This window comes from Mytilus californianus, unplaced genomic scaffold (assembly GCF_021869535.1).
Source record: "Mytilus californianus isolate M0D057914Y unplaced genomic scaffold, xbMytCali1.0.p SCAF_4, whole genome shotgun sequence".
Lineage (NCBI taxonomy): Eukaryota > Metazoa > Mollusca > Bivalvia > Mytilida > Mytilidae > Mytilus > Mytilus californianus.
Window position 1 is genome coordinate 7,573,681 of NW_026262690.1, and position 265,243 is coordinate 7,838,923.

The following is a 265,243-nucleotide window of genomic DNA, read 5'->3' on the forward strand; positions in this document are numbered from 1 at the left end:
TGTTTTGTTATTTTTTATGCACTTGTCTCGAGTAAAAGTTGACTGCGTTTTTATTTTAAATACATAAATATATATAAAAATTAAAAATACACATTTAATACTTCATTTATTAGTTCGAAGCTCATCTTAATATACTAATTTTCCATCACAGTTACTACAGACAGTATACATTTGCCAGCCCAGTACCATGACTTCAGTTACTACAAACTATATTTACCGTTACGATAACACAGGTTAAACTTGACGGTCTAATTAATGCAAGCAAAATTAACCGATATAATAACTGTAACTTCAGACTATAATTACCATTATAGTAACTGCGGACTCTATTTACGTTACAGTTACTGCAGACTATATTTACCGTTACAGTAACTACAAACTTTATTTAACGTTACAGTGACTGCAGACATATACCGTTACAGTAACTGCAGACTATATTTACCGTTACAGTAACTGCAGACTTTATTTACCGTTACAGTAACTGCAGACTATATTTACCGTTACAGTAACTGCAAACTTTGTTTACCGTTACAGTAACTTCAGACTATATTTACCGTAGCAGTTACTGCAGACTATATTTACCGTTATTATATACTTACTGTTAAATGCAGGTATATTGTATGTGTAATACAATCAATGCCAATCGTGCTGTATCAACCATCCGTGATGATATCGATATCAGTCACGGTTACAAAAGCTTTATCAAACCCCTAATCTGTATGACGTCACGTCATCAATATCAGTTACGGTTGTAAAGGCTTTATCAAACCCCTAATCTGTATTGCTTGAGAAAAAAAAACATGTACTAGAGGTATATAATAAAGTGTATATGATATGGTTTTTTTCAATATCTCTTCCCGTATCAACCCTCAACCAATATAATCCCTCGAGCAGAGCTCTTGGGATTATAGTGGTGTCTTGGGTTGATACGGGTGTGATATTGAAAAAAACCATATCATTTCCGCTTTAATTGTCACTGACATAAGATCACGTATAAACACAAGTATCCCTTATCTATCATATGATCGATTTGAGTTATCGTTCATGGTTTTGATTATAACAATTATTTTTCAGTATACTTTGCAGATGAACGCTCCAATATTCTATATTTTACACGCTTATTTTTTTTCTTTCGTGATCCGATGTACTTTCTTTATCTATCTATTTATTTATATTTTTTGGGTGGAAATATTTATTAGATAGATGATTTTCTGACAATTTCAGGAATGTCAAAATCAGCGTTTGTCAGAATATCGCATCCATATAATTTCTAAAAAAAGTATTTTCTATTTATCATAAAACGTATAGAAAAAACTCCCTATATAGGCTGTATTTTAAAAGGTGTGCTCGATTAAGGATTGTTCTGTGTAGTTTTGTTTATCAGGAATGCTATACGAGTCCTCATACAAAAGACATTTCCAGGCAAACTATTTTATATCCCTTGAAGTACATTCACTTATAGTATTTAATCTTTTCTATTGATAAACAATTTATATGGGGTCACCGAATTCGTTTTACTGCATAAATCATTGAAGTGAATGTGTTAGGTAAGAAACATAGATTATAAGATTTCGATAAGAAAAAGTGTTTTGATCAGGACCCGTCTGTAACTGAATACTAAGAAATAAACTATTCACCAGCAGTTTCATTAAAATGTATGGATTACTTGCGCAAACATATTATTATTTCATGATAAAATTCCACAAATCTGAATTTTTTAACAGACAAGACCTTTGTGCCAGTGTGTGACCAAGAGTATGGTCGCCTAAACTATCCCCCTTTGTGGAATGAGTGGTTCGTTTAGCGTTGCTGGATGTAACAGTATGTAGTCTATACAAGACCCTATTCAACAGTATAACCCATGCTTAAAAAAGGTGGTCCGTTTGTTTGTCTTAGATGTATAAATACGCAGCCACGCTCAGTCTGAATAGAGACGTTAAATCATATATAGGGAAAGAGCAATCATTAGCTGTACACGTTACAGAACAAATAAAACAGGGATCCATAGGGGGACTGTTACAAGACTAAATGTCTACCCCTTTTTAACATGCTCTCATTTACTAGTTGCGTTGAAATTCATAATGTTATCCTAGTCTATATATTATTGAACTGTTTTTTTTTTATTTGTCCTGAATATGCATGCATTTGTAATCACTTGATGTCATACAAGCAATCAATCAATCAATCAAACCTGTTTGAAATTCTTTTTGTTTTTTTGCACTTTTAAACTCTGAAAACTATATTGCGATTCTGATTTGCTATTAACCGTCAACTCCCTATTGACATTTCGGTTTTTTAACCAAGTTGAGGCTTTAACTGCCAAGATTCAAATTGTTTGCCTCATTAGAAATAAAATTCAAGTTAGCTACTGTCGATGCGAGCACGCTAATACAAGATCGTATATATCGTATTAGGTCACTAGCACACTATGTAACGAATTTATCTTACCGACTATCTGTATTTGTTGAATTTAGACTAGAGTTGTCTCATTTGCAATCATACCACGTCTTCTTATGTTTATATGAAAGTGTTCAAGTGTTCAATTTTAAGAACCTACTTCCATTGGTCTGCACAAAAAAAAAATCATGTCAACAATAACAATTTAATATCAACAACCTTGATATAACAATATTAAACATCACTTTCAATACATTCAAATAAGCAAATAGTGCCAAAGTCATAACTCAACTACTAACCGTGTATTGAAATAAGCCCCGCCTCCCTACTAACCTAATATGGAATATACACGGTCTCCACGCGGACGCTTTTAACCAATCATATTCGTAGAAATGTATAGGAGGTAAGATAAATATGTATATTCAAAACATTTGAAACGAGAATACGTAGCCTTAACACATCGTGTTCCCTCATATTATCACATTTCCATGTTCAGTGAACAACTAAATCCGGGTCAAACTCTAATTTGGTATTTAATTTTAAAGGTTTTATATTTGGAATAGGACGGACGCACAGACCAGAAAATATAATATTTCCTTGGTATCATAAGTTGGTCACAAAGCGAAAAGGATCATCCTTCTTAACAATACCGCAATCAAATATTCCATGCATGTCCGTTTTTCCTACGTATTTGCATAAGTTAAACTCATGAACATTTTACAAAAGTAATTTGTGAGTAATAACGTTAAACGCATACATTTGTACAGACTCTTCCAAGAACACATGTATCATTATAATAAGGACAAGAATTAAAAAAATAACTGATTAAATTTAGGAAAGTGTATTCTTGTTTTTTCTTGAAGATGCAATCCTAATTAAATCCATTTGAAAATATGTACTAGGTGCATGAGTAACCTCAATTTCTACCTCTGAAAAAAGTATCTTTAGTATAATTAGAGAAGTAAGCTTAAAAAAGTAAGTCGTGTACACCTTTTACATTCCGGTGTGTTTGAAACTCCTGATTAAACCGTATAACTTATAAATCAAAATAAGAATATCATCTCGCTTCAGATTTCATTATTTTTATTTTTTCAAGCTCAATTTTGATTTAGTCGTTTTAAAATTCACCCTTTGAGAAATAAATATATAGGTCAAGTGAAATGACGAAGGAATGATCGGTGCATTTGATTACCGGTAACTGGATTAATTATTCCCTCAAAAGTTGTTGTCAATAAAATTATCCCGAATTAAATAACAAAATATATAAAGAATTAAAATTGCAGATTGGAGTAATTTTTTAATTGCATCTTTTCCAACAAAGTATGTGTTTTCAACGAGCCGAATATCCATGCAGTCTATGCTCCCTTCCGTCATGCTTCAATGCAATAGGCAGAGATACGTTCAGATAGGTTGGTTATGTCGAGTAATGTCATTTTATTGGAAATCTCTAATAAGACGCACGCCACCTATTTTGCCCCCATTGTTTGCTATTTTAAATTTACCAATTATAAACATTTGTGTGTGTGTGTGTTTGGGGGGAAGGAGTGTCAATATACCGTTTCTTATATAACAGAGCGCACTGGTTACTGGAAATGTAGATATACAAAAACATGTACTTCATATCTGAGAAACAGGCAATAAATGACCTCCTTTTTAGATTTCTTTCATATAAGTTCACCAGTCCTTCACCTTTTATTTGATACCTAAGTTATAGTATTACCAATATATATTCTACATAGTTTGATATTTATACCTATGCGTAGCTACTATTTTGTTTTAAATATATACTACTTTCCGTGATTAATCTTACAAAGTTTACCCGAATATTATGTGCCCTATACATACGTTATTTCCTACCAAGTTATCTATTATATATTTCGATGGCCCTTTGTTTGTCCAAATATTTGTATTGTTTTGCAAGCTTCATTGTGATAGCCGGGCTAAATTATGACAGTAAATGTTTGATTTCATTCCCAGATTTGTTTTATTGATATTAATTCGTGGCCTTGTTCTTCAATTCTCAGTTTTGGCTTGATCGTCAGTTTGCAAAGAATTACAAACCGGTGCTAGAGTTCTTAAACTTGCAGTGAGGTGAGATTTTTTGCCCCGTGTTCAAGGCCTCACTGTGACTTTGAGATGAAGAACAGCAATAAAAGCGTTTTTCCATTTCTTTTTGTGTTTTTTGCTGTTCATGTACTGTTTTTAGTCATGGATGGACACCGATATCCTTTCTTTTCTATTATATATAACAGAACAAGGTAACCATACATATATTGACTCGCTGGTAAAGTTTGTTAAGGCGGCACTTGTGCTTACTAACTTGTAAATACGGTAAAGTTCCTCTCGACTTCACTGCTCAGATTGAAATGCATTTACATTTAAAATACATGAAAATTCCAACAACAATGTCAGACCAGTGTCAGATACAGATCATTGTGTTGTCTGGTTAAGGATCTGTTGTCTGTGTTTCCTTGTTCCCAATGATTAAGCTGTATTAATTCATCTAGTCTCCATCAACAAACACACAATTTGAAAGAAAGGGACGGAAAATAATAAAAAAACAACAGTGTAAGGAAACATAAACAACATATTCATAACCAAACAACTCAATGACAACAAACACACAATTAAAAGAGGGTGGAGGAAAAATACCCGAACCAACAATATTGTATGTAAACACAGACAACAAATCCATAGCCAAACAACTCAATGACAACACACGCACAATTAAAAGAGGATGGGGGGAAAATACCCAAACCAACAATATTGTATGGAAACACAGACAACAAATCCATAGCCAAACAACTCAATGACAACAAACACGCAATTAAAAGAGGGTGGAGGAAAAATACCCAAACCAATAATATTGTATGGAAACACAGACAACAAATCCATAGCCAAACAACTCAATGACAACAAACACGCAATTAAAAGAGGGTGGAGGAAAAATACCCAAACCAACAATATTGTATGGAAACACAGACAACAAATCCATAGCCAAACAACTCAATGACAAGAAACACGCAATTAAATGTTGTTCATGCATGATCAGCAGGTAAAACAGTACACCCATAAAAAGACAACCCAATGACAACAAACACACAATCGAAAGTAGGATGGACCAAAATTAAACTGTTAAGTAATGCATTACATCGCATATAAGTGAATGTGTGGCGCAATAAAAACTACTTGTATCAAAATATTAAGAATTCAAATCTTCTATCAACTGATATGATACATGTCTTGTTTTTTTCCCCAATGAACTTGGTATCTAGTAGATACAAAAAATGTAATGTCATAAGTTAGAAAAATAACACTTGGTATCAAAATACAAATTATCCTCTACATCATTCCGGCAGGGAAATTGCAGTATTTTTCATTTTGGTGGAATAAGAAACTGTGACAACCTCGTCGTTTTAATTGCTATCATATTCCATCGCAAACATATTAGAAAAAAAAACGAAAAGAAACAAAAACAAAAACCAAACGCCACAACCCAAAGCTATTTGAAATTTGATAAAAAAAGACAACGAATTTGATGACGTCTGTATATAGCTAACATAAGTATCAGCTCAACTGCATATTTAATGTGCACATCTATCTCCGTAAGAAAATTAGCATATACACATATAAAATGAGGTAGTTTTAGGCAACGATACAAGATACTAGGTCACATGTAATGATATCAAATCTCATGACCATGATGAATCTCCAAGGCGACAGACTTAAACCACAACAGTAAGTTTAAGTTAGAGTTAAGAAAGAGTTTTTCTTTTATATTTCCACTTGTTAAAGTTCTTATGATTAGACGGAATACATTTTAAGAGACTTTAGAGCTAATACACCTGTACTGATATACATATTTGATCATAGTTCGATACAATCTATAAGATTTCCGTCTCTGTCTTGCAAAATGTGTATAAATTTGGTAAGTTTAAGTTAGAGTTAAGAAAGAATTTTTCTTTTATATTTCCACTTGTTAAAGTTCTTATGATTAGACGGAATACATCTTAAGAGACTTTAGAGCGGATACACCTGTATTGAAATACATATTTGATCATAGTTCGATACAATGTCTCTGTTTTGCAAAATGTGTATAAATTTGGTACTCGGTGCAATTTTGGTACTGGCAAGTTATCTATAATTTGTCCGTATTTCGAGTAGCTTTAAACAAAATGTGCATCGGTCAACGCTTTAACACTCCATTTAAATTACAGAAAAAAGCATTCAATTCTCAAATATTACTTTTTTATTTCGGGGAATTTTGGCAATTCTGGCATTTTTTTAATTTCTTTTTAATTTTGGCAATTTTTTTGGTAGTTTTTTTAGCCAAATTTTAACCCGGGTGTTAGTATATAATCTAGGGTGGGTGTTAATCACACCCCGTTGATTAACCGATCAGATTACAACATTCTTGCTTCTCATGAAATAAATACTTATATACCTGAATATAATACACAGGTATAAAGGCATAATTTTACAAAAGTTGTTCAAAGGAGCTCATTCGATCAAATCAAGTAAATCGACTGTATATTAGTTTCTGAAAATGTACCAAGTTTATAATAGATGGAATAAACTATGTAAAAATACTCTTTTATGTGCTAAAATCTGATTAAAAATAACCAAATAAACGTTACACAGTACATAATCCGTTGGGTTTCTCGTTTATTGTTTTACGTTATTTCATGTTTAGGCCTTTTATAGCTTGTATGGGTTTGGCCATTGTTAAAGGCCGCATAGTGACCGATAGTTGCTAATATCTACGTCATTTTGTCTCTGGTGGATAATTGGCATAATTGTTTCATTGTCGATCAGACAGCACCTCCTTAATCTTTTTAATACGTTTTTATTTTTACACATTTCACCCCTATAAACATGACAATAGAAAAGCAAAGACAATCAATAGTCCAAATACAGCTAAAAAGAGAAAAAAAATCAATTGTAAAAAATCAAAAAACCAATAAAAACCAAAACATAAAAAAACAATTGATGACTGATGACTCTCTAGTTTTTCAGTTAACACCAAAAATGTATTCATAAATAAAAATAGTTCAATAGTTTGCGAATTCATTTTTTAATCCAAGGAGTATGCAACAGTGCTGTTAGACAAATTGAAGACTTTCTGTCATCAATCTTTTGTAATGAAAGGTAGCGAAGATGTTATTGAAAATATGCCACTTTTACAAGACCAGAGCTGTAAACAAAAGTACAATGATCAGTTGGAGAAAACTAGATATCCAAGATGGCTGACGTTGTGCCTTGGAATATGTGTTGTTTTCCTGCATTATTTTTCCTATCTTCTGAGTTTATATGTGATGAATCAGTATTCATATAAGGCATATTATGAAAACAAACATCCAAACTCTTCACTCAAATCATCAGGAAATACATCCGCGTGTGAACAAAACACCAATACCACAGAATATAAGCAACAGATTGTTATACAGAAACTAACTTCCGAATGGGGTATTTATTGTACACTTGCCAGTAACATTCCTGGTATTATCTTTACAATCAATATTGGATCATTAAGTGATACTTACGGAAGAAAACTATTTTTTGTGGCACCTCTTATTGGGACCATTCTTAAAAATGGTCTTTGTTGTGTAGGGATTTACTACAGTTTGAATATAGAGTTTTTTTTATTATATTTTACGGTATAGAAGGGTGTACTGGAAACTGGATATCCAGCATGTTAATGGTATATTGTTATATTGCCGACCTAACAGAGCCTGGCAAACCCAGGTCGCTTCTTTATGGTATTCTAGAAGGAACTATTGGCATAGCAGCATTTCTTTCATCGACATTTTCAGGCTATCTTATTAAATGGACAGATGGATTCTTTTACCCGGAAGTAACATCAGTTGGTTTTGTTTCACTTGGGCTTGTCATCGTTGTTCTTGTACTTCCTGAGTCACTTCCGGAGCCAAAAAGGAGAGATAAGGTTTCCTGTTTGGAGAATATGGGAAGAGTAACAGATTGTTACAGACCAAATTTCTCCCCTCACGGAAAACAGTGGATGTTCATAAATCTATTATTCATTTTTATTTTGGCGTCGTTTGCGAATTTAGGGCGAATTCAAGTAGAAACGCTGTTTCAACTGAATTCTCCTTTCTGTTGGGATTCAGTCAGAATCGGTTGGTATGGCGCTTTAAAGATAGGAACGTTATCTATCGGGGGATTGATAATGATCAAGACTTTCCATTTTTGTGTGACCGATGAATATATTGCACTAGCTGGTTTTGCCACTTCAGTGATATCTGCCATTGTGTTCGGACTTTCAACTACAGATACCATGATTTACATAGGTATGTTTCTATAAACTACATGAGGATCTAAATCGGGGATCCCTATTTCTGTATTCTTTAAATGTTTAGAGCATTTTTCTTTATCATTAAAAAGAAATTTTCATGAAAATGATTTTACTACTAAAATTTTTTGTAATATGATGATTTCTTTATTTTGTACATAGTTAATTTCTGTAATCAATATTGTATTGCCTAATTCTTTTATTTTCCACAGTTATTCCTAATACTTTTGAACCGCATTATTCTCTATTCTTGATATTTTTGCTCATGTTTCTCTATTCATTATATTTTTACCATTATTTTCTATCTATCCAAACCCTCCTACATATACCATGCTTTACTTAGGTATGCTTCTATACACGTTTTACAGGACCGAAAACATTTTTTTTAAATGTTTAAATAATCTTGTTTATCTAAAGATAAACATTTATACATATAAAGTAAAGAGTTTGTTTTAGCTTTAAAAGGATATTGACAAAGTCCTTTTAATTTCTCGTATTTTGTCTATTGCCTTTCAAATCTTGAATTATTATTTTTATTATCATCATTTCATGGAACAAATATATATATAAAGCATGAGAAAACATGTTTGTTTATTTTCAGCTGCAGTGCTTAACTTTGGGAATACAGTGACTTTGCCCATTGTTAGATCAATAATGTCACGTATGACTCCAGCTCATAAGATAGGTGAGAAAATATAGTTAAGCATACCATTTTAGATCAATAATTTCGCGTATGACTCCAGCTCATGAAATAGGTGAGTAAATATAGTTAACCATAACAATTATTAGACCAATAATGTCACGTTTGACTCCAACTCATAAAATAGGTGAGTAAATATAGTTAACCATACCAATTGTTAGATTAATAATGTCACGTATGACTCCAACTCATAAAATACGTGAGCATATATAGTTAACAATATCAATGATTAGCAGCTCATGAAATAGGTGAGTAAATACAGTTAACCATACCAATTATTAGATAATAATGTCGCGTATGACTCCAGCTCATAAAACAGGTGAGTATATATAGTTAACCATACCAATGCAAAAACTTGATCTGTTTCTTGTTTTCTACGAATAATTGAATGAAAAGAAAAAGTGGACAGTAGTGTAAAAAAAGAAGAAATAGACTTAATGTTAACTTCTAAACAAAATCGAAGAGACTTGGTCTTATTGTACTTTCCTTTTTAAACTTTAAAATTACTGACATATATCTGCACTTTCGAAAACTAAAGTGACAATGACACTTGCAATGGAACACAGGAAAACTCATATATGTATTATTATAACACAAGCTTTCTTTAAATATTTGTTGTGAAATATGTGATATAGCTGTATTCTTGCTGATTTTTCGAAACTTGATAAAATGCATTTTGAGGCCAAAATATTTGTAGCAAGCTTAAATATAACTTCTTGGTTATAAATGAACCATGAATCTTGATGAGAAAAGATTTATGCGGCGTGAACAACAAAATATATCACTGTTTTGCAACAATGTTGACAGTGTTGATCCTGAGTGTTCTCGAGACATTTTGCCACAGAAGGTCTGCAACGACAATGCTTACAACTTTACCGCTCCACACTGCAGATTTAATCCGTACTAGAACTATTTTATCACACCTTCAGTCCAACATTACAATTATCTTTCCTCTGCTAAATAAATATATCCCACTTACAGTGTTTTCATTTTAAACAGGTACTTAAAGAGAGGCGAAAGATACCAATTCAAACTCAACGCCATGGCAAAAAAAGAAAACAGACCAAAAGACAAACAACAATAATTATATACAAAACACAACAAAGAAAACTAAAGACTGAGCAACATGAACCCCGCCAAAAACCAGGGGTGATCTCAGGTGCTCAGGAAGGATAAACAGATCCTGCTCTACACGTGGCATCCCGAGTATTGATTATGTAAGTACAAACTCGGGGATAAGTCTAATCCGGTAGGTCACATTCGGAGAAAAGGAGGAGGGGATTGTGGTTATGAAGATTGGAACATATCCGTCGTCATCTGTGAAACAGATATTCCATAACGGTCAACCAACTTGTGACGGCGTTTGTAAAAATTTCGAAGGGATGATTTCAACTTCACCACTTGGAACTCTTGGTTTACCAAGAATTTATTTTACTTTTAAATGATATTTCTATTGTATATTTGTATATTATCTAATGTATTTGTGGTCTATTTTAGGTTCAGTTTTAGCTGGAATTGCCGCCATTGAGTTTATATGTAACATGGTAAGCTCTCTTTTGGCTAATGCTGTGTATGATGCCACTGTGGAAATATATAGAGGATTCACATTCTTTGTGATGGCTGGTTATGCTGTTGTTGGTATTGTTTTGTGTTGGTACGTATTGATCTATAATGGCTAGGGATACTTTGTTTTTGGTAATTTTTTTTATGTTGGTTCGTATTGATTTGGTGTGCAGTTGTTGGTATTATTTTATGTTGGCTAGATATGCTGTTATTGGTATAATTTATGTTGGCTTGATATGCTGTTATTGGTATTGTTTTATGTTGACTGGATATGCTGTTATTGGTATAATTTATGTTGGCTGGATATGCTGTTGTTGGTATTGTTTTATGTTGGCTGGATATATTGTTATTGGTATAATTTATGTTGGCTGAATATGCTGTTGTTGGTATTATTTTATGTTGGCTGGATATGCTGTTATTGGTATAATTTATGTTGGCTGGATATGCTGTTGTTGGTATTGTTTTATGTTGACTGGATATGCTGTTGTTGGTATTGTTCTATGTTGACTGGATATGCTGTTATTGGTATTGTTTAATGTTGCCTGGATATGCTGTTATTGGTATTGTTTTGTGTTGGTTAGTATTGATTTGGAGTTATTGGATATGCTGTTCTTAGAACAATGTATTTGTGGAATTGTTTTTCAACGGTAGATATTGTTCTGTCATGCGTTTCTATGCTGTTCGTGGAATTTTTTTTAAGTCAAATATTGTATTGTTATGGATGGGTATGCTGTTTTAAGATTTGGGTTGTGCATGTAGTATAGGTTTTAAAGGTAGGTGTTGCATCGTCATGGTTCAGCATGCATTTTTGTATAGTCAGTTATGACATGGTTGTAAATGTTAATGTAAAATATTAGTGAGTAAGAGGTAAAAGTAGTTTTTGATGTGTAAAATTCGTTAATCAATTCTAACTAAGCAAACGAGAGAAATTCCTGAGGTATTCGAACGATAACCAACAAAGCGAGTTTTGAGGTCGACAAGGAAAAGTCCACAACTTATGCAAATGGACCTGCGTAAGGCACAATTAAGATATGTAAACGTAAAATGATGGATCAGAAAGAATGTCACTACTGAGAAGTAAGAAGTTGATAATGTGAAAACTGAAATCGCCAAATCTGCCATATTAATATGTAGACCCTGGTTGAAAGTCGCCAATCCGCGTCAATTTTAAGAGAGAAAAAAATACACATGAAGCCGTCCGTCTAGTTTCGGTAGTTTTCGTAATGTCAAGCTCACTTGCATATATGAGATTCAAGCATTCGCACCATATCTAAACGTGCAATTCAGGAACTTGGCAAGATGCTTTTTCATTTTGCCTTCATATGAGTAAAGACATGTAGGGTGCACAGTTTGAACCAAATTGAATACTAACTGTTTGTTGAAATAAAAAAGAATATCACCAATCTCACTAAAAATAATAACATATAGGTTCAATCCAACAACTCATATTTTCTCTTTTTTTCTCGATATGCTAAATGTTGAAATGTAATGTGATTTTTAAATTACGATAGGTATTATAAAACACTTCATTGTACCTATAAAGTAGCATAGAACACAAATAATGATAATGGGTGCGTTGTCATATCATTAGATAAAACAAAACAAAAACAAAAACGGAAACCCCACAATCCCCAACCCACGAAAATCCAATAAAGCAATTGTGCTGACTAATTTTTATATTTCTATTACAGTGTTCTTATAGTAGGACAGAAGAGGCACGCAGAAAAATCTAATTTGATTTCAACGACATCTATAAAATAAACTCCAAGACAATATTCATATAGTTGTTTTAAGCAATTAAAGTTGATACTGTTGTGAGGATAAATAACAAGAATTTTAATAAAGATTAGTTTTAACCTGATTTTTTTGGCGGCTGTTGTTGATGGTCAAAATATTCAACACCGTACAATTTTTCTATGATTTTAATCGATTTCTACGGTTGTTTTGCGTATACGAAGAGTCGGTGGCTAAACTCACTAGCGGTCTTAGATCTTTTGATACAATTATAGTCGTCTGATCGTGATAGTTACCAATTGTGTCCTAACTCCGATTCTAATGCAATTATTTTGTATCAATGGTTCTGATTGGATGACAGTAAGCGTACAATTCTCTATCTCCTTGTCCGTAACTAAGGAAGCCGACATTTTGAATTGCGGAATGTATTGACATGTAATTTCTACAATAATTAGCAAAACACTCACATGTTGCACCTAGAAATCTTCTTTTTATCAAATTTTATTACATTCTGAAGCGGTCAAGAAGCCAGAAAACGCCCGGTGTTTACGTTTGACGCCGGAAGCATACCTATGACGTCACCTAGTTTAGGGGCCAAAGAAGATAACATCTTTTCGCGGAATTTTCTTTAATGAAAATTTTACACTGAAATAATGATTGAAATTGAATTATGTACTTGTTTTGCATTAGAATAGAGATAACTGTATTGCATTTGAAGCTTTGCGGACGTCCATCGGTAGTTTTATTGTCGCAAATACCCGTTTACCTGTCTTCGCTACGCGTCGCCAGGTAAACTAAATTTGCGACAGTAAAACTACCGATGGACGTCCGCAAAGCTTCAAATACAATACAGTTATCTCTTATTGTGACATTTTGACTGAGTGTAATGGCGGGGATGCATATATAGCAGGTGACGCTTGGCCTGTCGCCGCATCCGATCTCGCCCCTTTTGGAATCTATTTTTTTGTTGCCTTGGTTTGTGTTTCTTTAATCGATTTACGGGATTCGAACATCGGTAAACCTATGCCGCCTTAATGTGTACCAGTTGGTTAAAGACTTGTTCAATCATTTCCTGAAACAAACTGTTGAATATGTGGCATTCATGCTGACAACATACATTGGTCTAGGAACACTCTATCTAAATAAAAGAGTTCTAGACTTTAGAAGTTTAACAACTCTTTGGTGTTTATATGCTGAAAAAACCATCGAAATATTTAATTATTGTAAAAACTGGAAAAGCTGTTTCGCTTTTTTATGATTATTTTTTTTCTAATTTTTGTATAGTGTTTTTAATAACATTAACGGTATCAATTTTCTGCACCAGATGCATTTCGGCAATAAATGTCTCTTCAGTGATGCTCGTGGCCAAAATATTTGAAAATCCAAAGCTTATTAAAACGATGAAGAGCTATAAACCAAAAATGACAAAAAAGTTTAGCCAAAGCCGGACAAGGAATCAGAGCTTTGCATAAGTTAGATATATTCCTTAATTCAAAATAAATTCCAAAGTTTTGTAACAGCAAGACTTGATTAAGACCCTCAAACATGCTAAGAAAACTGCCAAAAATAATACTAACATTGCTTCAATTCTAGCTACATATACTAGTATGAGCAACAGTCTACTAGCACATGTAGATATTTTGCGATACGGTGACGTGTAGAAAGAGGATAGCAATAGTAATTATTACCAAAATGATAAAAACAATGGTAACTTTTAAGTCCAATTGTTCATGTTTATGACGTCACAGTGAAATCATAACTCATATTTCTACACAAAAGTTACTTACAGAATAAGTAACCATCGTTTATTTTTTTCTATTAACTGTTTACTTCAAATTGGGGGGTTGGGGTAATACTTTTACTTATCTTATTATACCCTGCATGCACACGGGCAACACGAGCCCTACAGAACCCAAAACTAAAAACGATTAATCAATCGGACCAAAATTTCCAAACTGTAAATAGCCTAAAACAACTAAAAATGAGAAAGTCAGAACAACGATACCAAAATAATCTACACAAAAAAAAAAAAGAATGAAAAAGCACCATCACTTTGAATCAAAAGACATGCCCATGAGACAATAAGAACGGACTTTTGAACATTACGAATTTTGTTATAAATATATCAGGTTCACTTGAATAAAAGATTTGAGCCTCGTTTGACGACACCAAACTCCAAGGACATAATCGTACAATGTAAGAACATGGAATATATTTTAAGTCATCATAGATATATTGGCTGGTTGTCAACAACTAGTGCTGCAAGTGTAAAACTTCTTCAAGGCGCCCGATCTCAATCGGTTTAGTAGTTTCCAAGACAGCGATTTTTTCTCCGGGAATATATTACCTTTTTTAACATGAGCTGTTATTTATGAGAGTAATCACCAAACGAGGTTACATCGAAGGGAAAGAAAATCCCTATTTACAATTGAAATCACGAATTAAGAAGATCTAGGTAGGCATCTATCCAGCTTTCCAAACGCTAACCTTAAATACTTGCTCGCCATGTTATATAACACTATCAAAACTAGAGGTGGACAGTTATTTAGCTGTTATATCATGCGTAGTAAAAGTCGTATTCACAACATTACACCAACCTCTTTTCCGTTTGAGCAAGAGCTGTGAACTTTTCATCTCATTCTTAAAAATAAGGAAGGGAGTTGCACACATTCTAATTCAAGATTCAGTTATAATCTGATAATATCATGCTCGAAAAATGATTAAAGGGCTGCATTAGACGTAGAATGATAACAATTAAGGCAATTAAGATTTCATTTTTGACCTCATGTGTAATGCTTCTCGAATTTCATTTGCATTTTTTAATCTGAAATAGTTAATAGAAAGAACACTTCATGAGCAAAACGGTAGATGACATGTGAAGCAGGATTTACTTAACCTCTCGGAGCACCTGATGTCACCCCGGTTATTAGAAGGGTTCGTGTTGCTTAGTCTTTAGTTCTTTTATGACGTGTTTTGTGGACTGTGATTTGTCGGTTTTTATACCAAGATGTTGTCAGTCTTTATACGACTGACGAGTTTTTATTCTCCCTTTGATATCATTCGTCTCTTTAATGAAGACGTTACTGAGATCACCCACAGTTTTTATGTAGAATAGTTTATCTTTTATCTTTTAGCCGTTTTCCTTTTTTTTGCCATGGCATTGTCAGTTTATCTCGACTTATTCAAATTTTGAATGTCCCTTTGATATATGCCGCCTCAACTTTACAAGAGAGGAAAAATAAAAAAACCGTAACAGATGATGGAGATTTATTTGTTGCCTGAAATACAAGATAGAAAGTGTTGCATTTTTGTCTCACATATTGCATATTTGATATCAACCTGATTTTATTTGGAAGATTGTTAACTTGCTGTGAAGCATTGGCGTTTTTCTTGAACGAGGACATTTCAAGGGTAAAGTTATTGACTACCACATTAATTTCTAACTTTTATCTATGTATTTCATTTAAATAATGATTTCATGAATATGTTTTTGAAATGGAACAAACAGTTATTTCGCACTGAAACGACGCGTTCACATACTGACAAAAATACCACGTTATTATACTATATGGTTACATTGATATGTATGTACTCGTATCACATGATCAGATTAAAAATAGGATTGTTAGTAGAGTATAGTATGTACTGATATGGTGTCATTGTAAAGTGATAGGATTCTGTGTCACGAGAGTAAATATTGATGTCCACATCGGTATGCTACATCAAACCTGATAAATCATTGGAAGTTATGCAGAGAAAGTAGGAAACAATTCAAGAAAAGATTATTTGGATGCACTAGACAGTAACTAAGGTTTTACTTTGTTAGAACAACTATTCTTATGATCCAATTAAGTTCATCATTCTTTTGTAAGGTAAAAGTTATATGTTATACTTAATCTTATATTAAGAAGAGAAAATATATTTTGATACTTTTACAGGAAGTTGAAATGAAAGACATTTTTAGAATTATTATAAAACAGCAAAAAAAAAAAACAAACAATTCCCCTCCCAACATAAATATATAAACTTTTTTCATTTTATAATATACAGAAAATATTAGATCGACTCTTAACATGAATGAATCTGAGGTATCTTTTATTCAAAATATGGGACGTGTTACAGACGTATATAGAAAAGGGTTTTGCCCTGATGGAAAACAGTGGATGTTCATAGTTTTACTATTAATTTTTATGATGTCCGTTTTAGCAAATATTGCAAGACCTCAGATTGAAACATTGCATCAACTGAATTCTCCGTTTTGTTGGAGTTCTGTTAAAATTGGCTGGTATGGTTCCATGAGATTAGGATTATCAAATGTTGGAAATCTTGCTATGATCTATCTGTTTCATCTTTGTACGACGGACGAATATATCGTTTTAGCCAATATGCTGACTTCCTTGGTATCATTAACTATAGAAGGACTAGCCACAAACGACTTCATGTTATACTTAGGTAATTGTTATTTCATCAATTTCACTTCAAACAAAAGAAACAATACACGAACATTTGTTTTGCTGTCACTAATTTTTGCGTCTACAACTTAAATTTGAGTTTATTGAGTTATTTATAAGATATATATAGACAAAAACATAAATTAGATTTCAATTCAAGAACATAAGTTTACTAATATACTGACAAAAATACCACGTTATTATACTATATGGTTACATTGATATGTATTTACTCGTATCACATGATCAGATTAAAAATATGATTGTTATTAGAGTATAGTATGTACTGATATGGTGTCATTGTAAAGTGATAGGATTCTGTGTCACGAGAGTAAATATTGATGTCCACATCGGTATGCTACATCACACCTGATAAATCATTGGAAGTTATGCAGAGAAAGTAGGAAACAATTCAAGAAAAGATGATTTGGATGCACTAGACAGTAACTAAGGTTTTACTTTGTTAGAACAAATATTCTTATGATCCAATTAAGTTCATCATTCTTTTGTAAGGTAAAAGTTATATGTTATACTTTATCTTATTTTAAGGAGAGGAAATATATTTTGATACTTTTACAGGAAGTTGAAATAAAAGACATTTTAAGAATTATTATAAAACAGCGAAAAACAATTCCCCTCCCAACACAAATATAAACTTTTTATTCTTCATTTTATAATATACAGAAAATATTAGATCGACTCTTAACATGAATGAATCTGAAGAAAAACCTCTTCTACAAACAAAGGAAAGACAAAAGAATGCAGCGATTAATCTTGGGATGCCAAGGTGGCTAGCTTTAAGTTTATCTATGCTGGTAACAGCACTTCACATGAGTTCAGTGGTTTTAACTATGTATGTGATGAACCAGTATTCATATCAAGCTTATATAAAGGAAAAATATCCCACTTCATCACATAAATCCACCGGAGGTCAATCAGCATGTGAGCTGAACACAAGCACGATAAAATATAAAGAACAAGTCGTTATACAAAAACTTGCATCAGAATTAAATATTTATTGTAGTCTTGCTACCTACAACGTGATCGGTGTGATTTTTACTCTAAATTTAGCAACGTACAGCGATGTTCACGGAAGAAAACTGTTCTTCATTGCGCCTTTTATAGGAACATTATTGAAAACGCTTCTTTGCACAATCACCATCAATTTCAATCTCAAGTTAGAATGGATCTTTTATTTTTTTGTATAGAAGGATGTACCGGGACCTGTGTTTCAACTTTGAGTATGGCATATAGCTTCATGGCAGATCTAACGGAACCCGGAAAACTTCGGACGTTTGTTATTGGTGTTTTTGAAACGTGCTTGGGACTTTCTGCTTTCATTACTACAATGGTGTCCGGATATCTTATAAAATGGACAGATGGTTTCTTCTATCCTGCCCTTATATCAACTGCTATGGTTCTTACATGACTTGTAGTAGTCATTTTTATACTTCCAGATACACTCCATGATTCCAAAAAGCGCTCTGAGGTATCTTTTATTCAAAATATGGGACGTGTTACAGACGTATATAGAAAAGGGTTTTCCCCTGATGGAAAACAGTGGATGTTCATAATTTTACTATTAATTTTTTATGATGTCCGTTTTAGCAAATATTGCAAGACCTCAGATTGAAACATTGTATCAACTGAATTCTCCGTTTTGTTGGAGTTCTGTTAAGACTGGCTGGTATGGTTCCATGAGATTAGGATTATCAAATGTTGGAAATATTGCTATGATCTATCTGTTTCATCTTTGTACGACGGACGAATATATCGTTTTAGCCAGTATGCTGACTTCCTTGGTATCATTAACTATAGAAGGACTAGCCACAAACGACTTCATGTTATACTTAGGTAATTGTTATTTCATCAATTTCACTTCAAACAAAAGAAACAATACACGAACATTTGTTTTGCTGTCACTAATTTTTGCGTCTACAACTTAAATTTGAGTTTATTGAGTTATTTATAAGATATATATAGACAAAAAACATCAATTAGATTTCAATTTAAGAACATAAGTTGACTAATATAAACATATAAAAGTCGTCATACGGCTCCCTACAATGGACACGTCCTACATTTTATGACAGGGTTTAAATTGCGTTAGTCTACGAATGGCGTAAATAAATTAAAAGAAGGTTTTATCCACCATTTTTCATCGGAAAATGCCTGTATCAATAACTCATCAAAGAGAGCAGGCTGATAATTTGACATGCGAGGTTCGCGATTTGCCTACCTAAGACTCATTACTGTGTCTCGAATCAAAACAGACGGAAGGCCAGATCAAATACGACATTTGTTTTTTTAGTCGTTCTGTTGGCTGATATTATCGATTGTTTGGTCTTGTAATGTTTATTGGTCGTTATGGTTACAAACAAGAAGAACCTTGTTGTATCAATACATGTTTCACGCAGAAGGAAGCGTTGTGTCGATTTAGACGTTTGGCGGGAAAGTCAGTGGTTGGGTCCAAGGGTATGGGGGTGTTTGAGAGGGAATCTTGTGTTCGGTATCGGGAACATTTAGAGAACACCCCTATCCAGTAAATATTGTACTCGCCCTGGGGTATATAAGCGGGTGAGGAATAGAATTCGGGTTCTGTCGATATTCTCATTAAGAAGACCAGTGTACAAGAGTAAGGCACGTTACATAGCTGTAATTAAGTGATATTGTCGAGGACAACTTGTACTGGGGACAACTTGTACTGGGGTACAAGTTGGTCTAACATAGGAAGTTGGCAGAGCAGACTGTCCCATACGGAGGACGGACTGCAATAACCCGCACTGTCTGGTAGTGACAGACTGTCCCACTCGGAGGACAGCTGTACCAGCAGCATTATCTGGTATTGACAGACTGAACCAGCCACACTGTCTTGTAGTGACAGACCGTCCCATCTGGAGGACAGGCTGTAAGATTGTATTATATTTGTATATATATAATTGTTAGTCGTTATTTTATATCGGCAAAGAGCCCGTGTGTATATTTTAGTTCATTGTGTATAACATAGATAGTTAATAGTATTGCCGTATTGTTTGTGTACAACTTGGATCCAAGAAATTACTGAAACGGACGTTTGGGATATAAACGCCTGGTTACACGTTACATATTTGGTGGCTAGCGGTTGGGATTCAAGTTGTCTATTGAACACTTTTTGATTGATTGATCGTCATTTAATTTATTGTCAGTTGACATCAGTATTTATTTAAAGGATTAAAGTAATTCAACCGTGAGACATAGTTGTAGTTCACGGCTGAGTTGTAACACGAGTGTATTATTTAATAAAAGATTATAACACTATAATTGTTTTATTTGAATTGCACTATACTGCAATGGATATGTCAAATATTGACGATCAAATTGCTGAAATAAGTAGACAAATACAGTCTCTTAGTGAAAGCACAATACAACATGGACAAGGTTTTATATCTTCTACACCTAGAGATCAGGGTATACGTCCAAAGGTTGTTGAAAATAAAGAACATGATTCTGGCGTAGTGACGACAGGGCCGTCTCTATCAACACCTGTAGGATTGGCCGTGGGAGATACACTACCTTTGCCAGATGAGGATATTATATCAAATCCTCACATGAGTACTAGAAAATCCATGGGGCAAGATAAACAGTATTTAACAAAAAATCAAAGTACTGCTCATACTGTTTGCTCTGGTTCGAATGATGTTAAAATCAAACCATCAAAATATGATGGCAGTACTTCTTGGATGGATTACTTAGCACACTTTGAGATGTGTACCCTAGTTAATATGTGGTCTGAACACCAGAAAGGTTTGTACTTGGCCGTGTCACTGATTGGACAGGCTCAATCAGTCCTTGGTGATTTACCAAAGGAAAAGAGACACATATTTTCAGACCTAGTAAACGCACTAGAGGAACGCTTTGATCCATCTGGTCAAACGGAACTCTATCGTGTTCAATTCAAGGAATGTCGACAAAAAGCAAGCGAGACTTTGCCGGGGTTAGGTCAGTCAGTACGAAGATTTTCTAATCTGGCCTACCCGACTGCTCCGTTAGAATTAAGGGACACGCTCGCCAAAGAACAATTTATAGATGCGTTAGTAGACTTCGAAATGAGACTGAGAATTAAACATTCTCGTCCAAAAGTTCTCAATGATGCTATACGGTTGGCAGTTGAGCTTGAAGCTTATAACACGGCTGAGAGCAAAACACTGAAAAGTATGGGTCATTTACGACAGACTACTAGTGACGAACGGACAGACGCACCTAATAGTCTTGATACGGCTGTATCTATGGAACAAATGACGACGTGGATGCAGACGATTGAAAATAATTTACTGTCCTTAACAAAAGAGATTAAAGATTTACCAAGGGAGAAGATAAATAGCGCACAAAGTAAAGGAAACAGTTGTGGTCCCTGTTTTAGTTGTGGAGAAATAGGACACTTTGCAAGAAATTGTCCCAATAGAATTAAGATACAAAGTACTCGGGGAACAGATAACAACAGAACATATACGGACGGATCGGTTAATACACTGAAGTCTGAAGTTAAGTCTTCAAACAATGACAAAGGCGCTGTTGTTGTTTCAGCATCAGAGGATGCAAGAATGTTTGTTGAGTTGAGCATTCAAGATGTACCAGTCAAGTTTGTGGTTGATACGGGAGCTACGATAACTTTAGTCTCTTCGAGAGTGTATGATTTAATTCCTGACTTGTGTAGGCCACATCTGAGTAAAACTAGGTCACAGATTAATTCCGTCTGTGACAAATATCTAAGCCTTCGAGGTAAAAGTAGTTTTAAAATGGATTTTGGTAAAGAGAAGTTTACTTCAGAGGCCGTTGTAACTGACCTACAAGTAGATGGTATTCTAGGTTTAGACTTTATGAAGAAAAATAAGTGTTTGATTGACGTGTCTGCTAACTTATTACACATCGATAACTTTAGGGTTCCTCTAAATTTTCAAGGTACCCAACGTAGAAATGCTGACGCATTAAGTAGTGCTCCAGGCAAACCACGTCGGTTAACATCAGACAGTCAGTCAAACATGAGCAGTGCTTGTTCTAAGAAGGAACATAGCCATGCCAAAATCGTAACCAGTCAGATGCCTGACAATGGCAAAGAATTGACTCTAATGGAACTACAATCAAATGACTCGGACCTTAAACTTGTTAATCGGTGGCTGACAGAGGGTCATAGGCCACAATACAACGAGGTATCCGGTAAGGGATTCTTTATAAGGTCATTATGGAGTCAGTTTGATAGTTTAGAGCTCCAAGAGGATATAGTAGTTAGAAGCTTCAATGACCTAGAACTGAACGTTGCAAAATTACAAGCGGCAATTCCAATGTCGGAGCGCAAACAAGTATTAGAATACTGTCATGACACAAAGTATGCTGGTCACTTAGGTATTCATAAAACTCGAGAGAAAATGCGCCAGTCTTACTATTGGCCTGGTTTGCAATCTGACGTTAGGGCATATGTTGCTAGTTGCAATAAGTGTACTAGGAGAAACCACCCAATGAAAAAGAATCGTGCCTCAATGAGATTAGAGGAGGAAAATGGTCGTCATAAGAGTAAGAGACCAGCCTGGATGGCTGATCGTGAAATTGAATAAAGTCAAGATTGTGTACATATATTTATGGATGAATTTTGTTTTGTAATTGTAATGTTTATATCATGCGGGACGCATGTAGATTAAGGCGTGGGTTATGTAATGTTTATTGGTCGTTATGGTTACAAACAAGAAGAACCTTGTTGTATCAATACATGTTTCACGCAGAAGGAAGCGTTGTGTCGATTTAGACGTTTGGCGGGAAAGTCAGTGGTTGGGTCCAAGGGTATGGGGGTGTTTGAGAGGGAATCTTGTGTTCGGTATCGGGAACATTTAGAGAACACCCCTATCCAGTAAATATTGTACTCGCCCTGGGGTATATAAGCGGGTGAAGAATAGAATTCGGGTTCTGTCGATATTCTCATTAAGAAGACCAGTGTACAAGAGTAAGGCACGTTACATAGCTGTAATTAAGTGATATTGTCGAGGACAACTTGTACTGGGGACAACTTGTACTGGGGTACAAGTTGGTCTAACATAGGAAGTTGGCAGAGCAGACTGTCCCATACGGAGGACGGACTGCAATAACCCGCACTGTCTGGTAGTGACAGACTGTCCCACTCGGAGGACAGCTGTACCAGCAGCATTATCTGGTATTGACAGACTGAACCAGCCACACTGTCTTGTAGTGACAGACCGTCCCATCTGGAGGACAGGCTGTAAGATTGTATTATATTTGTATATATATAATTGTTAGTCGTTATTTTATATCGGCAAAGAGCCCGTGTGTATATTTTAGTTCATTGTGTATAACATAGATAGTTAATAGTATTGCCGTATTGTTTGTGTACAACTTGGATCCAAGAAATTACTGGAACGGACGTTTGGGATATAAACGCCTGGTTACACGTTACAGTCTTGTCAGTTTTGAAGGACTTTCCCCTTCTTACTTTGGAGATTTTACTTTTTTTTAAACATGGAAGACCAAGTTTCTGATACAAAAGTCAAAAACTAAAAGACGAAACAGACATACACATTAGTAGTGGAATTGAATTAGATTTGGAAAAACCACATTTTCTCCCATTTTTCTTAATTAATCTAGAAGCATAAAAATGCAGGTGCATGCACACCTTTTTCTTAAGGTTTAAGACTAAAGTGTAGTTAGTTTCTTACGTGTCTAAATATATTTAAAACAGAGGCCGAAGACACTGAAGGGGCAATAATAAATCCTGCGTTTAAGAAAAACCGAAGGAAGGGTAATCAGATGTCACCCATCGTGTTACTTATGACAAGTAGAAATTCCTTGAACAGTTTTCTTTGCAAATATTAAAATGATGAACTTTAACAATTTGAAAGAATTATAAAGGTCCTCATGTATTGATTCATTCCAGGTTTAACAATTTTGGTTTTGAACGTTCTTGATGAAAATAAACCCAGAAAAGCGCTTTAAACAGATCAAATTGATAAAGTGATATCTTCATTTTGATAGTGATGGATCCTTTCATCTGTTTATTGTTTATACATTCTTGTTTCAATATTGATGTTGGCTGTTAAATTTGAAACAAAACATTATATCATTTTGTTGAAAGCCTTAGGTACCGGTGTTGGTAGTTCTCTTGGTATGGCAATGAGTAGAGCAATCATGTCTAGGATAACTCCAGATAATAAACAAGGTAAGTTATATGATACATAAGTATAAGATTTCAAATCCAGGCCTTCTTTTACTAGGGGAGTCCCTGTAATTTAGGGTAAAGATTCATTTATGATAATGGCTATTTAAGGGTTTGTTCTAGGTTAGGGTTACATTTTAAGGTTATAGTAAGTGTTCTGGTTAGTTTTGGGTTATGTTATTTTAAGTAAAGGATAGTTTAGTGTAGCTGTATATAGGCTTGCACTACTAAAGTAAAAGAAGGCCTAAATTATGTCCAAAGGCAGTTAGTTATCTGTTAAACTGGTTTACAGCTATTGTACTGTGTATGAATATTGTTAAAAAAAAGCAACCAAGAACTTTAAATTTCATTTAAACTGATGTGACAACATTGACTTAAGTGCAAATGTCCTCAACTGTCTTGAAACGAACTTTAACAGAATGTCATTATTTTCAACTTAAGCTGAGAAAATATTCATTCCATCAGTGAGGTATTGTTGTTTGTTTTGGTTAATTACCTAATTTCGTCTTTCTTGTATAGTTAAGCCTTATCAACATCACCATATATGTTATGCTTTCATAATATTGCAAAATGAATTCATCCTTGTCAAAAGTATTAAATGCTGTAATTAAGACTAATTTTCGCTTTGAAAAAATAATCTGTTGCCAGATAAACAAATTTCTGTGTTTATTTTATGTTTGCCTTCTTTCTAAAAAAAATGGTAATTCTTTATCAAAAGATACTATGGAATCAAAAGATTTGTTACAATATATGTTTCAGGATTACTTACAAATACTAACAAGGTTTGGTATACTACTAATGTTTAACGAGGTTGTGATGAGGTAATGGTATTTTCTGTATCCAACTAACAAATATTAGAATTTTCAATAAAGCCCGATGATATTAAAAAAACATATACAGTGTCGTAATATAAGTATTTTACTTCCATCATTTAGGTTCAGTTTTTGCCGGAGTAGCTGTACCTAAAATTGTATTTAGTTTAGCCAGTAGTTTTGGAGCAAATGCAATTTATGATGTTACCGTTTCAATATATAGAGGACTCACATTTTCATCATGGCAGGATATGGCTTCATAGGAATTATTCCATGTCTGTAAGTTATATTTGTTAGGCCGAGACATTGTAGAATGAAAAATTAACAATTCAAACTTCAAGGAATATTCTTTTATGAACTTTGCCTGTTTATGTACAAAAACTTAATGAAATAAATCTTCGAAACATGACTTGTCATATCCAGAAACACAAAAACCATCTTTTAACATGATTGTTTTTAATTATGATTCTATCTGGTGACTGATGTAGATTGACCTGAGAAAAAAGAAAGTATTTTATAAATAAGCCAGAAAATAACAAAGGGATAATATTACACTTTTTAATTCTCTATAACGTGGAACCTTTGCCAAATTCCAAAATCATAAAACTGCAAAACTCGAATCTCTCAAGTAGAAATTGTGAAATAGTTTTTAAAATAACGACTACTCAGTGAAAAATTAATCCCGGCTATAGCAGTAATTTAATGTAAAACTTGTTAATTTTGAAGAATGCATGATGATATTCAATTTTTGGTATTTATCTAACATTCTTATTTGATTTTATATAGTATTCAGGATTTAAGACCTCTTCGGTATCAATTCAGAAACACAGAACCTAAAATTTTACTGCGTTTAGTTAAGCATCAAAGTGATAAATATGTTTTCATTCTTTCCTTTCTATCCAGTCTATGCTTTCTTTTCTACGACGAACTTCTGGAATCATTTTACCATAGTGAATACATAATACCCTTTATATATGTATTCCTTATTCTTAACGTAAGGTACCAGCCTTGTATTACAAATCCAGTTTCCAGTGCACGTCAAACATGGAGTGAAATGAAAGTCCATTTTTTTTGAATTTTTTTCTGGAGTCAATTTTTTCCGTTTGATTAAAAGTTTATTTAGCTGAATTAAAACATCTATTGAGGTGTAAAAAAATGTTGCATCTTTTGCGGAATATCACGTTTACTGGAAGTGGTGCGGCCTAGTAAAAACAGCAAACAGAAAGTGGAAAAAAGTAGTTTTGACTTCAGGGTTTCATAACTTTTTTATTCTTTCGTGACATGTTGCACTTTTTTCCCATTAAATTACAATTTCACATTTCTACATACATGATATGTGGTATTTTATTTTTTTAAAAATTTTAAAGATCAGCTGATTTGCACGTAAGCCTATGGGGCAGTCAATTACAACTGCAACCTTCATCACGATGCTTGATCTTTTGAAATTTACAAAATATTTGTTACATTTGGAGGACACGTATTTAACAAACAATCGGCATTCCTCTTTTTCGATTTTTTCTTTTACTCATTTCATGCAAAGCTCATACTGATGCTCCTGAATAAGAATGAAAAGAAACTAGCATTATCAACTTAACGTTCCGCTTTATAAATGATGTTCTTATACTACATAATTCAAGTTGGTTATCTAATAGAACTTGAAATAAAGGAGACCACAGATAAATGTATATCTGCCTCATATCTGGATTTACATCTAGAAATTAACAATGAGGGTTTGTTGAGAACAAAACTTTACGACAAAACGTACAATTTTAGCTCCCGCATTTTGAACTTTCCGTTTGTATGTAGCACAATTCCAGCATTGCCTGTATTTGGAGTCAATAGCTTCCTGTTGATATTCCAGAGTTGTAGGTTTGGGTACCTATCATGATTTCCTTAGAATAGGGATGTTATCTACAAGGAGGCTATTGAGCTAAGGCTTTCAAGTGACAAAGTTAAAGTAATCCCTTTGAAAGTTTTACGAACGCCATCACTAGTTGATTGACCGTTATGGAATATAGGTGATATAAATGAAAACGGATATATTCCAATTGTACCCACAATCCTGTACTTTTTTCTTCGATTGTGAAATCATCAAATAAGACTTATTACCGAATTTGTACTTACCATGAGAAATATGACGGGTAAAAATAGGGCAGCAGGATCTGCTTACCCTTTCAGACCACCTGATCAACCCCAGGTTTTGGTGGTAAATGAAAAACTCCTTCTTATAAAAACGCTACGTTTATCCATGAATCGAGAAATTCAGCCTTCACACGGACTAAAAATTTATTAACAATAACTAATAATTACTGAAACGATCTACTTATTCAGTTTTTAAACCCAGAAAATGAAGTCAAGAGCAACGGATATTTATCAGACGGAAACTGTGTCCCATAATACATATACAAGAAAAGAAAGATTTTTAAAGCTCTATTTCCAAATGAAATGTTTCATACAAAAACTTTTTAGCCATTCTGGTGTCCTGGTGTCTCGTATTGGGGATATTCATCGCAGAGGAGACGAAAATCATTCTTGGAATGGATTACCTATCAATGAGTGACAATATTATTGAAAAAATGAACAGATAAACCGAGTTTGTCTTGAATCAACAGAAGTCCAATTTCCTAATCATTTCAAATACTACTATTTTGTAGAATTCTAATCATTGGACAGAAAGGAAATAAAATGTCAAAGGATACAACAGCAATAACAATACATGTGAAAGAAGATGATAAACGATTGGTTAATGGTTATCAGATTCAGGATCAGAATTATGAAAACAGTCACCATTTCTGAACATAAAAGTTACTATTTAATCTTCATACATAAAAAAATAATTATAAAAAAATCTTTTATATTATAGTTTCGGAATTGAAGTAAATCAAAGCTGGGGCAAAAGCTAACTGCGATATATCAACAAATATACATTAAGTGGATACAAGTCATCTTCATAAGTTTTAAATCAAATTACCCCGGTATTGGTAAATAAAAAAACAGAGGCATATGATTATGTTGATCGTCATCAAAGCACTGGGTCAATACCACTGCTAGTGGAACTCCATACGATGGAGAGTATCATTTAGCTTATTGGTCAGTTCGGTCATGATTCTTAACATATTTTGTTGTCCTGATTAAACACAGGAAAGATCTCCGGACGCACTAAGTTTATAAAGTGATGTTTTCAATTACCAAAGTTTTTGTTCGTTAATTCATTGCATTGTGTATTAGATATTACATGTGAAACATTTGGAAAAGATTCGGTTTTAAATTTTTATCATTTGTTAAATTTTGATAAGGATTTTTCCAAGCATTCGTTTATTATCAATAATTGCCTAGTTACAATCAAGTGCAGTATATATGCGTAATATTTCACAATTGGTCCTTCATGTTCCTGTGAAAATTGTAAAAATGAATACAAAGGGTGGGTTTTCTTTTCTCATATCTTTACATACGGTGTTTGTGTTTAATGACAGTCCAGCTAGTGATGTCATTAGACGCATATGCGAAAATAAGATGTTTGCTTAATATCGGAAATAGTATCCGCGGAATGTACATACTGAACAATTATTCTTTAGGAATGAAACCATGCTAAACTCCATTAATCTCGTGAAAACGATGGCAATAAATAGTGCCTCCATAGAGACATATTATATCTGCCTGAGAAAATAGCAACGTTTATTTTGTCTATATCCCACTTAAATTGCTTATTAATCATTGTATGGTGTCAAGAGAATATGTTCAAGTCAAGCCATTATCTAAACACTATTAATCAAAATAAATCCTCGGGATAGGATGTATAAATTACCAGGAAACTATGAAACCAATTAATTGCAATACTCATAGAAGAAGACTCTATATTAATACTGAACGAATAACAACGAGATAAAGAACAACGATCAAGAGTTGTTGACGTACTTTCTAAACTATGTTGAAGACCTTCCTATAGGTTACAATACACCATTAGATTTTATGGGCGCAGCCATTTTATGAGCATAACATGGTATTCAGAATTAAGAGTATAGCTAATCCTGATTGGTTGATATGTGCGCCCGTTATTTTTTGTTACTAGAGACTTCGTGCATTCTGCATTATACCAAAGGCCAAATAAATTATTTTCCTTAGCCCTAACGGAACTGAGATGTCTTTTAAACGCTAGGATGAGACACGTATTTTTAAGTGCAAAATTGGTAGGCATGGGAGATGAGTACAAATCACGCTAAGAAAAGCAACGCGAACCTATATTTTTTGGACCAAAACATTCTGTCCTAATAACTTTTCTTTAATTCTAGCAAGATTTCGTTAAAAAAATCAACTTTCTAAAGTCTGTATCTCAAAAAAGGCTATCATGGGGAAATTAATTGTTTATTTCAATCTTTAATCACAAAGTGATTAAAATTGTTCTAGAGTTGTCTCTCTTTGTCTGTTGTTAATTGTAATTCACAAATACCAAAATTAAAATACTACAGACTTTCTGTATATTATACTCATTTGTGTAGAGGTTCCATCCTCTGTTTTTCATTTATAACTTTTACAACTTATACAAAAACAATCATTCTAATTACACATACATTTTATTACACCAACTTGTATTTACATTTTCATGACTAGAATATACATTTTTACTTTGTGGCATTACTTTGGCTACAGAGTATTCTATAATATTTTGTTGAGGCGCCAGGGTGACTACCGATTACCTATACACAATGGCTATCAGCTGACCTATGTTGACATAGTGTCATAAAACCCCTGGTAGTTAAACACGGTTACACCACCACCTACCATGGGGAGTGACCGGGGAAAACACTTGTATTACCAATGATCCAGTTATTAGTGCTCCACCTGTTGGCAGGTGTAGGCCTCCCTTCTATAAGACGAAGTGGAGGAGGTCCCAGAGTTACCCATCTGTAGACCCCACCGTTACCACTAACCACATTTTCCAAACCTGCAAATTGTAGAACTTGTCAGGCCCAGAGCAAGGGCCGAGTGAAATAATCCCCCAATCACTACCAGTCTCCCTGGACCGCCACATGAGAGCCCAAGTCAGCTACCAAATCTGACTTGGGTTCTCACCTCCACAAAATTTTCATTATTGAAGCATTGGAAAAGTTGAAATTGTTGTGCGTAGGAAAGACTCAACCCCCCTTGTATATTATTTAAGAAAACCTGATTTCCAGATTGTGATAAATGAGTTCCATCTGTTCTGTATAAAGACACTTCACTTGCCCTAATATTCTCATGTAAAATAGCTTTACCCCCATTTTCTATTACAAAGTTTTTGACCACTGAGTTCACTCTTTTTCTCTTCTGTTCGATTATTGCGCCCGCATTCAAGGGTGCAAAATGCCAGTATCTGCGCTGTAACATTGAAGACCATGTTATAATAACATTTTTAAATAAAGCCTGGTAACGTAGGATAGAACATTTTTCAATTAAACCCTTACCTGTCAATTCTAAATCTGTCAAATCATTAGCTCCACAGTGAATAATAATAAAATTGGGAGAAGGTAAAAATTTTCTTTTTGCATCCAGCAGGGAGTCCAAATTTTTAATCTGTAAACCAGGTTGCCCAATCCAGTATGTTGTAACACCTTTGGACTCCAGTCCCAGGTTGGTCCTCCCATATTTCTTCGCCTCTATATTGGCCCAATGAACAAGGGAACTCCCAACAATCCATAAAATCTTGGGACCTGTGAAAACTTGTAGCTTGTTAGCCTTTTGAAACTAGAAAAATTGCAACCTAATATAGCGAGAATAAGCATGCGATTTCCATCTACCTAATTTTATAATTACCTCCTCTGAGACCCCCTGCCTGGCTAGTTCCATGGCTCCCCCAATTCTAAAACTATGTGACCTAAAATGACCTTTACTAATATGAAGAAAATGTAAAGCCTTTTCCAGTATACTGCTGAATTGGTATCTAGTTAAAGGCATACCATTATAATGAATAAACAAATCTTTATTGTTACAGGTAGGTCGTGCCTTTAAGTATTCGTTAATGAGTCGTATCGGACAGTAGTTTTTTCTGTTCTCAGGTATCAATAAAGTAACGGACTTTCCCTTTTGGTCAGTTTTTGACCACCTTACTCTTAGCTCCAGGACTTTTTTCTTAACTAAAATATCAGAAATTGTTAAGTTGGAGCCATTTATAACAGACTTAGTTTTTGAAGTAGTGATTTCCCCTACCCTTAGCAAACCAAAGAAGGCAACTGAAAAAACTGCTGAAAATAAAGCAGCTTCATATTTATTCTTACATACTTTATCTTAACAACCTATCATATCTGCTAACAATTGCACTGTAATTGGTGCTCTAATGTCATTACGTTTCCCTCCTTGAATTCTTTTTATTCCTTCTAATGCCTTGCCAATTATAAAGAATTTTGTAGTTTCCTGTATGCCTTGTATTTTATGATGGTATGAAACTCCTGATATATAAGATGATAAAGTACCCCCAGAAAGACCTTGTACTGACAAAAAAGCTATAAAATTTAGCAAATCGTTGACTGGCACTGGCCAATGCTGTTTCAATGTGTAAGATGATCTAAAATTACAAAGTTTTGACAGAGCCAAATTGTATGATTTTTGTGTATTTTTGGACACACCTTGATTGACAATATAATCCGCCACCTGACTTAAATGTTCCAGATCTGTGTTGGAATTTTGGTTGGCCACTGGTCTGCTTCTGGAGCTAGGCTTCTGAACTTCCCCCACTGAGAACGAGAAAGACAATCAGCAATTTGGTTTTGTTTTGAAGGGATATAAATTGCCTTAACTGACGTATTGTTTTTTAAGTTCATTAAAACCATTTGTCCTACTCAGTGTTCTCCATTTTTCACTAAGGTAAGGTGGGTCTTTTGAAAAAATCACTTGCAACCGGTCGATTTATTTTTTTTATACTTTTCCAACCGGTTTTTTTACTGTGGGTGTTGTCACAATAAGAATGGTTAGTATTGTATTCACATTTAATGGAATTGAATAGCAGATGGCTTTTGCAGGACACCCTCCTCCTGCCAAGATTCTGACCTATTCCTTGCTTTAGTGCTGTATTTTTAGTACACAGAACAGTAACATCCTTCTTCTGTGACGATTAGCCATTTAAAGTCTTGTTCATATTTCTCAGCTTGGGAACAACCTCTCAATGCAATGACTATCCCTTTTATGAAGGATACTTTTCAAGAGATACAAATGAGCACATATTTATTTCATTTACAGAAACTTTTTCCAAAGAACTATACATCTATTTGGTATTATATGGTCAATACATGTCTAAGAATTTTGTAATAATCTTGGACTTATATCTACTTTATCATTAAAAAAAAACGTACCCTCTTTTAGAAAAGTTGTTCCAAATATTACATAACTGTACAATGTCTCATGTTTGTTGCTTATAGTTATACTATCATAAACTATTTGATTCGATTTTATAACGAGTTTTCCCCCTTTTCAGTTAAAAAATTTTAGTTTTTGTTTTTTCTTTTCTTCAACAATAAGACGACCTCTTGTCACTCATTTAAGGAATATCCCTCATTAGGGGATTGTTCCCAAACTGTTTACCTTCGCGATCGCTCGCGTACCTTTTCCGTTGTTTTGATACTTTTTTTTTTCAATTTTAACAATTTCAATACAACTATCCGTTTTAGTTGACTTATTTTGCCTAAAGTTTTCCTTATCACCATCGTCATCTGCCTTTTTCTTCCCCCGAATAATAATAGAAAACATTGAAATTTGACGATCCGCCATTTTTGTCAATTAAAACAAATCAGCGAGGCGCGATTAGTATTCAAATTATGGTGCGGAACCGAAAAAAATCTGGATTTTGAAAAAAAAAGCTGACCACCTCCTAAAATGGAAAGGTGGTCGGCTTTCAAAAGAAGGTGGTCGGCACTCCCGGCTTAAATGCCGAATGGAAAACACTGTAATACTAAAGTCATAACTCTACTTGATTTGCTAGTTTTCATATTAATGATTTGAACAACCGCCTGATTATCAACGTGAAAAATAACTTATTTGTTATCAAAATATGATTCCCAGGACATAAGTGCTGCTAGAACTGTAAACAACTCTAACGATGTCATATCTCTGATGATTCCAGTTTCAACCCAATGTTTTGTCCATATGCCTTGGGCCCACTTATTGAGGCCCCCATTGACATCATTTTATTAAGATAATATTCACCCTGAAATTTTATCCCTAACAAGTCAAAATCCTGCCGCTTTTACATCACACTGACTTAAACGGGCAAATGTTTTGTGTCTATTAATCAAACATGCTGCTTCGTCCACTGAACTGTACTGCACTGAACAATGATCTTTATCAATAAAATCATTTATTGAATTATTCTCAGGATAGGATAAATGTTGAATAAGTCTAAAATCCCCATCCTTTTTTGGCACTAGTCCCATTGGTGATACCTGAAATATGGGAAAAGGCGGGTATCTGAAAGGACCAGCAATGCGACCAAGTTTAACTTCCTTCATTAATTTTTCTTTAATAATGTTTGGTAGCTGTAATGCACTTTTTAAATTGGAACTCTCCCTTGGTTCCCTAGAGCCAAAATATTTTAATGAAAAACCATATTTGAAACCAGATATAATTTCATGTGCTACATTGTTATGTGGGTAAAATTCTAAATAATTTTCCAAGACCGATACTTTAACAGGAGTATTTCATAATGAATAAAAATTAATACTTTTTGTTACTTCTTCCTTGGGCCCGGTTATTACATTGGGCCTTTCTGTGTTTACCACTGCATATTTCACATACATGTTTAAACCTACAACGAGGGAAGTAGGGACAGTCATTACCATTATTGTAGTATTTACATGACATATTTACACTTCCACTAGTTACCTGTGATTGTTGATGTGTTCTCGTGTTAGTGTTTGAAAGTGTAGCTGCATTTGAGTTATAATGACCAAGATTTTGTGTATTTGTTCTATAACCCTGTGATTGCACTGACACATTGTTTTGTACTGTGGGAGATGTGATGTGTAATAGCCAATATTCACCGTGTATGTTTCCCCAAGTTAAAGTTGGATTCTTTTCTATTTTTAGCCTAAATTGCTCGTCATAGGTGGCCCAGTTTTCTGACCTCGTTGCCGCTAATCTTATATCGCGCATATATTTTAACAATTCCTGTGCCCGTGTCCTGTATTTCTCAATGAAGACACTCATAAAAACCATGAATGCTGAAGTCCATTCATTTATGGACAAATAAACACCCGAAGATCTTTTTTCAATGCAAATGTTCCCCCTTTTTAATTTCAAATCGCCCTCGTCAACCTCCTACATTTCTTTTTGCGTTCTCGAAAGATAATGAAACTCTATACACTTTCCCTCCAAAATCTTTTCCTTAATTTTAAAAGGCACGTGTTCCCCTACTGTGTCATGAATGCTAGACTTGTGTGACGGGTCGTGCCTAAAAGAGGGGAATGCCCGTGCATCCTCCTCCGACTCATTACCTGATGATATTTCAGCATTTTCTTCTGGTCCTTGTGTCTCCACGTGTCTCACCTCCTGTGTTTTCCTGACCATTCTTTTCCGTCCAACTCCGTCCTTCTTTTGAGTGATTTCTTCGTTCCGCACTCCCTATCCTTCTTTCCTGCTGGTCGTCCTCCTCTTCTTTCCAATGGCCCTTGATTGCGATCCCCTGGCATTTATTTTGTTTGGCATCTTTTCGTTTAAATAATTCAACTAATTTCTGCAGCACCTGCTTTGTTGTCGACAGCAAATTAACAAGTGCCCGATACAGGAATTCCAAAATTCAGATTCCACCTGAGAGCGCCATCTATGGCCATGCCAAATATGGCAATGAGCTAAAGGCTGCAACACCCACACACCCACACAAATATTTGATTGAATTAAACCAGATTATTGAAAATATAAAATTTTGATAATATCTATTATTAATACACTTCTTAATTCAATGTCATATGTTCCGATAAATATATAGAATAAAAAAAACAGTTACACAATGAGCCTACATAAAAACCGTTTACAACCATTTGATAATCCCTTTATTTTTTTTTTGAAAAGTGAAGGAATTTTTTTATGGGGGGTATCTATGATGAGTTATTTTAAATCTGTGCGAATTCTAGACAAAAACACATCATATGCCATGTTCAATAACTCTTGAATATATATTAATAATATTTGGAACTTTGCTAAGAAACTCCAACTCCAACTCTCTCCGGCAAATTTAATCTATAAGTTATATGAATTTTGCGATTCTTTATAGGTCTTTTGGTCATATAGCTCCAAACATTTCTACGTATTTTATACATCCCTACCTTTTAAATGGTCGGGCATTGCGTTTCTGATGAAGGTAAATCCCGAAAAGTGCTTCGGACGCACGAAATGTATAAAGTTTTATTTTCATTTGAGAAAATTGTCACATTTACTATCTTTTGTCAAATTTTACAAGAAATCCCTTGATATTCAGTAATGGCGGACATATAGTATTTTTAATGAAAAAAGCGAATATGACTAACAGGTTCTGGAGACTTGTTGTAATCTACCTTGAAATTATCATATTTTTTAAGAACAAAGCGCAATTAAATTATTATTCGAAAAAAATAAACTTAACATTAACAACGGTATCAATATACCTACAAGATATTGGGGTGCGGATAACGTTCAATCTGAAAAAGCTTTTTTTCATTTCAGCCAAAAAAAAACCTTACTATTTTGAATTTATTTTGACCAATTCATAAAAAATGCAATCATTATATGAATACAAATCTAGCTTATATATTTCTGATTGAAGATACACATATAACAATTTAAAGTATTCGTCTTAAAACTCTGTTTCAAATCTACCAGATTTTGTCCTGAAAGACCGAGGAAATTCAGGTAAAGCATCCCCAGAAGTCAATGATACACTTCCGTCATCGTCCTTTACTTCTTCTGTACAATACGGAAATGGTTCGGATATCATTACACCTTTTGTGTTTGGTCGTGTATCACCGCCATAATGTGAAAAGGATGTTATGGCACCAAATCCAGTAGTGGTCGGTCTGGACATTAACCCAAAACTTAGACCTGTTATTGCTGTCATTCGCGTTATCACTCCATAGTTTCTTTGAAATTCAAAAGGAGGGGGAAGTCTCCCTGGAATGAATATTATAACACCTACAGCAATCGGCTGCTTCATGTCACGGATTATAATTCCTCCAAGTGAAGGGTAATCAAAAAAGCATTCAACGCATATTGGACGAATAGGTTTTAAATCAACAACACCCAGTTCACCTGGACGAAGGAATAAAGGATTTTCTTCAGCGCATTGGCCTGTTCGTCTGTCACATCTTTCCTTTATTTCTAGGAATTTGAAGGCAACCATTGACGTATGACGATGCACAATAGGGGTGTTACCCTTCTTTATTGTACCCGGATGATTTAAAATCATGATCTGAAAATATAAATATGGCTTGTCAAAAGTTAACATAACTTATGTATAATTCATCTTGATTTATCACAGTTAACTGTCTTTTACAAAAATCTATGGATAAATGATAATCAAGTTGTCCTTCAAGTCTCCCGAGAAAAGGACAACAATTTACTTGGTAGATAATTTCCTTAGCTCATTTCCTGAAATATTTAAATTTGGAGGACTAGAAGAAATTTAATTTTTTTATATTACCTGTTATGTTAATTTGTGTGAGTAAGTATGCTTGCTTGTTACTTTGATAAAGAAGAAGGGCAAATGAATAATTTACATGTTAACCAAACGTTGACGACATGTAGATGATTACCTCAGTCATATATTCCCATATAAGTAACTTATTTGAGGGAGGTAATCTATAGAAGGGCATGAGCACAAAACTATTTGGCGGACGGCATGTAAAGAATCATATTGGAGATTACCAAATAAATAACGGAGTCCAACTAAAGAGTAATATTTCTATGACCTATGCAGTGACGTTCGTAAAAATCTGTAATGATTGTCTTTCAACATAAAGCATATGGTTTTAGCTGATGTCTGTTGTTTGTTTTTAATTATATGTACAGTTAGCTGTTAATATTCTAACACATAACCTTATAAAGGGTGTTTAAGGGTTTTTATGACTTGTCAAGTATTATGGCGTGAGGAAGTTCCAACATAACCGATAAAGTTAAGGGAATGTACCTGAGCAGTAAACTGTGTGACAGACTGTGGAGGATCGGCACAGGTATCCCCACATACATCACCTTTTCTGATATCTTTAAGTGTATAATTCTCTATCTGTATCCCAACATTGTCACCTGGCATTGCTTCATCCATACTTCTCTAAATACTTGCACTGCCCGTACCTATATAAACGAAAGGATTATCCGCAAGTTAATTTGTTTCTGTTTGGTATTAAATTAATAATTAAGATCCATTTTGTTACATCTGGTGATCCGTTTATTTGGCAATCGCCATGACAGTCAGCAGTGTTTAAGAACATCCGTTGTTTGACCTGCTTGGTAAATGCGTTTTGTTAAAATATACTTTTTCACTTTTTTGGTCTTTTGGAAAATGTTGTTTGTGCTGTATTTAGACCCCTCTACCAAGAAATTTGTTTTGCATGCACACGTATAAAAATTGCGGTTTTTATCCAACGCAATCATAGGTTTGAACGTTGTTTTCAATTTAGACTTATATATATATATATATATATATATATATATATATATATATATATATAAATTGCGGTTTTTATCCAACGCAATCATAGGTTTGAACGTTGTTTAGACTTGTTTATATTTTTTCGTTTGGGCTTGTATTATATTTGCCTTCGGGTTTATATGATACGTTCATCCTATTTTGACTCTTTCAAAATTTAAGAGTCTATCCTAAATTGAGGTAATTTATATGGCCTTCCAAATACCGTTTCGATTCCTAACATCACTGAAGAGACATTAATTGTCGAAATCCGGATATGGTGTAAAAAATTTTGCACCTCATTTTTGCGGTATACCATCTTTTCCGCAAGTTTATTGTTTTCTGTTTGGTAATAAATTAATAATAAGATCTATTTTGTTACATCTTGTGATCCGTTTATTTGGCAATCGCCAATGGCAGTCAGCAGGGTTTAAGAACATCAGTTGTTCAACCTGCTAGTCAAATGCGTTTTGTTAAAATATACTTTTTCACTCATTTTGGTCTTTTGGAAAATGTTGTTTGTGCTGTATTTAGACCCCTCTACCTAGAAATTTGTTTTGCATGCACACGTATAATAATTGCCGTTTTTATCCAACGCAATCATAGGTTTGAACGTTGTTTTCAATTTAGACTTGTATATATGTATATATATATATATATATATAATTCGTCTAAATAACAGCCAAACAATGTTAGATCTGTAAATTTGCGGAAGCAAATTTTTTGTTCTTCCCTGGCCGGGATTCGATCTCATGCTACTGAGATATCGTGGCACCAAATCGCCTTGCACTATGCTCGACGCGCTAGACCACTCGACCACCCAGGCTCGACAAAATCAAGCTTTCGGTGGCCGGGTGTTACCTTTCGTCGTCAGTTTTTATCTAGCGTCGTAACACAGTACATGATATGTAAGGCATGAAGATGGAATATTACAGATCAGCTGAATTATCTATCGTAGAGGATCTTTCAAATTAATGTAGGATGCAGTCACAAAAATAATTATATTATAAGTACGTCTGAACTAGTGACAACTCTACGACAGATTGTATCCATCGGATCACCAGTAATGGTGATACAAGGCTGAAAACACATTCTGTATACATAACTGCATTATGTATACAGAATGTGTTTTCAGCCTTGCATTATGTATACAGAATGTGTTTTCAGCCTTGCATTATGTATACAGAATGTGTTTTCAGCCTTGTATCACCATCACTGGTGATCCGATGGATAAAATCTATATATATATATATATATATATATATATACCGTTTCGATTCCTAATATCACTGAAGAGACATTAATTGTCGAAATCCGGATATGGTGTACTAATTTTAGCACCTTTTGTTTGCGGTATACCATCTTTTCCGCAAGTTTATTGTTTTCTGTTTGGTATTAAATTAATAGTTAAGATCCATTTTGTTACATCTGGTGATCCGTTTATTTGGCAATCACCAATGGCAGTCAGCAGGGTTTAAGAACATCCGTTGTTCGACCTGCTAGTCAAATGCTAGTATACACCTGGTTTACAGTTTTAAGTAAACGCGATTCCGACTGTGTTCGGCTGTTTGACTAATGATAATACCTCTGTATATATTTTGCCCGGAAAAATTAGTTTAAGAGTGATTTGTTTACATTGCTTCAGCTACGCAGTTCATGTCATAAGCAATTCGCTCTAATTTTTTTTTTACCTATATACTCTAATGTTATATAGGTAATTTTTTTTAGAGACAAGTGCCTGTGGTTCATGTACATGTATATTAGTCCTGCATACTGGCAAATATGTTTTAATGATTGCATAATTCTTCAGTCAATATAAAGGCAAGAGTAGATTACCGCTGTTCAAAAGTCATAAATCAATTAAGAGAAAACAAATCCGGGTTAGAAACTAAAACCGAGGGAATCAACAATCAGAGGAAAACAACGGAACAACAGAAACACTGAACTGCAATAAAAACAAACGCCAACATACATAGAAACAGACTATTTGATAACAACTGCCAGATTCCTGACTTGGTATAAGACATTTTAAGAAAAAATGGTGGATTGAACCTGGTTTTATGGCAAGCCAAACCTCCCGCTTATATGGCAATATATTTTACAATATTGAATAATTTTCCAAGATTTATTCTAGAATGACCCTGTTTCAAATGTTTGTTCTTCCTTTACATCGACGAAGTATATGACAGCATTTGATGCTCTAGTTTTTATGTTTGCTATTGAAACTTTTTGTTTCAAGTGTACCTAACGGTTTATTCTACATGTCTAGAAATAGGTGAGCAAAATAAAAGTTCAACTTATTTTTAGGTCATGTTTCTGTCTAGATTGGAGTAACTGTAACCAAAGAAAGTCATGACTCTTAATCAGGTCAAAACTGACATACCAGGGGTGTTTTGTATAAAACAAACTTATCAACGTGTGGTTGTCGATAATCTCAGAAGATGTTTTGGATGAGTTGATGAGTCATAACCTGACCCGAGACCACAATTAATGACCCCGCTTTTGTCCACGAATATAGCTTCTTGTTATTTATATAATGTCTTTTTTCTTTATTTTTGTTCTCTGCCTTCCTGATTCATTTCTTAGTTTTTATAGGGTGGAATGAAAGAAGACAGTTGAAATAAATTTTTGGATGCATTATTTTAACTATTCGGTAGTTGGAATGAGTGATTAGACCAGTTGCAAAAGGTAACACTTATAGTTTTCGGAACGTCTCTTGACTTGTCCATACCAGTATGGATATGTTTTGGCTAAATAATGACCTGCATAGAAGAAATTTTCCTAAAAGTTAGATATAATGTGAGACTTGTACTGTACATTACATATACCAATAATTTTGCAAATTTGCAGGTTAATTTTTTTTTAATGTGAAAAAACGTTATAAAGAAATAATAGGGAAATTAATTGTGGTCTGTGGCCACCTTCATCTGCTCACTGGACGAATCAAAATGTGTTAAAAGGATTGGTGTTAATGAAATTGACATCTTTGTGGAATGTGAAAGGCACTCTAAGCGGATGTTCGTTTATCAAAAATGAAAATTCGTTTGATAATAATTAGAGAAACAGATTCTTACATAAATTACTCGTGGATTATCGGATTTATCCAATCTCGATAGTTAAATTATCAATTTTAAAGTCCTCGGCGAGGCTAGGACTTTAAAATTCGATAATTTAACTATCTCGATTGGATAAATCCGACCCACTGATATATATATATATCCCGCATAACAAATGCTTGATCATTAGTCAGCAATACCTCACAATTCATCTTTTTTAATAATGTAAACGAAAAGTTTTATTCATATTTTGATGTAAAGTTAGCTTTTTTCCCCATGTAAAACAGAGTTTAAGACAGACTTATGGGCAACGTTACTGTTTTTCTAATAAATGCCGCAAGGCCGAGAGATACGAAATCTGCCAACCCTTACTTTACATTTCGAGGCAAAAGTAACTTCAAAACCAAAATGTTTTGACTGGGAAGCATACTATAATATTAATTTATTTCTATAAAATATACGGAATCGTATGGCAGGCCGTTCTCGTCAAAACTATTTTTTCGAAAAATATACGCACTGAGATCTCAAAAAAAAATACACACCGAGATTAAAAAAAAATGAAAAGCGCACAATGAGAATTGAAATTACACACTGAAATTTCTAAAATACACACTAAGATTTAAAAATTGCACACTGAGATGTATATGAACATTACTAGTGAATATTTATAATTCAATAGATTTATATTTCAGTCACCTGAACTCATGCCACATACAATTATCAATTGGAACACCTCGTGTGACTTTTGTGCCTCACCTCGCATGTAAGCATAAAATTGTCCAAACACTTTTTCGACTCCCTCCGCTCGGCGCTTATTTTACATTTTCGGCAATTGCACCCCTTTTGAAAACCCTGAAACCAGAATAAGTGACCATAAAACTGAGAAGTGTTTGAGCAAACAGAGCACTAGGGCCATATACATTCGATTGACGGAGATTGATAATTGGTCGGTACTTTCTGTGAAATATGGGATTCGTCACAAACAATTCTTTAAAAAGAAACTTCTACACTTGTATATATAACGAGCTTCGACGACACATCGTGTCGTACATAGCCAACACGAATCATTTGACGTTCTACACAATGATAATACAGAATCTAGCCAACATGAATCATTTGACGTTCTACACGATGATATAATTAAGAAATAATTCATGGCAACCGTGGATTTGTTTTCATTTAACCAAGGGTTGGGCATTTATATTCGATTATTTTATCCCGAGCGAGGGATAAAATACGAATATAAATGCCCAACCAATGGTTAATTGGAAACAAACCTACGGCTGACATGAATTATTTCGATTCAATTAGGACAAATACAGTAATTTTGTATAAAATGATCGAATATATATGCCCAACCCATGGTTAAATGAAAACAAATTTACGGCTGCCATGAGTGATTTCTTAAATCTAGCCAACACGAATCATTTGACGTTCTACACGATGATAATACATAATCTAATTATATGACAATAAAGTTATTAGGTCAGATATAGGTATTAACTGATATTTAATTTATCAAGTGCAAGTATTTGGGGTAAACGGGGTCAAACGTTTGAACTACCAGTTCCAATTCCCACCACTCTTTGGGTAACTCGTGTAAGATCATGTTTCATTGTTGATTTATGTGCCGACTCTTGATAAAATCTACCTACTTACTTACTTACTTACTTACTTACTTATTTCTTTGAACGAGATTAAGAGGAACAAGGTTGGAATTTAAACAAAGCGTGTTAGTGAAGCCCGTCACATGTTTATGTCTTCTCAAGCATAAGGAACCTCGTCAGTGCTTAATCTTTATCAAGTGAGATTGAGACCATACGATCAGAAAGCCCATAACGACTGTCGACATCAAACAATAAAGGACATGGACATTACAACCATAACCATCAAGAATCACAGGCCCGTATCCAGGCTGTTTCTGAGGGAACAACAACCTCAGAGAAAAAGTGTGAAACAGTTCAAACGAGAAAATTTACGGCCTAATTTATAACAATACAATTTACGAAAAACAATCATGAACCAACGACAACAAATGAATTACAGGCTCCTGAGTAGGGCAGGCATATAAAGAATTTTGCGGGGTTAAACATGTTTGTGAACACTCAATGGTGAGACAGTGATGTAACATAAAACATAAGAACAAAGTTTAAAAATCAGTTGCAAAAGTCTTAAAAATTGTCACGAAGCACAACAACTAACATAAAAACAATAACGCACCGATATAAAAATTCTCGCAGTTACTGAAAGCCAGTTCAAAAACCAATTACAACAAATAAAATATCATGTCCTCACAGACTTAAGTATCAGTCATTACACATCAAACGGATTCAGTGTAAAGGCGTCATAAAAACGAATGAATTTGTGCAGGACAATCTAGAGCTCGTTATATGATTTTGACGGTTGTTCAAAGTGAGTGCCATTTAATAATTTCTGGGTATATCTATTTTGGTGATTGTTTATTGTTGTGTTGCTGTCTCATGTCGGTTTATCTAGCATTTTATTTGATTTATAAGTAAATATAAGAATACGGATATTTTGTATGATCGGCAATAGAAAAGAGCCTATTTTACTAAATTACAAATGATCTAGTTTAAAAAAAATAACATGAAAAGCGTATAACACGAAAGGGCTGCAATAATTTGGAGGTGGTTTTATACTTACAATGACAGAATGATGCCAACACCGCCAATTCCAGCCCATATTAAGAATGTAAGTCCTCTATAGATAGTTACTGTGGAATCGTATATTATACCAATAACCACTGTACCAAATAAACTGGAAAACGATTCTACAGCAGCCACTCCAGCAAAAATAGATCCTGAAATTTATTGCAATAATTATTAATCAATGAATACATATCTAAGTAAGTTTTTAAATTTGAAAATGACTAAATATATTGTATTTATGATTCTGATCCATGTTGATATCATTAGGCTACGTTTTATTTATTAGGCTTTATTTTGACATAGTATTTTCTAGACATAACTTTCCTAATATGTATTGTATATGATTAAATCTCCACGACTGTCTTTGTAACCAAAAACCAATGTTCTCAAGTTAGGAGATATAGGGTATACACCAATGAAACAGCATCAGGTCATTGTGGACTTTGAACTAGTTATATTTTGGTATTCATCCGCTGTAGACTTTATTTTCCTTTTTCGTGACTCTCAGACTTTATATTATTATATACTAGTAAAGAAACTGTTATATAGACTGTTTTTTACCATAACAACCAAAGACATTATATTTGAGGACATTTTTTCTATACAAAATTAGGGTATTTTTTCTATGACCTTGGATTATGGGTCCGTGTTACACTTATCAATTCAAAATTTCAAAAAGTTTTCAAATTTTAGTTTTTTGGATTTATGATCAAAGTTTTAAAATATAAAAATTCCAAATATTTTTATTTTTTTTTAAATTTTAAAAATTTACCAAATAATTAAAATTTTAAAATTATAAACTTCGTTTTAAAATTTAATAGTTAAGATATTTAAGCAAAGCAAACTTTAAGAATACTAAACTGAACGTACAGTTTTGATCATTTCGCGTTTTGAAAGTTTGAATTTTTTGATTTTTGATTTAAATATAGGAAAGGGGGAAAGGACTAAAAAGTGGATACCTGTTACAAGTGCGAAACGGAATAAGAATAGAAGGAACGAAATGAAATTTCACATTTTCTTTAAAAAAAACCCGGCCCATTTGTTAAAAAACTAAGACGTTTTAAAATTTGCATTCGAAAAACCAGGACAATGTAAAACGCTGAATTTTAAGTGGAATTCAAGGACATAGTTTTTGTCTTAAATATGAATAGTATTCAGAATATCATGGACAGTCATGAATTAAACCATTATACTTGCGAAATAGTAAGGGGGACAAAACAAAACAAAACAAACGCAAACGAAACGAAACGAACGAAATGATTAATTACCAATCAAGGTAAAAAATAAAACAAGAGGCAGAAAGGCATCAAAGCGGAGAAAATTGAATAAAACAAATAAATATATCTAAAGAGCGGAGAAAAAAAAGAAAGAACCACTTTGATTATGGTCATTCTTAAGTCGGAATAAAAAGAACAAAAAGAGATGAATCATTTTCAATTACAAAAACAATATTTAAGGAAGAGGCTTTATTTCTTTAAACAAATCGGACATCATATGATATATCAGTATCCTGAAATTTTCAAGGTAGCTATTTAAAAAAAAAAACACAATTCCCGAACCTATTTCAAACTCAATCAAACAGGTAAACTTTACCTACAATAAAAAATTTCTAACAGAAGCTAAGCATTTCAGATAATTTATTTGGAACTATTTGGTTATCACAATCAATCAAAAGATAACAGAGAATTTCGAATTTATTGGTCGTAATAGACAAATGGTATTCTAGATTGGATAGTCTACTCCCATTTAACAATTGTGTTTGTCCTACACTTTTGCCCAAACGTCACTTGCTTGATAAAGCGCCCATCAATTTAGGAGAACAGTGAAAACTGACCAACTCGCAGTAAGTCGAATAATATGGTAAGATTGAGTATGTAAATATATATGTTAAGCAATACTTATTCAACCAAAATGGTTAAATAAACGTGAATTCCCTCAAATTTGAAGTCAGATTTTTTATCTTGCTTTTCGGCTTCTTACTATCTGCATCCATATCGGCTGATAAAATCATTGAACGTACATTTTGAACGATCATCTTCTTTTATCGATTTCATGACGATCATATATTGCCTATTATTATTGTTTTCAAGTCCAAGTATTGTTACGGTGGCTGAAATACCGAATCAGTGGTGTCGTAAGGAACGTCGCCTCAAATGTGGAATGTTGTGGATTGGATTTTTTTAAGTATCTGCTTTACACTGCTTACCCGCTATACATGCTGTCTATAAGATTTAGACCAATTATTAGAAGTTTGGAGCCAGGATAATGCTAAGAGGTAGACCATTTATATCAAACTCAGCGTGATAGTCTTCTGAAAGTTTGAATTCATACCACATAAACATATCACATAAACAATTCAATCTGCATATCCATGTAATAGTTGCCGCTGTACATAACATTATATCCATATGAGCTGTGGGCATTTTGATAAATGCGTGATCTCAGTTTTAATTACGTGAGCAACACCATGCAATAGTAATGATAATGAAATATTTGTTTGTGTATGTGATGTTTTCTCTCTCTTGGAAAGGCTTGCATATACCTAGCCTGTTGCCCAGTTCAATTTAATATATTTTGAAAAAGAAAACACATTGTTAAACAAAACCGCAATTTAAATGATATAATGTTTTATAAGGTCACATCACCGATTAACATTTTAGTAAGTTGAAGTGACCATTTTTAATGGTAAATTAATTTGGTTGATTTTTGTCATATATACTTTTCCTTTATTGATTTAGCATAAGTTTGGTCGTTGGTTGTCTTATTTTATTATGTCATGTAAAGCGATAGGTAAAGTGACGGGCTGAGATATTGTATTTTCGAGTGATATTGAATGCGATCAGATCGATTAACTGCTATTTCGCAAGTATAAATTAATGATTTATTCATGACTGTTCATCTTATTCTGACTGCTATACATATTTAAGGCAAAAACTCTTTCCTTGAAATTAACTTAAAATTCAGAGTTTAACATTGTCCTGGTTTTTCAAGAGCAACATTGAAAACGTCCTGGTTTTTTTTTTAACAAAGTAGGCCGGTTTTTTTTTGTTTTTTTTTTTTAAGAAAACGTGAGTACGAAAGAAGGCATTTTTCGATTTAATGTTAATTTTCTGTACTTATACTGAAAATATTTTACAATCACCTTGCAGTATTAAGATATATAAGAATTCTGTGGGTGCTTTTTAAAACAGTCTTTAGAACCGAGTACAGGGGACTCATAATCTTTTCAATTCTATCTCATACTACCTTTGTTTTTTTACAGTCAATGATATTTTATGATTGATAAATATTACAGTGGTGAACTCCTGAGTTTAAAAAAAAAACAGAAAGAAAACTAGGGAATAGCAGTGAAAAATCAGAAAAATTTAATATAAACATAAAATATTCTACTAAAAGAGAACTCTCCGCAAAACATAAAATTACAATAACAGAAACCTTAATCTGCCCATGTACTATTTCCCATTGACAATAACATTTGAATTGAATGGAATATCCAATAAAAAATTAAAACAACACTTGACTGCATGCGTCCGAAGCGCTTTTCTGTATTTACCTACATCCGGAACACTCAAAGCTGAATATTTGAAAGCCAAGAATATATTAGAACCGACACAATTGAAGAGGTGTATGGCCTAAAGAAACATTAAAAATAGCAAAAAATCCATCTAAGTTCAACTTAGCCTGAGGGAGTTGAAACCTAGGATTCTTTATAATTTATATATAAATGGCCTATTTTAAATGATTGATTATTGGTTGCTAAACGTCCAGTTGCAAATATTTCATGCATGTTCAGGATGATTACAAATTAACAATAAATACAATAGGTAGGTCCTGTAATAGAGTCCGTTCAGGATGAAAGTCGGCAAAATTTAGATCGCCACTGGAAAATTAGGGTATTGTGGATAGGGACAGAAATTTTGACTGGCAAAATGTAAAATAACAAAAATACCGAACTCAGAGGAAAATTCTAAACGGAAAGTCCCAAAGCAAATGGCAAAATCAAAAGCTCAATCACATCAAACGAATGGATAACAACTGTCATATTTCTGACTTAGTACAGGCAATCAAAGAGTTGTTACAGGGGTCCTTAATGTGCAGAGAGCGTTGCACTCTCTTTACACCCCCATTCTGACTGGACGTAGCTGCGTACTTGTACTTTGCTCAAAGTTGGTTGTCGTACGATAACTTAAAAATGCGTAAATAACAAATACGGAACTATCCCTTAATAAAAAAATCAAATACCCCGTTTCGTTTTATTCGCTATTTAAAAACAGATGCGGATTTAGGGGGTAGGGGGCCGCCCACCCCTAATGGAGCTACATATATGATAAATGCATATACTTTTATCAAGCATCAGTCCAAACGTTGGGTAACTATGGGCCCCACCTTTTCAAAATTCCTGGATCTGCACCTGAAAAATGTACCATTATTGAAGCCCCTCGTGGCGGTATCCAAGTCAAATATACAGATATATACTATTTATAACAACATTTAGAGCAGTAATCACAAAGTTGACAAGTAATTTCTGCATATGGTTCATTTATTAAGACGATCATCGTGTGTCAAAATCAGGTCTTACTTATTAATTTTTCCGACTGAAAGAAACATATTTCTCATTTTCACGCTGTAGTTCAAACAAGTTAGCCTCTTGTTTTATATTATATTTAGTTTTAGAAAATATTGTTTTCGTTTTAATTTGTTTTGGTAAATTTCATTTCGTTTCCTTACATTCTTATTCCGTTTCGCACTTGTAACAGGTATCCACGTTTTAGTCCTTTCTCCCTTATCTATATTCTAATCAAAAATTAAAAAAAAAGCAAACTTTCAAAAAGCAAAATGATCAAAACTGTACGTTCCGTTTAGTATTTTTAAAGTTTGCTTAAATATTTAAACTATTAAATTTTAAAGCGAAGTTTATAATTTTAAAATTTTAATTATTTGGTGAAATTTTCAAAATTAAAAAAAAAATAAAAAAATTGGAATTTTGATATTTTAAGGATGTTCGCTCCTCTAGTTTTTGTATTTTTGCCAGATATTCGGAATCCTCTGGTTTTATCCATGTAGTGCCATTAAACATTTTGCCCACTAACCCCTACTTTTCTTACCATCATTTTATTACATATAGTTAAAAATGTCAGCTTTGAAAATCTTATAAAATCCTTGTTATTTTTTCATTGTTTTTGAAAGAAAAAAGGTGCCAATGTTAAATGTATGAAAAATCTAGAGAGAATTATTTCCCGCCAAATTTTCAATGGCTAATATCTCGAAAAATAGCACTGGACCCTTCATTTTTTTCTGCTTTTTTGTTTCTTTATTTATATACTATCAATTTAAAACAGTCTTTTAAAAAGCTTGTTATTTTGAAACAGAGTAGCGAACATCCTTAAAACTTTGATCAAAAATCAAAAAATCTAAAATTTGAAAACTTTTTGAAATTTTGAATTGATAAGTGTTACACGGACCGTTATGACCCATAACCAAACTTTCTGTTTCCTCGACATTTTGACGTTAGAATCTTGATAAAGTTGTGATTCATAAATGTGATCCGCGAAAAAGATATAATTTCAGGCTGTTTCACTGAGGTGAAAATCGGTTGAAATTTAGAATAAGCTCATAAATCAGTTTGTAGATATAAGAAGATGTGGTATGAGTGTCAAGTACTCGGTGTAGTGACTTATGGGAATCGTACCAGAGTTTACCGCTGGATATTGGAATATGCACCGTTTCTTATATATCTATCTTAAATTTATTAATTTAGCCTCTGTCATCCACTAGCAATGTGTGGGACGTGTTGTTGTCTTTGCACAGTCCTTATGTGTCCAGCAACAACCAGTGCTAACCTGTGCACTATTACAACTTGTATTCTACCTATGTACTGCTATCCAATGCACTGCTATCCCGTGCACTTTCTGGTCTGTTCCGCCTGTGCACTGCTTTACCAGTGCACTCTCTGGTTTATGCTTTACTTGTGCACTATAACCGCACAGTCGCATATGCACCTATTACCCGGTGCGTATGTTTCACTTATAATATCCTCCTGCAACCTTATTCAGGTACGCAGATAGATTCTTATTCAGAATCTATTTAATCTTTTATAAATGAAATAATTACTTTCTTGCTTCTTCTAGACGTCTTGACTATTAATTAAGCAACCCTTATTCTGACAGCGCATCAGATTTTATACTAGGTTTTGGACCATATCATTTACATTGGACGATACCAAATATCTTATTCCTATGAGTGTTTATAGAATACCCAACCCTTATTGCTTAAACGTTTGAATGACAGCCCTTATTTTACAACTACCGATCGGAATATTTCCGGGTTTTCTAATCACAACTTGTCCGTTTCTGATTCTAACTATTATAAATTTCCATAGCAATGCATAAACAAAACAAAACCGAAAGTAGACAAACGTTCAATTTTCAAACTAAACGAGTTCGTGTAACAATGTTTTAACTTGATCAAAGTAATAATCAGTTGAACCCTTGTAAAATAAAACAGGTTAACTATTTTCATCACATTACCCACGCCTCCAGGAAATGCGTCCTCGCATTAATCGACATCAATTGAGCACATCTACATCAAGTGGACATTTTTCAGTCCCAAACTCTATCCGGGTATTGCCTCAAGCCATGTCATTCAAAAACCTCAAATATGAATATCATGAAACAACTGCTACTTCTTCAGTAACTAACCACTAGAACAACTCGTAGATGTATGATCTACCCGACATGACAAGATTCCCACTCAATTATATACTATTGTCTTAACATTGGAGGAAACGTTTTATATGTGCATCAACTTAAATATATCAACTTTATCCTAAGTACCCTTAAGTCGTTTTACGTCTTGATTTCAAATATGCATGCCGACAGATTTTTAAGCAATACATTTTTAACCATGAAAACCAACAAACTAAATGATACTTTTGAAAACCACTGAAAACATCACAAAGCCAAAACCGGAATGAAATAATTTTGCCTAACAACCGGCCACTTATGGACCACTCAAAGAGCTTGTTGAGAGGGATCTTTAACGTGCACAAAGCGTGGTACTCCCTGAACACGGGACCTCGGATTTGACGTCCCCATCCGACGGACATACATTTTAAAATATACAACAAAATAACATTTTTAGTAGTGATTCCCTCACTTTTGATTACAAATTAAACTGTCTTTCCATCAAGACCTCTAAACACTTCTATAAGCGTCCCTATAACTTTCTTTTTATATACTAGTATTTATATACATGATAAGAATATATATACAACAATGAGATCCACATTATCTAACAAAATCATGCAGCCATGCCGGCTGCTTGGTAACCCTGCGTGGACGCCCAGTGTAGTCTGACTCATCCCTTGAATCACTTTGAACAACAATGTTGTCCGCATTATCAGGCTCATCATTGGAAATTTCGGGCACCACACTTTCCAGCACAAAAGTATCATCTTGATTTTCGTTTTCATACATTTCTGTTTCTCCTCTCAGAAGTTGGCCCTTGCACAACCTCATTCTATCTACGTGTATAACCTGTGATCGACCACGCCTACCACAATTAATGAGATAATTAACATCCGAGTATTCTTTCAGTACCCGAAAAGGACCACGCCAGTAGGATGTAAATTTAGGAGAATGACCAGCTTTTCGAATTGGAAAGAATACATATACCTGGTCGCCTTTCTTAAATTTGCTCCAGTTTAACTGTTTGTCATAATACTTTTTCTGACGCAACATTTCCTGTCATACATGTTTTCTAACAAAGTGGTGAGCTTCTTCCATTCGTTCTTGAAGTTCCAACGCCCATTTGTTTTGTGGAATTTTCTTTAAATAATCAGGTACCTCGTACATAAGGTCCACAGGTGTAGCAACTTCGCGACCTAACATCATGCGATTAGGCGTACATCCTGTGGTCTCATGTTGAGCTGATCTATATGCCATCATAACGTAGGGCAGTAAGCAGTCCCAATTGGAATGGTGTTCATCAACATAAGCAGTCAACATTTTTGCCAATGTGCCATTAAATCTCTCTACCATTCCGTCACACTGCGGATGATAGGGCGTGGTTCTAGTCTTGTCTATCTGTAGTAGCTGACACATTTCTTGAAATAATTCGCTCTCAAATTGCGCGCCTTGGTCAGAGTGAACTACAGTAGGCACGCCGAAACGCGTGATAACCTCTGTTACTAATATATTGGCTACAGTAGACGCAAGCATGTTAGGCATTGGGAAGCTTTCAGTTCATTTGCTGTAATAATCGCTTATGACTAGAATATACTTTTGTCCTCTCTCGGTGTCGGGTAGTTCTCCCAATATATCCATGTTGCAATCCTTTCCATTGGGTAACCCGATTTCTGCAGCTGCATAGGAGCCCTTTGTCGTTTATTCGGACCTATTCTTTTAGCACAGACTTCACAACCAGCTATATACGCTACTACGTCCTGTCGTAAACCAGGCCAATAGAACCTATCTTTGATTCTAGATAGTGTTTTCCTGATGCAAAGGTGGCCTGACGTCTTGTTATCATGACACTGCGTAAGTATTCGACGTCTTTCTGTGAGGGGTACTATGACTCTACTCTTGTTGCTGTCTTTGTGTAATTTGCAAAGTACTCCATTCTGAATTTTCAGATCATCAAACTGCGACCATAAGCTTTTAAGAACATAATTGTACTCTCCTAGATTTTTCAGGTTAGGCTTGTGTCCATCTTGTACCCACTGTCTTACAATTTATATATTTTTGTCATTGTCTTGAAGATGTTTGAGTGATATTTCTGTGTCGTCTTTCATGTATCTTTCAAATTCATCGGACTTTGATGACACTGTATGTACAAGTTGTTGTGCCTTCCAATATGAGCTATATCCACACTGCCTACAAGGTATCCTACTTAACGCATCTGCGTTTCGGTGCTGACTTCCTGGTCTGTGTTTTATTTTCATGTCATACGTACTCAACACCTCAAGCCATCTTGCTAATTGTCCTTCTGCGTTTTTGAAGTTTAACAACCATTGCAGATGAGCTGTGGTCGGTTCGAACGATGAATGTTCGGCCATACAGAAAATGACGAAAACTTTTGACAAAGTGTACCACTGATAAAAGTTCTTTTCTGGTGACACAATACTTCCGTTCTGTGTTTGATAGGGTTCTGCTTCCAACAGCAATGACTCTCTCTTTCCATCAACTTCCTGTGATAGCACAGCTCCACTTCAGTATATAGAATAAAGGGTCTAGAAAGGTCTGGATGAGCGAGAATGGGTGCTTTAGTTAGCTTTCCTTTCAAGGCTTCGAAAGCTTCCTGACATTCTTCTGTCCATAAGAACTTCCGTCCTTTTTCGGTTAGTTGATGGAGACATTTAGCGATTTTTGCAAAATTTTCTATGTACCTCCGGTAATATCCACAAAGACCCAAGAATGAACTTAGTTCGCTCGCATACATTGGAATGGGCCAATCTTTGATGCTCTTTAACTTTTCTTGATCCGTGGCTACCCCTTCTGCGGTAACGATATGCCCAAGAAAGTTAACTTTCTTTGCAAATAGTGTGCACTTTTTGGGCTTAAGCTTTAGGCCAGCCCCCTTCAGCCGATCAAAAACCGATCGAAGATTCTTCAGCATCTCCTCAAAAGACTTTCCAACTACAATTATATCGTCCAGATAGACTAGACATATACTCCACTGTAGTCCCGCCAATACCCTTTCCATCAATCTTTCGAAGGTTGCTGGTGCGCAGGCCAGACCGAATGGCATCTGTCGAAATTGAAACAGTCCCCGTCGGGTGGCAGTTTTTGGGCGATCTTTCTCTTCCATTTCCACCTGCCAGTATCCCGAACACAGTTCTAAAGTAGAGAACCATTTATTTCCGGACAATTGCTCCAATGAGTCGTCAATGCAGGGTAATGGATATGCGTCTTTTACTGTTAAATCGTTAACCTTGCGAAAATCAACGCAAAAGCGCGTAGTACCATCCTTTTTCTTTACCAGACGACCAGGGACCGTCAGCTGGTTCAATTACCCCGTGTTCCAGCATGTCATCGATATGCCTATCGACTTCCTCTCGCATTTAAATAGGTGTGTGGCGAGGCGGTTGTTTTACTTGTGCATTATTTCCTGTATTTATGTTGTGTCGCACCAAGCTAGTTCTACCTAAGTCCCTGTCGGATGCTGCAAAAAGATCTTTGTATTCATTTAGGAGATTTTCGACTCCTCGTTTTTGCTCCTGGCTAAGATTTCCGTTGCAAACACTCAGTAATTTTTGTAACTCAATACTCAGGTCCTGATCATTTTGTTTCACAGTAATATTTTTGTTGTCGCTTATTACGTCCATGACAGGGCTTATATTTCCTACAATTGTCCCAGCTCTAATTATCTTCACTACATTCGATACATTCATAAAACGCAGCGGAACGGTTTCTGAAGCTTTCACTAAAGTTCTTGCCATTAAGGCGCTGTCCTTTGCTATGAATTTGTCACAGGGTTCAATGATTCCTAAGCCTACTTCATTCTTTGTTGACGGATATTCGTTAATGTGACCTCGGACCAAAGCTTCTGTACCTGGCTGTATGCATGTATCTTCAACTACTAACACTCTATAACAACCAAGCTGTCCAGTGAAGTTCAGTGGTATCTTCTGGTTATGGCAAACCATATGTTCTTCTTGTAAATTAATCAGCCATCCATTTTCTCTTAGAAAATCTAAACCAATTATACCCTCTATAGCAAGATCCGCTACTACTGCCTCTGATAGGTATTCCTTTTGTTCAATCCAAATGTGAAATTCTCCTTTTCCAACAACGTTTAGTTCAGTTCCGTTTGTTGACATAATAGTTTGAACCACTTGATTGAGCTTTGGCATCTCTTCCTTTCTCAAACTATTGAATAGTTAATTTGATATAAGAGTGACAGTGGCTCCTGTGTCTACTAGAAAACTTGACTTTATATTTCCTATAACTACGTCTATATATGCCCCTGCTTCTTTCGTAGAGTTATTTTCGACATTCAATTTGATTTGTTCTCTCCGCTGTTTTCTTGTTTGAGAATGTACTCGCCTTGCGGAGCCATTCTCATGGTTCCTGTATTGACCGTTTTCATTGCCGCCTTGCTTTCGTAGCCTACATTCTCGCTTAAAATGTCCATATTTACCGCAGTTGTAACATTACTGATTTCTTTTTTCGGATCGGCAGAGTTCCTTTGTCCACTCTTTTTGAATTTATTTAACTCCATTCGAAGTGATTCTAATTGCTTAGTAAACAAGTCCATCATTTCTGTAAATTTATCGTCCTTAGATACCTCTTGTGTACTAGTATCAACATGCGTAGCCCGCATTTGAGGTTTTACAAAATCTTGTCTTTTCTCTGCTTTGTAGAACGCCTTAAGCTCTACAGCTAAAGAGATTGCTTGGTTTAAGTTTTGCGGTCTGGATTGTTTAATTTTTATCCTCATCTCACTATCGTGCAATGCATCTAAGAAATAATCCTTTGATAATGTTTCTTTGACTTCAATGGGTGCTAGTTGGTATGCACTGTTTACTAATCGCCGTATAGTTTGTCCTAGTTCTGGCAAGGTTTCACATGCGCGCTGGCGTCTCTCCTTCAACTGAACTCTGTATAGTTCGTTCTGATTTGGAGGAGCAAAACGCTCTTCTAATGATTTCACTCAGGTCTCATAATTCATTCTCTTATCAGTTAGTAAATCGCTGAAGACGCTCTGTGCGTGCCCGCGAAGGGCAGCGGCAAGGTAAAGCCCCTTTTCATATTCGTCCCAATTATTGATGATAGCACATGCATCAAAGTGCGATTTAAAATCAACCCATTCGCCAGACCCATCATAATTGGCAAGTTTGATTTCACTCCTTGTATTTTTTCCTGGCGTGTGTACTTTTTCCTGGTTATTGACAACATGTCTTGAATTTCTTTTGTTACATCTTAAGATAGGAGAAATCTCCACTGAACCTCCGCTACTTGTACAGGGTGCGGCTCTAGTTGTGTTGTATTGCACTTGCTTAGAACGGATTCCTGGGTCTTGCTCACTTATGTAAGTTCCAAACAATGTTGGAGCATCATCAGCTCGTTGAAGCTGTGTTTGGACTGTGCGCTCTGTGACATCGCCAAAATCCGAGCGCCTCGTCTAAACAATACCAGAATCCGTCAGGTTTCTAGGTTTCTAGGTTGCTCTTTTGGGGTAGAGTGATATGGTGTCAAAAGCCAAGGGTTTTGAGTTTGTCTCAACTTCTCCCTACTTTGCTTAACCTCTTCCTCTAGCGTACTTATATGCTGTTGTTAATCATCCATATTTATTCAATTATCGGTACACTTACCAATATCCCACCACTGCCACCAAAATTATGTCACGTACTCGGTGTAGTGACTTATGGGTATTGGATATTGGAATATGCACCGTTTCTTATATATCTATCTTAGACTTGTTAATTTGGCCTCTGTCATCCACTAGCCATGTGTGGGACGTGTTGTTGTCTTTGCACAGTCCTTATGTGTCCAGCAACAACCAGTGCTAACCTGTGCACTATTACAACTTGTATTCTACCTATGTACTACTATCCAATGCACTGCTATCCTGTGCACTTTCTGGTCTGTTCCGCCTGTGCACTGCTTAACCAGTGCACTCTCTAGTTTATGCTTTACTTGTGCACTTGTTTACCTGTGCACTACAACCGCACAGTCGCCTATGCACCTATTACCCGGTGCGTATGTTTTACTTATATTATCCTCCTGCAACCTTATTCAGGTACGCAGATAAGATTCTTATTCAGAATCTATTTAATCTTTTATAAATGAAATAATTACCTTCTTGCTTCTTCTAGACGTCTTGACTATTAGTTAAGCAATCCTTATTCTGACAGCGCATCAGGTTTTATACTAGGTTTTAGACCATACCATTTACATTGGACGATACCAAATATCTTATTCCTATGAGTGTTTATAGAATACCTAACCATTATTGCTAAAACGTTTGAATGACGGCCCTTATTTTTACAATTACCGATCGGAATATTTCCGGGTTTGCTAACCACAACCTGTCCGTTTCTGATTCTAACTATTATAAATTTCCATAGCAATGCATAAACAAAACAAAACCGAAAGTAGACAAACGTTCAATTTTCAAACTAAACGAGTTCGTGTAACAATGTTTTAACTTGATAAAAGTAATAATCAGTTGAACCCTTGTAAAATAAAACAGGTGAACTATTTTCATCACATGAGTGCCAATGAGACAACCTTCCATCCAAGTCAAAATTTATACACCATTATAGGTCAAAGTACTGTCTTCAACACGAAGCCTTGGCTCACACCGAACAGCAAGCTATAAAGGGCCCCAAAAATTACTAGTGTAAAACCATTCAAACGAGAAAACCAACGGTCTAATCTATATAAAAAACGAGAAACGAGAAACACTTATGAACCACATTAACAAACGACAACTACTGAACATCAGATTCCTGACTTAGGACAGGTGCAAACAATTGCAGCGGGTTTAAACGTTTTAATAGTACTAAACCTTCACCCTTATCTGAAACAATAGTGTAACATTACAACATAGAAAAACACACTATAAAATATCAATTGAAATAGCTTAACTCAATCAAAAGACATATTAACACCAGTGAATATACACTGAACAAATAATTTGATCTATGATACAATGCAAATACAAAATAAATAAACTAAGGGAAGAATAATTAAAGTAACATGTTATACCGCTGTAAAATGTTAAACAATTTAAGAAAAACAATATACTTGAACAAAAATATCAGCCATCTGCAATTACTTTAAACACAGGTTAATTAAAATAATTTTGTTGTGTATACATCAGGCCGTTGGTTTTCTCGTTTGAATTGTTTACAATTTGTTATTTCAAAACCTCTGTTTTCATAGCTGTCCGGTATAGGTTTAGAACATTTTTGAAGGTTATAAGGTGACATGTATTTGCTACGACATTTGGTATCTGCCTAGTTGGCAATCATACCACATCCTTTTTTGTTTGTTATAAAGCAGTTTACAATAAAAATATAACTACTTCAATCTAAAACCAACAGGATTTCTTTTGATATAACAATGACAAAAAAGAAAGAGAGAAAAAAATTAGTACTGAAGTATCCACTCTATTTTTTTGTACATGTTTAGTATAACATCCACTTCATTTGGAACTCTGAGTTGTCTTATTGGCAATCGTACCACATTTCCTTATTTTTATATTTATTATATGTATATAATCTTTTATCAGATTCATATATCATTAATATATATTATTATCATTATCATGATTAGGGAGGGAATACCTTATGAATCCAGGAAGTATTTCACAACGGGCTTCATTCGAGGTCATTGATTTATGATCCCCAAACTTTTTGGGGATGAGTCGGATGTTGTTGGCTGGTACTGTCCAATATTTGTGGTAAGTCTCTTTATTCTTTTTTATGTATTATTTATAGATTCCTAATTAGAAACCAATCCCACTTGATTTCTTACTAAATATCTTGCTTCTAGGCGGTGTCATCCGAGACACTATCCCTCTGATCATTGGCATTGTCACAATACATCCTGTACTGGATATAGCAGCTGAAATGAAATTATTTCATTCAGTACAAGCTAATAGAGAGATACAGAAAATGAAATAAAACTATGTATAAAAAAAAAATATATCGACAGATACATCAAATGACCATGTTTTTATTTTTATTTTAGAAAGATATTAACACAATAGATAGTCACAATTATATAATCTAAATTATGATTCTGAGCCATTTTCTTCCTTATTTAATCATATATAACAGAGAGAACGTTTTAAAGTGCTGATTTGAAAGTTAAGCACGCGTTTGATTTACATTTTTAGTTTGCCCTAAAACAAATCCTGATCTGAATAATCTGAAACCAATTATTTATGTACTTAGTAGTATTTCAACGTACCTATATACATCATTAGATTTGTCTTAGCCAGTCCTTGTATTATTAATGCTGCTGTGGTGGTTATACATCCAACAAGAGATATAACCTCATCTATAGTACAGGCCTGTAATATTATTATCAAAATTACTCCTCCAATGTTCCAGAAAATAATTCTTATCCCATCTTAATCTCATGGTGTATTGTCCAACTGTAATAGAGTTCCAACAGAACGTGAAAAGGGAAGGGTATTGTAGTTACGACATAAGGAACATATCCGATATCATCTGTGAAACGGTTATTCCATAACGGTCAACCAACTCGTGATGGCGTCCGTAAAATTTACGAAGGGATGATTTCAACTTCACCATTTGGAACTCTTGGCTTACTAGCTTCCTTGTGAGCAGCAATCCTCTATCAAGGAAATCATGATAGGAAACACAAGCCCGGGAATATCGTATCAATTGGGAGATATATACTCCGTATGCAGGCGCTGCTGGAATGTTGCTACATAGAAATGGAAAGTTCACAATTGGGAAGCTGAAATCATCTCTTTTGTCGTAAAGTTTTGTTTTCAACCGACCCTCATTTTCAATTTTTAGATGTAAGTCAAGATATGAGGCAGACTTAACTGTATCTGTAGTATCCTTTATCTCTAGTTCGATGGGATAGATTCGTTCAACATAGTCACCAAATTTTGCATTATTTAGTGAGAAAACATCATCTATATAGCGGAACGTAGAGTTAAAGGATATTGCTTACTTCTTATCTTTCTTCCTAAGAAGTTCCTGTATGAAGTCAGCCTCATAATAATAAAGAAACAAGTCGGCAAGAAGAGGGGCACAATTGGTTCCCATTGGAATTCCGACAGTCTGTTGAAAAACACGTCCTCCAAACGTAACAAATATGTTGTCAATCAAGAAATCAAGCATCTTGATAATGTCAGTTTCAGAGAATTTTTTGTTTGAATCAGAGTGATTCTTTACAAAGTAGGATTTATCCCTCCCCAAGACAAGATACTTGTATCTACGTTCCACAATTTTTTTTAATGAAACAAAGTAATACCAACTCTTTCAATTTGTCTTTTAGTTTGGAATGGGGAATACTTGTGTAAAGGTGTAATACCACCTTTGATTTTCCCCTATTAGTCTTTGTTAAATTTGCACCTTCAAAAAATTGTGCAGAATTTATCTTTGTTTCAAATAAAGAAATACTTGGCATGAGTAAAGTTTTATCCAGTCCAGTACTATAGAAAAAATTTCACATAACATTTCATTGCATATAAGAAAATAACCATCACTGGAAGTAAACCAATCAAATTTTCCCCCTTTTTTAACCTGTGTACAAGCTTTAGTAACCATGTAACCTCAAGTTTCCAAAATATTCTATAGAAACCCCAAATAAAAAAATAATGGTGCTTTGAAATACCCAAGATATATGTTTATGACCCAGAAATGTTTTACTGCAATTAAGTGTAGGATCAATTACCTACAACTGTCAAATTCAAGGGAATATTTTTTTTCGACCTATTTTCGTATGCAACCGGATGTGACGTACTATGATTTGGTGGTATTACACCTAAAGTGTTGAAAAGTCAAATGTTTTAATACTATTGCAAGATGAGAGAGTCTTAGATTGTATGTACTCTAAAAGATCTTTGGAATTTTTTAGTATCCACATCTGATTCACGCCACCTCTAGAATAGGCAGTTTCACAATAACTTTGGAGCCCGGCTTTGATTGCTGTTAAAATTGATGTTAATAATTTAGAAAGAGGTTTCGTGGAGCACTTGGAAGACTCAGCAATATACCGTTGTTTGTAAGGACACTTATGTAGTTTAGGTATCCAATACAGTGATGGAAGATCCAGTTCTTCATCTTTGGTTGAAATTCCAAATGAACATAGAACAGACCTATGATTATCCAGGATTTCCTCTTTGGTAAGTGTCGTGAGGGTATATGTTGAGTTTCCAAGTGAATTGTCAATACCTAATTCATTTATCAAGCAGTTTATGTAATGATATTTACACACAAAAACGATGTTGTTTGGGGCTTTATCTGCGGGGACAACAACATATTTGTCATGGAGGTAGGACAAATGTTTTGCAACATTTGGGTCTTTAAAAATTGATGTAGCGTGGGTATTGATATGCCCATTTAGTTTCTTAATTCGGATTTGTATCAACGACCTCACAGCCTTAATCCATTCGGAAAGAGTATCTACGTCTTCTTTCTCGCGTTTAGCCCATTGCCTGGCATAATCCTCGAATGAATCCATCAGTATTTTGAAGTTGTATTTCCAATTGATTGATTTAGACTCACGATATTTCGGACCTTTGGTTAACAAATTTCGCAGGGAAGTGTTATTGACAATGTTGAGGTCTCCGGTAATAACGCGGCCAGCCGGATTATATGTGAATTGGGAACTAGCACAGGTGCAATCAGGAAGTTTAGACTTGAAGTCGTCAATGTTGAGATCCTGCAAAACGTGTTTGTAATTGAAAATTTTAGTTGCAATTGGTTTGATATAGGTATAAGAAATTATTGGTACAGACTGATCTTTAAAATAAGGAGGTATTTTCGACTGAACTAATTTATGATGAAGGATATTGCCTAAGTTGACGCCATCGAGACCTTTGATGGCAAAGGAAAGTTTAAGAAAAGATCTTTTCTCTTTTTCATCTTTTCCAATGCGAACTGGTTTGAAAAGTCTGTGACTTGCAATATCCGAAATGATAGCTGTAAGTTTGTATTGGTTTGAATGAGGGTTTGTAACAGTGGTTTCCAAACATAAATTGAACAGAGAATGAAGTTTTGAAAGGGGTAATGAATACAGTTTCGTGCGAATGTGATGAATACCTAACGGCTTTTGTATAAATGGCAGCAAGTCATTTATAGAGACATCATGCAAAGTAGGTGATGTAAAATGACGATGACCATGACTGCGTCTACGTCGAGGAGTAGAGTTGAAAATATTCATCACATTCACCGAGCTACAGGAAGGACTAGATAGAATACCTATACCGTCAATTTTGTCATTGCAACCATATGGTGTCGCAGTTCCCAATTGTTGAATCCAGTAGTCTTGTTTTTGTCTACGGAGAGGCGTTGCAAGTTGAAGATTGCTAGTCTTGTGGTATATTTTTTCAATTATACGAACTGTCATAGAAACGATGGAATGATCAAAGTGTAGCAACCCATGTACCAGTGCACGCTTCAATCATATAAAAGATTAACATCTGTCTCACATTCATTTCATAATACATTCATACCGCACACAAAATATTCTTTATTATCGTCCCAGCTAAAGGTACACTAAAGAATAGTTTTCTACCATGAACATCACTATATGCAGCAAGATTTATATTTATTAACACACTAGGAATAATGAACGCAAGATATGTATATATGGACCATTGGCTGAAATTTTTTGTTTACTGGATTCTATGAAGTATGCAATTGAGGATTTATTTACATTACACGATGAAAGACTTCCACTCAGTGAATGTGGGACGCCGGGATACTTCTCTTCCAAGAAATAAACATAAGTATATTGTCCAACCACATATAAACTTAAAATGTACGACAGCATATGTAGGAATGGTATGCTAATTATAATGGAAATGGTCAGCCATCTTGGATATCTAAGTTTATAATAATATCTTCACAGTTTTCTTTATTTTCCAATAATGGTGCCTCCTCGGATCGATCATAGGCTACCGTGGGTGTCATACGAGTCCTGATAAAAAAAAATCAATAAATAAATAAACAAATAGTTCATTAAAAAAATTATCTTTATTTGAATGAAATTGAAATTCATCGATTAGTCTCTGAAGTGCATAATGGTCCAGCTATTTGTGAAAAGGCTGTCAGACTTCAGAGCAATCAACGGACCCAGCAAGTCATAAAAAGGCCATCACATGTCAGAGCAAACTCACGACTATTTATCATTTTGAGTAAAAAAGATAGACAAGTTAGTTGAAATGTAACCAAATCTAAAATCTTTTTGTTTTCAATATGAGTAAAAGGAGAGTATGCTTCATATACGTAAATGAGACGGCAACAAATCATCCCTCATCATCTAAATACGAATTAAATAGTAATTATCAGAGATCTGCCATTAATAGTATTAAAGTTCTCCAAATAAAAAGACTCCAACAAACCCATTACGCAATGACATGATAAAAGCCAACCCGACGAAGTTTCTGACTTGGAACACAGTGACAGTGCGGGACAGACACATGTGGTGGATTAAACTAGGATTTTTGCGTATCTTTAGGTATAGAACCACTAATTCGGACCCGGTCTGAAGAACTTACTAGAAAGTAGAATTAAAGTATTAAATATAAAATTTAAACAAATTTTAGATACTTCCTACGAATTGCTGTAACTTTGTCAACAAGTAAGATATTTGGGTAATTTTAGTATGAAATGAATTCAAAGTTTAAGGACTTGAAATCACTGTAGAACCATTGTTGAAAGTGTTTTTTTATTAATAAACATTAAAATAGGAGGGCATATTTGCCCTGTTGTTCAGATTAGAGGTACCTGTTTTTGTGCCACCAAACTTCTGGGAACCAGTGCGCTCTAATATATAATTGAAATAACAGACTTTAACATAGCAATGGGGCTTTGAATTAGTGGTATTATTCCTATTATCCTCAATAAGTGGCCATACTCCAGAACAAACATGAACAAATAATATTGAAACCGGTATCGCTAATTTCATAAGGTTATGTCTACCATTCAAACGAGAAAGGTTTTTAAACTCAAATATACTAGTACGATTTATAACAATATAATTTAAAAAGATTAAATATGCAATAACCGACTCCTCCGTAAAACCCACCAAAAAACAACAACAACACACAAACACACACTCACATTCACAGTCTGTACGATAAACTTTTGAATCCACAGCCACATTTAATATAAATATGATAATTGCATAATTTATAAGCCTTTTTTCATTTGTTTGTTTATGTTTGTTTTTAAGCCATTGGCCCATATGGGCGTAACGTGCTTTTCATTAAAGTATTAAATATAATAAAGTGTAATAGATCTAAAATATCATTATCTTAAACAAAGAGATGACTGAAAAGTAATTTGAATTGGTGTCAGCTTTAATACTGAAAACTGAAAATTTAATTCAGATTATCGCAGATTAGAAACGTTCATGGTATATAAAGGTTTAGACTCTTTCTGGCCTTTTATTATTTAGAAATGAGTGATATGTTTTGTTATTTTTTATGCACTTGTCTCGAGTAAAAGTTGACTGCGTTTTTATTTTAAATACATAAATATATATAAAAATTAAAAATACACATTTAATACTTCATTTATTAGTTCGAAGCTCATCTTAATATACTAATTTTCCGTCACAGTTACTACAGACAGTATACATTTGCCAGCCCACTACCATGACTTCAGTTACTACAAACTATATTTACCGTTACGATAACACAGGTTAAACTTGACGGTCTAATTAATGCAAGCAAAATTAACCGATATAATAACTGTAACTTCAGACTATAATTACCATTATAGTAACTGCGGACTCTATTTACGTTACAGTTACTGCAGACTATATTTACCGTTACAGTAACTACAAACTTTATTTAACGTTACAGTGACTGCAGACATATACCGTTACAGTAACTGCAGACTATATTTACCGTTACAGTAACTGCAGACTTTATTTACCGTTACAGTAACTGCAGACTATATTTACCGTTACAGTAACTGCAAACTTTGTTTACCGTTACAGTAACTTCAGACTATATTTACCGTAGCAGTTACTGCAGACTATATTTACCGTTATTATATACTTACTGTTAAATGCAGGTATATTGTATGTGTAATACAATCAATGCCAATCGTGCTGTATCAACCATCCGTGATGATATCGATATCAGTCACGGTTACAAAAGCTTTATCAAACCCCTAATCTGTATGACGTCACGTCATCAATATCAGTCACGGTTGTAAAGGCTTTATCAAACCCCTAATCTGTATTGCTTGAGAAAAAAAAACATGTACTAGAGGTATATAATAAAGTGTATATGATATGGTTTTTTTCAATATCTCTTCCCGTATCAACCCTCAACCAATATAATCCCTCGAGCAGAGCTCTTGGGATTATATTGGTGTCTTGGGTTGATACGGGCGTGATATTGAAAAAAACCATATCATTTCCGCTTTAATTGTCACTGACATAAGATCACGTATAAACACAAGTATCCCTTATCTATCATATGATCGATTTGAGTTATCGTTCATGGTTTTGATTATAACAATTATTTTTCAGTATACTTTGCAGATGAACGCTCCAATATTCTATATTTTACACGCTTATTTTTTTTCTTTCGTGATCCGATGTACTTTCTTTATCTATCTATTTATTTATATTTTTTGGGTGAAAAATATTTATTAGATAGATGATTTTCTGACAATTTCAGGAATGTCAAAATCAGCGTTTGTCAGAATATCGCTTCCATATAATTTCAAAAAAAAGTATTTTCTATTTATCATAAAACGTATAGAAAAAACTCCCTATATAGGCTGTATTTTAAAAGGTGTGCTCGATTAAGGATTGTTCTGTGTAGTTTTGTTTATCGGGAATGCTATACGAGTCCTCATACAAAAGACATTTCTAGGCAAACTATTTTATATCCCTTGAAGTACATTCACTTATAGTATTTAATCTTTTCTATTGATAAACAATTTATATGGGGTCACCGAATTCGTTTTACTGCATAAATCATTTAAGTGAATGTGTTAGGTAAGAAACATAGATTATAAGATTTCGATAAGAAAAAGTGTTTTGATCAGGACCCGTCTGTAACTGAATACTAAGAAATAAACTATTCACCAGCAGTTTCATTAAAATGTATGGATTACTTGCGCAAACATATTATTATTTCATGATAAAATTCCACAAATCTGAATTTTTTAACAGACAAGACCTTTGTGCCAGTGTGTGACCAAGAGTATGGTCGCCTAAACTATCCCCCTTTGTGGAATGAGTGGTTCGTTTAGCGTTGCTGGATGTAACAGTATGTAGTCTATACAAGACCCCATTCAACAGTATAACCCATGCTAAAAAAGGTGGTCCGTTTGTTTGTCTTAGATGTATAAATACGCAGCCACGCTCAGTCTGAATAGAGACGTTCAATCATATATAGGGAAAGAGCAATCATTAGCTCTACACGTTACAGAACAAATAAAACAGGGATCCATAGGGGGACTGTTACAAGACTAAATGTCTACCCCTTTTTAACATGCTCTCATTTACTAGTTGCGTTGAAATTCATAATGTTATCCTAGTCTATATATTATTGAACTGTTTGTTTTTTATTTGTCCTGAATATGCATGCATTTGTAATCACTTGATGTCATACAAGCAATCAATCAATCAATCAAACCTGTTTGATTTTCTTTTTGTTTTTTTGCACTTTTAAACTCTGAAAACTATATTGCGATTCTGATTTACTATTAACCGTCAACTCCCTATTGACATTTCGGTTTTTAACCAAGTTGAGGCTTTAACTGCCAAGATTCAAATTGTTTGCCTCATTAGAAATAAAATTCAAGTTAGCTACTGTCGATGCGAGCACGCTAATACAAGATCGTATATATTGTATTAGGTCACTAGCACACTATGTAACGAATTTATCTTACCGACTATCTTTATTTGTTGAATTTAGACTAGAGTTGTCTCATTTGCAATCATACCACGTCTTCTTATGTTTATATGAAAGTGTTCAAGTGTTCAATTTTAAGAACCTACTTCCATTGGTCTGCACAAAAAAAAATCATGTCAACAATAACAATTTAATATCAACAACCTTGATATAACAATATTAAACATCACTTTCAATACATTCAAATAAGCAAATAGTGCCAAAGTCATAACTCAACTACTAACCGTGTATTGAAATAAGCCCCGCCGCCCTACTAACCTAATATGGAATATACACGGTCTCCACGCGGACGCTTTTAACCAATCATATTCGTAGAAATGTATAGGAGGTAAGATAAATATGTATATTCAAAACATTCGAAACGAGAATACGTAGCCTTAACACATCGTGTTCCCTCATATTATCACATTTCCATATTCAGTGAACAACTAAATCCGGGTCAAACTCTAATTTGGTATTTAATTTTAAAGGTTTTATATTTGGAATAGGACGGACGCACAGACCAGAAAATATAATATTTCCTTGGTATCATAAGTTGGTCACAAAGCGAAAAGGATCATCCTTCTTAACAATACCGCAATCAAATATTCCATGCATGTCCGTTTTTCCTACGTATTTGCATAAGTTAAACTCATGAACATTTTACAAAAATAATATGTGAGTAATAACGTTAAACGCATACATTTGTACAGACTCTTCCAAGAACACATGTATCATTATAATAAGGACAAGAATTAAAAAAATAACTGATTAAATTAAGGAAAGTGTATTCTTGTTTTTTCTTGAAGATGCAATCCTAATTAAATCCATTTGAAAATATGTACTAGGTGCATGAGTAACCTAAATTTCTACCTCTGAAAAAAGTATCTTTAGTATAATTAGAGAAGTAAGCTTAAAAAAGTAAGTCGTGTACACCTTTTACATTCCGGTGTGTTTGAAACTCCTGATTAAACCGTATAACTTATAAATCAAAATAAGAATATCATCTCGCTTCAGATTTCATTATTTTTATTTTTTCAAGCTCAATTTTGATTTAGTCGTTTTAAAAATTCACCCTTTGAGAAATAAATATATAGGTCAAGTGAAATGACGAAGGAATGATCGGTGCATTTGATTACCGGTAACTGGATTAATTATTCCCTCAAAAGTTGTTGTCAATAAAATTATCCCGAATTAAATAACAAAATATATAAAGAATTAAAATTGCAGATTGGAGTAATTTTTTAATTGCATCTTTTCCAACAAAGTATGTGTTTTCAACGAGCCGAATATCCATGCAGTCTATGCTCCCCTCCGTCATGCTTCAATGCAATAGGCAGAGATACGTTCAGATAGGTTGGTTATGTCGAGTAATGTCATTTTATTGGAACTCTCTAATAAGCCGCACGCCACCTATTTTGCCCCCATTGTTTGCTATTTTAAATTTACCAATTATAAACATTTGTGTGTGTGTGTTTGGGGGGAAGGAGTGTCAATATACCGTTTCTTATATAACAGAGCGCACTGGTTACTGGAAATGTAGATATACAAAAACATGTACTTCATATCTGAGAAACAGGCAATAAATGACCTCCTTTTTAGATTTCTTTCATATAAGTTCACCAGTCCTTCACCTTTTATTTGATACCTAAGTTATAGTATTTCCAATATATATTCTACATAGTTTGATATTTATACCTATGCGTAGCTACTATTTTGTTTTAAATATATACTACTTTCCGTGATTAATCTTACAAAGTTTATCCGAATATTATGTGCCCTATACATACGTTATTTCCTACCAAGTTATCTATTATATATTTCGATGGCCCTTTGTTTGTCCAAATATTTGTATTGTTTTCCAAGCTTCATTGTGATAGCCGGGCTAAATTATGACAGTAAATGTTTGATTTCATTCCCAGATTTGTTTTATTGATATTAATTCGTGGCCTTGTTCTTCAATTCTCAGTTTTGGCTTGATCGTCAGTTTGCAAAGAATTACAAACCGGTGCTAGAGTTCTTAAACTTGCAGTGAGGTGAGATTTTTTGCCCCGTGTTCAAGGCCTCACTGTGACTTTGAGATGAAGAACAGCAATAAAAGCGTTTTTCCATTTCTTTTTGTGTTTTTTGCTGTTCATGTACTGTTTTTAGTCATGGATGGACACCCCATATCCTTTCTTTTCTATTATATATAACAGAACAAGGTAACCATACATATATTGACTCGCTGGTAAAGTTTGTTAAGGCGGCACTTTTGATTACTAACTTGTAAATACGGTAAAGTTCCTCTCGACTTCACTGCTCAGATTGAAATGCATTTACATTTAAAATACATGAAAATTCCAACAACAATGTCAGACCAGTGTCAGATACAGATCATTGTGTTGTCTGGTTATGGACCTGTTGTCTGTGTTTCCTTGTTCCCAATGATTAAGCTGTATTAATTCATCTAGTCTCCATCAACAAACACACAATTTGAAAGAAAGGGACGGAAAATAATAAAAAAAACAACAGTGTAAGGAAACATAAACAACATATTCATAACCAAACAACTCAATGACAACAAACACACAATTAAAAGAGGGTGGAGGAAAAATACCCGAACCAATAATATTGTATGTAAACACAGACAACAAATCCATAGCCAAATAACTCAATGACAACACACGCACAATTAAAAGAAGGTGGGGGGAAAATACCCAAACCAACAATATTGTATGGAAACACAGACAACAAATCCATAGCCAAACAACTCAATGACAACAAACACGCAATTAAAAGAGGGTGGAGGAAAAATACCCAAACCAATAATATTGTATGGAAACACAGACAACAAATCCATAGCCAAACACCTCAATGACAAGAAACACGCAATTAAATGTTGTTCATGCATGATCAGCAGGTAAAACAGTACACCCATAAAAAGACAACCCAATGACAACAAACACACAATCGAAAGTAGGATGGACCAAAATTAAACTGTTAAGTAATGCATTACATCGCATATAAGTGAATGTGTGGCGCAATAAAAACTACTTGTATCAAAATATTAAGAATTCAAATCTTCTATCAACTGATATGATACATGTCTTGTTTTTTTCCCCAATGAACTTGGTATCTAGTAGAGACAAAAAATGTAATGTCATAAGTTAGAAAAATAACACTTGGTATCAAAATACAAATTATCCTCTACATCATTCCGGCAGGGAAATTGCAGTATTTTTCATTTTGGTGGAATAAGAAATTGTGACAACCTCGTCGTTTTAATTGCTATCATATTCCATCGCAAACATATTAGAAAAAAAACCGAAAAGAAACAAAAACAAAAAACCAAACGCCACAACCCAAAGCTATTTGAAATTTGATAAAAAAAAGACAACGAATTTGATGACGTCTGTATATAGCTAAAATAAATATCAGCTCAACTGCATATTTAATGTGCACATCTATCTCCGTAAGAAAATTAGCATATACACATATAAAATGAGGTAGTTTTAGGCAAAGATACAAGATACTAGGTCACATGTAATGATATCAAATCTCATGACCATGATGAATCTCCAAGGCGACAGACTTAAACCACAACAGTAAGTTTAAGTTAGAGTTAAGAAAGAGTTTTTCTTTTATATTTCCACTTGTTAAAGTTCTTATGATTAGACGGAATACATTTTAAGAGACTTTAGAGCTAATACACCTGTACTGATATACATATTTGATCATAGTTCGATACAATCTATAAGATTTCCGTCTCTGTCTTGCAAAATGTGTATAAATTTGGTACTCGGTGCAATTTTGGTACTGGCAAGTTATCTATATTTTGTCCGTATTTCGAGTAGCTTTAAACAAAATGTGCATCGGTCAACGCTTTAACACTCCATTTAAATTACAGAAAAAAGCATTCAATTCTCAAATATTACTTTTTTATTTCGGGGAATTTTGGTAATTCTGGCATTTTTTTTAATTTCTTTTTAATTTTGGCAATTTTTTTGGTAGTTTTTTTAGCCAAATTTTAACCCGGGTGTTAGTATATAATCTAGGGTGGGTGTTAATCACACCCCGTTGATTAACCAATCAGATTACAACATTCTTGCTTCTCATGAAATAAATACTTATATACCTGAATATAATACACAGGTATAAAGGCATAATTTTACAAAAGTTGTTCAAAGGAGCTCATTCGATCAAATCAAGTAAATCGACTGTATATTAGTTTCTGAAAATGTACCAAGTTTATTGTAGATGGAATAAACTATGTAAAAATACTCTTTTATGTGCTAAAATCTGATTAAAAATAACCAAATAAACGTTACACAGTACATAATCCGTTGGGTTTCTCGTTTATTGTTTTACGTTATTCCATGTTTAGGCCTTTTATAGCTTGTATGGGTTTGGCCATTGTTAAAGGCCGCATAGTGACCGATAGTTGCTAATATCTACGTCATTTTGTCTCTGGTGGATAATTGGCATAATTGTTTCATTGTCGATCAGACAGCACCTCCTTAATCTTTTAATACGTTTTTATTTTTACACATTTCACCCCTATAAACATGACAATAGAAAAGCAAAGACAATCAATAGTCCAAATACAGTTAAAAAGAGAAAAAAAATCAATTGTAAAAAATCAAAAAAGCAATAAAAACCAAAACATAAAAAACCAATTGATGACTGGTGACTCTTTAGTTTTTCAGTTAACACCAAAAATGTATTCATAAATAAAAATAGTTCAATAGTTTGCGAATTCATTTTTTAATCCAAGGAGTATGCAACAGTGCTGTTAGACAAATTGAAGACTTTCCGTCATCAATTTTTTGTAATGAAAGGTAGTGAAGATGTTATTGAAAATATGCCACTTTTACAAGACCAGAGCTGTAAACAAAAGTACAATGATCAGTTGGAGAAAACTAGATATCCAAGATGGCTGACGTTGTGCCTTGGAATATGTGTTGTTTTCCTGCATTATTTTTCCTATCTTCTGAGTTTATATGTGATGAATCAGTATTCATATAAGGCATATTATGAAAACAAATATCCAAACTCTTCACTCAAATCATCAGGAAATACATCCGCGTGTGAACAAAACACCAATACCACAGAATATAAGCAACAGATTGTTATACAGAAACTAACTTCCGAATGGGGTATTTATTGTACACTTGCCAGTAACATTCCTGGTATTATCTTTACAATCAATATTGGATCATTAAGTGATACTTACGGAAGAAAACTATTTTTTGTGGCACCTCTTATTGGGACCATTCTTAAAAATGGTCTTTGTTGTGTAGGGATTTACTACAGTTTGAATATAGAGTTTTTTATTATATTTTACGGTATAGAAGGGTGTACTGGAAACTGGATATCCACCATGTTAATGGTATATTGTTATATTGCCGACCTAACAGAGCCTGGCAAACCCAGGTCGCTTCTTTATGGTATTCTAGAAGGAACTATTGGCATAGCAGCATTTCTTTCATCGACATTTTCAGGCTATCTTATTAAATGGACAGATGGATTCTTTTACCCGGAAGTAACATCAGTTGGTTTTGTTTCACTTGGGCTTGTCATCGTTGTTCTTGTACTTCCGGAGTCACTTCCGGAGTCAAAAAGGAGAGATAAGGTTTCCTGTTTGGAGAACATGGGAAGAGTAACAGATTGTTACAGACCAAATTTCTCCCCTCACGGAAAACAGTTTATGTTCATAAATCTATTATTCATTTTTATTTTGGCTGGGTTTGCAAATTTAGGGCGAATTCAAGTAGAAACGCTGTTTCAACTGAATTCTCCTTTCTGTTGGGATTCAGTCAGAATCGGTTGGTATGGCGCTTTAAAGATAGGAACGTTATCTATCGGGGGATTGATAATGATCAAGACTTTCCATTTTTGTGTGACCGATGAATATATTGCACTAGCTGGTTTTGCCACTTCAGTGATATCTGCCATTGTGTTCGGACTTTCAACTACAGATACCATGATTTACATAGGTATGTTTCTATAAACTACATGAGGATCTAAATCGGGGATCCCTATTTCTGTATTCTTTAAATGTTTAGAGCATTTTTCTTTATCATTAAAAAGAAATTTTCATGAAAATGATTTTACTACTAAAGTTTTCTGTAATATGATGATTTCTTTATTTTGTACATAGTTAATTTCTGTAATCAATATTGTATTGCCTAATTCTTTTTTCCACAGTTATTCTTTATACTTTTGAACCGCATTATTCTCTATTCTTGATATTTTTGCTCATGTTTCTCTATTCATTATATTTTTACCATTATTTTCTATCTATCCAAATCCTCCTACATATTCCATGTTTTACTTAGGTATGCTTCTATACACGTTTTACCTGATAACAAAAGATTTTTTTTAAATGTTTAAATAATCTTGTTTATCTAAAGATAAAACATTTATACATATAAAGTAAAGAGTTTGTTTTAGCTTTAAACGGATAATGACAAAGTCCTTTTAATTTCTCGTATTTTGTCTATTGCCTTTCAGATCTTGAATTATTTTTTTATTATCATCATTTCATGGAACAAATATATATATACAGCTTCAGAAAACATGTTTGTTTATTTTCAGCTGCAGTTCTAAACTTTGGGAATACAGTGACTTTGCCCATTGTTAGATCAATAATTTTTTTTTTTTTTTTTTTTACAATTAAATCATCTTTATTGCACTAAATGCTGTTTAACAATTTACTTAGCTTACAGCATTGGGCTAAGTTTCCCTGTGTATTTAAAATTATTATATATCCAGGGAGAATATATAATAAAATATATATAAATGTTAGTATTATACAATTAAACATAATACATAATATAAATAAACGTCAATATAAACTGATTCATTGATTTTTTGTCTGCTTACAAATCGGAAAAAATAACGGATCTTCACCGTTACATTTTGTGATTATTATGTGTATTTACTTTCTCACAGGATACCTGTGTAATTGGAATTTACTTATTCTTTTATAATTTGAAGGATTTATTATTCAAACTTACATGCTTGACCATGTTAATGGAAATACATATATAGGTAGGTGCATATAGTTATGTTAAATACAAATCAATAGGTTATTTGCGATGCATTTTTTTTTGGCTCCTCGTGGTATATTATTTATAGACTGGAAGTAGCATGTGTTGATTTGTCAAACATACTCATTACCTACAGATATCACTTACAAGTTACAGTATGTCGATGTCTTTAATAACATTTTTCCGGTTTCGATATTTCTTATCGCATTTAATTTTATAATGTCGTATATTTCCGTTTTGAAAATTTTGAAGATATCTATCTTTGTTTCTTTTTTGTTTGAAATAAAATGTGCTTTATATATAGAGAAAAATATAACTGTTATAAGGGTGTTTATATCAAAATATTTTATATCTGATATTTTATAGCCAGTTATTAAATTTTCTAGCCTTAGAATGTGTCTGTTTATTTGAAGATAAAGTAGTAGTTTATATATTTCATGCCAGTATTTAGTATTATAAGGGCATGTTATGAAAAAATGTTTATAGTTTTCAATTTCTTTGCAGAAATTGCATGAACTGTTTTCTAATACTTTCCACTGAACTAATAATTCATTGCATGGAAGGATGAAATGGAGTAATTTCCATTTAAACATTTTAAATTTGTTGTTATCTAGGTATTTAAATATAAAATTAAGAGTGCTTTTTAATTTTATGTTAAAATTTTCTTTGAAAATTCTTTCCCACTTAAGATAACCTACAGGTTTTTCTTGTTTATGAGGGGCAAATAATATTGAATATATTTCTTTATTACTCATTTCTGGATAGATATTATGATTGAGTAGTATTTGCAGATTTTTGGTATTCTTTATATGTACTTTTGTTTTAAATGAGCTTTCTTGCTTTAAAATATTCTGCCAATGTTTTGGAATAGCTTTCTTTATTAAGGATAATTCTCTAATCCAATCTCGTTTATCTTTTAGTTTAAGTAATATTTTATTTTCTGATATATAACCTCTTTCATCTAGTATGTCATTTACATACAGAATATTATGTTCAATCCATTTAGTAAACAATAAGTGTTTTCCTTTTGTTTGTATATTATAATTGCCCCATAAGATCTGCTTTCTTATAGCTAGAAAAGTTTGTGGGATCTTTGTCTGTCCACCCTTTACATTAATCCAAGTTTTAATCAATTGCTGATAGAACTCAGGGATGGATTTAAATGATTTTTTGTCTAACATATTAACATTTTTAATGTTCATTTGGAATATCAAAAGGTTTTTACCAAATTTGTTTAGATAAACTTGGGGTATGATTGACCAATTATCGCCAGAGTTTTGTTTAAGTTTTAAAATCCACCGTAATTGAAGTGCTTTGAGATACAAGTCTATGTCGATCATTTTTAACCCACCTTCCAAATAGTCTTTACAAAGGGTTGCACGTTTAACTTTATCTTTTTTCCCATTCCATATGAAATTATAGACTAGATTTTTAAACTTTTGTATAATTTCCTTTGGTATGTACATGTTTGATGCAATATAAGTTAAATTTGGAAGAATTAATGATTTTACTACTATTATTTTGCCTATTAATGTTAAGTTTCTTTTCATCCAATTTGTTAGTATCTTTTCACATTTTTTTAGCTGTTTATCAGTGTTTAGTTTTTGACAGTCTTGATTGTTATAACCAAAGTAAAAGCCAAGACTTTTAATGTTATCTGTTTTCCAATTTATGTTTTCAAATTTGTCTCTACTATGTTTGAGTTTTCCTAACCAAAATCCCTCTGTTTTATTTCTGTTTAACTGTAATCCTGAGAAGCTTCCAAAAGTTTCAATTATATTCATTGCTAAACTAACATCTTTTGGTGATTTGAGAAATAGGGTTGTATCATCTGCGAGTTGACATATTTTCAGTGAGCAGTTTTTACCATCTAATTTCACCTCTAAACCCTTGAGGCTATTATTTTGTCTTAGTTTAATTGCCATAATTTCAACTACCAATACGAAAGCTAACGAAGAAATTGGACATCCTTGTCGAATTCCGCGAAAAATATTAAAACTGCTGGACACCCAACCATTGTTGAGTATACAGCCTTTTATGTCTGTGTACATTGTTTGAATCCATCTTATAAAACTACTTTTGAAGCCAAATTTTTCCAAGGTTTCTGACATAAAGTTCCATTCAAGGGAGTCAAATGCCTTTGAAAAATCAACAAAAAGTATAGCTCCATCTACTTTAAAGTTCTCTGAGTAATCAATAATATCTTGTATTTGCCTGATATTGAAGCCTATGTATCTGTTTTTTATGTAACCTTTCTGGTCAGTATGAATTATTTTTGGTAATACTAGTTTTAATCTTTGAGCAAGTGCATAAGCTAACAATTTTACATCATAATTTAACAGAGTTATTGGACGATAATTATTTAAAGAAAGTGGATCTTCTTTTTTATATATTAATGATATTGCCCCAACTTTTTGTGAATTTGACAATTCTCCTTTTTCATGACAAAAATTGAATACAGATACAATTAATTCTTTTATTTTTTCCCAAAATCTTCTGTAAAATTCAACATTAAGTCCATCTAAACCTGGAGCTTTATTTAGTTTCATTTTGAATATAGCATCTGTACATTCCTGCACTGTGATTTTTCCTTCACATAAATTACTTTCACTATCACTTAATTTTGGACATTTTTTAATATCGTTTAAGTACTTTTTGGTATCTTCAACATCTGGATTAGTAGAGGAATATAAATTTTTATAATAGTTAACTTCAAGGTCAAGTATTTTTTCTTGATCAGTAATTATATTATTGTTTACATCATATAATCTAGTAATGGTTTTTTTGCACTGCCTGGCTTTTTCAAGACCTAAGAAGTATGAGGTATTTTTTTCTCCCTCTTCAATCCATTTCACCCTTGATCTTATTTGATTGCCTTTTATTTTTTCATTGTACAGATTTCCTAATTCTTGTTCTACTTTCTCTATTTTTTCAATCAGGTAGGTATTTGTTTCATTAACTCTGATGTTATTTGTATGAATTTCATTATTTAGTTGTATTAGTTGATTTTCTAATACATTGATTGAATCTTTTTTGTTTAGGGCTTTCAATTTACAGAACTGAATTGTACAATCTCGAACCTCTATTTTAAAATTGTCCCATAAAATAGCTAGATTTTTTGAATCATTTGCTTTAATTTTATAGTTGTTAATGAGATTGTATATTATTTTTAGGTAAATTTCATTGTTTAAAACACTACTATTTAATTTCCAGTAACCACGTCCTTTATTATTTCTTGACATTTGTAATTTTAAAGATACACTATTGTGGTCAGTGTATTGAATAACAATTGGTCTAATATCACAAGAGGAGCAATTTTTTTTAATTTCAGTACTAACAAGGAAGTAGTCAATTCTTGTGGCTTCTGTTTTATTTCTTTTACACCAGGTGAAATGAGTTTTATCTCGGTTTTTTTCACGCCAAATATCTGTTATTTTAAGAGATTTAATTAAAGTTTTAAGTCCGGATACTGGTTTATCAAATTTTGTTCTTTTATTTTTATTTTTTGTATCTTTTTCAGATAAGATATCGTTAAAATCTCCTCCTATTATTAATTGTCCAAGACTATATTTGTCTATAAAAGTTTTAACTGATTTAAAAAAGGTGTTTCTTAGTTTATTGTTATTTGGTGCATAAACGTTTGCAATTGTAAGTATGCTTTCATCAATTTCTATATTTATCAGAAGAAGTCTCCCGTCTTTATCCTTATAATAGTCAATAAATTTGTAATTAAGCCTACTTTTTAACCATATGGATACCCCTCTAGCATTGCTCTGACCATTGCTGAAGAACAATTCCCCTTCAAATTCTTTTTTTAAAGATTCTTCTAAGCTGTCAGTAAAATGTGTTTCTTGTATAAGAAGGATATCACATTTTTGTTGTTTTGTCCATTCAATTAGACGTTTTCTTTTTTCAGTTTGCTGTAGTCCCTTAGAATTGACTGTACAGATGTGAAGTTTTGGATCAGCCATGATTGTTATTATTAAAAGGTAAGAATTAATTTAGCTTTATGATTGGGAAACCCCCATCTATTTATAGTATCAATTATCGATGTTGTGCCTTCTGCTACTGTTTCACGCAGGTTTACTTTAACTAACAGGTGAAAAATTATCGGCTGTTTTGTTGTGTTTTTAACAATGTATTCTTTATATTTTCTACATAGTGCACAATGTTTTACTATACGTAGTGATCCTATATAAAAACATATTAAATAGTGTTCACATTTTATCACATTATTTAGATATACAGTATCATTAATATATAACGTAACGGTATTATGTAAAACAATATTACACAGTGTTGTTTTCAAGTTAACAATGCATACAATTTTTACACAGAATGACCTCGCCTTACGGGTCATTATTTGGGTCAACAGCGTGACTTTGTTTACAAACTGAGCTGTGACAAACGTATACCACACACAGCTTGTGAATACAATAGTTGAGAAATAAATTTTACTCAAAACAAAAAATATACATAAGTTGCAATGCTTCTGTTGAGAAAAATATTTACATGAATATATTATACAAAAGTTATATTTACAAAGTTTACAGTAGATTAACATAATGAGTAATTTACATAAATATGTACATTTTTTTTTATCAGTACTATATGTGTTGCATTTGTCAGGACTAGATCGTAATCGTTTGTTATCCTCATACTTCTTTGCTTTTATTTTGGTATATTGTTTTTTGTAACTATTGAATGCTAAAAGAGTTATTATTTTTTTCAGGAAATATATGCTATTTTCCAATTTGGACTCAAAACTATGCACATCATTTAAATACGAAATATGAGCATATGTACAGCTGCATGCGTGATTCTGGATTTGTACACCGGTTGTCAATTTACTATTCATTTTTGGTGTACAAAAGTGTGTTCTTTGCATATCTGTGTACAGTATTGAAAAGTGATATATGTAATTATTTTGTGATCTAAGAAGAATCATTTTAAGGCACATCTGGATCAATTGGAGCTGTGGTGAGGAAAGTGCAAACTTTAAATAAAATATGTAATTCACCAGAGACACTAATTGTGGAATGTATGTGGACTTACTACTACATGTATATAGAGTGGTACTTTGTTCAACTTTGCTGTGAATGAGTTTTGTTACAAGTGTCATCATGATCATACAAAAAATAAATATCACTGCACATGTATTACAGTATAATATTAAATTAGTGTTGCATTTATTTGTTTTCATATAAAGTTTCTGCAAACTGTTTGTTTTTACAGTACTGATAAATACCATTGGGTTTCAGTTGATATGATTAAGTTGCCAAAGTTTTTGACCGTTTTACTGTGGTATCACCCTCATTATCGTGCAGAACATGGGTCGGGGTAACCGGAGACCGTTCCACGTTTCTGTTAGCTTTTAGTTTTGCAGGAGTTGATACAGACTCCTGTTGTTCTGATACAAATGATGTAATTTGAGTTTGTGTTGTCTTTTTCCCTTTTTTCTCTTTTTTTGTTTTTCTTTTCCTTTCCTCCTGAGTTGGTACAGACTGGGGCATATCACTGTCGTCTTCATGTACGCTCGTAGATTCATGTTCACTAATTGTTGGTGGATCATCTGTGTGACTTGGTTGTTGTGTAGCATCAGTATCTACAGAAGTGTCATCATCAGCATGTGTGTTTTCATTTGCATCATTTGTGCTTTGATGTACATCAGATTGTTGATTGGTATCAGAAAGATCATTTTCCATACAGTCCATTTGTTTATGACCTTCCTTACCACATGATTTACAAACCCAGTCATTAGGGCAATTGCTTATATTGTGGCCATCAGCTAGACATTTTGAGCACTTTTTTGGACGACTGTTTGTCACTGGTTGATCGCGGTACATAACTGTGGCTCTGTATTTTCCTATTGCAATAGAGCGAGGAATGTGTTGGGGTAAGGGACCCTCACATATAACAATTCTATCACCAGTGAAACAGTTAGTGAGCTTATTTTCATACCTCAGACGTTCTCTAAAGTGGTTTAAGATTATACAGCTTCGTTCTTCTAGTGCTCTTAAGATTTGGCCGTCATCGGCAGAGAGTGGGACATCTTTAACTCTAATTCTTACATTGTCTATGTTCTCATGTATGGTCACCCGAGGGTTCCTTGAGTAAACGTTGACTTTTTTACCACGAATTTCTACCCCCTTAGAGATAAGGTGATCTCTTTCAGACTCACAATCCAGGTATATTCTCCAGAGACCTCTTATACGTTGAAGTCCTATGATGGTTCTTGCTTCAACTGAATAACCCAGAGTTTGATACATCTCAATATTTGTTAGGTAAAGTGTTTTTGTTGTTACTCGATCTGTGAGTGAACCAAATACATCTATTTCTTGAACAAAGACTGGCTTAACACCGGCCATTGTTGAAGGGTCTATTGTCTTTGGATCTGTTTTTGTTGCGTCGGCATACGACGCCATTTTTTCTTCACTTTGGCTTTCTTCATTAGATTTTGCCATTTTTACAAGAATTTAAGAATGTTCTGGTGTGTTAAGATCGTGTAAATTGTCAAAAGAAATGTTTATGGTAAACCTTACACAACAATATATTGCAGCTAAGTTGGATTTTTCTTCGAATTTCACAATTTTTTCCTTGCCTGATTACAACCCGCTACCGTAGTCAAGGGCCGTAAGATCAATAATGTCACGTATGACTCCAGCTCAAAAGATAGGTGAGAAAATATAGTTAACCATACCAATTGTTAGATCAATAATGTCGCGTATGACTCCAGCTCATGAAATAGGTGAGTAAATATAGTTAACCATACCAATTATTAGACCAATAATGTCACGTATGACTGCAACTCATAAAAAGGTGAGTAAATATACCAATTGTTAGATCAATAATGTCACGTATGACTCCAACTCATAAAATACGTGAGCATATATAGTTAACAATATCAATTATTAGACCAATAATGTCGCGTATGACTCAAGCTCATAAAATAGGTGAGTAAATACAGTAAACCATACCAATTATTAGATAATTATGTCGCCTATGACTCCAGCTCATAAAACAGGTGAGTATATATAGTTAACCATACCAATGCAAAAACTTATTTTACTTGATCTGTTTCTTGTTTTCTACGAATAATTGAATGAAAAAGAAAAGTGGACAGTAGTGTAAAAAAAGAAGAAATAGACTGAATGTTAACTTCTAAACAAAATCGAAGAGACTTGGTCTTATTGTACTTTCCTATTTGAACTTTAAAATTACTGACATATATCTGCACTTTCGAAAACTAAAGTGACAATGACACTTGCAATGGAACACAGTGAAAACTCATATATGTATTATTATAACACAAGCTTTCTTTAAATATTTGTTGTGAAATATGTGATATAGCTGTATTCTTGCTGATTTTTCGAAACTTGATAAAATGCATTTTGAGGCCAAAATATTTGTAGCAAGCTTAAATATAACTTCTTGGTTATAAATGAACCTTGAATCTTGATGAGAAAAGATTTATGCGGCGTGAACAACAAAATCTATCCCTGTTTTGCAACAATGTTGACAGTGTTGATCCTGAGTGTTCTCGAGACATTTTGCCACAGAAGGTCTGCAACGACAATGTTTACAACTTTACCGCTCCACACTGCAGATTTAATCCGTACTAGAACTATTTTATCACACCTTCAGTCCAACATTACAATTATCTTTCCTCTGCTAAATAAATATATCCCACTTACAGTGTTTTCATTTTAAACAGGTACTTAAAGAGAGGCGAAAGATACCAATTCAAACTCATAAGTCGAAAATAAACTGACAACGCCATAGCAATAAAAGAAAAAAGACCAAAAGACAAACAACAATAATTATATACAAAACACAACAAAGAAAACTAAAGACTGAGCAACATGAATCCCGCCAAAAACCAGGGGTGATCTCAGGTGCTCAGGAAGGATAAGCAGATCCTGCTCTACACGTGACATCCCGAGTATTGATTATGTAAGTACAAACTCGGGGATAAGTCTAATCCGGTAGGTCACATTCGGAGAAAAGGAGGACGGGATTGTGGTTATGACGATTGGAACATATCCGTCTTCATCTGTGAAACAGATATTCCATAACGGTTAACCAACTTGTGACGGCGTTTGTAAAAATTTCGAAGGGATGATTTCAATTTCACCACTTGGAACTCTTGGTTTACCAAGAATTTATTTTACTTTTAGATGATATTTCTATTGTATATTATCTAATGTATTTGTGGTCTATTTTAGGTTCAGTTTTAGCTGGAATTGCCGCCATTGAGTTTATATGTAACATGGTAGGCTCTCTTTTGGCTAATGCTGTGTATGATGCCACTGTGGAAATCTATAGAGGATTCACATTCTTTGTGATGGCTGGTTATGCTGTTGTTGGTATTGTTTTGTGTTGGTAAGTATTGATCTATAATGGCTAGGGATGCTTTGTTTTTGGTAATTTTTTTTATGTTGGTTCGTATTGATTTGGTGTGCTGTTGTTAGTATTATTTTATGCTGGCTGGATATGCTGTTATTGGTATAATTTATGTTGGCTTGATATGCTGATATTGGTATTGTTTTATGTTGACTGGATTTGCTGTTGTTAGTATTGTTTTATGTTGACTGGATATGCTGTTATTGGTATAATTTATGTTGGCTGAATATGCTGTTGTTGGTATTGTTTTATGTTGGCTGGATATACTGTTATTGGTATAATTTATGTTGGCTGGATATGCTGTTGTTAGTTTTATTTTATGTTGGCTGGATATGCTGTTATTGGTATAATTTATGTTGGCTGGATATGCTATTGTTGGTATTGTTTTATGTTGACTGGATATGCTGTTGTTGGTATTGTTCTATGTTGACTGGATATGCTGTTGTTGGCATTGTTTTATGTTGACTGGATATGCTGTTATTGGTATTGTTCTATGTTGACTGGATATGCTGTTATTGGTATTGTTTTATGTTGCCTGGATATGCTGTTATTGGTATTGTTTTGTGTTGGTTAGTATCGATTTGAAGTTATTGGGTATGCTGTTCTTAGAACAATGTATTTGTGGAATTGTTTTTTAACGGTAGATATTGTTCTGTCATGCGTTTCTATGCTGTTCGTGGAATTTTTTTTAAAGTCAAATATTGTATTGTTATGGACGGGTATGCTGTTTTAAGATTTGGGTTGTATACATGTATAGGTTTTAAAGGTAGGTGTTGCATCGTCATGGTTCAGCATACATTTTTGTATAGTCAGTTATGACATGGTTGTAAATGTTAATGTAAAACATTAGTGAGTAAGAGGTAAAAGTAGTTTTTGATGTGTAAAATTCGTTAATCAATTCTAACTAAGCAAACGAGAGAAAACCCTGAGGTATTCGAACGATAACCAACAAAGCAAGTTTTGAGGTCGACAAGGAAAATCATTGCTGTGAATGTATCCAGCTGAAGTCAAAACTTATGCAAATGGACCTGCGTAAGGCACAATTAAGATATGTAAACGTAAAACGATGGATCAGAAAGAATGTCACTACTGAGAAGTAAGAAGTTGATAATGTGAAAAGTGAAATCGCCAAATCTGCCAGATTAATATGTAGACCCTGGTTGAAAGTCGCCAATCCGCGTCAATTTTAAGAGAGAAAAAAAATACACATAAAGCCGTCCGTCTAGTTTCGGTAGTTTTTGTAATGTCAAGCTCTGACACTTGTGTATATGAGATTCAAGCATTCGCAACATATCTAAGCGTGCAATTCAAGAACATGGCAAGATGCTTTTTCATTTTGCCTTCATATGAGTAAAGACATGTAGGGTGCACAGTTTGAACCAAATTGAATATTAACTGTTTGTTGAAATAAAAAAGAAGATCACCAATCTCACTAAAAATAATAACTTATAGGTTCAATCCAACAACTCAAATTTTCTCTTTTTTCTCGATATGCTAAATGTTGAAATGTAATGTGATTTTTAACTTACGATAGGTATTATAAAACACTTCATTGTACCTATCAAGTAGCATAGAACACAAGTAATGATAATGGGTGCGTTGTCATATCATTAGATAAACAAAACAAAAACAAAAACGGAAACCCCACAATCCCCAACCCACGAAAAATCCAATAAAGCAAATTGAGATGACTAATTTTTATATTTCTATTACAGTGTTCTTATAGTAGGACAGAAGAGGCACGCAGAAAAAACTAATTTGATTTCAACGACATCTATAAAATAAACTTCAAGACAATATTCATATAGTTGTCTTAAGCAATTAAAGTTGATACTGTTGTGAGGATAAATAACAAGAATTTTAATAAAGATTAATTTTAACCTAATTTTTTTGGCGGCTGTTGTTGATGGTCAAAATATTCAACACCGTACAATTTTTCTATGATTTTAATCGATTTCTACGGTTGTTTGACGTATACGAAGTGTCAGTGGCTAAACTCACTAGCGGTCTTAAATCTTTAGATACAATTATAGTCGTCTGATCGTGATAGTTACCAATTGTGTCCTAACTGCGATTGTGACATTTTGACTGTGTAATGGCGGGGATGCATATATAGCAAGTGACGATTGGCCTGTCGCCGCATCCGATCTCGCCCCTTTTGGAGTCTATTTTTTTGTTGCCTTGATTTGTGTTTCTTTAATCGATTTATGGTATTCGAACATCGGTAAACTTATGCCACCTTAATGTGTACCAGTTGGTTAAAGACTTGTTCAATCATTTCCTGAAACAAACTGTTGAATATGTGGCATTGATGCTGACAACATACATTGGTCTAGGAACACTCTATCTAAATAAAAGAGTTCTAGACTTTAGAAGTTTAACAACTCTTTGGTGTTTATATGCTGAAAAAACCATCGAAATATTTAATTATTGTAAAAACTGGAAAAGCTGTTTCGCTTTTTTATGATTATTTTTTTTTTTTATTTTTGTATAGTGTTTTAATAACATTAACGGTATCAATTTTCTGCACCAGATGCATTTCGGCAATAAATGTCTCTTCAGTGATGCTCGTGGCCAAAATATTTGAAAATCCAAAGCTTATTAAAACGATGAAGAGCTATAAACCAAAAATGACAAAAAAGTTTAGCCAAAGCCGGACAAGGAATCAGAGTTTTGCATAAGTTAGATATATTCCTTAATTCAAAATAAATTCCAAAATTTTGTTACAGCAAGACTTGATTAAGACCCTCAAACATACTAAGAAAACTATCAAAAATAATACCAACATTGCTTCATTTCTAGCTACATACAATAGTATGAGCAACAGTCTAGCACATGTAGATATTTTGCGATACGGTGACGTGTAGAAAGAGGATAGCAATAGTGATTATTACCAAAATGATAAAAACAATGGTAACTTTTAAGTCCAATTGTTCATGTTTATGACGTCACAGTGAAATCATAAATCATATTTCTACACAAAAGTTACTTACAGAATAAGTAACCATCGTTTATTTTTTTCTATTAACTGTTTACTTCAAATTGGGGGGTTGGGGGTAATACCTTTACTTATCTTATTATACCCTGCATGCACACGGGCAACACGAGCCCTACAGAACCCAAAACTAAAAACGATTAATCAATCGGACCAAAATTTCCAAACTGTAAATAGCCTAAAACAACTAAAAATGAGAAAGTCAGAACAACGATACCAAAATAATGTACACAAAAAAAAAGAATGAAAAAGCACCATCACTTTGAATCAAAAGACATGCCCATGAGACAATAAGAACGGACTTTTGGACATTACGAATTTTGTTATAAATAGATCAGGTTCACTTGAATAAAAGATTTGAGCCTAGTATGACGACACCAAACTCCAAGGACATAATTGTACAATGTAAGAACATGGAATATATTTTAAGTCATCATAAATATATTGGCTGGTTGTCAACAACTAGTGCTGCAAGTGTAAGACTTCTTCAAGGCGCCCGATCTCAATCGGTTTAGTAGTTTCCAAGACAGCGATTTTTTCTCCGGGAATATATTACCTTTTTTAACATGAGCTGTTATTTATGAGAGTAATCACCAAACGAGGTTACATCGAAGGGAAAGAAAATCCCTATTTACAATTGAAATCACGAATTAAGAAGATCTAGGTATGCATCTGTCCAGCTTTTCCAAACGCTAACCTTAAATACTTGCTCGCCATGTTATATAACACTTTCAAAACTAGAGGTGGACAGTTATTTAGCTGTTATATCATGCGTAGTAAAAGTCGTATTCACAACAATGCATCAACCTCTTTTCCGTTTCAGTAAGAGCTGTGAACTTTTCATCTCATTCTTATAAATAAATCTGCTAGGGAGTTGCACACATTTTAATTCAAAATTCAGTTATAATCTGATAATATCATGCTCGAAAAATGATTAAAGGGCTGCATTAGACGTAGAATAATAACAATAGGCAGTTAAGATTTCATTTTTGACCTCGTGTGTAATGCTTCTCGAATTTCATTTCCTTTTTTTATCTGAAATAGTTAATAGAAAGAACACTTCATGAGCAAAACGGTGGATGACATGTGAAGCAGGATTTGCTTACCCTCCCGGAGCACCTGATGTCACCCCGTTATTGAAAGGGTTCGTGTTGATTAGTGTTTAGTTTTTTATGACGTGTTTTGTGGACTGTGATTTGTCGTTTTTTTTATTACAAGATCTTGTCAGTCTTTATACGATGATGAGTTTTTATTCTCCCTTTGATATCATCCGTCTCTTTAATGAAGACCTTTCTGAGATTACCCACAGTTTTTTATGTGGAATAGTTTATCTTTTATCTTTTAGCCATTTTCCTTTTTTTTGCCATATTGACTACCACATTAATTTCTAACTTTTATCTATGTATTTCATTTAAATAATGATTTCACGAATATGTTTTTGAAATGGAACAAAAACTTATTTCGCACTGAAACGACGCGTTCACATACTGACAAAAATACCACGTGTTTATACTATATGGTTACATTGATATGTATGTACTCGTATCACATGATCAGATTAAAAATAGGATTGTTATTAGATTATAGTATGTACTGATATGGTGTCATTGTAAAGTGATAGGATTCTATGTCACGAGAGTAAATATTGATGTCCACATTGGTATGCTACATCACACTTGATAAATCAGTGGAAGTTATGCAGAGAAAGTAGGAAACAATTCAAGAAAAGATGATTTGGATGCACTAGACAGTAACTAAGGTTTTACTTTGTTAGAACAAATATTCTTATGATCCAATTAAGTTCGTCATTCTTTTGTAAGGTAAAAGTTATATGTTATACTTAATCTTATTTTAAGAAGAGAAAATATATTTTGATACTTTTACAGGAAGTTGAAATGAAAGACATTTTTAGAATTATTATAAAACAGCAAAAAAAAAAAAAAACAATTCCCCTCCCAACACAAATATATAAACTTTTTTTTCATTTTATAGTATACAGAAAATATTAGATCGACTCTTAACATGAATGAATCTGAAGAAAAACCTCTTCTACAAACAAAGGAAAGACAAAAGAATGCAGCGATTAACCTTGGCATGCCAAGGTGGCTAGCTTTAAGTTTATCCATACTGGTGACAGCACTTCACATGAGTTCAGTGGTTTTAACTATGTATGTGATGAACCAGTATTCATATCAAGCTTATATGAAGGAAAAATATCCCACTTCATCACATAATTCCACTGGAGGTCAATCAGCATGTGAGCTGAACACAAGCACGATAGAATATAAAGAACAAGTCGTTATACAAAAACTTACATCAGAATTAAATATTTATTGTAGTCTTGCTACCTTCAACGTGATCGGTGTGATTTTTACTCTAAATTTAGCAACGTACAGCGATGTTTACGGAAGAAAACTGTTCTTCATTGCACCTTTTATAGGAACATTATTGAAAACGCTTCTTTGCACAATCACCATCTATTTCAATCTCAAGTTAGAATGGATCATTTTATTTTTTTGTATAGAAGGATGTACCGGGACCTGGGTTTCAACTTTGAGTATGGCATATAGCTTCATGGCAGATCTAACGGAACCCGGAAAACCTCGGACGTTTGTTATAGGTTGTTTTGAAACGTGCTTGGGACTTGCTGCTTTCATTACTACAATGTTGTCCGGATATCTTATAAAATGGACAGATGGTTTCTTCTATCCTGCCCTTATATCAACTGCTATGGTACTTACAGGACTTGTAGTAGTCATTTTTATACTACCAGAAACACTTCATGATTCCAAAAAGCGCTCTGAGGTATCTTTTATTCAAAATATGGGACGTGTTACAGAGGTATATAGAAAAGGGTTTTCCCCTGATGGAAAACAATGGATGTTTATTATTTTACTCTTCATTTTTATGATGTCCGTTTTAGCAAATATTGCAAGACTTCAGATTGAAACATTGTATCAACTGAATTCTCCGTTTTGTTGGAGTTCTGTTAAGATTGGCTGGTATGGTTCCATGAGATTAGGATTATCAAATGTTGGAAATCTTGCTATGATCTATCTGTTTCATCTTTGTACGACGGACGAATATATCGTTTTAGCCAGTATGCTGACTTCCTTGGTATCATTAACTATAGAAGGACTAGCCACAAACGACTTCATGTTATACTTAGGTAATTGTTATTTCATCAATTTCACTTCAAACAAAAGAAACACTACACGAAAATTTGTTTTGCTGTCACTAATTTTGCGTCTACAACTTTAAATGAGTTTATTTATTTATTTACAAGATATATATCGAATAAACATCAAATAGATTTCAATTCAGCAACATAATTTTACCAACATAAACATATAAAAGTCGTAATATTGCTCCCTATAATAGACAAGTCCTACATTTCATGACAGGATTTGAATCGCGTTAGTCTACGTATGGCGTAAATAAATTAATTTATGTAGCTATAAAACCAGGTTTTATCCACCATTTTCATCGGAAAATGCCTGTACCAATAACTCATCAAAGAGAGCAGGCTCATAATTTGGCACGAGTGGCTCGCGATTCGTCTACCTAAGACTCATCGCTGGGTCTCGAATCAAAACAGACGGAAGGCGAAATCCAATACGAAGTTTTAGAGCATTTAAACTCGAATTTGGAATATGCCATTTGTTTTTTTAGTCGTAATATCGATTGTTTAGTTTTAAAGGACTTCCCCCTTCTTACCTTGGAGTTATTACTTCTTTTTTTTAAACATAGAAGACAACTCTGATACAAAAGTCAAAAACTAAAAGACTCGAGCGGCACAACCTCTAGCGAGATTCATGACAAAACAGACATACACATTAGTATTGGAATTAAATTAAATTTGGAAATACCGCATTGTCTCCCATTTTTCTTAATTAAACTAGAAGCATAAAAAGGCAGTGTGCATGTGTACCTATTTCTTAAGAGTTAATACTAAAGTGAGGTTAATTTCTTACGTGTCTAAATATATTTATGTCGAAGACACTGAAGGGGCAGTAATAAATCCTGAGTCGGAAGAAAAAACGGAGGGAGGGTAATCATTATCCTACTTCACATATGGCACCCATCGTGTTACTTATGACACGTACAAATTCGTTGAAAAATGTTCTTTGCAAATATTACAATGATGAACTTTAACAATAATTATAAAAGTCCTATATATTCATTCCAGGTTTAAAAATGTTGGTTTTGAACGTTCTTGATGAAGGTAAATCCAGAAAAGCGCTTCGGACAAACCAAATTGATAAAGTGTGTTTTCATTTTGATAATGATGGCTCCTTCATCTGATTATTGTTTATATATTCTTGTTTGAATTTTGATTTTGGCTGTTAACTTTGTAACAAAACATTATAACTTTTTGTTGAAAGCCTTAGGTACCGGTGTTGGTAGTTCTCTTGGTATGGCAATGAGTAGAGCAATCATGTCCAGGATAACTCCAGATAATAAACAAGGTAGGTTATACGATACATACGTACAAGATTTCAAATCCCGGCCTTCTTTTACTTAAGGGGTCCCTGTAATTAAGGGGAAAGATTCATTCATGATAAGGGCTAGTTAAGGGTTTGTTCTAGGTTAGGGTTGTATTTTAGGGTGATAGTAAGTGTTATGGCTAGTTGTGGGTTATGTTATTGTTTAAGTAAAGGATAGTTTAGTGTAGCTGTATATAGGTTTGGACCCCTATATTAAATGAAGGCCCAAATTATGTTCAAAGGCAGTTAGTTATCTCTCAAACTATTGTACTCTGTATGAATATTGTAAAAAAAACCAATCGAGAACTTAAAATTCCTCCTAAATCGATGTGACAACATTGACTTAAGTACAAATGCCCTCGCCTGTCATGAAACGAACTTTAACAAAATGTCATAATATTCAAATAAAGCTGAGAAAATATTCATTCCATCAGTGAGGTATTGTTGTTTGTTTGGTTATTATCTGATTTAGTCTTTAGCCTTATCCACACCACAATATATGTTATAAGTTTTATCTGTTGCTCTTTTTTTGTGTGCTTTTAACCACAATTATGCTTTCCTAATTATTTGTGGTAGAATAAATATTACAAAATGAATCCATCCTTGTCAAAAGTATTAAATGCTGTAATTAAGACAAATTTTCGCTGTGAATATGTAGGCCTCTAAAGTGCGATGTTACGCTAAAGTGCGATGATCACGCTAAAGTGCGATGGTCTACGCTAAAGTACGATGGTGTCTCACGCTAAAGTGCGATGGTTGTTTGTTTGCTAAAGTACGATTGCATATCACGCTAAAATGCAATGGACCAATAGGGTAAGGTTCGAGGGATTAAAACATTAAAATACATGGATTTAAAAAAAAATAGTCAGTAATTAATTTATTCTTTTTGCAATAGGTAGTATGCACACATATGTGATAGACTTTATAATTTACCGGTAGGCTTAAGTGATTGTTTCTAAATTTAGAAGACCGACCACGTAATAATTGCTAAAAAGGTAATTTAGGTGTCATAAAATACTGTATTTCCTGTTAAATGAATTTCTAACAACTCGGACGTAACAAATATTTGGATAATTGGTGTAGCTTGCCGCTCACACAGTCTATCAACATTCTGAACCCCCCTCCTTTTAACAGTCGTCATTGTGAATTACAGATACAAAATGCGTTCATTGTCGGAATAAGTAACATTTATTTGTACAAGGCTTGAAGCTTTTATATAAATACGAGAAAAATGCGATATTCGCCGAGCTTTCTCCTTTTTCGTAACGAGTACAAATACATGTTATATTTTCCTACACTGTACAAACTATGTTTTAGCCGACAATTTATAATTTACGCTTCAAAACATTTACCTTTATATTACCGACGTTTCTTTTCAATAAAATTGACAAAATTTTAACCGGAACTGCAAGGTAAACTGCAACGTAAACAATGATTTAAATGTATCCGTTCGCTTCCAATAGAAGCAGGATACAGGATACCTATGCGTATACTATTTTGTATCTATATAGTAAAATGGTCGAGTGCAGGCCACAAGTCCTTCTTCCAGCACCCCCCCAAAAAAACCCACATTTGCTTCAGCCAACAAAGCAATGTTAAGTTTGAAACAAAGTCATGGATATTTGGTTTAAAATTTATCTTCCGGCATGTACATTTTTGGTTTGTATAAACGAATGTTAACGTCATAATCCAACTACGTTTGTTACGTCTATACTTTCGCGGATCATCGGACTTTAGCGTATGGAGGCATCGCACTTTAGCGCAGACCATCGCACTTTAGCGTGACCATCGTACTTTAGCGTCCCCATCGCACTTTAGAGTCCTACATATATATAATATGTTGCCACAAAAACAAATTTCTGTGTTCATTTAATTTTTTTCTTCTTTATCCAAAATTAGGTGATTCTCTATCAAAAGATACTATGGAATCAAAAGATTTGTTATCATTTAGTAATGAATGTTTCATGATTACGATTACTTACAAATACTTACAAGTTTTTATATACTACTAATGTTTAATGAGGTTGGGATGAGGTACCGGTATTTTCTGTATCTCACTAACAAATGTTAGAATCTTCAATAAAGCACGATGCAATTAAAAAAAAACATATAAAGTGTCTTAATATAAGTATTTTACTTCCATCATTTAGGTTCAGTTTTTGCCGGAGTAGCTGTACCTGAAATTGTATTTAGTTTAGCCAGTAGTCTTGGAGCGAACGCAATTTATGATGTTACCGTTTCAATATATAGAGGACTCACATTTTTCATCATGGCAGGATATGGGTTCATAGGAATTATTCTATGTCTGTAAGTTATATTTGTTAGGCCAAGGAATGACAAATTAACAATTCAAACTTCAAGGATCTTCTTACCCTTCCGGAGCACCTTAGATCACCCCCAGTTATTTGGTAGGGTTCGTGTTGCTCAGTCTTTGGTTTTTTATGTTGTGTATTGTGTACTGTTGTTTGTCTTTTTTTCTTTTTTAGCCATGGCGTTGTCATAAATTTGATCTATGACACAATATAAATACAATATTAATAAAAAAGGGGGATGTAAAACAATGTCAAAAAGACAACTCTAACCTGGGACAAAATGGCGTTAAATAAAATAACTGCTTTCTTTGCTACGACGAACTTATGGAATTATTTTACCATAGTGAATAAAAAACACTCTTTATATATGAATTCCTCATTCTTTACTTAAAGACACATTGAAAGGTTTAGTCAATTTTTATTCTAAAACAAGATATTAGTATTTACGTTGGCCATTCTTTTTAATGGATCAAAATTGGACTAATGCTTTCAATCTATCTTTAAAAAGAATGGCCAACGTAGATACAAATATCTTGTTTTAGGAAGAGATACATAATACTTTGTGACAAAACACTCTGTTTCAAACAAGAAATTTTCTGAAACTGATTTCAGGTACCAGTCTTGTATTTCAAAACATGGAGTGAAATATAATAGTCCATTTTCTGAATTTTTTTCTGGAGTCAATTTTTTCTGTTTGATTAAAAGTTTATTTACCTGAATTAAAACATTTATTGAGGTGTAAAAAAATGTTGCATCTTTTGTGGAATATCTTGTTTAGGCCACACCAATTTGATTAATAGTTCTTTGGATTTTCCCGCTCCTGTTTTGGAGAAATTGACTTTTCAATAAAAAAATATAATTAACGCTTCCGCAAATTTTTGTTCCGCATGCCGCTCCAAAATTAGTTTCTCCTTTAATTTTTTTTTCACATATACGCTTTTCTGTTGCATATAATGCTCCTATCGTTTTAAACGCACGTCTGATAAATCGATTTGTTAAAAAAAAAGGTCAAAAATCGGGATGCCAACATGCAGTTGTGTCAGTTCATTGCCGTGGACAAGTAGTTATTGAACACACAGTTGTCCGAAATGCTTCTCGTTTTACCTTTAAAGACCTGTTCTAGAATGCCAAAATTAAAAATCTTTCGTTAGATGACCACAAACACATCACTATTTGTTAGAAGCATCGTCACCCCGATCCTTGTTTCAACAGGCATAGACCTGTCTATCTTTTGGATGAAATGAATTGTAAATTCCAATGAACTTTTTAAAAAATCACAGAAGTATTTGATGTTGATGAAACCCCATATCCCCTTGTTAGTCTCTTCTTTTGTTGGGGGGGGGGGGGGGGGGGATTCAAAGAGTTCCAACGAGACCAAGGTGATGCCGTATTGTGATTGGCATTCTCATAATAGTTAAGGGTGTGTAATTGGTTCAACCACTTCTAGTCAAGCTAAAGAGTTTTTTAAAAATGCATTACAGCTTTTAGGAGCAAAAGGAAAGAGTATTTTGCTCAGCAAGAAAAATGCATGTAAATGGGGTGACAGGTATTTTAAGGGAATATTTTAATATATTTGGATCTACATGTATAGCAGTATAACTATCTTACTGAGGATGTTGTTTAAGTACAAGGCAAGATTTTTTCTTTTACTCATTTGATGCAAAGCTCATACGGATGCTCCTCAGTAAGAATGAAAAGAAACTAGCATTATCAACTTCACGTTCCGCTATATAAATGATGTCCTTATTCTAAATAATTCAAGTTGGTGACTGTTGAATGCATTTATCTAATATTATTTGAAATAAAGGAGACCACAGATACAGGTATGTCTGACTCATATCTGGATTTACATCCAGAAATTAACAATGAGGGTTTGTTGAGAACAAAACTTTACGACAAAACGTACAATTTTAGCTCCCGCATTTTGAACTTTCCGTTTGTATGTAGCACAATTCCAGCATTGCCTGTATTTGGAGTCAATAGCTCCCTGTTGATATTCCAGAGTTGTAGGTTTGGGTACCTATCATGATTTCCTTAGAATAGGGATGTTATCTACAAGGAGGCTATTGAGCTAAGGCTTTCAAGTGACAAAGTTAAAGTAATCCCTTTGAAAGTTTTACGAACGCCATCACGAGTTGGTTGACCGTTATGGAATATAGGTGATATAAATGAAAACGGTTATATTCCAATTGTACCCAAAATCCTGTCCTTTTTCCTTCGATTGTGAAATCATCAAATAAGACTTATTACCGAATTTGTACTTACAATGAGAAATATGACGGGTAAAACTAGGGGAGCAGGATCTGCTTACCCTTTCGGACCACCTGATCAGCCCCAGTTTTTGGTGGTAAATGAAAAACTCCTTCTTATGAAAACGCTACGTTTATCCATGAATCGAGAAATTCAGGCTTCACACGGACCAAAAATTTATTAACAATAACTAATAATTACTGAAACGATATTGGGGATATTCCTCGCAGAGGAGACGAAAATCATTCTTTGAATGGATTACCTATCAATGAGTGACAATACTTTTGAAAAAATCAACAGATAAACTGAGTTTGTCTTGAATCAACAGAAGTCTAATTTCCTAATCATTTCAAATACCATTATTTTGTAGAATTCTAATCATTGGGCAGAAAGGAAATAAAATGTCAAAGGATACAACAGCAATAACAATACATGTGAAAGAAGATGACAAACTATTGGTTAATGGTTATCAGATTCAGGATCAGAGTTATGAAAACGGTCACCATTTCTGAACATAAAAGTTACTATTTAATCTTCATACATAAAAAATATTTATAAAAAAAACTTTTATATTATAGTTTCGGAATTGGAATAATTCAAAGCTGGGGCAAAGATAACTGCGATGCATCAACACATATACATTAAGTGGATATATGTCATCTTCATAAGTTTAAAATAAAATTACCCCGGTATTGGTAAATAAAAAACCAAAGGCATATTATGTTGATCGTCATCACGGCACTGGGTCAATACCACTGCTAGTGGAATTCTAATCCTGGAGGGTATCATTAGCTTATTGGTCGGTTCGGTCATGATTTCTAACATATTTTGTTGTCCTGATTTATCACAGGAAAGATCTCCGGACGCACTAATTAAGTTTATAAAGTGATGTTTTCAATTACCAAAGTTTTTGTTCGTTAATTCATTGCATTGTTTATTAGATATTATATGTGAAACATTTGGAAAAGGTTCGGTTTTAAATTTTTATCATTTGTTAAATTTTGATAAGAATTTTTCCAAGCATTCGTTTATTATCAATAATTGAATGCATCTAGTTATTACAAAATTACTCCTGGCACGTACATTATAAAAATGCCTAGTTACAATCAAGTGCAGTATATATGCGCAATATTTCACAACTGGTCCTTCATTTTCCTGTGAAAATTGTAAAAATGGATACAAAGGGTGGGTTTTCTCTTCACATATCTTAACAATCGGTGTTTGTGTTTAATGACAGTCCAGCTAGTGATGTCACTAGACGCATATGTGGAAATAAGATGTTTGCTTAATATCGGAAATAGTATCCTCGGAATGTACATACTGAACAATTATTCTCTAGGAATAAAACCATGCTAAACTCCATTAATCTCGTGAAAACGATGGAAATAAATGGTGCCTCCGTAGAGACATATCATATCTGCCTGAGAAAATAGCAACGTTTATTTTGTCTATATCCCACTAAAATTGCTTATTAATCATTGTATGGTGTCAAGAGAATATGTCCAAGTCAAACCATTATCTAAACACTATTAATCAAAATAAATCCTCGGGATAGGATGCATAAATTACCAGGAAACTATGAAACCAATTATTAATACACTTCTTAATTCAATGTCATCTGTTCCGATAAATATATAGAATAAAAAAAAACCAGTTACACAATGAGCCTACATAACAACCGTTTACAACCATTTGATAATCCATTTATTTTTTCGAAAAGTGAAGGGATTTTTTTTATGGGGAGGTATCTATGATGAGTTTATTTATATCTGTGCGAATTATAGAAAAATACACATCATATGCAATGTTCAATAACTCTTGGAAAAACCTTAATTATATTTGGAATTTTGCTAAGAAACTAAAGTTCCAACTCTCTCCGGCAAATTTGACCTATTAGTTATATGAATTTTGTGATGCTTTATAGGTCCTTTTGGTTATATAGCTCCAAACATTGCTACGTATTTTAAACATCCCTGGCTTTTAAATGGTTGGGCTTTGCGTTCCTGATGAAGGTAAATCCCGAAAAGTGCTTCGGACGCACAAAATTTATAAAGTTTTATTTTCATTTGCGAAAATTCTGTATTGTCACATTTACTATCTTTTGTCAAGCGAATATGACTAACAGGTTTTGGAGACTTGTTGTAATCTACCTTGAAATTATCACATCTTTTATGAACAAAGCACAATGAAATTATTATTCGAAAAAAATAAACTTTACGTTAACAACGGTATCAATATACCTACAAGATATTGGTGTGCGGTAAAACGTTCAATCTGAGAAAACATTATCATTTCAACCAAAAAAAAACCTTACTATTTTGAATTTATTTTGACCAATTCATAAAAAAAGCAATCATTATATGAATACAAATTCAGCTTATATATTTCTGACTGAAGATACACATATAACAATTGAAAGTATTCGTCTTAAAACTCTGTTTCAAATCTACCAGATTTTGTCCTGAAAGTCCGAGGAAATTCAGGTATAGCATCCCCAGAAGTCAATGATACACTTCCGTCATCGTCCTCTACTTCTTCTGTACAATACGGCAATGGTTCGGATATCATTACACCTTTTGTGTTTGGTCGTGTATCACCGCCATATTGTGAAACGGATGTTATGGCACCAAATCCAGTAGTGGTAGGTCTGGACATTAATCCAAAACTTAGACCTGTTATTCCTGTCATTCGCGTTATCACTCCATAGTTTCTTTGAAATTCAAAGGGAGGGGGAAGTCTGCCTGGAATGAATATTATAACACCGACAGCAATCGTCTGCTTCATGTCACGGATTATAATTCTTCCAAGTGAAGGGTAATCAAAAAAGCATTCAACGCATATTGGACGGATAGGTTTTAAATCAACAACACCCAATTCACCTGGACGAAGGCATGACGGATTTTCTTCAGCGCATTGGCCTGTTCGTCTGTCACATCTTTCCTTTATTTCTAGAAATTTGCAGGCAACCATTGACGTATGGCAATGCAGAATAGGGGTGTAACCCTTCTTTATTGTACCCGGATGATTTAAAATCATGATCTGAAAATATAAATATGGTTTGTCAAAAGTTAACATAACTTATGTATAATTCATCTTGATTTATCACAGTTAACTTTCTTTAACAAAAATCCATGGAGAAATAATTATCAAGTTGTCCTTCAAGTCTCCCGAGAAAAGGACAACAATGTATTTGGTAGATAATTTCCTTTACTCATTTCCTGAAATATTTAAATTTGGAGGACTAGAAGAACTTATATTTATTTTATATTACCTGTTATGTTAATTTGTGTGAGTAAGTATGCTTGCTTATTACTTTGATAAAGAAGAAGGGCAAATGAATCATTTACCTGTTATGCAAACGTTGACGAAATGTAGATGACCACCTCAGTCAGATATTCCCATATAAGTAACTTATTTGAGGGAGGTAATCTATTGAAGGGCATGTGCACAAAACTATTTGACGGACGGCATGTAAAGAATCATATTGGAGATTACCAAATAGATAAAGAAGTTCAACTAAAGAGTAATATTTTTATGACCTATGCAGTGACGTTTGTAAAAATCTGTAATGATTGTCTTTCAACATAAATCATATGGTTTTAGCTGATGTCTGTTTTTTTTTTTAATTACATGTACAGTTAGCTGATACTTGGACTGTTTATGATTCTCACACATAACTTTATAAAGGGTGTTAAAGGGTTTTTAAGACTTGTCAAGTATGCCGGCGTGAGGAAGTTCCAACATAACCGATAAATTAAGGGAATGTACCTGAGCAGTAAACTGTGTGACAGACTGTGGAGGATCGTCACAGGTATCCCCACATACATCACCTTTCCTGATATCTTTAAGTGTATAATTCTCTATCTGTATCCCAACATTGTCACCTGGCCTTGCTTCATCCATAACTTCTCTAAATACTTGCACTGCCCGTACCTATATAAACGAAAACTGGTGATTATTTAAAAAGGTTTACATACTACGTCTAAAGGTATGTCAACTTTTACTTTTTAAACATCAATAACTAACAATAATGATAGGCCTCAATGTACTCCCAATTGAAAATGAAGGTTTCTTTCATTTGATTATAATGTGTGAATGCAATACAAAATCTGACAGAACGAATATTTGACCTACATAATTACTGCTGTTAGGCTTAGACCGAAAATATCAGAGTCGCAGATTAAAGTTCAAATCATATTCCTTAAAAAATACAATTTAAACTTTGAAATATCTATACATAAAACTAAGACACTGAGCTCTTAGTCTTTATTAAACTGTAAAATTAGGTGGAGCTATTTTACAACATGTGTAAACCCTTCTAAATATGTAGAAAATAACTCCTCCAGTAAAGGTAAGTTTAACAACATGTGTAAACCCTTCTAAATATGTAGAAAATAACTCCTCCAGTAAAGGTAAGTTTTACAACATGTGTAAACCCTTCTAAATATGTAGAAAATAACTCCTCCAGTAAAGGTAAGTTTAACAAGATGTGTAAACCCTTCTAAATATGTAGAAAATAACTCCTCCAGTAGAGGTAAGTTTTACAACATGTGTAAACCCTTCTAAATATATAGAAAATAACTCCTCCAGTAAAGGTAAGTTTTACAACATGTGTAAACCCTTCTAAATATGTAGAAAATAACTCCTCCAGTAAAGGTAAGTTTAACAAGATGTGTAAACCCTTCTAAATATGTAGAAAATAACTCCTCCAGTAAAGGTAAGTTTAACAAGATGTGTAAACCCTTCTAAATATGTAGAAAATAACTCCTCCAGTAGAGGTAAGTTTTACAAGATGTGTAAACCTTTCTAAATATGTAGAAAATAACTCCTCCAGTAAAGGTAAGTTTTACAACATGTGTTAACCCTTCTAAATATGTAGAAATAACTCCTCCAGTAGAGGTAAGTTTTACAACATGTGTAAACCCTTCTAAATATGTAGAAAATAACTCCCCCAGTAGAGGTAAGTTTTACAAGATGTGTTAACCCTTCTAAATATGTAGAAAATAACTCCTCCAGTAAAGGTAAGTTTTACAACATGTGTTAACCCTTCTAAATATGTAGAAAATAACTCCTCCAGTAGAGGTAAGTTTTACAACATGTGTAAACCCTTCTAAATATGTAGAAAATAACTCCTCCAGTAGAGGTAAGTTTTACAAGATGTGTTAACCCTTCTAAATATGTAGAAAATAACTCCTCCAGTAAAGGTAAGTTTTACAACATGTGTAAACCCTTCTAAATATGTAGAAAATAACTCCTCCAGTAGAGGTAAGTTTTACAAGATGTGTAAACCCTTCTTAATATGTAGAAAATAACTCCTCCAGTAAAGGTAAGTTTTACAACATGTGTTAACCCTTCTAAATATGTAGAAAATAACTCCTCCAGTAAAGGTAAGGCATAACATACACATACTGGAAAGGTATTATAAATAAAATAAGAATATAAAATACGGTTAATGGGTGGGTATCTTCACTTTGTGTCGCTATATAGTGGCATTAGCAACGATTTTGACAAAAAAATTGAAGTAAGATGTTTTAAACATTAATAAAAGCGGATCGAAATAATTTCTCGCTTCTAGCAACCAGTTAGGTTCGATTTCGTAATAATAAGATAAAAAACATCGCAGATATATAAGTGTCTCGAAAAACAAATATTCGGCCTCATTTGTGTCAGTATGCATGCAACCCTTAGTAGGAGATGGGTTGGAGATGTGCCAAGCATGTTCAGTTATGAAAGGAAGGATATCAACACTGAAAAGCGAAAAAAGGGAGTTAACAGACAAAAAAAAAAAAACATTTCGTTGACTGATTCGGCCCATAAAAAATCCTTCTTATACAGGTAACACAATGATTCACATATAGTTTTGATCGATGACATGCAATCAAACACACATAGTTAATCGTCATTATACTATTGTACGTGCTTGTCTGTCTATTTATATTAGTATACATGTTCATATCGGGTCCCATGACCATGCATTTGCAGTCTTCGATTGTTAATCAGATCACGTCTAGTCCTAAAATACGAACGAAATACTGACCTTTAATACAATTGCACGCCCATTGCTTATTGTTTCCTGTTGAACATTTGTAATCCATGTAAATATTTAAGTGTATTACAAATCAAATCAAAGAATTCGGTGGTAATGAATTTAGCAGCTAATGTCCTGTTCACAATGTATTATATGAGGGGCGAGACATTCCCCAGGGAACAAAACATTTGGTACATCGGAAAAATCATAGCATATAAAAGTTATGGGTTATAGTGGGGGATCTGAACAGTTTTGATATATATTAAACGATTAACGATATAAGGGGAGGGTCATGAAGCCGCTGATTAAAACCCTAAGTGCACTTTAAAGGTCTTATTATGGAAATTAGGTATATATATGGACTAGTAATGGGAACAGAACCATTTTAAATATCAAACTATTCATTATATGAGAGGGCGATGCATGACCCCCGAAATCAAACGGGGTGCACAGAAAATGCCTTGCAATGACAAGCAAGTATATATATGTTTTTATGATGGAAATGAAAACCTTTCATAAAAAAAAATTATTTGTAAAATGTCAAAATCAGAGGTCGTCACCAAAGGCTTTTGTGTTTATACGTAGCGAAAGACATACATGATAATACATGTGTCTGTGTTGATTTGAGTCACATGATAATACATGTGTCTTTTCTCAGTGTCAAATACATAGGATCTGTTATTACTAAAGTTTGTAGATAAACCTAAACAACAATTGGAAGGAGTATTAAATACATGCAAGGTCCAACATATGAAATTTTGTTCAAATCTGAAGACAAATATCGCCCTTGTAGAATTATTAAACGTTGTTTACCATGAATCTTTTCTGAAAACAAAATGTCTTGGATCTTTTCAAACTTCAAAAGGTATAATCAATAAATGACCGCATATATGATAACTCTTTTATATGATCGGACTAAAGACGTTTTACATAGCTAACAGGTTATAATTGAAGTCAAATTTAAACACATCTTATGTCCATTTCTTTGTCAATCTGCACATTATTAGTTATTTATTGAATGTCATTCGAACTTCTTCCTCTTTGAAACAGACACTGTAGTTTTAACTATAATATGAATAATGAGTAGATCATTTTTTTTCTTTTTTCTTTTGTTGTAGTGACATTTACGAAAGAAATTTCAATAAAACTAAATTACACCACATTAAAAAACCAATTTGCACTCAACGTATCGTCTTCTGTGTTCCAAAATAAACATTAGCACGATATTACCAAACATATTGATTGCATAACCTCCTCAATAGCAAACAGAAAATTAATTTGCTAGAATACATTACTTTGTCGTGGTCATTTATTTTGATCCAAATTGAGAACGCTACTGTTTTGTAAATTCCTATCATAATTAACGATGGTGACAGAGTCTTTCATCATGGTACAAATACACAGAATTTAGATGAAAATTACAGGAAACTGTGTAAAAATCGATGGGGAAGAATTTTGTAGTGTAACAAGAAACACAATTATTATGCCTGTAATTTGGTTTTCCACATCTGTTGCAACGAGATTGTAAATTTAGTTAACAAGTCAATCCATACAAATTATCCTGCACATTGAAGACATGGATTTCAATACAAATACAGTATTAATTCTTTATGTGAACATTGATGACATGGATTTCAATACAAATACACTATCAATTCATTTTTTAAACGATGAAAACATGGAATTAAATACAAATACACTATCAATTCTATATGTGAACGATGTTTTTAGAGCATGATTTTTGCTAAAGAGGTTGATTTTACTTTTACTGTAATCAACATTCAAAAGGCGGTTCTTTCATAGGTAGAAATTATATTTTTTGTTCAAGAGAATATTTATTTGTGTACATTTGAAATTTTGTCTGGTTTTGGTGTGATTCTTCAATTGAAAGGTTTTGCCTTTTGTTGTATTTCTTATTTGTTTATCAGTTTGTTTTAAATAATAAGCATATTGCCTCGATAAATATAGAAATGAAGTTACATATTTTTGATGGTCGAGAAGGCTGCACTTATTTTGCCAACATCGGTGCACTTTAATTATCACATCATTATCACGAAGGCAAAGTTGACCTTTCATGAATTTGCCTATTCTTTGGAAATCCCGTTTGGGCATATAGCTCCTGACGTATTCAAGTTCTCATAAAGGTTTCAAAATTTGGCTTTAAATTTTTTGGATTTGAGCGTTCCTAGTTGAAGGGAAATCCGGGAAAGCGGTTCGAACACACCCTTCTTATATGTGTTATTTTCATTTTCAAAACATCACCGACTCGTTTTTGTACGTTCAGTTGCTGGCAACGTAATGTCATAGTTCTGAACATTTAATCAGTATAAGTGTTTGGTGTTACTATAAATTTTCACTTCTTCGTACTATGAACATCAAAATTATTTATTTTGTAAAAACATTTCCTTTCTCCATTTGAACTGTACACGTATACCTAACAACAAAATTATTTTCTTTTACCTGTGTTTGAAGTAATTGCAAATGGCTGATATCTTTGTTCAAGCATATTGTTTTTTTTAAATTGTTTAATATTTCACAGCGGTATAACATGTTACTTTAATCATTCTTCCCTTAATTTATTTATTTTGTATTTACATTGTATCATAGATCAAATTTATTTGTTCAGTGTATGTTCACTGGTGTTAATATGTCTTTTTATTGAGTTAAGCCATTTCATTTGATATTTTATAGTGTGTCTTTCTATGTTGTGATGTTACACTATTGTTTCAGATAAGGGTGAAGGTTTGGTACCATTAAAACGTTTAAACCCGCTGCAATTGTTTGCACCTGTCCTAAGTCAGGAATCTGATGTTCAGTAGTTGTCGTTTGTTGATGTGGTTCATAAGTGTTTCTCGTTTCTCGTTTTTTATGTAGATTAGACCTTTGGTTTTCCCGTTTGAATGGTTTTACACTAGTAATTTTTGGGGCCCTTTATAGCTTGCTGTTCGGTGTGAGCCAAGGCTCCGTGTTGAAGACCGTACTTTGACCATAATGGTTTACTTTTATAAATTTTGACTTGGATGGAGAGTTGTCTCATTGGCACTCATACCACATCTCCTTATATCTATATAACATATAATATATACCCTTTTTAGCAAAATCTTTATATTTTATGTTTAATGGCAAAAATAAGGAGATGTGGTATGATTGCCAATGAGACAACTATCCACCAAAGTTCAAATGAAGTGGATGTTAGCAATTATAGGCAACCGTACGACCTTCAACAATGAGAAAAACCCATACCGTATGGTCGGCTATAAAAGGCCCCGACATGAAAAATATGAAACAATTCAATTAAGAAAACTTAAGGCCCTATTTATAACAAAACAATTAAAAAAAACATATATGACAGACATGAACCAACGACAACCACTGAACTACAGGCTCCTGTCTTGGGACAGGCACATAAAGAATGTGGCGGGGTTAAACATGTTTGTGAGCGCTCAACCCTCCCCCTAACCTGGGGCAGTGGTGTAACAGTACACAATAAGAACAAACTAATAAAGATCAGTTGAAAAAGGCTTAACTCTTCAGATGGATACAAATAGAAATACATCTAACAAAAAACAGAGTGGACGTGGACGGGTACTTATACATCCCATCGAAAAAAACATCTGATACACAAATTTAATAATACTTTAAGATATTTGGATGATATTTTGGCTCTCAATAATGACGACTTCAGTATGTATACTAAAGAAATTTATCCTGTTGAACTTACTTTAAATAAAGCTAATACTAACAATGACCACTGCCCTTTCCTTGATCTTGATATCTATATCATTAACGGAAAGCTTAATACTAAAATATATGATAAAAGAGATGATTTTTCATTTCCTATCGTTAATTATCCATTTTTAGATGGTGACGTTCCCTTGTCACCATCTTACGGTGTTTATATATCTCAACTTGTACGGTTCGCTCGTGTATGTAACAATGTTTTAGATTTTAACGAGAGAAATTTATGTATTACTGAAAAATTATTACACCAGGGTTTTCGATATCACAAACTAGTCAAAACATTTACTAAATTTTATCATCGGTATAAGGACATCATTCGTAAATATAGCTCAACATGCAGACTTCTTATACGTTCAGGTATTTCACATCCAATTTTTTATGGAAATATTCTTTATAAAGCACAAAAATGTCAGTATTCACCTCTGAAGCTAACAAAACCTTTAAATAGACTTATTAAGAAGGGATATAGTTGCGATACTGTTGTCAAGTCATTAAAGATTGCATATTTTGACGTTAATATTGATTCACTTATAGGGTCTTTGCATCGGCACTAAACACATTTATTTAAAAACTAGTTGTTGGCATGACACGGGTTATGTTCTTCTCATATATGTTATGATGGTATGATACTAAACCCCTAACGGGAAGGATTGTGCCTGATATTCATATGATGAAGACATAATCTTTCAATCAGTTTAATTGAAGTCTGGAGCTGGCATGTCAGTTAACTGCTAGTAGTCTGTTGTTATTTATGTATTATTGTCATTTTGTTTATTTTCTTTGGTTACATCTTCTGACATCAGACTCGGACTTCTCTTGAACTGAATTTTAATGTGCGTATTGTTATGCGTTTACTTTTCTACATTGGCTAGAGGTATAGGGGGAGGGTTGAGATCTCATAAACATGTTTAACCCCGCCGCATTTTTGCGCCTGTCCCAAGTCAGGAGCCTCTAGCCTTTGTCAGTCTTGTATTATTTTAAATTTTAGTTTCTTGTGTACAATTTGGAGTTTAGTATGGCGTTCATTATCACTGAACTAGTATATATATTTGTTTAGGGGCTAGCTGAAGGACGCCTCCGGGTGCGGGAATTTCTCGCTGCATTGAAGACCTGTTGGTGACCTTCTGATGTTGTCTGTTCTATGGTCGGGTTGTTGTCTCTTTGACACATTCCCCATTTCCATTCTCAATTTTATCCCCACAGCAAAAAGAGACTTAGTACAGATCTGAGAGTACTCGAAGTTACTGACAGCTAGTTCAAAGCCAATAACAACTAATAAAAAAAAACATGCATCTAAGACTGAAATATCAATCAGTATAGTATAGTATGTTCTTTTATTGTAAAAGCTTTATTTATTCATTTTTATATTAATGAATGTTAGAATAAGTCTTTAATTGAAAGTGTCTCATAAGTCAGTTGGGGCTGGATACCGATATTTTATCTTAGATTTAAAATCGTTTTTGTATTTTTATACTTATATCATGATGTGTAATATTGTTTTATATTGGTATGTGGCACTATAACAAAATATTATGTCTATCTGTCTGTATAAATGCCAAAATATAGATCAAGACTGAAATATTATTAGGTATGGGCAAATTTGAATATTTATATAGTCAACTGAATTAAGCTAGGTTTTCAGTTGTCTTGTCAATCAAATCTTGACCAATTAGTAAAGTTTACAATTTTTCAAAATATTCTAAGTAAGGATTTCTTGATATGAAAATTAAAAAAAATAAGTATACCGGTAAGTAAAAAGTTTTAAATCTTCACAATACCATATCATTCAGAATCCCATCGATTTCGATCAACTTTCCAAAACTGAACCTTGTGAATAACATAAATACACAGGGAACCAGTTATTATATTTCCTCTACTATATTACCATAGGGTGAATATTGTTTGGTGCATAACTCACACCCATTTCTGGTCGTATATAACCTGAATCATGTGAGTAACATAGATACACAGGGAACAATATTATTATATTTCTTCCTATTATATTACCTTAGGATGTATATTGTTTGGTGCATAACTGACACCCATGTCTGGTCGTATATAACCACAGTGTATCCTTCCAGCTGTCACAATACCTATTTCTGAAATAGTATAACATCGATATATAATAGCGTAATATCTATCTCTAAAACAAATTAAGATATCACAATACAGCTTTATATTAAGCGTTAAATTTGTTTATTGTCAGAAACAGTGGACAGATTAAAGAACAGCGTTACAATGAATAACTATAATACGAAATAGTAATAGAAAAGTACAGAAGATGTAAAAAGGTTGTAAATCATTTCGTTTGTTTGTTTGTTTATAAGTTAGGACCAAAATCACTGACACGAGTAACAATATTTCAAGAAGGAATATTTTAGTAAAGTAATAAAAATATCGGTCCTGTCGCGCCTTTGGTATCTAATTTCCGAGAAATAATTCATCTACAAAATTTGTCTATGAACATTGGAGTTGTAGTTCTATAGGAAGTAAATATTTGATGGAACCAAAAGTTCTTAGAAAAATATGATCAGTTAGCATTCTTCAATTTGGTAACTGAAACTGCGCATGTCAGACAAAAGGAGATATTAACATGAAAACAATTGTTAGTGGATGCGTGTAGACAAGGTGCTTCCAAAAAAAATTGCGAGTGGGTACTTTTAGTAAGTTTTTATGTGAATGTTTTTTGTAATTTTGGTTAGATCATTCTATTATTTACTCTCTATCACTGGCTACAAAATATGAGTCTGTTGTTTAAACAAAATGTTTGTTGTGTTTGACTCAATTCTTTAATAAACAACAAAAGGAATCACTCCCATTCCCCTTTTTGGTGGGGGAGGGACGAACACGAAATTGTGACGGAATTAAAAAAACGGGAGAAGATGTAAGGATACCATGGGTAAAACGTAGTAAAGGGCAAGATAAACTTATCTTGTAAGGATACCATGGGCACAACGTAGTAAACGGCAAGTAACACTTATCTTGTAAGGATACCACGGGTACAACGTAGTGAAGGGCAAGTTACACTTATCTTGTAAGGATATCATGGGTACAACGTAGTGAAGGGCAAGTTAAACTTATCTTGTAAGGATACCATGGGTACAACGTAGTGAAGGGCAAGTTACACTTATCTTGTAAGGATACCACGGGTACAACGTAGTGAAGGGCAAGTTACACTTATCTTGTAAGGATACCATGGGTACAACGTAGTGAAGGGCAAGTTAAACTTATCTTGTAAGGATACCATGGGTACAACGTAGTGAAGGGCAAGTTACACTTATCTTGTAAGGATACCATGGGTACAACGTAGTGAAGGGCAAGTAACACTTATCTTGTAAGGATACCACGGGTACAACGTAGTGAAGGGCAAGTTACACTTATCTTGTAAGGATACCATGGGTACAACGTAGTGAAGGGCAAGTTAAACTTATCTTGTAAGGATACCATGGGTACAACGTAGTGAAGGGCAAGTTAAACTTATCTTATAAGGATACCATGGGTACAACGTAGTGAAGGGCAAGTTAAACTTATCTTGTAAGGATATCATGGGTACAACGTAGTAAAAGGCAAGTTAAACTTATCTTGTAAGGATACCATGGGTACAACGTAGTCAAGAGCAAGTTAAACTTATCTTGTAAGGATACCACGGGTACAACGTAGAAAAGGGCAAGTTACACTTATCTTGTAAGGATACCACGGGTACAACGTAGAAAAGGGCAAGTTACACTTATCTTGTAAGGATATCATGGGTACAACGTAGTAAAGGGCAAGTTGAACTTATCTTGTAAGGATATCATGGATACAACGTAGTGAAGGGCAAGATAAACTTATCTTGTAAGGATACCATGGGTACAACGTAGTAAAGAGCAAGTTAAACTTATCTTGTAAGGATACCATGGGTACAACGTAGTAAAGGGCAAGTTACACTTATCTTGTAAGGATATCATGGGTACAACGTAGTGAAGGGCAAGTTACACTTATCTTGTAAGGATACCATGGGTACAACGTAGTGAAGGGCAAGTAACACTTATCTTGTAAGGATACCACGGGTACAACGTAGTGAAGGGCAAGTTACACTTATCTTGTAAGGATACCATGGGTACAACGTAGTGAAGGGCAAGTTAAACTTATCTTGTAAGGATACCATGGGTACAACGTAGTGAAGGGCAAGTTAAACTTATCTTATAAGGATACCATGGGTACAACGTAGTGAAGGGCAAGTTAAACTTATCTTGTAAGGATATCATGGGTACAACGTAGTAAAAGGCAAGTTAAACTTATCTTGTAAGGATACCATGGGTACAACGTAGTCAAGAGCAAGTTAAACTTATCTTGTAAGGATACCACGGGTACAACGTAGAAAAGGGCAAGTTACACTTATCTTGTAAGGATACCACGGGTACAACGTAGAAAAGGGCAAGTTACACTTATCTTGTAAGGATATCATGGGTACAACGTAGTAAAGGGCAAGTTGAACTTATCTTGTAAGGATATCATGGATACAACGTAGTGAAGGGCAAGATAAACTTATCTTGTAAGGATACCATGGGTACAACGTAGTAAAGAGCAAGTTAAACTTATCTTGTAAGGATACCATGGGTACAACGTAGTAAAGGGCAAGTTACACTTATCTTGTAAGGATATCATGGGTACAACGTAGTGAAGGGCAAGTTAAACTTATCTTGTAAGGATACCATGGGTACAACGTAGTGAAGGGCAAGTTAAACTTATCTTGTAATGATACCATGGGTACAACGTAGTAAAGGGCAAGTTAAACTTATCTTGTAATGATATCATGGGTACAACGTAGTGAAGGGCATGTTAAACTTATCTTGTAAGGATACCACGGGTACAACGTAGAAAAGGGCAAGTTACACTTATCTTGTAAGGATACCATGGATACAACGTAGTAAACGGCAAGATAAACTTATCTTGTAAGGATACCATGGGTACAACGTAGTAAAGGGCAAGTTAAACTTATCTTGTAAGGATACCATGGGTACAACGTAGTAAAGAGCAAGTTAAACTTATCTTGTAAGGATACCACGGGTACAACGTAGAAAAGGGCAAGTTACACTTATCTTGTAAGGATATCATGGGTACAACGTAGTAAACGGCAAGATAAACTTATCTTGTAAGGATACCATGGGTACAACGTAGTAAAGGGCAAGTTAAACTTATCTTGTAAGGATACCATGGGTACAACGTAGTAAAGAGCAAGTTAAACTTATCTTGTAAGGATACCACGGGTACAACGTAGTGAAGGGCATGTTAAACTTATCTTGTAAGGATACCATGGGTACAACGTAGTAAAGAGCAAGTTAAACTTATCTTGTAAGGATACCATGGGTACAACGTAGTAAAGAGCAAGTTAAACTTATCTTGTAAGGATATCATGGATACAACGTAGTGAAGGGCAAGTTAAACTTATCTTGTAATGATACCATGGATACAACGTAGTGAAGGGCAAGTTAAACTTATCTTGTAGTGATACCATGGGTACAACGTAGTGAAGGGCAAGATAAACTTATCTTGTAAGGATACCATGGGCACAACGTAGTGAAGGGCAAGTTAAACTTATCTTGTAATGATATCATGGGTACAACGTAGTGAAGGGCATGTTAAACTTATCTTGTAGTGATACCATGGGTACAACGTAGTGAAGGGCAAGATAAACTTATCTTGTAAGGATACCATGGGTACAACGTAGTGAAGGGCAAGTTAAACTTATCTTGTAGTGATACCATGGGTACAACGTAGTGAAGGGCAAGATAAACTTATCTTGTAAGGATACCATGGGTACAATGTAGTGAAGGGCAAGTTACACTTATCTTGTAGTGATACCATGGGTACAACGTAGTGAAGGGTAAGTTAAACTTATCTTGTAAGGATACCATGGGTACAACGTAGTGAAGGGCATGTTAAACTTATCTTGTAAGGATACCATGGGTACAACGTAGTGAAGGGCATGTTAAACTTATCTTGTAAGGATACCATGGGTACAACGTAGTAAAGGGCAAGTTAAACTTATCTTGTAGTGATACCATGGGTACAACGTAGTGAAGGGCAAGATAAACTTATCTTGTAGTGATACCATGGGTACAACGTAGTGAAGGGCAAGTTAAACTTATCTTGTAAGGATACCATGGGTACAACGTAGTGAAGGGCATGTTAAACTTATCTTGTAAGGATACCATGGGTACAACGTAGTAAAGGGCAAGTTAAACTTATCTTGTAGTGATACCATGGGTACAACGTAGTGAAGGGCAAGATAAACTTATCTTGTAGTGATACCATGGGTACAACGTAGTGAAGGGCAAGTTAAACTTATCTTGTAAGGATACCATGGGTACAACGTAGTGAAGGGCATGTTAAACTTATCTTGTAAGGATACCATGGGTACAACGTAGTAAAGGGCAAGTTAAACTTATCTTGTAAGGATACCATGGGTACAACGAAGTGAAGGGCAAGTTCCACTTATCTTGTAAGGATACCATGGGTACAACGTAGTAAAGGGCAAGTTAAACTTATCTTGTAAGGATACCATGGGCACAACGTAGTGAAGGGCAAGTTAAACTTATCTTGTAATGATACCATGGGTACAACGTAGTGAAGGGCAAGTTGAACTTATCTTGTAAGGATATCATGGGTACAACGTAGTGAAGGGCAAGTTAAACTTATCTTGTAAGGATATCATGGGCACAACGTAGTAAACGGCAAGTAACACTTATCTTGTAAGGATACCACGGGTACAACGTAGTGAAGGGCAAGTTACACTTATCTTGTAAGGATACCATGGGTACAACGTAGTGAAGGGCAAGTTAAACTTATCTTGTAAGGATACCATTGGTACAACGTAGTGAAGGGCAAGTTAAACTTATCTTGTAAGGATACCATGGGTACAACGTAGTGAAGGGCAAGTAACACTTATCTTGTAAGGATACCACGGGTACAACGTAGTGAAGGGCAAGTTACACTTATCTTGTAAGGATACCATGGGTACAACGTAGTGAAGGGCAAGTTAAACTTATCTTGTAAGGATACCATGGGTACAACGTAGTGAAGGGCAAGTTAAACTTATCTTGTAAGGATACCATGGGTACAACGTAGTGAAGGGCAAGTTAAACTTATCTTGTAAGGATATCATGGGTACAACGTAGTAAAAGGCAAGTTAAACTTATCTTGTAAGGATACCATGGGTACAACGTAGTAAAGAGCAAGTTAAACTTATCTTGTAAGGATACCACGGGTACAACGTAGAAAAGGGCAAGTTACACTTATCTTGTAAGGATACCACGGGTACAACGTAGAAAGGGCAAGTTACACTTGCCTTGTAAGGATATAATGGGTACAACGTAGTAAAGGGCAAGTTGAACTTATCTTGTAAGGATATCATGGATACAACGTAGTAAAGGGCAAGTTAAACTTATCTTGTAAGGATATCATGGGTACAACGTAGTAAAGGGCAAGTTAAACTTATCTTGTAAGGATATCATGGGTACAACGTAGTAAAGGGCAAGTTAAACTTATCTTGTAAGGATACCATGGGTACAACGTAGTAAAGAGCAAGTTAAACTTATCTTGTAAGGATACCACGGGTACAACGTAGAAAAGGGCAAGTTACACTTATCTTGTAAGGATACCACGGGTACAACGTAGAAAAGGGCAAGTTACACTTATCTTGTAAGGATATCATGGGTACAACGTAGTAAAGGGCAAGTTACACTTATCTTGTAAGGATATCATGGGTACAACGTAGTAAAGGGCAAGTTGAACTTATCTTGTAAGGATATCATGGATACAACGTAGTAAAGGGCAAGTTAAACTTATCTTGTAAGGATATCATGGGTACAACGTAGTAAAGGGCAAGTTAAACTTATCTTGTAAGGATATCATGGGTACAACGTAGTAAAGGGCAAGTTAAACTTATCTTGTAAGGATACCATGGGTACAACGTAGTAAAGAGCAAATTAAACTTATCTTGTAAGGATATCATGGGTACAACGTAGTAAAGGGCAAGTTACACTTATCTTGTAAGGATATCATGGGTACAACGTAGTAAAGGGCAAGTTGAACTGATCTTGTAAGGATATCATGGATACAACGTAGTAAAGGGCAAGTTAAACTTATCTTGTAAGGATATCATGGGTACAACGTAGTGAAGGGCAAGATAAACTTATCTTGTAAGGATACCATGGGTACAACGTAGTGAAGGGCATGTTAAACTTATCTTGTAGTGATACCATGGGTACAACGTAGTGAAGGGCAAGATAAACTTATCTTGTAAGGATACCATGGGTACAACGTAGTAAAGAGCAAGTTAAACTTATCTTGAAAGGATACCACGGGTACAACGTAGAAAAGGGCAAGTTACACTTATCTTGTAAGGATACCATGGATACAACGTAGTAAAGGGCAAGTTAAACTTATCTTGTAAGGATACCATGGGTACAACGTAGTGAAGGGCATGTTAAACTTATCTTGTAGTGATACCATGGGTACAACGTAGTGAAGGGCAAGATAAACTTATCTTGTAAGGATACCATGGGCACAACGTAGTGAAGGGCAAGTTAAACTTATCTTGTAGTGATACCATGGGTACAACGTAGTGAAGGGCATGTTAAACTTATCTTGTAAGGATACCATGGGTACAACGTAGTAAAGGGCAAGTTAAACTTATCTTGTAAGGATACCATGGGTACAACGTAGTGAAGGGCAAGTTAAACTTATCTTGTAGTGATACCATGGGTACAACGTAGTGAAGGGCAAGATAAACTTATCTTGTAAGGATACCATGGGCACAACGTAGTGAAGGGCAAGATAAACTTATCTTGTAAGGATACCATGGGCACAACGTAGTGAAGGGCAAGTTAAACTTATCTTGTAATGATATCATGGGTACAACGTAGTGAAGGGCAAGTTAAACTTATCTTGTAAGGATACCACGGGTACAACGTAGTAAAGGGCAAGTTAAACTTATCTTGTAATGATATCATGGGTACAACGTAGTGAAGGGCAAGTTAAACTTATCTTGTAAGGATACCATGGGTACAACGTAGTAAAGGGCAAGTTAAACTTATCTTGTAATGATATCATGGGTACAACGTAGTGAAGGGCATGTTAAACTTATCTTGTAGTGATACCATGGGTACAACGTAGTGAAGGGCAAGATAAACTTATCTTGTAAGGATACCATGGGCACAACGTAGTGAAGGGCAAGTTAAACTTATCTTGTAGTGATACCATGGGTACAACGTAGTGAAGGGCAAGATAAACTTATCTTGTAAGGATACCATGGGTACAACGTAGTGAAGGGCAAGTTACACTTATCTTGTAGTGATACCATGGGTACAACGTAGTGAAGGGCAAGTTAAACTTATCTTGTAGTGATACCATGGGTACAACGTAGTGAAGGGCATGTTAAACTTATCTTGTAAGAATACCATGGGTACAACGTAGTAAAGGGCAAGTTAAACTTATCTTGTAAGGATACCATGGGTACAACGTAGTGAAGGGCAAGTTAAACTTATCTTGTAGTGATACCATGGGTACAACGTAGTGAAGGGCAAGATAAACTTATCTTGTAGTGATACCATGGGTACAACGTAGTGAAGGGCAAGTTAAACTTATCTTGTAAGGATACCATGGGTACAACGTAGTGAAGGGCATGTTAAACTTATCTTGTAAGGAAACCATGGGTACAACGTAGTAAAGGGCAAGTTAAACTTATCTTGTAAGGATACCATGGGTACAACGAAGTGAAGGGCAAGTTCCACTTATCTTGTAAGGATACCATGGGTACAACGTAGTAAAGGGCAAGTTAAACTTATCTTGTAAGGATACCATGGGTACAACGTAGTAAAGGGCAAGTTAAACTTATCTTGTAAGGATACCATGGGTACAACGAAGTGAAGGGCAAGTTACACTTATCTTGTAAGGATACCATGGGTACAACGTAGTGAAGGGCAAGTTAAACTTATCTTGTAAGGATACCATGGGTACAACGTAGTGAAGGGCATGTTAAACGTATCTTGTAAGGATACCATGGGTACAACGTAGTAAAGGGCAAGTTAAACGTATCTTGTAAGGATACCATGGGTACAACGTAGTAAAGGGCAAGTTAAACTTATCTTGTAAGGATATCATGGGTACAACGTAGTAAAGGACAAGTTGAACTTATCTTGTAATGATATCATGGGTAAAACGTAGTGAAGGGCATGTTAAACTTATCTTGTAAGGATATCATGGGTACAACGTAGTAAAGGGCAAGTTGAACTTATCTTGTAAGGATACCATGGGTACAACGTAGTGAAGGGCAAGTTAAACTTATCTTGTAAGGATACCACGGGTACAACGTAGTAAAGAGCAAGTTAAACTTATCTTGTAATGATACCATGGGTACAACGTAGTAAAGGGCAAGTTAAACTTATCTTGTAATGATATCATGGGTACAACGTAGTGAAGGGCATGTTAAACTTATCTTGTAAGGATACCACGGGTACAACGTAGAAAAGGGCAAGTTACACTTATCTTGTAAGGATACCATGGATACAACGTAGTAAACGGCAAGATAAACTTATCTTGTAAGGATACCATGGGTACAACGTAGTAAAGGGCAAGTTAAACTTATCTTGTAAGGATACCATGGGTACAACGTAGTAAAGAGCAAGTTAAACTTATCTTGTAAGGATACCACGGGTACAACGTAGAAAAGGGCAAGTTACACTTATCTTGTAAGGATATCATGGGTACAACGTAGTAAACGGCAAGATAAACTTATCTTGTAAGGATACCATGGGTACAACGTAGTAAAGGGCAAGTTAAACTTATCTTGTAAGGATACCATGGTACAACGTAGTAAAGAGCAAGTTAAACTTATCTTGTAAGGATACCACGGGTACAACGTAGTGAAGGGCATGTTAAACTTATCTTGTAAGGATACCATGGGTACAACGTAGTAAAGAGCAAGTTAAACTTATCTTGTAAGGATACCATGGGTACAACGTAGTAAAGAGCAAGTTAAACTTATCTTGTAAGGATATCATGGATACAACGTAGTGAAGGGCAAGTTAAACTTATCTTGTAATGATACCATGGATACAACGTAGTGAAGGGCAAGTTAAACTTATCTTGTAGTGATACCATGGGTACAACGTAGTGAAGGGCAAGATAAACTTATCTTGTAAGGATACCATGGGCACAACGTAGTGAAGGGCAAGTTAAACTTATCTTGTAATGATATCATGGGTACAACGTAGTGAAGGGCATGTTAAACTTATCTTGTAGTGATACCATGGGTACAACGTAGTGAAGGGCAAGATAAACTTATCTTGTAAGGATACCATGGGTACAACGTAGTGAAGGGCAAGTTAAACTTATCTTGTAGTGATACCATGGGTACAACGTAGTGAAGGGCAAGATAAACTTATCTTGTAAGGATACCATGGGTACAACGTAGTGAAGGGCAAGTTACACTTATCTTGTAGTGATACCATGGGTACAACGTAGTGAAGGGTAAGTTAAACTTATCTTGTAAGGATACCATGGGTACAACGTAGTGAAGGGCATGTTAAACTTATCTTGTAAGGATACCATGGGTACAACGTAGTGAAGGGCATGTTAAACTTATCTTGTAAGGATACCATGGGTACAACGTAGTAAAGGGCAAGTTAAACTTATCTTGTAGTGATACCATGGGTACAACGTAGTGAAGGGCAAGATAAACTTATCTTGTAGTGATACCATGGGTACAACGTAGTGAAGGGCAAGTTAAACTTATCTTGTAAGGATACCATGGGTACAACGTAGTGAAGGGCATGTTAAACTTATCTTGTAAGGATACCATGGGTACAACGTAGTAAAGGGCAAGTTAAACTTATCTTGTAGTGATACCATGGGTACAACGTAGTGAAGGGCAAGATAAACTTATCTTGTAGTGATACCATGGGTACAACGTAGTGAAGGGCAAGTTAAACTTATCTTGTAAGGATACCATGGGTACAACGTAGTGAAGGGCATGTTAAACTTATCTTGTAAGGATACCATGGGTACAACGTAGTAAAGGGCAAGTTAAACTTATCTTGTAAGGATACCATGGGTACAACGAAGTGAAGGGCAAGTTCCACTTATCTTGTAAGGATACCATGGGTACAACGTAGTAAAGGGCAAGTTAAACTTATCTTGTAAGGATACCATGGGCACAACGTAGTGAAGGGCAAGTTAAACTTATCTTGTAATGATACCATGGGTACAACGTAGTGAAGGGCAAGTTGAACTTATCTTGTAAGGATATCATGGGTACAACGTAGTGAAGGGCAAGTTAAACTTATCTTGTAAGGATATCATGGGCACAACGTAGTAAACGGCAAGTAACACTTATCTTGTAAGGATACCACGGGTACAACGTAGTGAAGGGCAAGTTACACTTATCTTGTAAGGATACCATGGGTACAACGTAGTGAAGGGCAAGTTAAACTTATCTTGTAAGGATACCATGGGTACAACGTAGTGAAGGGCAAGTTAAACTTATCTTGTAAGGATACCATGGGTACAACGTAGTGAAGGGCAAGTTACACTTATCTTGTAAGGATACCATGGGTACAACGTAGTGAAGGGCAAGTAACACTTATCTTGTAAGGATACCACGGGTACAACGTAGTGAAGGGCAAGTTACACTTATCTTGTAAGGATACCATGGGTACAACGTAGTGAAGAGCAAGTTAAACTTGTCTTGTAAGGATACCATGGGTACAACGTAGTGAAGGGCAAGTTAAACTTATCTTGTAAGGATACCATGGGTACAACGTAGTGAAGGGCAAGTTAAACTTATCTTGTAAGGATATCATGGGTACAACGTAGTAAAAGGCAAGTTAAACTTATCTTGTAAGGATACCATGGGTACAACGTAGTAAAGAGCAAGTTAAACTTATCTTGTAAGGATACCACGGGTACAACGTAGAAAAGTGCAAGTTACACTTATCTTGTAAGGATACCACGGGTACAACGTAGAAAGGGCAAGTTACACTTGCCTTGTAAGGATATAATGGGTACAACGTAGTAAAGGGCAAGTTGAACTTATCTTGTAAGGATATCATGGATACAACGTAGTAAAGGGCAAGTTAAACTTATCTTGTAAGGATATCATGGGTACAACGTAGTAAAGGGCAAGTTAAACTTATCTTGTAAGGATATCATGGGTACAACGTAGTAAAGGGCAAGTTAAACTTATCTTGTAAGGATACCATGGGTACAACGTAGTAAAGAGCAAGTTAAACTTATCTTGTAAGGATACCACGGGTACAACGTAGAAAAGGGCAAGTTACACTTATCTTGTAAGGATACCACGGGTACAACGTAGAAAAGGGCAAGTTACACTTATCTTGTAAGGATATCATGGGTACAACGTAGTAAAGGGCAAGTTACACTTATCTTGTAAGGATATCATGGGTACAACGTAGTAAAGGGCAAGTTGAACTTATCTTGTAAGGATATCATGGATACAACGTAGTAAAGGGCAAGTTAAACTTATCTTGTAAGGATATCATGGGTACAACGTAGTAAAGGGCAAGTTAAACTTATCTTGTAAGGATATCATGGGTACAACGTAGTAAAGGGCAAGTTAAACTTATCTTGTAAGGATACCATGGGTACAACGTAGTAAAGAGCAAGTTAAACTTATCTTGTAAGGATATCATGGGTACAACGTAGTAAAGGGCAAGTTACACTTATCTTGTAAGGATATCATGGGTACAACGTAGTAAAGGGCAAGTTGAACTTATCTTGTAAGGATATCATGGATACAACGTAGTAAAGGGCAAGTTAAACTTATCTTGTAAGGATATCATGGGTACAACGTAGTAAAGGGCAAGTTAAACTTATCTTGTAGTGATACCACGGGTACAACGTAGAAAAGGGCAAGTTACACTTATCTTGTAAGGATACCATGGATACAACGTAGTAAAGAGCAAGATAAACTTATCTTGTAAGGATACCATGGGCACAACGTAGTAAAGAGCAAGTTAAACTTATCTTGTAAGGATACCACGGGTACAACGTAGTGAAGGGCATGTTAAACTTATCTTCTAAGGATATCATGGGTACAACGTAGTAAAGGGCAAGATAAACTTATCTTGTAAGGATACCATGGGTACAACGTAGTGAAGGGCATGTTAAACTTATCTTGTAGTGATACCATGGGTACAACGTAGTGAAGGGCAAGATAAACTTATCTTGTAAGGATACCATGGGTACAACGTAGTAAAGAGCAAGTTAAACTTATCTTGAAAGGATACCACGGGTACAACGTAGAAAAGGGCAAGTTACACTTATCTTGTAAGGATACCATGGATACAACGTAGTAAAGGGCAAGTTAAACTTATCTTGTAAGGATACCATGGGTACAACGTAGTGAAGGGCATGTTAAACTTATCTTGTAGTGATACCATGGGTACAACGTAGTCAAGGGCAAGATAAACTTATCTTGTAAGGATACCATGGGCACAACGTAGTGAAGGGCAAGTTAAACTTATCTTGTAAGGATACCATGGGTACAACGTAGTGAAGGGCATGTTAAATTTATCTTGTAAGGATACCATGGGTACAACGTAGTAAAGGGCAAGTTAAACTTATCTTGTAAGGATACCATGGGTACAACGTAGTGAAGGGCAAGTTAAACTTATCTTGTAGTGATACCATGGGTACAACGTAGTGAAGGGCAAGATAAACTTATCTTGTAAGGATACCATGGGCACAACGTAGTGAAGGGCAAGATAAACTTATCTTGTAAGGATACCATGGGCACAACGTAGTGAAGGGCAAGTTAAACTTATCTTGTAATGATATCATGGGTACAACGTAGTGAAGGGCAAGTTAAACTTATCTTGTAAGGATACCACGGGTACAACGTAGTAAAGGGCAAGTTAAACTTATCTTGTAATGATATCATGGGTACAACGTAGTGAAGGGCAAGTTAAACTTATCTTGTAAGGATACCATGGGTACAACGTAGTAAATGGCAAGTTAAACTTATCTTGTAATGATATCATGGGTACAACGTAGTGAAGGGCATGTTAAACTTATCTTGTAGTGATACCATGGGTACAACGTAGTGAAGGGCAAGATAAACTTATCTTGTAAGGATACCATGGGCACAACGTAGTGAAGGGCAAGTTAAACTTATCTTGTAGTGATACCATGGGTACAACGTAGTGAAGGGCAAGATAAACTTATCTTGTAAGGATACCATGGGTACAACGTAGTGAAGGGCAAGTTACACTTATCTTGTAGTGATACCATGGGTACAACGTAGTGAAGGGCAAGTTAAACTTATCTTGTAGTGATACCATGGGTACAACGTAGTGAAGGGCATGTTAAACTTATCTTGTAAGGATACCATGGGTACAACGTAGTAAAGGGCAAGTTAAACTTATCTTGTAAGGATACCATGGGTACAACGTAGTGAAGGGCAAGTTAAACTTATCTTGTAGTGATACCATGGGTACAACGTAGTGAAGGGCAAGATAAACTTATCTTGTAGTGATACCATGGGTACAACGTAGTGAAGGGCAAGTTAAACTTATCTTGTAAGGATATCATGGGCACAACGTAGTAAACGGCAAGTAACACTTATCTTGTAAGGATACCACGGGTACAACGTAGTGAAGGGCAAGTTACACTTATCTTGTAAGGATACCATGGGTACAACGTAGTGAAGGGCAAGTTAAACTTATCTTGTAAGGATACCATGGGTACAACGTAGTGAAGGGCAAGTTAAACTTATCTTGTAAGGATACCATGGGTACAACGTAGTGAAGGGCAAGTTACACTTATCTTGTAAGGATACCATGGGTACAACGTAGTGAAGGGCAAGTAACACTTATCTTGTAAGGATACCACGGGTACAACGTAGTGAAGGGCAAGTTACACTTATCTTGTAAGGATACCATGGGTACAACGTAGTGAAGGGCAAGTTAAACTTATCTTGTAAGGATACCATGGGTACAACGTAGTGAAGGGCAAGTTAAACTTATCTTGTAAGGATACCATGGGTACAACGTAGTGAAGGGCAAGTTAAACTTATCTTGTAAGGATATCATGGGTACAACGTAGTAAAAGGCAAGTTAAACTTATCTTGTAAGGATACCATGGGTACAACGTAGTAAAGAGCAAGTTAAACTTATCTTGTAAGGATACCACGGGTACAACGTAGAAAAGGGCAAGTTACACTTATCTTGTAAGGATACCACGGGTACAACGTAGAAAGGGCAAGTTACACTTGCCTTGTAAGGATATAATGGGTACAACGTAGTAAAGGGCAAGTTGAACTTATCTTGTAAGGATATCATGGATACAACGTAGTAAAGGGCAAGTTAAACTTATCTTGTAAGGATATCATGGGTACAACGTAGTAAAGGGCAAGTTAAACTTATCTTGTAAGGATATCATGGGTACAACGTAGTAAAGGGCAAGTTACACTTATCTTGTAAGGATATCATGGGTACAACGTAGTAAAGGGCAAGTTGAACTTATCTTGTAAGGATATCATGGATACAACGTAGTAAAGGGCAAGTTAAACTTATCTTGTAAGGATATCATGGGTACAACGTAGTAAAGGGCAAGTTAAACTTATCTTGTAGTGATACCACGGGTACAACGTAGAAAAGGGCAAGTTACACTTATCTTGTAAGGATACCATGGATACAACGTAGTAAAGAGCAAGATAAACTTATCTTGTAAGGATACCATGGGCACAACGTAGTAAAGAGCAAGTTAAACTTATCTTGTAAGGATACCACGGGTACAACGTAGTGAAGGGCATGTTAAACTTATCTTCTAAGGATATCATGGGTACAACGTAGTGAAGGGCAAGATAAACTTATCTTGTAAGGATACCATGGGTACAACGTAGTGAAGGGCATGTTAAACTTATCTTGTAGTGATACCATGGGTACAACGTAGTGAAGGGCAAGATAAACTTATCTTGTAAGGATACCATGGGTACAACGTAGTAAAGAGCAAGTTAAACTTATCTTGAAAGGATACCACGGGTACAACGTAGAAAAGGGCAAGTTACACTTATCTTGTAAGGATACCATGGATACAACGTAGTAAAGGGCAAGTTAAACTTATCTTGTAAGGATACCATGGGTACAACGTAGTGAAGGGCATGTTAAACTTATCTTGTAGTGATACCATGGGTACAACGTAGTGAAGGGCAAGATAAACTTATCTTGTAAGGATACCATGGGCACAACGTAGTGAAGGGCAAGTTAAACTTATCTTGTAGTGATACCATGGGTACAACGTAGTGAAGGGCATGTTAAACTTATCTTGTAAGGATACCATGGGTACAACGTAGTAAAGGGCAAGTTAAACTTATCTTGTAAGGATACCATGGGTACAACGTAGTGAAGGGCAAGTTAAACTTATCTTGTAGTGATACCATGGGTACAACGTAGTGAAGGGCAAGATAAACTTATCTTGTAAGGATACCATGGGCACAACGTAGTGAAGGGCAAGATAAACTTATCTTGTAAGGATACCATGGGCACAACGTAGTGAAGGGCAAGTTAAACTTATCTTGTAATGATATCATGGGTACAACGTAGTGAAGGGCAAGTTAAACTTATCTTGTAAGGATACCACGGGTACAACGTAGTAAAGGGCAAGTTAAACTTATCTTGTAATGATATCATGGGTACAACGTAGTGAAGGGCAAGTTAAACTTATCTTGTAAGGATACCATGGGTACAACGTAGTAAAGGGCAAGTTAAACTTATCTTGTAATGATATCATGGGTACAACGTAGTGAAGGGCATGTTAAACTTATCTTGTAGTGATACCATGGATACAAAGTAGTGAAGGGCAAGATAAACTTATCTTGTAAGGATACCATGGGCACAACGTAGTGAAGGGCAAGTTAAACTTATCTTGTAGTGATACCATGGGTACAACGTAGTGAAGGGTAAGATAAACTTATCTTGTAAGGATACCATGGGTACAACGTAGTGAAGGGCAAGTTACACTTATCTTGTAGTGATACCATGGGTACAACGTAGTGAAGGGCAAGTTAAACTTATCTTGTAGTGATACCATGGGTACAACGTAGTGAAGGGCATGTTAAACTTATCTTGTAAGGATACCATGGGTACAACGTAGTAAAGGGCAAGTTAAACTTATCTTGTAAGGATACCATGGGTACAACGTAGTGAAGGGCAAGTTAAACTTATCTTGTAGTGATACCATGGGTACAACGTAGTGAAGGGCAAGATAAACTTATCTTGTAGTGATACCATGGGTACAACGTAGTGAAGGGCAAGTTAAACTTATCTTGTAAGGATACCATGGGTACAACGTAGTGAAGGGCATGTTAAACTTATCTTGTAAGGAAACCATGGGTACAACGTAGTAAAGGGCAAGTTAAACTTATCTTGTAAGGATACCATGGGTACAACGAAGTGAAGGGCAAGTTCCACTTATCTTGTAAGGATACCATGGGTACAACGTAGTAAAGGGCAAGTTAAACTTATCTTGTAAGGATACCATGGGTACAACGTAGTAAAGGGCAAGTTAAACTTATCTTGTAAGGATACCATGGGTACAACGAAGTGAAGGGCAAGTTACACTTATCTTGTAAGGATACCATGGGTACAACGTAGTGAAGGGCAAGTTAAACTTATCTTGTAAGGATACCATGGGTACAACGTAGTGAAGGGCATGTTAAACGTATCTTGTAAGGATACCATGGGTACAACGTAGTAAAGGGCAAGTTAAACGTATCTTGTAAGGATACCATGGGTACAACGTAGTAAAGGGCAAGTTAAACTTATCTTGTAAGGATATCATGGGTACAACGTAGTAAAGGGCAAGTTACACTTATCTTGTAAGGATATCATGGGTACAACGTAGTAAAGGGCAAGTTGAACTTATCTTGTAAGGATATCATGGATACAACGTAGTAAAGGGCAAGTTAAACTTATCTTGTAAGGATATCATGGGTACAACGTAGTAAAGGGCAAGTTAAACTTATCTTGTAGTGATACCACGGGTACAACGTAGAAAAGGGCAAGTTACACTTATCTTGTAAGGATACCATGGATACAACGTAGTAAAGAGCAAGATAAACTTATCTTGTAAGGATACCATGGGCACAACGTAGTAAAGAGCAAGTTAAACTTATCTTGTAAGGATACCACGGGTACAACGTAGTGAAGGGCATGTTAAACTTATCTTCTAAGGATATCATGGGTACAACGTAGTGAAGGGCAAGATAAACTTATCTTGTAAGGATACCATGGGTACAACGTAGTGAAGGGCATGTTAAACTTATCTTGTAGTGATACCATGGGTACAACGTAGTGAAGGGCAAGATAAACTTATCTTGTAAGGATACCATGGGTACAACGTAGTAAAGAGCAAGTTAAACTTATCTTGAAAGGATACCACGGGTACAACGTAGAAAAGGGCAAGTTACACTTATCTTGTAAGGATACCATGGATACAACGTAGTAAAGGGCAAGTTAAACTTATCTTGTAAGGATACCATGGGTACAACGTAGTGAAGGGCATGTTAAACTTATCTTGTAGTGATACCATGGGTACAACGTAGTGAAGGGCAAGATAAACTTATCTTGTAAGGATACCATGGGCACAACGTAGTGAAGGGCAAGTTAAACTTATCTTGTAGTGATACCATGGGTACAACGTAGTGAAGGGCATGTTAAACTTATCTTGTAAGGATACCATGGGTACAACGTAGTAAAGGGCAAGTTAAACTTATCTTGTAAGGATACCATGGGTACAACGTAGTGAAGGGCAAGTTAAACTTATCTTGTAGTGATACCATGGGTACAACGTAGTGAAGGGCAAGATAAACTTATCTTGTAAGGATACCATGGGCACAACGTAGTGAAGGGCAAGATAAACTTATCTTGTAAGGATACCATGGGCACAACGTAGTGAAGGGCAAGTTAAACTTATCTTGTAATGATATCATGGGTACAACGTAGTGAAGGGCAAGTTAAACTTATCTTGTAAGGATACCACGGGTACAACGTAGTAAAGGGCAAGTTAAACTTATCTTGTAATGATATCATGGGTACAACGTAGTGAAGGGCAAGTTAAACTTATCTTGTAAGGATACCATGGGTACAACGTAGTAAAGGGCAAGTTAAACTTATCTTGTAATGATATCATGGGTACAACGTAGTGAAGGGCATGTTAAACTTATCTTGTAGTGATACCATGGATACAAAGTAGTGAAGGGCAAGATAAACTTATCTTGTAAGGATACCATGGGCACAACGTAGTGAAGGGCAAGTTAAACTTATCTTGTAGTGATACCATGGGTACAACGTAGTGAAGGGTAAGATAAACTTATCTTGTAAGGATACCATGGGTACAACGTAGTGAAGGGCAAGTTACACTTATCTTGTAGTGATACCATGGGTACAACGTAGTGAAGGGCAAGTTAAACTTATCTTGTAGTGATACCATGGGTACAACGTAGTGAAGGGCATGTTAAACTTATCTTGTAAGGATACCATGGGTACAACGTAGTAAAGGGCAAGTTAAACTTATCTTGTAAGGATACCATGGGTACAACGTAGTGAAGGGCAAGTTAAACTTATCTTGTAGTGATACCATGGGTACAACGTAGTGAAGGGCAAGATAAACTTATCTTGTAGTGATACCATGGGTACAACGTAGTGAAGGGCAAGTTAAACTTATCTTGTAAGGATACCATGGGTACAACGTAGTGAAGGGCATGTTAAACTTATCTTGTAAGGAAACCATGGGTACAACGTAGTAAAGGGCAAGTTAAACTTATCTTGTAAGGATACCATGGGTACAACGAAGTGAAGGGCAAGTTCCACTTATCTTGTAATGATACCATGGGTACAACGTAGTAAAGGGCAAGTTAAACTTATCTTGTAAGGATACCATGGGTACAACGTAGTAAAGGGCAAGTTAAACTTATCTTGTAAGGATACCATGGGTACAACGAAGTGAAGGGCAAGTTACACTTATCTTGTAAGGATACCATGGGTACAACGTAGTGAAGGGCAAGTTAAACTTATCTTGTAAGGATACCATGGGTACAACGTAGTGAAGGGCATGTTAAACGTATCTTGTAAGGATACCATGGGTACAACGTAGTAAAGGGCAAGTTAAACGTATCTTGTAAGGATACCATGGGTACAACGTAGTAAAGGGCAAGTTAAACTTATCTTGTAAGGATATCATGGGTACAACGTAGTAAAGGGCAAGTTGAACTTATCTTGTAATGATATCATGGGTAAAACGTAGTGAAGGGCATGTTAAACTTATCTTGTAAGGATATCATGGGTACAACGTAGTAAAGGGCAAGTTGAACTTATCTTGTAAGGATACCATGGGTACAACGTAGTGAAGGGCAAGTTAAACTTATCTTGTAAGGATACCACGGGTACAACGTAGTAAAGAGCAAGTTAAACTTATCTTGTAAGGATACCATGGGTACAACGTGGTAAAGGGCAAGTTAAACTTATCTTGTAATGATATCATGGGTACAACGTAGTGAAGGGCAAGTTAAACTTATCTTGTAGTGATACCATGGGTACAACGTCGTTAAGGGCAAGTTAAACTTATCTTTTAAGGATATCATGGGTACAACGTAGTAAAGGGCAAGTTAAACTTATCTTGTAAGGATATCATGGGTACAACGTAGTGAAGGGCAAGTTAAACTTATCTTGTAAGGATACCACGGGTACAACGTAGTAAAGGGCAAGTTAAACTTATCTTGTAAGGATACCATGGGTACAACGTAGTGAAGGGCAAGTTACACTTATCTTGTAAGGATACCATGGGTACAACGTAGTAAAGGGCAAGTTACACTTATCTTGTAAGGATACCATGGGTACAACGTAGTAAAGGGCAAGTTAAAACTTATCTTATAAGGATACCACGGGTACAACGTAGAAAAGGGCAAGTTACACTTATCTTGTAAGGATACCATGGGTACAACGTAGTAAAGGGCAAGTTAAACTTATCTTGTAGTGATACCATGGGTACAACGTCGTTAAGGGCAAGTTAAACTTATCTTGTAAGGATACCATGGGTACAACGTCGTTAAGGGCATGTTACACTTATCTTGTAAGGATACCATGCGTACAACGTAGTTAAGGGCAAGTTACACTTATCTTGTAAGGATACCACGGGTACAACGTAGTAAAGGGCAAGTTGAACTTATCTTGTAAGGATATCATGGGTACAACGAAGTGAAGGGCAAGTTCCACTTATCTTGTAAGGATACCATGGGTACAACGTAGTAAAGGGCAAGTTACACTTATCTTGTAAGGATATCATGGGTACAACGTAGAAAAGGGCAAGTTAAACTTATCTTGTAGTGATACCATGGGTACAACGTCGTTAAGGGCAAGTTAAACTTATCTTGTAAGGATATCATGGGTACAACGTAGTAAAGGGCAAGTTGAACTTATCTTGTAATGATATCACGGGTACAACGTAGTAAAGGGCAAGTTACACTTATCTTGTAAGGATACCATGGATACAACGTAGTGAAGGGCAAGTTAAACTTATCTTGTAGTGATACCATGGGTAAAACGTAGTGAAGGGCATGTTAAACTTATCTTGTAAGGATATCATGGGTACAACGTAGTAAAGGGCAAGTTGAACTTATCTTGTAAGGATACCATCGGTACAACGTAGTGAAGGGCAAGTTAAACTTATCTTGTAAGGATACCACGGGTACAACGTAGTAAAGAGCAAGTTAAACTTATCTTGTAAGGATACCATGGGTACAACGTGGTATAGGGCAAGTTAAACTTATCTTGTAATGATATCATGGGTACAACGTAGTGAAGGGCAAGTTAAACTTATCTTGTAGTGATACCATGGGTACAACGTCGTTAAGGGCAAGTTAAACTTATCTTTTAAGGATACCATGGGTACAACGTAGTAAAGGGCAAGTTAAACTTATCTTGTAATGATATCATGGGTACAACGTAGTGAAGGGCATGTTAAACTTATCTTGTAGTGATACCATGGGTACAACGTAGTTAAGGGCAAGATAAACTTATCTTGTAAGGATACCATGGGCACAACGTAGTGAAGGGCAAGTTAAACTTATCTTGTAGTGATACCATGGGTACAACGTAGTGAAGGGCAAGATAAACTTATCTTGTAAGGATACCATGGGTACAACGTAGTGAAGGGCAAGTTACACTTATCTTGTAGTGATACCATGGGTACAACGTAGTGAAGGGCAAGTTAAACTTATCTTGTAGTGATACCATGGGTACAACGTAGTGAAGGGCATGTTAAACTTATCTTGTAAGGATACCATGGGTACAACGTAGTAAAGGGCAAGTTAAACTTATCTTGTAAGGATACCATGGGTACAACGTAGTGAAGGGCAAGTTAAACTTATCTTGTAGTGATACCATGGGTACAACGTAGTGAAGGGCATGTTAAACTTATCTTGTAAGGATACCATGGGTACAACGTAGTAAAGGGCAAGTTAAACTTATCTTGTAAGGATACCATGGGTACAACGTAGTGAAGGGCAAGTTAAACTTATCTTGTAGTGATACCATGGGTACAACGTAGTGAAGGGCAAGATAAACTTATCTTGTAGTGATACCATGGGTACAACGTAGTGAAGGGCAAGTTAAACTTATCTTGTAAGGATACCATGGGTACAACGTAGTGAAGGGCATGTTAAACTTATCTTGTAAGGATACCATGGGTACAACGTAGTAAAGGGCAAGTTAAACTTATCTTGTAAGGATACCATGGGTACAACGAAGTGAAGGGCAAGTTCCACTTATCTTGTAAGGATACCATGGGTACAACGTCGTAAAGGGCAAGTTAAACTTATCTTGTAAGGATACCATGGGTACAACGTAGTAAAGGGCAAGTTAAACTTATCTTGTAAGGATACCATGGGTACAACGAAGTGAAGGGCAAGTTACACTTATCTTGTAAGGATACCATGGGTACAACGTAGTGAAGGGCAAGTTAAACTTATCTTGTAAGGATACCATGGGTACAACGTAGTGAAGGGCATGTTAAACGTATCTTGTAAGGATACCATGGGTACAACGTAGTAAAGGGCAAGTTAAACGTATCTTGTAAGGATACCATGGGTACAACGTAGTAAAGGGCAAGTTAAACTTATCTTGTAAGGATATCATGGGTACAACGTAGTAAAGGGCAAGTTGAACTTATCTTGTAATGATATCATGGGTAAAACGTAGTGAAGGGCATGTTAAACTTATCTTGTAAGGATATCATGGGTACAACGTAGTAAAGGGCAAGTTGAACTTATCTTGTAAGGATACCATGGGTACAACGTAGTGAAGGGCAAGTTAAACTTATCTTGTAAGGATACCACGGGTACAACGTAGTAAAGAGCAAGTTAAACTTATCTTGTAAGGATACCACGGGTACAACGTAGTAAAGGGCAAGTTAAACTTATCTTGTAGTGATACCATGGGTACAACGTAGTAAAGGGAAAGTTAAACTTATCTTTTAAGGATACCATGGGTACAACGTAGTAAAGGGCAAGTTAAACTTATCTTGTAATGATATCATGGGTACAACGTAGTGAAGGGCATGTTAAACTTATCTTGTAGTGATACCATGGGTACAACGTAGTTAAGGGCAAGATAAATTTATCTTGTAAGGATACCATGGGCACAACGTAGTGAAGGGCAAGTTAAACTTATCTTGTAGTGATACCATGGGTACAACGTAGTGAAGGGCAAGATAAACTTATCTTGTAAGGATACCATGGGTACAACGTAGTGAAGGGCAAGTTACACTTATCTTGTAGTGATACCATGGGTACAACGTAGTGAAGGGCAAGTTAAACTTATCTTGTAGTGATACCATGGGTACAACGTAGTGAAGGGCATGTTAAACTTATCTTGTAAGGATACCATGGGTACAACGTAGTAAAGGGCAAGTTAAACTTATCTTGTAAGGATACCATGGGTACAACGTAGTGAAGGGCAAGTTAAACTTATCTTGTAGTGATACCATGGGTACAACGTAGTGAAGGGCATGTTAAACTTATCTTGTAAGGATACCATGGGTACAACGTAGTAAAGGGCAAGTTAAACTTATCTTGTAAGGATACCATGGGTACAACGTAGTGAAGGGCAAGTTAAACTTATCTTGTAGTGATACCATGGGTACAACGTAGTGAAGGGCAAGATAAACTTATCTTGTAGTGATACCATGGGTACAACGTAGTGAAGGGCAAGTTAAACTTATCTTGTAAGGATACCATGGGTACAACGTAGTGAAGGGCATGTTAAACTTATCTTGTAAGGATACCATGGGTACAACGTAGTAAAGGGCAAGTTAAACTTATCTTGTAAGGATACCATGGGTACAACGAAGTGAAGGGCAAGTTCCACTTATCTTGTAAGGATACCATGGGTACAACGTAGTAAAGGGCAAGTTAAACTTATCTTGTAAGGATACCATGGGTACAACGTAGTAAAGGGCAAGTTAAACTTATCTTGTAAGGATACCATGGGTACAACGAAGTGAAGGGCAAGTTACACTTATCTTGTAAGGATACCATGGGTACAACGTAGTGAAGGGCAAGTTAAACTTATCTTGTAAGGATACCATGGGTACAACGTAGTGAAGGGCATGTTAAACGTATCTTGTAAGGATACCATGGGTACAACGTAGTAAAGGGCAAGTTAAACGTATCTTGTAAGGATACCATGGGTACAACGTAGTAAAGGGCAAGTTAAACTTATCTTGTAAGGATATCATGGGTACAACGTAGTAAAGGGCAAGTTGAACTTATCTTGTAATGATATCATGGGTAAAACGTAGTGAAGGGCATGTTAAACTTATCTTGTAAGGATATCATGGGTACAACGTAGTAAAGGGCAAGTTGAACTTATCTTGTAAGGATACCATGGGTACAACGTAGTGAAGGGCAAGTTAAACTTATCTTGTAAGGATACCACGGGTACAACGTAGTAAAGAGCAAGTTAAACTTATCTTGTAAGGATACCACGGGTACAACGTAGTAAAGGGCAAGTTAAACTTATCTTGTAGTGATATCATGGGTACAACGTAGTGAAGGGCAAGTTAAACTTATCTTGTAGTGATACCATGGGTACAACGTCGTTAAGGGCAAGTTAAACTTATCTTTTTTGAGGATATCATGGGTACAACGTAGTAAAGGGCAAGTTAAACTTATCTTGTAAGGATATCATGGGTACAACGTAGTGAAGGGCAAGTTAAACTTATCTTGTAAGGATACCACGGGTACAACGTAGTAAAGGGCAAGTTAAACTTATCTTGTAAGGATACCATGGGTACAACGTAGTGAAGGGCAAGTTACACTTATCTTGTAAGGATACCATGGGTACAACGTAGTAAAGGGCAAGTTACACTTATCTTGTAAGGATACCATGGGTACAACGTAGTAAAGGGCAAGTTAAAACTTATCTTATAAGGATACCACGGGTACAACGTAGAAAAGGGCAAGTTACACTTATCTTGTAAGGATACCATGGGTACAACGTAGTAAAGGGCAAGTTAAACTTATCTTGTAGTGATACCATGGGTACAACGTCGTTAAGGGCAAGTTAAACTTATCTTGTAAGGATACCATGGGTACAACGTCGTTAAGGGCATGTTAAACTTATCTTGTAAGGATACCATGCGTACAACGTAGTTAAGGGCAAGTTACACTTATCTTGTAAGGATACCACGGGTACAACGTAGTAAAGGGCAAGTTGAACTTATCTTGTAAGGATATCATGGGTACAACGAAGTGAAGGGCAAGTTCCACTTATCTTGTAAGGATACCATGGGTACAACGTAGTAAAGGGCAAGTTACACTTATCTTGTAAGGATATCATGGGTACAACGTAGAAAAGGGCAAGTTAAACTTATCTTGTAGTGATACCATGGGTACAACGTCGTTAAGGGCAAGTTAAACTTATCTTGTAAGGATATCATGGGTACAACGTAGTAAAGGGCAAGTTGAACTTATCTTGTAATGATATCACGGGTACAACGTAGTAAAGGGCAAGTTACACTTATCTTGTAAGGATACCATGGATACAACGTAGTGAAGGGCAAGTTAAACTTATCTTGTAGTGATACCATGGGTAAAACGTAGTGAAGGGCATGTTAAACTTATCTTGTAAGGATATCATGGGTACAACGTAGTAAATGGCAAGTTGAACTTATCTTGTAAGGATACCATCGGTACAACGTAGTGAAGGGCAAGTTAAACTTATCTTGTAAGGATACCACGGGTACAACGTAGTAAAGAGCAAGTTAAACTTATCTTGTAAGGATACCATGGGTACAACGTGGTATAGGGCAAGTGAAACTTATCTTGTAATGATATCATGGGTACAACGTAGTGAAGGGCAAGTTAAACTTATCTTGTAGTGATACCATGGGTACAACGTCGTTAAGGGCAAGTTAAACTTATCTTTTAAGGATATCATGGGTACAACGTAGTAAAGGGCAAGTTAAACTTATCTTGTAAGGATATCAAGGGTACAACGTAGTGAAGGGCAAGTTAAACTTATCTTGTAAGGATACCACGGGTACAACGTAGTAAAGGGCAAGTTAAACTTATCTTGTAAGGATACCATGGGTACAACGTAGTGAAGGGCAAGTTACACTTATCTTGTAAGGATACCATGGGTACAACGTAGTAAAGGGCAAGTTACACTTATCTTGTAAGGATGCCATGGGTACAACGTAGAAAAGGGCAAGTTACACTTATCTTGTACGGATACCATGGGTACAACGTAGTAAAGGGCAAGTTAAACTTATCTTGTAGTGATACCATGGGTACAACGTCGTTAAGGGCAAGTTAAACTTATCTTGTAAGGATACCATGGGTACAACGTCGTTAAGGGCATGTTAAACTTATCTTGTAAGGATACCATGCGTACAACGTAGTTAAGGGCAAGTTACACTTATCTTGTAAGGATACCACGGGTACAACGTAGTAAAGGGCAAGTTGAACTTATCTTGTAAGGATATCATGGGTACAACGAAGTGAAGGGCAAGTTCCACTTATCTTGTAAGGATACCATGGGTACAACGTAGTAAAGGGCAAGTTACACTTATCTTGTAAGGATATCATGGGTACAACGTAGAAAAGGGCAAGTTAAACTTATCTTGTAGTGATACCATGGGTACAACGTCGTTAAGGGCAAGTTAAACTTATCTTGTAAGGATATCATGGGTACAACGTAGTAAAGGGCAAGTTAAACTTATCTTGTAAGGATACCATGGGTACAACGTCGTTAAGGGCAAGTTAAACTTATCTTGTAAGGATACCATGGGTACAAAGTAGTAAAGGGCAAGTTTAACTTATCTTGTAAGGATACCATGCGTACAACGTAGTTAAGGGCAAGTTGAACTTATCTTGTAAGGATGATGAACATTTTTTCTAGAATCACGTATCGTGCACTATACGTTTACACTAATATCACTAGCTAGTGTACTCAGTCCTGAAGAATCATCTTTCGCCCATTAGCCAGTGCTTTGGTACAAGATGCATTATATAGATTATTAATTTTATAAGTAGTTTTTTTTTTAATTGTACTAAAAACAAGTTTGAAACTTTGCAAGGCAAAAAGGAAGTTACACGAATTTTGTTTTTAGTTTGTTATTTGTATTTCTGTTCTCAGTCGTTCTGATCTCGGGCATACGTGATCAACGTTATTCCAGAGTTTCAAAAGTATACTATAATTCATAATATCGGATCTACTGACAACAATCACGTCTGCAAATTAATTAAATGTTAGTTATGTTCTAGCACAGGGGCTCTTTTTTACAAAATATCTTACGACAAAAATTGATCGTAAGTTATACTAAATGTTCATGACTTGCGACTGTTTTTCTCGTAAGATTTTTTGTGAAATGAGTCGCTGGGTCGTAACCACTGAATATGGACTGTTCCCGAGGGTATCATCAGCTCAGTTGTCAGTGGTTCGGTACTGACACGATTTATAACATATCTGTCTGAAGTTTTCCGGTGATAAATGTTATTTCTGCCGTGGACCAGGTTTAATCTTTCAGAGGTTTCTCATTTAGTCATGCAGAGGTATTTTATAGTTGATATATAATGGGTGTTTTGCTCATTATTGTAGGTGGTACAGTGCATACTAGTTTTTTTGCTCATTATTGTAGGTGGTACAGTGTATAATAGTTGTTTTGCTCATTATTGTAGGTGGTACAGTGTATAATAGTTGTTTTGCTCATTATTGTAGGTGGTACAGTGTATAATAGTTGTTTTGCTCATTATTGTAGGTGGTACAGTGTATAATAGTTGTTTTGCTCATTATTGTAGGTGGTACAGTGTATAATAGTTGTTTTGCTCGTTATTGTAGGTGGTACAGTGTATAATAGTTGTTTTGTTCATTATTGTAGGTGGTACAGTGTATAGTAGGTGTTTTGCTCATCATTGTAGGTGGTACAGTGTATAATAGTTGTTTTGCTCATCATTGTAGGTGGTACAGTGTATAATAGTTGTTTTGCTCATCATTGTAGGTGATATGTTTTGCTCATTATTGTAGGTGGTACAGTGTATAATAGTTGTTTTGCTCATTATTGTAGGTGGTACAGTGTATAATAGTTGTTTTGCTCATTATTGTAGGTGGTACAGTGTATAATAGTTGTTTTGCTCATTATTGTAGGTGGTACAGTGTATAATAGTTGTTTTGCTCATTATTGTAGGTGGTACAGTGTATAATAGTTGTTTTGCTCATTATTGTAGGTGGTACAGTGTATAATAGTTGTTTACATCCTCGGCCTTTCTGTTGGATAGTTGTCTTATCGACAAGCATATCAAAATTTTGGAAATTATTTTAAATTAAGGAATATATCTCCCTCAATGCAAAGCTCTGATTCCTTGTCCGAATTTGGCTATACTTTAGATTCTTTTGGATTGATCCGCTGTTCACCATTTGTATGATACTTTGAATATTCCAATATATTTTGGCCTCGAACATCACTGAAGAGACAATATGTGTCGAAATGAGCATCTAGTGCCGAAAAATTGGTACCGTTAATGTTATTATCACATCTCTTTATTTATCATTTTCTAAATTATTGAGACACCAAGATTCAAACTCCCTCAGTCAAATTTTGTCCCTTTTTGGTCACGTTTTCAAGTAGAGTCGGGTGCCCATATTCGCCACCTAAAACAGTTTTTTTTTGTAAACCCAACGTATGCCGCTTCATGGAAACTTACATTGTTCATTGGTTTAATAAAATTAGATAATTAATAAAGTTAACCGGATTTTAAGATTGTTCCATGATCACAAATTTTTGAAAGTATAATACGTACAAACATGAGAAAATAATAGTGTTTCTATTTGGCATGGGGGCATTTCAAATCGAAATTATTAGTTGATGAAAAATAGATTTACCTTAACTGCGCACGAGTATATAAATTGTTTTTAAAAACACAAGTTAAACATATCAATTTTTCATAGTTCTAATTAGTTTAAAAATAAATATCTGATTCTACAGATTTGATCGGAATTGCTTTTTTCATAAATTGAGAAATGAGCAAAATTTCGTTTGAAAATCTTTGGTAAGCACTGCGCAAACATTATTGATTTCAAAATTTTGGGTTTAGCGTTCCTGGTGAAGATACGTGTGTAAATCCAAAAAGCGCTTCGGAAGCACCAAATTTATATTCATCATCTGCAAGTGAATCAATACTGTGTAAAACAAGTGTTGTATCAAAGAACGCTCGCTATTATTTAGAGCTCGGCGAGAGTGTTAAATCTGTTCACATAGAAATCATGGTATCACTTATCTCAATGAGACTGCAGTTTCATTTAACAGTTAACCAATATTATTGCTAATTTACCTCCAAGTTTGTAAACTGTATGTATAGGTACACGTAATGGCCGGTCTGTCATGCGAAATGGCATTTCTGAGCTGTCTATTGCATCTAAGAGTGTTTTTCCGGAAGCACCACCTGATCTTCGTTTTACCTTCCAAGAGGAAAACCAAGGCATTTTGGAGCTTGGTGTAATTAAATTATCACCTTCCCAACCAGAAATAGGAATAAATGGTACAGTTTCCACGTCAAAACCAACTTTCTTTGCAAGAAGAGCAATATTATCTATACAGTATCTAAATCGTACCTAAAGTGAAGCAAAATAAAAATCATATAAATCAATATTTTTTTTATAAATAGACGGACAAGTATCGCACTCAACAAAAATTTACCAAGCAATAAACATATGACGATTATTAGAAAAAATCCCAAGTCAGATGTTTATATATTTTTTGTAGAATAAAGAATTTCCAGTGGCATATTACAAACTCAAAACGAAAAATGGTGAAAAATTTAGAAAAAAAAAAAAAAAATACAAAGTTCCATGCAAAGGTATCCAGGAGGTATATAGCGTTTATACTTTTGATTGTTGTCACTGTGAACGGTTAAAATAACCAATAATCAACTTTATAATTTTAAGACAGAATGCATATATATTTACGTGGACCTACTTCATTATAAGCAGGGTCAATAGAGTCCATTTTGGAGATCACTACAATGAGTTGCTTAATGCCAGTATTGTAGGCCAGCTGTAGATGTTCTCTCGTTTGTCCTCTTTTTTTTAGACCTGATTCAAATTCTCCATGTTCTGCAGACGCTACTAACAAAGCGACATCACCCTGTAAAGAAAATAAAACGGCAACTTTGTTCTATTATAGATATTCTTTATCTATTTCATGAAATATATATTCTATCACTGTATCGAGTGTGGTGCTATAGTTCTTCCTTGGAGACAGTTATAAAAGTAGAGAAATATCGTATCGCTCGAGATGCTGTTGCTCCAAAGGATTTTTAAATTACAATAATCCTTCTAAACATAATGATGTATTGTCTCATTTTTTCGTGCGGTATCAGAGGGAAGGAAGAACAATTGACGTCACAATTTAAATTTATCCATGAAGAACTGAGACCAAGCGACATGCATGGCTTTAAACAAATGCAGCGCTTACAACATATGTTTAAGAAATAACTCATGGGGGCTTGAATTCATATTGATTTTACCACGGGTTGGCCCTTATGCTTAATATTTTACCACGAACGATAGGGAGGGGTAAAATATCGATAAAAAGGTCCAACCCGTGGTAAAATAAGCTGAAATATCAATACATTCATATTTTATCACTGGTGTGTACTCGAAACGTTTGAAAACGTCATATTAAAATGTAATACTATCACTGTTCAGTTGCATGAGTTAAATGTTTTACTTTATGCCAAATGCCTAGGTATTACCTGTAAGGACATCACGTCTCAGTTAAATGTAACATCACCAACTGACAATTCTTATGGCTAGTCAATTCGTAATGAAAACTTTGTGATGAAGAGGTGTATAAGATTTTAATCAAATAAATTGTTTTATATGTACACGTGCCACTCGTATTTTATATTATGTAATCTATATTTGTTGAACGTTTATTTCAATAGAGAACTTGTATGCACAATTGATTTCGTCTTTTTCTTTGAAATTAGTTATACCTGTGTGGTCCCAGTAACCATATTATGTACATAATCTTTATGTCCAGGGACGTCAATCATATTAACGTGGAATCGTCTGGAATCGAGCCGTCTTATTTTACTGTCAATAGTTACACCTCGTTGTCTCTCAGCTTTAAGTCGATCCATAACCCAGGCAAATTTAAAGGACGACTTGCCACACTGCAGAGATATATTACAGAAAAAACATTTCATATCCGATGAAACAACATAGAATAGCTTCAGAGCACGGTAGAGACCAATACAGCTGTGCATTGCTTCAGAATGGCATGCGAACTTTCATGAAACGAATGAATAACAATCCATCAAAATATATCAGTTGAAAAAAAAGATCACTACTTAAATACTGTAATTCTTCTAACGTTGCAACCTTAACGTATATTAAAAAAAATGCTCACACTCTTTGCTATATAAGTAGAAAACGAGTCCTATTTATATATTCATAAAAATACTTAGTCATATAAGGATATTTTTGCAAACTCTTTTTTTTCCCCCTTCATTTTTTAAGTCCATTTCTAAGTTTTTACACCCCTGGATTTTTTCCCTTTTCCCAAAACTCTACCTTTTACGCTGCAACAACATTCATGTTTTGAAAGCAATACTGCTTTAACATATTTCATAACAGTAAATACACTGTACACACACATACATAGATAAGCATTACCATTTCAGATTCTTTTGCTAGTTGGTTGATAGTTTCGTTGTCAACTGCATCACATTTATGAGCTAAATGACCGATCATTGTTGACTTGCCATGATCAACGTGACCTATGACGACTACATTCAAAAAAGTTTTGATGACATCTAGTCTGCTTGATGGTTGCCGCGGGAGACGAGGATTTTCAACAACCACATTTTCTCTAGGAGAGTCTTCATCATCTGACGATGAACTAAGCGAAACTGAATGAGAATCGTCTGATGGGATGTCTATTTCAGCTTCATCCTTAGGGTCATCCGAATCTTTAAAATATAAACAAGAACATATTTTGTATTTAAAATGGCAAAAGCACTATAAAAATACGAAATAGACCATAAAAGATAAGATATCCCTGTCCACCAATTACTCTGGTTTACAGTAAATATCACCACATGATGTCACTTAATTTTCTGCGTTAGTATCCTTTCCTGGCAGCACCTGCTATATTTTTACGAATAATTTTTTTTTAATAATTATCAATTCAATTTTGAACATTTTTTCCAATTGCTTAGGAAGTTTAAAATATAAATTGGTTCATATATAACTTTATTATCCTATAATATGGTACTAGTAAGTTTAGTCCACAGATGTGAATTATGATACTAATGATGTTGTTAACGATATCATATAAAAGTAACAAACATGTATTTAAAAAAACATTGCCGTATTAGCTTATGCGAAAAGATATTCGGATTTCTTTTTTATTATTGATGTCTGAAAGCCTAGAAAAGAGGTAGAAGATATAAAGGGACAATCAAGGAGATCCATAATTGGTCGACAACACATGATATAAAGAAAAGAGAAAGACTATGAACCAAACAACAGTCCTTAAGGAAGTTTGCTCCTCTTATTTTTGAATGTTTGCCAGATATTCGGAATCCTCTGGTTTTATCCAAGTAGTACCATTCAAATTTTGCCGGCTAACCCCTACTTTTCTTTTCATAATTTTATTACATGTAGTTTCAAAAGCCATATTTGAATATCTTATAATATCCTTGTTATTTTTTCATAGTTTTTGAAAGAAAAAAGGTGCCAATGTTAAATGTAGGAAAAATCTAGAGAGAATTATTTCCCGCCAAATTTTAAATGGCTTATATATCGAAAACAAGCACACGGACCCTTAATTTTTTCTGCTTATTTAGTTCCTTTATTTAATAAGTCTCCCAAACGAAGTTTGGGAAGACTTATTGTTTTTGTTCAGTTCTTATTATTATTATTATTCTTCTTCTTCTTCTTCTTCTTCTTCCGCCGCTTTTAAATTTGAACTTGTCCGCACCCGTTCTCCAAAACCGCTTGTCAGATTAACTTAGGGTTTCACAATATGTTAGACTAACATGTCTAGTGGTGCAATCAGGGTTTTGTTTGTGCAATGGGGTTTATAAAGGGGTACTTTGAGGGGCAAAAAGAAAAGAGGGTTTTACTATAGAACCCTATGGGATTTTATTTTTTTTAATTTTCAAATGATTATAAATTGAAAACCGTTTGTGATAGACACAATCTTTTTAATTGAAAATGTTCTAAATGATAAAGCCCATTAAATGAAATACAGGGTTAGTCCCCAGGGGTCACCCCAACCCCCTGCCATTTAAGGAAGTTCTTATACCTTGTAAGTGGTCAAGATCCCCACCCCTAAACCATATATATTCTGGTTTGTCATGATAAAGCACATCAAATGTAATACAGGGTTAGTCCCCAGGGGTCACCCCCACCCCCTGCCATTTAAGAAAGTTCTAGTATCTTCTAAGTGGTCAAGATCCCCACCCCTAAACCATATATATTCTGGTTTGTCATGCTAAGATGGTTTGAATGATATACAGGGTTAGTCCCCAGGGGTCATCCCGACCCCCTGCCATTTGAGAAAGTTCTAATATCTTGTAAATGGTCGAGATCCCCACCCCTAAACCATATATATTCTGGTTTGTCATGATAAAGCTCATCAAATGAAATACAGGGTTAGTCCCCAGGGGTCACCCCCACCCCCTCCCATTTAAGAAAGTTCTAATATCTTCTAAGTGGTCAAGATCCCCACTCCTAAACCATATATATTCTGGTTTGTCATGCTAAGATGGTTTGAATGATATACAGGGTTAGTCCCCAGGGGTCATCCCGACCCCCTGCCATTTGAGAAAGTTCTAATATCTTGTAAATGGTCGAGATCCCCACCCCTAAACCATATATATTCTGGTTTGTCATGATAAAGCACATCAAATGAAATACAGGGTTAGTCCCCAGGGGTCACCCCCACCCCTTGCCATTTAAGAAAGTTCTAGTATCTTCTAAGTGGTCAAGATCCCCACCCCTAAACCATATATATTCTGGTTTGTCATGCTAAGATGGTTTGGATGATATACAGGGTTAGTCCCCAGGGGTCATCCCGACCCCCTGCCATTTGAGAAAGTTCTAATATCTTGTAAATGGTCGAGATCCCCACCCCTAAACCATATATATTCTGGTTTGTCATGATAAAGCTCATCAAATGAAATACAGGGTTAGTCCCCAGGGGTCACCCCCACCCCCTCCCATTTAAGAAAATTCTAATATCTTCTAAGTGGTCAAGATCCCCACTCCTAAACCATATATATTCTGGTTTGTCATGCTAAGATGGTTTGAATGATATACAGGGTTAGTCTCCAGGGGTCATCCCGACCCCCTGCCATTTGAGAAAGTTCTAATATCTTGTAAATGGTCGAGATCCCCACCCCTAAACCATATATATTCTGGTTTGTCATGCCAAGATGATTTGAATGATATACAAGGTTAGTCCCCAGGCATCACTAATGCATATAACTTTACTGGACCAAACCAATTTTCACTGGACGTTGCCCAATGTCAGGCGACCTTGGGAATTACGAATTATGGGAGCTTCGTTTGGGAGACTTCGTAACAGCATCCTGTTACAATCATTTCTTGTTTACTATCAGTTTATAACAATCTTTTAAAAAGCTTGTTATTTTGAAACAGAATAGCGAACATCCTTAAAAAGTAAAGGTTGAAATGTGTGAACCAAATCACAAACCGGGTACTCTTAACTCTTAACAAAGACTGAAGCAATATCTTATAAACAAATACCTTGGTATAATGGTACGCCATTGCTATTTGTATATGGAAAATAAGTCTTCTCTAGTTCTGAAATTGAGGGTGAAAAACGTAATTAATAACAGGTTATATGTATTATTTATCATTTTGTGAAAATCAAGTCTAATCACTGGAAGTCTTCGTTAGAATATAGATAACATTCCATATTATATATCATCCGGAGGAAGATCAGTATTTCAAAACGCAGATGTTTTGCTGCCGGTAATTATCCAATTTCTTCTTTAATGGGAAAAAACAAACAAACATGAAAAAACAAGGACCCTATAACTTATATTCATAATATTATCATATATTTAGTATCTAAACAAGATAAATACACGATGGTTTTCAGTATATAATTCACGTGTTACTCATTTAGTACTTCATTTATATTTTTGGTACATATTTTCTGTACACCATCAAATGTTGTTTTGCACCCACCGATTTAACACACTGATTGTTTGATGTAATAAGATACTTATTGATTCCTACTTTATCTTTGAAATGTAATCACTCATTCTGATTTGTGCAATCCCAGAACATCCGATGTTTCCTTAGGCATGTCAATATCGGGAAATGTTGAAGCTAATAAGTGATATACTGCATATCTTAATAATTGAGCACTAAAGTACAAGGAGATATCAATCGTTGTTCTTAAATCAACTTTGGCTGAAGCGGCATCATTTTAGTATTGCAGCAAGGTTGTATTAAAAATGAATTGTATTTTAGGGAAAAGAATGAATGGAAAGAATTTACCATAATTAATATTTTATTCGTTGAACTTCGAAACAAGTTATGAACCAGAAACGGGTTAATCAAAAATAGTCTAGCCCCATGTATAATGTTACCGTATGCGTACTTGCCCCATGTATGATGTTACTGTTTACGTACTAGCCCCATTAATAATGTTACTGTTTACGTACTAGCCCCATGTATGATGTTACTGTTTACGTACTAGCCCCATGTATAATGTTACTGTATGCATACTAGCCCCATGTATAATGTTACTGTTTACGTACTAGCCCCATGTATAATGTTACTGTATGCGTACTAGCCCCATGTATAATGTTACTGTTTACGTACTAGCCCCATGTATAATGTTACTGTATGCGTACTAGCCCCATGTATGATGTTACTGTTTACGTACTAGCCCCATGTATGATGTTACTGTTTACGTACTAGCCCCATGTATGATGTTACTGTTTACGTACTAGCCCCATGTATAATGTTACTGTTTACGTACTAGCCCCATGTATAATGTTACTGTTTACGTACTAGCCCCATGTATGATGTTACTGTTTACGTACTAGCCCCATGTATAATGTTACTGTTTACGTACTAGCCCCATGTATAATGTTACAGTTTACTAGCCCCATGTATGATGTTACTGTTTACGTACTAGCCCCATGTATAATGTTACTGTTTACGTACTAGCCCCATGTATGATGTTACTGTTTACGTACTAGCCCCATGTATAATGTTACTGTATGCATACTAGCCCCATGTATAATGTTACTGTTTACGTACTAGCCCCATGTATAATGTTACTGTATGCGTACTAGCCCCATGTATAATGTTACTGTTTACGTACTAGCCCCATGTATAATGTTACTGTATGCGTACTAGCCCCATGTATAATGTTACTGTTTACGTACTAGCCCCATGTATGATGTTACTGTTTACGTACTAGCCCCATGTATGATGTTACTGTTTACGTACTAGCCCCATGTATAATGTTACTGTTTACGTACTAGCCCCATGTATAATGTTACTGTTTACGTACTAGCCCCATGTATGATGTTACTGTTTACGTACTAGCCCCATGTATAATGTTACTGTTTACGTACTAGCCCCATGTATAATGTTACAGTTTACTAGCCCCATGTATGATGTTACTGTTTACGTACTAGCCCCATGTATAATGTTACTGTTTACGTACTAGCCCCATGTATAATCTTACTGTTTACGTACTAGCCCCATGTATAATGTTACTGTTTACGTACTAGCCCCATGTATAATGTTACTGTTTACGTACTAGCCCCATGTATAATGTTACTGTTTACGTACTAGCCCCATGTATAATGTTACTGTTTACGTACTAGCCCCATGTATGATGTTACTGTTTACGTACTAGCCCCATGTATGATGCTACTGTTTACGTACTAGCCCCATGTATAATGTTACTGTATGCGTACTTGCCCCATGTATAATGTTACTGTTTACGTACTAGCCCCATGTATAATGTTACTGTTTACGTACTAGCCCCATGTATAATGTTACTGTTTACGTACTAGCCCCATGTATGATTTTACTGTTTACGTACTTGCCCCATGTATAATGTTACTGTTTACGTAAAGTTGAATTGTTAACTAACAATTTGGATCAGTTCTGATCTCTCATAGAATGTGTCAGAACTTCTTCTTCTAGGACATTTTTCAACAATTCTGTTCTAGAAAAGAACCTGAAAGTTCGATCCGTGAACAGTTTGAACAGTTCTACCCCACAACAGACTCTAAAAGTTCGACCCTATGATAGTTTGGGATAATTCTACCTTAGGACAGACCCTAAAAGTTATGTCCTAGAACAATTTTGAACAATTCTACCCTAGAACACACCCCGAAAGTTCTATTCGTGAACAGTTTTAAACAGTTCTATCACACAACAGATTCTGGAAGTTGTACTCTACAAGAGTTTTCACTAAAACAGACCCATAAAGTTCTATACTAGAACATATTCTGGCAGTTTTACACTAGACAGTATTGGACAGTTTTACACTAGACACTGTTGGACAGTTTTACACTAGACAGTATTTGGCAGTTTTACACTAGAACAGATTCTGACAATTCTCCCTTAGAATAGATTCATAGAAGCGGAAATATTGTCAGTTTCAAATTCTTTAGTTTCTAATTGCTTTGGTACTGTTTCCAAAATAAAGATAGTTGAGCTGCTATTACACGAGCTATATATTTTTTTTCTCTATCTCAAAATTTGACAGTTTAATTGTGAAATTCAAAAGGAGTAGGGCAAATTTCCCCTGTATTTGATTAACTCACAGGGGCAAAATTTAAAATATGTCAAATTCTACTGGAAACTGAATATAAGAGTGACTATAGCATATTATTAGTTACATGGTGTGTTAGTGACCTAATACGATATATATATATATATGGGTCAGTAAATTCCGTATGGGATGAGAGCGAAGCTCGAATCCCAAAATGGAATTTACTGACCCCATATATATCGTATTAGGTCACTAGCACACCGTTTAACGAATTGATCTTACCGGCTATTTTCACATGTGGTATTTAGACTAGCGGCCTATCAAAGTGATTAAGTCTTCAATACTTAGTATTAAGAACCTACTTCCATTTGTCTATACAAAAAACAAATGCCAATAATAACAAGTTGTTAGCTTTAATCTCTTAACTAACCCCATATGGTAACTAACCCCATATTTTTTAGGACACCCTATATCAAATATATGTTGTCACCACGTGTAGTCCTTTAACCAATCATATCCCCAGAAATCTATAGGAGGTAAGATAAACTTAAAATAGTGTTTAACAATTTCACATATATATGTCCATACAATTAACATATTCAGCGATACATGTTGCTGTTGGATGCATTTTTATACAAAAAGGCAAATTTTACATGCATCGAAGGCCATCGATAACAAAAAAGAACTTAATTAATAGAACGACAATAGTTTTACTTCCAACATAACTTTTGTTTGGTTAATGATGTCTTCTTGTACTTTTTTGGAGCATATACTCAAAATTTGTCAAAATCTCTCAATGATATGGTTTTGAAAAAAGTAAAATAACAAAAATACCGAACTCCGAGGAAAATTCAAAACGGAAAGTCCCTGAACATTCTTCTGGCGTTTATTATTTGAGATAATTAGAAATGAGCAAAAATATTGTTAGAACCTTATAGTACACATATTTGACTTGATACTATGAATTTCAGTAAAGATTGATAGACTCTTTGAAAATGGCCCCGGTTTGAAATGAATTCAGGGGATTGACCCTACTCTTTTAAATATTGCATTGTTCTAATTGTTAACAATATACACACCTTCTGGCGTGGCACCTCTAACCGTTTTCAAAATGGACGCTGACGGCACGTGTTTGTGTTCTATTTCGACATTCGGTAGGTTGTCGTCTGTGCCTTCTGATGAAGGTGTGCCCAACAATTGAACGCCACCAAACGACACGTTAGCTGTTTTTGCTGACATTGGATATGGTGATTTCTTTATATTTGAAACTATTTCTCCCATCGCTCTCGCTGTAGACAAGGTAGTTTTTTGTTTTTCAATGGAGGGTCTTCTCGCACCATTCATCTGTACTATAGGAGGTTTCATATCTTTTCCAGAAGTTGGTTTCTTTGTTTCGTTTGCTCTAGATTGTTTCTTTTCTCCGTTTTGTAATGATGTCGAGTCTTTCTCTTTTTCAATTTTTAGAACTTCATCTTTCTTTCTTGAATGTGCGGAGTCTTGTTGATCTATTGATCTCTTTCTAGGACCTTTAGCAGTAGCAATTTCCACCCTTATTCTCGCAGTGTATAGATTCCTCTGTTTCTTTGCATTACTCATGTTTACTTCTGTGTACGCAGGTTGTGATACATGTTAATTGTAGAGCTATTTTGCGCGTTTTTCAAGATCTTCTTAATGAAGCTGTCAATCAGCAGACTATAAAAAAACAAATAGCAATGATAACATATTAAACAATACCAATAACTTATTAAACAATACCAACGACATAAAATCAATACCAATTACATGAAAAACAATACCAATAACATAAAAACAATACCAGTTACATCCAATTATGACAAACAATTTACGTATATATTAATGAAATATGAAAGCCCTATGTATGTTTATGTCCAACTATGATGAACAAATCATGTACACATTAATGTAGTATGAAATCTCTATGTATGTGTATGTCTAACTATGACGAACAAGTCATGTACATATTAATGTAGTATGAAAGCCCTATGTATGTTTATGTCCGACTATGACGAACAATTTATGTATATATTAATGTAGTATGAAAGCCCTATGTATGTTTATGTCTAACTATGACGAACAAGTCATGTACATATTAATGTAGTATGAAAGCCCTATGTATGTTTATGTCCGACTATGATGAACAAGTCTTGTACACATTAATGTAGTATGAAAGCTCTATGTATGTGTATGTCTAACTATGACGAACAATTTATGTACATATTGATGTAGTATGAGAGCCCTACGTATGTTTATGTCCAACTATGACGAACAAATCATGTACATATTAATGTAGTGTGAAAGCCCTATGTGTGTTTAGTCTAACTATGACGAACAAGTCATGTACACATTAATGTAGTATGAAAGCCCTGTGTATGTTTATGTCTAACTATGACGAACAAGTCTTGTACACATTAATGTAGTATGAAAGCTCTATGTATGTGTATGTCTAACTATGACGAACAATTTATGTACATATTGATGTAGTATGAGAGCCCTACGTATGTTTATGTCTAACTATGACGAACAAATCATGTACATATTAATGTAGTGTGAAAGCCCTATGTGTGTTTAGTCTAACTATGACGAACAAGTCACGTACACATTAATGTAGTATGAAAGCCCTATGTATGTTTATGTCCGACTATGACGAACAAGTCATGAACACATTAATGTAGCATGAAAGCCCTATGTTTTTTTTATGTCCGACTATGACGAACAAGTCATGTACATATTAATCTAGTATGAAAGCCCTATGTATGTTTATGTCCAACTATGACGAACAATTTATGTACATATTAATGTAGTATGAAAACCCTATGTCCAACTATGACGAAGAAGTCATGTACATATTAATGTAGTATGAAAGCCCTATGTATGTCTATGTCCAACTATGACGAACAATTTATGTACATATTAATGTTGAATGAAAGCGCTATGTATGTTTATGTCCAACTATGACGAACAAATCGTGTACATATAAATGTAGTAGGAAAGCACATATAAATGTAGTAGGAAAGCCCTATGTATTTTCATGTCCAATTATGACAACAATAATTCCATTACCTGTCTGTTCTAGAAAAGACATAAATATATATATACAGGTTCATCTAAAAAAGACCGAAAATAAAATCAAACTTTCCTTACCTTTTTGTATTTCACTTGTTCTAAATATTTTATGTTTAATAGGAAAAGATTCGTCTGTACTTTATATATATATAAAGCTGATTAACCAGCATTATGAATGCTAATCCGTTCTGTTAAGGTCGTTTATTACACAGATAATTAAAGTATTACTGAGTGTATCGATAGAGAGGGTTTAACATCCACTTATACATGTTATGTGTATGCTTACATGTATGTAATAATATTCCACACTTTCCATAAAGAAAAAAGTAGTATTCAGCTCATCATAGATACCAGGCTTAAACTTGTGTACACCAGATGCGCGTTTCGTCTACAAAAGACACATAAAAATAAAAAATAATTTAAAAGGCAAAATAAAGTACGAAGTATTAGAGCATTGAGGACCTAAAAATTCGAAAGGTTTATCCAAATATAGCTATCTAAGGTTATCTTTTCCTGGAGTAGAAAATCCTTAGTATTTCGAAAAAAATGAAAGTATGTGGAATCCTACTTGATTAAAACATTTGAATCTGAAATTAAAACTTTAAACACAAAACATCGGTATATATTTTACAGTTTTATACCATGTGATATAAACTGTACGTTATAAAGATGAATATAAGATAAATTTTAATAAGGCTAAGTACTCCAAATTGATTTATAGTTCTTCGGATTTGCTCGCTCAAAATTTGTTTTATTGTCATTAGCTGAAGCCTTCCTTAATTAACAGAAATTATTTTTAATTCCTAAAAACACAAGTTTTGTAGAACATAATTTAAATACGCCGTCCTCTCACCATATTTCAGGTATCGCTTGCTAGGAGATTAATTTACTTAACATGTATGTACCGATTATCAGGTTGTCTGTATATTGATATTGTAACTTTTGAATATATCAGTTGCGAGACACAAAATGAGGTTTTTTGTCGAGTGAGCGCAGCAAACGAGTTCAAAAAGGCTTCATATTGTGTCGAGCAGCTGATTTTTATAATATCAATATGTAGACAACCTGATAATCGGTTTATCGGATTGTATTTGTGTATTTGCATGATAGAAACAAATGTTTTTCTTTCAGGTTTCACCAGCAAACCGGAAGATGACGTGATAAGTCAGGGACAAAACAGTCAGATATGTCTGTCCAATGGATAGAAATGTTCAAGAAACCAAAATTTTGAGTAAATGTCTAAAATTTACTCTCCGTTTATCTCAAAACTAGCATATGAAGGTATATATTTTTATTACATATTTGAATTATCTATCAGTGGAATCAAAACTGTATCGTATGCCATTAACGTATCAAATTACTCAGTTACTGTTGTTATTCTTTAGGTGTGGTAAATAAGTCAAAATAAATACATGATATCAAATGTGTTGTTTGGGAAGAAAAAAGACTTATTCTGATATAAAAGAGGTGACTGGAGGTAGTTTAATTTAAAAGTTTATTATTACTATCCATTCATCGTAAAACTAGGTACCTTAATTATTAACAGCTATATTTATCAATTTGTAAATATAGTAAATCTCATGTAAGTATTACGAATTTGCTTGATAATTAACATTTGTTACCTAGCATATTCATAATATCAGTTTAAGTTCTTCCAGTCAGCTATGAGTTAGTTTTGAAATAAATCAATTTTGTTTTTCAGCTGTTCCGTTGATTGATAGCGTTTGATGTTGTCAGTTTTTATGGACTTTTCCCTTTTTATAATTGGCCTTTGAGTTCAGTATGTTTGTTATACTTTTGTATTGTTATTATGTTTATGTGTTGTTTTGTTTGAAGGTTATACATACTGACTGTACCTTGTTGTGTTGAGATGGCTTACCTAGGCTCGTCCTGTTGCTCAATTCAATTTATTTTAAATAAAATACTGTTTAAACTAAACTAACCTGAAATATTAATTTCGGAGAAAAAAAATTATAAAAATGAAAATTTCGATTGTTCGCTCTAATTTTCGTACATAGATTATAAAGAACAAGTATTTAATTTTGAGTGGCCTAAGTACTATACTAATAATGTTTTCTTTTTATTTCAACTCATTATTCATATTTACAATATATATTATCATACTTCACGTTAAAATGACAACATTTTATTGGTTAATATGAGGGAAATATTTTACTCTTTCCTATTGCTCAGGGGGAGACTTTTTTTTTTGAATTTCACCCTCTTGTACAGACCAATTATAAAATATAAATCGATGATTGAATTTACATCCATAATTTTAAACACACTACTGCAGTTCTACGTTTCGGCCTCGGGCTTTTTTATAGATTGTCAACATAAAACAAAAAACATCTTGCTTTTCTTTTGTTTCCTTTCTTATGACAGTTACGAAATTATAGTTTATTACGTTCATGTTAAAATTCAAAAGACAATAATGACAGAAAATGCAGTATAATAAATTAAATAACGCTTAACGTAAAGGGGTATAGAGCAGATTGTTACCCCTCGAAACATTGTCAACCTTGGCTTCGCATCGGTTGACAATGTTTCTCGGAGTAAAAATCGGATGATTCGTCTTGCAATCAATGAAATATCAGTATCTGTATGATATAAACAATTACTGTACATTTCATATATCTATGGGGTCATCTAAAAGATAACGATCTCAGTTGGAAAAATAGTGACAAATTTTCATCTTTCAAATTGAACTATTCCATGTTTGGCACGTTCTCCACAAGAGCGCTATTGATTTTATTTTATGTTCATTAGAAAAGTTAACGTTCTAGTAAATAGAAGATGAAACAAATAATAATTAATAAATAGTCATAAAAAACGGAGATGTAGTATGATTGCATATGAAGCAACTACCCACCAAAGTTCAAATGACGATTATATAATCAATTATAGTTTACTATACGAACTTTTAACAATGACAAAACCCAAAACCGTATAGTCAGCTATAAAAGAGCCCGATATAAAAAATGTGAAACAATTCAAACTATGTTGTACGCTTCTATCAAATCAAGCTTGAAATAAAAAATACTACAGATACAGTTAAGTCTGCCTCATATCTTGACTTACATCTAGAAATTGACCATAATATTTAATATTTGGTCGAGAACAAAAGTTTCCTAAAAAGGGATGGTTTCAGCTTTCCTATTGTGAACTTTCCATTTCTATGTAGCAACATTCCAGGATCGCCTGCATATGGATTAGGTATCTCCCGATTGATACAATATTACAGAGCTTGCATTTCCTGTCATGAACCCCTTGATAGGGGTTGCTGCTTTAGATAGTAAATGGACGCGTTCACTAGCTGGTGACCACGGATATATTCCAATTATTGTAAAAACTATTGATGAACTAATGTTTTTCTCGATTGAATGATTTTACATTTTGTTATGCCGGGCCTTTTATAGCTTATACACGGTATGTGTTTTGCTCATTGTTGAAGGCCGTACGGTAACATATAGTTGCTTTTGTCTACGTCACTTGGTCTCTGGTAAATAGTTATCTCATTGAGAATCATACCACTTCTTGTTATTCTTATATAAGATCAATTTCCGGTGAACTCAGATAATTAGAAAATTGCAGTTTCACAAACCACGTTTAGTATGTCACCGAGGTAAACAAATTATTGTGACTGTTGTCTTAATCTGAACAGTTTTGAAATGAATATCCATATTTGTTTTGTCAGAACGACTAAAGAAAAGTTTATGCATATAGTTTTATAATTCAGTGTATTATCTCGGAACATCTGAGCGACATTAATAACAATTTGCAATATGTTATCAGGACTGAACGGAAATCATGATTGGTCGTAATTTGCTTTATTCTGTCCAGAATTGAAAAAGTGTGTCTGGAAATCGTTATTGAATTCTACTGATATAATAAGATATTCTACTGTTCCATTCTAACTCACGACAAAATCTAAATTTTATCTAGCAATCCAATTTACAAGCGATAACTAAGGAACGCTTTTCTAAACAACCTAATTATTGCACAAAATTCTGGATTTCCGCCGCATCTCTCTAGAGGAATACCACTTCTATAAATTCTGTCTGAAATACATTTGGTGCGTCTTTTTAGAACCAACAGACGCCATTTGTGACATTTATTTCATAATATGACATTTCAATACATTTTTTTATTTATTTTTTCTACGATTAAAAATATTATCTAAGTTATTTGAGATTTCCCCTTTTGACTGACAATATGTTTCAATGAGAAAATCTAATAAGTTCTGTTGATTTCTCATTTATCACTTTTTTTTATACGAAACTATTTTCTTTACAAGCTACTACATTAGGCATTATGAGAGTATAAACAAAAATATGATAGATTCATTAATGCTTACACCATGATGCCTTTACATGTTTATGGATTTTCTGAATTTATCATGCTTTACCATACATTAAGGTAGAACTACTAAATGACGCCCAAATTTATGAATTTGCATTAACCATAATATGATGGTGTAAGTTCGATACAACAATCGTGATAACGATCTATGGGTCTATCAAATACTTTAAAGTATTAAACTGTCTTTTAAAGTATAGACCATTCAAAAAAAGAATGCTTAAAATAATGAGCTTAATTTCACACACACGAATGCAATACAGGATGCGAATAATTATTTGAAAAACAGTTAGTTAGTTAGTTAAATTTTCTTGTGACGTTAAAGTCAGTATCTCCTTGGCATGACTCAAATAATTCGATTCGGACCAGTGGTATATGTATCCTTTCCGTCCATTGACTGAGTTGATATTATGATTAAGGTGGGGGTTGCAGTTGGCAGACGTCTGTACACGCGGGGTACGACATCACATCTTAGGAGAAGAAAACGTGAACCAAATTCGGCACATTTCCTCAAAGTCTGTGTACCTGTGTACAAACTAGTGCAAAATCAGATCTTCTTGGTCGAATTCCACGTTTGAAAAACCTGTTCCAGACTATCTTGGTGGAATTCCACGTTTGAAAAACCTGTTCCAGACTATCTTGGTGGACAATCTTCGTGGACCTTGGATATCAGCAGCAGAGACTGTTCGGAATATGTAGATGAAATATCCGGATATATCGATTCTGGACTGGAGTAGTGATGCTAGGTCTACCATTTCTAGGTCACCCTTGTCAATGATCTGATCCAAAATGATTTACTCTATGCCAAAGGTGTGAAATTGTTCTGTAGTGAACGTTGAATTGTCGGGCGACTGTTCTGTATTTGAAGTTATCACTATAAGAGTAGACATATGTTATATTTCATCATTTGAATCGAAAGCTATACAAATGAATAGCATTCCTATATCAAAATTTGCTATTTTCAGTTAAAATCTGCACCGATCATGTACAATTCAAAATTGAAGTGATTGATGAGTCAACTACCCACTAGAAACCAAAGGACAGGGACAAACAACAACAGGTCACCACCTTCAACAATCTATAAAAGGCACCGACATGACAAAATATAGAATAATTCAAAAGAGAACATCAGCGGCCTGATTTATGCTAAAAATGATTACAAAAAAAATATCGCAGATATCAACCAACGGCACCCACTGAAATACATACACCTGAAATGGGACATGCACATTCAGAATGTGGTTAGGTTAAACATGTTTATTAGTGCTCAACCCTTCCCAAACCTGGGTCAGTGGTGTAACAGCACAACATAAGAACAAACTGAAATCAAAGTACTGAAGTACTGAACATCGGATGACCACAGGTTCTTGTGGATGGCCAAAAGCACATGTCACAGAAACAGATCACATCTCTATACCTGAAACTGAGGTTAATTTACAGAGATTTTTTTTTCTTATACAAGTTCGTGCTTGGATGATGAATAAATGACAGGAAATTCAACCTCACCGTAATAACTATTATATTGTAGTGATACAAATCAGTATACCTTAGACTATTATACTAATATAATAATAGTTCCAGAGAATACACTGGTTTGTTGTTATATATTATATTAATATTACGGTTGCATGTATATATAATTTTCATCTATTTGTATATCATACTATTCTACTATTATTATAGTTAAATGCAAGTGCATGGTGGACACTCTTCTGTAAAAAAAAATCAAAGTCTTAAAGGCTGTAAAAGCAATTGCTGCCAAGTTAATGTTTTGTGGACTTTTATTTTTCATCCATATATATATAAGAATTAAACCTGACAGGACAGGAGTGTTGACTAGTGAGAAGCAAGACGGTTTTAACTTTATATCAATATAAGACTTTAGCAGGAAATCATTTTAAATATGTTTTATATTTTACAAGGAGACAACAAGTTTACCAGGCTAAAGTTGGGGTTAATTATACATGTGCTGAAACATATAACTGAAAAAAAAAATCATTATGGATAATCCCCTGGTAGTGTTTGTAACTGGGCAATAATTTCCTTTATTGATTTAATTTTAACCATTTTCATAATTAATTTAAATTAACCATTCAGTTAAAACATTTCAACTTTCCAGACGCTAATGTTGAAAAACGGGACAGAAATAAAATATCTTACAAGACATAAACATGTAAAAAATAAATATATATTTCAGCTTACTAAAAATATTTTCATAATGTTACTTTGACATCATTTCTTAAAACTAAGTCCCAAACATAATTGCTCAGTTGACATGTGTCATCCTCATGCGATACGAGATAACTATAATTCTGATGCAATCCCGAAAAGGGGGGTCATCATAAACAAACATGACATTAAATTGTCATTATACGAACTAGAACAAACAGCTCTATGTTGCTTTGATATTTATCAATTTTCAGGAAACATGTGAAATAAATTTCAGGTCCATTTCATTATAGGGCCTAACAAGATTGTGTGAGGTAGACGAAATTGACCTTAAAACGATCGTATTGTCTTTTGATGTCCAAAAATAGGCAGATCGGACATATACGGACTTTATCTAATGACTACATAAATTTGGGATTTATTATTATTATAATATTCTAATGAAACTGAAAATTGTAATTTTTTTTAGGATAAACAACAATTTTACCTGGCGTAGCCGTTCATAAATGTTTTTCTGCATTTATCTTCGAAAAATGGCGTATTTAATGGAATAGAACGTTAATACAGTAAACTTTCTCTTTTTTCTCCGCAATAGGCTATCAAAAATAATTTATCTAATGTGTATGTGGAAAATTATGTGAAAAGATAAAAAGTGGCAATTGTTACCTTTCATACCTTAATTTTCGTTCATCTGATTCTGACCAATGCTTATATACTAGATATCTATTTATATGCCGCTATTATTGTTGTTGTTACCAATTATGTAAATCAATTGTATCTGATTTTATGCCCTTTATTGGCCCTGTAATTTGGGAAATAAAAAAAAATCTATTCATTGATAAAACGTAATATGGACTGGTCCAGTGTCCAGTTTGCAGGTCATTTAATTTTCTGTACACATTCATGCACGCTCTGATTTAATCAATATACTCGTACGAAAAAGCATGAACAGTTTGAAGGTAATCTAATAATAACTTAATCCAATCAAATTGCATAAGATTCAATAACAATGTCAAGTCCACATCATAATGAGTAATAGAGGTAAACTGGGTAGGGAGAAAATGACAGATATTTCAAGTTAATATTTATGCAATAACGAATTAAAATTTGTCAACCAAAAGTTTTGCTACAATTTCAAAAACATGTCGTTCTGTATGGGTATAGTTTTCGGATCTTTCATTAGCGTATTTAAGGCTATAAAAAGTTTGGGCTTCAAAAGTTCACACAATTATTGACTTTATACAGAAAATTCGTCCTTGTAAAACATTTAATAGTTCACAAATGATACGCGATTTTAAAGTAAAATTATTTCTTAAAACACTGCAAAAAATTTCATTCATATTGATAAAGTGGTATCGTCATAAAGTGCGTTGAAATGAACAGTGGTATAGCAAACATCGAATTCCCTCACAAAATGTTATCACACACTACAGTAAGGGGAGTCAGTTAAGTTTGTCTATTTTTAGATACTATACAGGTAATCTTTTGACCCTACGTATACAACCTGTGTGACCTGTGTAGTGATTTTGATTTTACGATAAATTCATGAATGAACGATAATTTTATGAATGAACATGAGCACCTGACCTCTTTCTTAAACACCTATTAAACATATAAAACCGTATTTAATAAGGAGATAATTCAGTCAAATTTTCAGTACTAAATCAACAACTGAAATGATTCCATTTTTTGATGAAACATCGTACGAACGGAGAACGGAATCGCAGGTATAAAAATGCACTTTTTTCCCTTGTAATGACCGCGGATCTATAATTTTTATAGATCGGTTGAAATCCCAAAACTAATTTGCATAATGGAAATTTAGGCGATAGCAATACATCGGAGTGACCTCAAGGTCATCCTCTGTAAAAATTAGTTTGAAAAGATAAAAAAATCCAAAATACCAATCTAAGAGTACTCGCAATTCCTGAAAGCTGCTTCAATGTCATTTCAAACTAAAAAAAAAAAAAACAATACACACAAAAAAAGTGTGAAGACTTAATTTACAGTCTGAGAAAAGCACAACCTTGGCCAATGCCAAAATATAAGAATCGATAGGATGTAGGACCATAAGTGTTTATAACTGTATAAAGTTACGTATTTAGCTATGTCTTAATCAATTAAAAACAAAATCAATTTAAAACACAAAAAAAAACCTTACTACAGTGCTAAATTAAAAACATTTAAGGATAAGTGAATTCAAAGGATAAAAAAGTTCACATGAATCTATACTACTAAAACAACGAGGTCCAATTTGTTAGCCGGCATGACGTAAAAACGACGAATTAAAAACTTCAACTTTATATATAACTAATATAGGACAATGGTGTTGTTAAAAAATTACACCATTCCAGGCCGTTTTATTTTCCACATAATTAATATTACCAAGTTCCGGGTCGAATCCGATACCATTAGTATATGTCACGTGTAGTTTCCGGTTGTAGTTACCTGGAGTCGGTTTCACAAAAAAAATACGACTAAGATTGATCGTAAGTCATGAACAATTCAGTATACTTACGATCAAGCTTAGTCGTAAGTTTTTTTGTGAAACCGACTCCTGCTACCTTCTGTAAATTCCTCCTCTATCAGGAGAACCTGGAATTCTTCCAGTAGTTGAATTATATCAATATTACACTGCTTTCTTCCACCTGAATACCACTATTAATTTTGGTTAATTAGTTAAAAAGATAAATTTAGTTTATAGTAAGTCTATTGTAATAAGAAAACCAGGACGGGTTCAAACAGAAAGATTTCGAAAGCAGAGAAAACTGTGCACCTTATAATCAGCATGACTTTATCAGATGATCATACGAATACTAAAAATCCAGGCTAGAAATAAGGCGTAGGTACTTTAATTCAGTCACGGAACCGCGATGTCTTGGGTGTGTCCTAGTTGTATCTAAATTTACGGGCTCTATAAACAAATTTGTAAAATTAGGGTGTGATATAATAAGGTTTCTACAGGTAAAGACAAACTTTTTAACCAAATCTTTGTATCTATGACAGAATATTGTAAAGGGATTCCGTAATTTGTGGTAACAAAGTCTTTTACTAAATAATTTACCAGTTATACACATATTATGTTTATTAAAATCTAAAACATTGACGAGGGAGGTTGAAGGAAAACAGACCGCAAAAGAGGCCGGCAAAATGAATACAATCGTCTTAGAAAGAATTAACAATAGAAAACGAAAAATCAGTTTCTTTTGTCATAAGTTTTTGTTTAGAGTTTTCTTGAGTAACGGTAGATCTTTTCAAAGTTTTTTCTATCAAATGTAATTTAGACGGATCGTTACAAAGTATGTACATAAACTATGATTCAAACAGACAGATTATAATAATATTTTTTTAATGACCTTTTGATAAAATAAGTACTTCAGTTTGATGAGATCGTGTGGATGTGTAGTGTAGAGAGATGAAAAGTCATAAGTGTCCATCGAATTGAAAGTACCAACAAAAGCACGTCATTTATCTAAATCCCAGCAAGGAAATCAGAAATTTATATTAGATAAAAATGTACCATATATTGTTTTCAAATATGATTTCTCGTATATGCCTTACAGAAGTTTTAAGGTTTATTTGAATCGTTTCATAAAAATATCATGAACTGGCTGTTTTTGTATTGGCCATGGTACTGATTTTATACCGGCTGTATTAATTTAAAAAAAAAATTGTTTTTGCATGATTTAAGCCTCCAATATGTTAATTACTTTTTCGGGGATGACAAACAGCTGATAAGGAACGGTATAATCAAACAGTTATAAACCGGATTCTCGGTCAACATCTGTTGTTTGACCCTCATACTGAACTATTGACCTCAGCCTGCGGCTTCGAGCAATTCAGTCTTCGAATCAAACAAAACATCCGTTGACCCTAAAACACCGCTGTATATTGTTACAATGCCAATATTGAAAATAAATCTTATAGCCTAGATTTTTAAATTTTCAATTGAAGCAATTGTCTAAATACTTTTTATCTAATGGGACTGATCTTTCACCAATGATGTGAATACATTCTATTTCGTCTAAATAGGAATACAAAACTTTTTCAAAAAGTATTGGGCAGGCATAAACTATTCGAAATCGACCCTTGCAGGCCAAACTTTCTTTTCTTACGAGGTTATCTTCTCGAAAGTCAAATTTCATTTTGACATATACAACTCGACGAATCCTTATAATAGATAACCCAGCACGACATCTAAGTCGACTCCGTCACACGACAAAATTCTAACACCGTAAGTCGTAGGGATTCTGGTTATAACCATTTTCCTCTTGACGTCAGATCTAGAAAAAATGTAAAAGGTCAAATGTCAAGGTCATCGTGACCTTTCAAACTTTAACTCAGAAGCCGAAACAGTTAGAGAAAAGTAAAAGTGGGGATACAGGTTTGAGACATCAAGCGCAACTTCATATTGTTTGACGACCAAGATAGCTCCCACCAAAGGATTTACAAATGCCGTATGTTGCCCCAAAAAGGCGTTTCCAGTTTGTAAAAGTGCATAAAAATTATATTATATTGTTGGCGTTTTGTATTTTAATGTTTACAATACTGCACCTTGTGAATACATCATTTTGAGATCACGAAGGCATATGCTTTTAAAAAAGACTATTATCGCACGTGAACGACCTTCAAATTGTTCTCCGAACAAGTAGACTTTTGACATCTATATTTTGTCTTATTTATTTTGTTTCTTCCTTATTGGATATTGCTGCCAGATCTTTGAGGGTTCAAGATTAGTCTTTTCTTTTAAAAACAAACGAGTCAAGAAAAAAAATAAAATCAAAATATTTTATGAATAAAGCACAAGTAGATTTACATTATTTAATCCAAATGTTCCGTGTAACGTTGACATTTTAACAAAAAATAAGATAGAAGTGTCAGGTGAACTTGTAACTACAGTATTGCTACCATATATGTAGACCTCTCAAACAGATGTTGCAAAAGAATTATATAAAATGTACTTCGTCCTCTTTTTGCAACTTCAAAATTCGAAAGATAAAGCTAAATTGAGAATGGAAACGGGGAATGTGCCAAAGAGACAACAACCCAACCAAAGAGCAGAAAACAGCCAAAGGCCACCAATGGGTCTTCAACACAGTGAGAAAATTCCGCACCCGGAGGCGGGCTTCAGCTGGTCCCTAAACAAAAATGTGTACTAGTTCAGCGAAAATGGACGTTACACTAAACCCCGAAACATATAAATGAACCAAAATTAAAATAACATACAAGACTAACAAAGGCAAGAGGTTCCAGACTAGGGACAGGCACAAAAATGCGGCGGGTTAAACATGTTTTGTGAGATCTCAACCCCCCCTATACCTCTAGCCACTGTAGAATAAACAAACACACAGAAATACGCACAGTAAAACCAGTTTAAAAGAAGTCCGAGTCCGATGCTAGAATAGGTAACAGAAGAAACTAAGCAAAATGGCAATGATCAACATAAATTAACAAAGGACTACTAACAGTTACTGACATGCCAGCTCCAGACCTCAATCTACCTAGAGCTTACACAATTTCCCACACAGCAAGATTGAAGGCCGGGCTGACTATTTGAATTTTTCTCTATTTTTCTTGGGTTTCAATGCATTGCATCCGACGAATTTGGTATTATAGTTTGGCTACGTTCATATGCCCTTGGACTATATATTTACTGCGCATGTGTTCAAAAATAGTTTTGAAGAACCCCAGCCAATCAGAAAAGTTAGTACCTGGCGTCAGTCAAATTAAGTGTTTTTATTTGAGATGCCACTAAAGACCCAAACTTATTCAGAATCTAGTTATATAATAAAATAGAATATATTCTTAAAGCTTTTGACATTGGACATACATTGAATGTTCAGGTTGACATCATGCGCAAAACATTATCAGAATGTCTTTGTTGTAGCATTCATATTATAAATAATAAATTGCATATATTTGAGCACCCTTTCCTCTTACTAGTATTTGATAAAAGTAAAACAAACCTTTCGAAATGTTTGTTTTTCAGTTTTCCTGAACATTGATAGAATTATTTGAGAATGATCTGTATTGACTATAAAAAGAAATTGATTTTTGTATCTCTTCAGACAGACAATATCTGTGTTCAGTCAGTTCTCTTATTATTTGATGTTTAGTTTTGACAGTTTTTCCTCTACGAAATCATAGAAAATTAGTTGAGCATGCGTATAGTTGGTCGTCTGATTGGCAGAATTAAGGGTGTTCCAGACTCCGAGCTGTCTCTGAAGAAAGTTTAGGAATTTGATTATTTTAATTCGGTAAGTAGGTTATATGTTTTCCATTTTTAGCGTTACATTATTGTTTCAATTTTGACTGTGTTGATTAACATTCAAACATTCAAATATGGATATTATTTTCATGTATTTCTAGTTATTTGTTTAATACATTTAAAAATTCTCTATGTATATAAAGCAACGTTTCTTATCAATTTATAAATATATTGAGTGATTAATTGACTATCACAAGAGTTATTATCATTGTTAACATTGTGAGATTTTTCAAATTGTCAGTCCAGATGGTTCTTTAATACTATCCTAGACTTACTACATGTCCCTTCCTAATTTGCTTTTTTTTCAATTTTACCCCTTTAACAATTTTACTGCTATAGCTAAGAGATTGCCATTATATTGACACATTCAGAGGAAGGGCCATCGGTATACTGGAGCATTCAGTATCATGGCAGTTTTCAGTAAACATATAAATTAGTAAGAAAGAAATAAAAGAAAGGGAGTTGTAGCAAGTCTAATACTATCCCAGAATCGGTCAAGAACTTTGAAGCAGTGGACCAAACAAATTGAAATTGTATCGGTAATATTAGACGGTCTTGGAGGTTGCTTACTACTACTGTACAAAACTTTGCAAAGAATCAGAGGAAGGCTATCCACAGAATTAACAATTTTTACTTTGTCTAAAAAGGGACTAATGTCAACATGTGTGTATTTGTAAAGAGTTATTTATATAAATAAAAGAAATATGAAACAACGAGACAATAACATAATAATTCTTGTTTTCTGATGTATTTCTGTAATAAAAGGTGAATGACAATTATCTTGCTGTCATGTATGGCTTTGATAAATGGTTATTTTCTAGTGTATTTTAATGTTTCATGTTTTTCTGTGGCTATTTCCTTGTGTATCTTGCTGTCTCATGTATGGCTTTGATAAATGATTATTTTCTAGTGTATTTTAATGTTTCATGTTTTTCTGTGGGTATTTCCTTGTGTATCTTGCTGTCTCATGTATGGTTTTGATATATGGTTATTTTCTAGTGTATTTTAATGTTTCATGTTTTTTCTGTGGGTATTTCCTTGTGTATCGTGCTGTCTCGACTCGTTTTAAAATCTTCATCCTTCACACCAAGTTGAGATCTCAGTATTAAATGATCACTTACTACTGTGAATAATGTTTCAATAAATTGGTGAATGAATCATTGCTGGTTATGTGCACATACAGGCCGATAGAGTGATGGACAATTATTTAAAATACAAATATGTTTCAACACCAAGATAATTTTACGGATATAGTTCTGTTATTAGCTAAAAACAAGAAAAAATATAGATCTAGTCGTGTAGACGATCGAAAGTTTGCAGTTAAGTATTCTTCAAATCTAATTGTTGAGCTGGATATTGAAAATTTACCATGTTAAAGTGAATAACAAATATTTTATCGGCATGCTTGGTTTTCAAGCTTTCACTTTTCGAGACCACTTCAAAAACAAATGACACAATATATATATTGAACATAATTGATAATAATTTTGAAATAATAAAAAGGTAATAAGTTTAATTATCAGCGCGCTGTGTTATAAACAACAAGTGCATATTGCGAAATAAAAAGAAAACATTGAATAGAGAACAAATTAACGTGTGCATAGAAAATACGGCACGGAACTGTTAAATCTGACGGCCACTTTGATGTAGCTTTTTATAGTGCTATAATCTTTTGACTTTGGTGACTAAATGTTTAAATAATTATAATGAATGGATGGCTGTTGGCACTCAATACTTTATATCATTTTCATTTCACACAAAAGACTTTGATATTATAAATGATAAATTGAAAGATTTCCTGAGGTTACAATTCTCTTTAATCTGAAATAGTAGAGTCAAGTGTTTTGTACGTTTATTGAGAACCAATTACCATTAATGCCTGCTGGATGTTTAACAAATAGCGTTTTGTGCGACAACTTTAACATTAGCCAAACGGTCAACTCGATTCATCAATAAAAGGGTCACGTATTTACCTAAACTTAATTATTCATAGTCTCTCTCTTGATTTCATTTGAGAAAACAATTCCCAAACCAATAAATCGTAAATTAATAGCGATGCAGACGTGAACAAAATCGATTTGAAATGTCACCAGCATCGCAGGACACTAAATCGGTCACAAGATAATATGAATAAAAGGTGCAACAGCTGGTGATGAAACACAACCTCATCTGTTGTACAGTTTTCTTATACAAAAATTGAATAACATTATAAATAACATGCGATCGCAGAACTTATGTATATGAATGTCACAGAAATTTATTGTGTCTCTAATGACAAAATTTTTGAAGGTAATCGAATGTTAAGCATGCAGAACACCGTGAAGGACGCCATACATGTTAAAATTTCTTTATTGAGAATTGCTAATACCAAATACTATAATGCACGGAACCAAAACCGATCAATTTCCAGCAAAAAAAGAAAAGTAGACGTCTTTAGTGCATCATTTTCTCAAACACTCTTCAGTTTTTTGTCACAGATTCTGAGACTCTGGGTGCAAGTTTCGGGATAAATACTCATTTTAGAGACCCTATTCCGTATATTGAATTGAACAGCTATCCTACACACGTCTTGGTTCATTTTTGTTTTGGAACTCCCTGGTGTTACACCAAACGTGTTAATCATTTTCAAATATCATTGTGATTATAGGACGGGAAAACCAGGGGGAATGGGATTGATGGTAATGTAAGTATGCACTGCTCACAGACACTTGTCTTTAAAATAAATACCTATATACTTTAATATATTAAGGTATATAGGGAAACACATTTTCAGAGATTGCTAAAATTTGCATAGTGAGCCAGTTTGAGTTTTTTTATTACAGTTCTTGGAAAAGTTCAATCTGTCACTACATTACACCCGCACCAAGCTCTTCCGTCTGATTATTTTTTTTCTCTTGGATGACTCAATTTGCTTTCAAAGACTTTGAAAGCTTTAAATGCATTATAGCGTGTTCCGTATACACCCGAAACTCCGATAATCGCAAGTTCAGTTTTTATTTTATTTTTCAAATTTCTGCTCGTTGTTAAGCTTTAAGTTTTCAATTTTTCATAAAAAAAAAAAACAAATTACGATTAGCCTTCAAGCTTTTCTTGAAGTTATAGGCAAACAAAAAATTAAAATGAAACTAGTGACAAATAAGAAACATCGAAGGAGCATTCTCACATTTTCTCTGAAACTACAATCATGCAACATGTTTCAATTTGGATAAACATATATGTATAGTAGAGCCTCCAAACAGTCCCGGTTAGATGAATTTCTTTCTTGTTAACCATAACATATGCAGTAAAAAGAAACAAACATTGCACTGCAGATACATTCCTGAGTATGAATTAAACATTTTATTATACTTTAGATCGTTTGCAAGGTCTAATGAGGGCTTATGAAGTCTCCTGAAGTCTACAAAATATATCCAAAATAAATCTATAAAATAGAGGTGCACATTTTCTTTGTACATGTATATGCATATGCATTGTGCAAATTTGATAGCTCTTGGGTTAAAAACTGCGACATGAGTGTATTACACAAAATTGGTCCCCTTATTTAACACTCGCCTGCACGTCAACCCGCCTACCGCCTGTTCACAAGCCGTACTTTCATCGTATTATATAACAAAACGATTTTCCATTGTTTGCAACCCGTTCATAAGTTTTGACTCCGAGTAAACTCCCCCTTCTAAGTCAACATTGAAAATACCAAGTACATGTAGCTTTAATTTATAAGGGAGGGCAGAGGATTTGTTTCTCTCAAACCCAAATCTTTTCTCGTGGCTTCCCACCCTCCTTTCTTTTGGTTCCATTTCTTTTCTGTAATCCCCTTGTCCCCCTTTAGTGTTCCAAATGTAAGAAATATTATGGAAACTATAATACATATTCCAAAATTTTAATGAATACTCGTTTAGGAATATTTATAATGAAATTTTCTATAATAAAGTTTCCAAACGGAAATCTGTTATAAGGAACAAATATACGTTGACTTCAGTACTATATGCAGATTATATACAAGATTCAATTGATACACATGTAATTACATATGTAAATATATATATTTATTTAGAAACTACCTCTTACAACGGGGGCACTTGCGGACGAAGTATCCACAAATGCGTCTAACAGCATATGCAATGAATATATATACAGACAAGTCAAAAATATTCATATGTCCTTTCAGAGTTAAAAATTGGAACATTATAAAATAAGACCGCTTACATAAAAGAAATAACACATTATGTGCAACATAAAAATATAAATTAAACTAAGAGTTACATAAATCATATTGCTCAAACAAATCACATTTAAAATTTAGGTTCCAAAACCAGTGATCTGTGAGAGTACATTTCGCTCAACATCTTTTCACTTAAACTGTCCATATTTTTACTAATATAGGGATCAACATGATAAAAATAATAACCTATCAGTGTTTGTATTTTATCGTAGGACGATAACTCTATGAAGCAGAAGCCTGGGAAGGTAGAATAAATATTCATTTATATCAGTAAAGTATTCAATTCGTATAGAAGAAAATCCAGAATACTCAAGTAAAAAGTGTTCAATGGACTCGTCAAATTTATATAAACACATTTGGCAAGTGGGACTTTCGCTAAGACTCATCATAAATAAGACTTGGTTCACAGGTAAACAGTTTGTTCGTGTTAACCAGTTTAGTCTTGCAGACTTAAAGTCCAGCAAGTTTGACAGATACAGCTGCCTTCCTGGTTCAAAATTAAATTTAGAGAAAACATCTAGATTGCTTTTATTATCTATTACTTGATATTCCTTTCTACGGACAAACCTTCCAAGAAACTGTTTAAATATATTCGAGTTAACATTCGAGTTGTAAAAGTGATCCAGGCTAACCATAGTAAACAAGTTGATCTTATACTGTGGATAATCTCACCCTTTTGAAGCATTAGGGACTTTAGCTCTTCAAATACAGTTCGACAAAATTTTCTTGTGTCTAGGCCTTGAATCCTAGCAAAACAAGACACCCTTTGTTTATAAAAAAAATCGTTCATTATTGGCTCCCATTCCAAGTCTAATTTAAATCTTTAAATCACTTTTGTGTTTTGATATGATACCCACATCTAAAGACTAATTTGTCAATCCCAGCGTCAAGTATATACCATTTCGTAACACGTCTATTACTCATGTTAGGACAATACTATAACTGTATTAGAGTAATATTATACATTTTTATAAGATTTTGATTTTTTTTCGATTAATCCTATAAGATCTTATAAAAGATGGGATTTCAGATAAGGGCAATGAACGTCAATGGGCTATTTCAGGTTTCTAAAATAGTCTGAATGATTTAAGTAATAATCAAAATATTAATGCTAACGATATAAATAATACTGTGAAAGAAATAGAATATATATTCATAAATTATGCTATTGGTATGCTTTGTCAGTCTAGAAAATATGTAAAAAAGACAACTAAGATGACGAAATGTAAACAATGGTTCGATAAAACGAAAAGCATCCCATCAAGCTCTAAATACATTCAATAGATCTGTTCAAGTAAAAATGCGATGAGTGCTAAAATCTTCAAAGATCCAATTGATCAACGGGTATCATAAATTTCATGTCAAATTTGTTCTGAAGAGCTACGAAATTTCTCAAAAACAGATATGGAAAAGTTTGGGAAAATCCGGAACAAGTATGATAACACAAAGATGGACGATCAAGAAATTCCGTATAATTTCTTTTGATTATCTAAAAAAAATTTAAATTAAGAACTAAAAAAAACATACACTCGAAAATAAAGTTGATGATCTTAGAAAACAAGCCAATACAAATTATCTTAAAATCGTGAAATATAGTTATCTATGGTATATAGATATAAGAAGATGTGGTATGAGTGCCAATGAGACAACTCTCCATCCAAGTCGAGATTTATAAAAGTAAACCATTATAGGTCAAAGTACGGGTCTTCAACACGGAGCCTTGGCTCACACCGAACAGCAAGCTATAAAGAGCCCCAAAAAAAAAATACTAGTGTAAAACCATTCAAACGGGAAAACCAACTGTCTAAACTATATAAAAAACGAGAAACGAGAAACACTTATGAACCACATCAACAGACGACAACTACTGAACATCAGATTCCTGACTTAGGACTGTTTTTGTTCAATGGAAGTACACATATATATAGTCTATATATAGAATTCAGATCTGTTTCTGGAAATGTTTGACTCATAGCTGACTCTGTCATGCTGTATAAACATAAAATCATTGATAGAAAATCAGAATAGCCTCATATGGGCATATCAAACATTGTATTCTTTAAGTAATTCTGTAGAAAATGAAGGAACTAATTCCCTTGTCAAGAAATTAATCATTCTATATAATTTATCCTGACACCAGTTGGAATCCTACCAAAGAAATGCACCGATTATATCCATGCTTAATTGAGATGCATTAGAGAATGATTGAAACGGCTGGACAACCTAATGACCCTTATTGGCTATTTAGATGGAAGTTCATATAATAATGAAGAAGGAATTTATTAGTGGGATCGATAAGCAAAGGGCTATTAAGTGTTTAATGATTATGATTTTATTGTTTATCATGTCGGTACGTATTATTTTGTATTTCTTATTATTATTTAGTTAATATTCTAATAATTATTGTTCACACTATATATGTAATACTTAGAAGTGTAATTATCCTTAATTTTTTTTTTTAATTCTTTCAGGTTGAAGACCATGTTAATTTTTCGATGCATCATTTTGTGTTCCGTTGTTTTTTCTAGTACCTGGAGTTGTCCAGATCTGGATCCGTGTTCATGTAGCTCTAAACCTGTTTTAACAATAGACTGTTCAGACAGAAAAATGTTCTTTCACGGCCAAGACAATTATAATAATTTTAGTAAATTACAAGGATTATATATACATGAATTGAATTTACGAAATACAAATTCAATACTACCACCTCAGATTTTTGTCGACTTACAAATTCACAAATTAGATATAAGTGAAAACAAAAATATCGAAAATTATAAAAACATTCTTGAAATAATCGACGATTCGTTAGAGGAATTGAATCTTAAAACAGCTTCTTTCTTGAGTCAAAGTGTTTTGAAGAACTTGGGTCGCTTTAAAAACTTAACGTTCTTATCATTAGAGGGGAATATGCTTAATATGACTATTTTAGGAGATACATTTTCGAACTTCCATCATCTTCAAAATCTTGATTTAAGTGATAATACACTCAATTATCAAATGAATTCAAATCCTTTTGATGGACTAGAAAGTTTACAGGTTCTTCACCTAAAATCTACAAAAATAAGTTTAGATAACACCAACAGTTTATGTTTTCTTAAAAATCTGACGTCTTTGAATGTATTAAACATAGATCGTAATAACGGTGCCGGCGAGATAAAAGTTGTTCCACTCTTTAAAGGCAATAATATGTTTTCGCTCAAACGACTCAGTTTATGCTCTAACAAAATAGCGTTGTTCGAACATACCGCATTTCAAGGAATAGAACAACTGGAGATTTTAGATTTATCCGAAAATTTATTAAGGACAGTACCACTATCAGTAACTTCAATACTATTTAATCTTACTCATCTGAATTTATCGTCAAACAAAATTCAGTACCTATCAGAAAGAACATTTACAAATTTGACAAAACTACAGTATTTAAATCTTCAAAGGAACAAAATAAACAGCTTCCCTAGATATGCTTTCCTAGGATTAGGTAACAGTTTACAGACACTCGACTTAAGCTCTAACAAGTTGATAGGAGGGTATTTCTGGGTTATCGGACTAATGGATCTCCACTCGCTATTAAATCTAAATATTTCATATAATTTCATCAAACATATACAAAATGATTCGTTTGATACCACAGCGTACCTACAAGTTTTAGATATAAGTGGAAACCCGTTAATATTTACTGACACGATGTTCAGTGGGATAGAAGCTAGTCTGAAAAAGTTGTTTGTCAAAAGTGTTGGTATGGAACACGTGCCTTTAATTCCTTTACAAACAATAAGTGAACTAGATGATTTAGATTTATCTAATAACAGACTCGAATCCCTTCACAGTATGTTTTTAACTGGAGTTAAAGCTAAGCATATTTATCTGCAAAACATGAATATTTCTGAGATTTCAAAACTGGCATTTACTGGAATAAAAGGTCCGATATCAATATTTCTTGATGATAATAACATTTCTTCTCTTAGATTTTTAGAAGAGTCAGTGTCATGTTTTTTCTCCGAAATATCATTAAGAAATAATCCAATAATTTGTGATTGCACTGCATTTTCCATTTCCGCTTCGGGTCGACATGGACATGTGATTGGAAAATGCATCAATGATGATTTTGTTGGTAAATCGATTAATATGATTAGCTCTGTGGATAAAAATCTTTGTGAAGATCTGGAAGTTAACAGTGGATGGTGCAGCAAAACTGGAAAATTTATCAGTAACATCGCCAGTTTAAACAATGGATACCATGCTGTGTTGTATCTATTGTTAATGTATTCAACATTCATTTTAATCAGCTGAAACAGTTGTTGATAACACATATGTGATAAGTCCAATGACTAGACCTTAAGGAGAATTGCATACATGTGCTTAGCGTTAAACAAAGTCATTTATCTGTAAATATCAGGACTACAGAAGAGTTACTTATGCAGTATTCTTCTTTTGAGAATCTAGTGACGTGCAAACACTTAGTGAAATGGAAATATCCAATGTTTATACAGGCTGATGATATGTTAAGATTGAATATGAATATACCCTGCTTTTTAATATTCTAGCTCATTAGTTAACAATCTCCAGGGAAACATATCATTACGACTCATATTTTGATGTCAGAAGTGACAACTCTTTGCTTGAACTCCTAAATACTGCATGCTTGGCGGAAAAGCAGCAAACACCAATTTCAAAAGTCTTTACTCTCACTCAGTCGATGGTCGAACAACCCACCGCACTCAGGGCGAGCACACTACCACAAGACAACAGGGAAGGGTCTGTAAACACCGAGGAAGCTTGTCAATTTGTTAAACATCCTTCATACTTTCATTAAAAATTCCCTAGAAACCCACGCTCACTTACGAATTCACTGAAAGTTTTGAGCTATGTGATTAAAACCATGCATCTTGCAAACAGCCTTTTAATCATACCAATACAGGTTTGTACGACAGGTTTTACAGAATAAGGCATTTCAAGTCAAAATATTCAAATATTCTTTTCTAATAACGTGTATTCTAGTCAATTGTACTTCCATATCTACAGAATGATCAATTTGCTTTATCTTGGAAAGTGTGTAAAAGTTACATACATGTAAATTAGTTTTTGAAATTTCATATGCAGTACCGCTCTACTGGCATTCAAAATTTCGTAATATCTGTGAGATCACCCAACTACGTACCTCTTACCCTTAAAAGAATAAACCCAGAGATTGTTTATATAGATTGATATATGGGGTCTTGAGATCACTCCTTGAAATATATTTAAAGTGTTCACAGCTTATGCGTGAATGTTGTAACGCCCCTGACTGCGACTGACCTTACTTTCAGAGCGAGGTTCAAGTATAAACGTGAAACAAAGTAAACAATTAGGTAGTGTAATTGCTAGCACACTTACCTCGAGTATGGTTGTGGGTTCGATCCCTAGATTGGTCTGTAAATTTACAGATTGTGTTATATACTCAATCGTAACAATTTTGATTAAGTAGATTCGTATGCTGGGTGATGTATCTAGTGTAGGAGATACTAACCCTGTCTATACATCGCTCTCGCTATGTTAGAAGTTGATGCGATTCCAACTGTTGGTCGCGGCATTTGTCATTTACAAACTGAAGAGAAAAGATTACCAGCCTTATGTTTTTTTGCTAAAATACTTTGCTGTATATAAATATACTATATATTATTTGTTTACCGGTTAAGTCATTACGAAGAATAGCAAAACAAGCTTGTGTTCTTGATATCTGCCGCTTATGTCATATTTGTTGCTCAAATTCCCATATTGTTGTCTTGCCTTATAAAATTATATCAGATATATCTTTTACTTAGATATATATAGTAAAGACAAATTAAACAAATGTGCTAGATCGCCTCTGTGTCTGATCATTCAATCCGAGTGCATGCATAAAACTCGTAAAATATAGAAAGCATTTATTCTTGTTTTTGTTGTTGTATTTTTGTCTTATAATTATAAAAACAAGATGTAATATTGTGGCAAATGAGACAAATTTTCATAAAGACCAAAGAAAACAGATGTTTCATTTACACATTTAATACAGGTAAAACTAGTTGGTACTGTTTAGTAGACTAAACATTGTGTCTCCTCTTTCTTTATCTAAACGTCAGTCCTCTGGTGTAATAGAAAGATCTTGACAAGGCAATTTTGAATATATATGGTCTAGGGATGCAAAGAAGTGTTGTTGAGATATTAAAAAAATAAGAGGGATGTAAGCATGACCCCTAAAATAAAGCATTTGGAACAGCGGAAAGGTCATATCATGTCAAATCGAAGTATATATGGTTAAGGGTTTGGGAGCGGAACAGTTTTTAACATATCTAACCATTTAAGATATGAGTACGGAGCATGACACCCAGGTCAAAATCTATGGTAAACTGTCAACTAGTCGTGAAATTTAAGAACAATTATGGTTTAGAGATAAGTATATTTACAGTTTTCAAGATATTTTACAATTAATGATATGAAGGGGTGGGGTATGTCTCACGGGGCAAAACCTATGGTGAACTCGCTTTAAGTCCTTACCAAGGCACTTAAGTCTATATGGTCATATTAATCGAAGCATCATCTTGATATGCTGAACCCATGTTCCAAATATCAAAACCCTATGTCAAAAGATAATAATTACTTTGACCATGAGGTCAAAGGTGAGAGTCACCTGACGGTCATGTTAATATGCGACAAACTGTCTCATGATAATGCACGTTCATGTCAAATATCATATGTCAATGTCTAAAAATTAAGAAAAAAAATTGGTGCGGAAAAGTGGTATGAGAACCAGAAGAAGCAAAAGAAAAAATAATACTAAAACATAATGCACCCCTTCGTCGACAACATAGTCATACAGTGTTATTTTCATTTTAGTTCGATACTACTTCTGATGATATCATGAGCTCAAGAGTCAGTGCTTCGGTACTGACATGATTTTTGTCATACCTTTCTTAAATTCTCCGTTGATAAATTTAGAAATTATTAAACTAAGGTTTCAAATTCTATTGACCAAAAGAGAGCTAAAGAAATAGTCGTCCAACTTTGCCTGAGGAATTTGAAACCTTAGTTTCTAAATGATTAACCTCCACCAGGAACGCTCTAACCAAAACTTTAAAAGCCTGGTGGAATTTTATTCAGAAAAGCACTTTGGACGCACGAAATTTTTTAAGTGTTATTTTCTTCCTATTACAAATCAATTTTAGTAGCCTTTGGAAAATGTAATTTAGAACTCCATGGTTAAGAGACAAGTAAATTTGCCATTCCTATACATTGTATGAAACAATCTGTTTTTTTTTTTTTACATTTTGTATATATCTCACTGCATTGTTGATTGTATGTACTCTAACAGATCTTTGGAAATTTTGAGTATCCACATCAGATTCACGCCGCCTTTAAACTATGTAGTTTCACCCGGCTTTGATTGCGGATAAAATTGATGCCTATAATTTTGAAAAAGGTTTTTCGGAAGCACTTGGACGACCCAGCAATATATCGTTGCTTACAAGTACACTAACGTAATGTATCCAATACAGTGATGGAATATCCAGTGCTTCATCCTTTGTTGAAATTCCAAAAGAACATAGAAAAAACTCATCAAAGATACCAGGCTTACAATTTTGTACGTTAGACGCGCATTTCGTTTACAAAAGACTCGTCATTGACGCTCGAATAAAAAAAGTTTAAAGGCCAAATAAAGAACGAAGTTAAAGAGCATGGAGGACCAAAAATTTCGAAAGATTTTGCCAAAATAGAGCTAAGGTGATCTATCCCCGGAGTAGAAAATCCTTAATTTTTCGTACAATTCAAAGGTTTGTAAACAGTTAATTCATAATTATTACCATAACAATGATTATTCATGTCAACACAGAAGTGATGACTACTGGACTTGTGATCAGACCTGTCATTATTTAGGATTTCCTCCTTGGTAAGTGTCGTGAGTTTTCAAGTAAAATGTCAATACCTAATTCTTTATGTAATGTGAATTACACACAAACACAATGTTGTTTATGACTTTATCTTATCTGCGGAAACAACAACATATTTATCATGACAGGTTCTTAGCAACATCTTGTGTTGTAAAAATCGATGTAGCATGTGTATTCCCATAGACCCATTCAGTTTTTTTAATTCTAATTTGAATGCCTTAACCAAATCGGAAAGCGTGTCCACGTCTTTTTTTCGCGATTAATCCACTCTGGTGTAACAGTTTCAAATTGGACTTAACAGAGGTTCTCAGGTGTCGTTAAGGGAGCAACCATTTAACTTCAAGGCAGGGGGGTGGGGGTATGGTTTTTTGTTAGAAAATTTTTGTTTAATTTTTCGACGCTATCAATCGAATTATTTTTTTCAAAATTTAACACTATAAGGTATGGGAAAAATCTGGATTCAGAATATTTTTTTTGTCATCTGCTTGACCACAATATTTTTTTTCATCAAATTGGGGATAACAATATTTTTTTTAGGAAAAAACCATACCCCTCCTCCCCATTTGAAGTTAAATGGTTGTTCCCTAACTAGATCGTTTTGTTGAGTAGTTTAACATATGTTTCAAGAAGCAGATGTTTTTTTAAAGGTACTGATAAACTGATATAATTTTGTTTTAGTGGAAATCAATAGAAGACAAACATTGCCTTTTGAGCTGAAATGTTTGTCCCTCTAATCATGTCTACGTCATTATAAGCTTCATTAAGCACCGCCGTAGGGACTAAAGGTGAAATCCTACACAATCATTTAAATACACATCTCCTACTCATTACAGGTAAACTATGTGATATGAGGGTCAGGAAATATGTACATTAATATTAAAGAATTGGTATGGAATAAGTGTAAAACAAGGTTTGTAAATAATTATAATATTTGCTCCTTTTAAAAGATCGATATTAACTGATCTATATGAATCCTCATTTCAAAACGTGTATAATTATCTTGAATACTCACTAATACCGTTTTCTTACAAAGGAGTTTGCTCATGTAAACAATTTTTGACATACAATGATGAATACATGCTAGTTAAACGATCGATCTATTGATCTTTCATCACTGTACTAGTGTGTGGGGGGGGGGGGATTTTTATTATACATATTACTTAGATTTTCATCAATTCAGTAAAAGACAACATGTATAGTATCTAAAAAGAAATCTGTTATCCTTATTTATTTTGAACTTCGAAAGAAAATCTTTTATGAACTATTCTTATATGTTATATAGTCCGTCTGAGTCAAATATATTATCAAAATTCTAATTTATTATGTCGTAGATGAATTTTTAACCCAAACTTTATACACTCGCAAAGTTTTGCCAGATTTGTTTGCAATGAATAAAGAAATTGTCCACTGATGAGTCTTTTGTAGACGAAACGCGGGTCTGGCCAAGGATTTGTATACAAATCCTTGGTCTGGCGTACAAAATTTTAATCCTAGAGTTTATTGATATAGTAAATATGTAATTGACAATCCAACCCATACACATACAGAGAAAGGTACAGTTAAAGAGCAGTATACCTTCACTAAATACCTTGACCAAGATAATCTCCATCTTTACAATTATCAATTATAGATTACCTGGCCAGTTATTGTCACGGTTGATTATCACTCCAACTCTTACCTTTTATCTATTCTCCTTGTTTGACCTAATGGACAACTCTTTAATTACATAAGCAAAAATCAATTGACAGTTCGTACACTATACATAGGTAAAAATACACAACAAATTAAGCACCATAATTAGAATATCAATTTTTTTGTTTAGTATCTGTTTTCAAAATATATAGAACTCAAACGGATATATGATTAAAAATAGTAAAGGTGTTTGATTCAAAACGAAGGGAAAAAAACAAAACAATTTCTGTACTGTTATGAATCACAACATAATCAGAACGGTCTTCAACACGGAGCATTGGCTCACACCGAACAGCAAGCTATTAAGGGCCCCAAAAATTACTAGTGTAAAACCATTCAAACGGGAAAACCAACGGTCTAATCTATACAAAAAACGAGAAACGAGAAACACTTATGAACCACATTAACAAACGACAACTACTGAACATCAGATTCCTGACTTAGGACAGGTGCAAACAATTGCTGCGGGTTTAAACGTTTTAATGGTACCAAACCTTCACCCTTATCAAGACTTGATTATGAAATTTAACTGAACCTTTTATTAAAAACGGGGTATCACATCCTAAATTTTACGTTGATGTTGTTTATAGAGTCCGTTTTTTTAGATACTTTCCATGTTAACTCATTGATCAATTGAATTAACTTATTCTGAAATGTTATCAATGAAATACCGTAGAAAAATCTTAAAATGTTGTTTTTATCTGTACTAACATTGATTTTGTATTTGAAAAATTAAAACAGAACTAAATATATATTGCTATATATGTATAGTTAATATTACTCATGATCCTACGTCCTGTCGATACTGTTTACTAATAGACGTGTTAGGAAAGGGGTTTAAATACTGCGCTGATGTTAAATACCAATACCGATACAAGATTTAAGTGAGGACTTTCTCAAAATACAATTGCATTGCAAATTATCCCGTCGTAGTATAGCTAAAAACTTTAACTTTGTGGTGTGTTTGATACAATATGAAGCGAATGGTTAACGTCGACTCCATTTTTTTAAAGACGTGCCTTACGTAGATCTTCATACATTCATTTGTATTTGTTTGATTTGGGAGTGCAAAACAAAACTTAAAAAAATATATGTAAGGGTCAAGAATGGTAATGGCGGATTTTACGGCCACAAGTTCAAATATATACATTAAATGATATAAGTAGAATATGTTTAATAGTCAAATAACTCAGTTTGCCTCTCCATAAGTCCAGTACACAATTCAACAATTTGATTGGATTCGTGTCTTGGATGTCTCCACAAACTTCCGACAACCCTAAATGTTTTTAAACATCTGATGGCGTGTTCGACATAAACTTGACATTCTAAATTTCTTCTATTTAGTTTTTTGCATTTTCTGTTTTTCCCTTTGCGGTTTTGTCTTATTTGGTGTCTCCTACTATGGCGTAGCAATTGGTGAGAGGTTTGCATAAATCTTATCACATAAATTAACTCAGTTTGGAGGAAAATCCAATTCCAAGTTCGTGCCAATTCTTGGAAGAAAGTTGTCTTGCTGCGCATCGTTTTAATGTTCAAGAAAACCACTTTCCACGAGCCGTATGTGATTCGTATTGTCTACTACTATCTGGAGATGAATGCAATAAATGGACAGAAGGACGAAAGAACGGACGGATGGACCCATCCACCCATCACTATATACCGTCCAATTTAGAAAGCGGAGAGTATAGTGAATATTACGCAAAACAAAATGAAGGAAATCGAAAAAAAAATTTCCCGACATATAATTTAGCAGGCTTTGCAAGAGGTGAAAATGAACATTCCATTTTCAAAATATCCTTCTGACCCAAAGATAATAAAATCAACGTCTCCATATGAAAAGTTTAACGCCACTTTCAACAGTATCTCAATTAAATCGTGGTGTTCTGTTTTGTTGGTGGAGGAAGCCGTGATACCAAGAAAAAAAAACTTCCGACCCTTCACCGAAACATAAATTTAACATGCTTGAAAAATAACCAAATGTGGTAATCTTTTAAAACTTAATTCGATAACCTCTTTTGTCTGAAAAACTGACTGACAAAAATTGATAGACAGAAAATGTCAGTTAAAATGTGAATTAGAATAATCAATTCACACATTTTAATGTTTTTTTTTTAAGGTAGTCCCTTTTCAGCATTACATTAAATTGCCAGAGTGACCTTTCTAGATAAAATAAAAAGACAAACTGATAATCAAATTGAAAAAAGTTTTTGTTTCATGCTTTTTTCTTTTTTTTTTAATTGTCAAGTACACAAATTTCTAGTTTTTTTTTCACTAGAATTTTAAGCTACACATTTCTCTATTATAGAAAATGATATAAAATAAGGAGATGTGGTATGATTGCCAAAGAAGACAACTATCTACCAGAGACCAAATGACGTAAATGTTTGCAACTATAGGTCACCGTATGCCTCCCAACAAGGAGCAAAACCCATCCTGCATAAAAGCTATGAAAGGCCCCGACAAGAAAAGTATATCTTAAAATTTTTTCAAATAAACGAACATTTTGCACAAAGATTGATGTAGAGTAAAAAATAGGATTCGGATGTGATTTGATTGCAGTGATTTTTCTTATTTATTTATTTTGATCACTTTGCAGATTTTCCTTGTCGTTCAACAACATAGTAAGAAATGGGGGACAACGATCTTAAACTTATTCGATCACTACTATGAAACAATGCAATTTTATGATAATAATATTAATAATGATCGTGTTGTCTTGCTGGATCCTCCTCGGTGTATTGCGGAATAAATTGTTATTATTTAATTGTATAAAAGTCATCTCAGCATTATCAAACAAACCCATACAGGTAACTATAATGAATGACTATCTGGACTTTTTGAGATGGTCCCCACAATAGCCTGTAGTGGTATTGGTATTTAACATCAGCGTCAAAATCGTATTGACTTTCCTAACACGTCTAATAGTTTGGCATTGGACAAGGTCATGCGTTTCTCAGACTGTTTAGGACGTTTTTACACTACTAAATCCGTTGGATGTGTACTGATTGATACTTCAGTCTGGGAGAACATGACTAATTTATTAGTTGTAATTGACTTCGAACTATCTCCCAATAGCTGTTGGTACTTTTATAGCGGTGCTTTGTGTCTTTTTTATGCTAGTTGTTATTTTTGCTTCGTACCGATCTATTAAATTAAGCCATTTGCAACTGAATTTTACAGTTTGTTCTTATGTTGTGCTGTTTCACCGCTGTCCTATGTTAGAGGGGATTAAACGCTCACAAACACGTATAACCCGGCTACATTCTTTTTGTGCCTGTCTATGGCAAGCCGTTCTCGTCAAAACTAGTAAGTTTAAACCATTTTTCGAAAAATTACACACTGAGAATTAAAAAAAACACACTGAGAGTAAAAAACCTAAAAACACACACTGAGGATTTCATAAAAACGCACTGAGATTACAAAAAATGAAAAACACACAATGAGAATTGAAAATTACACACTGAGAATTGAAAATTACACAATGAGAATTGAAAATTACACAATGAGATTTCAAAAAGACACACTGAGATGAAATAAACTGAAAAAACAGTTTAGGAATTAGGGTAAAAAAGGGGCCAAAAACAATCATTTTTGTATTTTCCGGACAATAACTTGTGTGTAAGCGTATGGATCTCTCTGAAATTGTACCACAATGTTCCATATCACAAAGGGAAGGCTGGGATTGAGTTTAGGGGTAATTGCCCCAAACGTTCAGGAATAAGGGGCAAAAAAGGGGCCAAAAACAAGCATTTTTTTAGTTTCCAGACAATAACTTGTGTTTTTAAGTGTATGGATCTCTCTAAAATTGTACTACAAGGTTCCATACAACAAAGGGAAGGCTGGGTTTGAGTTTGGGGGTAATTACTCCAAGAAGGGGGGGGGGGGGGTTCAAAAAGTTTGGGGGGATTTTTTTTCCCAATTTTTTTTCTTAAATTTTTGAAATTTCAAATAATTGCACAGTATTGCGCAATAGCACAGTATTGGGCAATAGAAAGAAATCTTCAATTGCACAGTATTGCGCATTAGCAAGAAATCTTCAATTGAACAGTATTGCGCAATAGCACAGTATTGCGCAACAACACAGTATTGCGCAATAGCAAGACATCTTCAATTGCACAATATTGCGCAATAGCAAGACATCTTGAATTGCACAGTATTGAGCAATAGCACAATATTGCGCAATAGCAAGAAATCTTCAATTGCACAGTATTGCGCAATAGCAGGAAATCGTCATTTGCACAGTATTGCACAATAGCACAATATTGCACAATAGCAAGAAATCTTCAATTGCACAGTATTGAGCAATAGCACAATATTGCGCAATAGCAAGAAATCTTCAATTGCACAGTATTGCGCAATAGCAGGAAATCGTCATTTGCACAGTATTGCGCAATAGCAGAAAATCTTCAATTGCACATTATTGCGCAATAGCAAGAAATCTTCAATTGCACAGTATTGCACAATAGCACATTGTTGCGCAATAGCAAAAAATCTTCAATTGCACAGTATTGCGCAATAGCAAAAAATCTTCAATTACACAGTATTGCGCAATAGCAAGAAATCTTCAATTGCACAGTATTGCGCAATAGCACAGTGTTGCGCAATAGCAAGAAATCTTCAATTGAAAATAAATACAAATGTTTTAACCAATTTCAATGGGGTTAATTTAAAGTCTTTAATTTTTGGGGGTTCTAACCTTGTATTACTTTTTTGGATATGCGGCCCCATTTTTAAATTGGTCTATGGTCCAAAATTAAACTTTGTTTGATTTCATCAAAAACTGAGTTATTGCGGCTGTATGATATGATGAATCTTATTATGCATTTAGATTTTTTATTTTGAGCCCTGTTTTCAAATTAGTCCATATTAAGGTTTGAAGGGTCCAAAATTAAACTTTGTTTGATTTCAACTAAAGTTAAATTTTTTGTATTTTTTTTATATGCTGAATCTAACCATGTTGTTAGATTTTGGATATCAGACCATTCTAGGTAAATTAAATGTCCCATTTCAAAATTTTAAGATCTTTTACAACATTTATTTTTTGTCAGAAACCTATATTATGTCAAAAATTTGATCACAATCCAAATTAAGACAGCATCAAGCTTGAATATTGTTTCCAAACTTGCCCCAACTGTTCAGGGTTCGACCTCTGCGGTCGTATCAGGCTGCGCTCAGCGAAGCATTTTATTAATTCTCAGTGTGTAATTTTTTCGAAAAAATTGTTTAAACATAGTTTTGACGAGAACGGCTTGCAATACCTGTCCCAAATCTAGAGCCTTTAATTCAGCGATAGTCATTGTGTGACAAAAATGCAGTTTAAGCATAAGACAATATTTGTGATTCAATGTTGAATTGTAACCCACAATAAATTACCCGTTTGAACAATGCGTTAAAGAAAACTACATAGAAAATCATCCTTTAAGCCTTGGTTGCTATGAAGCTCGTTGTTGCTAGGGTGCTCTCCTTGAGGTCCGCGCTATTTTATATAAAGACACCGATACATTGTGCGAGTTCGTTCATTTGTTATTTGGCTGTTGATGAATAAGCATCGGAAAGAGAATACCAGCAAATAAAGAAAGTCTAACTGAGAAGTTTGTAAACCAAGTTCGAGTTGAAAGCTTGTGGTTTGAAGCAAGCGGTTTAGAAGTCTTTACGATTGTTGCAAACTACACTGTAATTTCCCACGGGAATGGTCGCAGTCCGTCGAACAGGTAGTTTGTAATAGTCTGGTGACTTCGGTACTTCGGAGACAAGGTGTTTCAAAACTAGTTGTCTCAGTAACTAGGAGTCTCGGAGACTAGGTGTCTCAGAAACTAGGTGTCTCAGAACTAGGTGTCTTAGGAACCTATGGTTTTGAAGCTTGTCCTCTTATAGTTTATGAAAGGTTATAATTGTTGAGCAAATCGGTTGGGACCTCGGAGTCAGTGAAAGGATTAAGGATAAATTGAGGTTATAGTTTTTAGACTACTTTTTGATACAAAGTTAATTGTGTAAATATTGTTGTTTCTTTATAAAGTTTCAAAGTTTAAAGGTTGGTCTCGTAGTTTTTAGTAAAGCCTCCAAGTTGTAGTTAGATTTTGAGTTAATTAAAAGATTGATATTGGAGTATCTCAGATTCTGTGAAAACGGATACGAACAGATAGTTTATAAGCCAAACACGTTACAAAATTGGTGGCAGCGGTGGGATCTGAGAGACTTCAGTATTATATGTAATTATATTGTTTGATTGTGAGTTCATTTTCTATTTGTCTTTGCAAGAAGCAAAGCAACACATTGTTTTTGTAAATACATTGATTGTCAAGTTGTACAATAAAATATTTTTGAAAAACTTGTTTAATTTATTCTTCAAAATATGTCGCGAACATACAGAGAAGATGAAATGTTGTATGACCCTGATAGTTATGAAACAAGAAAATTGACAAGGGAGATAGATAGATTAAACAGGGAAATAGGGCGCTTAAGAATTAAAAGTTTTGAAAATGCCCCAGACTTTGCTCAGTCAACTCCCATCTATCAAACAACACGCCCAAGACAATCTGACTCTGGAATTGCTACTGCCAGAACTCCGAACCTTGACTTTGGTACAGGCAGCAATATACTCCAAAGTACAAACGATGGGAAAGGGGCGAAGTCAAAAGTTATGTCACAGCCTGCAATTACTGATAAACATATCCCAGCTTCGGCAAAATTAACACCAGAGATGAGAACTTATCCAGACTCTGTTCTCGAGACGAACTTTGTCACTGAAAGGCGAAAGAAAAATATGCCAAAATCACAAGACGAAATAAGTGCATATAGGGGAGAGAGTTCTATCCATAAAAACAAAAATATCATAAAGCCCGCTAAGTTTGACGGCCAGGGATCATGGATAGATCACAAGTCTCATTTCGATGCCTGTTCGAGTATAAATGCTTGGACTGAGGTAGAAAAGGGTTTATATTTGGCAGTCTCATTGAGAGGACAAGCTCAGGGGGGTACTAGGAAATCTACCCACAGATAAAAGACAAAATTTTAAGGAACTTGTGAGGTCTCTCGAAGAGAGATTTTCGCCTGCCAATCAAACCGAATTGTACCGAACACAATTACGGTAGCGTCGTCAAAAGGCTTCAGAAAGCCCTCCTGAACAAGGTCAGGACATAAGACGCTTGGCAAACCTGGCGTACCCCACAGCCCCGAATGACGTACGAGAAACACTAGCTAAAGAGCAATTTATCGACGGACTCAAGAGTGTCGACATGAGGCTAAGAATAAAACAAGCTAGACCTGCTGAATTGAACGACGCGATTCGACACGCCGTTGAACTAGAAGCTTTTAATAAGGCTGAAATAAAGCGAGAGGAAGGCAAATGTTATCTAAGAGCTACAAATAGAGATGCGGACATCAGTGATACTAGCGACAAAACAGTAGAGCTACTTAAAAACATGCAGACAGCTTTGAATGATCTGCAACAAGAAGTAAAAGCTTTGCAACAAACTCGGGTAAAAGGGTGGTTTCCTTTTAAAGGTAATTCACAATTCCAGAATCGCAAGAAACGTGGATGTTTTAATTGTGGGAAATTTGGACATTTCAAGAAAGATTGTCCTGAAAGTAGTGTAAAGAGAGTACATTCGACCACCCCACACGGATCTGAAGTGTCATACGAGAAACAGAACGGTGTGATAGGGGTGAATACATTAACAAAAGAGGCTGGTATGTTTATCAAAGCTGAAGTAAATGGTACCAAAGCAAAGATGCTTATAGACACAGGGGCGACAGTATCTCTTATTTCAAAGAAATTATTTGACAGTATGCGTTCACAATTTCTGTCACCAATGGACAGAGAGATATTGACTACCAACGGTTCTCCATTAATTCTATATGGGAAAACAATCCTTGATATTGAGATTAATGGATTTGTTTATTCGAACATAGCTGTAGTAGCAGACCTAAACGTAGATGGTATATTGGGAATAGACTTCCAAAGGAGCCATAATTGTGTAATTAATATTACTAAAAGTAGTATTTTGGTAAACGGAAGAGAGACCCGTTTACATTTTGAAGGTCAGATAGGCTGCTATAGGGTATGTGTTGCAACGACTGTAAAACGGCCTCCTACAAGTGAAGTACTGGTGTTTAGAAACATCAGAAAACCAGTTCTACCAAACCAAGAAGTTGGTATTGTAAATGCAAATAAAGGTCAGGAGTTGAGCGGATTGACTTGCTACCAGTGTACCAAAATGTTTAAGAAGTCGGCTTATCATATTAAAAGGTTTCACAGGAATAATGACGTTAAAATCGTTGAGGTATTAAGGGAACAAGACGTTTACTTTAAGGACGAACATGTGAACCCAGAAAGGTCCAACCTTTTCGATGAGAGTGAATACTCCTTAGACAGTGTAAAAGAGATGTCAGATCCCAGAGAGTCGACGAAGCTGATATAAGACGTCTCCGAAAGTGCAAGCTCCGAAAATGACGATGAGAGTCTGATACAAGAAAAGAATGATAAAGAGCCTAGTACAAATGTTAAGACTTTTGATGAAGTGTGTCTGAAAGGAAAGAGCACAAGAAGGCCAAAACGACCAGAGAAAATTGTGGCTCAAAGGCAGGAAGAATTACTTGAACTTTTGAAGTACAGAAAATATATCAGGACTGTCAGAAGTATGTTGAAAGTAAAAGAGGTTGAGGAGACAATTCTGAAAGAATTTCTATATCTGGTTGACTTTTAATCGGTTATTGCAGATAGCAATGTTTTTTTATATAAAATATTATTGTTATTTTAACTGTTGAGTTGTGTTCAAGTACACTCAGCACAGACACAAAAAATATATATGTCAAGTCCGTCGGATGGGGACTTTAAATCCGAGGTCCCATGTGCAGGGAAATGTCACGCTCTGTGCATGTAAAAAAACCCTGTAAGCCATAAGTGCTTCTTGTCGAGGCAAAATTACTTCAGAACCTATGTTTGGTTATTTTCGTTTACAGTGGCAGTCTTATTATACGAATTTTGGAGAAGCTAGGGACTAATCATTTATAAATAAAAATCAGTAGGCAGTTGCTTTGTGTTGATACAAACTGGAAAAAAAAGTATGAAAGTCATGCGAGGACGCATGAAATCGGAGGCGTGGGTAATGTGACAAAAATGCAGTTTAAGCATAAGACAATATTTGTAATTCAATGTTGAATTGTAATCCATAATCAATTACCCGTTTGAACAATGCCTTTTAAGAAAACTACATAGAAAATCATCCTTTAAGCCTTGGTTGCTATGAAGCTCGTTGTTGCTAGGGTGCTCTCCTTGAGGTCCGCGCTATTGGTATATAAAGACACCGATACATTGTGCGAGTTCGTTCATTTGTTATTTGGCTGTTGATGAATAAGCATCGGAAAGAGAATACCAGCAAATAAAGAAAATCTAACTGAGAAGTTTGTAAACCAAGTTTAAAAGTTTGAAAGCTTGTGGTTTGAAGCAAGCGGTTTAGAAGTCTTTACGATTGTTGCAAACTACCGGGTTGTTCTGAAACTGTAGTTTCCCACGGGAATGATCGCAGTCCCTCGAACAGGTAGTTTGTACTAGTCTGGTGACTTCGGTGCTTCGGAGACTAGGTGTTTCAAAACTAGATGTCTCAGGAACTAGGTGTCTCGGAGACTAGGTGTCTCAGAAACTAGGTGTCCCAGAACTAGGTGTCTCAGGAACCTATGGTTTTGAAGCTTGTCCTCTTATTGTTTATGAAAGGTTATAATTGTTGAGCAAATCGGTTGGGAACTCGAAGTCAGTGAAAGGATTAAGGATAAATTGAGGTTATAGTTTTTAGACTACTTTTTGATACAAAGTTAATTGTGTAAATATTGTTGTTTCTTTATTAAGTTTCAAAGTTTAAAGGTTGGTCTCGTAGTTTTTAGTAAAGCTCCAAGTTGTAGTTAGATTTTGAGTTAATTAAAAGATTGATATTGGAGTATCTCAGATTCTGTGAAAACGGATACGAACAGATAGTTTATAAGCCAAAAACGTTACAATTGGTCCATGTCTGTCATAAATGTTTTTCGTAAATTGTATTGTTCTAAATTATGCCGTTTGTTTTCTCGTTTAAATTGTTTCATATTTTTCATGTCGGGGCTTTTTATAGCTGACTATACGGAATTGGTGTGTCTCATTGTTGAAGGCCGTACAGTGACCTACGAATGCTTATATTTTCGTCACTGTTTGAACTCTGGTGGATAGTGGTCTCAATGGTAACCATACCACATCTCCTTATTTTCATAAAGGAAAAGGAAACAAAATATAAAAAGAAAAAAAGAAAAAGGAAAAAAAAAGGGGGGGAATCAAAATCTATGAGTTGAAGTCAAATCCAGACAAACAAAAGACGAACAACAATCAACAAATACACAGGATACAAAGATTGAGCAATTTGATTACGATTAAAAACATGGTAGCTCCGTAATTTAAAGTAGTTCGCCCTCACCTAAAGGCACCATTCGTGTTGTTAAGACAAGGAAACAATCAGATGATGAGTAACATTCGGTGATATCTCAACCAAGAATTATAGCTACGACTAATAGAACATAGCCGTATAAAGAGATGTGATAAGATTGCCAGTAAGAAAACTGTCTTTTGAATGACAAATATGTGAATTACAAATCTTCAAAAATGAGCAAATTCCATACTATGAAAAGCCCGGGGGTGACAAATGTAAAACCACTCTTATAAGGAAACCAATGTCCTGATTTATACTATAACATGAACGAGAAACAATTGAAGGAGACAACAACTAAGCATACGATTTGATATTCTTGATTCAGTGGGGATAGAATGCTCATTTTCAGCTGTTGATACTCATGTTTATTTTTTCACTCTTGTATACAATTAAAACGTCACATTAAACAAAACATGTTGTGGGGTTTAACATTTTTGCGAGTGTTCTATCATCACCATAACATGAAACAGTGGTATAACAACAAACTTTTAAGAATGAAGTGGAAAGGGCTTGATTTATCATATGGATACTTAGCACGCAATACATAATGAGAATTAACCTTGTACAATATGTCACATGTATGTATCGACAGGATGCAGTACCATAAGTAACAACTTTATATCAATACAGTGGAGATAAGGTCTAACATATCTTAAAATCTGCAGGAACGGTAAGTAGAACTGTCCTAGAATACTGTCAGTATCTAGAAAAGTTTCCTTACACCTTTAGAACAGTTTTTGATAGAAGCGGTTCTGTTCTAGAAAAGTTTTGTGCAGTTCTACCTTAGAACAGATTCTAACAGTTCTACCTTAGAACAGATTATGACAGTTCTACCTTAGAACAGATTCTGACAGTTCTACCTTAGAACAGAGTCTGACAGTTCTACCTTAGAACAGAGTCTGACAGTTCTACCTTAGAACAGATTCTGACAGTTCTACACAGAGCAGTTTTGGACTGTGTATCATTGTAAGGTACCAACAATTCATCTCACATGAGTCTTTCACACTTGTGTTAAAAATGCGTACATTATAAGTTTCGAATAAAAGTCTTTGTTGACGAAACCACGACGACGTAGCGTTATAGCATGCAAATCAAAAATCGAAACGATACTTGTTCTTTTTTTAAATTTTATTTGCTTTAATACCTAGCTTATGATGCTTGTAAGTTCTGCTTACTATTACCATGCAAAGTTATAGTGCTTCATATATGCTTTATTTAACTTATGTATTGCTATGCATTGTATGTCGGTTAAAAACTCAGTAGAGCTTATAATATGTAATGTCTTTGTTTTGTAAACCATGTCGACTCTAAATAAAGCTTATTATCATTTATTTAGAATAATTACAAGCTTGTCATATTTTAAAGAAGAAAAAATCGACCTACAAAACTCTGACAGGATATTGTTTTCCGTTTTTCCCATATAAAATACATTAAAAAAACACGAAGTTACCATCATACGGCGAGCCTGCAAATGTGAAAAAAGTAAAATAACAAAAATACCGAACTCCAAGGAAAATTCAAAACGGAAAGTCCGTTATCAAATGGCAAAATCAAAAGCTCAAACACATCAAACGAATGGAAAACAACTGTCATATTCCTGATTTGGTACAGGCATTTCCTTATGTAGAAAATGGTGGATTAAACCTGGTTTTATAGCTAGCTTAACCTCTCACTTGTATGACAGTCGCATACAATTCCATTATATTGACAACAATGTGTTAACAAAACAAACAGATATAATAGGTAAAAATGTCAAAAATAGAGGTACAGCAGTCAACATTGTGTTATAATCTTAATCACTATAAAAACACACAAATATGTCAACAAGGAAAACAATGTGAATGATATTAGACAGAAAGTAACCCAAAGAAATTTTATTTATATCGCATTCGCCAAGTTGGTATCAGACAAGCGACTCTCTTCCTTCAGTTTAACTGAATTTGAGCCAAGGCGGCCGGATGTTGATCCCCGAATCAAGAATGATGAGCCAAAATTTTCCTACAGTAGATAAAAACAACATTTCTTTCCAATATTTCAAAAAATATTTGAATCCGTTTCTTCACATTTCAGTCACACTTGTATGATTTGTCTCGTTTCTTTACGTTTCTGCCACACCTGTATGATTTGTCTGGTTTCTTTACGTTTCTACCACACCTGTATATTTCGTCTATGGTGGGACAATTTGCGTGGTGTGATTCTATTTTCATTTAAAAAACTTTTGTTCAACACATTTTAAATCTGAGACATTCGATTGTGGATATTTTCTTCCAGTGATTTAAAGGTATATATATATATATGATCTTCCACACTTTCGAAACAAAACCTTACATTCAAGCTTCAAAAATAATTTATTTATTTGTATATTTAGTACATATAGTATAATATATTTTCTTTATTTATTTGTATATTCAGTACATACGTGTACTTTTTCTTATTTATTTATTTATTTAATCATCTACATTTATCTTTATCATTTCTAACGAAATATTCAAGGACTTTTAATGATTATTCAGTTTGTTCACTTCTTTAGAATTATTATTTTTGTGATAATTTTTTGTATAGTTTTTTTGTTTAGTATAATATACTAAACTAAATTACCTTTTGTTATTAACGTATTTTAAACTTTACTAAATATTTCTAAACCACAATCATTACATAAGATTGTGTTATGTCCTATTTTCGGTCTTGTCAATTAGGTATTATTAAACCACTCACAAAGAAAATGATATGGTCATTGAGTCCAAATATTTAACCTGTATTATTATATTTGAAGTTTTATTTAAAGTCGGTATACATTATTACAAGCTCTTTAATATATATATGAAACCATGCTGGTGTCAGTAAAACGGTAGAAAAGAATTACTTCAATTTTACAAGTTGAAGTTACAACCCATGGCTCATAACTGTATCTGTAAGTCGAATATCTTCCTCCAATGAAGGAGCACCTCATATGATGAGTAATCCTCCACCGATATAAAAGTTAATGTATCCCAACTCTTATAATTTTATATTTACATCTGATTAGTTGTCTTCCACCAGTAGTAAAAGTTAATTAATTCTCATTAAAAGTGCCATCTATATACATCGAAGTAAAACACTGCTCAGATTTATATAATAAAATTTAAAATACGTCGCCATTGATTATAGTTTATTAGTACATTTATATACACCAAAAGAAATTATAATGCTGCAAGCTCAATGGTTTGGACTGGTAGGTTAACTATGATCATCTTCATAAATCAGTATAGTGAGGCAGTATATCCACGCCACTGTCTCACAAGTTGAACGTGGGTTGGGTATTAAGCGTAAAGTTTAACAGCCAATTAGTATAGTGTGGCATAGTCCACGCTTACTATAATAAATCATTTAGGTACTCATATTCTTGTCAGTAGAGTGTGGCGAAACCCACGCTTATTGATGTTATCATGTAGTGGTCGATACTGCAGACCCTCAGTATAGTGTGGTGTGACCCACGCTTACTATAATAAAACATTTAGTAAGTTGTGTTAGGTACTCATTCTTGTCAGTAGAGTGTGGCGAAACCCACGCTTATTGATGTTATCATGTAGTGGTCGATACTGTAGACCCTCAGTATAGTGTGGTGTAACCCACGCTTACTATAATAAAACATTTAGTAAGTTGTGTTAGGTACTCATTCTTGTCAGTAAAGTGTGGCGAAATCCACGCTTATTGATGTTATCATATACTGTAGACCCTTAGTATATTGTGGTGTAACCCACGCTTACTATGGCTAGTAAGGATGACTTCATTACTGTTGATTAAGAATTCTCGACCTGCTGGAATGTAGTAGGAAGCATAGTCTCCTAGACTGAAATTCTATGTCCATTAAGATAGATTTATCACACTTAGGTTCAGTCGGTGTGATTATACTTGGATCAATTATCATCTGTATTAAATCTATTTCTCTGCCTTTCTGTTGAAAATTATTACAGAGCTTTTGTTGCAGCAGTTGAATATTCTGCACGATTTGATTTCTCTGATCCGATAGTGCGGGACATATCAATAAAAAGTGCTCCATAGTTTCGTCGGACGTTTGACACAATGGACACGTTGCCAATATTCCTTTATTTTTCGAATGCCTTATCCTGTCAGTCATGAGTATATAGCTTCCTGTCGCTATTCTTATTTTACAGGTATCCTCTGTGCTTCTTTCATGGAACTACTAGCAGATAGATATACCAACATATGTGTTTGTCCCGGTATAAATTGACTATTTAAATATTTTAATGAAGGATACAGCTGACAATGACTTTCAATAAAATGTTTCCAGTATTTTGAGACTTCTTTGTTTACGATGGACTTCCACTGTAAATTTGAAATTTGACTGTCTAATAAATATAGCGCAGATGGTAGATTATACTTGGCTAGAATAAATTTAACATTAATAAACCAGTTATGACTCTCGTCCGTTTTTATAATAAGATGTCTGTACGCAATGTGTTTTTCTAAACTTTCATGTGACTGCCTGCATATGTTGCCAAATAATGACATGACTTTTTTTATGCATTTGGCCTTCTATTGGGAGTTGTCCAGAAAGAATATATATTGCGGGAGTGGCTGTACTTGTAGATATTGATAATAGTTGTTTGATACATTTTTTGTGGAATATAAAAGTACCGGGATAACATAGATATTAAATATATGCAGCAAAGATTGTATGTCTAGTCCATTTTTCCCATGCATACCAGCCGGCATTAAACTGTACATTGCACATCTTGCTTTTTTCACATTCTCATATATTGGGTCAGGATCGTCAGGTTTTGATGTACATAGGATCCTATGTGGGTTGTTTGATTAACTATAGGCATTACTGAATTACCTATATGCCATTGAAATGAAGGTTCTTGTTGTTTTCTTTGATTTGGATATATTGGTAAGATCACACTCTTTACTGCTTGCATCATGCAGCATATATCTTTCCCTGAAGCTATAATTATATGCTAAATTGATTAATACCTGTAGTTCCTCGGGATTATCGCTCATGAGTGCCACATCGTCTGCACGTGTAGGAGCGGCACAATGAATGGACCCTATTCTTGCCCCTATGCCCGAGTGCTCAATAGCTTTCAAGAGATTATTTATGGATAGCTTGTACAGGTCAGCACTTAGTACACCACCTTGTTTTACACTTTGGAGTATTGAGAATGGTTCGGAGACTAGACCATTGAATTTGACTATACTGCTGGAGTCCATATGAAGACTATGAATTAGTTTCCATAGAAGACCGTCTACACCCGCTAAATATAGCTTTCTTAGGAGACTCTCATGCGTTACCACATCAAATGCCGATTTAGCGTCTAGGAGTGCTATGTATATTGTTTTACCAGCATCTCTGCAATCTCTAATAAATTCTTCAATAAAGAAGGAACGGTTCATGGGTGCCGAATTCGAAGTAAAACCTCTTTGAAGCCTACTTTGTTCTGTTAATATATTAGGTTGGACTTTAGCTATTGCTACAGATTCAATTAGTTTCAGCAATATTGGCATAACAGTGATCCCTCTATAATTGGTGGCATTCTTGTTACTTCCTTTATTCTTGAATATAGGGGTTAGGAGTCCCATTTTTATGATTGCAGGTATTAGTCCTAAGTTGAACGATGATACTATTATATAATATTATAATGGCTTGCAGTTTTAGCGTTTTGATGTGCTTTTAGAAATTATGTTTTCATTTATATTACCACCTTTAACAATATGATGTGTAGGGTTGTATGAAGTACATAAAAAGTGAAGTTCTATGCAATCTAAAAATTCTATTTATTTCTCTACTCTATTATCCTTGCATGGCATATAAATACTAATTGTAAGAATGTCTTTACCACATGTGTTTGTTAGTTCAATACATTGAATTCTGTTATTTGTACATTCTACTATAGTAATTATGTTATCAATACTCTTTTTCCATAATATGCAGACTCCACCATATCCGCTCGGTAAGTGGGTAGGTGGTAGTGGATCATCAGAATCAACTGCTTTTCCAACACCATTAAAATCAATATGGATATCATTAAAGAGTGGCAATTGACAGTCAAATAACCAATGCTTCTGCAGCAACACGATATCATAATTAGTAAGAATTTCGCAAAATAATGGATCACATGTTTTAATATTTTTACAGTTAAAAGATAAAATGTTTAAGTGTAATACTTTAAAAACGCTATTTACATTATCATTTTCTTTTGGCACTACGTTCTGTTGTTTATAATTCCTTTCTTGTGAAAAAAAATTTAGTCCTTGTAGTTGGATAACACTGGTGTAGGCATTTCTGTGGGTCTGTTTATAAGTGGATGGCCATGAACATGCCTCACTCTGTTTTGTGAATTTGAAGGAGCTAACGTAGACACATTTGGGTTGTTCAGATCGGGAGAACACTGATATTGTAAATGTTGTGTTACCTCAATTCCTCTGGAGCCTGTTGTATAATATTGCGATTGTGCTGGTTGCAAGACATGGTGATGATACTTGGGCGGCTGATGTGTGGCATTCATTACCAGAGGAATAGTCATAGAATTACCTAAAGTGTCTCTGTGCTCTGTGTATGTACTAGTTTATATTTGTCTCTTTGTATAGGACTCATCATTACTACTTTTCGGTATTATATTATTAGTAATTGTTGACTGTACTGGCATTTGTTCTCTATCAAGTTGGTCTATTTGAGCGTCCACTTTCTGTAAAATTAACTTTGTCATTCTTTCACGCATGGCTATTAATATATTATCTGTTTCTGTTATACACTTATGGTGGCAGCAGGTTTTTGCTTGTGAGTTGGTATCTGCTTTATTGGATTCAGAGCTAGTATCTTCAAGGACAACTATTTTTCTGTTAAGAATTCTTATTGTGTTTTCCATTTCTGTTATTTTATTTTCTTGCATAAGAATTAAGGATTTAAGGCGGATATTTTGAGCGTTGAGCTCTGAATTTCTCATTTCTCTTAATCAGATATCATCTTCTTTCTTTTTTCAATTTTAGCTCTAGCTGCCTTAAGTCTTTAAATTTTAATTGTGCATCGTCAGTAACTTTGCTCTGATTTATACAAGCATCATCTGTTTTGTTATTTATTACTGTTCTTCGTTTCGAGATTGTACTGTTTTGGGTCATATTTAATGTGTGTAAACTTTTCTTTTTCTTTTGATTACTATCTATTTGTGTGTTGGTATGACATATGGACGGCAATTCAATTTGCTGTTCATGCGGTGTTTTCATGATTGTGTTGTAATTATGTTTATTTTCTGCTTCATAGTAAGAGTTTTTTTCTAACCTGCTCATCTTGTATTTCTAACCCATAGAACACTTGACACTTTTGCATCGGGCAGTGTTTAACTATGCATGTCAAGTGTACTATATTATTACAGCTATCACAAACAGTTTCATCTGCATCTTGAATCTCACTGTCACAGTTGGAGCATATTTGTTTAATTCTTTCTTCATTCAGAAGCATTTCTGCATTGGTCGCCAATTGCGTAATAGGCGGACTTACTTATGCTATTTGTGTTGTATTAATAGACACAATGTTACATTTACTGCTTTGAATAGATACTCGATAAGCTACCAATCTCGATTGAACTGTCAATAGTCTTTGGACAAGAGGAGCATGTGTATGAGTTACTGCTATTATTTTCAATATTGCTTATTGATATCAGGATGCGCAAGACCTTCACATCTTTAGTGAACCCACAGCTGACAGTTGTTACACTGTACGGCTCTAGTGACTACATTTCTATTACACTTTCTACATTTGGCTTTCATGTTGTTATTTGTAGATCTGTAATCCAACATGTATTGTAGTTGTTGTTCTAGTAATTTATTAATTGGTTGTTCACATAGGTATTGCAAATCATATGGTGAATTGTGGGTAATTTATTTTCAATAAAGTAGTTACAGATTTTCCATTTATTAATAAAGAAGCTTTTGTTGAGTAAGAATTTATGGTATATGATTCGCTGTTCTTCAGTTGAACTTTAAATGTTTTTTGGTCTAATACACCTCTTCTATCATGTTCAGATTTGAATGTGATTTCTCCTGCAGAAAGTGGATAATTTTGATAATAACTTGATAGAGCAGCAACAAATAATTCAAAGGTTGCTAAATCTAGTGTGACGATGAGACCATCACCAGTCTTTTTGTAACATATATCGGTCGTTTTTGCCGATTCGCTTGTTTTGCAATACTTTATCAATATTCAGTGAATATGTTTTAGTTTTAATTTGATTTTGTATGTCACCAACATGATTGTTATCTTGAGTAGAGTCTGGATCCACGATTATTTTCTCATAGCATTTTGTTTCTAAGGCCATTTTGTTGTGAGGATGTATATATGTATATACAGTATGCCTTGTTGTTTTGGAGAGACTCCTTATTTCAGATCAGTATTTAAAATCTAAGTGAGTTTAGTGTGGCGTTACCCACGCTTACTGTATTTAAGGTAACAGCTTCAACACATTGCAGTTTAGTGTAGTGAGACCTTTGCTTACTGCATTTATGATGTATAAGGTGATGTGCTTCACATGTTATCCATATATTTACACGACGATTTATGTTGAACAATCGTTAAACAATAATTAAAAAATATGTAGAGATGAATATGCAGTAAGCCCTACTTCCTTGGAGAGTCTCCTTTTTCCAGATTAAAATTTAAAAACTAAAATCTAAGTGAGCTTGGTGTGGCGTTACCAACGCTTACTGTAGTTAAAACAGCATCATCAGTGGTTGTTGTACATTATTATATATTTTGCAGTGTAGTGTGGTGAGACCCACGCTTACTGTATGGTAATGTATCTAAGAGCTCTAGTTGGAGGTATCCCAGCAATCTTTGATAATTTGTTGTTCGATCTTTTTTAACCAGACTCTTGAAAGCAGTCGTCGTGGGTGAATACCATCAAAGTACAGTTCAAGCCTATGCTGTACCCGTCTTGTCACTTGGTGGCGATTACCTTTTCTGTACTTTTGAATGAGAGTAGATCTGAGCTAAATTTAGGAGAGTAAGAGTTGTTATTGGTGTTAAGCTCCCTAATTTTGCGGTTAACTTTAACTATGTGTTCTTCTTAATCTTTGTCTTGCTGATAAAATCTTTGTAAGTCGTCTTTTCCGTTTCCCGCTGCCCAGTTCCAGGATACAATTGAGTTGAGTATAATGGGATTTCCAAAATGGTTACTTTGCACCCAGGGTGAGCATTAATACATTGAATGATTAATTCTGCTTCTGTAATGATTTCTTCTATGATACAGTCGTCGTGTGTGCACAGGGAAATGTATCTGCCGTTCTTGATAGTGAGATCACATGTACCTGCCCATACATATACCCATATATTACCTTCCTTTTTAATAAGGGAGTCTATAGTGCTCTCCAGCCACTATCGGCACTGTTTTATTTTGGCACCCTTACTACAATACCAAGTTATATTATGCTCTGTTGTTGTGGATCCTTGGGATTCTAAATTGTACCCTTTACTATCTGTTAAAATTATAGGTGTCAATTTTTGTGACCCAGAAGGGACAAGCCTGCTCCTTTGCAGGAATTTAATCAGCTTTCTTTGAATTACATGTATGATGGATTGATGTATATATTGTTTCTGTTTATAGTATGGTAATATTTTGTTTTGAATATTCGCGGACCGGAAGTGCACGGGCCCCGCGAAAGTCAAATTCAGTTGTGTAAAAATCTTTCTAAATTGGAAAGAAAATGAGTAAATGTTAGACTGTTGTAATTGTTCATCAAATATACTGTAATGTTCTTTTTATATGTTAAATTGCACACTATACAACATTGAAATCATGAAATTCCCAGCACCAAAAGATACGTCTACCATCACCAATAGCGCCACCGGAAGTCCATAAGCTTCATTGTAAGTGACAACACCTAACAAAAGACACTATTAGCCATGGAATATGTATTTATTTTAGCTGTATTAGCTGGGAGATATTATACATCTTGTATTGTTACGGCCAAACTCAATAAAGACTTCTAATTCCATGTAATTGATGAATTCAACAACACTTACCGTTATCTTGATGATGTTTTTCGTTAAATAATCCTCTCTAGATAAAATGCCGAAATTTACAAAAAGGCAATCAAACAGAATCTGCATTAACTGTCCTTAAAAAATTTACGAAAAAGGGGCCTTTTATAGCTTTTACAGTCTAAAAATAAACAATAAGTAAAAAGATATACGTAGGTGTAAATTTGCATATTTTCATGAAAGGGTCTACTCGAGTTATTCAAACAAATAACGTTTCCTCAAATTAGAGAAGTGCAGAACCAATTCAATTATTTATTTATCGTCAGTTTTATAACTTATAGGTATAAAACACATTTATTTCAATATAAATACACGTGATCACGATAAGGTGTCATGTGATATGATATACATATAACTTAATAATTTAGAATATTTTCATTACGAAATAAACCCACTTCCGGCAATTTGATGGGTTAGTTCATTGTGATTTTTGTATACGAAGCAGTTCAACTGTCATGACTGTATAAAAAGTGTCATTATTCTGGCCAAACAATTATTCATTTTTATTCATTTCAGATAAATAATTTCCAATGTCTTTAGAATTCCTTTCAACTCTTCAGTCAGTATACGATGGGTTTCAAGATACCAACTCATCCCAAAACAAGTATGTATATTACCATCTACTTTAAAATGAACAAATATATTTCAGACTGTCTCCTTTGTGAGACATGTTGTTGGCATTTCAATCACAGTTTGCCGGTGGACTGTTCGTTCACAAGAATATCACAAGCCCAGTAGCCAGTACTTCGATAAGTACTGGCATAAGATACTGATATTTTTAGATTAAAATTTGCTGTCATAAAATTTTTGAAATCATTTGAAATCAAGTAATATATCTCCCTCATGTAAATTTTAGCTCTGATGCCTTGTCCGGATTTGGCTATATCATCTCCTCCCACGTTTTATTAGGTTTTGGATTTTCAAATGTTTTGGCCTCGAGCATCACTGAAGAGACATTAATTATCGAAATGCGCATCTGGTGCATAACAATTAGATTAACACACTTTATGTACCATTAATATTAGAGTAATATTTCCGGAGCATCTGTCTGAGTAAAACCTGGTGTTTGGTCGGGTTCATTTATTTCAATCTCATATTTTCTGTATATATTATTATGCACCCTGAACGGAGTTCGGGTAACATCTTGTTATTGTTCTTTCTCTTTTTTATTATTTTTATTTTTCTTCCACACTTAATTTGATGGAAATATACCATAAGGTGGAACACCATGTGAAGTTGTGCAACTGACTTTGGAAAGTGCAAGAAGGCCACCGTGTCCATGGAAATAGCAAAAATGTGAAATTTTTGAAAATTCTAAATCTTTTTTTTTTTAAGACCCAACCTAATGAAACTTTATGGAAATGTTGCCTATTATGTCTAGATGGGAATACAGTATTTAGAACTTCCAAAATGGCGACCATTGTCATGGAAATTGGGGAATAGTATTACTTTGAACCCTATGGGAAAATTTTGAAAGTAGCTTTTCTTTACAGAATATGGCACAGAAAACCCAAAATGAAACTTTATTGAAATGTAACATGTTAAGTGTCAATGTGGTATCTGTCTTTGAGATTTTTGATATGATCACCGTAACCATGAAAACAGCTTAAATGTTCAAAAATTTCAAAATGCTCCAAAGTTTATGAAATTGTACAAAAATAACAACTGGTACTGGTAAAGTGGCTGTATGACTTTGGGATTTTCAAAATGGCTGCCGTTACCATGGTAACAGCAAAAATGTGAAAGATTTATAAATGGTCCAAACTTAATGAAAGTTAATATAAATGCCTTTTTTACTTCGGAATTTTTCAAAATGGCTGCCGTGACCATAGCAATCGGCGGACCAGGGTGCCATCTGCTATTGCTTGATATCGCAAATATAGTTTTCTTTACTATTGTATGTCGTTTTGTTAATGGTGCTTGTCTGTTTTTATCCTTATAAGTTTTGTTTGCCGATTCAGTATCCTCTCCCTCTTTTTGCTTTATTGAAGCTGTCAATTTTAGTCTTATTTTTAAATTAAAGTGCAATATGATAAAAGTTTAACTATTTTGTTTTCAGTGCCGTTTGTACAGAAGTAATACCGCACCAAACACTTTACCAGTTTCTTTTGATACCAGCGGTAAGCAATGTAATTTAAAACAAAAGTAATACACCATAAAAAAAAATACCAGTATTTTCCAATTTTTAGGCATTCTTTGTGATGTAAATAAAGTTATCATGGTGCAGTTTGTTTTTTATTTCTAGAACGATAAAAACAAATTGCCATCAAGACAAAATGTAAATAAAAAAATTGGGAGGTATTTTCTGTTACTATACTAGCTTACACACTATATGTATGCAGGTCTAAATCCAACATGTCTGCGCTAACATAAAGATTGTTAGCATTCCGAATATACTGTATGAGATTGTTCAAAGCATATAAGATGGTTTACTGTATAGAATTGACATTTTATACGTATGTTTGGATACCTGGACGTTGACATGTTGAATCTTTCAAACATGCTTACATGGATTTGGACATGTTGGGTCGATCCACACATACGTAAACCTGTTTGCGTTGAATACAGTGAACGTGCATGATGTCTTTACTTGGATGCAGACATGATTGATCTATCCAAATATACGTATGCAGGTGTACATGTAATCGATAAGAAGTGGGAAACAACATATACAAATGAACGATGCTTTTTTTTATCAAATTTTCGTGTTAATACAGCATTATAAAACTGGTTTAATACATTTTTTTTCGTGCTTTGAAAAGTATTTTAATTGAACCTTTTTATTGTTTTTTTCGTAAATTCAATGGCATATAACATTTCAAGCCGAAGCATTTAATACGAAATTATTTTGTTTTTTCACTCGATAAAACCTAGACCACACTCGAAAAAAACCCTAACTGCTCTCGAAAAAACTCGGACATAAAACTAATTAATTTACTCTAAAAATTTCCTTCGCAATGCAATAACAAAGAATTTTTGTGAAGTGTATGCATTTGTTATTTGCTTTGACATTTGCATTGATATGTGTAGAAAAACGTCTTTATTATTTTTGAATAAAAGTATTGTAAGGCTAAATTAAACCTTTATAACAGAAAGTACTGTAGGGTTGATAATATCAAGTACTACCTTACCTTGTATGATTTTGGATATTAAGGTAAAGTAAATATTTCGCGACTAACCAGAAAAAAGTCTGCTTACATTTTTTATCATAGTCACTCGAAAAAAATATGGTCACACTCGGAAAAAAGCCCCGACAAAGCCTACTGTGGGTAAGTCATTTGTATACATGTAGAAGTAGTACCATATAAAAACAAAGTCATGTTTTATTTTTCCTGATTACCGCGATAAGCCATAATTATACAACATTTACACTGCATCAATATCTGCATTTGTTTCATTACCATAAAGTTTCATAGAAGTAAATCAATTGATAAATACCCTAACATTATATTAGTATTTCGTTATGTTGACTTCCATTCAATCGAAGCAGTACCCATCAAAATTTTATTCAGCATATGTGATTTAAATCCCACACATACTATAATACGTTCATTGAATTGAAATCGGTGACGCCACTGCTAACATGCGCATAATTATATCAACCAGATGAAAAAAATGTACACTCCTTATGAAGGAGTCAATGCAATAAAAGGAAAAACTAGCAAAAGGAAGACGTCGTGTTAACAATGACACATTTTAATAGCAAGGTATATGAACGATCATTGGTCACTATTAATGTTTGTTTTAGTAAGAATAAGATAAGGTGGATTTTAATTTGTATATTTAGTAAAAACCTATATTTAGATTCAGTTATTTAATATTTATGGTCTAAAAAAAATCATAAAAAATACCAGTCTTTGAAGGGGCACTAGCTACGAGTTATAAACAAATTATAAAATATGATTTTTTTTGTTCAAACATTAACGAAATTGGAATAGTGAAATAATAATTCGCTTTTAGCAGCCAGTATTGTCTAATTTTGTCAAAATAAGCAAATAAATATTGATGATGAATTATTCACTGGCAAGTGAATAATTCGACCTCTTTGAATTCGTATTCATGTGAACTTCAATTTAACCCCTTAGATAGAGTTGGACAACGCATGAATTGTGTGCATGTTTGATTATTTAAAGGAAAAGAATGCCAACATTGAAAGTAAGTTATATAGATACAATGGATAAGCGTGGATTCTTGAAAAAGAAACCATGAGCCCGGAGGGCGAATGGTTTGTTTTTCATGAATCTACGCTTATCCATTGTATCTATAACTTAAACTATTGTGTTAATTTATTTTCAAAATTTAAGCCTTTTCTTAATTAGAAGGTATTGTAAGTGAGTTAAAATAACCATGTTATCGTGTCCAACGATGCATTGATAAATCTCAGATCACAATTAATTGGTTCACAAAATACCAATATAACACTTCTACCTTTAAAGATCTTTATATTACCAGGCATATGAATATTATCTGTTTATACAAAATAAGACATATTCGAAATTATGTCTAATAAAATTGAAAATTGAAATGGGGAACTGTCAAAGAGACAACAACTCGACCAAAAAGCATATATAAAGTATATATAATAAGTATGTTATCGAAATTTTTCTAGCACTCTAGGCACATCACGATTTTCTCGCATAGGAATTTGCGAACAAACCTTTGTAAAATTATGTAGTAAAATAGATTAAATCATACTATATTTATAAAACAAAAATTGACAAATAGAATGTAATCATTTTTGTTTCAAACATGTGAAATAGCCAATAATAATAAAAAAAAACCAGTAAAACTCGCTATTATTACAAAAATATCCACTATAACATGAAAAATTAGAATAAAACCTGGATAACTTAAGAATTGGAACAACAGAGAGAATACAGGGATTCGAACCTAAACCGACAAATCCCTATCTTTAACTCATTGATTTTAACCATGCTAACCTCGCGGCTACCAACTCATACTATACGACTGCCTATTGTGTCTATATAATGGTACAATCCCTGTGTGTCCGATGAACCGATGTATATCAGATGTTCATTTAAATATATAAAATAGACATCTATAGTGTAACCCATTGGTAGCCGAGAGGTTTCGTCGATGTGTTGATGTCAGTCACACATAACAGATTTCAAGGAAGGGTTCGATTCCCAGTGAAGGCATATAAAAATTACAAAAATTAAAGGTAAGTTTTTAAATTAATTCCATTAGTGAACAGAAATCAGTAAATTAGCCAATTCAAACTTAATGAAATTAGGCACACAAAGGAAACAATTGAATATAATTTGGTGAGTCAATTTCAGCGGCAGATTTAGGAAGCGTTGATTCTAGAAAAAGAATCCACTGTAAATGAATAGGCTGACGTCACCACAATGGTTTAAACAAAGATAATTCATTTAATTGACTGATTCGGTCCTCAGAAAAATCATTCTTATACAGGTAAAAATGATAATTAACGTATATTTTTAATCTATAAATGAAATTAAATAGACCAAGAAGCATCCAATTGCACGAGTTGAGCAATCTATTTATATCTTTATTTATGTTTATATCCCTTATATGGGCATCAGTTGTTTTCGGGAGGTCAACTCGACAGTTAATTAGATGGCGTCTAGACTAAAATACACACAAAACGAAGCTACATTTTATCGACCCCATGCCCTGTAAATTGTTTATTTTAGTTTTTTTATAATTTGGATAAATGTTTTACATTGTTATATAACAAGTATGAGAATTTGAGTCAAATCAGTACATGAATTTGACAGCTAGTGCCCCTTTAATTACTCGAGTTTCGTCTACATAAAACTCATTATTGGTGCTAGAAACATAATAAAGTACATGTATTGTTAATAAATATCTATCACGTGACGTTTTCTTGTATCTTTGAAGGAGTTTGTCATAAAATGTGTTTCACAACAGTAAAAGTATAAATCTATAATTATATGGGAGGGGGCGGACAGGGTAAAGGGAGACAGGGAGAGAGGGGGAGGGAGAAAGGAGAGAGGGGGCGGGAGAAAGGAGAGAAGGGGCGGGAGAAAGGAGAAAAGGGGTAGATAAGGGATACAAAAATGTTTATAAAAAAATAATAAAAGTGAGTCGGAAATTGATTATTTTATTAAATTAGATAATACAAAGCTTGAAGAAAGTGGTAATAAATGTCATAGTAGGCTTAATGAAAACGACCTCATAAATACGCCAAGCGTCGTCACTTATTCAATCATTACGATCTCTTATATACGGAGGAAGACTAAAAACTAACAGAATATCAATGATTGTATTCTGAATCCATGCATTTATAGAAACAAACATGTTTATACCATCCATGTTTTTAGATAAATTGCGTCAAAGTTGACCGATATGCAAAGAATTTGACAGAAAAGGGATGACGCTACTGCATATCAAATAACGTTATTTTTACGGAGAGGTATGAAAATATGTAACGGGATCTGAATGGTGTTTGTTATTTTGTTTTCATTTCCCCTGTCCGGTTACTTACATTTCGTCCTAATCGGGTGCATAATTAGCTTATAAAGAAATTCAAATCTTCAACTTAACCCTACTAGCCAAATTAGACAAGGGTGATGCCACCGCAACTTCCGTATGTCAAATATTTCATGCATGTTTAGGACGATTCAATACAATTATAAATAGTTGTGTTTAAAAGACACATTTAATGCAACCATCAAAAAAGGTTAGACATTCTGTTAGTTGTAAAAAATGATAGATTCAAACAATATCTTGATGAAATACATATTCTTAATCAAGTATACTGTATGGTGTAAATGTAAGAGCCACTATGTTCCGTCAGTTACTTTGTTCCGGCGGAACTTTTCCACTAGTTATTTCGTTCCGATGGAACTTTCCAACTAGTTGTTTTATTCCGAGTGCAGTCGAAAAGTTCCGGAAAAAAGTAGCTAGTTGAAAAGTCCTGGAACGATAGCTAGTTGAATAGTTCTGGCGGAACAGAACAACTAGTTACATCGTTCCGAATATACCATATTTCTTCCTTTTTGTAGAAAGAAGGGGAAGAATGAGTATCAGTATATATAAGAGCAAATCATTAATTTACAAGAATAACCAACGCACTTAAAGAGGTTTCTTTGGGGACAAATATGCAAAATTTAAGTTGTATTTCAAAGCTCACATAAAACGGAATAAGTTGCATTATCATGCAAATTTAGTATTCATAGTACCCTCAAGAGAGGGAAGAATACCCCCCTCCTCATGTGGTTGAACCGTTCTTTGCATCAATTCTCTAAATGGAACTTTGTGACTGGTTGATAAGTTCCGTTGGAACTTTTGGGCTAGTTTGTTAGTTCCGGTTTTGACTTATTTGCCAAAGAGGAACTTTGTGGCTAGTTGATAAGTTCCTTTTGACTTTTGTAATCAGTATCTTGGTTTCCCTTTAAAAGGTTCAAATATAATATGTTGCGCTTTTACTTTGCATCAATTCTCCAAATGGAACTTTCTGCCTGGTTGATAAGTTCCGTTGGAACTTTTGGGCTAGTTTGTTAGTTCCGGTTTTGACTAATTTGCCAAAATGGAACTTTGCAACTAGTTGATATGTTCTGTTGGAACTTTTGAACTAGTCACTTTGTTCCGGTGGAACTTTTAAACCAGAGGAAGAACAAAGTAACTAGTTAATAAGTTCCTCCGGAACTTTTCGGCTAGTTAGTTCTTTCCGCCCGGAACTTTCCAACGTCGGAACAAAAGAGCATTTACATAAACGTGTGATTTTTTTTAATGAGTTTGCTCATTTTAACATTTTGATAATATATAAAGGCACCTTACAAATTGTATTCAAAATTTCACTTGAAAAGACAAAGTTCAACATTCTGTCATTCGTGAAAAATTATACAATATAAAATCCTGAGAATATATATGCACTCTCTATATAAGTAAAACACTCGGCGCAATATAAAAGTTCAAGCTTGAAATTGTACATGTAGTCGTAGAAGGAGTAAGCAGGGCTATGTATTCTGCGTGCATTTATATATTATCAAAATGCCAAATTAAGCAACCTGACATTTAAAACAAAAAACAAACAAAAATCCTGACAATATGCGCACTTTTGGTATATATACTAACACCTGGTACATAATTTAAAGTTGAATCTTAAAAACTAAGCAGTAAGAAATAAACTGAATAAACCCTCAGTTATATTTACCAAGTCAGGGACGGGCGGTCATACAGACACGGGTAAAACAGTATGCTTCCGGGACCAAAATATATATTAAGCGTATCTGATGATGGTCTATTTTATAAGGCATTTTGTGACAAAACATAATTTTGTCTTTGATAGAAAAATGTCTCATAGGCACTACATCTCCTTATTTCATAATGGTTTGAGTTTTCTTCTGAAATACGAGTTGTTTAAAGACTAACAAATTTGTATCTTACGAGATTGACATATGTTTGTATTATATTGAATATGACTAATGTTGTGAACGTGTGATGCTATCATTTGATAGATTTTATACTTACTATAGTAAATATACTTATTAACTTTCAAATTCAAGGGACCAAATTATCTTTTCTAAATCCACAAATTAGCAGTATAAAAATTCTCGTCCATCCTGCATTTGTCCTGTGTTATTAGGTGTCTTTGGTTTTTGTGTGTCGTTAATTGGCCAGTTGCAGTCTTATTGAATCTCCCATATCTCCATTTACAACACTTTTATTTAACATACATACTTGTATATGTACTTGTTATAAAATCTCTTTTAAAGATCGTAAATAACCTCTGACTTTTCCGCCGCTCATGGAGTCATGTCAGCAATGTGTCCCTCCCCAAAAAGACACCTTTGTTAATCATTTATCAATCGTTTTGACTCACCGTTTTATGAAATGGTGCATTTTTCATCATCTGTACCTGTACAGCATGTCCAGCTCAAACAAAAAAAAATACAACCATCCCTGTACACCAAAGCGTAAATTAACTTGAACCTATATTAAAATCAATCAGGTCCAGGACCAATCCAGTATATCTTATTATAATCCTTCGTAATTAATTCCATTTTCTATGTGCATATATTTAGAGTAATTTGGAGCTGGTATACTCAGCATATGATACATATTTCTTGTTGTGGAATACATTTTTCGTAATTTATTTTCATATTTTTTAAGACATTCACATTTCCATGCTTGTAGTATAATTGTTGTGTGTGTGTATTTTTAGTATAGAAATCCAGATCTTGTCTGTGTTTCTTATACTAAACGAGGTGTTTCTGTTATGGTCATGTATACGTAGGCCTATCCTCATGAGGTATACTTCCGAAATCATATCGAATTTCTTCTAAACAGTCCAATAACAGATATTTTTTTCTTCTTATTTAGCAGCATTTGGATTTCTACTTGAAAAAAAATCATCGGGAAACGGCGTGCATCAAACTCATTTGCAAATTCAATGCAAACAGACAGATAAACAGTCAGTGAAAATAATATTGAGGTTCTTGAAGCAGAAGAAACAACACTTCTATCTTGTGAAAGGACAAGACAGGGACTAGCTATCAAAAAAGCAACAAATTTTATCGATTTTTATTAAAACGAGATTTCTATACATTAGTTTTTCATGTTTGGGGTCGGGAGACAAGAGAAAGAGGGTGGGAGAAAGAAGAAAAGGGGCGGGAGAAAGGAGGAAGGGGGCAGGAGAAAGGAGAAAAGGGCGGGAGAAAGGAGAAAGGTACCCCCCTGTCTGCCCCTCATATGGGGGAGCACTTAATTCCAATCGGAATAGCAATTCTTTTCAGTGTATTCAATTTCCCCAAAAAATCATAAATTGTACCAAGCAAAAACAGTAACGACCCTCATCGTGTCTTTTCATAACTGTTGAAAGTTGCATGTCTGAAAAGGGAATAACAGCAACCAATGTTGTAAAATCAAGATTTTTTGAAAGACCAGTTTTTCGTCAGCAGAAATAAAAGTATTAAATACATAACGATATCGAGTTGGATTTTATCGTCAAAACATTAGCTTCATTTAGAATAGAATATAATTTAATCTTCTGTCCACAAGATCTGCATGAGTTATTGTCATCACGTTGTGTCAGTCATCAGTCATTCCATTAGTCCATACATTTCATATGTCCATAATTTGTAGATTCTCTGACACAAATTTGTCTTTTCACAAAAGTTATGAAAGGTCCTTTATGAAAGTTTCTAGTTTAGTTTTGATCGACTAAAACAAGATGGCCAAAAGAGCAAATTCGAAACTTTCGCTGAATGATTTAGAGATCCTCTACATAGATTCATACTCAAGTGCTGATCGGCCGCCATTCTTGGCGGCTATGGTATAACAAAAGTATCATTTCAAATCTTTTGGAAATCACATGTTCATCATCTCCTCTGAAACAACAATGCCAATTTAAACTAATTATTCAGGAATAAGTTATGGACTTTGCGCATCTCATTAAAAATAAGTTGAAAACATGAACATTAGAGACAATACTTGATTCTGATTTGTCAGTTTTCCAAGGGCAAATTTTGTCTCCTCTAAAACTACCCTAACAAATGTAAAGAATGATGATTTGAAGATCTTTCCTCAACAAAGATTCATAATTTCGTAAATTAAATTTAAATGCAAAGAACCAACATTAGAGAACATATGATATAATGCTTTCGCTAATTCTTTGACAATATAACCCTTTCTGGATCCATTGTTAAAAAAAAAATGAATCAACGTGCGGTTGCCAATTATCTCAGTAGATGATTGGCTGAGTTTAAAGATCATAACCTTTACCAGCTCTCTGGATGAATCGAAACGTGCTAACAGGTGTTAGAGAAATTTACAACTTTATATTTGTATCACGTAGAAATCAGGAAGCACTCGAAGGGGATTTTTGATTATCAAAAATGAAAATTTATTTGATAATCATTAGAGGACAGATTCTTGCATAAATACTCGTGGATTTTCAGATTTATCCAATCGAGATAGTTAAATTCACTGGTACCAATGTTAGAATCTATTACAATCTTTCTATAATATGCGCTAACACAATATCAATAAATTGCTGAGTTGGACAAGTTTTTTAAAAAGTTGTTACTTGCTTGCAGATAAGATTCTCCTTCCTTTGTTTAGTGACATATACTGTAACCAATAAATGCTGACTTAAATGGAATGATTGCCAATGAGACAACTCTCCACTAGAGACCAAATGACGTAGATGTTAACAAATATAGGTCACCGTACGGCCTTCAACAATGAGCAAAACCCATACAACATAGTAATTATATATATATGACAATACAAACGTGAATATTAACGGCCTGATTTATGTACCAAACAATAAACGAAAAATAAATACGATATACAGCAACAAATGACAACCACTGAATTATAGGCTCCTGACTTAAACATTATTTGCAACGCCATATCAGAAATTGGTCTGTCATGTATGATTGTAAGAAATGTCTTTTTTCTCACTAAACAAAATGGTTTATTGTTAAAGGCCGTATGTTGACCCCTCTATGTCTTTTCCGATTTATATAAATGAACAACTCCTTAATTAACGAATACCATATAAGTATTGACAAAAAATATATCAAATCTGTAATATATTCTTCTACTTCTTTAGGTTGTGTTTACATTACTCCTGGCGTTTGCTGAAAAACGTGTGTATATGTGTCTACAATGTCTGTCTGGGAGACCTGGTGTTGTATAGTAAGTATGTATATGTGTGTCTACAATGTCTGTCTGGGAGACCTGGTGTTGTATAGTAAGTATGTATATGTGTCTACAATGTCTGTCTGGGAGACCTGGTGTTGTATAGTAAGTATGTATATATGTGTCTACAATGTCTGTCTGGGAGACCTGGTGTTGCATAGTAAGTATGTATATGTGTCTACAATGTCTGTCTGGGAGACCTGGTGTTGTATAGTAAGTATGTATATGTGTCTACAGTCTCTGTCTGGGAGACCTGGTGTTGTATAGTAAGTATGTATATGTGTCTACAATGTCTGTCTGGGAGACCTGGTGTTGTATAGTAAGTATGTTTATGTGTCTACAATGTCTGTCTGGGAGACCTGGTGTTGTATAGTAAGTATGTATATGTGTCTACAATGTCTGTCTGGGAGACCTGGTGTTGTATAGTAAGTATGTTTATGTGTCTACAGTCTCTGTCTGGGAGACCTGGTGTTGTATAGTAAGTATGTTTATGTGTCTACAATGTCTGTCTGGGAGACCTGGTGTTGTATAGTAAGTATGTATATGTGTCTACAATGTCTGGTGTTGTACAGTAAGTATGTTTATGTGTCTACAATGTCTGTCTGGGAGACCTGGTGTTGTATAGTAAGTATGTATATGTGTCTACAATGTCTGTCTGGGAGACCTGGTATTGTATAGTAAGTATGTATATGTGTCTACAGTCTCTGTCTGGAAGACCTGGTGTTGTATAGTAAGTATGTATATGTGTCTACAGTCTCTGTCTGGAAGACCTGGTATTGTATAGTAAGTATGTATATGTGTCTACAATGTCTGTCTGGGAGACCTGGTGTTGTATAGTAAGTATGTATATGTGTCTACAGTCTCTGTCTGGGAGACCTGGTGTTGTATAGTAAGTATGTATATGTGTCTACAATGTCTGTCTGGGAGACCTGGTGTTGTATAGTAAGTTTGTATATGTGTCTACAATGTCTGTCTGGGAGACCTGGTGTTGTATAGTAAGTATGTATATGTGTCTACAGTCTCTGTCTGGAAGACCTGGTGTTGTATAGTAAGTATGTATATGTGTCTACAATGTCTGTCTGGGAGACCTGGTGTTGTATAGTAAGTATGTATATGTGTCTACAATGTCTGTCTGGGAGACCTGGTGTTGTATAGTAAGTATGTATATGTGTCTACAGTGTCTGTCTGGGAGACCTGGTGTTGTATAGTAAGTATGTATATGTGTCTACAATGTCTGTCTGGGAGACCTGGTGTTGTATAGTAAGTATGTATATGTGTCTACAATGTCTGTCTGGGAGACCTGGTGTTGTATAGTAAGTATATATATGTGTCTACAATGTCTGTCTGGGAGACCTGGTGTTGTATAGTAAGTATATATATGTGTCTACAATGTCTGTCTGGGAGACCTGGTGTTGTATAGTAAGTATGTATATGTGTCTACAATGTCTGTCTGGGAGACCTGGTGTTGTATAGTAAGTATGTATATGTGTCTACAATGTCTGTCTGGGAGACCTGGTGTTGTATAGTAAGTATGTATATGTGTCTACAATGTCTGTCTGGGAGACCTGGTGTTGTATAGTAAGTATGTATATGTGTCTACAATGTCTGTCTGGGAGACCTGGTGTTGTATAGTAAGTATGTATATGTGTCTACAATGTCTGTCTGGGAGACCTGGTGTTGTATAGTAAGTATGTTTATGTGTCTACAATGTCTGTCTGGGAGACCTGGTGTTGTATAGTAAGTATGTATATGTGTCTACAATGTCTGTCTGGGAGACCTGGTGTTGTATAGTAAGTATGTTTATGTGTCTACAGTCTCTGTCTGGGAGACCTGGTGTTGTATAGTAAGTATGTTTATGTGTCTACAATGTCTGTCTGGGAGACCTGGTGTTGTATAGTAAGTATGTTTATGTGTCTACAGTCTCTGTCTGGGAGACCTGGTGTTGTATAGTAAGTATGTTTATGTGTCTACAATGTCTGTCTGGGAGACCTGGTGTTGTATAGTAAGTATGTATATGTGTCTACAATGTCTGTCTGGGAGACCTGGTGTTGTTCTACAATGTCTGTCTGGGAGACCTGGTGTTGTATAGTAAGTATGTATATGTGTCTACAATGTCTGTCTGGGAGACCTGGTGTTGTATAGTAAGTATGTATATGTGTCTACAATGTCTGTCTGGGAGACCTGGTGTTGTATAGTAAGTATGTATATGTGTCTACAGTGTCTGTCTGGGAGACCTGGTATTGTATAGTAAGTATGTATATGTGTCTACAGTGTCTGTCTGGGAGACCTGGTGTTGTATAGTAAGTATGTATATGTGTCTACAGTGTCTGTCTGGGAGACCTGGTGTTGTATAGTAAGTATGTATATGTGTCTACAGTGTCTGTCTGGGAGACCTGGTGTTGTATAGTAAGTATGTATATGTGTCTACAGTGTCTGTCTGGGAGACCTGGTGTTGTATAGTAAGTATGTATATGTGTCTACAGTCTCTGTCTGGAAGACCTGGTGTTGTATAGTAAGTATGTATATGTGTCTACAATGTCTGTCTGGGAGACCTGGTGTTGTATAGTAAGTATGTATATGTGTCTACAGTCTCTGTCTGGGAGACCTGGTGTTGTATAGTAAGTATGTATATGTGTCTACAGTCTCTGTCTGGGAGACCTGGTGTTGTATAGTAAGTATGTATATGTGTCTACAATGTCTGTCTGGGAGACCTGGTGTTGTATAGTAAGTATGTATATGTGTCTACAATGTCTGTCTGGGAGACCTGGTGTTGTATAGTAAGTATGTATATGTGTCTACAATGTCTGTCTGGGAGACCTGGTGTTGTATAGTAAGTATGTATATGTGTCTACAATGTCTGTCTGGGAGACCTGGTGTTGTATAGTAAGTATGTATATGTGTCTACAGTGTCTGTCTGGGAGACCTGGTGTTGTATAGTAAGTATGTATATGTGTCTACAATGTCTGTCTTGGAGACCTGGTGTTGTATAGTAAGTATGTATATGTGTCTACAATGTCTGTCTGGGAGACCTGGTATTGTATAGTAAGTATGTATATGTGTCTACAGTGTCTGTCTGGGAGACCTGGTGTTGTATAGTAAGTATGTATATGTGTCTACAATGTCTGTCTGGGAGACCTGGTGTTGTATAGTAAGTGTGTATATGTGTCTACAGTGTCTGTCTGGGAGACCTGGTGTTGTATAGTAAGTATGTATATGTGTCTACAATGTCTGTCTGGGAGACCTGGTGTTGTATAGTAAGTATGTATATGTGTCTACAATGTCTGTCTGGGAGACCTGGTGTTGTATAGTAAGTATGTATATGTGTCTACAATGTGTGTCTGTCTGGGAGACCTGGTGTTGTATAGTAAGTATGTATATGTGTCTACAGTGTCTGTCTGGGAGACCTGGTATTGTATAGTAAGTGTGTATATGTGTCTACAATGTCTGTCTGGGAGACCTGGTGTTGTATAGTAAGTATGTATATGTGTCTACAATGTGTGTCTGGGAGACCTGGTGTTGTATAGTAAGTATGTATATGTGTCTACAATGTCTGTCTGGGAGACCTGGTGTTGTATAGTAAGTATATATATGTGTCTACAATGTCTGTCCGGGAGACCTGGTGTTGTATAGTAAGTATGTATATGTGTCTACAATGTGTGTCTGGGAGACCTGGTGTTGTATAGTAAGTATGTATATATGTGTCTACAATGTCTGTCTGGGAGACCTGGTGTTGTATAGTAAGTATGTATATATGTGTCTACAATGTCTGTCTGGGAGACCTGGTGTTGTATAGTAAGTATGTATATATGTGTCTACAATGTCTGTCTGGGAGACCTGGTGTTGTATAGTAAGTATGTATATGTGTCTACAGTGTCTGTCTGGGAGACCTGGTGTTGTATAGTAAGTATGTATATGTGTCTACAATGTCTGTCTGGGAGACCTGGTGTTGTATAGTAAGTATGTATATATGTGTCTACAATGTCTGTCTGGGAGACCTGGTGTTGTATAGTAAGTATGTATATGTGTCTACAATGTCTGTCTGGGAGACCTGGTATTGTATAGTAAGTAATATTTATGTAATAAACCATAATACTGGATTACAAGGAATTTAGACGAGAGGAAGAGTTCCACAATACATAGCTATATGTAAAGCCTAAAATTCAATGGAAATAAAGAAAAACATGCGGATTTATACTTCCACAATAAAAAGTATTTTTCAAGAGAAGATAGTTAGGGTCCTTGAAAATGCGTTGCTGTGGTATCATTTTTAGAAAAAAATTATGATGGCCTCAAGATGTTTTTTGTTTTTTTAACTTTGGACTTTCCTCGGCAAGTTCCTGTACATTTCTGTTTCGTATGACATATTAATGTTTTTACCATATTTTCAGTCCAATGGATATCATGGGAAGATCCAGTAGAGTGTCTTATGCAGCAGCTTTTGGGGCCACAGCGTCTTTGTGTTCTAGTGTTATTTTCGAACAAAAATATGCAGTGGAGTTGGGTGGAGCTTCATTTGTTAAAGGTAGTAAAAGAAATGGTTTAGACTTAGTACCATCAGTCACAAGTTTTACGTATTCGCGACAATTTATGTTTGCGTTATTTTTCTACTCGCGAAAGTTGCGAAAAAAAATCGCTCGCGAAAATTAGTTGGTTTACAGTATATATCTGACCAACTTGCGTTGAGATAATATTTGTAAATAGATGGTATATTATTATTGTTAATACTAGTAATCTGGTTTGTTGGGACATTTCCTAAAATGATGATGGTATATTATTATGGTTAATACTAGTAATCTGGTTTGTTGGGACATTTCCTCCATTCTTTGATAACAGATTTGGATAACCAATTCCATACTAATACTAGTAAGGAGATGATTGAAAGAGACAACTCTCCATTAGAAACCACATGACTTGGATGTAAAACGCCAGTAGGTCACAGTACGGCCTTTGCCAATGAGTAGAACCCATACCGTATAGCTAGCTATAAAAGGTCCAATCATGACAAATGACCAATTGAATGTGGTGGAATTATACATTTTTGTGAGTGATCAACCCTCCCACAACCTATGACAGTTGTGTAATACCACAACATACGAATCAACTATGAAAGTCAGTTGGAAATGGTCTGCCTCACCAGATCGACACACAAACAACATAAACCCAACAGAAAAAAGATGTAAATATCGATATAAGAGTACAGCTAGTTCAAAGCCAATTTCAAGTAATAAAAAATAAAAATAAAAAAGCTTGTCTATCTGTTCATTTACCTATCATTTACTGAGCTTATTATGATCAGATGTTGTCGAATGGACCTAGTAGTGGTGACAAATTGTTATCAGACAAACAGTATGGCTGCCATTATGAATTCAACGCATAAAGTTCTATATAGGATAGTTTATAATAAAAAATGTTCTTGTGAACAACTTTTTCATTTCAGTAAATATGGGTAAGTTTATTTAAAATGACTCATTCTGTGAAAAAGAACAATTTTATAAAAACATAAAATCTCGATGATTTGGTGTGTTATGTAAGGTTATAAGTTCATTATCTGAGAGTCTTAGTTTATTTTTTCCAGTGTTTGCTATACTGTTATCCATGCTGATTTATGGATTGGATTTCATGCCTTTGTTTACCGCAATTACTGCCAACTCATCACTAGGATTTGCAGTAGGCACTCTTTATGCCTGGGCTTTTACACTCATCAGTTTCTTCAGGAATTTTTACTGTGATAATTTAACCGTGGTAAGTTTTTGGCACGCCTTCGACAAAAGGGGAAAATTTCGTTCGTGTGAAGCGTTTTGCTGGATTAACCTTCATCAGGAACGATCAAAATTGAATATTTGAAAGATAGGAATGTATAAATACCTAACAGAAAAGATATATTAGTTTAATGTCATTTTTACCTGAGGGAGTTGGAATCTTCGTTTCTGATTAATTTTCAATTATCATCGGATAATTTATGAAAAATATGTTGTAAATCATGTCTTTACCGATGCACTGACTACTGAGATGATGATACACTCGGTGACAAGAACAATCCACGAGCAGACGTATCGACAATTTAAGTAAATGAAAATTATACTATATAAACATCTGCCTTTTTTCCAGTCAGCAGTGTTCATTATCATAGCTCGTAGTCTACCAGAGCTGCTGTGTCACTTGTACCTTTCTATAAGCTTACCTGTCAGATTTGTCCGATCACTTTGGAGAAAGAGACACCACCAGGACCTAGCAGTTGACTTTGAAGATGAAGACGATATATTTGATTCAATAAAGCGGTCATATCAAGGTTTACATGTCGTTAAGTTGTTTAAACCACCCAAAGCTGAACCACAGTAAGTAGCTTCATATTTGTCATTTGTGTATTGAACCCGTGCAGAACTTTTCTTTATTCTTTTTTAGTTAAATTAAGAAAAAAAAGAACACTTGAATAAATTAATCACTTTTCTTGATTTACCTTCATCATGAATTCTCAAAGCCGAATATTTGAAATATTTGAAAGCCAATGACGTATAATTACCGAACAAGTGATGCGATTTATCAAAAAGGATTTAAAATAATAGCTAAATCCATGCAAGGTACACTTTTCCATTTGCCAGTTTGAGAAATGTTTTTGCTGTTATTATTCATTCATTGCAGTTTGATAACTGACAGTATTTTTGGGATTTTGTTCGACCCAGATGAATTGTTCTACTGAGATTTATTATATACTAATTATAATACATACAAATGCACTAAAGTTTTACATGATTAAAACATTGTTATAATGCAGGAGCCTACAATGCAGTGGTTGCTGAAGAATACTGCCTATAAAATGTAATTGTTTATTGATTTTTGATATTGCATCATTCCGTTGGTTTTCTCGTTTGATAAGTTTAGCATTTTGTCATATCGATGCCTTTTAATGCTTACTTTTCAATTTGTGTTAAGCTCATTGTTGAAGGCCATACATTTACTTCATTTTGTCTCTGGTGAATGGTTGTTTCATTGGCAGTCATGTCACAACTTCTTATATTTATATTCAAGATAGACGAAAGATACTAAAGGGACATTCAAACTCGTAAGTCGAAAATAAACTGACAACGCCATGGCTAAAAACAAAAAAGACCAACTGACACACAATAGTACACAAAACACAACATAGAAAACTAAAGACTGAGCAACACGAACCCCAAAAACAACTTGGGGTGATCTCAGGTGCTCGGGAAGGGTAAGCAGATCCTGCTCAACATGTGGCACCCGTCGTGTTGCTCATGTAAGTACAAACCCGGTAATAAGTCTAAATCAGTAGGTCACATTCGGGGAAAAGGGGACGGGATTGTAGTTATGACATTTGGAACATATCCGTTGTCGTCTGTGAAAAGGATACCGGTATTCCATAACGGTCAACCAACTCGTGATGGCGTCCGTAAAATTTACGAAGGGATGATTTCAACTTCACCACTTGGAACCCTTGGTTAAATAGCTACCTTGTGAGCAGAAACCCTTTATCAAGGACATCATGATAGGAAATACAAGCACTTGAATATCAAATCAGCTGGGAGATATATACTTCGTATGCAGGTGCTGCTGGAATGTTGCTACATAGAAATGGAAAGTTCACAATTGGGAAGCTGAAATAATCTCTTTTGTTGTAAAGTTTTGTTTTCAACCGACCCTCATTGTGAATTTCTAGATGTAAGTCAAGATATGAGGCAGACTTAACTGTATCTGTTGTATCCTTTATCTCAAGTTTAATGGGATAGATGCGTTTAACATAATCACCAAATTTTTAATTATTTAATGCGAGAACATCATCTATATAGCGAAAAGTAAAGTTAAAGGATACTACTAACTTCTTTTCTTTCTTCCTAAGAAGTTTCTGTATGAAGTCAGCCTCATATAAATAAAGGAACAAGTCGGCAAGAAGAGGGGCACAGTTCGTTCCCATTGGAATGTCGATTGTTTGTTGAAAAACACGTCCTCCAAACGTAACAAATCTGTTGTCAATTAAGAAATCAAGTATCTTGATAATGTCAGTTTCAGAGAATTTTTTGTTTGAATCAGAGTGATTTTTACAAAGTAGGATTTATCCATCCCTAAGACAATATTCTAGTATCTACGTTGGCCATTCTTTTTTATGAAACAAAGCAGGACCAAATCTTTCAATATGTCTCTTAGTTTGGAATGGGGAATACTTGTGTATATGTAGAAAAGTCAAATGTTTTAATACTATTGCAACTGCCAAGAAGAAAGAGTCTTAGATTGTATGTACTCTGAAAGATCTTTGGAATTTTTCAGTAGCCATATCTGATTCACGCCACCTCTAGAATAGGTAGTTTCACAATGAATGTGAATCCCGGCTTTGATTGCTGATAAAATTGATGTAAATAATTAAGAAAGAGGTTTCGTGTAGCACTTTGAAGACCCAGCAATATACCGTTGTTTGTAAGGACACTTATATAGTTTAGATATCAAATAAAGTGATGGAAGATCCAGTTCTTCCTCTTTGGTTGAAATTCCAACGGGAACATAGAACAGACCTATGATTATCAAGGATTTCCTCTTGGTAATTAAGTGTCGTAGGGGTGTATTTTTAGTTTCCAAGTGAATTGTCAATACCTAATTCATTTATCAAGCAGTTTATGTAATGTGATTTACACACAAAAACGATGTTGTTTGGGGCTTTATCTGCGGGGACAACACCATATTTGTCATGGATCTAGGACAAGTGTAAATAAAATTAAGTAAGCCAAAATTCTATATATCTTCGTGCACGATTTGCATGTTTCCTCAAATATGAAAGGCTAGACTATAACATAATCGTCAAAAACAACAGGGAAAAAAAAGGAATGTCTCATTCTTCCTAGCATCTGAATACACCTCGTCTTTATATTTTTATACGACCGCAAAAAAATTTGGCGGTCGTATATTGGTATGACGTTGGCTTCGTCATCGTCCGCGTTGTCGTCGTCCGAAGACACATTATTTTTCGCACTCTAACTTTAGTTTAAGTGAATGGATCTCTTTGGAATTTTACCATAAGGTTCAATACTACAAAAGGAAGGTTGGGATTGATTTTGGGGGTTATGGTACCAACAGTTAAGGAAAAAGGGGCCAGAAATAAGCATTTATGTAACTTCCAGACATTACTTGTGTGTTAGTGTATGGATCTCTCTGACATTGTACCGCAAGGTTCCATATCTCAAAGGGAATGCTGGGATTGATTTTGGGGGTAATTGCCTCAAAATTTTAGGAATTCGGGGCCAAAAAAGGGGCAAAAAAGAGCATTTTTCTAGTTTCATGACACTAACTTGTGTGTAAGTGTATGGATCTTTCTGAAATTGTACTATAAGGTTTCATATCACAATGGGAAAGCTGGAATTGTGTTTGGGGTTAATTGCCCAAAACGTTTAGGAATAAGGGGCCAAAAAAGGGGCAAAAATAAGCATTTTTCTAGTTTCCAGACAATAACTTGTGTTCAAGTGTATGGATCTCTCTGAAATTGTACTGCAAGGTACCATACCACAAAAGGAAGGCTGGGATTGATTTTGTGGGTAAATGCCTCAAAATTTTAGGAATTAGGGGCTAAAAAGGGGCAAAAAACAAGCATTTTTCTAGCTTCAAGACAATAACTTGTGTATAAGTGTATGGATCTCTATGAAATTGTACTACAAGGTTCCTTATCACAAAGGGAAAGCTGGGTTTGGATTTAGGGGTAATTGCCCTTAACGTTTCGAAATTTGGGGCCAAAAAGGGACCAAAAAACAAGCATTATTCTAGTTTCCAGACAATTACTTGTGTTCAAGTGTACGGATCTCTCTGAAATGGTACTGCAAGGTACCATACTACAAAGGGAAGGCTGGGATTGAGTTAGGGTTGATGAATCATATGGGGATTCAAAAAATTGGGGGGGGGGGTTCCTTTTTTTCCTTTTTTTTTTCTTTAAAATTTTCCATTTTAAATTGGTTATTTCTGATTTATATATAAAAGCAAATAATAATGATATGGTTTGAATGGGTAAATTAAAAAAAATTAAGTTCTTAGACCACATTCATTCTGTGTCAGAAACCTATTCTGTGTCAAATATTTAATCAAAATCCTAATTCAGTGCTGTATCAAGCTTGAATGTTGTGTCCATACTTGCCCCAACTGTTCAGGGTTCGACCTCTGCAGTCGTATCAAGCTGCGCCCAGTGGAGCATTTTATTGTCTCATGTTTAGATATTACTTTGAGTTTTTAATATCTGAGTTGTTTCTAACAGCCATGGTCTTATCTATCTTTTGTCTTTAAAACTTTTGTAGAAATTTCACCATGTTTTTTTTTAAATTTTCCACATACTGTGCCAAGTTAAAAAGTAAAAAAAAAAAATAACAAAAATACCGAACTCCAAGGAAAATTCAAAACGGAAAGTCCCTTATCAAATAGCAAAATTAAAAGTTCAACCACATCAAACAAATGGAAAACAAATGTCATATTCCTGACTTGGTACAGGCATTTTCTTATGTAGAAAATGGTGTATTAAACCTGGTTCGTTATGAAGGGGGTTAAGTTTTCATTACTTGTTTTCCTCCCAAAAGAAAATCTACCTCAAATTAAATTTGAATACATGCTTTTTAAAAATGTCATATTTGTTGCTTTATATCATTCCAACTTCAATTGATATTTCTTGCAATTCTCATCCCAGGCCACCTTTTACTTTTATCTGAAACCCGTTCCACTTTACTTCCAAACACATTCAAAATTAATCTATATAAACTCATCATAGATACCAGGCTTAAAAATGAATTACTTTTTGGAATTTTTGGTCCTCAATGCTCTTCAACTTTGTACTTGTTTGGCTTTATAACTATTTAGATATGAGCGTCACTGATGAGTCTTATGAAGACGAAACGCGCGTCTGGCGTATTAAATTTTAATCCTGGTACCTTTGATAACTATTTACGTCAGACCTGCGTTTCGTCTTCAAAAGACTTATCAGTGACGCTCGATTCAAAATAATTAAGAAGGCCAAATACGAAGTTGACACGTAGTAGGATACAAATCATAGGTAGGATTGATAATACAATTAATACGTTTATCCAACAGGCAACCAAATGGTTTGAAAGACAAAATAATATCGATTTTTAAAGGAATTTACCATAAGGTAGTCTACTCACGACTTGAGGGTGAGTAATTTATCATTAATATAATATTTACATGAAAGTTGTTTTTCATTAAGACAAACATTGTGGTAAATTATGTAGTTAATACTTGAATGTGCTCTTCATTTGAGGGTTCAAAAAGTATCCAGCAATGACCAATCTTTGACAAAAGCATTATTCGTGATGGGCAAAACACTCTTGGTTTTTAATTTTATGTACATGACCACAACTTTATAACAAACATTAATTGAAATCGTAAATTTTAGTAAAAAGAAAGGCCCTCCCCTTTCTTCTTCACTGAAACTTGGAAAGATCATCAAGGGACCCCGATGGAGAATATAAATTTTATTGTTGAGGGTGGCAAACATGACGACCATGTTTCCGCAAATATATCTTTAAATAATATTTCTCCATTGTTTTCTCTCAAAAATCACTAAGGAATACCTCTTTTCATATTTACAGAAAAGATGATTGAGGTTGAACCCTCAATCAAGAATTTTTATTTAATACTGAAATGGAGTCTTACATAAAACAGAAACATAAAAATTCACACATCAATTTTTTTTCTCAGAAACTACATTACCAATCTAAAACACACAAGGTATAATGTAGTGAAGGTTATCACTTCGTAAAGACTTTAAAAAAGCATGACCAGAGTATCAAAATAACACTTGATTAATTTCATGTATACGAAGCGCTTTTCTGGATTTACCAGTAAAAATTCTTGAAACAACAGATCAGTCAATTTGGAAATTTCGTCTTCTCTTTATCCATTTTGTCAAATCTTTTCAGTTTATTAAATGTTAAGATGGAGACTCTTTCTAGTCTAAAACAACATATATATATATACAAGTCTAAATTGAAAACAACGTTCAAACCTATGATTGCGTTGGATAAAAACCGCAATTTTTATACGTGTGCATGTAAAACAAATTTCTTGTTAGAGGGGTCTAAATACAGCACAACAACATTTTCCAAATATATATATTGAGGTAAATTTTATGGCCTTCCAAATATTGTTTCGATCCCTAACATCACTGAAGAGACATTAATTGTCGAAATCTCGATATGGTGTACTAATTTTTGCACCTTTTGTATGCGGTATACCATCTTTTCCGCAAGTGTATTGTTTTCTGTTTGGTATTAAATTAATAATTTTTAAAGATCCATTTTGTTACATCTTGTGATCAGTTTATTTGGCAATCGCCTATGGCATTCATCAGGGTTTAAGAACATCAGTTGTTCGACCAGTCAGTCAAATGCGTTTTGTTGAAATATACTCTTTCACTTTTTTGGTCTTTTAGAAAATGTTGTTTGTGCTGTATTTAGACCCTTCTACCAAGAAATTTGTTTTGCATGCACATGTATAAAAATTGCGGTTTTTATCCAACGCAATCATAGGTTTGAACGTCGTTTTCAATTTAGACTTGTGTATATATATATATGTGTGTGTGTGTTTGTATTTGCTGAACAGTTATTAGACTGTCCGCTATGTATTACATCTGCAAGTTTGTTGTTTTCTTTAGTGCGTCCGAATAGTTTTCTAGATTAACCTTCAACCGAAATGCTCAAACCTAAACATTTGCACGCAGGAGATACGTAAATATGCAGCAGCGTTATGAGCTGTACGACCAAAAGGACCTAAACAGAATAGCTAAAGTAAACCTGAGAGAGCAAGTGGGAACCTTACTTTCTTAATTATTTCTTAATTCATGAACGGGGAATTTTGAATAATTATTTGATATAAATTATGTCAGTACCAAAGCACTGACTACTGTGCTGGGAACTAACAGTCCAATACTAGTAAATCAAATGAACATTGTAATGTACTTATCTGGAATTACCTTCATCAGAAATGCTCAAACCTAAATATTTGAAAGCCAAAAGAGGGGCGAAAGATACCAGAGGGACAGCTCCCTTATAGAACTAAAATGTTTGCAGCAAATTTGCAGCAGACTTGCTGCAAGTTTGCGGCAAATAAAAAGTTTGCAGGAAAACAGACAATAGTGTTTGCAGATGTTTGCCGCTAGCTGCAAATTTCCCGCAAACATTGCAGGTTTTTGCTGCAAACTTGCGGCAAGTTTGCAGAAACATCAATGTTTGCAGTAAGATTGCAAGAAAGTTAAGATAATATAGAATGTTTGCCGCAAGATTTCAGAAATCTTTGACAATTATATATGTTTGCCGCAAGTTTTCAGAAAACTTTGACCATTCTATAAGTTTGCCAGAACCAATGCAAGAATTACACAATATTGACTGGGCATGCCTAGTTGGTACTTCCTGGTAGCTAACAATTTGAAATTGTGGGCTAGGTCATGTTGATTGTGTTTGAGAAATGTTACATATAAGAGATCAAGGAGGCATTTTGGTTCAATAATATAGGATCATATAGGATATTCAATATGTAATTTTGTAAGTTCAAATTATTCATAGAACTTGTTAATAGAGTAACTAATGTCACCATCATACATAATTCAGTTAACAACTATTAATAGATGTGTTTGAAATACTGCAGCTATTATAAGTTTGAATTTTGTAACTGATTAAATGAACACTGTTTAACAAAGTTTATTTCAATTCTGTAATGCAGCAATTATTACCTAGCTTTATGCTCAAAACACATTTGAAGACTAGTTGGTATATGATAACATTTGAGAATAACCCCCATCAAAATGAAATGCATTTATGCATTTCCGTACATCTCAGATTAGTTTGCAAGTATTCTTTCAATGACTGTTTGTATATAGGCAGGAAGTTCTTTTTTAAAATTTGTATGTGTAATTTGAAAGAGAGATTGAATATGTCTACACACATGGCATAGTGTGTAGTTCCTGCAAGTTTGCCGCAAGTTTCCTGAAACAATTGCCGCAAGTTTGCTGCAAACAATTGCGGCAAGTTTGCTGCAAATCTAATTTGCATAATTATGTTTGCTGCAAGCTTGCAACAACCTTCATTTGCATGGTAAAATGGTTGCGGCAAGTTTGCAGCAAATGTTTGCTGCAAACTTGCGGCAATGTTTCCTGCTAGTTAGCTGCAAATGTTTGCCACAAGGCTTATTTTTCGGTAAGGGAGTCAAACTCGTAGATCGAAAATAAACAGATAAAGCCATGGCTAAAAAATAGAAAGACAAACAAACAAATAATAGTACACAAGACACAACATAGAAAACTAAAGACTAAGCAACACGAATCCCACCAACAACAGGGGGTGATCTCAGGTGCTTCCGAAGGCAGATCCTGCTCCACATGTGCACCTGTCGTGTTGCACATTTTATTACAAATCCGGTAAATAGTCTAATTCGATAGGTCATATTCGTGGTGAAAAAGGAAGTGGATTGTAATTACGACAGAAGGATGATATCCGATATCATCTGTGAAACGTTTATTCCATACCGGTCAACCAACTCATAATGGCGTCCGTAAAATTTACGGATGATTTCAACTTCACTATTTCACCAAAGATGCGTTAATACACTGCAAAGTTAGGAGCTATATGACAAAAAAAGACCTTAACAGAATAGCCAAATTAACATAAGGAGTTTGGTCCTTAGTTTCTTAATAATCTCATAATTTATGAACGAGGAATTTTGAATAAGCTTAGGAAATAAATCTTGTCAGTATCGAAGCACTGACTACTGAACTAATGATACTCTCGGGTACTAACAGTCCACCAGCAGCGGTATCGACCAAATGCTAGCAGATGAAATGATCACTTTATAAATATCTTGCGTCCTACACGCTTTTTTTCATATTTAGATTCATCAGGAACGACTAAACCTATTTGAAACATTTGAAAGTCAGGGATACTTAAGGAGCAAAGGGACCAAAAAGGACTTTAATAATAGCCAAATTTACCTAATTTTTGCATGAGGAAGTTGGAACCTTAGTTTCTTTATAATTTCTAAATTAATGAAAGGGGAATTTTAAATAAGAATATATTATAAATCATGTCAGAACCAAAGCACTGTATACTGAGCTGATGATAACCTCGATACCTAACAGTCCAACACAACTCTTTTCTCAAAATTTCTTCAAGAACGCTCAAAACTAATATTTGAAAGCCAAGGATGCACAAATACGCCGTAACGTTAGGAGCTAAACGATCAAAAATTAACTAAACAGAATAGACAAATTCATCTCAGGTCAACTTTGCCTGAGGGAGTTGGATCCCTTGTTTCTCACCTCATAATTTATGAACGGGGAATTTTGAATGAGCAATGTTATAACTCATGTTAGTACCAAAACACTGACTTCTGAGGTGATGATACATTTTTGGTATCAGTGGTATCAGGTGATGATACATTTTTGGTATCAGTGGTATCAGGTGATGATACATTTTTGGTATCAGTGGTATCAGGTGATGATACATTTTTGGTATCAGTGGTATCGAACCAGTGCTAGTAAAGGAAATTAACACGTATAAATTCTTGCGGAGCAAGGCTGATTGCAGAATATCTTAAGGGGGTTTAATAGGGTTTCAGAATGGCCATTGCTCCTGGTCTTTAAAGCTTTAAGCTGAGAAAATTCAATCTATTGCTTCTCAAATTACGTGATTTCTATAGATAACAAAGACTTTTGTTCAAGATAATATTTCTTAATATAGTGCTTTCTTAATTATTATGCTGTATTGAAAATTTCAGTTCAAAATTGTTTTTAACTTCATTCAAGATTACTCCTTTTTTAATTCTCATTTAACATGATGATTCCTGTGTTTCATAGATATTAAATATGAAGTATAAACCAATTTTGTTTGAGGTAAATTCAATTGTGTTAATTTTGAGAACACCATGTTAACATGACACTTGCAGGGGTACTGGAACTGGTTTAGATGAACACAATTAGTTTATTTTGAAATATTCCAGGATACTTGATATTTGTTTATGAAGTTGCTATCATATTAAAACAAATGTCTCCCAAGGTTAAATCGAGCAACCCAAAAAGTGTGCAACCCCATTGGTTATGATATTATTTTATTTTAATGATACAGATATTCCAATTTAAAAGAATATATCCTCGGAATAGATTTAATTATGAGATAGAACATAAATAAAGAAAAACCTGAAATATATATTGTACAAGGAACACAATATTTGAATACTGTTTTAGGAAAAGACCTTATAATAAGAGTAAACAGGGAAGAAAAGTAACATATACACGAAAGAAATCAAACAAATGTGGTTAGGGGATATAATACAATCGAATATGATCACTTTCAATTGTATTATATCCCCTAACCACATTTGTTTGATTTCTTTCGTGTATATGTTACTTTTCTTCCCTGTTTACTCTTATTATAAGGTCTTTTCCTAAGACAGTATTCATCATTCATTTTTTTTATACTTTATATATTCATCTTTGACATTACTGAAACCTATGTATTAGTATCCCACCTTCACGTTATTGTTATGAATTACTCTGATTTATCGTTGCATTTAGGTACAGATGTATAACTTATACAATATGATTTATTTCTTGACGTCTTGAAAAAAGTTTTACAATTAAGGAAGCTCGAGGGTACAAAAAAAAAATCAGCAAATATTTTAACATTTTTTTTCTCATTACAAATCTTATTTATTTCACAATTAGTTGTTACTTTATAATATTCTACAAAACTGGACCAAAAAAATCAATTCGTGTTGGCCCCAGATGACTTTTAAAATGTTTATATCATTGAAAAATCTCCAAATTATCTCCCTTTGATGGAAAAATGCCATTTTTTGGCATTAAAATTGAAATATCTTTTTTAAATCATCGGTGACCTATATTTTTTATTATTTTTTTAAAATAAGCTGTACTTAAACTAAACTATTGTAAAATTTAAGCGATTTCTGTAATTAAGTTCTTTTTTTATTTCGATATTACCTTTTTTCTCCTATTAGTTCAACAGAAATAAAGTACCTTAACAAAAATACATGCTTCTTTCGAAGGCAGATTGTGAGCTTAATTAAACGGCGACCCCATATTTTAATTTTATTTTTCTATTAAGTATAGGATAAAGTTTATTTATAGAAACAAATAGCGAAATCCTATATTAAAAAAAAACATATTGATTTTTACCCGCGAGCCCCCTTAAAAAAAAAGAAAGAAAAAAAAGAATATTATCTGAAAAATAGTTCGTTAAATAAAAGAGATTAATACTTTATTTTTTTCGACTGTTAGTTTGACATGCCAATTATGACGCAATGTCCATTACCGCTATCTCGTTTATCTCTCGTTTACTTGCAATTTATTCAGGATCTGTAATGCGTACATAACATTAAGGGAAAGAATGGAATGTAATATCGTTCAAGATTGAACATTTTAACTCATCATCAATATTGTATCATATTAAACAAAAAAATCTACATGAAATATTTCATATTTGATATAATTATATTTAGAAAGGGTGTAAATGTAATATTGTGTTTGTTTCAGATTTCAGATATTCCACCAGAATGTTGTCAGTTTCAGTTGTATCGTTTATTCTTATATATCAGGTAGGTGTCAGTTAATACAGGCATAAACAAAACTTGCCATTGGCAATATACTGCTTATTATAGTTAATAATTTCAATGATATTTTAATAATGTTTGCTTTTTATAGTTTTAACATGTTCGTCACTGTCCAGAATTTGTATTGAACGGTTGATTTTCTGCAGTCAGAATTATTTAGTGTTATCTTGTCTGTAATTACAGAATATAATTGTCATAATTCCGGTTCAATTACCGGATGAAAGGAAATATCGAATGTTTTGTTAATTATCTTGAATATCATTATATATTGAGATATACTGTAAACAGCAAAAATATCAAGCAAAGAAAGACCTACAAATAAGTTAACATGACCAATTGGCAATTGGAGTTATTGTCCTTTAAAATTATTTTCTGCAATTTATTGGTAATTTTTGTAAATCTTTTAAAAAATCTTTTGCTTTTAATTTAACTACTGGGACAAATTAAAGCAAACTTGGCCTCAGTCATTATTAAGGTATCTATATGACTTTAACCTTATTTTACATGATTTCCAAAACCACAGTAGATACAGGTGAGCGACACAGGCTCTTGAGAGCCTCTAGTTATCTAATATTTCTTTCTTTGTTTTGTCCATCATTCTTTATTTTTTATTTTGCTCCATTTCTATTTATTCTTTTTTTTTTCTTTTGTCCATTATTTTCTATTCTGTAAACCCCATCCAGACTCTTATAACGTACAATTCAATTAAAACATGTGACTTTGACTTAACATTGAGTAACTTTAGTTAAAATTTTATTTCAAGTAAGTATCTCTAGAAACCTGTACTATAATGTACTCAGAATGATTTTATTGTTTATTGAATATTTCAGGTATACGTTGAATTGTTAGTTACTATCATTGGTTTGGTGGACATTTTTTTCACATTTATGGTCTTTGTTATAGACACGACTGACGATGATTTAAAATGGGTTATAGGATTGACATTTTATGTTGTTAATTCTGTTTATAGTAAGTATATAGATGTGTGTGGGTTATGCGATTTCAATTTTTACAGTATAAAATACCTTATTATAGAGTCATTGTCCTTACATGGCGAATTACACAAAAACTTTAAGCGTTATTGATGACTTATTCACCAATTTATCTTAATTTTATCTTATTTTAAATATCTTATAACCTCTTATAACCCATTGTTTTTCAAATAAACAATGGGTTATAAATATAGCATTTTAGAATTTGGAAAATAGATTAACATAACGAAATTACCCCGCTGGTGGCTTTTTCGTGGTCATTACATGTTGTAAACTTTATAACTGTAACGTGTACATTTGAGCAACATCTTAAAACTAATACTATGCGAAACATCAGAAAAATTTCCCTCTTCATTTTTATGTAAAAAATGAAAATAACTATTCATAAATTATATGCGTCCGAAGCGTTTTTCTGGATTTACATTCATCAAGAAATCTTAAAGCCATATAATTGAAAGCCAAGGATTTATAAGTACCTTAACATGTGAAGTGCTATATAACCAAAAGGACATAGAAATAACAGCCAAATCCATCTGGTTTATTCAAGAGTCATTGAACATTGCATATGATGTATATTTTTCTACAATTTGCAGAGATATAGACGAATTTTCTTCGCTTATTCGAAGAACAAAGGGATTTCTGAGTTGTTTTCTAAACGGTTGTTATATGAGCCCATGTGAACTTATGCCATCACTTGGCGTCCGTCGTCTGTCGTCGTCATCGTCTGTCGTCGTAAACTATTTCAAAAATCTTCTCCTCTGAAACTACTGGGCCAAATACCTTCAAACTTCAACTAAATGTTCCTTAGGGTATCTAGTTTATAAATTATATCCGAAGTTTTGATCCATCGACAAACATGGCCGCCATGGCTAAAAATAGAACATAGGGGTCAAATGCAGTTTTTGGCTTATATCTCAAAAACTAAAGCTTTTAGAGCAAATTTGACAGAGTAAAATTGTTCAATTGGTCAAGATCTATCAGCTCTGGAATTTTCAGACGAATCGAACAACACATTGTTGGGTTGCTGTCACCGAATTGGTAGTTTTAACAAAATTTTGCAGTTTTTGTTATTATTTTGAATATTATTATAGATATATATAAACTGTAAACAGCAATAATGTTCAGCAAAGTAAGATCTACAAAAAAGTTATTATGACCATAATTGTCAATTGACCCCTTAAGGAGTTATTGCCCTTTAAAGACAATTTTACACAATTTGTTCATCAAGTTTGCTAACATTTAAAAATCTTCTCCTCTAAAATACAGGTGAGTAATTCAGGCTCTTGAGAGCCTCTTGTTATATATAATGTTTGTAAAGTTAGAGATGTCTCAAAGGGAAATTTGGAGTGTGCAGAAGATTTCCATGATGATTCTCAAAGGAATGAACAAAACGTGAAAGACGTCAGGCTTACACTTAAATACTACAGACGCGCGATTTATCTACATCAAAATCATCAGTGGCACTCGAATCAAAAGTTGAAAGGCCAAATTAATATTGATTTTGAATCTCTAAACATTGAAGGAAAGGACTCAACTTTTGAAAAGTGTTAAATTACGACCAATTCCTATTATAACAATAGAAACCATTGCGATTCCTGCGAAGTGTAAAATGTTTATGATACAAATGACTGTAGTGATGGTAAACAAATTCTAAATAGTTGATATTGGTCATCTAAAGAGAATTAGTGAATTAATAACTAAGCTGATATGACTTAAAGACCAAGTTCTAAGCATGGAATTTCAGAAATACCCTTACCTGAATTCATAGCATTTTGGCTAGGGAGGACACAAGCGTATTGCTTCATTCAAGGCCAGTTACTTTTTGGAATTTGTGACCTTCAATACTCTAAGACTTCAACTTTTTACTTCTCGATAAACATTTGCGAATGGTAAATAATAGTATATAGTTATCAAAGGTACCAGGATTATAATTAAATACGCCAGACGCACGTTTCCTTTAATATATCCCCCAGAACTAGAAATCAAAGAAACAACAGACACGGCTTCCTCTGCCTCATTTTTAGACTTATACCTCAAATTTGACATACACAGTCATCTCAGTACCAGAATCTATGACAAAAGAGACGATTTTAATTTTGAAATTATCAATTTCCCCCACCTTAGTAGCAATATACCAACTTCACCTGCATATGGGATATACATTTCCCAACTTATTCAATATTCAAGAGCTTGCAGCTCCTACTCAGACTTTGTTAAAACGTCACCAGTGTCTGAGTAGAAAGTTGATGAACCAGAGGTATGTCAAAGAACGTTTCGTCCTTTTTCTAAAAAAAGTTCATCGGAAGGTACCAAGACCTTGTTGATAAATATTCCGTATCAACTTCAAAAATAATACATGATGGTCTTGATGTATAAATTCTGTATACTGACGTTGCTTATCATCTTAATAACGTATGATATTGTTCTTTTTTTTTTGTCTTTGTTCTATGATTAATATCACTTTTACTGCTTGGTCTGTTTTCTGCGATATCTATTTGACGTGGCTCGGTACTTAAACATCCCGTCAATGTGTTTGTATTATCTTTCATTTTTGTTGGTGTGTTTTGTACGCGTGACTTTATGTGTTTCTTTGGTATATATATGACGTGGCTCTGTACTTTCAAAGATCCCACCATTTTATTGTTCTATTATAATAACATTATGTTATTGTTCTATTATAATTTTGAAAATACTTTGAACGACAAAATTATTTTACTCGCGTTATGGTATTAACCAAATGTGGATTCTTAAAAATTCTAAAGAACTTCTGGATAATTTCAAGTTTTGGTCTTTTTCTGAAATAAGTTCTAACAAAAACTTTTGATTTTCAACCCTGTATACAACCATTCCCCATGTGAAATTATAATTTTGAAAATACTTTGAACAGCGCAAAATTATTTTATATTTCTTTCTGTGTGACGTTTACATTTTCTGGCGTCAAACATTGTTAAATTTGATAGATGCTTTATGTGCTTCTTTGTTAAATGTTTGTTTGTTTTGAGATTGTGACACAGTGATGACTGCTGTACCCATATTTTGACATATGTTACCTATTATGTCTGTTTTTGTTCACGCATCGTTGTAAATATAATGGAATTTGATGCGACTGTCATACAAGTGAGAGGTTTAGCGCTATAAAACCAGGTTCAATCCACCATTTTCTACATAAGAAAATGCCTGTACCAAGTCAGGAATATGACAGTTGTTATCCATTCGTTTTATGTGTTTGTTTTTTTGATTTTGCCATTTGATTGGGGACTTTCCTTTTTGAATTTACCTCGGAGTTCAGTATTTTTGTGATTTTACTTTTTTCTACATAAGACTCATCAGTGACGCTCAGATCAAAATAGTTATAAAGCCAAACAAGTACAAAGTTGAAGAGCATTGATGACCCAAAATACCAAAAAGTTGTGCCAAATACAGCTAAGGTAATCTATATCTGCTATGTGAGTTCATAGAAGATAGACAGAATCATTCAAGATGGTTGAAAATTAAAAATTCACGATTCGAAGATTTCAGGACTATTATGTATCATTAGATGACTTAAAGAGCTAAAATGTTGCCATTATACAAAAAAACAATGGGATGAGATGTCATTAATTATGACAGAAGCTTTCATATATGTGCGTAAAAGAACAGAAGGCTGATTGGAATGAATTAAAACTGGAGTAGCTGGATTATTTCAAATTGAAAACAACGGAAATATGTTCCTTTTAATTATTTAGACTTAATTTACCGAAATATTTTCATTTGGAAACATATGGACCTGCGGAATTTTGCTTATTTGTTGCTTGAAGCGTGCTTAAATCTTTTTTGCTTAAAGACTCAAAAAAATATTGAGTTTTTGGAAAGTATTTTAGGGAAAGTTAAAAACAACTTGCATTCCGACGTATTATTTAAACTCATTGCCCTAAGAAAAGAATATATATTTACACCTTAAAAGTGTACAAAACAACACCGATATTGAAAAGGAAACAGAAACTACAAGTATTGATAATCATTTCTGATAACAGATATCCTTCATCTGTATGATGTAACATAAATTTTATCAATCTATTCTGATTTTACTTAAACAATCTTGTACCCTATATGCAAGTAAAGACCGAACTATGCTTGTATAATTCTAAAATTTCAAAGTTCACGCAATTTGATTTCATCCAAAATGAAACTAACACATCCAGCTGCGGTGGTAAGCACTGCACAATTTGAACTTCTATTTTAGTGAAAAACATCAATTAATCACTGTTACGTGTGACTGAATTGTATCTAGTAACTTCTGTCTTGAGCATACCTGATGAACGGTATTCCAGTCTAAAAATCTGTTTCATGCGAACTGAAATTGGTATCATGCAGTTGTTTTGGCTCATATTTGGGAAAGTATCTGATCTGTACAAAAAAATGTCGCACTGTTTTAGTTTCAGAATTTTTTTTTTATTTCAGTTAGCTTAATCGTATCCTTGACTATTAGCTTTGTCGTGGGTGTAATAATGATTGTTCATACCCTAGCGTCTTACAGGTAAGAGGAAAAAAACTTTACTTAATCTTATAATATAGCAATTTTGACAGAATTTAGAATCACAAATAAAGTGAACAATCTTGCTCTACGAGAAATATATGATTCCTGACAAAAAACTCTGAATAGATTCATTATAATGACAACACTATCAATTAAGGCGTCTGAAGCTCTTTTCAGAATTTATGAATAATTGATTACTTGAGGAACTATATGACACCAAAAGACATAAAATGATAGCCAAATACACCTAGGTAACCTCTCTGAGGGAGTTTTAACCTTAGTTTTTTTTTTGTTGCTTTTTCTGTGAACTAAGTTTTAAAAGGGTGTGTTAAGTGAATTAAACGACCTCTAAAAAAGAGCTGTGTTAAAATATGTCAACTTTATAACTTCCTATATCTGCATTTACTTCCTATATCTGTATACACTACTTATTTTATATGAAAAAATGTAGCGAAGTTTTACTAAATGTTTACTTGCTTGGGCAACACGACTTGTGACATATGTGAAGCAAGAACTGCTTTCACTTCCGGAGCACCTGAGTTTACACCCAGTTTTAGGTGGGGTTTGTTTTGATAAGTCTTTAGTTATCTATGTTAAGTCTGTTATTGTTGTTTGTTCTTCCGTCGTTTTAAGTTTTGACATGGTATTGTCTGTATTTATTGGACATGATTCGTTTCAAGTTTTGACATGGTATTGTTTTTTTTTACATGGTTGTTTGTTCTTCCGTTGTTTTAAGTTTTGACTGTTTTTTTTTACATGATTTCCAAACGCCTCCTAGATATCTTTTCTCTCGTTTTAAGAAGCTAAAGTGGTACGCTATATGAAAGCTTGGAAAATTAATTACATTCTTTAGTAAACTCCTTTTTCACTTTAAATCCATTGGATGTGTATTGATTGATATTAGTTGTTGTTTGTCTTTGAACTTGCTTGCAGTAAATAAATTTTTCATAGATACCAGAATTAAAATTTTGTACGATATATGCGCGTTTCGGTTACAAAAGACTCATCAGTGACTCTCAAATGAAACAGTTAAAAATGCCAAGTAAAGTACGTAGTTGAAGAGCGTTGAGGACCCAAAATTCCAAAAGGTTTTGCCAAATACAGTATCTGCGAGTAATCTCAAATCGGTACTTTGTGTAGTTGTTTTTTTATTAATGCCGATCAAATGAGTCAACCCATTTCTGACTGATTTTTACAGTATGTTCTTATGTTGTGCTGGTACATCATTGTCTCAGGTTAGAGGAGGGTTGAGTGCTTATCAACATGTTTAAACTCGTCACATTCTGTATGTGCCTGTCCCAAGTCATGAGTCAGTAATTCAGTGGTTGTCGTTGGATGTTGTCTGTTATATCTGTTTTCCTTTTTGTTTTGTTTTAAATCAGTACATCGGTTTTTCGATTGAATTGTTTCACATTTTGTCAGGTAGGGGCCTATTATAGCTGATTATACGATATGAATTTTGCTCATGGTAGAAGGCCGTACGGTGACCTGTATGGCATAGCGTAAATCCTATTTATATTGACATTATTGAATAGTTGTCTCATTGGAATTTAAACCACATCTCCCTATTTTATATCTAGCTTATCTAAAGCATGCTATGCGTTTTTCAAATACTAATATTAATTTCCATCATAAGTTCTCAAAACAAAATACTGGAACTCCCGAAAAGTTTAAACTTTGAAAGCTCTACTATAAGAGAAAATGGGGGGATCCAAATAACGGGCGTATTGTGGCAATCTGTTGTCTGTTAGTCCCTCGAAAGGTTGTTGTACAAATCTGAATCGCATATATATAAGTGCATGAATATTGATTATTATAGGACTTTGCTGTTGGGCTTATATAAAGGTGACAATGGTCATTTGACCCCGAAAGAAGAAAAATCGAACTCAACTCTGTTGGTAAGTAAAATCTGTATACATTTATACTTTCAGTTTTTTTAAAATAAAGGCTTTTCGTTTTATGAGTCAAAAATTATATTAAATAATCCAATATATAAGCTGTGTTTTCTGACATCAACGGCATGTTTCATGATTAGATAAGAATCTATGAGTACGATTAGGTTATATATTTGTTGCTTCAAATTATCATAAAACTGAGGTTAGGTGCGTGTGGCTGTTCATTTCATCTCAACTTGACCTTATGGAATAATACTTAACATATTACTTTAAGATCTACTGCTTAATCTTCGATCACAATCTTTGCAATTTTGCAGCAACATAAAGACTTTTGATTTTTCTACGCTTTACACTACTATTCCCCATACTCAGTTGAAAGATCGACTTCACCATCTCATTAAACAGAGCTTTTTCTATAAAAATGGGAATCGTACATACAAATTTCTTGTTTGGGTTACAATAATTCACATTTTGTGAAGAACTACACTGAATCTATCAGAAAATATACTGAAGATGATATTATCAAAATGCTGGACTTTTTGATCGACAATATATTTGTTGAGTTTGGAGGATTTATATTTAAACAGACAGTCGGTATTCCAATGGGTACTAATTGTGCACCCCTACTGGCCGATTTGTTTTTGTACTTGTATGAAGCATAATTCATTCAGAACCTTCTAAAAGACAAAAAGAAAAAGCACCTTGCGAAATTCTTTAATTTTACTTTCCGATATATTGATGATGTCCTATCATTGAATAACCCATATTGCAGCCAATACTTACATCTAATATATCCCAGTGAACTTGAAATTAAGGATACTACTGACACTAGCAGGACTGCTTCATACCTTGATCTTTTCCTCAATATTGACACAGAGGGAAGACTTTACACGAAAATCTATGATAAACGGGACGATTTAAACTTCCCAATTATCAATTTCTCATTTCTCAGCAGTAAGATACCCTCTGCCCCTTCGTATGGTGCTTACATATCTCAGTTGACACGTTATGCTCGTGCATGTTCACACTATACGGACTTCATATACAGGAGTGTGCTCCTAACGCAGAAACTGCTACAACAAAGTTATGAGGAGGAAAAATTAAAAATGACACTCCGTAAATTTTACGGACACCATCACGAATTGGTCGATCCATACGATGTGTCTTTGTCCAAACTAACTAAGGACATTTTTACCACGTGTTAGATTGTGGTTTGACATTCACTACAAACCAGTAAAAGTCTGAAATGGCCTATATCTGTACTCGACTGTACTGATTTTGACTCGACCAGTCTGAATTGGTCTGAAATTTACTTGATATTACTCGACTGTAGTCTGAACCATACTTAACAGTCTGAACTTGTACTCGACCTTTACTCGACTAGTACTTAACCATTTTATACGAGTCTGAACCATACTCGACATAGTCTTAACCATTCTCGACCAAGTCTGAACCATGCTCGACCTAGTCTGAACGATACTCGACCAAGTCTTTACCAGCCTAGACATATTTTTTGTATCTATCTATAGTATTTCATCAATTTAGGAACTGTTATACATATATATATATATATATATATACAATGTATATCAAATTTAAAATTAAAATAAAACAAGGTAATCAAATTTCTGGTTGGATTAAAAAAATATCATGTAATAAATTAAGTTTTCGTTAAATGAATTTTTATATACATGATATCATGTTCACATTGCTTTTTGTACATCAAAAATACTAGAACTTTCAACCATTATTCAAATATCTTAAATGTTATTCAAATTTTTATTTATCAAAATATATATAAAATAGTAATAAATGTTAAAATTGACACCTTTGTTTTGTAAAACCAAGAATTTAATATAATAATAATAAAACTTTCATAGCAATCCTTGCTAACCTTTTAAAAAAGGAAATGCATTCCAAAATTGCAGTAGAAATTTATTTTAATTAAATTTAAATAGGTTTTGTCAAAATTAAAGACATGGCATACAAGCATGACAAGAAGCACTTTAATAAGGTTTAATTACCTTAGTAGTAGTACAGGTGTGTTTTACAGGTAAAAAGAAAACCCTATTTTCCTTAAACTCGTGTATTACTTATCTAGTGAATTCAAAAGGCCTTGTTATTTAAGTTTTACTGGATGTTGTAATTTTCAATGGATGTTATTTAAAATTTATTACTCTCTGACCAGGTGTGATCTTTTTAATCAGTGTGCCCCAAGCAGGATGTATTACTTTATAGTTTACCCCTAATCATTTCTTAAATTTTTTATCCCTTTTTAAAATATATATATATCCCAAATTATAAATAGGAATAGATATATTTCTGATATAAGGTTAAACAATGTCAGTGATTTTGTTGGCTGTTGTTACCTCATTATTGTATGTAACCATGAAACCTAAGTTGTTTTTATTTAGGAATTTAGGAAAATCAAGTTTTGTTTAAAAAAAAAACACATGCCAAACAAAAAGAACCTTAATAAGGTTTTATTATCCTCAGTATAGGTGTGGTTTTCAGGTAAAAGAAAGTATTTTTATTTAACAAGACTCAGACTTTAAAATTTGATAATTTAACTATCTCGATTTGATAAATCTAAGAGAATCATGTAAGGATGTAAAAATCTGTTTTTATATATATCTTTATTTTATTGTGGCTGTTATCATGTAAGTTAAAAAAGTTATTTTAACAATCAAAATTATAAAAAGTAGAGGTTATTTGGTCAAGAATGGTTCATACTGGTAGAGTATTGTTCAGACTGAAAAAATAGGTCGAGACCTGGTCAAGTATTGGTCGAGTACAGGTCGAGAATGGCTTAAGACTGTTTCAGACTGGTCGAGTAATAGTTGAGACTATTTTCAATAGCAAAGATAAGGGTTAAGTACAAATCAGTACAGTTGAGTATGGTTAAGACTGGGTCGAGTAATATCAAGTAAAATTCAGACCAATTCAGATTGGTCGAGTAAAAATCATTACAGTCGAGAACAGATATAGGCCATTTCAGACTTTTACTGGTTTGTAGTGATTACGTCGTCTAATCTTTTAATTACCGAACTTGACTTATTCCCGATTGTGACTGTTTTGCTGAGTGTGAATTCGCATTGCTATAAGATGTGTCACGGTACTTTTCTATCCAAAATTCATGTATTTAGTTTTGATGTTATATTTATCATTCTCATCGGATTTTGTCAAATGTCTTATCGTTTGTAGTTGTAAATCTTATTTTTTTCTGTTGTATTCGTGTGTTATGGCAAAGATAATGAATCACCTAGTTCATTAATTAGATTTTAGTTTGGGTCAACTAAATTTATACGATATATTTGGTTTACTGTTTGATTTCGAAGAAACGCCGACATAGCTATATAATACTATTAACTTTCTAATTACTACCACATTTTATATTAATTAGTATTGTAATTTTCATTGTTATTAATAAATGTTATATGAGTATTATAAACCAAATCTTGAATTCGATCCTAATTCTATCCTATTTTGGGGAAATTTCAGAAATTCAAATGTGACGTCACTTTTTTGCGTTGAACTCTTTGGCTAACTCGGCTGTGAATTTTATGTGCTGGTTTATGTTGTTTTATGTATCCGTTTTTATTCTGTAGTTAGTCACCACTTCGGTGTTATCATGTATATCTATTATATAGTCATTTTTATAAATTTACTGTTTGCAAAAGTATGAATTATTCTAAATACTAAGGATTTTCTTATCCCAGACATATAACCTTAGCCGTATTTGGCACAACGTTTTGGAACTTTTGGTCCTCAATGCTCTTTAACTTTGTACTTGTTTTGGCTTTCATACTTTTTTTATCTGAGCACCACTGGTTAGTCATGTGTGGACGAAACGCGCGTCTTGCTTATTAAATTTTAAACCTGGTACCTTTTGTTAGCTATTATTCGTATGTTTCTCTGTCCTATATGTTCTCCCATTTATTTGTATTGTAGTCCTGTCATGTAATGTTGTCATTTTAATGTTATGTTTAACATTGCCATAAAAGCGGGAGGTTTGGCTAGCCATAAAACCAGGTTCAACCCACCATTTTTTTCTTAAAATGTCCTGTACCAAGTCAGGAAAATGGCCATTGTTATATTATAGTTCGTTTCTGTGTTTTACATTATAATGTTGTGTTTCTGTTGTGTCATAGTTCTCCTCTTATATTTGATATGTTTCCCCTCAGTTTTAGTTTGTAACCCGGATTTGTTTTTTTCTCAATGGATTTATGAATTTCGAACAGCAGTATACTACTGTTGCCTTTATTTTATATAGCATTATAAATCCCCTTTCAACAACTTTATTAGGTTTGCATAAGGGACCATTAGGAAAGCAAAGTTTCTTCTGTTTCAGAAACAACCGAACTTTTTTTAATTTTATCCCGATCGATTTATTACTGATTGATATATAATTAAATATTTGCTCATAAATATGCATGAAATATTTACTGCTGGAAGTTTCACACAACAACGGTCAAATAATTCTTTCATTAAAAGTAAAAGTAATTGTCGATGTTCAAACACAGACAACATGGATGACACCCTCACAGACTTTTAGTATTGGTTTCGCCCAAGTTGTAGTAAATCGAAGTAAACATACCTAATTTACTGTATTCGATAACTATTTCCTGATTCATTGTCATCAGAAACGATGTGAGCTAAACTTTTCAACAGTCAAAGATGTGTATTTTGTAGATATTTAATCACCAAGTATAGCCCCACTATTTAATGTCATCATAACCTGAAATAGTTGTCATCTTCGAAGTTGAAAAAATTACTCATTTACGAAATTATAAAAGTGTACATAATACATTACTAGTAATGATAAAAGAATGATACAACCATACATGTAGTTGTGTAAAGTAAAAACAGTTATTCTCTAATATGCACTTTCTTTATATATATGCGTTAAATTTCTTTTTTTCACTTTTAACGTTATGCTGTCTTTTTTGTCTTTCTAGATTGGTAGTATGCGATATGCTGGTTACCAGGTAGCATATGTAGCTTGGGGTATGATTTACTCGCTTGTGATACTACATCATTTCTACAAATATTGCTGTAAAAAAAAACCATTTAGATAAATATTCGAACTTTATAAGATTGGTTGGCACCTTTTCCCCCTATGTATTAGATATCACTTATCGGATTTATGTACAAAACAATAAACGAAAAAAAACCAAAAACAAACATGATATACAGCAACTAACGACAACCAATGACTACAGGTTCCTGGCTTGGGACAGGCACATGTGGAGGGGTTAAACCTATTAGCAGGAATTAAACCCACCCTTTACGTGTGGTGCAACAGAATAAAACCAAGAAAAAAGTAAAATAACAAAAATACCAAACTCCAAGGAAAATTCAAAACGGAAAGTCCTTTGGCAAATGGCAAAATCAAAAGAACAAACTGTTAAAGCAATAACGAAAAACGTGAATGGAAACAGCAACAAACGACAATCGTCAGTTGGTTGTTTGGTGCTGCATTGTGATGTTAGATTATCTATTATCTTACTGAGATGTAAATGTTAATCTTACCGATGTCTTGACTTACTTTGTACGACTTATATGATTTAAGCTGTATACAGTTTGATGTTGATTTTTATAATGACAATATGTATCGCTATTTCTGAAAATAGGTTATTTTATCCAGTTCCTGCTACTTTTTATTGTGGCTATAGTACTAGCAGTTATTATTATTCTGGTTATAAATGGTTTTCATGGTTGGCTAGTTACTACTCTGCATAATGTTTGGTAAGTTAACTTTCACAGTTCATTCAGGTATATTTCTTAAAAAATGACGTGTGCAAGATTTCGTATTCTCTAAATTTAATGTTAATCGGAATGAACTTTACTTTACACAAATAAACACAAGTTGAATGAAAACTTTAGATAACTAGATAGAAACTTTAGTATTGTTTAAAAGATATGTAATATATGTCCTCATATATAAGTTTTTAGTTGTTCCATTATAAAACTGCTGTTCCCCATAAATATCAATTTAGCTGACTTCATGTACATTCTATCAAGTTCAATTGTTCAAACTTTTACAGCGTTTAGAACTAAATACATCAATATTGAACAAAGTATTTGTCGTTGTATACTTCTTCTTCTTTGTAATTTTATACGACTGCAAAAAAAATTTGCGGTCGTATATTGGTATGACGTTGGCGTCGTTGTCGTCGTCCGAAGACACATTGGTTTTCGTACTCCAACTTTAGTTTAAGTGAATGGATCGCTATGAAATTTTACCATAAGGTTCAATACCACAAAAGGAAGGTTAGGATTGATTTGAGGGGTTATGGTACCAACAGTTAAGGAAATAGGGGCCCAAAAGGGGCCAAAAATAAGCATTTTTGTAACTTCCAGACATAACTTGTGTGTTAGTGTATGGATCTCTCTGACATTGTACCACAAGGTTCCATATCACAAAGGAAATGCTGGGATTGATTTTGGGGGTAATTGCCTCAAAATTTTAGGAATTAGGGGCCAAAAAAGGGGGAAAAAACAAGCATTTTTCTAGTTTCGGGACAATAACTTGTGTGTAAGTGTATGGATCTTTATGAAATTGTACTACAAGGTTCCATATCAGAAAGGGAAAGCTGGGTTTGAGTTTGGGGGTAATTGCCTGAAACGTTTAGGAATTTGGGGCCAAAAAGGGATCAAAGAACAAGCATTTTTCTAGTTTCCAGACAATAACTTGTGTTCATGTGTATGGATCTCTCTGAAATTGTACTGCAAGGTACCATACCACAAAGGGAAGGCAGGGATTGAGTTTGGGGGTGATGAATCATAAGGGGGTTAAAAAAATTGGGGGGCGGGATTTTTTTTCCCATTTTTTTCTTTAAAATTTTCCATTTTAAATTGGTTATTTCTGATTTATATTTAAAAGCAAATAATAATGATATGGTTTGAATAGGTAAATTAAAACTTTTTAAGTTCTTAGACCACATTCATTCTGTGTCAGAAACCTATGCTGTGTCAAATGTTTAATCACAATCCAAATTCAGAGCTGTATCAAGCTTGAATGTTGTGTCCATATTTGCCCCAACTGTTCAGGGTTCGACCTCTGCAGTCGTATCAAGCTGCGCCCAGCGGAGCATTTTATTATGTTTATTTATTTCAGGCCAGTTTTATTATCCTCGTTAGTGGTTAATATAATACAAAAACTTATGTGTACCTTTGCATTTTTACAACAAAGAGGAAAGGTACTAGCAATAGATAATAGGTAGGTCATGTTCGTGTTATGAATTATTTCTTCTATTTTAAATAATATGAACGGTTAATTTTCCTGCGCCAATTACGAATTTCGAAAATTAATGTCTCTTCAGTTATGTTAGAGGCTTAACCATTTGCAAATACAAAACATAAAACAAGAATACAAGAGTTGAAGAGATGATAAACACAACAGGAACAAACACGGACAAGGATTTAGAGCTGTTCATGAGGAAGATCATTCCTTTATTCAAAATCATTTGCGAAATTTTATTACAGCATTTTTATATAAACAATATCAGTAACTACATGCCATTATCAAGTAACAGATAATCAAACTCTAAAAGTAACATAAGTACGATAAGGATTCCGAAGAAAATTTTCTATTATCTTAGTAGGAAAAATTTTGTAAGAATGATCAAATTCATTCTGTTCTCTGTAGGAAATACAGTTTATACATTTTTAACTTGGTAAAGCAAAATGTTTCAAATGAGTAATAGATTGTCTAAAATGAACTGTCATTTTCAATTGATTTTTTTAATAACACCATTTTAAATTCCACAGATATATATTAAATCATGTATATTATTTAAGATATGAACTCGAGTCTTAATTTGTTGTATTACTTTTTTAAATGACAAAGGCTGGTCTTTTTGTATTTTCATTTCTTCAATTACTATTTATTGTGAGTAATACATATTTTGTTTTTCTTTCAGACGAGTGTTTTTTATAGTAGTTTACTTCATGTTTTTCTACAACATATTTCTTGGTTTGGTGTCTTGTTTATTGAGAATTATAAAAGCCATGGGATTAGGTGCTTTATTTCTGCCTCGGCTGGATCATAGCACACTTCCTAGAAAGTTTCAGTGGTTTGACCCAGGTACACTTCATAATGTTATTTAAATGAATCACAATGAGAATACTAATGTTAAGAACTTAAATTGAAAATTTTTAGCGTTAGTATAAAAGGGTATTTGCAAGTGGTAAATTAGGGATAAATTCAAACTCAAACAGTAGCTTACCGATGTTCAAATGTCATAAATCAGTACATAAACATTTTTCTTAACTTGACAAAAAAGTAAAAAAACAAAAATACCGAACTCCAAGGAGATTCAAAACGGAAAGTCTTTTATCAAATGGCAAAATCAAAACCTCAAACACATCTAACGAATGGAAAACAACTGTCATATTCCTCACTTGATACAGGCATTTTCTTATGTAGAAAATGGTGGATTAAACCTGGTTCGTTCTGAAGGGGGGTAAGTTTTCATTACTTGTTTTCCTCCCAAAAGAAAATCTACCTCAAGTTAAATTTGAATACGTGCTGAAAATGTCATATTTGTCGCTTTTTATCATTCCAACTTAATCGATCCTTCTTGCAATTCTGATCCCAGGCCACTTTTTACTTTTATCTGAAACCCGTTCCACTTTACTTCCAAACACATTCAAAATTAATCTATATAAACTCATCATAGATACCAGGCTTAGATTTGGTTTACGTCAGACCTGTGTTTCGTCTTCATTTTTTATAGTTAGATAACTTCAGTTAAAATATTCTGTATCTATAAATTTTTTAGGTCACTTCTCACTAAATTATTCAAACGACTGTACATTTTTAAAAATATATATCGTTAGTCCCCATTTAAATGTAGTGATCGAACGACACGGCGGTTTATATGTAATAAAGTAAGTGCCCGTGGAATGAGAGACAATATACATACCATATCTGAAGTTTCAATTTGCCTCTTTTTTATGTTCACAGCTTATTAAATTGCAAATAACAGATACATTTTTATCACGCACAATGAAAATGAATGAACTTTTCTTTTGTTTGAAGCTATTCGTAGACATTTGGGTAAAGATATCGCTTAAATAGCTTCTCCAAAACAATTGTTTCTTCCTCGGAATGATTTGTACCGAAGCGGTCCGGTTTCATGTGATAAGAATTATTTCCCTTTTTGTGTATGACATGAGTGGTATGTTGGTGTAACTCATAAACCGCAATTTATAGAGATGTAAAATCTTTTGATATGGTGCATTTGGTGCATAAGTATCAAATTGAGGTTAAGGTCAGTGGTCGTGATGTTCTAAATTTTGAACTTTGATTGTTATCAGAAACTGTAAACGTTATCTACATGAAGTGTTAGTCAAAGTTGCGACATAATGCAACGCCTATACATTTGGGTCGACGTGCAATGGTGACTTTTGTAGGAGTTTTCTCCCCTTAAATATTCAACCTAAGTTGTTTGATGGGATTACTTTTTAACCATACATTTTATAAGATCCATAATCTTTGACCCTGAAAATGAGTAAAGTTCAAAGGTCAATTTGACATTCAAGATTTTGAGCTTTGTTTTTACTTCATATTGGTACATGATGGAGCCATTAATTATTTTGCTTTATGTTGGACAACACATGACCTTGAAACTTGTCAGCCGGGAGTGACATTTTTAAAACCAGAAGTAGCATATTTTGCGTTAATTTCATGTTAAAATAGCTAGAACCCATATATTTTTAGAATCAGCGTGAAATCGGAAGTAGCAAATTATCTGCCTTATTTCAAGCAAAAGTACATAGAAGGGGTAATACCACCATTGTATCACCCTGTAAGTCTTTCTTAAATTTGCCTTCGTTTTAAATCGCGAAGAAATTGTTTCAAATAAAGATACTTGGCATGCATAAAGTTTGATCTTGTTCAACAGTACACTGAACATTTCACACAACATGTCATTGTATATACGAACATATTTTTCACCGGAAGTTCACCTTTTTTCCTGTTTACAACCTTTATTAACAAAGTCACCTCAACTGTCCAACATATTTTTAGGAACAAATAAAAAGCAGGGCTCATTTCCTACAACTATCAGATTTAAGGTAATTAATGAGGTTTTTTTTCTATTTTAACATCAAATCGTACTTGACATACTAAATTTTTGTGGTAGTATACTCAGAAACCATATATTTTTTTTTAAATCAGTGTAATGTTAGCTATTATACAGCACCGGAAGTGGCATTTTGTACGTAGAAAGAAGCCATTTGTGTTCTCTCTCCCTAATTTAAAAGGGAAATATATAGAAACCATATTTTTTTGGCATCCGTGAAAAATCTGTTGACACCAGAAGTGATTCTTTGGAACTAAAAGTAGTCGATCATATCCTTATTTTACAGAAAACAACTACAAACTATATATTTTTAAACGAAGGTAATTGCAATAAAATAAAAATGCATTTCCGTATAAAACTTTTTTTAAACCGTAAATTATCAGTATGTTAGATGGAAAGACCTTACATTTTTCTATGAACAGTTGATTTTCAATTTTTGTTATCTTTTGTAATTGTTCAAAATATTATCAATTTTTTTTTCACTTAACAGTACATTGAATCACTGGTACTCGTTGTAAGAAATGTGTTTCAATTGTTTTGCTCCTAGTCTGGGAGGGGCCTAGATTGGGAGTTTAAATCATGTGTATTGGTCAGTTGTATATCGACGTTAAGAATATTATCGAACATTAGTATGCAATGTTTTACAAAAATGCTTGGCACTGAGGAACAGTTCAGTTTTTGGACCAGTTGTCATCTTAAAAAAAGTACATTTGTTTATTGCCTAAAGTGTAACTGTGGTACTGCCATTTAGCCTGTAGTGAAATGAAATATTATTTTTATTTTACTGAACTATAAAGTGTTCTAACAAAACAAATGGGTGTTAATTTTTCTTTCGTAGATACGAATATAATTTAAGCAATATGTATGTCAGTGTGTTATTCAAACGTCAATACGACAATGTTAAATACTAAAATACAATTGCATTTTTCTTGAAAACATGAAAAGACCATTCTTATTATTATTTTTAAATAGTATATCACATCATTTTAAGCAAATTTATTGTAACAAAATTATAAATATTCATAGCTGATGTTCATTATATATATATATAAGATTAACTATGTATAATACTTTCCCGAATTGCACTAGTGCAATATCGTTTGAACTGAATAGAGTTATTCTCATCTTGACATAACATAGTTCATCATGGTGTTCTTGACCATTTAAAAGATTTGCCATTTAATAAAAGAATGTAAACTTTTGCTCATTCAATAGTAAGTCACTCGCTGATCGAGCAATATTATATTCAACATTAGAAAATATTCCTAATATCAGAACAATAAGGCCACGCCAAATTAATACCTCGTTCGTCGGATTTCCCGCGTGTTGTGAAAGGTCGACCAGAAAAAAAGTATATTTTTTTTAAACCCGCGTCCGGTGCGGAGCCGCACGCGTCCGTCTCTAAATTTAGGAAACAAAAAATTTGATCAGTTGTGCGTTTGAAAGTAACGCCATACAGACATAGAAATTGACATTAAAAACGATCTAGATCTAACAGTCACAACGTTGTTGTTACAATATTATTGCCAAATTTAGTATTATAATCATTCTTAACGTAAGACATGAGTGGAATATTTGTAGTTACAGTGGTAACGCAGGCAAACACATCAGTAGAATATGATTTGGGAAATTCTTTTACCGATTTGTTGGAAGTGCTCCGTGCAAAAACATCAAACTACAAATTATTACGACCAAGGAAATATGACAGCAATTTTATGACCAGCTGCAACTACCATCCCTAAAAGATCGTCGAACCCAAAACAGATTTATCCTCTTCTGCAAAGGCATACACGGTCAAGCCAACTTACCCCCTGTTAATGATGATCTGATCAACTCAACCCGAGAAAAAAAACTAGGACAACCAAAAAAACATGCATTTATATGGCCAACATTTCATGAGACTGCAAAAAAAACCAGACACATTAAAATTCTGCTTCATACCAATACAATTAAAGATTGGAACCTACTACCACTGGATATTTTCACCAAGATTCAAACAGCAGAAGAACCAGCTAAAACTTTCAGTGATATTGTAAGGGGTGTCACACTAAGTGAATTACTTGACTCACGCTTGGTGTAGTAATATCCTTGAAGGATTCACTGTATACCTATCAAGATCAAACGACAAAACAACGATGTCACCGTATTGAAAGATTTAAATTGTGACAATATAACATGAATGAAAATAAAAGAGAATCCCAAATTGAAATGAAACTATTATATTGATTATTTTTTGTTTTTTAGAAGAAAGGTTTTTCCTTAAAAAATTTGAAATTTATTTATATTTGCTAGTATCATTACAAAGTTATATTAAAATAAAATTGAAAATGGAAAGGGGGATGTGTTAAAGAGACAACAAGCCTGAACACAGAGAAGAACACAGCTTAGGCCACCAATGGGTCTTCAACACACCGGGAAAACTGAATTTAACACATTAATCCGTCTTTACAATTTACAAAATCTTCTAAAAAAAAGAATTTGTATGCTTGTCAATGAGACAACCTTCAACCAGAAAACCAAATTTGTTGAGGTTTGCAACTAGTTCACGGTATGGCCTTCAACACAGAGCAATGTCCACATGCATATATTCATGTATATATACCCGGTATATAAATTTGATTATCATTAAATTCTACAGGAAAGCAATGACGTAAGTGGACTGTATTGAAATGTTCCTTTTGTTTAGTTAGTATATAACATCTGATGGGTTCATTTGAATGGTATAAATTGGTGTGGTTTAGAAGGACAGTCCTTTATTAATTTTCAGCTTGTTATATACAGAAATATTTTTGGTTGTATATACAACTTGAAGCTTTATTCATGCATTTATGCTTTGCATACGTTATTTAAAGCAACATACAATGCATCAATCATAATTTACATTAAACATCGATGCATGCCTGATCAAAGCTGTTGCACTTTTTCATGTTCAGCAGGATCATATTTATTTGATCAGACTACACAAAGTTGTAGGTTTTGCTAGAAATTAACCATTATATACTTTATTATCTATTATATCTTATATAAGATTAAACTGGATGTTAGAGAACAAATAAAGAAGCAAAGTAGGCTAATATAAGAACTAGGATGTGAGATATATAAAATATCAAGCACCAAAACTATGTAAATTTCTAATCGCTCGCTTGCTTAAAATTCTTTTCATAGATTTTTTTTTAAAAATATTTCAAAAATACCGCTCGCGAGTAAAAAATTCCTTCGCCTGCCAAAAATCAAATTTCAGAAAAAAAAACAAATAAAAAAATTTCGCTCTCTCGCTACCCTTTTACAAAGGAAAGAGTCCGAAGAACTAGAAATTAATTTGGTGTGGCCTAACCCTATTTTGTAGAAGTTTTAGCGAAATTTCTTGATACATTTTAATGTATATAATGGTTTGAGAGTTTGAAATTAATGGGTTTTTTCCAGGTTTTGATGCTTTTTGTGGTTTCATGCATGTCGAAAATGCTCACACTCATCCAGTAGTGTTAACATTTATAAGTCTAGTGCAGGCTGAAATCATAGAGAAGAAAAGGGCAGCACAAAATATTTCATTAGAAGGAGTAGAAAATGGTAAGATGACTCACTGTATAATCATATTTTATAGTATAAAATGGACAATAATAAGTTAACAAGCTGAAGTCACTTAATAGGCAATGATTTTTACGTATTTACACATTTTGCCATCATAATTCATATACTAGATAGCATTACTTTAACATTAAGTAAGCCTCGAACATGGAATGGTCATGTGATACTCAATGATGCATTTGTTACCCTTTTTATGCCAAAAAAATATGTTTGTTACCTTGAATGTCAAAGGTGCTTAAAACCTGCCTACCTTCGTAGGACAAGTATTTTATTGTGCAAGATCACAAGACCCGTAAAATTCTGTCGTATTTTTTAAAAGTCGTAAACTCTACGAACTAATATACGGAAAGATATAAATAACGCCAATTAAAGGGTCACAGAACCGCTAAGGGAGTTAACTCTTTAAAAATCAACTGAACGTATTAATCGCATATTATTAGTAAAGAGAAATCAAGCTTCTCAATGATCAAAATTAGTCTTTGTCAAACTGTTATATATCAATTGAATTTATTCGTGTAAATGTGTGGTTCCAATTTCTTGAATTTTTTATATTTTTGTCAACAGGTCAAAGCAAATATTTTGTCAAAATTTTATGAAAATTAAACGAGCCAAATCTTTTTTAGTCAAAGTGATGATTCTAGAATCATAATTTGATTAAGAACATGTCTATACATATGTGTTGCTATTGGTATTTGCTGTGCAAATTTAAAAACTATCTACAAATCTGGCTGTGAAATTAAAATTTCGCTGTGTATGTCTTAGCTTTATTTATTGTTGCATTTCAAGCACAATGTGAAAAGCAGAATACATGAATAAAATTTTCATGATTTTAGATAAAATGATAATTAATAAGTACTAATTTCTATGCAGGTACAATGATGCTCAAACCAAAGCGACCAATTAATACAGTCGCTAGGTTTAAATGGAAACTGGCATATACCTTAATAAAGAATCCGCAGTTATTTATACAACGAAAAGATGCAATGATGCAGATATTCAAACAGAGGGAAATCGAGGCAGAGGTGGATGATAAGAATATACATATTGAAATATTAGGTGCTAAGATGTAAATTTTTGCAAATTTATAGAGTGTTCGGTTTCAAAGACGAAAGCATACGTTGCTTATTTTTGAAATAGAACACATCAAGATTCACTCAGTTTAATTTTGACTGTTTGAGCAATAATATATTAGAAAATGTGGTATGATTCTCAATTAGAAAACTATCCACCATTTAACAAGTGACAGGATGTATGGATTCGCAACCAATGTTACTACCAATTTGAAAATATGTACATGAAGTTATTTGAAATTTACACATATAACCTTATAGCATATATTGTGAATTTAAAAAAAAATACATTACAACTAAGTTACTGTTTACTGTTAATGATAAGTTGTTGATTAATGTTTGGTGTGTAACTGTTGTTTTAAAATAAGGAAAGAAGAGAATGGGGTTATAAAGGATTTTTTTTCCAAGTAGCATATTGTAGTTCACAAGCTTTCGAGTTCAATATTTTACACTGAGAGGAAAATATGCAATAACCCTTTTGATAATAGTAAAGTACTAAATATATCAATACAATAATATACCATTACAGTGTAATTTTAAAGATTTAGGCACTTCGTTGAAATTCTTTCAAATTGTTTGGCAGCAACAGTAGTTGTATCACTCATTCTGTCATGATTTTCATTTGTTTGTTTTAAAGTGTAATAGCGATTCATTTGTTTTTACGTTTTTCAATTTCATATTATTACCAATAATGACGAAAAGTAAATCAATCTCCAAATATATATATAAGAAATCTACAGGAAAAAATTGGTAACACATTTTTATATAATATACTTTTTATTTAATTTTTTCGTATTTTATATACAAATTGACTTTTTGGATATTTTTACAAGAATATTTATGTTACCTTTTTACATTTTTAAATCGATTTCTTATCTTTGAAATTAGTTTTTTTTTCTCTTGATCAAATGAAATCCATAGTGACTTTTATATTTTTATATTACTAACAGTGTATATTACAATGAGTATACAATTGAACACGAATGTAATATATCGAACACACTTTTTATCATTTTTTAATTCATAGAGATTTATTTTTTTTTAAACAAATATTCCCTCACAATTTTAACTTTAAATGTTTTGTTGTGTCTATGATATTGTATCTATTTTCTCTCAAGTAAATGACAGATAATGTAGTTCAATGGTCGTAAAGTGTGAGGTTACTCAGACACCTACTTCTTGTTTTAGATACTTTGCATTACGAGCTGTGTTCTTAGCACGATGACGCGTACATTTTTGCAAAAGTTTCTGAATAAGTCAGTTGAAGTGGAAGCACCAATGATAAGTCGATGATAATTGGAAATTTGGAATTCACGTGTAATACCATTTTCATGGAAATTATTTGGTTCCTAAGCTCAATGGGGGTCAGTTGATTTTGCGCAGTTCAAGTTGCATGTTCAAATTTGTGATAAGGTCAGTTAAAGTGGAACCGCTAATGGGTAGTCAATGATATTTTGCATGCAAATGTGTAACAGTTAGCTCTTGTCATTTCCATGGAAATTATTTTGTCTTGGCCCACAGTTATGTATGGTGCATTAATTTCGAAACGTTACCATGGTTACGCAGTTTAAATTTTCAAAATTTGTTATTATGACAGTATTAAAGGAACGACTGGTGACAAATCAATGATGTTATTATGCAGTTGTATTGGCATCGGAATATTGCATTTCAAAGGATATTATTTAGCTCCGCCCCTGAGTAATTTGTGTATTGAGTTTTGAAATTTTGAATTTGAAACATTAGGTCAGATTATGTTTAAACATAATGGTAAGTCAATCTTTCCAGTGACACGTCTCAATTCCATGACAATTATCTGAGGTAATTTTAAGTGGAACCAATAAGTTACGTTGACTCGATGACATTTTGTATGCAGACATCTCAATCTATTTGATTTGATTTGACTTTTGGTGTTTTAACACCACTTTTAAGCACCGCTTTTGGGCTATTTCGTGGCGGCCAGTATTTATTTGTGGAAGAAGCCGGAGTGCCCGGAGAAAACCACCGACCTTCGATAGGAAAACTGACAATCCTAGTCAATTAAGATTGGAGTCGAGTGCACCCGCACGAGCGGGGTTCGAACTCACAACCTCAGTGTTGACTGGCTAGTGATTACAGTAGTAACTACTTAGACAACTCGGCCACCGAGGCCCCTCATCTCAATCGATATTATTTGGCCAGCCCCTCAGTCATGGTCCATTGACTTTGAAACTTTTGCATAGTTAACATGTTATAGTTTGTCATTAGGCAGATTTATATAATAATACATCAGAGTTAAGATGGGAATAAGGTTATAACTTGTGTATGATGATTATGATGGAAATTAGTCACGTGTTAGAGCATTTAAGTAAGACTTTTGTTTGCTTTTGAGTTTTATTGTACTTATTTCCTCTTTATTATATTGTATTGTACATATAGGCTACCATTTTAATTGGATAAAGTTTAACATTTGCATTTAACTGTCGAAATTATACACCGCGACCATCACTCTTTGTCAACAGTGTATTATCATTTATCTGCATATTTTCCAGCTTAAATTAAAATAAAATAAGTAAAGAATGTTTATGTTATTAATAAGATACTTATTTAAAAATTGTTTTAAAAATTTCGTTTAGGACTTTTTAGTCACATAAATTGACTAAGCTTTGGTTTTCTCGGACTTTTTCTCTCTGCTTTCGTGGAAAACATTGTTAATTGATGTAAATTAGTTTGTATATCAACTAGCTTTGATGAGGGTATAGCTTCACTTTTTGCACTATTTTAGATATTTGATGAAAATCTTTTACGCTGAAGATATTGACTAATTGCTACCTCATTTGTATTATTATTTTTTTAAATGTAACCTATAAATTTAGTGCGAGTAATTTATTTTGTTAAATTGCAAAAAAACTATGTGTATGTCTTCCGGTGTATGCTGTATTTAATGTTCATCTTATTCTTGTTGTTTTATATGCTTACCTTACAATAATAAAGACTAATTCTATAATGTAACGTTTTACTACTCTTATATTTAAATTTATTTTTCTATCAAAAGCTAATAGATTTGAAATGAAATGGTATTTTTGATCTGAATATGTCCAATGAAATGAATAAAAATATTATTTAATCGTGTCTTTATACATTTCAATGGCAGTCATTTAAGCATTGCTTAAACATTTCAATTACAGTCAATTCATCATTCATTAAATACTTCACTTGCAGTCAATTCAGCATTGCTTAAACACTTCACATGCTGTCAATTCAGCATTGTTTATTCACTTCACTTGCAGTCAATGCAGATTTGTTGCATCTATTTTCAATTCTACGGTATCTGTTTATTAACTTTACTAAACAAAAAAATCTGAGATTTGACTAAAAGATTTACTGAACTGATCTGGTATTCAACTTCTCATCACTGGATTGCATGAAAAAAGTAAAATAAAAATAATACCGAACCCCAAGGGAAATTCAAAACGGAAAATCCTTTATAAAATAAATGGCAAAATCAAAAGCTCAAACACTTCAAACGAATTGACAACAACTGTCATATTCCTGACTTGGTAGAGGCATTTCCTTGTGTAGAAAATGGTGGATTAAACCTGGTTTTATAGCTAGCTAAACCTCTCACTTGTATGACAGTCGCATAGAATTCCATGAAAGTGATTTAATAGATATGAATTGCATGAAAAGTAACTTAATTATCAGCTCTGAATTGCATGAAATTGTGACTTCATAGATCTGAATTGTAACGCAAAAGTTCTGAACTGCACGAAAGAACTAGAAACTTGACAGCTCTTGGTTGTATGAAAAGTAATTGTACAGTTCTGAATTGCATGAATTGTGATAACAAAAATACCGAACTCCAAGGAAAATTCGAAACGGAAAGTAACTTATCAAATGGCAAAATGAAAAGCTCAAACACATAGAGGAAAAGTCACTTATCCTTTTCTGAAAGAATCAGCGAGCATGCATTCAGAAGTGCAAGTGCCATGAATACACGGGTCCTAACTCTTTCAAGTGGCTTGTGATTGTCAGACTATTCTAGGGTTGTCGCAAAGTCTCCAAATATCCCTTGCAATGTTCAACCTCTTCAATCAAAGGGGTATCGCCGATGTGTTTCTGTGGTGCAACAGAGATTGCCTGAAAGCAATTCAGTTTTATATCAATGAAGACTTTCAAAAAATTATATAGCGTACAAATTTGAATTTAATTACAAAAGAGATTATTCAGCTTTTCAATCGTGAACTTTCCATTTCTTTGTAGCAGTATTCTATGCCACTGGATATAAATGTACATGTATATATTTCAGTTGATAAGTAATTCCAGACCTTGCGTTACCTATCATGATTCCCTTGATAGAGAGTTGTCTCTCACACAAAGGGCTGCTTTTGTTAAATTTAAATCCATCCCTACCTAAGTTTTACGGAATAAATTTATATGACCGTTACGGAATGAGTTTATATGACTGTTACGGAATATTTGCATCACAGATGACCACGGATAATTATGTTCCAATTGTCATTAACACTATCCCGTCATTTTTCGTCGTTTATGATCGAATGCGTCTTAATACAGAATGGTTTACTCTTTTGCTTGTCATGAGCAATACGACCGGTGCCACAAGTGGATCATGATCTGCTTTCCTTTCCGGGCCACCTGAGATCATCCCCAATATTTTGGTAGGGTTCTTGTTCCACAGCTTACAGTCTTCTAAGTTGTTTTTTTGTGCACTGGTTTTGTCTTTTGATAGTTTTTCTTCGCCTTATGATTTGTAATTTGTATTTTTATAGTTTTATATGTTTTTTGTACATTGATATGCAGGTTTCCCCATTCCTTTATACCGAACAGCAAGCTTTAAGTCCTCGAAAATACTATAGTTATTGCTTTTCAGCTCCATTAAATGCCCTTAATATATTTAGTTTATGGTAGTTGAAATGGATACGGTGATTACACACAGATATTTGATATGATATTATTTATAATAAGTTTGCATGTACCTGTGGTTTCATCGTCTATTATTCCGGTATTATTGTGTTAAATGCTTGTTGTGAACTTATAGTTGGTACGTTTTTCTGTTTGCCTTTTGTTATTCCAAATGACTTAGATTAAAAGGGAGAGGTTTGAGATCACAAAACATAGTTTAACCTCGCCACATGTGCCTTTATATGTCCCACTTTCAGCATTCTTGTCAGTTATTGTCTTTGGTTATGTCATATTGTCGTTATTTTATTGGGGGGATTTGGTAATACATAAAAAGGATAGTAGAACTTGTCAAAAATATCAGATACTACAACAGACTAATAAAGCCACCAACTCGAGAAAGCAGACACCTCAAACAAAAACGAACGACAATTGGTCCAGATAGGCAAGATTTTGGTCGGTTAAACCCGGTTTACTTGCAACTAAAAACGAAAAGCAAATGGTCCAGATAGTCTGACTTGTGTACAGGCGCAAAATTAAACCAGTTTAACGTGCGCAGAAACTCTCCATTTACCTATCTAGACCTACCCGGTATCTAGCTGTAAAAGTCAAACACACAATAACAAACCGGCACAGTTACTAACAGGATGACTATACTAACTAGAACAATGAAATCAAAGAGTATTTGACGGTGAATAATTTTCCTCGTCTTTTTCCACTCCCTCAGGTATTGTTGAACTTTCTATTTACACATGTGACGACAAAGGTAACGACTGTTCACTAAAAGAATATGTATTAAGAATTAAAATCAAAGCCATCTGCATCTACTCCCTGTCTAGTTCCCGCCTTAAATGCCTCAAGTGTGGGGACAACAGCTATGATATATGGTAGGTTATTCTAAATTCGAATAGCTGAGAGGAAGAAGTGGAACTGTTGTGTCTTAATCCTATAGTCAGGAATAATAAATCTCTCGTCGTTGTTGTAGTGTTTGCCATTTGAGTTAAGAGATCATTTTTGAAACAGTAATGTAATATGAGTAGTCACCATGTTCAAATCGAGCTGCTTTTGGCGGAACCTGCTCAAGTTTGTCTATGTTCAGTTTTGTGTGTGGGTCCCATATTGTTGCTGCATATTCTATTGAATATTTTTGAAAGAATGGATAAAATGTGCTCGCTCTTAGATGAGATTAGTTAAAGTAGCCATAGCTGTATGTTGAATACTGTCACTCAAGAAAGCAAAATCAGAAACAACACTCCTATCCGGTTTGTGAAGTCTTCTAACAGTATTTCCATTCCAGTGAGTAATGTATTTTTTCTTCACACTCGTGTGTTTATTCCATGGAAAATGAAACGAGAGTTTTATATTTTCATATTTACAGATAAGATCATGGAAACGGTTGTAAAAAAAGACTGTGGTATCTGTAATCCTGTAAAAGTAACGTTTGTGTTTAACCTTGGATTAATATACACGAATCCATTGGTCCTAGGTTAAATAAAGGTTAGGCCCAATCATTAAAGCTAGGTCCCAGGTTAAATAAAGGTTAGGATCAATCATTAAAGCTAGGTCCTAGGTTAAATAAAGGTTAGGCTCAATCATTAAAGCTAGGTCCTAGGTAAATAAAGCTACATGTGGAGCAGGATCTGCTGACCCTTCCGAAGCACTTGAGATCACCCCCAGTTTTTGGTGGGGTTCGTGTTGCTTAGTCTTTAGTTTTCTATGTTGTGTCTTCTGTACTATTATTTGTCTGTTTGTCTTTTTCATTTTTAGCCATGGCGTTGTCAGTTTATTTTCAATCTATGAGTTTGACTGTCCCTCTGGTATCGTTCGTCCCTCTTTTAAATAAAGGTTAGGCTCAATCATTTAAGCTAGGTCCTAGGTTAAATAAAAGTTAGGCTCAATCATTAAAGCTAGCTTCTTTGAATCATACTCAAGCCACCAACCTAAAGAAAAAGTATGAAATGTCTGTATCTCTGGAATTATAAATGCTAAGTATATCAATCTGCTTTATTCTGATTTTAATGGTAAAAATCCTAGGTTCCACGATTTCGAAACGCATACAATATTTCATCAAAATCAATTTATCGCAAAAATAACTTAACTACTTTGCCTAAATGTATTTCGATTTCTAATATTTTGAGCACTTTCATAGTAAAGTAGAAATGTTTACAGCAAACTCTACGATTTCAAATAATAATACTATAATTTTATGAATAACTCATATATGACTACTGCAGGCACTACGACTTTACGAGAGAGTGTGAAACATGTACAAGGCTGCCCACTTATATGTAGATCTGCTTAAAAAATAGTCAACAGAAGGTAGTATCACAAGAAGAAAAAGAAATATAAATAGCTTTATAACGTGTGTTATTTTTCAATTGTTAAAATATCAAGATTTGTGATGCATTATTCTATGAAATTCTCATTAATTGCAGTATTGTATATTGCAAGAACATTGGTTATTTTACTGTCAATTGCCAGTTTTATATGATGTCCATAGTAATTTTAATGGTGATGGAAAAGCGGTTGATTCAGATGATCCGCTGCCACCTACATTTACCGAGAAGGTATGGTGCAGTATGTATTTTCTGGGAAAAGAGAATGGGTCACAACAACCATAGTATACTGAACAAAGAGAAATTGATAGAATCTCTAGATTTTATAGAACAACTACAAATATTATGTACTTTAAATAACCTTACACACCATATTGTAATAGGTGGGAAAATATATTAAAACATAATTAATAAAAGTCGACGAGGGGGTGCTTAACGATCTAGACTACCCATGAGGGTCTTGCACGGTCGGTAATAAAATTAAATCAATACGCTATGAGGGCGTCTTAATGGAAGACTCTAGCCTACATACCATAAATTTAGAACGAACTGAAGGTTCTTCATGAGAGAAAAGAAATTTCTAAATGCTAGAACAAAGCATGATCAAATATTGTACAAGTTACGTGGTAAACAAAAAGGAAAAAAGGGACTTTCTAACTCCTGTATTTAAGAATAAAGTACAAAGACCGCCACAAATTATAGATGGATTAATGGTATGCCAATATTGTTGAAACTAATCGAATCAGCAGCAAAAACTAACGCCTGACTCAAAATATTGACAAAACAAAGCAGGCTTCAAAGAGGTTTTACTAAGAACTCAGCACCATTGAGCTGTTCCTTTATTATTGAAGAATTTGTTAGATAATGCAGAGATGTTGGCGAAGTTATATATATAGCACTTTTGGACACTAAATCAGCATTTGGTGTGGTAATGCATGAAAGTCTCCTTGGAAAGTTCTACTTAGAGGTCAAAAATAAGAAAGTTATACATAGTCTTTACGTGGACTCAAGCAGTGTAGTCAATTAAATTCAATCGTATAGTTTCTGAACCAATCTCAATATGCCAAGGTGTCAAAGAAGTGTGTATACTAAATGCAGACCTATGTAAGCTATATATAAATAATCTCTTGAAAAATATTGAACACTCATACCTAGTGTCGAGAATATGGTCCATTCATTGCGCCGCTCCGACAGACATGTGCAGATGATGTAGCACTTATAAGTGTCAACCTTGAGGAATAAAAAGTTTTACTCAATATAGCATATAATTATAATTGCAGAGAAAGATTTAAATTGCAACAAAGGAAGCGTGTTATCCAAGCCGAAGAAAACAACAAGAACATATATTTTTAAGGAAAAAATTAGAATTACATTTTTCCGGCTTTAGGTTGGCCTTTTGTGTACTCAAGGCAGGTGAAGGAAGTTAACTTTGGAGCGCTGTGATTGGATGTAAGGGTATAATATATTTATTTATTTATTTATGAATATATGCAGTGTGTATAAGATATATATTTTGAAACACAAGTAGATATTTTCTTGAGAATTATTAAAAAAATATGGTGGCATAAAGCTGCCATCGAATTGACCAGTTGCCCAGATATATTATCACGATAAGTCGACATATTATCTCGATATGTCGACTTAATTATCTCAACAAGTCGACATAATGGAAGCATTAAATCGACTTGTCTAGATAGTTAACACAACATGTCGACATACTTATCGCGACAAGTCGACAAAAGCCTTCTCGGCAACTCGTGTTGAAGTCGAGATGAAATGAATGCCAGTAACTGCCCTTATATTGTTGAGTTGTCGAATTAATAATCTCAACAAGTCAGCTTTATTTTCTAGACAAGTCGACATGCAACGGGGTCGGATCGAGACAGATACTGAGATAGTTTAAAAATAGAATTCTTTCGGAACTCTATCAAATTAATTCTTTCGGAACTTGACTGTAAACGCGGGAAAGATTTTTGCCCTGTCAACTGCAGTACAAGGCCGTGATTATTAATTCGACAACTCAACAAGATAAGGGCAGTTACTGGCATTCATCTCGACCTCAAAACGAGTTGCCGAGATAGCTTTTGTTGACTTGTCGCGATAAGTATGTCGACATGTTGTGTTAACTATCTAGACAAGTCGATTTAATGCTTCCATTATGTCGACTTGTTGAGATAATTAAGTCGACATATCGAGATAATATGTCGACTTATCGTGATAATATATCGATTTGCCGTAATAATTATCTGCGCAACTGATAGCCTCCAGATGTTGATAAATTTGATATAAATTGACGGTGGCCATGGATACTATAAACAAGCTCCGTTCGAAGATGGTCATGCCACTATTTGACTTCAATTTCTAAAACAGAATAATAAAAGTACTCAGTAATATCACACATAATTGTTTTGTCCAGGTTTGTATTTAAAAAAGTGGTAAATTTAGAAAATGTCAATGTTGTCGCCTTTATGGCAGTTAGGTAACTCAATTATGCCGATAATTAACAAAACAACACACATGGCAGTTTTACGCACATCAAAACCTGACGATTTATGAGAATGTGAAAAAGGGAAGATGTGTCATGTACAGTTGAATGCCTGCTGGTATTCATAGAAACTATAGGCTCTATTAAATCCTGTGTCGCTCACCTGCATCTTCCACAATGCCCACTTTTAAGTAGTTTTTAAAGGGGATCAACTCTACAAAGGGTTAACTGACAATTTCAGTCATGTTGACACATTTGTAGATCATATCCTGCTGATAATTTTTCCTTTTTAAAAAATTCTATTTATCTATTTATTCTTTTTATCAAAATAATGTAAAAATTATCATTAAAGGGCAATAACTCCAATAACGAGTCAACTGAAGATTTCAACCATTTATGGCTTAATAGTAAATCTTGTCTTGCTCATCATTTGTGCTATTTAAAGTTTCTATCTATCTATAACAGTTTTCAAGATAATTGGCAAAAATGGGAAAAAATCGTCATTAAAGGGCAATAACTTCAATAAGGAGTCCACTTACAATTAGGGTCATGTTGACTTATCTGTAGATCTTATCTTGGTGATCATTTTTATTTTTTAAGTTTCTAGTTATCTATTATAGTTTTTAAGATATAAGGCAAAAACGCAAAAAAAATGGTAAAAATCGTCATTAAAGGGCAATAACTCTAATGAGGAGTCGTCTAACGATTTTGGTTATTTTACTTATTTGTAGATCTTGTCTTGCTGATCATTTTTGCTATTTGACTATTATATCTATTATGATTTTCGAAATAATAGGGGGAAAAAAATTTGAAAATAGCAAAATTTCGTCATTTAAGGGCAACAACTCCTAAATGAAGTCGTCTGACAGTTTGGACGTTAATGAACTATAGTTAGAGCTCAATATTCTGAACATTTTTGCTCCTGTAAGAATTTCTCTATTTATAGCGTTTTTCAAAATAATAATCAAACCTTGTATTTTACCCTTATGTTCTATTTTAGCTCACCTTGCCGAAAGGCCAAGTGGCTTTTCTCATCACTTGGCGTCAGTCGTCCGTCGTCGTTAACTTTTACAAAAATCTTCTCCTTTGAAACTACTGGGCCAAATTTAACCAAACTTGGCCATATTTATCATTAGGATTTCTAATTTAAAAATGTGTCCGATGACCCCGCCTGTCATGGCCGACATGGCTAAAAATAGAACATAGGGGTAAAATGCAAGTTTTGTCTATTATCTTGAAAACCGCTATGAATAGAGAAAATCTGACAGGGACAAAAATGCACAGAATGTTGAGATCTACCTGCTGTCCATATACATCTAAACTGTCAGACGACTTCTTAAAGGAGTTATTGCCTTTAAATGTCAAATTTTACCGTTTTTCATATTTGCCTATTATTTTGAAAACTATAATAAATAGAGAAAAACTTTAATAAGGAAAAACGATCAAACAGATAAGATCTACAAATAAGTCAAACATGGGCAAAATCGACTGGCGACTCCTTATTTGAGTTATTGCCGTATATCAATTTGAATAAATGTATATGTATACGGTAAATTATGTCTGTTTGGGTGGCTTACCAAATTTTGTCGATATAACGGAACTATAAACAATTGTCATGCTTGTAAGTGGGAGGTTTAGCTAGCTATAAAACCAGGTTTAATCCACCATTTTCTTCGGAAAATACCTGTACCAAGTCAGGAATATGGCAGCTGTGTTTCACTTGTTCCTTTGATTGATAACGTTTGATTTTGTCAGTTTTTTTTTTTTATTTCCCCTTTTTGAATTTGCCTTGGAGTTCAGTATTTTGTAAAACTTTTTTATTGTAAGCATGTCACCAATTAAATTTTCTTCGTCTTTTACGGCAATATTAATAGTGTGTTCAATAACGGGAACAGCAAATATTTCCCTTCACCTAGAGCAATTCAATCCGAAAGCATTGCCGTCTTCGTCCTATTAGAATATGAATGATTCATGGGGGCTTGAATTTATATTTATATTTACCACGGATTGGCCCTTTATGTCGATATTTTACTCCTCGCTATCGCTCTCGAGATAAAATATTTAGCATACAGACCCAATCAGTGTAAAAATCAATATAAATTCAAGTCCCCATGAATTATTTCTTAATTTTTGGACCAGAGGAATAACGTTTTTCACAATATTCAAATATTACATCAAAATTCCACTACCATTATCAACAGAAAGACAGTACGTGATGTAGACTTAATGCAGATGGTAATTATTGATTCAAGCATAATCACACTGACGGTACCTAAAACTGATCATTCTATATTATACAATTATAGCATTCGTATGAGGTTGATACAAGGATATATCGATCTGAAAAAAGTATATCGACTGAGGACGAAGTCCAAGGTCTACATACTTCTATATGTCGATATATCCTCGTATCAAAAAGGCTACAATTTTTATATTATTTAGTATTGTCAATATGCCGGAAATAGAACAAAAATGCATTTGATTGACTGTTACGATTTAGTCACAAAGTATTGAGATTTTTAGATATTTTAAAAATTGCTGTGAAATATCACTTTTTTATCTGTATATGTAACACTCTCAAACGTGTCCATCCCCCAAACGTGTCCGCCTCGCCAAAACGTTCCATTTCACCCAACAAACGTGTCCTTGAAATCACAAATCGTCCAAACGTGTCCCATTTCACGTCCCCAAAACATGTCTGTTTATTTTCTTCCCTCAAAGGAGTCCGACATTTGTACCTCGCCCAAACGTGTCCAATAACGTCACAAACCTTTAGCGTATATGTCCTCTGTGGCGTCATTAGCGTCTACGGCAGCCATAAGCGGCTCTATTGAAAAAATCGGGTTTTTGCTCTTCAGAGCTTATGTTTGTAAATGTATTGCACATGCCGACTTTCATGAAATAAAGCTTTATGTCTTTAGGTCTTATGTCTTTGGCTGGAGTCTTAAGACAAAAAAATCAAAATCGCTATCCATGGTAATCAATTCCGGAGATTTAAAGAGTCATTACCGTCTCCTCGGAGATATTAAGACTTGAACGCTGCACAGCTATTTTCGATTAATATTAATTTACACGGGAATCTTTATCACAGTAGGGGGGACACTTCGACCTTTTTATGGTAGGGGTGAGCAGCTGAAACATCCAATACCCCATCCGTTTCATATATTTTGAATAACAAAAGAACATACCCTAGCTATCATATATTTTTTTAACAATAAGTATGCCTACATATAGCTATCATTGTTACGATATTTTATGGGCAGATAAATAGTTTTGACAAATATCTTAAGCCATTTACATATCTACGACAGTGATTTTAATTGCATCTGTAAAAAAATATCGAAATCTGATTAGTTTCAGATTCAATCATCAACCTTGTCTTATATTTCACCTAAATTTCTCGACCTTATCAAATATCATGAAGCTTACAATCGTGACCTATTCTAGTGGCTCATCCCTTCCACTCATCCCCCCCCCCCCCCCCCCACACACACACCCCAAGATCTTAAGGGAAGGGTTTGGGATGGGTTGGACGTTGTCTAGCTCTCCCTAGCTCTTTCTATCAAGATAGCAGACGTTGAAAAACAGAAGACCAAACAAAAAATCCAACGGGGAATATAAGAAGAATATAAAACTACTCTCACACGATAAAAGCAATTATACATGTATGCTAACATATTCTAAGCAATGCGTACTTGCTATGAATGATTTTAAAGGAGATGTGAAGTATACATAATTAATCTAGACAGCAATCCAATTAAACAACAAACAAAACAATTTACTTCTAAAGTTCAACCTACGCTCTTCTACAATGGACATGTCATTACAATATTTTTAGTGTTTAATCCTCCCAAGCCTAGCTATAATATATAGAATAATTGTAAATACATGTAAAAAATAATCTTAATAGCAAAAAATGAATTAAGATATTACTTAAAACAATGAGCAGGTTCAGCAACAAACTTCTAATATTTGCTTTGAGGTTTATAGACTATTTCTACTATACATGCTATATGAGAGAAAGAGAAATAAAAGAAAATTATAAATTCAAAGACGAAAATATTGTTGGCATTTTAAGATTATTCTTAATTGTATTTTTTCCACAAGAATAGTAAAACAAGTATAAACATACATATACTATGATCATAAAACAAAAAGACATTTATAAAGAACGGTCTCCCACAAAAGATTATGTTAAGCTTTGAATGGTAAGTACGATAAGGGCCTTATTCGCACCCAACTTAAATGGTATAGTAAGTAAATATGAAGACATGTACAAGTAAAACAATAACAAACGATACAGTATTAAATTGTAGGCTTAATAACGTTTTAGGTAAAATTTGTTGATTCTATTATGTTGATGGCCTCAAAGTGAAATCTAAAATAGCATTGCAGAACTTATCACCTTCTTTATAACCAATGACATTATTATAATTTGAATAAGAATGGCGAAACTACTATGTTTTGAATTTCATGCGCTTACAATAGGTCTTATATAACAAATTACCATTTTGAGTATTTTTTTCTCAAAAAAATGTATAGTAAAGAAGTCCAATAAAACCAAATAATCTCAAAAGAGAAAAATTTGATTATTAACATGATCATTATTCAAATATAGAAAAAGAGGCGTGGGACATTCCACATTGCAGTCCAACTACAATGAATAGATAAGATCTTCAACGACAACAAAAAAATACCATACATATGTAAAGCTTTACATTTTAAGGATCATTTTGAAAATATTTGAGAAACCGTTGGAAACATATATTATTTGTGTTCTTATATATGTTTTAATTTTACTACGTTTCACTCCACACTTTTCGATGCCTATTATGAATGAAAAACATTCAGGTGGAAGCGGCCATACTTTTCTAACACAAAGAAATAAACAAACATCAAACATGAAACAAACCGGGATGCGATTTTCAGTACGTAGGTGAAACTGGACGATATTTATCTAAACGCACGCAAGAACACCTTTATCGATTTAAAAGACCCCATAAATTCAAATGTATCATTTATCAACACCTTAAGAAGCACAGTCATCCTTTCAAATATTTAACAGTTCAACCTTTAGAAGTAGTTACTAAGCAGCCTTGAGAATCTCATTCAAAATGTGTACGATCACGAAAAATAATTGAATTAAATTGGATTCAAAAATTACAGTCTATCCTCTCGGTCTTTACGACAATATCATGGGAATTGGTAATATATCTAGAACAGATTCTGTTAACATTTTGGATATAGTTCCTAAAACAGTACGTAAAAACCGTTCTCATGGGCGTAGAATAAGTCGCAATCAAAGAAAATTTCGTAATAACAATACAAATATTTCGGACCTAATTTCTATTTCAAAATACAACGGAAGACACTATCTATTAACCAATCTCTGTTCTTTGCCTGTTAATAAATTACATCAAATTTTGGAGGAATGCAACACAATTCCATATTGCAGTCCTAAGTATGAAATCGTCCAAATTATAATTGCATATCGTCATTCTAAATTGTTTCCCAAAATTGATCGCCCTGAAGATTACAACAAAACATTTTATTAAAATTAAATATGTCAATAAAGGTTTTGATTTTGTAAATATTGCCGGTATTTTTAATGATCATTCTGTTAAAGAACAAATTCCTGGCTATTTTGATAATACTGAACTCCCTCTTATTTATTATGTTTACAAAAAATCTACCCGGAAATATGTGTTTAATTACAGCAAAGTGTGTAAAGATGTTAATATCAGTGACAATACACTTACCTCATGAAATTGCAGTAAATCCGAATACATTTATGGCCCCAGTTCCCATGTTATAACAGGAGACCTTAACATCGTTCGTGACCGAGAGTTGGAATCATTCCTCAGTAAAGGACCTAAATATCGTCCACCGTCAATTATTAATTGGAATGAGTGTCGTAACATCATCCACGACTCACTCCGTACTTACTGCTCTAAATGGATAAAACGAGAAAAAGCTGACAAGAAATCATTAGATTCTTTTTTTTAATTCGGTAATGAACATAGTTGATATACGTATTCAACATTTTAAAGATCATTTTACTCCCAACAACAACCACAATAGCCCAATTTCCCGTATCAAACATAAGCTAAAAGAGCTCGCCAAGGAATACATTTTTGTCCCGGCTGATAAGGCTGCTAACAATATCATTATTGTTTGACGTAAATTTTACATTGATGTTCTACAAAAGGAAATCATGAATTCACCAACATTCCAACTGACTCCATTTTCGGAAAATGACATCTGTAACAAACATAAACTTTTAGCTTCCTCTTTACAAGCAGAACCAAATACAATGAAAGTTCCAACTAAGAAATCTCTGTATATACTGAAAAATTATTACACCAGGGTTTTCGATATCACAAACTAGTCAAAACATTTACTAAAGGAGTAGGTCCAGTTAGACCCTTAATTGGCCCCAAAATATAGCAGTTTTCCAAAATTGTTAAAATGTAAACGTTTAGCTATTTATTGGAAAGTAGAATACTTCTGCTATATAAATATGGGCTGTTTTTGTCGATACAATGCACATTTATCGGGTACTAGCATCATTTAGTCATGCTAAATTACTGAAATCTTCAAAATTTTAGCATTTGAGTTAAATTTTAGACGGTTTTCGTCTTAAATGGAAGTGGCCGCATTTGTGTTCATTCTTAATATTTAAATGCAAGTTGTATTTGATGATAATACAAAACATATATAAAGGGTGAGAGTGAACACGGATGCGGCCACTTCCATTTTTGACAAAAACCATCTAAAAAATGACATATTATGGCATATTTGATAGATGTTTCATATTAAGCTTGAATTTGAGCGTATTTAATGACTAAATCAGTTAAAATCTTTCACATAAACTAATTGAATCGACTGAAGTAGACACCTAAGTGTTTAAAAAGTGTCCAAAATCTTTCATCAGATGAATCTGAAATTTGAGGCCAATATCGGCCCTTACCGGACCTACTCCTTTTATCATTGGTACAAGGACATCATTCGTAAATATAAATCAACATGCAGACACCTTATACGTTCAGGCATTTCATATCCAATATTTTATGGTAATATTCTTTTTACAAAGCACAAAAATGTCGGCATTCACCTCAAAAGCTAACCAAACCTTTAAACAGACTTATTCGGAAAGGATATAGTTACGATACTGTTGTCAAGTCATTAAGGATTGCATATTTTGGTATTAATATTGATTCACTCATATAGTCTTTGCATCGGAAATAAACACATTTATTCTAAAACCAGTTGTTGGCATGATAAGGGTTATGTTCTTCTCATATATTTTATGATGGTATGATACTAAACCCCCGTAACGGGAGGGATTGTACTTGATTTTCATATGATGAAGACATAATCTTTCAATCAGTTTAATTGAGGTCTGGAGCTGGCATGTCAGTAACTGCTAGTAGTCCTTTGTTCATTTATGTATCATTGTCATTTTGCTTAGTTTCTTTTGTTACCTATTCTGACATCGGACTCGGACTTCTTTTAAACTGAGTTTTACTGTGCGTATTGCTATGTGTTTCTTTATTCTACATTGGCTAGAGGTATAGGGGGAAGGTTGAGATCTCACAAAACATGTTTAATCCCGCCGCATTTTTGCGCCTGTCCCAAGTCAGGAGCCTCAGGCCTTTGTTCGTCTTGTATGTTTTTGAATATTAGTTCATTTATATGTTTTGGAGTTTAGTGTGACGTCCATTTTCACTGAACTAGTACACAATTTTATTTAGGGACCAGCTGAGGACCACCTCCGGGTGCGGGATTTTCTCGCTGCGTTGAAGACCCATTGGTGGACTTCGGCTGTTGTCTGTTCTTTGGTCGGGTTGTTGTCTCTTTGACATATTCCCCATTTCCATTCTCAATTGTATCCCCCCAAAGAACGAAATTGGTAAATCTAAACACATTTATTCTAAAACCAGTTGTTGGCATGATAAGGGTTATGTTCTTCTCATATATTTTATGATGGTATGATACTAAACCCCCGTAACGGGAGGGATTGTACTTGATTTTCATATGATGAAGACATAATCTTTCAATCAGTTTAATTGAGGTCTGGAGCTGGCATGTCAGTAACTGCTAGTAGTCCTTTGTTCATTTATGTATCATTGTCATTTTGCTTAGTTTCTTTTGTTACCTATTCTGACATCGGACTCGGACTTCTTTTAAACTGAGTTTTACTGTGCGTATTGCTATGTGTTTCTTTATTCTACATTGGCTAGAGGTATAGGGGGAAGGTTGAGATCTCACAAAACATGTTTAATCCCGCCGCATTTTTGCGCCTGTCCCAAGTCAGGAGCCTCAGGCCTTTGTTCGTCTTGTATGTTTTTGAATATTAGTTCATTTATATGTTTTGGAGTTTAGTGTGACGTCCATTTTCACTGAACTAGTACACAATTTTATTTAGGGACCAGCTGAGGACCACCTCCGGGTGCGGGATTTTCTCGCTGCGTTGAAGACCCATTGGTGGACTTCGGCTGTTGTCTGTTCTTTGGTCGGGTTGTTGTCTCTTTGACATATTCCCCATTTCCATTCTCAATTGTATCCCCCCAAAGAACGAAATTGGTAAATCTAAACACATTTATTCTAAAACCAGTTGTTGGCATGATAAGGGTTATGTTCTTCTCATATATTTTATGATGGTATGATACTAAACCCCCGTAACGGGAGGGATTGTACTTGATTTTCATATGATGAAGACATAATCTTTCAATCAGTTTAATTGAGGTCTGGAGCTGGCATGTCAGTAACTGCTAGTAGTCCTTTGTTCATTTATGTATCATTGTCATTTTGCTTAGTTTCTTTTGTTACCTATTCTGACATCGGACTCGGACTTCTTTTAAACTGAGTTTTACTGTGCGTATTGCTATGTGTTTCTTTATTCTACATTGGCTAGAGGTATAGGGGGAAGGTTGAGATCTCACAAAACATGTTTAATCCCGCCGCATTTTTGCGCCTGTCCCAAGTCAGGAGCCTCAGGCCTTTGTTCGTCTTGTATGTTTTTGAATATTAGTTCATTTATATGTTTTGGAGTTTAGTGTGACGTCCATTTTCACTGAACTAGTACACAATTTTATTTAGGGACCAGCTGAGGACCACCTCCGGGTGCGGGATTTTCTCGCTGCGTTGAAGACCCATTGGTGGACTTCGGCTGTTGTCTGTTCTTTGGTCGGGTTGTTGTCTCTTTGACATATTCCCCATTTCCATTCTCAATTGTATCCCCCCAAAGAACGAAATTGGTAAATCTAAAACAATTATATTAGCCTTTTATAATTTTTGTAATCCACTACAATTTATATACAAGCAATTCTGAATCAATTAAACTACAAAGCGAAAACATTTTCCACTTTCATCAGCTATGAGACGGCTAGCTTTTTAGAAAAGCTACTACTTGTTGAGTTACAAGAATAATATCCTAAATTGAGATCTTGTAAAATTGCAGAGATTGTCAGAGGAGTCACAGGGAGGATAATAAAAAAACCAACATACAATTGTTATCTTACAAGGAATCCGGACGCAGTAAAAATCTTAATGCTAGTCTAAGGAATGCTTGACAATAGAAGAAAATTATATAGTCCAAAACTTACTAATTGTTTTAATTTTTTAGTTGTTCTTGAATATACATATCCATGACTTTGTATGGCTTTTTCATTTTCAAAATAAATATAATACCTTTTACAGGAACAAGGTAACTCATATAAACAATCAGATGACAAAGAATACTTTTCTATGAACTAAGTTTTTATTACATTTTATTTTTTATATTTTTGTAATGCATGAGAATAGGACTAACAGGACTGTAGTTTAATTGTCAAATTTACGTCACTAATGAGTCTTTTGTAGACGAAGTGCGTGTCTGGCGTACAAAATTCAATCCTGGCCTCTATGATGAGTTTATTACTATATCTACTATACCTTTTTTGTTGGTGTCCTTTGTTGCAGGTAGATTAATTTGTATGTTTGTTTGGTTTTTTTTAAGATAAGAACAAAAATGGCTTAAAAAATTAAGGAATACAGCCTGAAGTGAAGCAACCCCCCCTTCCAAAAAAAAACCCCAAAAATCCAGAACATGCCTCCACCATGCGTCGCCATTGAAATTGCATTTGCGACCATCAAATCGCCAGTTGACGGTGGCAACTCTTCAACAACAATACTAATTAAATCAAATAAAATTTCTTTCCGAGTTTCCAAATGAAAGGACCATAAGAGCATATTACAAAGTGCATACAATATCTGCATAAAAAGTAGTTATTTCTAAAATAACCTAAACACTAAAGTTTCAATGATTAAGGCAAACACTGACAAATAGTCTATGGAAATTAATAGCTGTGTATATATAATCAGGCTGGGTATAATTCTGTTCTGTAATCGTAATTCTGCCAATCAAGGCACACCTCCATTCAAATAGAGGAAAATGTCAGTACACAATAATTTACAATACAACGCGCATCAGTCTTTATATATTAAAATATAAAAATTTCCGCCACCTCAATTTTTTTTATATTACGAAACACAAATAAAACAATAAAATCTTTTGATAGAAATAAATTAAAATGTTCTTTCGATGCAGAATCAACTGATTCTGGGACCATGTGTGCCCTTAATGTCATTGCAGGGCCAAGCTACCTACATTATACAAGTTAGATTTTCTACTGCCTAGGTTATCTAGATTAGCTAGTAAAGCATAGCGCTTGTGCAAATTATAAAGCAACTGTCTACACAGGGGTTCTGTCTACATAACAGATCGGGTTGATAATTAGTTGGATAAGATCAACTTGAAACGAAGGTTTAACTTTAGCTAGGATCAAGCTTCCATTATTTAAGATTTTTGACATAAGTGGTATTCTAGACTCTTCTAACTTTTCACATAACAGGATAAAGCGTTCCACTGTTTCATCCGCTTTACTACAGAGTTTACAAATTAAACTGATATGATTCTTTGAAAATTAGGCTTTGTGGGTTTGTAGGATATAATTCCCAGCTGCAATTTTAAGACGTACAGGAATTTTTCTGATGTCCTTTGGATTTGCACTGACCGAAATTGCTAGAGGATGTACGGATCCAATGTTATATTTATGGTCCATGAATTTTTTAAAAGTGTTGAATATCCTTTTGATTCATCAATAATTTTTGAAGTCCAATAGTCATGAATTTTGGATTTAACTAGCCTTTTCCATTGAATTTTTGATAACGGGTTGTTTAAATAATCATACAAGTCAGT

At 34.0% G+C, this 265,243-nt stretch overlaps 3 protein-coding genes across 5 annotated transcripts; 2 read left to right on the forward strand and 1 right to left on the reverse strand.

Annotated features, from left to right (window-relative positions):
* Positions 1-33,677: 33,677 nt before the first annotated feature.
* LOC127699088 (elongation factor 1-alpha 2-like) lies at positions 33,678-144,361 on the reverse strand. Its single transcript, XM_052202825.1, has 10 exons — positions 143,759-144,361; positions 139,673-139,729; positions 136,571-136,866; positions 135,889-136,068; positions 134,868-135,035; positions 134,224-134,503; positions 105,342-105,433; positions 97,334-97,498; positions 36,530-36,566; positions 33,678-33,703 (listed from the first exon to the last, which is right to left on the reverse strand). Exons 1-10 carry the CDS (start codon positions 144,273-144,275, stop codon positions 33,678-33,680), a joined length of 1,818 nt encoding a protein of 605 aa, XP_052058785.1. The 5' UTR covers positions 144,276-144,361.
* Positions 144,362-158,485: 14,124 nt separating this feature from the next.
* Positions 158,486-168,542, forward strand: LOC127737381 (protein artichoke-like). Its single transcript, XM_052248002.1, has 2 exons — positions 158,486-158,548; positions 165,253-168,542. Exon 2 carries the CDS (start codon positions 165,263-165,265, stop codon positions 167,069-167,071), a length of 1,809 nt encoding a protein of 602 aa, XP_052103962.1. The 5' UTR covers positions 158,486-158,548; positions 165,253-165,262; the 3' UTR covers positions 167,072-168,542.
* Positions 168,543-171,502: 2,960 nt separating this feature from the next.
* On the forward strand, positions 171,503-247,387 carry LOC127737380 (receptor for retinol uptake stra6-like). 3 transcript variants are annotated; one of them, XM_052247999.1, is made up of 18 exons: positions 171,503-171,595; positions 193,381-193,468; positions 194,924-194,984; positions 204,434-204,519; positions 208,911-209,044; positions 210,098-210,264; positions 210,631-210,857; positions 215,590-215,669; positions 222,059-222,120; positions 222,966-223,104; positions 227,568-227,643; positions 229,463-229,541; positions 234,497-234,545; positions 235,172-235,286; positions 236,659-236,760; positions 237,464-237,627; positions 243,053-243,196; positions 244,085-247,387. In XM_052247999.1, exons 2-18 carry the CDS (start codon positions 193,395-193,397, stop codon positions 244,282-244,284), a joined length of 1,959 nt encoding a protein of 652 aa, XP_052103959.1. In that variant the 5' UTR covers positions 171,503-171,595; positions 193,381-193,394; the 3' UTR covers positions 244,285-247,387. The 3 variants fall into 3 exon arrangements, with proteins under 3 accessions (XP_052103959.1, XP_052103960.1, XP_052103961.1); XM_052248000.1 differs by lacking the exon at positions 171,503-171,595 and adding an exon at positions 184,993-185,109; XM_052248001.1 differs by lacking the exons at positions 171,503-171,595; positions 193,381-193,468; positions 194,924-194,984; positions 204,434-204,519 and adding an exon at positions 207,932-207,992.
* Positions 247,388-265,243: the final 17,856 nt, after the last annotated feature.

What these genes read in the sequence shown, in the direction of transcription:
- LOC127699088 (XM_052202825.1), bottom strand. Translation starts at nt 144,275, where the DNA reads ATGAGTAATGCAAAGAAACAGAGGAATCTATACACTGCGAGAATAAGG. An exon ending in TACAGTTTACAAACTTGGAG is followed by an intron (nt 105,434 to 134,223) that starts GTAAATTAGCAA and finishes ATACTATTTCAG; the next exon opens with AAATAGGTATTGTGACAGCT. An exon ending in CAAACAATATACATCCTAAG is followed by an intron (nt 97,499 to 105,341) that starts GTAATATAATAG and finishes TCGTTTATATAG; the next exon opens with GTACGGGCAGTGCAAGTATT.
- LOC127737380 (XM_052247999.1), top strand. Translation starts at nt 193,395, where the DNA reads ATGTCTTTAGAATTCCTTTCAACTCTTCAGTCAGTATACGATGGGTTT. An exon ending in CCACCCAAAGCTGAACCACA is followed by an intron (nt 210,858 to 215,589) that starts GTAAGTAGCTTC and finishes TTTATCCAACAG; the next exon opens with GCAACCAAATGGTTTGAAAG. An exon ending in CATACCCTAGCGTCTTACAG is followed by an intron (nt 227,644 to 229,462) that starts GTAAGAGGAAAA and finishes TGATTATTATAG; the next exon opens with GACTTTGCTGTTGGGCTTAT.
- LOC127737381 (XM_052248002.1), top strand. Translation starts at nt 165,263, where the DNA reads ATGTTAATTTTTCGATGCATCATTTTGTGTTCCGTTGTTTTTTCTAGT.